At 40.5% G+C, this 264,977-nt stretch overlaps 14 protein-coding genes across 33 annotated transcripts; 8 read left to right on the forward strand and 6 right to left on the reverse strand.

Moving 5' to 3' along the window:
• The first annotated feature begins 8,514 nt into the window (after positions 1-8,514).
• LOC103024037 (zona pellucida sperm-binding protein 4) lies at positions 8,515-16,676 on the forward strand. Its single transcript, XM_049481888.1, has 8 exons — positions 8,515-9,821; positions 15,169-15,356; positions 15,435-15,532; positions 15,611-15,768; positions 15,850-16,042; positions 16,116-16,263; positions 16,341-16,416; positions 16,552-16,676. The coding sequence occupies exons 1-8, from the start codon at positions 8,546-8,548 to the stop codon at positions 16,632-16,634; spliced, it is 2,220 nt and encodes a 739-aa protein (XP_049337845.1). The 5' UTR covers positions 8,515-8,545; the 3' UTR covers positions 16,635-16,676.
• LOC125803750 (uncharacterized) lies at positions 9,367-36,683 on the reverse strand. 5 transcript variants are annotated; one of them, XM_049481891.1, is made up of 3 exons: positions 36,125-36,683; positions 18,500-18,541; positions 13,652-14,515 (listed from the first exon to the last, which is right to left on the reverse strand). In XM_049481891.1, exons 1-3 carry the CDS (start codon positions 36,668-36,670, stop codon positions 13,730-13,732), a joined length of 1,374 nt encoding a protein of 457 aa, XP_049337848.1. In that variant the 5' UTR covers positions 36,671-36,683; the 3' UTR covers positions 13,652-13,729. The 5 variants fall into 5 exon arrangements, 2 of the variants coding, with proteins under 2 accessions (XP_049337848.1, XP_049337849.1); XR_007440123.1 differs by lacking the exons at positions 13,652-14,515; positions 36,125-36,683 and adding an exon at positions 9,367-9,413 and having other exon boundaries at positions 18,500-18,590; XR_007440121.1 differs by lacking the exons at positions 13,652-14,515; positions 36,125-36,683 and adding an exon at positions 13,196-13,276 and having other exon boundaries at positions 18,500-18,569.
• On the forward strand, positions 19,262-48,163 carry LOC111191602 (zona pellucida sperm-binding protein 4-like). 8 transcript variants are annotated; one of them, XM_049481886.1, is made up of 8 exons: positions 19,262-19,510; positions 19,588-19,775; positions 33,055-33,152; positions 37,577-37,734; positions 37,816-38,008; positions 38,082-38,229; positions 38,307-38,382; positions 38,522-38,646. In XM_049481886.1, exons 1-8 carry the CDS (start codon positions 19,351-19,353, stop codon positions 38,602-38,604), a joined length of 1,104 nt encoding a protein of 367 aa, XP_049337843.1. In that variant the 5' UTR covers positions 19,262-19,350; the 3' UTR covers positions 38,605-38,646. The 8 variants fall into 8 exon arrangements, with proteins under 8 accessions (XP_049337843.1, XP_049337844.1, XP_049337839.1 ...); XM_049481887.1 differs by lacking the exon at positions 19,588-19,775 and adding an exon at positions 32,789-32,976; XM_049481882.1 differs by lacking the exons at positions 19,262-19,510; positions 19,588-19,775; positions 33,055-33,152; positions 37,577-37,734; positions 38,522-38,646 and adding exons at positions 27,027-28,324; positions 28,402-28,589; positions 28,668-28,765; positions 28,844-29,001; positions 48,039-48,163.
• On the forward strand, positions 22,639-25,483 carry LOC125803749 (zona pellucida sperm-binding protein 4-like). The gene is made up of 8 exons (XM_049481889.1): positions 22,639-23,894; positions 23,972-24,159; positions 24,238-24,335; positions 24,414-24,571; positions 24,653-24,845; positions 24,919-25,066; positions 25,144-25,219; positions 25,359-25,483. The coding sequence occupies exons 1-8, from the start codon at positions 22,661-22,663 to the stop codon at positions 25,439-25,441; spliced, it is 2,178 nt and encodes a 725-aa protein (XP_049337846.1). The 5' UTR covers positions 22,639-22,660; the 3' UTR covers positions 25,442-25,483.
• Positions 40,181-42,742, forward strand: LOC125803753 (melanoma-associated antigen C1-like). Its single transcript, XM_049481896.1, has 5 exons — positions 40,181-41,787; positions 41,865-42,052; positions 42,131-42,228; positions 42,307-42,464; positions 42,546-42,742. Exons 1-5 carry the CDS (start codon positions 40,212-40,214, stop codon positions 42,740-42,742), a joined length of 2,217 nt encoding a protein of 738 aa, XP_049337853.1. The 5' UTR covers positions 40,181-40,211.
• On the forward strand, positions 44,920-47,529 carry LOC125803751 (SUMO-interacting motif-containing protein 1-like). The gene is made up of 5 exons (XM_049481894.1): positions 44,920-46,574; positions 46,652-46,839; positions 46,918-47,015; positions 47,094-47,251; positions 47,333-47,529. Exons 1-5 carry the CDS (start codon positions 44,942-44,944, stop codon positions 47,527-47,529), a joined length of 2,274 nt encoding a protein of 757 aa, XP_049337851.1. The 5' UTR covers positions 44,920-44,941.
• A 1,543-nt stretch (positions 48,164-49,706) lies between the features above and the next one.
• Positions 49,707-52,677, forward strand: LOC111191604 (zona pellucida sperm-binding protein 4). The gene is made up of 10 exons (XM_049481893.1): positions 49,707-50,120; positions 50,805-50,848; positions 50,894-51,088; positions 51,166-51,353; positions 51,432-51,529; positions 51,608-51,765; positions 51,847-52,039; positions 52,113-52,260; positions 52,338-52,413; positions 52,553-52,677. Exons 1-10 carry the CDS (start codon positions 49,729-49,731, stop codon positions 52,633-52,635), a joined length of 1,575 nt encoding a protein of 524 aa, XP_049337850.1. The 5' UTR covers positions 49,707-49,728; the 3' UTR covers positions 52,636-52,677.
• Positions 52,678-54,220: 1,543 nt separating this feature from the next.
• LOC125803752 (SUMO-interacting motif-containing protein 1-like) lies at positions 54,221-56,662 on the forward strand. The gene is made up of 5 exons (XM_049481895.1): positions 54,221-55,707; positions 55,785-55,972; positions 56,051-56,148; positions 56,227-56,384; positions 56,466-56,662. The coding sequence occupies exons 1-5, from the start codon at positions 54,243-54,245 to the stop codon at positions 56,660-56,662; spliced, it is 2,106 nt and encodes a 701-aa protein (XP_049337852.1). The 5' UTR covers positions 54,221-54,242.
• Positions 56,663-57,737: 1,075 nt separating this feature from the next.
• On the reverse strand, positions 57,738-58,531 carry LOC125804034 (zona pellucida sperm-binding protein 4-like). Its single transcript, XM_049483141.1, has 4 exons — positions 58,393-58,531; positions 58,128-58,315; positions 57,952-58,049; positions 57,738-57,873 (listed from the first exon to the last, which is right to left on the reverse strand). The coding sequence occupies exons 1-4, from the start codon at positions 58,529-58,531 to the stop codon at positions 57,738-57,740; spliced, it is 561 nt and encodes a 186-aa protein (XP_049339098.1).
• A 4,313-nt stretch (positions 58,532-62,844) lies between these two features.
• On the reverse strand, positions 62,845-76,445 carry otomp (otolith matrix protein). Its single transcript, XM_015606177.3, has 9 exons — positions 75,900-76,445; positions 74,409-74,545; positions 74,139-74,241; positions 72,699-72,884; positions 72,241-72,415; positions 72,080-72,147; positions 68,980-69,164; positions 67,809-67,980; positions 62,845-66,112 (listed from the first exon to the last, which is right to left on the reverse strand). The coding sequence occupies exons 1-9, from the start codon at positions 75,979-75,981 to the stop codon at positions 66,102-66,104; spliced, it is 1,119 nt and encodes a 372-aa protein (XP_015461663.3). The 5' UTR covers positions 75,982-76,445; the 3' UTR covers positions 62,845-66,101.
• Positions 76,446-79,302: 2,857 nt separating this feature from the next.
• acvr1l (activin A receptor, type 1 like) lies at positions 79,303-95,731 on the forward strand. Of its 2 annotated transcripts, none has more exons than XM_022677883.2 (11): positions 79,303-79,442; positions 81,287-81,347; positions 83,180-83,259; positions 84,770-85,018; positions 86,306-86,517; positions 86,710-86,809; positions 86,949-87,095; positions 87,734-88,009; positions 88,957-89,154; positions 89,238-89,368; positions 91,356-95,731. In XM_022677883.2, exons 3-11 carry the CDS (start codon positions 83,193-83,195, stop codon positions 91,488-91,490), a joined length of 1,515 nt encoding a protein of 504 aa, XP_022533604.2. In that variant the 5' UTR covers positions 79,303-79,442; positions 81,287-81,347; positions 83,180-83,192; the 3' UTR covers positions 91,491-95,731. The 2 variants fall into 2 exon arrangements, with proteins under 2 accessions (XP_022533604.2, XP_022533605.2); XM_022677884.2 differs by having other exon boundaries at positions 91,717-95,731.
• Positions 95,189-105,385, reverse strand: d2hgdh (D-2-hydroxyglutarate dehydrogenase). 3 transcript variants are annotated; one of them, XM_022677880.2, is made up of 10 exons: positions 105,285-105,385; positions 103,206-103,493; positions 101,980-102,037; positions 101,734-101,873; positions 100,737-100,930; positions 99,759-99,927; positions 99,509-99,652; positions 99,267-99,409; positions 98,144-98,309; positions 95,189-97,485 (listed from the first exon to the last, which is right to left on the reverse strand). In XM_022677880.2, exons 2-10 carry the CDS (start codon positions 103,489-103,491, stop codon positions 97,223-97,225), a joined length of 1,563 nt encoding a protein of 520 aa, XP_022533601.1. In that variant the 5' UTR covers positions 103,492-103,493; positions 105,285-105,385; the 3' UTR covers positions 95,189-97,222. The 3 variants fall into 3 exon arrangements, with proteins under 3 accessions (XP_022533601.1, XP_022533603.1, XP_007250775.2); XM_022677882.2 differs by lacking the exon at positions 105,285-105,385 and adding an exon at positions 104,388-104,429; XM_007250713.4 differs by lacking the exon at positions 105,285-105,385 and adding an exon at positions 104,307-104,397.
• A 941-nt stretch (positions 105,386-106,326) lies between these two features.
• On the reverse strand, positions 106,327-113,614 carry znf622 (zinc finger protein 622). Of its 3 annotated transcripts, none has more exons than XM_022677878.2 (7): positions 113,500-113,614; positions 111,449-112,006; positions 110,592-110,867; positions 108,771-108,933; positions 108,411-108,526; positions 107,756-107,899; positions 106,327-107,021 (listed from the first exon to the last, which is right to left on the reverse strand). In XM_022677878.2, exons 2-7 carry the CDS (start codon positions 112,002-112,004, stop codon positions 106,888-106,890), a joined length of 1,389 nt encoding a protein of 462 aa, XP_022533599.2. In that variant the 5' UTR covers positions 112,005-112,006; positions 113,500-113,614; the 3' UTR covers positions 106,327-106,887. The 3 variants fall into 3 exon arrangements, with proteins under 3 accessions (XP_022533599.2, XP_022533600.2, XP_022533598.2); XM_022677879.2 differs by having other exon boundaries at positions 110,592-110,864; positions 111,449-112,009; positions 113,500-113,608; XM_022677877.2 differs by having other exon boundaries at positions 111,449-112,009; positions 113,500-113,608.
• Positions 113,615-115,498: 1,884 nt separating this feature from the next.
• Positions 115,499-230,891, reverse strand: zgc:110158 (LisH and SSDP domain-containing protein). 4 transcript variants are annotated; one of them, XM_049482718.1, is made up of 18 exons: positions 230,582-230,891; positions 205,744-205,816; positions 202,101-202,162; positions 194,419-194,503; positions 148,539-148,628; positions 136,446-136,529; positions 131,850-131,909; positions 130,001-130,067; positions 129,804-129,871; positions 127,171-127,235; positions 125,860-125,905; positions 125,704-125,739; positions 125,286-125,340; positions 122,987-123,057; positions 122,271-122,349; positions 122,116-122,144; positions 121,262-121,363; positions 115,499-119,473 (listed from the first exon to the last, which is right to left on the reverse strand). In XM_049482718.1, the coding sequence occupies exons 1-18, from the start codon at positions 230,635-230,637 to the stop codon at positions 119,315-119,317; spliced, it is 1,287 nt and encodes a 428-aa protein (XP_049338675.1). In that variant the 5' UTR covers positions 230,638-230,891; the 3' UTR covers positions 115,499-119,314. The 4 variants fall into 4 exon arrangements, with proteins under 4 accessions (XP_049338675.1, XP_049338676.1, XP_022533596.1 ...); XM_022677875.2 differs by lacking the exon at positions 115,499-119,473 and adding an exon at positions 119,482-119,690 and having other exon boundaries at positions 230,582-230,888; XM_049482719.1 differs by lacking the exon at positions 136,446-136,529.
• Positions 230,892-264,977: the final 34,086 nt, after the last annotated feature.

The raw sequence follows: 264,977 nt of genomic DNA on the forward strand, positions 1-264,977 counted from the left end.
GGGTATAAATATACAGAATTGAGCTGTGGAGCAGTGGAACTGTGTTCTCTATAATGATGGTGCACTATTCAATATACTATTAAATATATTTGGGATGATTTGGGAACTTGGGAATTGGGGACGAGGTGGGGTTTGGTGGTTGTCATCCAACATCCAGAGCTCACTAACGCTGGGAAAATAAAATTTCTGCATAGTGTAAAGTCTTATAAATATGGTAAATAGTCTTTTTTAATATTATGAGTGCCAAAAGGCACATTATTCCTATGATTACCTCTACAAATCCAGAGAAATTATAGTTATATCACCAAAATTTCGGTGACACTTTACTTGGATGGTCCATTTGATGTCCTCTTTGATGCTCAACGCAAATGAACTAAAAGGTGAAAGTAAATGATTCTTTATTGAATATAACCCTACATTCAACTCTAATCCAAACGCTTATCTTAAAATTTTAGGATTGGGTTTAGGGTTCGATTTTAAGTTTAGGTTAAGGTTAGGGTAAGGGTTGGGTGTAGGGTTCGATTTTATGGTTGATTAAGGGTTAAGTTTAGGGTTAGGTGTAGGGTTTGATTTTATGGTTGATTAAGGGTTAAGGTTAGGGTTAGGTGTAGGGTTAGGTTCTATTTTGAATTATTTACATTCAACATAGGGTTAAGTTAAATTTAATGGAAATTCAATTCAGTGTTAGTTGAATGTCAGTTGAGCATCAACAAGGCCATAAAATGGACCATAAAGGCCATAAAAAGTGTTACCAAAATTTCAATCCCAGACAGTCGCTGCTAATGTTGATTATTATACCAAAATCACTCCGAATACCAGAATGCACTAGCTGTGCATTTGAGTGCTTTTGAGGCACAACAGAGTGTCATTCATCCCAGTGCCTGGTCCTCTAAACGGCATCTCTCCCTCGGACAAAGCGTGAAGGTTTGATGGATGGTATCACGCCGAGAAGCTGTCATCTGCCAATTGGCGTCTCTGGGAGCGGGTAATAGGTCTGAAAGTAGTTGTGTACCACGGCGTATTTTTTATGGCACAGCACGATTCATGACGGGGTTTGTCACTTTTAGTCAAAGGCAATCTGTATCATCCAGTTAGACGCCTGTTCTCGTCTTAATTCACCCCCCTGCAGTCCTTCCAGAACGTACGGCGTCCATTCGCTGGTTCTTATCTCTGTCACGCCGACCTTTCTTCATTCATAAACTCAGAGATCAATATTATACTATTGTTATGCAGCTTTCCATGGAGAGATAATGATGCCAGTTTACAGTGTGATGGAGAGGATGGAGGTGGGGCTGGTACTGGCTAACTATAAAATCGAGCTGGCCACACTAGAATTATAACCACAAACCTTCATTTACTGGTGCATCTCAAAAGATGATTAGGTAGGCAGTGTGCCAAGTCCTGCTGGAAAAAGAAATCCTCATCTCCTTAAAAGTTGTCAGTAGCAGAGGAAAGCATGAAGTGCTGTAAGATTTTGCGGGAAAACAAAACTGCACTGACTTTAGACTTGATAATAAAACACAGTGGATCAACACCAGCAGATGACAGACATGTCTCTCCAAACCATCACTGATTGGTGGAAACTTCACACTAGACCTCAAGCAGTTTTGGACTGTGTCTCTCCACTCTTCCTCCAGACTCTGCTCCCTTGATTTCCAAATGAAATGTACAAATTTACTGATGATCAATGATGGTTTGGAGAGACATGCCAGGACTTGGCACACTGCCCACACTGCCAAAAGGACCATTTGGTCTTATATAATATTCAAATTTTCTGAGACACTGATTTTTGGGTTTTCATTGGCTGTTAGCCATATAATCAACAATAAAAGAAATGAACACTAAAATGAAGTTACTTTTCAATAATATTCTATTTTTTTTATTTGCACCACTAGTTAAGATCTAGTATCTAGCATAAAGTACCAGTCAAAAGCTTGGTCTTCCTGGTCACCCAGTAAAAACAGGACTTCTTAATTATATACAGATATAAACACAACATACATAAGCCCTCAAATTGTTTCAAAAGTCATAAAGTATTGTATTTATCAGTGCAACTAATGAGTCTTCATGAATGTTTATGTAGGTTGTATGTCAGACATGGAAGGCTAGCTCTATGTAGATGTCATGATCCCTTATGAACATTATCTTTAAGCAGGGTATTCCCTTCCCTGTCTACAGTCAGTCTCTTGCGATTTCTTCCTCTGTAGGAACCTGTGTGTGTGGGCCTTATAGCTGACTTGCAGTGTGTGTGTGTGTGTGTTCTCAGGGTCAGGTGCAGTCACGTGTGCCGACTCTGTGCCGTAACTGATACCCTTCACATCTAACAAGAGCCCTTTGATAAGCGGCCGGATGAAGCGAATCCCATGCCAGTCATTTTCCCAGCGCGTATATCCCTTATCAAGCCCCGTACTTCAGCTGGATGGATGTGGGAGAGAGACCTATCACCGTTTCACTTATGTAACATGCAGTACATGATAGTTCTGAGCCTGTTATCGGCGGCTGAGGCTCTGCTGAGGGTTATAAATGAAGCTGCAGACCTCGTGGAGGTAACTGAAAGCCCGGTAAGTCAGCAGGGTAAGGCTTTGCTCCCACAGAGAGAAGGGGGAAGAAATAGGTGACACGGGTAAGTCTCAAAGGGGCACTGAGCAAAGTAGTGCAAGGTGTGTGGTGCCAAAGGGGTGAAACCCCTCCCACGACCACCCCTCTGCACAGGCATTGCTTTGTGTCAGTGTAACCCGTCCAACCATGGGGGACTTACTGTACCTACCAACCTACAAGCTCATGACTGCCTGTGTGGTTTATTCGAAAAGGAAGTCGAAAGAGGCATTAAGAAGCCTCTAGAAATAGCTTTTAGTCATACAGGTGCATCTCAAAAAGTTAGAATATCATTGAAAAGTGAAACTCATATTATATAGATCTACAGGGGTTAGAAAATCAAACTGAAACACCTAGTTTTAGAGCACAATAATTTTTTTGTGGCGACAGACAGTTCTGGTGGAAACAGAACCCGAACATCCCTTACAGACAGCTTCCTCTTACAGCGTTCACAGTTAATCCTGTTGGATGTGGTTGGTCCTTCTTGGTGGTATGCTGACATTACCCTGGATACCGTGGCTCTTGATGCATCACAGAGACTTGCTGTCTTGGTCACAGATGCGCCAGCAAGACTCTGACTCTGGTTCCTTGATTTCCAAATTAAAAATGCACAATTTACTGATGATCAGTGACGGTTTGGAGAAACATGTCATCTGCTGGTGTTGATCCACTGTGTTTTATTATCAAGTCTAAAGTCAGTGCAGTTTTGTTTTCCCAAACAAATGCCTCTTCCCTCTGCTGACAACTTTTATGGAGATGCAGATTTCATTTTCCAGCAGGACTTCGTCTTGATCTGATGAAGCATCTGCGAAAAATCCATTGTGAAAAATCCGTCAAAAATTTGGTGCTCTTTCGAAGGTAATTTGTATGAGTAGAATATGGTCAAATTCAGAAAGATATTTAAATTCAAATTAAATTTGATTTGAGGAGACTATTTGTTGAAAATAACAATATCTGACATGTGTGGCCGTCTCCTAGATCACACAAAGGTAGATTAGACTAACAAAATTGGCATTTCAACTTTTTGTGACAATGTGTTGCTCTATTTGAAATGCAGGAATTGATGTAGTATATATTTTAATAAAATGAAATGAAATATTTTGGGTTCATGCTGTTCGCAGGGTTTGTATTTTTCACTTCCTGTAAATAATGAATGTTTAGAAGTTCTGATTGGGCTTACAAATTGCTAAGCGTTTTTTTTTTTTTTCTTTCAGTTTGCTAAAAATAAATGATTTAATTTGGCAAATCTCTTTCAGCTTCCCCGAAGTTCAACCCAAAGTTACATCTCACCCTGAGTTCAGCTCTGAATCCCAGCTATACGCCACTACTCTCAGCTGTGAAGCAGAAATTCAGACAGTTGCAGCTCTGTAACAAGAGCACAGTTCAGCAAGTTTCCCTCAACGCTCGGTCTCTGCGCAATCAGAGAGGCCCTGAATAATGAGAGAACAGGCTCCAGATGGATAGCTTGTCACTCCATCGTCCCCGTGTTCTCCGTCACTGTCACCTTGTTATGACTCTCGTGCAACAACCCAGTTTGATGTGTACATCTTTATCTGTAGCTGCATGGTGGCCCAGTTTTGGTGACATTAAATTTTTTTCCTTGGCGAAGCACTTGGGAGAAGCGCAAGTAGAAGACTTGACACCAAATTATTTGGGTGTTTATTGGACATATGTTGCTTATCCTCGAAATGATAAGCCAAGCTTTTTCATTTGATTGCATTTTGTGTTTTGAAAATTGAGGTTTGGCTGCAGTGTGGTTGAAGTTGAACCAGGGCTGTAGCCAAGGCAACCTTTTGTCAAGTCATATTTCTTTGGGAAAATGTCATATAAAAATAATTTCTAAAGAGCAAATATTTTCTTTTTAATTTTAAGATTTAGTCTTGAGTTACTTGAGTTACTTACTGCACAATTAAATGACATAAATGTTTTCAAAAGATTAAAGTTGGCAATACCTTTGGCCAAATACAAGACAAGTTAAAATACAAATGTTTAGAACTCCAAGTACAAATATTATTTTGTCAAATATTAACAAATGCTGCCAAATTAGAGACAAAAGTGGGTAAAAATGCTAAATAATCCAAACAATCCATTCCAATGACTTGGAAAAATGTCCAAAAGAAGTCACAGTACTAATACATACATTGAGTCTAAGACAAGTTCAATTACAAAAGGTCAAGACCAATACAATAATAGTCAAATAAATAAATAAAGAGGCTATATTGACAACTGACAATCCAAAATTGTGGTTAACAACAGGCAGTTCAATAGCATGGCAAGACAAAAATCATAATCCTAATCATAAAAAATGTCATACACAGGTAAGAGAAACGTTTTGTTGGATGGAACCAGAACAGCAGCAGGTATATGTAGTGTGTGTAACAGGTGAAGTCAATATTCAGGTGATTCACAGTAGGTCTGGGAGTTGTCATGTGAGGAAGTGAATTAGGTATAACCTGCATTAACTTGCACATGATCTGTGCAACTACACACTCTCACAAGAGAGGTCTCTAAATCCCAGACAGAAACCTAGGGACTGTCACTTTAATAAAGTAAATTATGGATCTATAAAAGACACGTGCCTGTACATAAGTGAACACATAGATATCACTTCACTGTATACACTACAGCCTCAGCTTTTGGAAGCTTGCCTTGGCTACCACTATTAAAGTGTGCTAGTCTATTTAACATTACTGTTATGTTAATGTTAAGGACGGTAGTACAGATATGCGCCTGCATCTTCATTTGCATTTCAAAGAATGTTAAAAACCTGAGTCCATCAGAGAGATATGCTGTAGATGGGTGATCTTGTAATAATTTGATCCTTCAAAGGCAGTGTCAGCTGTCAGCCAAGCATCCTTCTTGATACGCAAGCGTTTTTGATTTCTGCTAGAATTTAAACTGCAGGTTACTTTGCCTTTGCTGTCCATCAAAGATCTCACTCCAGCTTCTGTCATACAGTGGTCAAAGATACCATCATCATGACATGTCATCTCTTTCCATTTATCTGGCTCACCCTCTTTTACTGTCAATCCTAATGTGGGTGGGAAATTATGACAAGCGGTTTACATTTTATATACGGAAAAGCTCAGTCAAGCACTTTTCAGTGTATATATTGTTTTCCCCTTGGGTCACTGGCACTGAGTTGAAACAATTCAAGCTTAATCTCATTTATTATATAAATTAGAACAACAGATCTTTAACCCTTGTGTGGTGTTCATATTTTTGCTACTCGTTTACTTTGTTACTTGTATAAAATTCAGCAAAATTAAGCAATTTTACATTAAAATGCTTTACACATGCTCGCTTCACCTAAATTGCAAGCAATATAAACACAGCTTACATGGTTAATATTTGCCCTTTACCTTTCTTGTGTTACATTTCTTTCAAAAAGTGCTCCTCTTTTTTTATTAGTTTTTAAATAAAATGTAAAAGAAAATGAATTAAACTCAAGATATGAGTAGAAAATGTGTTTAGTTTCAAATTTACAAAATAAACAATGTTTATTAGCCCTTGGCCAAACAGACTGTATGTAATATAAATGTGTGGGGGGGGGGGGGTGTACAGTGTGTGTTTATCGAAAATGTGTTTTGATATATGTTTTTCACAAAAAATGAGCCAATGCCAATGAGTTTGAGTTAGAAAAAATATTTTTTTAGTATCATTTGATAAAAAATGAAAACGGGTCCCACAGACCCGAACACCACACAAGGGTTAAAAATACCGTATTTTTTGCATTATAAGGTGCACCAGATTATATTATACCATCAATAAACATGTATTTTCTGGTATATTTTTAATCATAAGGTGCACTGGATTATAAAACAAAAAAATTATGCGACAATAGTAAAGAACAGGGGTTTCGCTATGTTTTCCTTCTAATTCAACAGGTGGTGGTAAGTCCTGTAAAGCTAAGCTAAGTTAAGTAAACAAAACTGTAAATCTTACTATATTTATATATATATATATATATATATATATATATATATATATATATATATATATATATATATATATATATATATTTAAAAGCCAAATGAGCGCTGGATGTTAATCTACACAGATTTCTCTCCTTAAAACAGTTTATTTGGGTGAGTAAAGCACTTCTATTTATTTACAGTAAGCTTAGATTTACAGATTTGCACTAAGGCTGGTTGTCTGACAGAGCTACACTGAGGAACCCTAAGTGTTCCGGTAAGCCAGGGCGGTATTAGCTAGCATTTCATCCAGCGTAGCTGTTTCTGATCAGTGAAAGAGCTAAAGCTTAGCTTAGTTAGTGGCTAATGCTAATGCTTGTGCTGCTACAGCAGTGCTAGCTGGGGTTAGCAACAGGCTACAGGCCAGTAATACTCACCGCTGAATTGCGAAAGAGCTAATGCTGCTCCAGCAGTGATAGCCGAGGTTAGCAGCAGGCTACCGGTCAATAATACTCACCTCTGAACAGCAAACAAGCTAGCGCTTAGCGCCCCAGCCTCTGTGCTTAAAAATCTAAACTGAAAAGACTGTATAATGCTGTAGTTTAGCGGAGGGGGTTTACTGCTTCTTACAAAGTAACATTCCTGCATATTGTGCACTGACAACTTTGTGGAAAATTAAAGGATACTGTAAATATCCTTAAAAATACTGTAAATTCACACTGATTTCACATTTGTATTTCATCTCAGTGTTTCTACAACCATTAGCAAATTTTAGCAGTTTCTGCCAGTAGTTGCACTAGAACATTAGCCTCTCAAGCCAAAACAAGAGCTTCATATTCAGCCATTCAACCACTCCAACCTTCAGAGCCCAGCTGCTTTGTCTGTTGGCAGCCTTGACCCTGCCAAGGCCAGCTGTTACCATTTTAGTGAACCAGCTCCTGCTTTGACAATCCAGACTGCTGTGCCTGTTAGCACTGTAAATCCAAACCTGCTGAGGTTGGCTGTTAGCATTGCAGATAAACTCATTCGAACTTTGCCAGTCCTAGCTAATGTGTCTGTTAGGACCATCGATCCAAACCTGCTATAATATTCCTGCTGTCAAACTTAAAATTGAATTGATTCATTTAAAGTTCAGAGACACATTTATTCAAAGCCTGTAGCAAAAGAAAGAACGTATGTGGCTGCCCTTAAAATATCTTATTTATAAAAACATCATGTTTTCTGCACAGTCATGTCTGGCTTTCGTCTCTTTTGTAAGATAAAACATAGACAAAAACAAATTATATAACATTTGACGATTGTTTTTCCCCCAATGATCTATCAGGGACACTTACTATCTATTGTGGGGTTGTTTCATATCACTCATAAAAAAACACACTTCCTTTAGATGATTGGCCACCAGATGTCACTGTGGTGTGATGAGTCAATGTTTCACAGGACTGATTTTATTTTTTGCTCAATCATAGTGTCAGGCAGAAAAAGATTGCAGTCCTCTTTAAACAGGATATAACCGAAATATTAAAAGATATACTGAAAAAAATACTTGTTTTGGTTGCAGGCTCTACTGTAAAGTAAACGCTTTCTACTACATTTTATATTTTTTGCAATTGAAGATGATAATAATGCATTATTGAGGTGAGGATGTTGAATGATATCATGAACTCCACCAAACCACCATCAATCCATACACCATAGGTCCACTGTTATAAAGCTTAATGAATGAGTGGTGATGTAGTGGGGCTTTATTCTTCTAGCTCCAGAGAGTCATATTTGATTGATTAAGAGCAATAAACTTTGCCTGGATTTTATTATTTTACTCCAACATATTTGATGTTTCATACTAAAGATCATAAAGAAGGCTATATCTTGATTTAATTACTACAGGAAAGTGAAATGCAATGCATGCACAGGGCTGGAACATAATCGACGTCCAAACGAGTTGGGGGAGGGGTTTTAAACAATGAGCTGGAAAAACACAATAAAAGGCTCATTACAAGAGCAGCTAGTTACTTGCTAATCTGAACGGTTAGGAAACTATGGGGAAAATGTGGGGCATTTTAGTATGTGTGGCTCTCTGGTACAGCAGTGTAAGCAATGCTGCTGTAACCTCATGGAGTCTACAAGCAGAAAAGCAACCTCAAAACCAGCAGCTTCCTGGATCGTCTACTCAATTTCCTTGGTTGTTAACACAGTTTCCTAGACCTGTTTCTGATCAGCTACCTGGTTTGTCTTCACAGTTTCCCAGGCCAGTCTCTCAACAGCTCCCTGGCTCGCCTGTGCAGACCCCGGGCTCACCTGTGCAGCTCCCTGGATCATCAGTCCAGCTCCCTGGATCATCAGTCCAGCTCCCTGGATCATCAGTCCAGCTCCCTGGATCATCAGTCCAGCTCCCTGGATCATCAGTCCAGCTCCCTGGATCATCAGTCCAGCTCCCTGGATCATCTGCACAGCTCCCTGGATCATCAGTCCAGCTCCCTGGATCATCTGCACAGCTCCCTGGATCATCAGTCCAGCTCCCTGGATCATCTGCACAGCTCCCTGGATCATCAGTCCAGCTCCCTGGATCATCTGCACAGCTCCCTGGATCATCAGTCCAGTTCCCTGGATCATCTGCACAGCTCCCTGGATCATCAGTCCAGTTCCCTGGATCATCTGCACAGCTCCCTGGATCATCAGTCCAGTTCCCTGGATCATCTGCACAGCTCCCTGGATCATCAGTCCAGTTCCCTGGATCATCTGCACAGCTCCCTGGATCATCAGTCCAGTTCCCTGGATCATCTGCGCAGCTCCCTGGATCATCAGTCCAGCTCCCTGGATCATCAGTCCAGCTCCCTGGATCATCAGTCCAGCTCCCTGGATCATCAGTCCAGCTCCCTGGATCATCAGTCCAGTTCCCTGGATCATCTGTGCAGCTCCCTGGATCATCAGTCCAGTTCCCTGGCTCATCTGTGCAGCTCCCTGGATCATCAGTCCAGTTCCCTGGCTCCTCTGTGCAGCTCCCTGGAGTGTCTTCTCCGCAGTTTCCAAGGCCATTCCCTCAGCAGCTACCTGGCTCGCCTGTGCAGCTCCCTGGCTCCCCTGTGCAATTTCCAGGCTTGTATTCTCCCCAGTTTTTAGGGCCAGTCCCTCAACAGCTACCTGGCTCCTTTTCTATGCAGTTTTCTAGGTATGGTCCCCTGCTGAGCGATGCTACTAAATGCCAACTGGATGATGCTGATAAAATTCCATGTGGAGAACCTGGCATAGATGCTTCTCACTGCGGTGCTATAAACTGCTGTTTTGATGGCCAGCAGTGCTACTATGGAAGAACAGGTAAAGGTTTCAATTCTTTTAATGGATCAGAGATGATGCTGAACTGCCAACAATTACTTCCTCCTTTGGTTTTGCAGTAACTGTCCAGTGCACAATAGATGGCCAGTTTGTGCTGGTAGTGGCCAGGGATGCAACTCTTCCCAGGATCAGCTTGGACTCCATCAGCCTGTTGGGAGGAAGTGATGGACCCTGTGGTGTTGCTGACTATAATGCTGACTTTGCTATATACCAGTTTCCTGTAACTGCTTGTGGCACAAGAGCAACGGTTGGTCCTAGAGGCTTTTGTCAGGTAGATGAAGCTTGTTCATTTGTGTCTAAAATGTGTTCTGTGCTTTTTCTCTAGGTGCAAGGGGACTATGTGGTCTATGAGAACAAAATGGTGTCTTCCTATGAAGTTGGAGTGGGACCCCTTGGTGCCATCACAAGAGACAGCCATTATGAGTGAGTCTGTTTCAGATTCTGCTGGAAGATTAATTTTGGTGTTGTGGGATTTTACTGACTTTTTGATTCCTTTGCAAGGCTTTACTTCCAGTGTAGATATTCTACTACAAGCGTTGAATCCCTGGCTGTTGCTCTTTCATCCAATGATCCTCCTCTACCTGTAGTGGCTTCTGGTCCCCTCAGGGTAGAGCTGAGACTTGGCAATGGACAGTGTGTCACAAAGGGCTGTGTGGAAGGTGAGTTACTTCAGTATTGAGCTTGGTATGAGATTTGACTTTCTCTTCAGCTTCTAGAACACTTTCCTTTGTTCTCCACAGAGCAAGTAGCCTATACCTCCTACTACACTGAGGCTGAATACCCTGTGACCAAGGTCCTGAGGGATCCTGTGTATGTTGAGGTGCGCATGTTGGCGAGGACCGATCCCAATCTGGTCCTGGTCTTGGGACGCTGCTGGGCAACCTCTACACCTAACCCCAACAGTGTTCCTCAGTGGGATCTCCTGGTGAATGGGTAAGTTGGCAGTGCACCTACCAGTAGTGCAGTCTGGTGCTTCAGTACAGGCTAACGCTGATCTGCTCCGAAGGTGCCCGTACAAGGAGGACCACTACCTGACCAATCTGGTTCCTGTTGATGGGTCATCTGGACTTCCATACCCTAGCCATTACAAGCGCTTCGTCCTCAAGATGTTCACTTTTGTGAATCCTACTTCCATGGCTCCTTTGAAAGAGAGGGTAAGCATTTTGACATTGCGTTGTACGGAGTTCACTTCTTGTTCTGTGCTTCACCGCCTAATTTGTTTTCCCAATAGATCTACATCCACTGCAGTACGGCCGTGTGTTCACCGACTGCAGGTGCCACTTGTCAACCCAAGTGCAACAGGAGAAGTGAGTGACTTATTGGTTTGTTTTGTCCAATTGTATTGTTGCGTATGTTGGTTTTCCCAGAAATATTCAAGAACCACTGCTGTAGATTTATACAACTAATTTTATGGGCCTTACTTGCTTTTTCTTTTTTTCTCATCAGGGAGAGATGTTGGTTCAGCTCTATGGAATTCCAATCCTGTATCGGTAGTCTCTAGTGGAGAAGTGATCTACACACAGTATTAAGTGAAGCCTCATGATACTGAATAAAGTTGTCTTGATTTCAAACGTGTGGCTTATTACCCCCTTCCAGTCTTGCTCAAACTGCTTCTAGCTCTAAATAGAGCAGTGTCATTTCCATGGCTTTAACAGTGTGGTTTCTGGTAAAATCTCAGCTGCTTAGGGTCATATTTTGGGTACATGGAGTTAGGCCTCTTCTATGGCTTACCATTTTGAGGGGCTAAAACAAACATGCAAAGATGTGGGAAGGTGCTCATAAACAAATGTTGGGTAAGTTATTGGTTTCACAACTGGTTTACATTGGGGTCAAAATCTGACAATATAACTTGCAGATCAGAAATGTAGGGTCATGGGCATAGAATGCTTGTTTGCTCTGCAAGAGTTTTGAATTGGAAACCTTCTACAGGACCTCAAACAGGCCTTGTTTTGATGTGGAAGAAAAACAAAACCGTCTTGCCCACTGAGGCATTTTGATGCAGTGATCTGACCTTCTCTAGTCAGATTATGATTAAGGTAACCCATGGTTGAATCAGTATCTAAACAAAACAGGGCATAGCAATTAATTGTTTTACTCCTGAAAAGTTTTCTGGCAGTCAATAAAACTACATCTTGCTATAATGCACAATCCGGTGTGAATGACCTTGTGGGTCCTGCTGTCTGGTGGAGTGGCAACACTGTGCAAAACCAACACAAGTGATCTGGCCAAACCCTGTATCAGACGCTTATGCAGGCGGGTCATCATGGCAGAGTACTGTACAGAGGTTGGTTGTTACCATGGCACCTAAACACTGTCCAACTTGTACCCTGTTTAGCCAGGCTGCTTTGTCTGTGTCCTGCACCCTGCATAGGAATCATGCTAGTTTCTAAAGCGGTGTACAACTAAACGCACCAAAGAGACACAAGGTATGCTAGGGCACTATCATGCATCTGTGTACACAGTGGAATAGCCAGTGTATCTCAAACTGTAGTGTCAGACAAATCATCTCCAGGAAAACACAATAGTGATGTCAAACTTGAAACTGAATTGATTCAATTTGAAGTTCAGAGTTTTGACACATGGCTTCAAAGCCTGAGGAAGTCATGTCATCCTTGTAATATTGAATATTGTCTATCTTATTTATGAAAACATCATGTTCTCTATACAGTCATGTAGGCTTTAAGGTAAAACAGAGACTACAACTTGAAAGTATTTAAGATTTTTCCCCCAATGAGTCATTTAGGGAGAGTAACTTATTAATGGGGGGATAATTCATTTTACTAATAAAAAAACACTTCTTTAGGCTGATTGAACACTAGATTTCCCTGTGGCATGATGACTCACAATGATTCAGTTTACTAGCTCCAGAGTCAAATTTGATTGATTAAAAGCCATAAAAATCTGTTTCTTTATTTAACTTCAAAATATTTGATGTACTGTACAAAAGATCATAAAGAGGGCTAAATCTTGATTCAATTCCTACAGGAAAGTGAAATGCAATGCATGCACAGGGCTGGAACATTATTGAAGTCCAAACGAGTGGGGGAGGGGTTGTCCTCAATTAGCTGGAAAAACACAATAAAAGACTCAGTAGAAACACAGCTAGTTACTTGCTGATCTGAACGATTAGGAAACTATGGGGAAAATGTGGGGCATTTTAGTATGTGTGGCTCTCTGGTACAGCAGTGTAAGCAATGCTGCTGTAACCTCATGGAATCTACAAGCAGAAAAGCAACGTCAAAACCAGCAGCTTCCTGGATCGTCTACTCAATTTCCTTGGTTGTTAACACAGTTTCCTAGACCTGTTTCTGATCAGCTACCTGGTTTGTCTTCACAGTTTCCCAGACCAGTCTCTCAACAGCTCCCTGGCTCGCCTGTGCAGACCCCGGGCTCACCTGTGCAGCTCCCTGGATCATCAGTCCAGCTCCCTGGATCATCTGCACAGCTCCCTGGATCATCAGTCCAGTTCCCTGGATCATCTGCACAGCTCCCTGGATCATCAGTCCAGTTCTCTGGATCATCTGCACAGCTCCCTGGATCATCAGTGCAGCTCCCTGGATCATCTGCACAGCTCCCTGGATCATCAGTCCAGCTCCCTGGATCATCTGCACAGCTCCCTGGATCATCAGTCCAGCTCCCTGGATCATCTGCACAGCTCCCTGGATCATCAGTCCAGTTCCCTGGATCATCTGCACAGCTCCCTGGATCATCAGTCCAGTTCCCTGGATCATCTGCACAGCTCCCTGGATCATCAGTCCAGTTCCCTGGATCATCTGCACAGCTCCCTGGATCATCAGTCCAGTTCCCTGGATCATCTGCACAGCTCCCTGGATCATCAGTCCAGTTCCCTGGATCATCTGCACAGCTCCCTGGATCATCAGTCCAGTTCCCTAGATCATCTGCACAGCTCCCTGGATCATCAGTCCAGTTCCCTGGATCATCTGCACAGCTCCATGGATCATCAGTCCAGTTCCCTGGATCATCTGCACAGCTCCCTGGATCATCAGTCCAGTTCCCTGGATCATCTGCACAGCTCCCTGGATCATCAGTCCAGTTCCCTGGATCATCTGCACAGCTCCCTGGATCATCAGTCCAGTTCCCTGGATCATCTGCACAGCTCCCTGGATCATCAGTCCAGTTCCCTGGATCATCTGCACAGCTCCCTGGATCATCAGTCCAGTTCCCTGGATCATCTGCACAGCTCCCTGGATCATCTGCACAGTTCCCTGGATCATCTGCACAGCTCCCTGGATCATCTGCACAGCTCCCTGGATCATCAGTCCAGTTCCCTGGATCATCTGCACAGCTCCCTGGATCATCAGTCCAGTTCCCTGGATCATCTGCACAGCTCCCTGGATCATCTGCACAGTTCCCTGGATCATCTGCACAGCTCCCTGGATCATCTGCACAGCTCCCTGGATCATCAGTCCAGTTCCCTGGATCATCTGCACAGCTCCCTGGATCATCAGTCCAGTTCCCTGGATCATCTGCACAGCTCCCTGGATCATCAGTCCAGTTCTCTGGATCATCTGCACAGCTCCCTGGATCATCAGTCCAGTTCTCTGGATCATCTGCACAGCTCCCTGGATCATCAGTCCAGTTCCCTGGATCATCTGCGCAGCTCCCTGGATCATCAGTCCAGTTCCCTGGATCATCTGTGCAGCTCCCTGGATCATCTGCGCAGCTCCCTGGATCATCTGCGCAGCTCCCTGGATCATCAGTCCAGTTCCCTGGATCATCTGCGCAGCTCCCTGGATCATCAGTCCAGTTCCCTGGATCATCTGCGCAGCTCCCTGGATCATCAGTCCAGTTCCCTGGATCATCTGCGCAGCTCCCTGGATCATCTGCGCAGCTCCCTGGATCATCAGTCCAGTTCCCTGGCTCATCTGTGCAGCTCCCTGGATCATCAGTCCAGTTCCCTGGCTCCTCTGTGCAGCTCCCTGGAGTGTCTTCTCCGCAGTTTCCAAGGCCATTCCCTCAGCAGCTACCTGGCTCGCCTGTGCAGCTCCCTGGCTCCCCTGTGCAATTTCCAGGCTTGTATTCTCCACAGTTTTTAGGGCCAGTCCCTCAACAGCTACCTGGCTCCTTTTCTATGCAGTTTTCTAGGTATGGTCCCCTGCTGAGCGATGCTACTAAATGCCAACTGGATGATGCTGATAAAATTCCATGTGGAGAACCTGGCATAGATGCTTCTCACTGCGGTGCTATAAACTGCTGTTTTGATGGCCAGCAGTGCTACTATGGAAGAACAGGTAAAGGTTTCAATTCTTTTAATGGATCAGAGATGATGCCGAACTGCCAACAATTACTTCCTCCTTTGGTTTTGCAGTAACTGTCCAGTGCACAATAGATGGCCAGTTTGTGCTGGTAGTGGCCAGGGATGCAACTCTTCCCAGGATCAGCTTGGACTCCATCAGCCTGTTGGGAGGAAGTGATGGACCCTGTGGTGTTGCTGACTATAATGCTGACTTTGCTATATACCAGTTTCCTGTAACTGCTTGTGGCACAAGAGCAACGGTTGGTCCTAGAGGCTTTTGACAGGTAGATGAAGCTTGTTCATTTGTGTCTAAAATGTGTTCTGTGCTTTTTCTCTAGGTGCAAGGGGACTATGTGGTCTATGAGAACAAAATGGTGTCTTCCTATGAAGTTGGAGTGGGACCCCTTGGTGCCATCACAAGAGACAGCCATTATGAGTGAGTCTGTTTCAGATTCTGCTGGAAGATTAATTTTGGTGTTGTGGGATTTTACTGACTTTTTGATTCCTTTGCAAGGCTTTACTTCCAGTGTAGATATTCTACTACAAGCGTTGAATCCCTGGCTGTTGCTCTTTCATCCAATGATCCTCCTCTACCTGTAGTGGCTTCTGGTCCCCTCAGGGTAGAGCTGAGACTTGGCAATGGACAGTGTGTCACAAAGGGCTGTGTGGAAGGTGAGTTACTTCAGTATTGAGCTTGGTATGAGATTTGACTTTCTCTTCAGCTTCTAGAACACTTTCCTTTGTTCTCCACAGAGCAAGTAGCCTATACCTCCTACTACACTGAGGCTGAATACCCTGTGACCAAGGTCCTGAGGGATCCTGTGTATGTTGAGGTGCGCATGTTGGCGAGGACCGATCCCAATCTGGTCCTGGTCTTGGGACGCTGCTGGGCAACCTCTACACCTAACCCCAACAGTGTTCCTCAGTGGGATCTCCTGGTGAATGGGTAAGTTGGCAGTGCACCTACCAGTAGTGCAGTCTGGTGCTTCAGTACAGGCTAACGCTGATCTGCTCCGAAGGTGCCCGTACAAGGAGGACCACTACCTGACCAATCTGGTTCCTGTTGATGGGTCATCTGGACTTCCATACCCTAGCCATTACAAGCGCTTCGTCCTCAAGATGTTCACTTTTGTGAATCCTACTTCCATGGCTCCTTTGAAAGAGAGGGTAAGCATTTTGACATTGCGTTGTACGGAGTTCACTTCTTGTTCTGTGCTTCACCGCCTAATTTGTTTTCCCAATAGATCTACATCCACTGCAGTACGGCCGTGTGTTCACCGACTGCAGGTGCCACTTGTCAACCCAAGTGCAACAGGAGAAGTGAGTGACTTATTGGTTTGTTTTGTCCAATTGTATTGTTGCGTATGTTGGTTTTCCCAGAAATATTCAAGAACCACTGCTGTAGATTTATACAACTAATTTTATGGGCCTTACTTGCTTTTTCTTTCTCATCAGGGAGAGATGTTGGTTCAGCTCTATGGAATTCCAATCCTGTATCGGTAGTCTCTAGTGGAGAAGTGATCTACACACAGTATTAAGTGAAGCCTCATGATACTGAATAAAGTTGTCTTGATTTCAAACGTGTGGCTTATTACCCCCTTCCAGTCTTGCTCAAACTGCTTCTAGCTCTAAATAGAGCAGTGTCATTTCCATGGCTTTAACAGTGTGGTTTCTGGTAAAATCTCAGCTGCTTAGGGTCATATTTTGGGTACATGGAGTTAGGCCTCTTCTATGGCTTACCATTTTGAGGGGCTAAAACAAACATGCAAAGATGTGGGAAGGTGCTCATAAACAAATGTTGGGTAAGTTATTGGTTTCACAACTGGTTTACATTGGGGTCAAAATCTGACAATATAACTTGCAGATCAGAAATGTAGGGTCATGGGCATAGAATGCTTGTTTGCTCTGCAAGAGTTTTGAATTGGAAACCTTCTCCAGGACCTCAAACAGGCCTTGTTTTGATGTGGAAGAAAAACAAAACCGTCTTGCCCACTGAGGCATTTTGATGCAGTGATCTGACCTTCTCTAGTCAGATTATGATTAAGGTAACCCATGGTTGAATCAGTATCTAAACAAAAAGGCATAGCAATGAATTGTTTTACTCCTGAAAAGGTTTCTGGCAGTCAATAAAACTACATCTTGCTATAATGCACAATCCGGTGTGAATGACCTTGTGGGTCCTGCTGTCTGGTGGAGTGGCAACACTGTGCAAAACCAACACAAGTGATCTGGCCAAACCCTGTATCAGACGCTTATGCAGGCGGGTCATCATGGCAGAGTACTGTACAGAGGTTGGTTGTTACCATGGCACCTAAACACTGTCCAACTTGTACCCTGTTTAGCCAGGCTGCTTTGTCTGTGTCCTGCACCCTGCATAGGAATCATGCTAGTTTCTAAAGCGGTGTACAACTAAACGCACCAAAGAGACACAAGGTATGCTAGGGCACTATCATGCATCTGTGTACACAGTGGAATAGCCAGTGTATCTCAAACTGTAGTGTCAGACAAATCATCTCCAGGAAAACACAATAGTGATGTCAAACTTGAAACTGAATTGATTCAATTTGAAGTTCAGAGTTTTGACACATGGCTTCAAAGCCTGAGGAAGTCATGTCATCCTTGTAATATTGAATATTGTCTATCTTATTTATGAAAACATCATGTTCTCTATACAGTCATGTAGGCTTTAAGGTAAAACAGAGACTACAACTTGAAAGTATTTAAGATTTTTCCCCCAATGAGTCATTTAGGGAGAGTAACTTATTAATGGGGGGATAATTCATTTTACTAATAAAAAAACACTTCTTTAGGCTGATTGAACACTAGATTTCCCTGTGGCATGATGACTCACAATGATTCAGTTTACTAGCTCCAGAGTCAAATTTGATTGATTAAAAGCCATAAAAAATCTGTTTCTTAATTTAACTTCAAAATATTTGAAGTACTGTACAAAAGATCATAAAGAGGGCTAAATCTTGATTAAATTCCTACAGGAAAGTGAAATGCAATGCATGCACAGGGCTGGAACATTATTGAAGTCCAAACGAGTGGGGGAGGGGTTGTCCTCAATTAGCTGGAAAAACACAATAAAAGACTCAGTAGAAACACAGCTAGTTACTTGCTGATCTGAACGATTAGGAAACTATGGGGAAAATGTGGGGCATTTTAGTATGTGTGGCTCTCTGGTACAGCAGTGTAAGCAATGCTGCTGTAACCTCATGGAATCTACAAGCAGAAAAGCAACCTCAAAACCAGCAGCTTCCTGGATCGTCTACTCAATTTTCTTGGTTGTTAACACAGTTTCCTAGACCTGTTTCTGATCAGCTACCTGGTTTGTCTTCACAGTTTCCCAGGCCAGTCTCTCAACAGCTCCCTGGCTCGCCTGTGCAGACCCCGGGCTCACCTGTGCAGCTCCCTGGATCATCAGTCCAGCTCCCTGGATCATCTGCACAGCTCCCTGGATCATCTGCACAGCTCCCTGGATCATCAGTCCAGCTCCCTGGATCATCTGCACAGCTCCCTGGATCATCAGTCCAGCTCCCTGGATCATCTGCACAGCTCCCTGGATCATCAGTCCAGTTCCCTGGATCATCTGCACAGCTCCCTGGATCATCAGTCCAGTTCCCTGGATCATCTGCACAGCTCCCTGGATCATCCGTCCAGTTCCCTGGATCATCTGCACAGCTCCCTGGATCATCAGTCCAGTTCCCTGGATCATCTGCACAGCTCCCTGGATCATCAGTCCAGTTCCCTGGATCATCTGCGCAGCTCCCTGGATCATCAGTCCAGTTCCCTGGATCATCTGCGCAGTTCCCTGGATCATCTGCGCAGTTCCCTGGATCATCTGCGCAGCTCCCTGGATCATCAGTCCAGCTCCCTGGATCATCAGTCCAGCTCCCTGGATCATCAGTCCAGCTCCCTGGATCATCAGTCCAGCTCCCTGGATCATCAGTCCAGCTCCCTGGATCATCAGTCCAGCTCCCTGGATCATCAGTCCAGCTCCCTGGATCATCAGTCCAGCTCCCTGGATCATCAGTCCAGCTCCCTGGATCATCTGTGCAGTTCCCTGGATCATCTGCGCAGCTCCCTGGATCATCAGTCCAGTTCCCTGGCTCATCTGTGCAGCTCCCTGGATCATCAGTCCAGTTCCCTGGCTCCTCTGTGCAGCTCCCTGGCTCCCCTGTGCAATTTCCAGGCTTGTATTCTCCCCAGTTTTTAGGGCCAGTCCCTCAACAGCTACCTGGCTCCTTTTCTATGCAGTTTTCTAGGTATGGTCCCCTGCTGAGCGATGCTACTAAATGCCAACTGGATGATGCTGATAAAATTCCATGTGGAGAACCTGGCATAGATGCTTCTCACTGCGGTGCTATAAACTGCTGTTTTGATGGCCAGCAGTGCTACTATGGAAGAACAGGTAAAGGTTTCAATTCTTTTAATGGATCAGAGATGATGCTGAACTGCCAACAATTACTTCCTCCTTTGGTTTTGCAGTAACTGTCCAGTGCACAATAGATGGCCAGTTTGTGCTGGTAGTGGCCAGGGATGCAACTCTTCCCAGGATCAGCTTGGACTCCATCAGCCTGTTGGGAGGAAGTGATGGACCCTGTGGTGTTGCTGACTATAATGCTGACTTTGCTATATACCAGTTTCCTGTAACTGCTTGTGGCACAAGAGCAACGGTTGGTCCTAGAGGCTTTTGTCAGGTAGATGAAGCTTGTTCATTTGTGTCTAAAATGTGTTCTGTGCTTTTTCTCTAGGTGCAAGGGGACTATGTGGTCTATGAGAACAAAATGGTGTCTTCCTATGAAGTTGGAGTGGGACCCCTTGGTGCCATCACAAGAGACAGCCATTATGAGTGAGTCTGTTTCAGATTCTGCTGGAAGATTAATTTTGGTGTTGTGGGATTTTACTGACTTTTTGATTCCTTTGCAAGGCTTTACTTCCAGTGTAGATATTCTACTACAAGCGTTGAATCCCTGGCTGTTGCTCTTTCATCCAATGATCCTCCTCTACCTGTAGTGGCTTCTGGTCCCCTCAGGGTAGAGCTGAGACTTGGCAATGGACAGTGTGTCACAAAGGGCTGTGTGGAAGGTGAGTTACTTCAGTATTGAGCTTGGTATGAGATTTGACTTTCTCTTCAGCTTCTAGAACACTTTCCTTTGTTCTCCACAGAGCAAGTAGCCTATACCTCCTACTACACTGAGGCTGAATACCCTGTGACCAAGGTCCTGAGGGATCCTGTGTATGTTGAGGTGCGCATGTTGGCGAGGACCGATCCCAATCTGGTCCTGGTCTTGGGACGCTGCTGGGCAACCTCTACACCTAACCCCAACAGTGTTCCTCAGTGGGATCTCCTGGTGAATGGGTAAGTTGGCAGTGCACCTACCAGTAGTGCAGTCTGGTGCTTCAGTACAGGCTAACGCTGATCTGCTCCGAAGGTGCCCGTACAAGGAGGACCACTACCTGACCAATCTGGTTCCTGTTGATGGGTCATCTGGACTTCCATACCCTAGCCATTACAAGCGCTTCGTCCTCAAGATGTTCACTTTTGTGAATCCTACTTCCATGGCTCCTTTGAAAGAGAGGGTAAGCATTTTGACATTGCGTTGTACGGAGTTCACTTCTTGTTCTGTGCTTCACCGCCTAATTTGTTTTCCCAATAGATCTACATCCACTGCAGTACGGCCGTGTGTTCACCGACTGCAGGTGCCACTTGTCAACCCAAGTGCAACAGGAGAAGTGAGTGACTTATTGGTTTGTTTTGTCCAATTGTATTGTTGCGTATGTTGGTTTTCCCAGAAATATTCAAGAACCACTGCTGTAGATTTATACAACTAATTTTATGGGCCTTACTTGCTTTTTCTTTCTCATCAGGGAGAGATGTTGGTTCAGCTCTATGGAATTCCAATCCTGTATCGGTAGTCTCTAGTGGAGAAGTGATCTACACACAGTATTAAGTGAAGCCTCATGATACTGAATAAAGTTGTCTTGATTTCAAACGTGTGGCTTATTACCCCCTTCCAGTCTTGCTCAAACTGCTTCTAGCTCTAAATAGAGCAGTGTCATTTCCATGGCTTTAACAGTGTGGTTTCTGGTAAAATCTCAGCTGCTTAGGGTCATATTTTGGGTACATGGAGTTAGGCCTCTTCTATGGCTTACCATTTTGAGGGGCTAAAACAAACATGCAAAGATGTGGGAAGGTGCTCATAAACAAATGTTGGGTAAGTTATTGGTTTCACAACTGGTTTACATTGGGGTCAAAATCTGACAATATAACTTGCAGATCAGAAATGTAGGGTCATGGGCATAGAATGCTTGTTTGCTCTGCAAGAGTTTTGAATTGGAAACCTTCTCCAGGACCTCAAACAGGCCTTGTTTTGATGTGGAAGAAAAACAAAACCGTCTTGCCCACTGAGGCATTTTGATGCAGTGATCTGACCTTCTCTAGTCAGATTATGATTAAGGTAACCCATGGTTGAATCAGTATCTAAACAAAAAAGGCATAGCAATGAATTGTTTTACTCCTGAAAAGGTTTCTGGCAGTCAATAAAACTACATCTTGCTATAATGCACAATCCGGTGTGAATGACCTTGTGGGTCCTGCTGTCTGGTGGAGTGGCAACACTGTGCAAAACCAACACAAGTGATCTGGCCAAACCCTGTATCAGACGCTTATGCAGGCGGGTCATCATGGCAGAGTACTGTACAGAGGTTGGTTGTTACCATGGCACCTAAACACTGTCCAACTTGTACCCTGTTTAGCCAGGCTGCTTTGTCTGTGTCCTGCACCCTGCATAGGAATCATGCTAGTTTCTAAAGCGGTGTACAACTAAACGCACCAAAGAGACACAAGGTATGCTAGGGCACTATCATGCATCTGTGTACACAGTGGAATAGCCAGTGTATCTCAAACTGTAGTGTCAGACAAATCATCTCCAGGAAAACACAATAGTGATGTCAAACTTGAAACTGAATTGATTCAATTTGAAGTTCAGAGTTTTGACACATGGCTTCAAAGCCTGAGGAAGTCATGTCATCCTTGTAATATTGAATATTGTCTATCTTATTTATGAAAACATCATGTTCTCTATACAGTCATGTAGGCTTTAAGGTAAAACAGAGACTACAACTTGAAAGTATTTAAGATTTTTCCCCCAATGAGTCATTTAGGGAGAGTAACTTATTAATGGGGGGATAATTCATTTTACTAATAAAAAAACACTTCTTTAGGCTGATTGAACACTAGATTTCCCTGTGGCATGATGACTCACAATGATTCAGTTTACTAGCTCCAGAGTCAAATTTGATTGATTAAAAGCCATAAAAAATCTGTTTCTTAATTTAACTTCAAAATATTTGATGTACTGTACAAAAGATCATAAAGAGGGCTAAATCTTGATTAAATTCCTACAGGAAAGTGAAATGCAATGCATGCACAGGGCTGGAACATTATTGAAGTCCAAACGAGTGGGGGAGGGGTTGTCCTCAATTAGCTGGAAAAACACAATAAAAGACTCAGTAGAAACACAGCTAGTTACTTGCTGATCTGAACGATTAGGAAACTATGGGGAAAATGTGGGGCATTTTAGTATGTGTGGCTCTCTGGTACAGCAGTGTAAGCAATGCTGCTGTAACCTCATGGAATCTACAAGCAGAAAAGCAACCTCAAAACCAGCAGCTTCCTGGATCGTCTACTCAATTTCCTTGGTTGTTAACACAGTTTCCTAGACCTGTTTCTGATCAGCTACCTGGTTTGTCTTCACAGTTTCCCAGGCCAGTCTCTCAACAGCTCCCTGGCTCGCCTGTGCAGACCCCGGGCTCACCTGTGCAGCTCCCTGGATCATCAGTCCAGCTCCCTGGATCATCAGTCCAGCTCCCTGGATCATCAGTCCAGCTCCCTGGATCATCAGTCCAGCTCCCTGGATCATCAGTCCAGCTCCCTGGATCATCAGTCCAGCTCCCTGGATCATCAGTCCAGCTCCCTGGATCATCTGCACAGCTCCCTGGATCATCAGTCCAGTTCCCTGGATCATCTGCGCAGCTCCCTGGATCATCAGTCCAGTTCCCTGGATCATCTGCGCAGCTCCCTGGATCATCAGTCCAGTTCCCTGGATCATCTGCGCAGCTCCCTGGATCGTCAGTCCAGTTCCCTGGATCATCTGCACAGCTCCCTGGATCATCAGTCCAGTTCGCTGGATCATCTGCGCAGCTCCCTGGATCATCAGTCCAGTTCCCTGGATCATCTGCGCAGCTCTCTGGATCATCAGTCCAGTTCCCTGGATCATCTGCGCAGCTCCCTGGATCATCAGTCCAGTTCCCTGGATCATCTGCGCAGCTCCCTGGATCATCAGTCCAGTTCCCTGGATCATCTGTGCAGCTCCCTGGATCATCAGTCCAGTTCCCTGGATCATCTGTGCAGCTCCCTGGATCATCAGTCCAGTTCCCTGGATCATCAGTCCAGTTCCCTGGCTCCTCTGTGCAGCTCCCTGGACTGTCTTCTCCGCAGTTTCCAAGGCCATTCCCTCAGCAGCTACCTGGCTCGCCTGTGCAGCTCCCTGGCTCCCCTGTGCAATTTCCAGGCTTGTATTCTCCCCAGTTTTTAGGGCCAGTCCCTCAACAGCTACCTGGCTCCTTTTCTATGCAGGTTTCTAGGTATGGTCCCCTGCTGAGCGATGCTACTAAATGCCAACTGGATGATGCTGATAAAATTCCATGTGGAGAACCTGGCATAGATGCTTCTCACTGCGGTGCTATAAACTGCTGTTTTGATGGCCAGCAGTGCTACTATGGAAGAACAGGTAAAGGTTTCAATTCTTTTAATGGATCAGAGATGATGCCGAACTGCCAACAATTACTTCCTCCTTTGGTTTTGCAGTAACTGTCCAGTGCACAATAGATGGCCAGTTTGTGCTGGTAGTGGCCAGGGATGCAACTCTTCCCAGGATCAGCTTGGACTCCATCAGCCTGTTGGGAGGAAGTGATGGACCCTGTGGTGTTGCTGACTATAATGCTGACTTTGCTATATACCAGTTTCCTGTAACTGCTTGTGGCACAAGAGCAACGGTTGGTCCTAGAGGCTTTTGTCAGGTAGATGAAGCTTGTTCATTTGTGTCTAAAATGTGTTCTGTGCTTTTTCTCTAGGTGCAAGGGGACTATGTGGTCTATGAGAACAAAATGGTGTCTTCCTATGAAGTTGGAGTGGGACCCCTTGGTGCCATCACAAGAGACAGCCATTATGAGTGAGTCTGTTTCAGATTCTGCTGGAAGATTAATTTTGGTGTTGTGGGATTTTACTGACTTTTTGATTCCTTTGCAAGGCTTTACTTCCAGTGTAGATATTCTACTACAAGCGTTGAATCCCTGGCTGTTGCTCTTTCATCCAATGATCCTCCTCTACCTGTAGTGGCTTCTGGTCCCCTCAGGGTAGAGCTGAGACTTGGCAATGGACAGTGTGTCACAAAGGGCTGTGTGGAAGGTGAGTTACTTCAGTATTGAGCTTGGTATGAGATTTGACTTTCTCTTCAGCTTTTAGAACACTTTCCTTTGTTCTCCACAGAGCAAGTAGCCTATACCTCCTACTACACTGAGGCTGAATACCCTGTGACCAAGGTCCTGAGGGATCCTGTGTATGTTGAGGTGCGCATGTTGGCGAGGACCGATCCCAATCTGGTCCTGGTCTTGGGACGCTGCTGGGCAACCTCTACACCTAACCCCAACAGTGTTCCTCAGTGGGATCTCCTGGTGAATGGGTAAGTTGGCAGTGCACCTACCAGTAGTGCAGTCTGGTGCTTCAGTACAGGCTAACGCTGATCTGCTCCGAAGGTGCCCGTACAAGGAGGACCACTACCTGACCAATCTGGTTCCTGTTGATGGGTCATCTGGACTTCCATACCCTAGCCATTACAAGCGCTTCGTCCTCAAGATGTTCACTTTTGTGAATCCTACTTCCATGGCTCCTTTGAAAGAGAGGGTAAGCATTTTGACATTGCGTTGTACGGAGTTCACTTCTTGTTCTGTGCTTCACCGCCTAATTTGTTTTCCCAATAGATCTACATCCACTGCAGTACGGCCGTGTGTTCACCGACTGCAGGTGCCACTTGTCAACCCAAGTGCAACAGGAGAAGTGAGTGACTTATTGGTTTGTTTTGTCCAATTGTATTGTTGCGTATGTTGGTTTTCCCAGAAATATTCAAGAACCACTGCTGTAGATTTATACAACTAATTTTATGGGCCTTACTTGCTTTTTCTTTTTTTCTCATCAGGGAGAGATGTTGGTTCAGCTCTATGGAATTCCAATCCTGTATCGGTAGTCTCTAGTGGAGAAGTGATCTACACACAGTATTAAGTGAAGCCTCATGATACTGAATAAAGTTGTCTTGATTTCAAACGTGTGGCTTATTACCCCCTTCCAGTCTTGCTCAAACTGCTTCTAGCTCTAAATAGAGCAGTGTCATTTCCATGGCTTTAACAGTGTGGTTTCTGGTAAAATCTCAGCTGCTTAGGGTCATATTTTGGGTACATGGAGTTAGGCCTCTTCTATGGCTTACCATTTTGAGGGGCTAAAACAAACATGCAAAGATGTGGGAAGGTGCTCATAAACAAATGTTGGGTAAGTTATTGGTTTCACAACTGGTTTACATTGGGGTCAAAATCTGACAATATAACTTGCAGATCAGAAATGTAGGGTCATGGGCATAGAATGCTTGTTTGCTCTGCAAGAGTTTTGAATTGGAAACCTTCTCCAGGACCTCAAACAGGCCTTGTTTTGATGTGGAAGAAAAACAAAACCGTCTTGCCCACTGAGGCATTTTGATGCAGTGATCTGACCTTCTCTAGTCAGATTATGATTAAGGTAACCCATGGTTGAATCAGTATCTAAACAAAAAAGGCATAGCAATGAATTGTTTTACTCCTGAAAAGGTTTCTGGCAGTCAATAAAACTACATCTTGCTATAATGCACAATCCGGTGTGAATGACCTTGTGGGTCCTGCTGTCTGGTGGAGTGGCAACACTGTGCAAAACCAACACAAGTGATCTGGCCAAACCCTGTATCAGACGCTTATGCAGGCGGGTCATCATGGCAGAGTACTGTACAGAGGTTGGTTGTTACCATGGCACCTAAACACTGTCCAACTTGTACCCTGTTTAGCCAGGCTGCTTTGTCTGTGTCCTGCACCCTGCATAGGAATCATGCTAGTTTCTAAAGCGGTGTACAACTAAACGCACCAAAGAGACACAAGGTATGCTAGGGCACTATCATGCATCTGTGTACACAGTGGAATAGCCAGTGTATCTCAAACTGTAGTGTCAGACAAATCATCTCCAGGAAAACACAATAGTGATGTCAAACTTGAAACTGAATTGATTCAATTTGAAGTTCAGAGTTTTGACACATGGCTTCAAAGCCTGAGGAAGTCATGTCATCCTTGTAATATTGAATATTGTCTATCTTATTTATGAAAACATCATGTTCTCTATACAGTCATGTAGGCTTTAAGGTAAAACAGAGACTACAACTTGAAAGTATTTAAGATTTTTCCCCCAATGAGTCATTTAGGGAGAGTAACTTATTAATGGGGGGATAATTCATTTTACTAATAAAAAAACACTTCTTTAGGCTGATTGAACACTAGATTTCCCTGTGGCATGATGACTCACAATGATTCAGTTTACTAGCTCCAGAGTCAAATTTGATTGATTAAAAGCCATAAAAAATCTGTTTCTTAATTTAACTTCAAAATATTTGATGTACTGTACAAAAGATCATAAAGAGGGCTAAATCTTGATTAAATTCCTACAGGAAAGTGAAATGCAATGCATGCACAGGGCTGGAACATTATTGAAGTCCAAACGAGTGGGGGAGGGGTTGTCCTCAATTAGCTGGAAAAACACAATAAAAGACTCAGTAGAAACACAGCTAGTTACTTGCTGATCTGAACGATTAGGAAACTATGGGGAAAATGTGGGGCATTTTAGTATGTGTGGCTCTCTGGTACAGCAGTGTAAGCAATGCTGCTGTAACCTCATGGAATCTACAAGCAGAAAAGCAACCTCAAAACCAGCAGCTTCCTGGATCGTCTACTCAATTTCCTTGGTTGTTAACACAGTTTCCTAGACCTGTTTCTGATCAGCTACCTGGTTTGTCTTCACAGTTTCCAAGGCCAGTCTCTCAACAGCTCCCTGGCTCGCCTGTGCAGCTCCCTGGATCATCTGCACAGCTCCCTGGATCATCAGTCCAGCTCCCTGGATCATCTGCACAGCTCCCTGGATCATCAGTCCAGTTCCCTGGATCATCTGCACAGCTCCCTGGATCATCAGTCCAGTTCCCTGGATCATCTGCACAGCTCCCTGGATCATCAGTCCAGTTCCCTGGATCATCTGCACAGCTCCCTGGATCATCTGCACAGCTCCCTGGATCATCAGTCCAGTTCCCTGGATCATCTGCACAGCTCCCTGGATCATCAGTCCAGTTCCCTGGATCATCTGCACAGCTCCCTGGATCGTCAGTCCAGTTCCCTGGATCATCTGCACAGCTCCCTGGATCATCAGTCCAGTTCGCTGGATCATCTGCGCAGCTCCCTGGATCATCAGTCCAGTTCGCTGGATCATCTGCGCAGCTCCCTGGATCATCAGTCCAGTTCCCTGGATCATCTGCGCAGCTCCCTGGATCATCAGTCCAGTTCCCTGGATCATCTGCGCAGCTCCCTGGATCATCAGTCCAGTTCCCTGGCTCATCTGTGCAGCTCCCTGGATCATCAGTCCAGTTCCCTGGCTCATCTGTGCAGCTCCCTGGATCATCAGTCCAGTTCCCTGGATCATCTGTGCAGCTCCCTGGATCATCAGTCCAGTTCCCTGGCTCATCTGCGCAGCTCACTGGATCATCAGTCCAGTTCCCTGGCTCCTCTGTGCAGCTCCCTGGACTGTCTTCTCCGCAGTTTCCAAGGCCATTCCCTCAGCAGCTACCTGGCTCGCCTGTGCAGCTCCCTGGCTCCCCTGTGCAATTTCCAGGCTTGTATTCTCCACAGTTTTTAGGGCCAGTCCCTCAACAGCTACCTGGCTCCTTTTCTATGCAGGTTTCTAGGTATGGTCCCCTGCTGAGCGATGCTACTAAATGCCAACTGGATGATGCTGATAAAATTCCATGTGGAGAACCTGGCATAGATGCTTCTCACTGCGGTGCTATAAACTGCTGTTTTGATGGCCAGCAGTGCTACTATGGAAGAACAGGTAAAGGTTTCAATTCTTTTAATGGATCAGAGATGATGCCGAACTGCCAACAATTACTTCCTCCTTTGGTTTTGCAGTAACTGTCCAGTGCACAATAGATGGCCAGTTTGTGCTGGTAGTGGCCAGGGATGCAACTCTTCCCAGGATCAGCTTGGACTCCATCAGCCTGTTGGGAGGAAGTGATGGACCCTGTGGTGTTGCTGACTATAATGCTGACTTTGCTATATACCAGTTTCCTGTAACTGCTTGTGGCACAAGAGCAACGGTTGGTCCTAGAGGCTTTTGTCAGGTAGATGAAGCTTGTTCATTTGTGTCTAAAATGTGTTCTGTGCTTTTTCTCTAGGTGCAAGGGGACTATGTGGTCTATGAGAACAAAATGGTGTCTTCCTATGAAGTTGGAGTGGGACCCCTTGGTGCCATCACAAGAGACAGCCATTATGAGTGAGTCTGTTTCAGATTCTGCTGGAAGATTAATTTTGGTGTTGTGGGATTTTACTGACTTTTTGATTCCTTTGCAAGGCTTTACTTCCAGTGTAGATATTCTACTACAAGCGTTGAATCCCTGGCTGTTGCTCTTTCATCCAATGATCCTCCTCTACCTGTAGTGGCTTCTGGTCCCCTCAGGGTAGAGCTGAGACTTGGCAATGGACAGTGTGTCACAAAGGGCTGTGTGGAAGGTGAGTTACTTCAGTATTGAGCTTGGTATGAGATTTGACTTTCTCTTCAGCTTCTAGAACACTTTCCTTTGTTCTCCACAGAGCAAGTAGCCTATACCTCCTACTACACTGAGGCTGAATACCCTGTGACCAAGGTCCTGAGGGATCCTGTGTATGTTGAGGTGCGCATGTTGGCGAGGACCGATCCCAATCTGGTCCTGGTCTTGGGACGCTGCTGGGCAACCTCTACACCTAACCCCAACAGTGTTCCTCAGTGGGATCTCCTGGTGAATGGGTAAGTTGGCAGTGCACCTACCAGTAGTGCAGTCTGGTGCTTCAGTACAGGCTAACGCTGATCTGCTCCGAAGGTGCCCGTACAAGGAGGACCACTACCTGACCAATCTGGTTCCTGTTGATGGGTCATCTGGACTTCCATACCCTAGCCATTACAAGCGCTTCGTCCTCAAGATGTTCACTTTTGTGAATCCTACTTCCATGGCTCCTTTGAAAGAGAGGGTAAGCATTTTGACATTGCGTTGTACGGAGTTCACTTCTTGTTCTGTGCTTCACCGCCTAATTTGTTTTCCCAATAGATCTACATCCACTGCAGTACGGCCGTGTGTTCACCGACTGCAGGTGCCACTTGTCAACCCAAGTGCAACAGGAGAAGTGAGTGACTTATTGGTTTGTTTTGTCCAATTGTATTGTTGCGTATGTTGGTTTTCCCAGAAATATTCAAGAACCACTGCTGTAGATTTATACAACTAATTTTATGGGCCTTACTTGCTTTTTCTTTTTTTCTCATCAGGGAGAGATGTTGGTTCAGCTCTATGGAATTCCAATCCTGTATCGGTAGTCTCTAGTGGAGAAGTGATCTACACACAGTATTAAGTGAAGCCTCATGATACTGAATAAAGTTGTCTTGATTTCAAACGTGTGGCTTATTACCCCCTTCCAGTCTTGCTCAAACTGCTTCTAGCTCTAAATAGAGCAGTGTCATTTCCATGGCTTTAACAGTGTGGTTTCTGGTAAAATCTCAGCTGCTTAGGGTCATATTTTGGGTACATGGAGTTAGGCCTCTTCTATGGCTTACCATTTTGAGGGGCTAAAACAAACATGCAAAGATGTGGGAAGGTGCTCATAAACAAATGTTGGGTAAGTTATTGGTTTCACAACTGGTTTACATTGGGGTCAAAATCTGACAATATAACTTGCAGATCAGAAATGTAGGGTCATGGGCATAGAATGCTTGTTTGCTCTGCAAGAGTTTTGAATTGGAAACCTTCTCCAGGACCTCAAACAGGCCTTGTTTTGATGTGGAAGAAAAACAAAACCGTCTTGCCCACTGAGGCATTTTGATGCAGTGATCTGACCTTCTCTAGTCAGATTATGATTAAGGTAACCCATGGTTGAATCAGTATCTAAACAAAAAAGGCATAGCAATGAATTGTTTTACTCCTGAAAAGGTTTCTGGCAGTCAATAAAACTACATCTTGCTATAATGCACAATCCGGTGTGAATGACCTTGTGGGTCCTGCTGTCTGGTGGAGTGGCAACACTGTGCAAAACCAACACAAGTGATCTGGCCAAACCCTGTATCAGACGCTTATGCAGGCGGGTCATCATGGCAGAGTACTGTACAGAGGTTGGTTGTTACCATGGCACCTAAACACTGTCCAACTTGTACCCTGTTTAGCCAGGCTGCTTTGTCTGTGTCCTGCACCCTGCATAGGAATCATGCTAGTTTCTAAAGCGGTGTACAACTAAACGCACCAAAGAGACACAAGGTATGCTAGGGCACTATCATGCATCTGTGTACACAGTGGAATAGCCAGTGTATCTCAAACTGTAGTGTCAGACAAATCATCTCCAGGAAAACACAATAGTGATGTCAAACTTGAAACTGAATTGATTCAATTTGAAGTTCAGAGTTTTGACACATGGCTTCAAAGCCTGAGGAAGTCATGTCATCCTTGTAATATTGAATATTGTCTATCTTATTTATGAAAACATCATGTTCTCTATACAGTCATGTAGGCTTTAAGGTAAAACAGAGACTACAACTTGAAAGTATTTAAGATTTTTCCCCCAATGAGTCATTTAGGGAGAGTAACTTATTAATGGGGGGATAATTCATTTTACTAATAAAAAAACACTTCTTTAGGCTGATTGAACACTAGATTTCCCTGTGGCATGATGACTCACAATGATTCAGTTTACTAGCTCCAGAGTCAAATTTGATTGATTAAAAGCCATAAAAAATCTGTTTCTTAATTTAACTTCAAAATATTTGATGTACTGTACAAAAGATCATAAAGAGGGCTAAATCTTGATTAAATTCCTACAGGAAAGTGAAATGCAATGCATGCACAGGGCTGGAACATTATTGAAGTCCAAACGAGTGGGGGAGGGGTTGTCCTCAATTAGCTGGAAAAACACAATAAAAGACTCAGTAGAAACACAGCTAGTTACTTGCTGATCTGAACGATTAGGAAACTATGGGGAAAATGTGGGGCATTTTAGTATGTGTGGCTCTCTGGTACAGCAGTGAAAGCAATGCTGCTGTAACCTCATGGAATCTACAAGCAGAAAAGCAACCTCAAAACCAGCAGCTTCCTGGATCGTCTACTCAATTTCCTTGGTTGTTAACACAGTTTCCTAGACCTGTTTCTGATCAGCTACCTGGTTTGTCTTCACAGTTTCCCAGGCCAGTCTCTCAACAGCTCCCTGGCTCGCCTGTGCAGACCCCGGGCTCACCTGTGCAGCTCCCTGGATCATCAGTCCAGTTCCCTGGATCATCTGCACAGCTCCCTGGATCATCAGTCCAGTTCCCTGGATCATCTGCACAGCTCCCTGGATCATCAGTCCAGTTCCCTGGATCATCTGCACAGCTCCCTGGATCATCTGCACAGCTCCCTGGATCATCAGTCCAGTTCCCTGGATCATCTGCACAGCTCCCTGGATCATCAGTCCAGTTCCCTGGATCATCTGCACAGCTCCCTGGATCATCTGCACAGCTCCCTGGATCATCAGTCCAGTTCCCTGGATCATCTGCAAGCTCCCTGGATCATCAGTCCAGTTCCCTGGATCATCTGCACAGCTCCCTGGATCATCAGTCCAGTTCCCTGGATCATCTGCACAGCTCCCTGGATCATCAGTCCAGTTCCCTGGATCATCTGCACAGCTCCCTGGATCATCAGTCCAGTTCCCTGGATCATCAGTCCAGTTCCCTGGATCATCAGTCCAGTTCCCTGGATCATCAGTCCAGTTCCCTGGATCATCAGCGCAGCTCCCTGGATCATCAGTCCAGTTCCCTGGATCATCTGTGCAGCTCCCTGGATCATCAGTCCAGTTCCCTGGCTCCTCTGCGCAGCTCCCTGGATCATCAGTCCAGTTCCCTGACTCCTCTGTGCAGCTCCCTGGACTGTCTTCTCCGCAGTTTCCAAGGCCATTCCCTCAGCAGCTACCTGGCTCGCCTGTGCAGCTCCCTGGCTCCCCTGTGCAATTTCCAGGCTTGTATTCTCCACAGTTTTTAGGGCCAGTCCCTCAACAGCTACCTGGCTCCTTTTCTATGCAGGTTTCTAGGTATGGTCCCCTGCTGAGCGATGCTACTAAATGCCAACTGGATGATGCTGATAAAATTCCATGTGGAGAACCTGGCATAGATGCTTCTCACTGCGGTGCTATAAACTGCTGTTTTGATGGCCAGCAGTGCTACTATGGAAGAACAGGTAAAGGTTTCAATTCTTTTAATGGATCAGAGATGATGCCGAACTGCCAACAATTACTTCCTCCTTTGGTTTTGCAGTAACTGTCCAGTGCACAATAGATGGCCAGTTTGTGCTGGTAGTGGCCAGGGATGCAACTCTTCCCAGGATCAGCTTGGACTCCATCAGCCTGTTGGGAGGAAGTGATGGACCCTGTGGTGTTGCTGACTATAATGCTGACTTTGCTATATACCAGTTTCCTGTAACTGCTTGTGGCACAAGAGCAACGGTTGGTCCTAGAGGCTTTTGTCAGGTAGATGAAGCTTGTTCATTTGTGTCTAAAATGTGTTCTGTGCTTTTTCTCTAGGTGCAAGGGGACTATGTGGTCTACGAGAACAAAATGGTGTCTTCCTATGAAGTTGGAGTGGGACCCCTTGGTGCCATCACAAGAGACAGCCATTATGAGTGAGTCTGTTTCAGATTCTGCTGGAAGATTAATTTTGGTGTTGTGGGATTTTACTGACTTTTTGATTCCTTTGCAAGGCTTTACTTCCAGTGTAGATATTCTACTACAAGCGTTGAATCCCTGGCTGTTGCTCTTTCATCCAATGATCCTCCTCTACCTGTAGTGGCTTCTGGTCCCCTCAGGGTAGAGCTGAGACTTGGCAATGGACAGTGTGTCACAAAGGGCTGTGTGGAAGGTGAGTTACTTCAGTATTGAGCTTGGTATGAGATTTGACTTTCTCTTCAGCTTCTAGAACACTTTCCTTTGTTCTCCACAGAGCAAGTAGCCTATACCTCCTACTACACTGAGGCTGAATACCCTGTGACCAAGGTCCTGAGGGATCCTGTGTATGTTGAGGTGCGCATGTTGGCGAGGACCGATCCCAATCTGGTCCTGGTCTTGGGACGCTGCTGGGCAACCTCTACACCTAACCCCAACAGTGTTCCTCAGTGGGATCTCCTGGTGAATGGGTAAGTTGGCAGTGCACCTACCAGTAGTGCAGTCTGGTGCTTCAGTACAGGCTAACGCTGATCTGCTCCGAAGGTGCCCGTACAAGGAGGACCACTACCTGACCAATCTGGTTCCTGTTGATGGGTCATCTGGACTTCCATACCCTAGCCATTACAAGCGCTTCGTCCTCAAGATGTTCACTTTTGTGAATCCTACTTCCATGGCTCCTTTGAAAGAGAGGGTAAGCATTTTGACATTGCGTTGTACGGAGTTCACTTCTTGTTCTGTGCTTCACCGCCTAATTTGTTTTCCCAATAGATCTACATCCACTGCAGTACGGCCGTGTGTTCACCGACTGCAGGTGCCACTTGTCAACCCAAGTGCAACAGGAGAAGTGAGTGACTTATTGGTTTGTTTTGTCCAATTGTATTGTTGCGTATGTTGGTTTTCCCAGAAATATTCAAGAACCACTGCTGTAGATTTATACAACTAATTTTATGGGCCTTACTTGCTTTTTCTTTTTTTCTCATCAGGGAGAGATGTTGGTTCAGCTCTATGGAATTCCAATCCTGTATCGGTAGTCTCTAGTGGAGAAGTGATCTACACACAGTATTAAGTGAAGCCTCATGATACTGAATAAAGTTGTCTTGATTTCAAACGTGTGGCTTATTACCCCCTTCCAGTCTTGCTCAAACTGCTTCTAGCTCTAAATAGAGCAGTGTCATTTCCATGGCTTTAACAGTGTTGTTTCTGGTAAAATCTCAGCTGCTTAGGGTCATATTTTGGGTACATGGAGTTAGGCCTCTTCTATGGCTTACCATTTTGAGGGGCTAAAACAAACATGCAAAGATGTGGGAAGGTGCTCATAAACAAATGTTGGGTAAGTTATTGGTTTCACAACTGGTTTACATTGGGGTCAAAATCTGACAATATAACTTGCAGATCAGAAATGTAGGGTCATGGGCATAGAATGCTTGTTTGCTCTGCAAGAGTTTTGAATTGGAAACCTTCTCCAGGACCTCAAACAGGCCTTGTTTTGATGTGGAAGAAAAACAAAACCGTCTTGCCCACTGAGGCATTTTGATGCAGTGATCTGACCTTCTCTAGTCAGATTATGATTAAGGTAACCCATGGTTGAATCAGTATCTAAACAAAAAAGGCATAGCAATGAATTGTTTTACTCCTGAAAAGGTTTCTGGCAGTCAATAAAACTACATCTTGCTATAATGCACAATCCGGTGTGAATGACCTTGTGGGTCCTGCTGTCTGGTGGAGTGGCAACACTGTGCAAAACCAACACAAGTGATCTGGCCAAACCCTGTATCAGACGCTTATGCAGGCGGGTCATCATGGCAGAGTACTGTACAGAGGTTGGTTGTTACCATGGCACCTAAACACTGTCCAACTTGTACCCTGTTTAGCCAGGCTGCTTTGTCTGTGTCCTGCACCCTGCATAGGAATCATGCTAGTTTCTAAAGCGGTGTACAACTAAACGCACCAAAGAGACACAAGGTATGCTAGGGCACTATCATGCATCTGTGTACACAGTGGAATAGCCAGTGTATCTCAAACTGTAGTGTCAGACAAATCATCTCCAGGAAAACACAATAGTGATGTCAAACTTGAAACTGAATTGATTCAATTTGAAGTTCAGAGTTTTGACACATGGCTTCAAAGCCTGAGGAAGTCATGTCATCCTTGTAATATTGAATATTGTCTATCTTATTTATGAAAACATCATGTTCTCTATACAGTCATGTAGGCTTTAAGGTAAAACAGAGACTACAACTTGAAAGTATTTAAGATTTTTCCCCCAATGAGTCATTTAGGGAGAGTAACTTATTAATGGGGGGATAATTCATTTTACTAATAAAAAAACACTTCTTTAGGCTGATTGAACACTAGATTTCCCTGTGGCATGATGACTCACAATGATTCAGTTTACTAGCTCCAGAGTCAAATTTGATTGATTAAAAGCCATAAAAAATCTGTTTCTTAATTTAACTTCAAAATATTTGATGTACTGTACAAAAGATCATAAAGAGGGCTAAATCTTGATTAAATTCCTACAGGAAAGTGAAATGCAATGCATGCACAGGGCTGGAACATTATTGAAGTCCAAACGAGTGGGGGAGGGGTTGTCCTCAATTAGCTGGAAAAACACAATAAAAGACTCAGTAGAAACACAGCTAGTTACTTGCTGATCTGAACGATTAGGAAACTATGGGGAAAATGTGGGGCATTTTAGTATGTGTGGCTCTCTGGTACAGCAGTGTAAGCAATGCTGCTGTAACCTCATGGAATCTACAAGCAGAAAAGCAACCTCAAAACCAGCAGCTTCCTGGATCGTCTACTCAATTTCCTTGGTTGTTAACACAGTTTCCTAGACCTGTTTCTGATCAGCTACCTGGTTTGTCTTCACAGTTTCCCAGGCCAGTCTCTCAACAGCTCCCTGGCTCGCCTGTGCAGACCCCGGGCTCACCTGTGCAGCTCCCTGGATCATCAGTCCAGCTCCCTGGATCATCTGCACAGCTCCCTGGATCATCAGTCCAGTTCCCTGGATCATCTGCACAGCTCCCTGGATCATCAGTCCAGTTCCCTGGATCATCTGCACAGCTCCCTGGATCATCAGTCCAGTTCCCTGGATCATCTGCACAGCTCCCTGGATCATCTGCACAGCTCCCTGGATCATCAGTCCAGTTCCCTGGATCATCTGCACAGCTCCCTGGATCATCAGTCCAGTTCCCTGGATCATCTGCACAGCTCCCTGGATCATCAGTCCAGTTCCCTGGATCATCTGCACAGCTCCCTGGATCATCAGTCCAGTTCCCTGGATCATCAGTCCAGTTCCCTGGATCATCAGTCCAGTTCCCTGGATCATCAGTCCAGTTCCCTGGATCATCAGTCCAGTTCCCTGGATCATCAGCGCAGCTCCCTGGATCATCAGTCCAGTTCCCTGGATCATCTGCGCAGCTCCCTGGATCATCAGTCCAGTTCCCTGGATCATCTGTGCAGCTCCCTGGATCATCAGTCCAGTTCCCTGGCTCCTCTGCGCAGCTCCCTGGATCATCAGTCCAGTTCCCTGGCTCCTCTGTGCAGCTCCCTGGACTGTCTTCTCCGCAGTTTCCAAGGCCATTCCCTCAGCAGCTACCTGGCTCGCCTGTGCAGCTCCCTGGCTCCCCTGTGCAATTTCCAGGCTTGTATTCTCCACAGTTTTTAGGGCCAGTCCCTCAACAGCTACCTGGCTCCTTTTCTATGCAGGTTTCTAGGTATGGTCCCCTGCTGAGCGATGCTACTAAATGCCAACTGGATGATGCTGATAAAATTCCATGTGGAGAACCTGGCATAGATGCTTCTCACTGCGGTGCTATAAACTGCTGTTTTGATGGCCAGCAGTGCTACTATGGAAGAACAGGTAAAGGTTTCAATTCTTTTAATGGATCAGAGATGATGCCGAACTGCCAACAATTACTTCCTCCTTTGGTTTTGCAGTAACTGTCCAGTGCACAATAGATGGCCAGTTTGTGCTGGTAGTGGCCAGGGATGCAACTCTTCCCAGGATCAGCTTGGACTCCATCAGCCTGTTGGGAGGAAGTGATGGACCCTGTGGTGTTGCTGACTATAATGCTGACTTTGCTATATACCAGTTTCCTGTAACTGCTTGTGGCACAAGAGCAACGGTTGGTCCTAGAGGCTTTTGTCAGGTAGATGAAGCTTGTTCATTTGTGTCTAAAATGTGTTCTGTGCTTTTTCTCTAGGTGCAAGGGGACTATGTGGTCTACGAGAACAAAATGGTGTCTTCCTATGAAGTTGGAGTGGGACCCCTTGGTGCCATCACAAGAGACAGCCATTATGAGTGAGTCTGTTTCAGATTCTGCTGGAAGATTAATTTTGGTGTTGTGGGATTTTACTGACTTTTTGATTCCTTTGCAAGGCTTTACTTCCAGTGTAGATATTCTACTACAAGCGTTGAATCCCTGGCTGTTGCTCTTTCATCCAATGATCCTCCTCTACCTGTAGTGGCTTCTGGTCCCCTCAGGGTAGAGCTGAGACTTGGCAATGGACAGTGTGTCACAAAGGGCTGTGTGGAAGGTGAGTTACTTCAGTATTGAGCTTGGTATGAGATTTGACTTTCTCTTCAGCTTCTAGAACACTTTCCTTTGTTCTCCACAGAGCAAGTAGCCTATACCTCCTACTACAATGAGGCTGAATACCCTGTGACCAAGGTCCTGAGGGATCCTGTGTATGTTGAGGTGCGCATGTTGGCGAGGACCGATCCCAATCTGGTCCTGGTCTTGGGACGCTGCTGGGCAACCTCTACACCTAACCCCAACAGTGTTCCTCAGTGGGATCTCCTGGTGAATGGGTAAGTTGGCAGTGCACCTACCAGTAGTGCAGTCTGGTGCTTCAGTACAGGCTAACGCTGATCTGCTCCGAAGGTGCCCGTACAAGGAGGACCACTACCTGACCAATCTGGTTCCTGTTGATGGGTCATCTGGACTTCCATACCCTAGCCATTACAAGCGCTTCGTCCTCAAGATGTTCACTTTTGTGAATCCTACTTCCATGGCTCCTTTGAAAGAGAGGGTAAGCATTTTGACATTGCGTTGTACGGAGTTCACTTCTTGTTCTGTGCTTCACCGCCTAATTTGTTTTCCCAATAGATCTACATCCACTGCAGTACGGCCGTGTGTTCACAGACTGCAGGTGCCACTTGTCAACCCAAGTGCAACAGGAGAAGTGAGTGACTTATTGGTTTGTTTTGTCCAATTGTATTGTTGCGTATGTTGGTTTTCCCAGAAATATTCAAGAACCACTGCTGTAGATTTATACAACTAATTTTATGGGCCTTACTTGCTTTTTCTTTTTTTCTCATCAGGGAGAGATGTTGGTTCAGCTCTATGGAATTCCAATCCTGTATCGGTAGTCTCTAGTGGAGAAGTGATCTACACACAGTATTAAGTGAAGCCTCATGATACTGAATAAAGTTGTCTTGATTTCAAACGTGTGGCTTATTACCCCCTTCCAGTCTTGCTCAAACTGCTTCTAGCTCTAAATAGAGCAGTGTCATTTCCATGGCTTTAACAGTGTTGTTTCTGGTAAAATCTCAGCTGCTTAGGGTCATATTTTGGGTACATGGAGTTAGGCCTCTTCTATGGCTTACCATTTTGAGGGGCTAAAACAAACATGCAAAGATGTGGGAAGGTGCTCATAAACAAATGTTGGGTAAGTTATTGGTTTCACAACTGGTTTACATTGGGGTCAAAATCTGACAATATAACTTGCAGATCAGAAATGTAGGGTCATGGGCATAGAATGCTTGTTTGCTCTGCAAGAGTTTTGAATTGGAAACCTTCTCCAGGACCTCAAACAGGCCTTGTTTTGATGTGGAAGAAAAACAAAACCGTCTTGCCCACTGAGGCATTTTGATGCAGTGATCTGACCTTCTCTAGTCAGATTATGATTAAGGTAACCCATGGTTGAATCAGTATCTAAACAAAAAAGGCATAGCAATGAATTGTTTTACTCCTGAAAAGGTTTCTGGCAGTCAATAAAACTACATCTTGCTATAATGCACAATCCGGTGTGAATGACCTTGTGGGTCCTGCTGTCTGGTGGAGTGGCAACACTGTGCAAAACCAACACAAGTGATCTGGCCAAACCCTGTATCAGACGCTTATGCAGGCGGGTCATCATGGCAGAGTACTGTACAGAGGTTGGTTGTTACCATGGCACCTAAACACTGTCCAACTTGTACCCTGTTTAGCCAGGCTGCTTTGTCTGTGTCCTGCACCCTGCATAGGAATCATGCTAGTTTCTAAAGCGGTGTACAACTAAACGCACCAAAGAGACACAAGGTATGCTAGGGCACTATCATGCATCTGTGTACACAGTGGAATAGCCAGTGTATCTCAAACTGTAGTGTCAGACAAATCATCTCCAGGAAAACACAATAGTGATGTCAAACTTGAAACTGAATTGATTCAATTTGAAGTTCAGAGTTTTGACACATGGCTTCAAAGCCTGAGGAAGTCATGTCATCCTTGTAATATTGAATATTGTCTATCTTATTTATGAAAACATCATGTTCTCTATACAGTCATGTAGGCTTTAAGGTAAAACAGAGACTACAACTTGAAAGTATTTAAGATTTTTCCCCCAATGAGTCATTTAGGGAGAGTAACTTATTAATGGGGGGATAATTCATTTTACTAATAAAAAAACACTTCTTTAGGCTGATTGAACACTAGATTTCCCTGTGGCATGATGACTCACAATGATTCAGTTTACTAGCTCCAGAGTCAAATTTGATTGATTAAAAGCCATAAAAAATCTGTTTCTTAATTTAACTTCAAAATATTTGATGTACTGTACAAAAGATCATAAAGAGGGCTAAATCTTGATTAAATTCCTACAGGAAAGTGAAATGCAATGCATGCACAGGGCTGGAACATTATTGAAGTCCAAACGAGTGGGGGAGGGGTTGTCCTCAATTAGCTGGAAAAACACAATAAAAGACTCAGTAGAAACACAGCTAGTTACTTGCTGATCTGAACGATTAGGAAACTATGGGGAAAATGTGGGGCATTTTAGTATGTGTGGCTCTCTGGTACAGCAGTGTAAGCAATGCTGCTGTAACCTCATGGAATCTACAAGCAGAAAAGCAACCTCAAAACCAGCAGCTTCCTGGATCGTCTACTCAATTTCCTTGGTTGTTAACACAGTTTCCTAGACCTGTTTCTGATCAGCTACCTGGTTTGTCTTCACAGTTTCCCAGGCCAGTCTCTCAACAGCTCCCTGGCTCGCCTGTGCAGACCCCGGGCTCACCTGTGCAGCTCCCTGGATCATCAGTCCAGCTCCCTGGATCATCAGTCCAGCTCCCTGGATCATCAGTCCAGCTCCCTGGATCATCAGTCCAGCTCCCTGGATCATCAGTCCAGCTCCCTGGATCATCTGCACAGCTCCCTGGATCATCAGTCCAGTTCCCTGGATCATCTGCACAGCTCCCTGGATCATCAGTCCAGTTCCCTGGATCATCTGCGCAGCTCCCTGGATCATCAGTCCAGTTCCCTGGATCATCTGCACAGCTCCCTGGATCGTCAGTCCAGTTCCCTGGATCATCTGCACAGCTCCCTGGATCATCAGTCCAGTTCGCTGGATCATCTGCGCAGCTCCCTGGATCATCAGTCCAGTTCCCTGGATCATCTGCGCAGCTCCCTGGATCATCAGTCCAGTTCCCTGGATCATCTGCGCAGCTCCCTGGATCATCAGTCCAGTTCCCTGGATCATCTGCGCAGCTCCCTGGATCATCAGTCCAGTTCCCTGGATCATCTGCGCAGCTCCCTGGATCATCAGTCCAGTTCCCTGGCTCATCTGTGCAGCTCCCTGGATCATCAGTCCAGTTCCTTGGATCATCTGTGCAGCTCCCTGGATCATCAGTCCAGTTCCCTGGATCATCTGTGCAGCTCCCTGGATCATCAGTCCAGTTCCCTGGATCATCTGTGCAGCTCCCTGGATCATCAGTCCAGTTCCCTGGATCATCTGTGCAGCTCCCTGGATCATCAGTCCAGTTCCCTGGATCATCTGTGCAGCTCCCTGGATCATCAGTCCAGTTCCCTGGATCATCTGTGCAGCTCCCTGGATCATCAGTCCAGTTCCCTGGATCATCTGTGCAGCTCCCTGGATCATCAGTCCAGTTCCCTGGATCATCTGTGCAGCTCCCTGGATCATCAGTCCAGTTCCCTGGCTCCTCTGTGCAGCTCCCTGGACTGTCTTCTCTGCAGTTTCCAAGGCCATTCCCTCAGCAGCTCCCTGGCTCCCCTGTGCAATTTCCAGGCTTGTATTCTCCACAGTTTTTAGGGCCAGTCCCTCAACAGCTACCTGGCTCGCCTGTGCAGCTCCCTGGCTCCCCTGTGCAATTTCCAGGCTTGTATTCTCCACAGTTTTTAGGGCCAGTCCCTCAACAGCTACCTGGCTCCTTTTCTATGCAGGTTTCTAGGTATGGTCCCCTGCTGAGCGATGCTACTAAATGCCAACTGGATGATGCTGATAAAATTCCATGTGGAGAACCTGGCATAGATGCTTCTCACTGCGGTGCTATAAACTGCTGTTTTGATGGCCAGCAGTGCTACTATGGAAGAACAGGTAAAGGTTTCAATTCTTTTAATGGATCAGAGATGATGCCGAACTGCCAACAATTACTTCCTCCTTTGGTTTTGCAGTAACTGTCCAGTGCACAATAGATGGCCAGTTTGTGCTGGTAGTGGCCAGGGATGCAACTCTTCCCAGGATCAGCTTGGACTCCATCAGCCTGTTGGGAGGAAGTGATGGACCCTGTGGTGTTGCTGACTATAATGCTGACTTTGCTATATACCAGTTTCCTGTAACTGCTTGTGGCACAAGAGCAACGGTTGGTCCTAGAGGCTTTTGTCAGGTAGATGAAGCTTGTTCATTTGTGTCTAAAATGTGTTCTGTGCTTTTTCTCTAGGTGCAAGGAGACTATGTGGTCTATGAGAACAAAATGGTGTCTTCCTATGAAGTTGGAGTGGGACCCCTTGGTGCCATCACAAGAGACAGCCATTATGAGTGAGTCTGTTTCAGATTCTGCTGGAAGATTAATTTTGGTGTTGTGGGATTTTACTGACTTTTTGATTCCTTTGCAAGGCTTTACTTCCAGTGTAGATATTCTACTACAAGCGTTGAATCCCTGGCTGTTGCTCTTTCATCCAATGATCCTCCTCTACCTGTAGTGGCTTCTGGTCCCCTCAGGGTAGAGCTGAGACTTGGCAATGGACAGTGTGTCACAAAGGGCTGTGTGGAAGGTGAGTTACTTCAGTATTGAGCTTGGTATGAGATTTGACTTTCTCTTCAGCTTCTAGAACACTTTCCTTTGTTCTCCACAGAGCAAGTAGCCTATACCTCCTACTACACTGAGGCTGAATACCCTGTGACCAAGGTCCTGAGGGATCCTGTGTATGTTGAGGTGCGCATGTTGGCGAGGACCGATCCCAATCTGGTCCTGGTCTTGGGACGCTGCTGGGCAACCTCTACACCTAACCCCAACAGTGTTCCTCAGTGGGATCTCCTGGTGAATGGGTAAGTTGGCAGTGCACCTACCAGTAGTGCAGTCTGGTGCTTCAGTACAGGCTAACGCTGATCTGCTCCGAAGGTGCCCGTACAAGGAGGACCACTACCTGACCAATCTGGTTCCTGTTGATGGGTCATCTGGACTTCCATACCCTAGCCATTACAAGCGCTTCGTCCTCAAGATGTTCACTTTTGTGAATCCTACTTCCATGGCTCCTTTGAAAGAGAGGGTAAGCATTTTGACATTGCGTTGTACGGAGTTCACTTCTTGTTCTGTGCTTCACCGCCTAATTTGTTTTCCCAATAGATCTACATCCACTGCAGTACGGCCGTGTGTTCACCGACTGCAGGTGCCACTTGTCAACCCAAGTGCAACAGGAGAAGTGAGTGACTTATTGGTTTGTTTTGTCCAATTGTATTGTTGCGTATGTTGGTTTTCCCAGAAATATTCAAGAACCACTGCTGTAGATTTATACAACTAATTTTATGGGCCTTACTTGCTTTTTCTTTTTTTCTCATCAGGGAGAGATGTTGGTTCAGCTCTATGGAATTCCAATCCTGTATCGGTAGTCTCTAGTGGAGAAGTGATCTACACACAGTATTAAGTGAAGCCTCATGATACTGAATAAAGTTGTCTTGATTTCAAACGTGTGGCTTATTACCCCCTTCCAGTCTTGCTCAAACTGCTTCTAGCTCTAAATAGAGCAGTGTCATTTCCATGGCTTTAACAGTGTTGTTTCTGGTAAAATCTCAGCTGCTTAGGGTCATATTTTGGGTACATGGAGTTAGGCCTCTTCTATGGCTTACCATTTTGAGGGGCTAAAACAAACATGCAAAGATGTGGGAAGGTGCTCATAAACAAATGTTGGGTAAGTTATTGGTTTCACAACTGGTTTACATTGGGGTCAAAATCTGACAATATAACTTGCAGATCAGAAATGTAGGGTCATGGGCATAGAATGCTTGTTTGCTCTGCAAGAGTTTTGAATTGGAAACCTTCTCCAGGACCTCAAACAGGCCTTGTTTTGATGTGGAAGAAAAACAAAACCGTCTTGCCCACTGAGGCATTTTGATGCAGTGATCTGACCTTCTCTAGTCAGATTATGATTAAGGTAACCCATGGTTGAATCAGTATCTAAACAAAAAAGGCATAGCAATGAATTGTTTTACTCCTGAAAAGGTTTCTAGCAGTCAATAAAACTACATCTTGCTATAATGCACAATCCGGTGTGAATGACCTTGTGGGTCCTGCTGTCTGGTGGAGTGGCAACACTGTGCAAAACCAACACAAGTGATCTGGCCAAACCCTGTATCAGACGCTTATGCAGGCGGGTCATCATGGCAGAGTACTGTACAGAGGTTGGTTGTTACCATGGCACCTAAACACTGTCCAACTTGTACCCTGTTTAGCCAGGCTGCTTTGTCTGTGTCCTGCACCCTGCATAGGAATCATGCTAGTTTCTAAAGCGGTGTACAACTAAACGCACCAAAGAGACACAAGGTATGCTAGGGCACTATCATGCATCTGTGTACACAGTGGAATAGCCAGTGTATCTCAAACTGTAGTGTCAGACAAATCATCTCCAGGAAAACACAATAGTGATGTCAAACTTGAAACTGAATTGATTCAATTTGAAGTTCAGAGTTTTGACACATGGCTTCAAAGCCTGAGGAAGTCATGTCATCCTTGTAATATTGAATATTGTCTATCTTATTTATGAAAACATCATGTTCTCTATACAGTCATGTAGGCTTTAAGGTAAAACAGAGACTACAACTTGAAAGTATTTAAGATTTTTCCCCCAATGAGTCATTTAGGGAGAGTAACTTATTAATGGGGGGATAATTCATTTTACTAATAAAAAAACACTTCTTTAGGCTGATTGAACACTAGATTTCCCTGTGGCATGATGACTCACAATGATTCAGTTTACTAGCTCCAGAGTCAAATTTGATTGATTAAAAGCCATAAAAAATCTGTTTCTTAATTTAACTTCAAAATATTTGATGTACTGTACAAAAGATCATAAAGAGGGCTAAATCTTGATTAAATTCCTACAGGAAAGTGAAATGCAATGCATGCACAGGGCTGGAACATTATTGAAGTCCAAACGAGTGGGGGAGGGGTTGTCCTCAATTAGCTGGAAAAACACAATAAAAGACTCAGTAGAAACACAGCTAGTTACTTGCTGATCTGAACGATTAGGAAACTATGGGGAAAATGTGGGGCATTTTAGTATGTGTGGCTCTCTGGTACAGCAGTGTAAGCAATGCTGCTGTAACCTCATGGAATCTACAAGCAGAAAAGCAACCTCAAAACCAGCAGCTTCCTGGATCGTCTACTCAATTTCCTTGGTTGTTAACACAGTTTCCTAGACCTGTTTCTGATCAGCTACCTGGTTTGTCTTCACAGTTTCCCAGGCCAGTCTCTCAACAGCTCCCTGGCTCGCCTGTGCAGACCCCGGGCTCACCTGTGCAGCTCCCTGGATCATCAGTCCAGCTCCCTGGATCATCAGTCCAGCTCCCTGGATCATCTGCACAGCTCCCTGGATCATCAGTCCAGTTCCCTGGATCATCTGCACAGCTCCCTGGATCATCAGTCCAGTTCCCTGGATCATCTGCGCAGCTCCCTGGATCATCAGTCCAGTTCCCTGGATCATCTGCGCAGCTCCCTGGATCATCAGTCCAGTTCCCTGGATTATCTGCGCAGCTCCCTGGATCATCAGTCCAGTTCCCTGGATCATCTGCGCAGCTCCCTGGATCATCAGTCCAGTTCCCTGGATCATCTGCGCAGCTCCCTGGATCATCAGTCCAGTTCCCTGGATCATCTGCGCAGCTCCCTGGATCATCAGTCCAGTTCCCTGGATCATCTGTGCAGCTCCCTGGATCATCAGTCCAGTTCCCTGGCTCATCTGCGCAGCTCCCTGGATCATCAGTCCAGTTCCCTGGATCATCTGCGCAGCTCCCTGGATCATCAGTCCAGTTCCCTGGATCATCTGCGCAGCTCCCTGGATCATCAGTCCAGTTCCCTGGATCATCTGCGCAGCTCCCTGGATCATCAGTCCAGTTCCCTGGATCATCTGCGCAGCTCCCTGGATCATCAGTCCAGTTCCCTGGATCATCTGCGCAGCTCCCTGGATCATCAGTCCAGTTCCCTGGATCATCTGCGCAGCTCCCTGGATCATCAGTCCAGTTCCCTGGCTCATCTGCGCAGCTCCCTGGATCATCAGTCCAGTTCCCTGGCTCATCTGTGCAGCTCCCTGGATCATCAGTCCAGTTCCCTGGATCATCTGCGCAGCTCCCTGGATCATCTGCGCAGCTCCCTGGATCATCTGCGCAGCTCCCTGGATCATCTGCGCAGCTCCCTGGATCATCAGTCCAGTTCCCTGGATCATCTGCGCAGCTCCCTGGATCATCAGTCCAGTTCCCTGGATCATCTGCGCAGCTCCCTGGATCATCAGTCCAGTTCCCTGGCTCATCTGCGCAGCTCCCTGGATCATCAGTCCAGTTCCCTGGCTCCTCTGTGCAGCTCCCTGGACTGTCTTCTCCGCAGTTTCCAAGGCCATTCCCTCAGCAGCTACCTGGCTCGCCTGTGCAGCTCCCTGGCTCCCCTGTGCAATTTCCAGGCTTGTATTCTCCACAGTTTTTAGGGCCAGTCCCTCAACAGCTACCTGGCTCCTTTTCTATGCAGGTTTCTAGGTATGGTCCCCTGCTGAGCGATGCTACTAAATGCCAACTGGATGATGCTGATAAAATTCCATGTGGAGAACCTGGCATAGATGCTTCTCACTGCGGTGCTATAAACTGCTGTTTTGATGGCCAGCAGTGCTACTATGGAAGAACAGGTAAAGGTTTCAATTCTTTTAATGGATCAGAGATGATGCCGAACTGCCAACAATTACTTCCTCCTTTGGTTTTGCAGTAACTGTCCAGTGCACAATAGATGGCCAGTTTGTGCTGGTAGTGGCCAGGGATGCAACTCTTCCCAGGATCAGCTTGGACTCCATCAGCCTGTTGGGAGGAAGTGATGGACCCTGTGGTGTTGCTGACTATAATGCTGACTTTGCTATATACCAGTTTCCTGTAACTGCTTGTGGCACAAGAGCAACGGTTGGTCCTAGAGGCTTTTGTCAGGTAGATGAAGCTTGTTCATTTGTGTCTAAAATGTGTTCTGTGCTTTTTCTCTAGGTGCAAGGGGACTATGTGGTCTATGAGAACAAAATGGTGTCTTCCTATGAAGTTGGAGTGGGACCCCTTGGTGCCATCACAAGAGACAGCCATTATGAGTGAGTCTGTTTCAGATTCTGCTGGAAGATTAATTTTGGTGTTGTGGGATTTTACTGACTTTTTGATTCCTTTGCAAGGCTTTACTTCCAGTGTAGATATTCTACTACAAGCGTTGAATCCCTGGCTGTTGCTCTTTCATCCAATGATCCTCCTCTACCTGTAGTGGCTTCTGGTCCCCTCAGGGTAGAGCTGAGACTTGGCAATGGACAGTGTGTCACAAAGGGCTGTGTGGAAGGTGAGTTACTTCAGTATTGAGCTTGGTATGAGATTTGACTTTCTCTTCAGCTTCTAGAACACTTTCCTTTGTTCTCCACAGAGCAAGTAGCCTATACCTCCTACTACACTGAGGCTGAATACCCTGTGACCAAGGTCCTGAGGGATCCTGTGTATGTTGAGGTGCGCATGTTGGCGAGGACCGATCCCAATCTGGTCCTGGTCTTGGGACGCTGCTGGGCAACCTCTACACCTAACCCCAACAGTGTTCCTCAGTGGGATCTCCTGGTGAATGGGTAAGTTGGCAGTGCACCTACCAGTAGTGCAGTCTGGTGCTTCAGTACAGGCTAACGCTGATCTGCTCCGAAGGTGCCCGTACAAGGAGGACCACTACCTGACCAATCTGGTTCCTGTTGATGGGTCATCTGGACTTCCATACCCTAGCCATTACAAGCGCTTCGTCCTCAAGATGTTCACTTTTGTGAATCCTACTTCCATGGCTCCTTTGAAAGAGAGGGTAAGCATTTTGACATTGCGTTGTACGGAGTTCACTTCTTGTTCTGTGCTTCACCGCCTAATTTGTTTTCCCAATAGATCTACATCCACTGCAGTACGGCCGTGTGTTCACCGACTGCAGGTGCCACTTGTCAACCCAAGTGCAACAGGAGAAGTGAGTGACTTATTGGTTTGTTTTGTCCAATTGTATTGTTGCGTATGTTGGTTTTCCCAGAAATATTCAAGAACCACTGCTGTAGATTTATACAACTAATTTTATGGGCCTTACTTGCTTTTTCTTTTTTTCTCATCAGGGAGAGATGTTGGTTCAGCTCTATGGAATTCCAATCCTGTATCGGTAGTCTCTAGTGGAGAAGTGATCTACACACAGTATTAAGTGAAGCCTCATGATACTGAATAAAGTTGTCTTGATTTCAAACGTGTGGCTTATTACCCCCTTCCAGTCTTGCTCAAACTGCTTCTAGCTCTAAATAGAGCAGTGTCATTTCCATGGCTTTAACAGTGTGGTTTCTGGTGAAATCTCAGCTGCTTAGGGTCATATTTTGGGTACATGGAGTTAGGCCTCTTCTATGGCTTACCATTTTGAGGGGCTAAAACAAACATGCAAAGATGTGGGAAGGTGCTCATAAACAAATGTTGGGTAAGTTATTGGTTTCACAACTGGTTTACATTGGGGTCAAAATCTGACAATATAACTTGCAGATCAGAAATGTAGGGTCATGGGCATAGAATGCTTGTTTGCTCTGCAAGAGTTTTGAATTGGAAACCTTCTCCAGGACCTCAAACAGGCCTTGTTTTGATGTGGAAGAAAAACAAAACCGTCTTGCCCACTGAGGCATTTTGATGCAGTGATCTGACCTTCTCTAGTCAGATTATGATTAAGGTAACCCATGGTTGAATCAGTATCTAAACAAAAAAGGCATAGCAATGAATTGTTTTACTCCTGAAAAGGTTTCTGGCAGTCAATAAAACTACATCTTGCTATAATGCACAATCCGGTGTGAATGACCTTGTGGGTCCTGCTGTCTGGTGGAGTGGCAACACTGTGCAAAACCAACACAAGTGATCTGGCCAAACCCTGTATCAGACGCTTATGCAGGCGGGTCATCATGGCAGAGTACTGTACAGAGGTTGGTTGTTACCATGGCACCTAAACACTGTCCAACTTGTACCCTGTTTAGCCAGGCTGCTTTGTCTGTGTCCTGCACCCTGCATAGGAATCATGCTAGTTTCTAAAGCGGTGTACAACTAAACGCACCAAAGAGATACAAGGTATGCTAGGGCACTATCATGCATCTGTGTACACAGTGGAATAGCCAGTGTATCTCAAACTGTAGTGTCAGACAAATCATCTCCAGGAAAACACAATAGTGATGTCAAACTTGAAACTGAATTGATTCAATTTGAAGTTCAGAGTTTTGACACATGGCTTCAAAGCCTGAGGAAGTCATGTCATCCTTGTAATATTGAATATTGTCTATCTTATTTATGAAAACATCATGTTCTCTATACAGTCATGTAGGCTTTAAGGTAAAACAGAGACTACAACTTGAAAGTATTTAAGATTTTTCCCCCAATGAGTCATTTAGGGAGAGTAACTTATTAATGGGGGGATAATTCATTTTACTAATAAAAAAACACTTCTTTAGGCTGATTGAACACTAGATTTCCCTGTGGCATGATGACTCACAATGATTCAGTTTACTAGCTCCAGAGTCAAATTTGATTGATTAAAAGCCATAAAAAATCTGTTTCTTAATTTAACTTCAAAATATTTGATGTACTGTACAAAAGATCATAAAGAGGGCTAAATCTTGATTAAATTCCTACAGGAAAGTGAAATGCAATGCATGCACAGGGCTGGAACATTATTGAAGTCCAAACGAGTGGGGGAGGGGTTGTCCTCAATTAGCTGGAAAAACACAATAAAAGACTCAGTAGAAACACAGCTAGTTACTTGCTGATCTGAACGATTAGGAAACTATGGGGAAAATGTGGGGCATTTTAGTATGTGTGGCTCTCTGGTACAGCAGTGTAAGCAATGCTGCTGTAACCTCATGGAATCTACAAGCAGAAAAGCAACCTCAAAACCAGCAGCTTCCTGGATCGTCTACTCAATTTCCTTGGTTGTTAACACAGTTTCCTAGACCTGTTTCTGATCAGCTACCTGGTTTGTCTTCACAGTTTCCCAGGCCAGTCTCTCAACAGCTCCCTGGCTCGCCTGTGCAGACCCCGGGCTCACCTGTGCAGCTCCCTGGATCATCAGTCCAGCTCCCTGGATCATCAGTCCAGCTCCCTGGATCATCTGCACAGCTCCCTGGATCATCAGTCCAGTTCCCTGGATCATCTGCACAGCTCCCTGGATCATCAGTCCAGTTCCCTGGATCATCTGTGCAGCTCCCTGGATCATCAGTCCAGTTCCCTGGATCATCTGCGCAGCTCCCTGGATCATCAGTCCAGTTCCCTGGATCATCTGCGCAGCTCCCTGGATCATCAGTCCAGTTCCCTGGATCATCTGTGCAGCTCCCTGGATCATCAGTCCAGTTCCCTGGCCCATCTGTGCAGCTCCCTGGATCATCAGTCCAGTTCCCTGGCTCATCTGTGCAGCTCCCTGGATCATCAGTCCAGTTCCCTGGATCATCTGCGCAGCTCCCTGGATCATCAGTCCAGTTCCCTGGATCATCTGCGCAGCTCCCTGGATCATCAGTCCAGTTCCCTGGATCATCTGCGCAGCTCCCTGGATCATCAGTCCAGTTCCCTGGATCATCTGTGCAGCTCCCTGGATCATCAGTCCAGTTCCCTGGCTCATCTGTGCAGCTCCCTGGATCATCAGTCCAGTTCCCTGGATCATCTGCGCAGCTCCCTGGATCATCAGTCCAGTTCCCTGGATCATCTGCGCAGCTCCCTGGATCATCAGTCCAGTTCCCTGGATCATCTGCGCAGCTCCCTGGATCATCAGTCCAGTTCCCTGGCTGATCTGCGCAGCTCCCTGGATCATCAGTCCAGTTCCCTGGCTCCTCTGTGCAGCTCCCTGGACTGTCTTCTCCGCAGTTTCCAAGGCCATTCCCTCAGCAGCTACCTGGCTCGCCTGTGCAGCTCCCTGGCTCCCCTGTGCAATTTCCAGGCTTGTATTCTCCACAGTTTTTAGGGCCAGTCCCTCAACAGCTACCTGGCTCCTTTTCTATGCAGGTTTCTAGGTATGGTCCCCTGCTGAGCGATGCTACTAAATGCCAACTGGATGATGCTGATAAAATTCCATGTGGAGAACCTGGCATAGATGCTTCTCACTGCGGTGCTATAAACTGCTGTTTTGATGGCCAGCAGTGCTACTATGGAAGAACAGGTAAAGGTTTCAATTCTTTTAATGGATCAGAGATGATGCCGAACTGCCAACAATTACTTCCTCCTTTGGTTTTGCAGTAACTGTCCAGTGCACAATAGATGGCCAGTTTGTGCTGGTAGTGGCCAGGGATGCAACTCTTCCCAGGATCAGCTTGGACTCCATCAGCCTGTTGGGAGGAAGTGATGGACCCTGTGGTGTTGCTGACTATAATGCTGACTTTGCTATATACCAGTTTCCTGTAACTGCTTGTGGCACAAGAGCAACGGTTGGTCCTAGAGGCTTTTGTCAGGTAGATGAAGCTTGTTCATTTGTGTCTAAAATGTGTTCTGTGCTTTTTCTCTAGGTGCAAGGAGACTATGTGGTCTATGAGAACAAAATGGTGTCTTCCTATGAAGTTGGAGTGGGACCCCTTGGTGCCATCACAAGAGACAGCCATTATGAGTGAGTCTGTTTCAGATTCTGCTGGAAGATTAATTTTGGTGTTGTGGGATTTTACTGACTTTTTGATTCCTTTGCAAGGCTTTACTTCCAGTGTAGATATTCTACTACAAGCGTTGAATCCCTGGCTGTTGCTCTTTCATCCAATGATCCTCCTCTACCTGTAGTGGCTTCTGGTCCCCTCAGGGTAGAGCTGAGACTTGGCAATGGACAGTGTGTCACAAAGGGCTGTGTGGAAGGTGAGTTACTTCAGTATTGAGCTTGGTATGAGATTTGACTTTCTCTTCAGCTTCTAGAACACTTTCCTTTGTTCTCCACAGAGCAAGTAGCCTATACCTCCTACTACACTGAGGCTGAATACCCTGTGACCAAGGTCCTGAGGGATCCTGTGTATGTTGAGGTGCGCATGTTGGCGAGGACCGATCCCAATCTGGTCCTGGTCTTGGGACGCTGCTGGGCAACCTCTACACCTAACCCCAACAGTGTTCCTCAGTGGGATCTCCTGGTGAATGGGTAAGTTGGCAGTGCACCTACCAGTAGTGCAGTCTGGTGCTTCAGTACAGGCTAACGCTGATCTGCTCCGAAGGTGCCCGTACAAGGAGGACCACTACCTGACCAATCTGGTTCCTGTTGATGGGTCATCTGGACTTCCATACCCTAGCCATTACAAGCGCTTCGTCCTCAAGATGTTCACTTTTGTGAATCCTACTTCCATGGCTCCTTTGAAAGAGAGGGTAAGCATTTTGACATTGCGTTGTACGGAGTTCACTTCTTGTTCTGTGCTTCACCGCCTAATTTGTTTTCCCAATAGATCTACATCCACTGCAGTACGGCCGTGTGTTCACCGACTGCAGGTGCCACTTGTCAACCCAAGTGCAACAGGAGAAGTGAGTGACTTATTGGTTTGTTTTGTCCAATTGTATTGTTGCGTATGTTGGTTTTCCCAGAAATATTCAAGAACCACTGCTGTAGATTTATACAACTAATTTTATGGGCCTTACTTGCTTTTTCTTTTTTTCTCATCAGGGAGAGATGTTGGTTCAGCTCTATGGAATTCCAATCCTGTATCGGTAGTCTCTAGTGGAGAAGTGATCTACACACAGTATTAAGTGAAGCCTCATGATACTGAATAAAGTTGTCTTGATTTCAAACGTGTGGCTTATTACCCCCTTCCAGTCTTGCTCAAACTGCTTCTAGCTCTAAATAGAGCAGTGTCATTTCCATGGCTTTAACAGTGTGGTTTCTGGTAAAATCTCAGCTGCTTAGGGTCATATTTTGGGTACATGGAGTTAGGCCTCTTCTATGGCTTACCATTTTGAGGGGCTAAAACAAACATGCAAAGATGTGGGAAGGTGCTCATAAACAAATGTTGGGTAAGTTATTGGTTTCACAACTGGTTTACATTGGGGTCAAAATCTGACAATATAACTTGCAGATCAGAAATGTAGGGTCATGGGCATAGAATGCTTGTTTGCTCTGCAAGAGTTTTGAATTGGAAACCTTCTCCAGGACCTCAAACAGGCCTTGTTTTGATGTGGAAGAAAAACAAAACCGTCTTGCCCACTGAGGCATTTTGATGCAGTGATCTGACCTTCTCTAGTCAGATTATGATTAAGGTAACCCATGGTTGAATCAGTATCTAAACAAAAAAGGCATAGCAATGAATTGTTTTACTCCTGAAAAGGTTTCTGGCAGTCAATAAAACTACATCTTGCTATAATGCACAATCCGGTGTGAATGACCTTGTGGGTCCTGCTGTCTGGTGGAGTGGCAACACTGTGCAAAACCAACACAAGTGATCTGGCCAAACCCTGTATCAGACGCTTATGCAGGCGGGTCATCATGGCAGAGTACTGTACAGAGGTTGGTTGTTACCATGGCACCTAAACACTGTCCAACTTGTACCCTGTTTAGCCAGGCTGCTTTGTCTGTGTCCTGCACCCTGCATAGGAATCATGCTAGTTTCTAAAGCGGTGTACAACTAAACGCACCAAAGAGACACAAGGTATGCTAGGGCACTATCATGCATCTGTGTACACAGTGGAATAGCCAGTGTATCTCAAACTGTAGTGTCAGACAAATCATCTCCAGGAAAACACAATAGTGATGTCAAACTTGAAACTGAATTGATTCAATTTGAAGTTCAGAGTTTTGACACATGGCTTCAAAGCCTGAGGAAGTCATGTCATCCTTGTAATATTGAATATTGTCTATCTTATTTATGAAAACATCATGTTCTCTATACAGTCATGTAGGCTTTAAGGTAAAACAGAGACTACAACTTGAAAGTATTTAAGATTTTTCCCCCAATGAGTCATTTAGGGAGAGTAACTTATTAATGGGGGGATAATTCATTTTACTAATAAAAAAACACTTCTTTAGGCTGATTGAACACTAGATTTCCCTGTGGCATGATGACTCACAATGATTCAGTTTACTAGCTCCAGAGTCAAATTTGATTGATTAAAAGCCAAAAAAAATCTGTTTCTTAATTTAACTTCAAAATATTTGATGTACTGTACAAAAGATCATAAAGAGGGCTAAATCTTGATTAAATTCCTACAGGAAAGTGAAATGCAATGCATGCACAGGGCTGGAACATTATTGAAGTCCAAACGAGTGGGGGAGGGGTTGTCCTCAATTAGCTGGAAAAACACAATAAAAGACTCAGTAGAAACACAGCTAGTTACTTGCTGATCTGAACGATTAGGAAACTATGGGGAAAATGTGGGGCATTTTAGTATGTGTGGCTCTCTGGTACAGCAGTGTAAGCAATGCTGCTGTAACCTCATGGAATCTACAAGCAGAAAAGCAACCTCAAAACCAGCAGCTTCCTGGATCGTCTACTCAATTTCCTTGGTTGTTAACACAGTTTCCTAGACCTGTTTCTGATCAGCTACCTGGTTTGTCTTCACAGTTTCCCAGGCCAGTCTCTCAACAGCTCCCTGGCTCGCCTGTGCAGACCCCGGGCTCACCTGTGCAGCTCCCTGGATCATCAGTCCAGCTCCCTGGATCATCAGTCCAGCTCCCTGGATCATCAGTCCAGCTCCCTGGATCATCAGTCCAGCTCCCTGGATCATCAGTCCAGCTCCCTGGATCATCTGCACAGCTCCCTGGATCATCAGTCCAGTTCCCTGGATCATCTGCGCAGCTCCCTGGATCATCAGTCCAGTTCCCTGGATCATCTGCGCAGCTCCCTGGATCATCAGTCCAGTTCGCTGGATCATCTGCGCAGCTCCCTGGATCATCAGTCCAGTTCCCTGGATCATCTGCGCAGCTCCCTGGATCATCAGTCCAGTTCCCTGGATCATCTGCGCAGCTCCCTGGATCATCAGTCCAGTTCCCTGGATCATCTGCGCAGCTCCCTGGATCATCAGTCCAGTTCCCTGGATCATCTGCGCAGCTCCCTGGATCATCAGTCCAGTTCCCTGGATCATCTGCGCAGCTCCCTGGATCATCAGTCCAGTTCCCTGGATCATCTGCGCAGCTCCCTGGATCATCAGTCCAGTTCGCTGGATCATCTGCGCAGCTCCCTGGATCATCAGTCCAGTTCCCTGGATCATCTGCGCAGCTCCCTGGATCATCAGTCCAGTTCCCTGGATCATCTGCGCAGCTCCCTGGATCATCAGTCCAGTTCCCTGGATCATCTGCGCAGCTCCCTGGATCATCAGTCCAGTTCCCTGGATCATCTGCGCAGCTCCCTGGATCATCAGTCCAGTTCCCTGGATCATCTGCGCAGCTCCCTGGATCATCAGTCCAGTTCCCTGGATCATCTGCGCAGCTCCCTGGATCATCAGTCCAGTTCCCTGGATCATCTGCGCAGCTCCCTGGATCATCAGTCCAGTTCGCTGGATCATCTGCGCAGCTCCCTGGACTGTCTTCTCCGCAGTTTCCAAGGCCATTCCCTCAGCAGCTACCTGGCTCGCCTGTGCAGCTCCCTGGCTCCCCTGTGCAATTTCCAGGCTTGTATTCTCCACAGTTTTTAGGGCCAGTCCCTCAACAGCTACCTGGCTCCTTTTCTATGCAGGTTTCTAGGTATGGTCCCCTGCTGAGCGATGCTACTAAATGCCAACTGGATGATGCTGATAAAATTCCATGTGGAGAACCTGGCATAGATGCTTCTCACTGCGGTGCTATAAACTGCTGTTTTGATGGCCAGCAGTGCTACTATGGAAGAACAGGTAAAGGTTTCAATTCTTTTAATGGATCAGAGATGATGCCGAACTGCCAACAATTACTTCCTCCTTTGGTTTTGCAGTAACTGTCCAGTGCACAATAGATGGCCAGTTTGTGCTGGTAGTGGCCAGGGATGCAACTCTTCCCAGGATCAGCTTGGACTCCATCAGCCTGTTGGGAGGAAGTGATGGACCCTGTGGTGTTGCTGACTATAATGCTGACTTTGCTATATACCAGTTTCCTGTAACTGCTTGTGGCACAAGAGCAACGGTTGGTCCTAGAGGCTTTTGTCAGGTAGATGAAGCTTGTTCATTTGTGTCTAAAATGTGTTCTGTGCTTTTTCTCTAGGTGCAAGGGGACTATGTGGTCTATGAGAACAAAATGGTGTCTTCCTATGAAGTTGGAGTGGGACCCCTTGGTGCCATCACAAGAGACAGCCATTATGAGTGAGTCTGTTTCAGATTCTGCTGGAAGATTAATTTTGGTGTTGTGGGATTTTACTGACTTTTTGATTCCTTTGCAAGGCTTTACTTCCAGTGTAGATATTCTACTACAAGCGTTGAATCCCTGGCTGTTGCTCTTTCATCCAATGATCCTCCTCTACCTGTAGTGGCTTCTGGTCCCCTCAGGGTAGAGCTGAGACTTGGCAATGGACAGTGTGTCACAAAGGGCTGTGTGGAAGGTGAGTTACTTCAGTATTGAGCTTGGTATGAGATTTGACTTTCTCTTCAGCTTCTAGAACACTTTCCTTTGTTCTCCACAGAGCAAGTAGCCTATACCTCCTACTACACTGAGGCTGAATACCCTGTGACCAAGGTCCTGAGGGATCCTGTGTATGTTGAGGTGCGCATGTTGGCGAGGACCGATCCCAATCTGGTCCTGGTCTTGGGACGCTGCTGGGCAACCTCTACACCTAACCCCAACAGTGTTCCTCAGTGGGATCTCCTGGTGAATGGGTAAGTTGGCAGTGCACCTACCAGTAGTGCAGTCTGGTGCTTCAGTACAGGCTAACGCTGATCTGCTCCGAAGGTGCCCGTACAAGGAGGACCACTACCTGACCAATCTGGTTCCTGTTGATGGGTCATCTGGACTTCCATACCCTAGCCATTACAAGCGCTTCGTCCTCAAGATGTTCACTTTTGTGAATCCTACTTCCATGGCTCCTTTGAAAGAGAGGGTAAGCATTTTGACATTGCGTTGTACGGAGTTCACTTCTTGTTCTGTGCTTCACCGCCTAATTTGTTTTCCCAATAGATCTACATCCACTGCAGTACGGCCGTGTGTTCACCGACTGCAGGTGCCACTTGTCAACCCAAGTGCAACAGGAGAAGTGAGTGACTTATTGGTTTGTTTTGTCCAATTGTATTGTTGCGTATGTTGGTTTTCCCAGAAATATTCAAGAACCACTGCTGTAGATTTATACAACTAATTTTATGGGCCTTACTTGCTTTTTCTTTTTTTCTCATCAGGGAGAGATGTTGGTTCAGCTCTATGGAATTCCAATCCTGTATCGGTAGTCTCTAGTGGAGAAGTGATCTACACACAGTATTAAGTGAAGCCTCATGATACTGAATAAAGTTGTCTTGATTTCAAACGTGTGGCTTATTACCCCCTTCCAGTCTTGCTCAAACTGCTTCTAGCTCTAAATAGAGCAGTGTCATTTCCATGGCTTTAACAGTGTGGTTTCTGGTAAAATCTCAGCTGCTTAGGGTCATATTTTGGGTACATGGAGTTAGGCCTCTTCTATGGCTTACCATTTTGAGGGGCTAAAACAAACATGCAAAGATGTGGGAAGGTGCTCATAAACAAATGTTGGGTAAGTTATTGGTTTCACAACTGGTTTACATTGGGGTCAAAATCTGACAATATAACTTGCAGATCAGAAATGTAGGGTCATGGGCATAGAATGCTTGTTTGCTCTGCAAGAGTTTTGAATTGGAAACTTTCTCCAGGATCCACAAAGGTGAACAAAGGAAAGTGTTCTAGAAGCTGAAGAGAAAGTCAAATCTCATACCAAGCTCAATACTGAAGTAGCTCACCTTCCACACTGTCCATTGCCAAGTCTCAGCTCTACCCTGAGGGGACCAGAAGCCACTACAGGTAGAGGAGGATCATTGGATGAAAGAGCAACAGCCAGGGATCCAGTAGAATATCTACACTGGAAGTAAAGCCTTGCAAAGGAATCAAAAAGTCAGTAAAATCCCACCACACCAAAATTAATCTTCCAGCAGAATCTGAAACAGACTCACTCATAATGGCTGTCTCTTGTGATGGCACCAAGGGGTCCCACTCCAACTTCATAGGAAGACACCATTTTGTTCTCATAGACCACATAGTCCCCTTGCACCTAGAGAAAAAGCACAGAACACATTTTAGACACAAATGAACAAGCTTCATCTACCTGACAAAAGCCTCTAGGACCAACTGTTGCTCTTGTGCCACAAGCAGTTACAGGAAACTGGTATATAGCAAAGTCAGCATTATAGTCAGCAACACCACAGGGTCCATCACTTCCTCCCAACAGGCTGATGGAGTCCAAGCTGATCCTGGGAAGAGTTGCATCCCTGGCCACTACCAGCACAAACTGGCCATCTATTGTGCACTGGACAGTTACTGCAAAACCAAAGGAGGAAGTAATTGTTGGCAGTTCGGCATCATCTCTGATCCATTAAAAGAATTGAAACCTTTACCTGTTCTTCCATAGTAGCACTGCTGGCCATCAAAACAGCAGTTTATAGCACCACAATGAGATGCGTCTATGCCAGGCTCTCCACAAGGAATTCTGTCAGCATCATCCAGGTGGCATTTAGTAGCATCGTTTAGGGGCATTTGAGGACCATATCTACAAACCTTAACAGAAGAGGCACCAGGGAGCTGCATAGGTGAGCAAGGGAGCTGTTGAGGGACTGGCCCTGTAAACGTTGGAGAAGACAAGCCTGGAATTTGCACAGGCAAGCCAGGTAGCTGAGCAGATGACCCAGGTAGCTGTTGAGTGAATGACCCATGACAACAAACTTTGCGATTGTATTTTAACTCTATTGTTCTTGACAGTATTTTTCTTATGTTTAACAGCTTTAATGGTTCAATGGCATGATTTTGGAGCTACAGCAAAGTGAACAAACATATTGAGATGCATTAAGCATTTTGGAATATTGTGATTTTAAATTTGTCTTGCATAAAAATCCTGCTTTAGAAATATATATATATTTTAATATTTGAGTGCTTCAACTGGTTGGGACCTGTCTCCAGGTCTGAGAATATCATTCTGAGATCAAATCTATATTCATAAGGTACACGGCTCACCTTAAGTACCTATAAAAATCAGATAAACCCTGTGCCTTGTTTCTGGGTCACCTTTTTTCCATCTTGAATGGAACACTTCTCCCAGAGGCAGGGTCAACATGATCCCTGGACATTTCTATTGGAACTGGGCCTGGCTATCTGTGCTCCTTGCTTTGTGTGTGGGCACACTTCACTGCCCGCTGCCTCTCTGTATGCCTGTATTGTGCCGGAGTGACCCACTATGACCCCCGCTCGCCGAGGCACCCCTGCCCACCCCAATAAGCCCGTGAAATGTGATCAAAGCGGCTGAGATGGACTCTGCCTGCGGCTTATGTGTGGCGCACAGGCCTCCGCAGGATCAGAGAAGGAAATATTATCCTGAGGAATGGCCAATTCTGCCTGAGGCCCAATCCTTTACCTGAACGTCTGCCAGCCAACCTTCTTGACCAAAGCAGAGTATGATTGTGTGTGTGTGTGTGTTAACTTCACCTGTCCAAGGGCAGAAGGTCATGCATTATACTTTTCATTCAGAATCTTTAATGATGCTTTTGATGATCATCAATAATTAGCAATTAGCTTAAGAATCAAAAGCATTATTAGCCAAAACAACTGTGTAGCAAGCAAGCACATTGAAATTGCATAGCTAGCTTCAGCTCCAAGCTCTGCTTAGACTCCAGTCACCGGCTGATACGCTATGTGAAGTCTATGTATATATATGTCTATGATATTTTTAGTTCAGTAATGGCAGCGGTCAGAGTTGAAGCTCGCATTATAGAATGTAAACAGTGTTTTTTTAATAAGCTTCTTGTGCACTTTTGAAGTTATTAATGCCTCGTTTTAAATGTCAGGGCTTTTCAGATTCTAGCAAGGAGGTGTGGAGCTACTTTGAGCTGGATATCGGTGGAAAAAGCGATGTCACCAAGTCTATAGGGTGTTTGGACAAACTGTTAAAAATACTGGATCTCTAAACGCTGTGGGAGAACGGAGGTAAGTACTTTTTCATCAAAGGTAAGTACTTTTTATCATGTTTTACTACAACAAAAGTCAGCCTAAGCAATTGTCTTTATAGTGAGAACATTCATTCCTAATTAGCAAATGGAAGCATTATTAGCCAACACAAAAGTGTAGTATGTTAGGATATTAAAGTTACATTAGCAGTTAGAAACATTATTAGGCTATGCAACTACAGTATATGCTGAGTGAGGATATTAAAGTTAATTTTAGAACATTATTCCCTAAAAAGCTGCATTAGTAACTTTCTTAGAAAATACAGCTAAGAGCTAGCTTTTCCTGCTCTTTGCTGGTAAAGGTGGTTAACTAGCATAGCATATGTTTTCATTCAATCCTTCATATTCAGTCCTTCATATTATATTAAGAACCACATGCTTATTGCTATCTTACTCCCCACCACTAGTCTGTGTTTACATCTTGAGCCTGCATCGTTTAAATAGCAACAGCTCTGATTGGTTTAATTCAGGTTACACTCAAAACACACCCAGTATTAATTAAGAAAGTAAGTACATGCCTTCTGCGCATTTTGTACTTTTCCTGACGTTACGATAGCAAAGACACTGACACTGACACACCCTAATTCAAGCAGCACAGTGCACGGTTGATGGCTCACCTATAGATCGCTAAAATTGGCCCCCCAAGTGTCCATTTGGGAATGTACCTGAATTATCCTGAATTAGCCTATGATCCATGTGCTAATATTTCATTGCTTTACCCTTTCAAACCCTGTGTCAATTACAGTGGACATCATGTATTTCCTTTTTTCCTGCTGTTCATCAGAATAGAGCATTAGCCAGCCAATGAATACATTTACAAGCCAATAAAACAGTAGCTTAGCCCCGCCCACTTCACTGAAAAAAAAACACAAAAAAAGTAAAAAGTAAAAACAAGTAAAAAGAGCTTTTTAACACTTTATTCGTGCTTATTATACTGTGTAGAAAAGGTTTAAGGTTTATGTTGTAAAAATTATTATCAAATATAAAATAAAAATGTTAAACAGGCATCCAATGCATAAAAAATAATAATAATTTAATTCATTGGATTTAACTGGATTTTATATTAGAATATTAGATCCTTTTTTTTATACTATATTTTTCTATCACTGGAATATAATTCAGGTTTGAAAGGGTTAATATTTCCATGCTTTTATCTCTGCACTTATGCTTTTATCCCTTAGTCAAAACACATTTCATTTTAACTTACATTGATGTGCCCATTTGAGGACCAATACCAATGGGGTTCCAATACCTACATTATATACAGTAACTACATATACAAACCCATCACCTGTTGTTTGGGGAATGTTGGTTGGGGAATTATTGCAATGTGACTTATATATTTAATATCGGTCAGCCTGTATTTTGTAGTTAAATACATTCAACAGCCTTCAGTCACAGCTGAAGTACTGAAGGCTGACACTTCATACGCTGCCACTGGGGAGTGTGTTATATAAAACTCAGATTAATGAAGCCCGCTGCCTCTTAGACACACACACAAACATTAACACGGATTCGGCAGTGTAACACCAGATAGGCCATCTGCTGCTGAACACTTCCTCTGGAAATGTCTAGGAAAAAGCCTCTTTTTTGGCGGCACGTATATATATATAAGTATATTAAGTATATATCTAGCAGTGTTACACAGTAGGGCCTTTTTTATTATTCCTATTATTAACAGTGAAATGCTATTTTTCTATAATGCTATCAGTCGGGCAACATGTCTGAGAGCATGAGTTAATTGCAGTGTCTCCGCAGCATCGTCACGGGGAACGAGTGCGTAATTAATGCAGGGATGCTAAATTGTGAAAAATAGACTGCGCATGAAAACACATGGTCAGATGATAATTAGATATGTGGCTTTGTGTGTTTGAGAACGAACGCCACCATTCTCAAGGTCATTTGATCATGTGCCCATAAATGCTTAATTAACCCACAATCAAAATCACTAATGTTCATTAGCTGTGTCAGCACGCCGAAACCAATCCATTAGCGGCTCGTATTAGACGCCATTATCATTTATAATGCATTAGCATATGTTCAGAAACGCACATATGCTTGAGTGTGCAGGGAATTGGATATGCTGGTGTGTGCCATGGATTTTTCATTAACCCTTTTCCCCCCCAAACGCTGTAAACACACGATGGCAAACAAAACATGACAAAAACACAAAGGCCTTTGTACGCTTTCGTCAAGTCTTTTTTATTGATAACAGAAGACTGGTCTACAAATCTGAAGCCAAACAAGACTATTTACAGGAAATATTGTTCAAGTCGGTATAGCGTTTTCCTGGAGAAGAGCCAGGAAACAGTACCGTACGAGCACCTGTGTTGAGCTCCACCCACGTAGAAGCAGGAAAACTGGTCGATATGGAGAACATGTTCCAGAAAAGGGTGGTTTTGAGAAAGTGTAATGGTGAGCGGTGAAGTAACGGTTGGGTGGAAAGTCAAGTTTACACTTGATTAACACAAATTAAACTCATATAGTGTATAATCATACTGTATAAACTGTATGAAAGTCTAGACCCAAGTCAGAACCAAGGTTCATGTTTTAGTACAGTATATACATGCTTTGTATACACTGAAATTAGTCTGGTTAGATTAGAATCTCTGGTTTCTAATCAGTTTAATGAGCGCACTAAAGAATTTGGGTGTTGTGCCAAATTCCACCTCCTTACCAGAATCAAACTCCTTTCAAATGCAAGTGTGTCTCACAGCACAATGAGTGTAAAAGATTTTCCTCAGTTTCCATTTATTTCTGTTTATAAATAAGGCTTAATCTACCTAATTTACCCCAGAGTAATCTTTTGCACTCAAACTGCAGGTACTGCTTATGCATGCAAAGGTCATAATTGGGCACAACACCAGTTCTTTTTCTTCTTCTATTGTTTAATAGGTGATGATAGCCCTCCGTAACTTCCTCAAACTTTTGTCTCAAAAGTATGATCCACCCAAAAAAGTGTTTTCACACTTAAAAAAAAAAACAGACCATGGTTCAGTTGACCTTTTTGGTCAAAGACCTTTAAGACTTCCTTTATTGCTTCAGGTCAAACTAAGTTGGTGTGAAAGCACCGTTAGCATCCACATTTTGCTTCTTTCTATTTTAGCACTTCAGTTTTAAGACTATTGTAGCCAAAGAAACACTAGACATTACACAGAGTGATATGTTTGATGTTATGTTTTATGACACTGAATGAATTATAAAGACAAATTAAATGCTAGGGCCAAGTCATTCAATCTACAGTTCAATCTCTGACAAAATCTTAAATTGTCCTTCCTGAGGAAGGAATATTAAGTTGTATTTTTTCCCCAGAAGGTCATACAGCCCTTTTTTATGGAAACATGTGGGTTTCTCTTGATTTGAATGCATAAGCTGTGTAATTCCAGCTTAGGTTGGACATTAATTGCTATTTTCATTATAAACAAGTCCAGGTTTGTCTTATGCTGCCTCTAGCATGGTTCCCCGAAACAGTACTGAAGACCCACTGTCTAGGACATTAGTGTTCGCCATATTCTTAACACAAGTAAATACTTATGAGATGTTTGTAAACTGAATCTGAATCAGATATCTCAAGCCCTATTGGAGCAGAACTGTTTTAACCAGAGCTGGGTTAGTCCTTTTCATACAGGGTGAAGTGTCTGTGATAAAATTTCCTAAAATTCACAGAGATAAACTGGATTGGTTTAATTTGGTTTAACCAAAATTCACATTTTCCAGCATAAAATTTGGGGGCTAAGGTGCTATCCCAGATAATGGCAAAGAATTGGCCTATGCGTAGCTGATGTATGGCCTTATGTGGTTTATACTCTGCAATCAGGGTGTTGGCCAATTCCTATATTATACTCAGCAGCCGGGGTGTTGGCACTTTTGGCTTAGGCCAATTGTCATATTATACCTGACAAATGTGGGTGTTGGCTCATCTAGTAAGGCCAGAATTGGGCCAAACCATACCCAATCTGACCCAACTTGGGTTTTGAGTGTGTTATTTGGCCCAGGAATGGCCCAATGATTTTTGATATCTATAACACAGTTCCTTAAGCAAAAAGACTTAAGGGTTTTGCTCAAGCCGTACTAAAAGGCCCAACAGTGACCGCTAAACTGATGTGGGTATCGAACCCACAAACCTATGATCAAAAACCCAGCACTCCTACCACAAGCCACCACTGATTAAGAAGCAATCATGTCAGTGCAGTCTTCCTATAAGTCACCTTGAATGCCCTGATAGCCACAAGAATATCTGGGCATGTATCTCTAAACCTTCCCAGAGTGCTAATTTAGGATCTGTTCCGGTCAGTAAGGTCAGTGCAGATAAAAGGGGAATCTGATCCATTGTCAGCACTCCAGCTCTGAGGAGATAATGAATTCAGGCCCATGTGAACTTTTACTTTTGTAACTGAATAGAGTGAATCTTACTGGCGACCTTTTAGACTGGATTTTAGCAGCAAAACATTTTAGGTGTATTCAATTTAATAGCAAGTCACAATTCAGGACTATAATTTTTGGCATAAAGGTATCCAAAAGCAGTGTGTAAGACTGGTGGAGAAGAACATGCCAAAATGCATGGAAACTGTAAAATAAGAATATGAACTTGTTTTCTTTGCATTATTTGAGGTCTGAAAGCGCTCTATCTTTGCATCTTGTTATTTTCTGCAAATAATGACAATATTTTCTTAAAATTTGGGAAAATTGTCTCCCATATAACTGAGGGCTTTATAACCCTCTAGCCCAGGGGTCGGCAATTAAGTTTGGCCTCAGGCCAGACATTTTCCAAGCCAAGCCAAAAAGTCTTGGAAAGTTTTGTAAAATGAAGTGTAATGGATTGTAGTGCTACAGACTAGTAGCTCTCCAGCCCAGAGGGTTGTTGAACCCAATTGCAGAACAGTTGATCTCAAAACAGATAAACCAAGGATGAAAGGAAAAAATAAATAAATAAACACACTGCTCCTCACGTGGGATTGAACCCGTGTCATCAGGTTTGCAGTCCAATACACTACCTCTACCCCAGCTAGTGAATTGGGACACGACTGGGTCCCTTAAGTCCCTTATAATGAGAACGGGCGGAAACTAAACTCACGTTAAGCGAGACAGAGAGACAGGGGAGGAATGTTAACAAAACCTCACCAGAGAATTATTTAATTTTGTTTGTTTTTTTTCATTATCGTTCATTATATTTCAAACAACCTCACGTTCCAGATGTTTCCACCTTTTGCCGACCCCTGCTCTAGCCCATGTTCCGGCTAGCAAATTAGCCATGGTACCAATACGATCAGGCTCATCTGCTACAGAGAGTCCTATTCTATTGGGAAAAAAATTCTACAGGTATCAGAAAAGCTGTGTTGGTTTTTACACAACTGTGGATCGTCCATAAACATTTGAACATAGTGTACTTTGGATTCCAGAGAGTGTATTTGTAGCCAATTACAGATTACCAATCCATTTATTCCAAAATACGCACTGTCATATTGTAAATGCGACACACTGTCGATTAAAACCGGATAACTCCAGTTCTGACTTGTAATCACTTTAAAGGTTTACAGAATTTCCCCTAAGTAAAACTAATCCAGCTCCAACAGGGCTTCAGATTACCATTTGGTGGCAGTGGGCCCCCAGGACCAGCACTGGGAACCACTGGTTTAGTGTGCTTCCACTAGCTTTAGCCAAAGATATCGAATTGCGGTAGATTTGAAGTACATGTAACACGGTATTGGCTCAAAAGAATGAATCCCTTCATGGCGCATGGTGGCTCCCCCTCCCTGGAAAAATCATGGCCTGCCTGCTGGCATCGACCTTCTTCCATCGTGAGACCGCAGATCAAGTGGCCTAGATCGGTAACAGTGAAGCTAATGTGCTGCATTTTAGCTGCTAGCAGAGGAGAGAAGAAAGCAGGGTCAGGCTATGAAGCATGGGACCTCGCGGGCCTTTGGCCTATGTGTGGCCTACACCACTCTTCAGGCAGTCCTTCAGCAGGATGTGTAGGATTGGAGAGACTGAAAAGGGAAAATGGGAGATATGGGAAGAGGGAGTGAGATCAGAAAAGAAAGAGAGAGAGAGAGAGAGAGAGAGAGAGAGAGAAATGAGAGAGTGGAGGAGTGGGGGGGCTTTCCATCACATCAGCACAAACCTGTGAATGGAAGAAGAGAAGATCAGTGCAATGTTATTGAATGAATAAACTTGGGCTACGTTCACATTACAAACCACATGGCTCAAATCCGATTTTTTGCTCAGATCGGATTTGGCTATCTTGACGGTTCACATTCACAAAGGTAAGTGAGCTGTATCTGTGTGTAATGTGAACGAATCTGTCCCCGATTCAGATCGATAGGTTCATAAACATCGCCTTCTTCGCCACTAACAAAACACTCATATTTGAGAGACAACTCGTATCTTTATAAAGTGAAATAGATGCGTGGAGAAACAGCAAACAGCTGGTCTGAAGTACATTCTCAGGTCGAGGAAGTGAAAAAAGGCCAGGCTGCTTGCTTTTGCTGTTCTATAGCAAAATAAATATGTGGGTATTAAAGAGAGAAGCACATAGTGCTAATTCTAATGCGTAAAATAAAAAAGATGCATCAATTTCACATGATTTGGCCGTTCACATTCATGTCGCTTGTCCATGGATCGGATACATAAAATAAAATAAAAATTGCCACATTCACACAGCCATAAAAAAATCAAATCTGAGCCACATTAAGCAAAAAATCAGATTTGAGTCACTTCAGCCTGGTAATGTAAACGAAACCTTATAATAGGTTAGCTTAACATATAGGCAAATAACAGACTCTTTGTTTCTACGCTCTCTGTCCATCTTCCCAGCTCTACTGAGCATATATGACTTCAGACTGACTCTGGGACATTTTGTAGTTCTACAATTACACTGACTGTAGTCCTGTATTCATTTCTCTACATATTTTATTATTATCCTCCTGTAATCCTGTTCTTTAATGGTCAGGACCACCACAGAGCAGGTATTATTTGGGTGGTGGGTCACTACTGGCATGGTGGTCGTGTATGAGGTGTTAATGTATGTTGTGCTAGCATGAGTAGATCAGATGCAGCAGTGCTGCTAGAGTTTTTAAACTCTTTTTTGTGTTCAATTGTTAGTTGAGCATCTATGAAGCAAATGAAGTTACCCATGTCAACATTTGTAACCAAATACCTGAATCATGGTGACATACTTTTAAAGGGGCACTAAACTCTAAACTAAACTGATTTTGGTTGACTTCACCCTCAGCTCAAATTTGAAAAAATGCTAAAAATAAATGGGAGGAGTAGTTTAGGAGTGGCACTGGGTGATGTATGGGTTTAGAGGTGGGGCAGGAGAGAGAGCTGATTGGCTGAGCTGCAGCAGCAGCAGTGTGCCTCTGATAGCGGTGAGACACAGATGGTTGGACATCAGCTGGGGGCGGTATTATTGGTATTATTGATTGTCTGCTCTGCATATTGTGATATTGTGTCTTCGTACCAAAGCACACAGACACATCATCCACACCTATAGCACAGTTGAACCTGAGAGGACGCTGCAGAGGCAGAAACGACCACAATAAAAGTGTTTTTTAAAGGTTAGGAAATGAGCACAATTCAGCTATTAATGAAAACAAATATGTTGAACCAAGGTGGTGCAAATCTACCTTCCTTCCTAAAGGTTCTCATTTGACTGAAGCATGGGAATACATTTCTAGCCTCATTACGTTTTGTGGTGTTGGTAGTCTTTTGCTACACAAATGTACAAAGTATAGTAGGATGGTCTCTTAATCATGGTGGTCCACTCCACTTATGTACTCAAACATCTGAAGCATGTATTGGTACATTCACAGTACCTTCACACTCGAATGCCTGAAGCACAGTGGTATAGCTATGCCCCAGCCAGGACGGGTAGGTGCCCATGACCCTCAGCAGCTTCTGAGTGGAATCACTGAACATCACGTCGGGCTGACCGTATGCCGCTGAACTGAAGAGGGAGAAGCCCTGCGTGGCGTTCGCAAACGCGTTCTGGAGGAAAAAACAAGGCACAAACAATGATGGGTTAACACATGGGCCAAAACAGTAGCTTACGTAGCTTACACTGTTAAAAATAAAGGTTGTCAATGCTAAAAAAATTTGTACTAAATGTTGATTTTTAGTTTACTACATAATTTGAACAGACATACTGTCCCTTACACTGTGCCAAAAGTTCTTGATGAACGGACCAATAGATACTCTTTAAAATGACCTACATTGACTTCAATTGAAAGTTTACAAGGTTTTTTGTCTCTCCTGTAAAGTTGCTGTTTTTTTTTTTATTGGACAGTGACAAAAAACACAGAATGCTCAAACCCTGTGATTTCAAACACAGTTTGACACAGATGTACCTGTAGTAAATGGAGTTGCATGGTTGCAGGAAGTGAACACAGCACAGACCACGCTCAGTGTAAACAGCATGGAGCAGCAGAAACAGCGTTTTTTCATAGCTGTGGTAAATAGTGTTATCTGGACAATATATCAGATTAAATTGCGTTTTCTCAGCAGTTTAGCTCAAATAAAAGGAGTATATTTAATATCTGGGTCAGATCGAGATCGAGTTCACTCTAGTGTGATTACTGTTTTCACACCTGCTCAATCGAACCGCATTAAATAATCTAAATTCAATCAATTCCAGTCTTCATAACACAAAAGTTCTGTGCAGAATCAATAAAAAAAACTATACTATAAATAGACTTTTTCATATGCATAAGCCTGCAAAGACAAGACAAAATCAAAAGACAAAAATCTATGCAAAAGTATGCAATCTTTCTTAACTGGCTAACATACAGTTTACAGTTCTCCAGCTACCTTATCTAAATGGCATTCCATCACACTCATATTATGACCGTACAGTTTAATTACATTTATTTAGGGTAAATAAGTGTGTAAGTAAGTATTTGTGTGTGTGTGAAAGTTAATTCCAGCGGGTCACTGAGTGTATCTGCCAGCTGGCTTCCAGCACCCGCCGCTGCCCATGCCTTGGCTGACCTGCACGCGTTCCAGGAACTTGTAAACGCGGCACTTATCCTCCAGGCGCACCACCACAGCGTTGGCCGGCACCACAGCCAGGTGGCAACGTTTGTGCTGGAAGAGAGAAGCCTCGCCTCCGTCAGGGCAGAGCAGCTTGAGGTCCTCCATCTCCAGGTCCAGAGCCCAGGACTCCTGATTTTTACCTGAACAGAAAGAGCACAGCACTTCTAGGGTCAGCAAACTTTTAGAGTCAGCACACTTCTAGTCAGCAAACTTGTAGAGTTAGAGTAGAGTCACATGTTGAGAAAGTTAAACAGATGTGTTCATTACTTTTTTGGCCGAGTATTTCTCTCAGTTGGTGATTATGGTGGGCTTGTTGTTTATCATCATTTTAGCTGCTCATCTGATGAGCTTCAAGTTTTAAGCATAACTTTTGTGAAAGCCAAAAAGCAGGGTCATAAACCAAGGCAATTTCAGTTTGTTTGAAAATATAATAGTGTAACTTACTGCCTGGCCAAAAAAAGTCTCCCCCTGGATTTAAGTAAGTAAATGATGTGGGGTTGGTTGGTTGATGCTGCAGTTAGTCTGCAGGTTTAGGTTCAGCAACAGTATGTGCTGAAAGAATGAGGTCAGCTGACGACCTGAATATACTGACTATATAGACCAGGTTGTTCCATCAATACATACAAGTTTTCCTTTATGGTGCTGGAATTGTGAAAGAGTTCAGGGTTCAGGGAGCATGAGATCATCATTTTCACACATGGATTGAGAGAGAGTTCATCACAGAGTCCAGATCTTAACCTCATTGAGAATCTTTGGGATGTGCTGGATGGAGAAGAGCTGCTTTGTGCAGTGGTCAGACTCTACCATCATCAATGCTGCTGCAAGATCTTGGTGAAAAATAAATTAATGCAACACTGGATTGAAATAAATCTTGTGACATTGCAGAACAATGCCACAGTGAATGTGTGTTGCAATCAAAGCAAAAAGGGGTCCTTTTTTTGTTTTGGCCAGGCAGTGAATTTTGAATTTCAGCCTGTAATTCCAACATCATATGGAGAATCTGTTTCAGAATTCCAAAGTGGGGAAAAAACAGCAGCTTGATAAGGACAGACATGATTTACTGTAAGTCTTGCTTGTGAGATTCATCATCTCTCTCTCTCTCTCTCTCTCTCTCTCTCTCTCTCTCTCTCTCTCTCTCAAGCAAGCAAGAATAGATGCTACACTGTTGTCCAATATTGCCCCCTGGTGTCTATCACTAGGTAAAAGTGTTTGGATTAAGAGGTGGAATGTGCTGGTTTTGCATATTTGGCTGGAATTACTGGGATTATAAGCATATTTCAGGTATTTTATTACATTTTTACTTCTAATTTTCAAAGATTTGTGTCTCAATTTAGCTAGGGGAATTGTCCCACCCAAGGGCGTAGGAGCTGGCTTTTTATTGGGGGGGACACATTTGCCAATATGAACCCAAGCCCACCCAATAGTTTCCTAGAACAACATTTGTGGAAATTACTTTTAATTAAAAGTAAATTATTATTATAAGGTGATTTTACAACCTAAACATGTTACTCCACATTACAGTTACTGTTGTTAGAAAAATTATGCAAGCAATGTCTGAGTTATCACCTAATATTTAAAATAATATAACAGATTATTATTATTGTTATTATTATTATTATTATTATTATTATTATTATTATTATTATTATTATTATTATTATTGGCATGTCAATTCTGTTGTATATTTACATTTTCTCCTGCACTTTTATTTTTTTCTACTGAGAGCTCTTCTTAAGATGGTGTCCTTTTATGTAAAAGAATGTAACTTTACGTTTCATAGAGACTTTTATAAACGTCAGGATATGTGGTCTTACTGTGAAATACAAATGAACAGAAGTCACGTTACAGCAGTGTTTCTCAACCCAGTTCTTATATATTCTACTGCATATTAAAACTGTTCTGCATATTCTAGAGCTTCCTCTGGTGGATATACATGATTAATTTAGGCTCCATAGGGCGGTAAAGGATTTTAACAGGTAAACTCAGTAAATGACTGTTTATTAGCTGATCAGGTGGAAAACACTAGTTTAGGGCAGTGATCGGGGTTAAGTAACTGCTTTAAACTACCAACTTAAAGTACTGTACGAAATTCTGGCGATCATCTACATCCAGCTTCTAGATAACTAGTTAGTTAAATCAATTTTCGTTCATTATAGCTCACAGTAAGTCCTGTAATCCTAAATGAATAAATAGTTTGAAAATTAAAGTGATTAGCTGATCAGGTACAGGGAAACATTACATATATATTTTATTTTTTTCCTTTAACCCTGACTCTCAATCTAGCTAATTCCAAAGATAAGCTTACACACTAACACAGCTGCAGTTTATTAATCACAGTGGGTTTAAACTGTGTGCTGATTCAGAGACGTGTATTTTAACCAGCTATCAGAAACATATCATCACAGTTGAAGTGGTTAGCCTATCGTTACCTTTCTTTTAGAAAAATCTCCGTATATCCAGATATGTTTTAAAATCAGCTGAAGCTGCTGCGTCCCGATCCCGCTGCTAAATCTCACAGCGAGGGGGCGGGGCATCCCCAACAGCAAACTGCCTCTGCTCCGCGCGCCGCAAAACCAGCAAGCTGATTGGCTGTTTCTACTGAGAGGCGTGACTTAATACCTGAACCGGCTCCGTGATTGGTCCGGTCTGTCTCCTCATTAATAGTACAGCTGACCTGAGCGAACTGATATCATTTTTGGGGGGGACAAATCCACCTGTTTCTAATATTGGGTGGGACATGTCCCACCCATCCCCCCCGGTTCCTACGCCTATGGTCCCACCCACAGTCTCAGCTGCTAGCCAGCTGTATATCACCCATCACCAGCAGCATTGTGCTCTTACAGAGCAGCGACTCATCTCGAGAGAGCAAGGCCAATTGTGCTCTCTCAGGGCTCCGGCAGCTGATAGCAAGCTGCATAGCCGGGATTCAAACCAGTGATCTCCTGATCTATAGTGGCTTTATCGCCTTAGCCCACTGGACCACCCAGAGACTTCTGCAGCTGTTTCTCTCTCTTAATCTCTTAGTGAAAACAAGAAGGATCAAGTGTGAGCCTACCGTTCATGTTGTCGAAGACTGTGGTGTGCTTAACGAAGGCCACATCACCAAGATTCTCCGCCACACATCTAAAGGAGTTGAGCACAGTTTAATAGTTTAATTTTGTGATGTAAGAGCTAAAAATCCATACCCCAACACACACACACACACACACACTGTACCGGAGTGCCCCTGCCTCCCCGTAGTGGCGTTCTCTTGGGTTGTTGGCACAGATGTGCCGGTCGTTGTCGTCTCCTATGCAGGCTTCACACAGGTTTCTGGGATTGGTGCCTTTGGGGTCGTGCTCCGGGTCCTTCGCTCCTGGGACACAGCTGTATCCAAAGAAATCCCCCACCGCTGCGGACCACCGGAGTGAGGAAAGAAGATTAATGGTAAAGTTACTGCTGAAGGTTACACCTAGAAAACCCCTACCATGGGCCCATCTACTGATTCACAGTTTGGACAAGCCCTTGGTCAGGGCTAGTCTATCATTTTACACCATTATACAGGACCCATAGAGGAGGAGGAGCTAATAATAAAGTGTTCATGACGGTCATTTTGCATGCTCTTATCTTCAGGCCTGTGTCTGTTACATGGGTTCAGATTATTTATGGATTACACTGCAGGTGCTGTCTCTCACCATGAGGGAAATTACACTGCTCGTTCACACTGATCTGTGATGTGTTGACCAGGAAGCCGATGGGTACAGTCCAGCCCACGGTGGTCCTGATCCCCGGGTGACAGGAGCTCCGCTCATGCATCTCCAGCAGTGACAGGTCGCCAGAGGATCTCCGGGCCAAAGCCACCACATAGTAATTTATACCATCTAAAAAAAAGAGTCGCACAAGAAGATATTACAAACATTAATAGTCTAACGTTGACAGAAGAGTGAATATCAAGTGGTTTTGAATCAGAGATTATAGAGCTAAGATTTAGTTTAATTTAGAAACTTAATTAGATTAGAAACATATTTTGTCCAAACTCCAAAAACCTGAAACTGGTTCAAACTCTAAAATTGGCCTAAAACCACAATATTGGTCCAAACCCTAAAATTATTTTGAACCCTATAACAGTCTAAACTAATTTAAATTGGCCCAAAAATCAAACTCTTAAATCAGCCTAAATCTCAAACTTAATATAACCCCTAAAAATAGCCTGATATCTTAATAGCCTGCTTATTAAAATCAGCCTTAAACTTAAACTAGAAACACATTCCTTGCACTTCCACTCACAGGACCCTTTATTAGAAACATTTTTTTTGTATTTACTTTAAATGGCAACTTTATTTGAAACACATATCCTGTATTAAAATGAACCTTAAAATTAGCCTAAAACTTTAAAATGCTCTAAACCTTTCCCAAAAACTAAACATTATCCTAAAACTGGACAAACCCCCTACATTGCTTCTACATTGCTTTTAAACTTAAAGATTAGGTTGTGCCAACCTTAAAACATCAAAATTAGCCCAAACCCTAAAACTGACCTAAAACCATACTGTTGGCCCAAAAATTATTAAACTAGCCTAGAAGCTTAAAATTGGCCTGAAGCTTTAACATTAGCCCAAAATATTTTATCTGAAACCCCAATCTTTATAGCCTATAACCCTAAAGTGCCCCAAACCTTAACTGACCTAAAATTTAAAAATGGAAACAAAACAATTGACCCTAAAAAAAAACTAAAAGCAAAACACTAAACACAATCTCTAAAAGTAGCCTAAGACTACAATATTGGTCTAAACCCTTAAACTTGTTCTTAGCTGAAATTTGCTTAAAAGTAAAAAAAAATAATATAGGCCCAAACCCTAACATTAGCTCAAACCTTAAAACTAGACTAAAATTGAGCTCAGTATTAAACTTAACTATTGAACCAAACTCTAAAATTAGATCAGTACACTTGGACTGAAACCTTTAAATTGGCCTAAGATCTAAAATCGATCTCAAACCATAAAATTAGCCTTAATTCTAAGATTAGCTTGAACCCTAAAAGAGCCTTACCATTTAAATGGGTGTTAAACATTAAAACTGGCCAATTATTAAAAAAAAAAATATATATATATATATATATATAAGTCTGTACTTACCCACTCCATTATAGGATTCTCCCACTGCAACATCCAGTCCATGACAAACCCCTGCAGTGTAGATCTCATCTGGATACATTGAGGCGGCATCTGCTGTACCGTTCTGATAAAAGAGTAAAACAATGCTGTGACTGTGATTTTTATACATTTCTTTTTTTTTTTTTTTTTTTTTTTTGCATTATCAAGGTCCACATTACTTTAGACCTTGAATGACAAAGGTGTTGCATTATTTAATCTTTCTTTAGAAGAAGGAATAAAATTTTCACCCACCTTAATCCTCTGCATGCAGTCCGCTGGGCTCTGGCCGCGAACACACTGCAACGTTCCGCGAATGTTCTGTGCTGTGGCGTTCCCGGCCAGATCCAGACACTTCTGCTCCTCCGCAGCCGACACTGCACACCAGGTGACTGAGAAAAAACAACAGACCCACCTTTACTTTTAATATCCAGACAAATATGCTAACAACTGAAACTGGAAATATGATAGTGTCATAATAATAACTGTGAAGATGTGTTAAAGTGCCAATGGCCAATTTATTAGAAACACACATCCAATACATCCACTCACAAACAACTTTAGAAGAAACCTCTGTATTGCTATTTTACTCACTGACCACTTTTTTTAGAAACACCTACCTTGTACCTCAGTTCACTGGTCAATATATTAAAAAACACTAACCCTGTGTGTTCACTGACTGGCCACTTTATTAGAAACACTTACCTTGTATTTCCAATGACTGGCCACTTTATTATAAACACCAATCATATGCTTTCACTCATTGACCACTTTATTAGAAACACCTAATTCTTTCCAGGTTTATTTTCACATTCCAAGTACATCCATTCACTGAAAACGTCTACATTGCTCATTCACTCATTGGCCACTTTATTAGAAACACCTATCCTGTACTTCCACTCTCTGGACACTTTATTAGAAACACTTTCCTTGTGTTTAAATTATTGGTCTCTTCATTAGAAACTCCTAACCTGTACTTCAACTCAATGTCCAAATTATTAAAAACACTTTTCTTTTACTTCCAATGACTGAACACTTTATCACAAACACCTATGCTATGCTTCCACTCGTTGGCCACTTTATTAGAAACACCTTCTAAGTACATCCACTGGAAACACTTTAATAGAAACCCTTAAATTGTACATCCACTCACTGGCCACTTTATTAGAAACGACAACTGCATACTCTCACGTTTTGGCAACTTTATTAGAATCACATTTATTGCTCTTTCACCTACTGGCCACTTTATAAGAAACACCTTTCCTGTACTTCAACTCACTAACCACTTTAGGTCGATAGGTCATTTTATTAGAATCACATACCTTGTGCTTTAACTCCCTGGACAATTTATTAGAAACACTTGTTCTAGTACTTTCCATGACTGGCCAATTTATTAGAAACACCCACATTGCTCTTCCACTCACTGGCTGCTTAAGAAACATCTTCCTTATACATAGGTGTCTACTCACTGACCACTTTATTAGAAAACACCTAATTTCTACTAATTGTAGTACCTAATTAGTACTAATTGTCAATTGGTCTTTTACTCACTGGACATTTAATTCGATATCTGGATTTCCACTCCCTGGCCACTTTATTAGAAATATTTACCCTGCACTACCACTAACTGATCACTAAATTAGGAACACCTATTTTGGACATATTACAGCAGTGTAATCCAAATTAAGCCACATTCACAGCTTAATGTAATATTTATCCATTGGCTCTGAAATATTAAATACTCACTGATGCTGTTTTGGCTGGACCCTTCGATCTTTGCCAGCAGGAGGAAAGCCAGAGCCAGCAGGTGTCCTGTTGTTTGGTCCATGTTAGCTTTGTGCAGCAGCGTCCCAAATGCTCTCAGAGCCACACAGGTACTGTGGGAAGTAACTGTGAAAAAAAAAACAACAATCCCATAGCAGGCTCACATTGGCTCCCAGTGGCCAAAAAGCCAAAGTAGGAGGGCACCAGGGGTTGGATGAAGGGGAAATTTTCCATTAGGCTCTTACCAATAGCACTATCCCATGTTTTTTTTTTTTTTTTTTTTTACCATTTCTAACGTCCGGCAGTTATTTTCCACTTACGGGTCTAGTGTTTCCCTCTCTATCCGCTGGGACTGGATGGCATGCTGCTTTCTTGCACACTTCACCTCCCCTGGTCGTGGCAGGTCAGATCGTAGCGGAGGTTATAATTAAGTAAAGCACAATGGCTTTTTGTGGGACGGTCACTAAAGCCTCGGTGGATTAACCTGAGGGCCGAGAACAGGCTTAGATTATTGATAGAGAGACAGGAGATGCTATTGTCCGAGCGGCCGGCAACTTTCAGAAACGTATAGGCCACTTGATACTAGATCTGCACCATAATTCCCTTGTTTTCTACCCTATAATCAATGGGTTATTAGACGATGGGAGTCATGGGAGATTTGGTTTTTAGGAGCTAAACAGACATGTGTACAAACTTCTACAAACAGAACACTGAAAAACAAATGGCCACTTCATTGAAAAAAACCCTTTATTTTATTACCTTTTATTCAAAACACCCAGCTTGAGCTTCCACTCAAACTGGCAACTTTATAAGAAACACCTAGCTTGTCCTTCCACCCACTCACCACACTGGCCACTTCCAAGCTCCTTGGATTTCTGTTCACTGGCCACTTTATTGGAAACACCTACCCTGTTCTTCCAATACCAGCCCACTTTATTAGAAACACCTACCCCATAGTTCCAACAGCTAGCCATTTTATTGAAAACACTTGTACACTCCTTGTACTTCTGCTAGGGCCATGTTAAAAGAAACCCCTGCATTGTAATTCCTCTTACAACGGGCCACTTTATTAGAAACACCTATGCTGTAGTTCCATCAGCTGGTCACTTTACATACTGGAAACACCTACATCATTCTTTAATTCACTGTTCACTTTAATAGAACTATTGGCGTTGATGGTTCATCGGTCTAAAGCGCTGACACTATGATCGGGAGATCATATTGCAGGTACGAATCCTGGTAATGCAGCGCGTCATCAGCTGCCAGAGCCCTGAGAGAGCACAACTGGCGCTCTTTCCCAATCAGCACAAGACATCTGTGAGCTGATGTATCAGAACCGACCGCTGCGCTTTTCTCCGAGTGCTGACCTCCGAGTTCCTCCGAGGACTGACTTAATATGTATCAGAGGAGGCATGTGCTAGTCTTAACCTTCCTTGTGTTGTGGCATCACTAGTGATGGGGTATATACAGGTAAGTAGCAGTGAAATGGATAGGACAATTGGCCTAGCTAAATTCGGAGAAAAAACTCAAATAAATTTATAAATAGGTATATCTACCATGTACTTCCAATCACTGGTCACTTTATTAGAAACATGTACCTTGTACTTTCACTCACTGGCCATTTTATTAGAAACACCTACCCTATAGTTCCATTAGCTGAACACTTTATTGGAAACACCAATTAGTACTTTTTTTGTATTTTTTTTAGAAACAACTTCTATGTACATCTACTCACTACTGGCCACTGTTTCAGAAATGCTGTACTTTGCCATTCTGGCCATTTTATTGGAAACATCTACCAAAGAGGGCAGTTTGGAGTACAGGTATCCCAGGGTGCACCTGAGGCCTGTCAGAGGCCTTATCTCCTTTCCCTTCTGGGCCTCTGACATCATTTCCCTTTCTCTCCACACGGAAAATGACATCGCCATTAATCAGTGGCTATTTTAGAACAAAAAAAACCCTCGGCTCACGGCCTCCTTCAGTCTTATCACTGCAAGGACGCTTCGCTTTTTAACATCAGCCGTGTGTGTCTCCGTGTGTGTGTATGTGTGTGATTTCATATCTGTTATTAATATATTATTAAAAAAGGTAGTGTGTATGTGGCATGTAAAAACCTTTCATGTCCTACATTTACAACTGACAAATGTTCTATTACATTATTTCTCAGAAATAGTATTTAAGCTTGTTACAGTCAGATTGTATTTTTGAGTGTTTTTAACAGATGATAATTAATTCAAAGAAGAGTCTCTGGCGTCCTCTCCAAGCTCGTTTGGAGGGACTTCTTCCTCATTTTGTACTTCTGTTTCTCCAGTTTTATTGTTTTAAATTCTCCAATGATTGTAAAAGTAAGTTTGTTTCTGCTACTTTCACTGAACGGCTCACAGTAACTATACCGTAAACATGGTGCTTTTGAGACGTTGCGCCTAGTAAACACAATTCGCTAAAACGAAGAAATATTGAAGTAGAATAAATAATAAAAAGCCTAAAATCAGAGTGGAGGCCTTGCTACAGCTAGCTCACTGTCCCATACAGAGAACTATAATTCCAGCGCACATGCGCAGTTGTAGAGTACATGTAAAACCACTATGAAAATAATATATTTATTTTTCTTTGTTCATTATAACTAATTACCTGTTTTTGTATTGCATTTATGTAATATATCAGTTGTACACGATAAATGACACAATCCGTTAAAAAAATAAATAAAGTTTACATATTATTAAAATAATAAATAATTTTCTGAAATTAACAAATCATTCCCTAAAATAGAAAATGCACTCAATTGAATAGCTATAAGAGAAGGTTAAACTTGGGGTACGTTCACATTGCGGGACTAAACTGACTAAAATCTGATTTTTTTGCTCAATGTGGCTCAGATCTGATTTTTTCATAGCTGTGTGAATGTGCCAAATCCTTTTTTTTTTTTTATCAGATCTGAGTCACTTTGGCCTCGTTCACATTTAAAGCCACATTGCTCAAATCATATTTTTTGCTTAGATCGGATTTGGATATGCATGTATGCATTTATATGAATAAATGCATACATGCATGAGCATGTATGCATTTGGCTTTTAATGTGAACGTGGCCAAAGTAACTCAGATCTGATAAAAAAAATGGATTTGGCACGTTTACACAGCTATGAAAAAATCAGATCTGAGCCACATTGAGCAAAAAATCAGATTTGAGTCACTTTAGTCTCGCAATGTCATCAAGATCTGATAAAAAAATCGGATTTTAGCAATGTGACTTGTGAACATTTGAATGTAGCCTTTGTTTATAAACGTAAGATAACAGAGAGCTGTTTATCTGTGTTGTTTTTGCCTGTACAGTTTGCCTACATTACCCACAATGCCGCGCTGCTCCGTTACTGTTGTTTACGGTGACGTCTCTGTGGCTGGTCTCTGTGCAGTATCCGTGGGTGGCGCTCCATCTGCTAACCTCCTGATCTGCTCCCAGCTTTCCCCTGCAGGAGCGGAGCTCAGCGCCGGGCTGGGAGCGGCACTGTGTGGATTATATGCTCTGAGGTGAGGACAGACCCGTGCTGTTATTTATTAGAGTTATTATATTAACAGGAGGCTGAGGAGAAACAGGAGCGGCGGGCGGAGCGCTAGGTTAGGTTAGCTAGCGGGGAGCTAGCCTGGCTAATCAGCCCGCCGGTGTTCTGTCGACATGTGTTACCTTGTCAAACCGTGCTACCCTAGTGTTTATACAGCTTTGGAAAAATTAAGAGACCACTTCAGTTTCTCTGATTTTGCTACTTATAGATATATGTTTGAGTAAAATGAACATGTTTTTTTTTTATTTCAATAAGCTACCGACAACATTTCTCCCAAATTTAGAAATCAATATTTGGTAGAATAATCCTGTTTTTTATACATTTTGGCATGTTCTCCTCCACCATTCTTACACACTGCTTTTGAAAAACTTTATGCCTTTACTCCTGGTGCAAAAATTTAAGCAGTTCAGTTTGGTTTGATGGTTTGTGATCATCCATCTTCCTCTTGATTATATTCCAGAGGTTTTCAATTTGGTAAAATAAAAAAACTCATCATTTTTAAGTGGTCGCTTATTTTTTTCCAGAGCTGTATATAGAAATGAAGCAGCATATTAGAGCATGTTTCCAGTAGAATTCCCAGTAGCTGTAGCGTTTGTAACAACAATGTTTTTTTATTATTTATTTTTTTATAATAATTATTGTATTTTTTATTATTATTAATTTCCATTAACCATTTTTTTGAAGTGACAGTGAGTCTTTTGTAACAGATTTATTATTAAAAAAACACGATAAATAATTAATAAGTGTAGGCCAGTGCATGCGCAGTGCCATTACGAAGCACGTATCGATGGCTAGCATAACTCGACACAACACAGGGCTCAACGCTGACTGACTGTAGCCTGCTGTAGCTAAAGCTGCAGAAACGGGGGCTATCAGTATTAGACAGTTAGCTATTTGGGTTTAGACTGCAGGAGGAACGCTGTTAGTAGCGCTTGAGGTGAGTTTTGGGGTTTAATAAACGTTAACGTTAGAGTAACGGTTCAAGCTTGCACCAATTAGCGACGCTAGCTAGCTAACTTACCAAAAGATGTATTTCTCACAGAGTGATCTATTTTAAGCGTTTATTTGTTTTATTATTGATAATTATGGCTTACAGCCAATAAAAACCCAAACATCAGTGTCTCAGAAAATTTGAATATTAAAAAAGACCAATTAGTACTTTTGGCAGTGTGGGCAGTGTACCAAGTCCTGCTGGAAAATGAAATCCGCATCTCTATAGCATTTGTCAGCAGAGGGAAGCATGAAGTGCTGTAAGATTTTGTGGGAAAACAAAACTGCACTGACTTTGGACTTGATAATAAAACACAGTGGATCAACACCAGCAGATGACAGACATGTCTCCCAAACCATCACTGATTGGTGTAAACTTCACACTAGACCTCGATCAGTTTGGACTGTGTGTCTCTCCACTCTTCCTCCAGACTCTGCTCCCTTGTTTTACAAATAAAATGTAAAATTTACTGATGATCAGTGATGGTTTGGAGAGACATGTCAAGTCCAAAGTCAGTGCAGTGTTTTCCCCGGAAAATCTTATAAAATGCCATCCTGATCCACGTCAGGAGGAGACAGGAGGAAAGGCCTAGGAGGAAATTTAGAGTTATTAAGTTCGATTTCCTTCAGATTATGCCAGGTTCACACTACACAATTTTAGTCCATTTTTTCAGTCTGCGACACTTTTTCGTTGATTACTGACAAAAACTCTGCACAGTCCTTTTCCATAGACTCTAACTTATTATCAGCAGGAACTGTCTAATTGTGTGAAATTAGATAAGGACCTTCAGTAATGATTCTCTCTCTATCTTTCATTTTCAGGAGATGACTGTGCTGGAGAGGATTGATGGCTGTGCAGATGTATATATAAGGATTCATACCAGTAAGATCTGCTTATTAGTTCATGTATTTATTGCAGATTTTAAATACACTATATATATATATATATATATATATATATATATATATATATATATATATATATATATATATATATATATATATATAGACTATATCCTTTTCAAGAATTTGCCCCACTGATGTCACAATATGTTTATACAGCTCTGGAAAAAAAATGAGACCACTTAAAAATTGAGTTTCTTTTTTTTATTTCACCTGATTGAAAATCTCTGGAATATAATCAAGAGGAAGATGGATGATCACAAGCCATCAAACCAACAAACTGAACTGCTTGAATTTTTCACCAGGAGTAAAGCAGCATAAAGTTATCCAAAAGCAGTGTGTAAGACTGGTGGAGGAGATCATGATGCCAAGATGCTTGAAAACTGTGGTTAAAAACCAGGGTTATTTTACCAAATATTGATTAATGAACTCTTAAAACTTTATGAATATGAATTTGTTTTCTTTGCATTATAAAGATATACCTATAAATAGCTAAATCAGAGAAACTGATTCAGAAACTGAAGTGTTTTCTCAATTTTTTTCCAGGGCTGTGTATAGTATATATTGTGGAAATATCATGATACGATATGTTTACAATTTTAACCATCCCTAAAGCATTACACAAGCCCTTTTTAGAGGGCATTGTTAATGATACACAGTGTTTTCTCCTTCTAAATAAAAGAGGTTTTAATACGAACACCAATTGTCTTTGAAATAACATTGACCTCGTTATTAAAATTGTGCTTTAAAACATTCCTAGAGTGCTTTTTCAATCACTGAAGACATTCATGCTTTGGTGTTTCTTTCTGACATCCTGAGAAATCACTAGGAATTACTGTCCGCTTGGCCGTAATGTGTAAGGAGTCAATTTAGCGAGCGACTGGGAATGGTAATTGCGCTCAGTGTTCTCCAGCGAATGATTAAATCTTTCCACATAAAAGCTTTAATGGTGCCCCTCCAACCCCCACCATATCAACCATTTCTATCTTTTCACAGTGTGTCGCTCTGCACCAATCGCTTTGATGCCATTCAGAACCAAGCCTTTTACTTCCTGGTTGCTGTATAGAATTTATAGATATACAGCTCTAGGAAAAATTAAGAGAGCACTTCAGTTTCTGAATCAGTTTCTCAGATTTTGCTATTTATAAATATATGTTTGAGTAAAATGAATATTGTTTTATTCTATAAACTACAGACAACATTTCTCCCAAATTCCAAATAAAAATATTGTAAGTTAAAGCATGTATTTGCAGAAAATGAGAAATGGCTGAAATAACAACAAAAAAGATGCAGAGCTTTGAGACCTCAAATAATGCAAAGAAATTCAACAAGTTCATATTCATAAAGAGTTTTAAGAGTTCAGAAATAATCAATATTTGGTGGAATAACCTTGGTTGTTTTTTGATCACAGTTTTCATGCATCTGGGCATCATGTTCTCCTCCACCAGTCTTACACACTGCTTTTGGATAACTTTATGCTGCTTTACTCCTGGTGCAAAAATTCAAGCAGTTCAGTTTGGTTTGATGGTTTGTGATCATCCATCTTCCTCTTGATTATATTCCAGAGCTTTTTATTAATTTGGTAAAAGTCAAAGAAACTCATCATTTTTTATTGGTCTCTTATTTTTATTACTATAGGAGGACAGTAAATGCATTGATAGCTGCATTATTCGCTTCAGCCAGAGTGTCCCTTTAAGAATCGCATTAGTCCAGAGTCTCGTAGTGCTCCTCAGTTCAGCAGACAGATCTTCTTGCAGGTTGTGGATCTAGGCTAAGCATGTGCATCTCTAACTCGCTGTCTCTCTTCTCCAGTGCAGTGAACCAAATGGGTCATTGCTGCACCCGAGTCATTTTCCTCCTGCTGCTCCAGGCGTTGCAGACGTTAGCTGAAGGTAAGGATTTCTCACAGGCTTCCTTCAACATGAAAAGACAGTTTATGATTCTGTGTTAAATAGGGGTGTCACGATTCTCGAAATCCTCGATTCAGATTTGCGGGAGGGATCGTTGATCATTTTTTTACTTCGATGCTCAAGACCATGACATAATTTCGATCGATTTCGATGAAATATCGAAATCGTGACACCCCTATGCTGTAGCCTGACATGCTTTGTATTTCTGCAACTATTGACTAAATTAGTAATCAAATAATCTAATTAATCATGATTATTTTTATTTTTTATTTTTTTATTACAACCTCCATTTGTGTTCCCCATTGGTGAGACTACCAATCCACTGGATGTTTTACTGCATCTCAACAGCTAAACTTTTAGAGCTCTATAGAGATTGTGCAGGACATTGACTAATGCCCAGATCAGACTACACAAATTTAGCCTGGTTTTGACCCGATTTCGTTTGAATCGATCTGAATTTCAGTGTTGCGAGCGACAAAGGTCCGTGTAGTGGGACATAGTCACATAGCCATCGGAGCATTCGATAAAAAAAAAAAAAAACTAGAATGTTTGTTTTTTAGAAATGTTTGTATTTTATCGCCTAGTTTGACATGCTCCGCGACCTGCTCCCTGACTCTGACCAATAGGTAGACAAAGCGTTCTTTGGCGCACAGATAGAAACATGGTGGAAAAAAAGCAGGACTGTGCTCCTGCAGTTTGCTGGACCAGTTTTAAGAATACAGAAATTTTTAAGAGTACAAAATTCAATATCTGGTGAAATAACCCTGGTTGATTTTTAATCACAGTTTTCATGCATCTTGGCATCATGTTCTCCTCCACCAGTCATACACACTGCTTTTGGATAACTTTATGCCTTTACTCCTGGTGAAAAATTCAAGCAGTTCAGCTTGGTTTGAGGTTTGATGGCTTGTGATCATCCATCTTCCTCTTGATTATATTTCCGAGGTTTTCAATTTAGTAAAAATCTAAAAAAAACTCATCATTTTGAAGTGCTCTCTTATTTTTTATTTTTTCCAGAGCTGTATATACTGTGTTGCCAAAACTATCCACTCGCCTGCATTGCTGGGTTTGATAATGTGAGGCTGGGTGGACCTGCTTAACCTTGGAAACTCATTTCATGAAGTTCTCTACGCTCTACTTTTCTTGAGCTAATCTTCAGCTACATGAAGTTTGGCATAATTAAGTGTTTGCTTTTATACTTTTGCAAATATAATGTGTATAAATAAGTATATAAATCAACATTTAGTCATTATATGTCTAATTTCAGTCTGCTAGTTTGTATGAAACTGTATTCTGAGCTCATTGAGGGACATCTAAAAGTTTCCCTGGTTTGTGAACTTGTATTGGAGGTGATTGAAGCAGGACAAAGGAAATAAACAGGCTGAATTATCTGTCATGAAACACTTATCTATAAGTATTCACGTCACTCTATTCTCTGCTCCTCTTCCTAAACTGATTGCTCTGTTTTCTCCACGATTGTGTGTTTCTCCAGATGGGTCTATTGACTGTGTGTGTGTGGGCAGCGACTGCATGTCGCAGCTGTGTAAGGGAGACCACTGCTATGCCTCCGTGACCGTCAGCAACGACGTGCCCTCGTTCCGTCGTGGGTGTCTGATTGGCCCTGAGAGCAGGCACATGACCTGCTTGTCCGGCCCCTCGGCTAATCGCGCGGTCGAGTGCTGCTCTCAGCCCATGTGCAACGTCAACGCCACGGTGGAGTCTCTGCTCCAGCTGCTCACCAGTAAGATTGTGACTCGACTATGAGAAATTGCTTTTTCTAAACAAAGCATGTCCTTAGTTTTGACAATATACACACAGTGACATGCAGTTATTTGTGGATTACCTATCTAAATATCTGACTGTGTGAATAGCTCAGTGATTAACCTTCAAAAGTAAGGATTAAATATTCTTTTCAACATCTAATCATGGTTTATTTAGCTTTAGTTCAATTTTAGAGGCAAAAAAGCAACAAAGTACCAAAGAAACGTGCACAAAAAAAATCGTAACTCATAAGATGTGTTTTTACTGCATGGTACCTTTTACTATTCAACTCTGCTTGCTCTTTTTTGTTGCCTGATAGCTTCACCCCCCCCCCCCCCCCCCCCCCTTCAAAAATTAGCTGGTGATGTAGCAAAACTCAAAAAGTCACATTTGTTACCTTAGGTCTGAGAATTTGTAAAAGTTATCCGTAAAATAAAAGATTAATCTAAGACTCATCTAACATTTTTTATCTACAATGAGAGAGAGAGAGAGAGAGAGAGAGAGACAGACAGACAGACAGACAGACAGACAGACAGACAGACATACAGACAGTAAGAGAGAGACACACAGTAAGAGTGAGACAGACAGACGAGAGAGAGACGCACACAGTAAGAGAGAGACACACACACAGTAAGAGAGAGAGACGCACACAGTAAGAGAGAGAGACGCACACAGTAAGAGAGAGAGACGCACACAGTAAGAGAGAGAGACGCACACAGTAAGAGAGAGAGACGCACACAGTAAGAGAGAGAGACGCACACAGTAAGAGAGAGAGACGCACACAGTAAGAGAGAGAGACAGACACAGTAAGAGAGAGACAGAAAGAGAGAGACACACACACAGTAAGAGAGAGACGCACACAGTAAGAGAGAGAGACGCACACAGTAAGAGAGAGACACACACACACACAGACAGAGAGACACACACAGCGAGAGACACACACAGAAATAGAGAGAGAGAAACACAAAGAGTGAGACAGACAGAGACACGGCAATACTGAGAGAGAGAGAGATGCAGAGAATCACTGAGACGGAGAGAAACTTTGAAAAGAGAGAGAGAGAGAGAGACGCTTAAAGTGACGCAGAGAGAGAGAGATGGCCCAATTGATGTTGTTTTAGCAACACTATGGATTCTCCAAGTTGTCTCTCATTAGGTCTTTAGAGATGTAGATGTTTCTTAATGTTTTATTTATTCATCAAACTTGAGTGCTTAAGCTTTAAGCATTGAGAAGCTCGATTTCACTCTATTTGATTCTCCATTTCTGCAGATCCAGAGGGTGAGCCTGTGCGCTATCGAGTGGAGACCCTGGTGCTGTTCGTGCTGGGTCCCTTTGTGGTTCTGGCTCTGCTGGCCACTCTGGCGGTGCTGGTCTGCCGCAGGCTCCACCCGGGCCGGCTGGAGAGACTGCACGAGTTTGACCCGGAACAGGGCGCCATCGACGGCCTCATTGCCCCCAGCGTGGGGGACGGGACCCTGGCGGTACGAGATTAACCTGCTCCTGTTTCCTTATACAGATACATCTGATCAGCTAGGAGATTTTGTAATGTACAATGTTCACTTCTTTCATTTATCTGTAAAGTTATGAGAATACATGCAGAGTACAATAAATAATATGTATTAGCTAAAGTAGCATTTATTTTAACTCTTCTTCTGTTGTTTAATGCTTTGCAGGATCTATTGGATCACTCCTGCACGTCCGGCAGTGGATCAGGACTGCCCTTCCTGGTGCAGAGGACCGTGGCCCGTCAGATCAGTCTGGTGGAGTGTGTTGGTAAGTGAGCCACTTGTTGTCTAAGAAAACTTCATTTATTACACATATCTAGAATGTATTTACTCAGATTTTTTTTTTAACATATGTTTATTATTTATTTTATTTTTGTATGTGAATGGTGTGTGTTTTTCCTCCCCAGGGAAAGGGCGGTATGGGGAGGTATGGAGGGGACAGTGGCAGGGAGAGAATGTAGCTGTGAAAATCTTCTCCTCTAGAGATGAGAAGTCCTGGTTTCGGGAAACCGAGATCTACAACACTGTTCTGCTGCGGCATGAAAACATATTGGGTGAGCCACACCTGTTTGCTGTATGTGATACGTTAATGTGTTAATTTTTTTTGTAAAAGTCCTGAAAAGTTTTTGGAAAAGTCATGAAAATTTCTACAAAAAAAATCTACAAATCTTTTTTTTTTATCTATCAATGGAGAAAAGCTATTTGAGCTAACAAATACAGTAATTTAGCCCTACATAAGGAAGCTTTTAGGATTTTACACACATTTTATTATTGAAGATTGTGTGTCAGCATTGCTTAAATAATTGTTTTATATCAAATTAATTTTAGGCCTACTGTACTCAATTTTGATCATACTTTTAACAGATTTTTGGTTTTATTGTTCAATTTCTACACTGATGTTTGAAAAATCATATGGTCATAAAATTTGCCTTTCCTAAGTTTTAATAAATAAAAAAAAGAATAGCTATGTGTTTTTTTTGTGTGTTTTAATTGTATTTAATTGTGTTATTTTAAGCTAAGGGATGCTTTAATAAACTTAGGATCAATACAGTATCTATCCATCTATCGAATAGAAAATGTATATGTGAAAGAATGACTGACTATCAACTGGAATATTTTTTTTCTTTATATGTATAAGTTTATGATTTTAAGTAGATTTTTTATCACTGTTAAATGTCTTTTATGTCTGTAGGGTTCATGGCGTCGGACATGACCTCGCGGAACTCCAGCACCCAGCTGTGGCTGATCACGCACTACCACGAGAACGGCTCGCTGTACGATTACCTGCAGCGGGTGGCCGTGGACATGGCCCACGGCCTGCAGATGGCCGCCTCAGTGGCCAGTGGCCTCGTGCACCTGCACACTGAAATATTCGGGACGGAGGGTAAGCCGGCCATCGCCCACCGGGACCTGAAGAGTAAGAACATCCTGGTGAAGAAGGACCTGCACTGCTGCATCGCTGACCTCGGTTAGTTAATATGTGTCTTTATATCATATATATATAAATCAAACTGCCAATCGTTGGGGACCAAGCACTGAGAGTCACTATGGAGCCAATAGAGCTCAAAAGAGCAGTGTTTTAAAATGCTTTTGTTTATAATTAAAATAGTTTGTGCTGGGTCAGGTTCAGGTTAAGGTTTGGGGACATGGTGTAAACACTAAAATGCATACCACAGAACACCTCCCATTAATAACGTAGCTAAGGCTCATTGCGTACTACACCAAATCAACAAGCTCAAACTAAACGTTTTTTTTTTTGCAAATAAATTAACTTATTTTTATATTTGAAATATATTTTGTACCCTGCAAAATACAGCTTTGGAAAAAATTAAGAGACCATTTCAGTTTCTGAATCAGTTTCTCTGATTTTGCTATTTATAGGTTTATGTTTGAGTAAAATGAACATTGTTGTTTTATTCTATAAACTGCAGACAACATTTCTCCCAAATTCCAAATTAAAATATTTCAGAAAATGAGAAATGACTGAAATAACAAAAAGATGCAGAGCTTTCAGACCTCAAATAATGCAAAGAAAAAAAGTTAATATTCATAAAGTTTTAAGAGATCAGAAATAATCAATATTTGGTGGAATAACCCTGGTTTTTAGTCACAGGTTTCATGCATCTTGGCATCATGTTCTCCTCCACCAGTCTTACACACTGCTTTTGGATAACTTTATGCCTTTACTCCTGGTGCGAAAATTCAAACAGTTCAGCTTGGTTTTTCCCTACTGAAGAAAAGCAGAATGATGCTGCCTCCACCATGTTTCACAGTGGTGATGGTGTTTTCAGTGCGATGAGCACATTTAAGTCAAAAAGCTCAGCTTTTAGGGAAAAAATAACGAGGTTAATGTGGGAGATTCAAAATGTACCACCAGTTCTAGAATTACCTAAAATTATTTCCTTCTCTTTCCAGGCCTGGCAGTCACCCACTCTCAGGCAGACAATCAGCTGAACGTTGGGAATAACCCCAAAGTGGGCACCAAGCGCTACATGGCCCCCGAAGTGCTCGATGAGTCCATTCAGACGGACTGCTTTGACGCCTACAAGAGGGTGGACATCTGGGCCTTTGGTCTGGTGCTGTGGGAGATCGCTCGGCGCACCTACAGCAACGGTCAGCCACCTTTTCTTTTTAAAATGCTGACGTTGTCAATGCTGCTGAATTAACAGTGATTAACAGTCCTTTGTCTGTTTTAGGGATCGTGGAGGAATACAAGCCTCCATTCTATGACCTGGTGCCTAACGACCCCAGCTTTGAGGAAATGCGCAAAGTGGTGTGTGTGGAGCAGCAGAGACCATTCATCCCTAACCGCTGGTTCTCAGATCCGGTACGCATCACTTGAGTATTACTATCACTATTACGTCTATTTTTGCACATAAGGCGCAATGGATTATAAGCACATTTTATGCGACACTAGTAACTAGTAGTTGGAACAGTCGCCAAGATTTTCTTCTATATTCAGCAGGTCTCGCCTTAAGCTAAGCTAAGTTAAGCTAAGTAAACAAAGCTGTAATTCTTAAAAAAAAAACAAAAAAAAAAAACATCTCATACAAACAAACAAATCAACCGAGCACAGTATGTTAATCTACACAGATTTCTCTCCTGAAAACTGTTTATTTGGGTGAGTAAAGCACTTCCGTTTATTTACAGTAAGCTTAAATTTCCTAAATTTCGCTAAAGCTGCAGCATTAGCATGTGTTAGCATTGGCTAACGCCACTCGACAGAGTTTCACTGAGAAACCCTGAGTGTTCCAGTAAGTTAGGGTGATATTAGCTAGGGATTTGTTCCAGGTAGCTTGTTTTAACATAGTAAACACGCAGACTACAGTCCAATATAATCACCTCTGGACGGCCAAAGAGCTAGTGCTTCTTCGCACGGCTAGCAGCTAATGCTAATAGTGCTGGAGAACTAAACCGAAACTCCTGTATAACGCTGTACTTCAGCAGAGTGGCTTTACTGCTCCTTAATACCTGACTGGTAGAATTCATACATAAGGCGCAACGGATTATAAACGCATTTTAATGCGACACTACTAATTGAAACAGTCACCAAGATTCTCGCCTAAAGCTAAGCTAAGTTGAGTAAACCAAATTGTAATTCTTAAGAAAAACATCTCAGACGAACAAACAAATTAAACGAGTGCTGGATGTTAATTTACACAGATTTCTCTCCTGAAAACTGTTTATTTGGGTGAGTAAAGAGCTTCTGTTTATTTACAGTAAGCTTAAATTTCCAGATTTCCACTAAAGCTGGAGCATTAGCATGTGTTAGCATTAGCTAATGCCACCCGACAGAGTGATATTAGCTAGGCATTTGTTCCAGGTAGCTTGTTTTAACATAGTAAACACGCAGACTACAGTCCCATATAATCACCTCTGGACGGCCAAAGAGCTAGTGCTTCTTCGCACGGCTAGCAGCTAATCCTAATAGTGCTGGAGAACTAAACTGAAACTCCTGTATTAAGCAGCAGTACTTCAGCAGAGTGGCTTTACTGCTCCTTAATACCTGACTGGTAGAATTCATACATAAGGCGCAACGGATTATAAACGCATTTTAATGCGACACTACTAACTACTAATTGAAACAGTCACCAAGATTTCCTTCTAAATTCAGCAGGTCTCGCCTAAAGATAAGCTAAGCTAAGCTAAGTAAACAAAAGTATAAAAAGAATTAAAATAATTATCTCACACAAGTAAAAAAAAATCAATCAAGCACTGGATGTTAATCTACACAGATTTCTCTCCTGAAAACTGTTTGAGTGAGTAAACCGCTTCCGTTTATTTACAGCAAGCTTAAATCTCCAGATTTTCACTAAAGCTGGAGCATTAGCATGTGTTAGCATTGGCTAATTCCACCGACAGAGCTTCACTGAGGAACCCTGAGTGTTCCAGTAAGTTAGGGTGAAATTAGCTAGGGATTCGTTCCATTCTACAGTCTGATATACTTACCTCTAAACGGCGAAAGAGTTTGTGCTGTGGTTACCGGCTAATGCTAATGCTAATGCTCCAGCACTGCCAGCTGGGGTTAGCAGCAGACTACAGGTCGATAATACTCACCTCTAAATGGCCAAAGAGCTAGCTCTTAGCACAGTTAGCCACTGATGCTAATACTGCTGGAGAACTAACTTGAAACTCCCGTATAACGTGGTACTTAAAGGTTTTTAAGTGCGCCTTATATTCTGAAAAAAAATTCACTAGGTTTATTAAGGTGCCACAAAGGAGACGTGACGTATACCTGACGTATGCAATTGAGTTCTTTAGCTTCCATGTTCTTTAGCTGTGTGTGTGTGAATGTGTGTGTCTCTCTCACTCAGACGCTGTCTGCTCTGGTGAAGCTGATGAAGGAGTGCTGGTATCAGAACCCGTCGGCTCGGCTCACGGCGCTGCGCATCAAAAAGACTCTGGACAAAATCCACAGCTCCTTAGAGAAGGGCAAGCCAGACTGCTGAGGCCTCCAGAAGCAGGAGCATCAGACACTGGAACTGTGTTTTTACTGTGGGCCTGATGTTCTACATCATACTGGGACATTCTGGGAGCATCACCCGGGTCAGGAAGGAGAAGAGCTTACCCTTGATCTTCATAAATCAGTACAGAAACATTTTTTTTTTCTGTAATTTGTTTGTGTTTCTTACGGTTTCTCTTTTATCTTCCAAAACATTAACTGACTGGCTCCAGCAACAGGATTGGACGGTGGCCGGACTGTTTGAGCCAATAGAATAAAAGCGAAGCAGTGTGTTTTCTTCCAAGAATGTGGATTAAACTCCCAACATCTGACTGATGCACTGAGATGCACTCTTCTAGATCCTGGATCTTTGAAGCTTTGCCTTCCACTTCCTGTAACAGAAGCTCACAACCAGATGGAGGAGATGATGGTGATTCTAAAGCACTATCTGGACGGGATTAGTTTCTCAGGGGGACATCTTTAAAAAAAAAATAATAAATTAACAGGAGGACCAGTGAGTTTTTAGGCTTTCTCAGTCACCTGACATGAGGTGTTCAGTAGCTCCTCCATTTCCACTCGCTTTTGTGTTTTTAAGTGGATCTCCGTGGAAACGCCCAAGCGCCCGAAGTGTAATTATGGTGCACGGCGGTGAACAAATAGCTATTTTATTATTAAACGCAAGGTGATGAAACTCAGAGATGTGCGTCCGGACTGGAATAAAATTAACGGAGGACCACGGAAGAGTTCAGAGAAAAACAGTAGATAATTCAGCCTGTAATTTTCTTCTCAGAGGATGTCTGAGAAAAACACGTACATGGTCGTTCCGGACAGGAATAAAATCACAGAGGATAACCCCCCCCCCCATAAAAGCGAAAATTACCCCAGGACCCCCTGAGAAACTAATCCCGTCCGGATAGGGCTTAAGGCTTGTTTGCTATAACTTGGATGTTATGGAACTAATCCTGGATCCCAACCTTGGATATATATATATTTTTTTTTAGATTTTGATACGTTTTTTTTTTTATTATTATTATTATTTAATGATCATTATTCTAGACAGTTACACTGGATAAGACTAAACGAATACAACAGACACTACATCATGACCTGCTTCAGTACTACACTACTGCTGTGCTTTTGGGACAGAACTGATCTGAACTCAGTCCTCCACACTGTTTGTTTGATCTTTGGCCCAGAACTGGGTTTACAGGCTGTTCTCAGTTCAGTGTTTGTTTAGAGCTCTGCTGTAGTTTTTGCCTGTGCCTCTCTCTATCTTCCTCTTCTTTCTTTTCTTTATCCCTTCCTTTCTTTTCTGTCTCTACATATTCATCCCTGCTTTTTTCTGTATCACTTCATCCTGCCCTATTTTTTAATTTCCCTTTCTTCCCTCATACTTTTCTCCCTACATGCATCCCTTCAGCTTTTGTCTCCTTTGTCTATTTTTCCTCTATTCCTTTTCTATCTCTCCCCATCACCTATTCATCTTCCCTCTTTTTCTATCTACTGTCTCATCCCCTGTATTTCTTCCTCCTGCATTTCTCTCTCCCTTTTTTCCCCCAAGTCTTTCTCTGTTCATCCCTCCATCTTTGCCTCTTTCTTCCCTTTTTCTGTCTCTATATTCACCATCCTTTTTCTCTCCCTTCATCCTGCCCTACTTCTTAGTAGCTTTTGTACCTCACTCCCATTTTTCTTTCCCTCTGCTCTCTCTCTTTTTCTCTTTACAGTCTTACCCCTTTATTGCTTTCTCCTTATTCTTTCTCTCGGTATCTCTCTCCATTCATCCTCCCTCCTTTCCTCCTCCTTTTTTATTTTTCTGTTCATCCCTTCATCTTTGCCTCTCCCTCTCCCCTTTTCTGTATCTTTATCCTTCCTTTTTTTCATTTCACTCTTATACTTTTTCTCCCTACATTCATCCCTCCTGCTTTTCTACCTCACTCTTTTTTCCTTTCCCTCTGCTCTCCATGCCTCTTTTCTCTCTCCCATCATTCCTTCATCCACCCTCTTTTCTTTTCTTCTCTCTTCATTTCCTCCTCCATCTTCCTCTCCATCCTTCCTACCTCCTCCACTCCCTTTCTTTTGTGTTTTTCTATTCATCCCTCCATATTGCCTCTCCCTCCCATCACCTCTTCATCTTCCCTTATTTCTCTCTACCCTCTCACCCTATTCTCTCTTCCTCCTCGTTAATTTTCTCTTTCCCTCTCTCTCTCTCCCTGCATTCTGTCTCTCTCTTGCAGCCACACTAAACACTAAGTGACAATCACTGCTGCTGCTGCTGAGTCAGTGCTGCTTTGTTGTTTTGTAGTTTACACTAAATCATGAGCAGGTTTTTCTTTTTCTGTCATTCATCAAGTGTGTCTCAGTCGGAGGGTTGTTCTGTTTTTGTGTGTTTATGTTTTTGCTCTCTGGTTGCAGGAAGAGCAGAGCCGGTGCAATTTACCCTGGTCTGAGTTTCTGAAGATATGAATCTGCTTTATGAAGGACGGAAAGTGAGTGAGTGAGTTGGCAGTAGAAGAGGTAGAGTTTTTTTTTTTTCTTTTGTTAAAGTTTTGGTAGTGTTGAGAGAGTCCGCTTTAGTCTGCAGTAGACGGATGTATTTATAGTGAAGGAGGACGGAGGAGTAGGAGCGTCACTACACAGATGCTGAGCTGTAAACTGTGACTGTAATAGAGTGTTATATATATATATCGTATTTAAAGATAGGAGTAATGTAAGAGTAACGTAGCTCGGCTAAGGCACCGATAAGGCTTCCTCGCCGCGCCGGTTTAAGGCGTGCACGTTTTGGTTTCGTTACGTTCTGCTAATCTGCACTGTGCTGGGGGAGAGGGAGGGGAAAGGGGGCGACAAAACACCCCCTTTCAGAATCGCAAAGCATTTATTATTATTTTCTTTTATATGAATTCAAGCTAAACAATGCCTTATAATGCTGACACTCTCAGCTCAGGGTTTACCTGAGGGCGGGTGATGTTTAAAAGACGTGGGATTCCTCACACTGAGGTCTTATCCACACTTAAGCCCTATCCGGAGGGGATTAGTGTCTCAGGGGGGCGTCTGTAAAAAAAAAAAAATATATATATATATATATATATATATATATATTTCACACTTCTACTCAGTGATAAAACTTCTGCATCCGGATTGCAATTGGGGGAAAAAAACAAAAAAAAAAACAGGACGACCAGTGACTTTTTTTTGGTCACATGACATCGTGTTCAGTAGCTCCTCCATTTCCTTTCGCTGTTGTGTTTTTACATGGTTCTCCGTGGAAACGTGCGCCCAAATTGTAGTTACGGTGCGCGGCAGTGGACAATTAGCTATTTAATTAAACGAGAAGTGGCGAAACTCAGAGATGTGCGTCCGGACAGGACTAAAATTACTCGAGGACCACAAAAGAGTTCAGCGAAAAACAGTAGATAATTCAGCCTGTAATTTTCTTTCAGAGGACGTCTGAGAAAAAAAAAAATCATGGTTGTTTTGTAGGACCCCCCCCCCATAAAAGAGAAAATTACCCCAGGACCCCCTGAGAAACTAATCCCGTCCTGATAGGGCTTTACAGATACAGATATTTCTGAGAACACATGTTTTTCTGTTTGATCTTGAAGGAGTTATGAAAATATTTCTGGTCACATGTAGGACTTCATTTATGATGATTTTTTTTTTATAACAGTTTTTTTTCTTTCTTTTTTTGTCACATTTTGGATTTTTAGATTTTTTTTTATTTTATTTGTTTATTACATAAATGGACTTAAACAAACAACACCAAATGGCAACTTTGTATATACAGAAACTGCTGCAGTTACATTAAGCAACAGTAAACATTTTAAAGAAAAGTTGTGAAAAATAGACTCATGGCACATATACTGTATTACATCTATGAATAAAAGTGCAATTTGTAACTTACCAATTGTCCGAATGCAGCAATTCTTTTTTTTCTTTCAAACAAATCTCCTTTTAGTGATTCCCTTAAAGTTGCTCTGGATAAAAGCATCAGTTAAATGTAATAAATGTGAATACTGATAAGACTATGCTTTTCCTCATTAAATAAATACAGTTTTTGAGCATCAGTCAAATCACTCAAATATACCACATGGTACTGTTGTGCCCTGAATTTTTTTATTTAAAAATTTTGTTCTATGCTTTTGGCTACTGGAAGCACCTGGAAGTCATTTGGACATTTCCACACCAGCTAGTCGGCTATATGCACACACACCCTGATGCTAGTGTGCCAAAAAAAAACAAAAAAAAACAGAAGCATTGTGTGATTTGTAGTACAAATAGAAAAAGAACAAATTCCCAGTTTGTGGAAATGAGATTTTCTAATTTTGTATTCAGTATTTCTATGCATTCTGTGATTTATATCTTAATTCATTCCTCAATTTCGTGATTCTGTCTTTGTTCTCCACATTGCAGAAATATATAAATATAAATCCATCCTGAAATGATAGCATAAGCATGGCACCCCACCAAGGGGAGCTAACAGCTCTCCAAAAGTATGATGTCAAACACTTTAAAAACAAAAAAGGTGCAACGACCAACATAGACCTAAATATAAAGTGATTTTAACTGTTTGTTGTTCAAAAAGCAGGTCTCCATCAGTTCGCTAAAATCTGAATTGTACTATTCTGAAAGCACACACCCTCCAAAACACAGAAAAATTTAGTTTTTGTAGAGTTTTCGAATCCAAATTTGATCTTGAGCATGATTTATCACAGTGTAATAAAAAAACTTAAAGGTGTATGTATTTCATAAGACCTGTCATGCCTTCATGGTTCATCAGTCTCTTACTGCAAATTGTGCAAAGAGCATTTTGTACATTGTACAGTAATTTCAAGCGCTTCTATGATGACCGTATTTTTCGCACTATAAGGCTTTATATACCAGATTATAAGAAGCATTATTTTTAATGTCAAATGAGCGCTAGCTGGTAATCTACACAGATTTCTCTCCTGACAACTGTTTATTTGGGTGAGTAAAGCGCTTTCGTTTATTTACAGTAAGATTAGATTTCCAGATTCACACTAAGGCTAGGTGCAGCAGCATATGCCGCCCAACAGCACTACACTAAGGACAGAGCTACACTGAAGAGCCCTGAAGAGCACTGAAGTGTTCCGGTAAGCCAGGGCGATATTAGCTAGCTGTTTGTCCCACATAACTGAATGGTGAAAAAGCTAACTAGTGCTTACCGTGTTTAGCGGGTAATGCTAATGCTGCTCCAGCAGTGCTAGCCAGGGTTAGCAGCAGGCTCCAGGCTGATAATACTCACCTCTGAATGGATAACGAGCTAATACTTAGTGTGGTTAGCAGCTAATGCTAATACTGCCCCAGTCTCGAGTGTCTGTGCTGGAGAACGAAACTATAGAATTAAACAATAACTCTGTACTCTTTAATGCTTCTTATAACCTGACTGGTAAAATTCATACATAAGGGCGCACTGACGATTTTTTTTTAAATTAAAGGATTTTAAGTGTGCCTTATAGTGCGAAAAACACAGTATGCTGAACGTACTGCAGTTTATTGGTGCTCATGGATTTATGATACATAACAATGTGTTAAATCTAGTGGCCTTTAGTGACAAACTATTGTAGTTTGCATCCAGTTTCAGACAAACAAACAGACAAATTAATACCAATCATTTCTTCAGGACGACAAGTTATCTGGGCCAGCCCTGGTCACAGCCCCAGTTCTCAGAACTAGACGAGTATTGAAAAAAAAGCTCTGCCTAAAGCTCGGGTGAACCTGGGCTCAGCGAACGCTGTCTGGTAGTGTTTTGTAAGGGTTAAGAATCCCTTTAGGATCCAGCATGGCCTTGATATCACCCATGAGAGTCACAGCTTCAGGGGATTTACTGTAGTAGATGTAGTTCCTCTTCTTCAGGCCCAGGCCGTGCTCCGCGCTGACGCTGCCCTGGCACCCGGACGTCCACTCGTACACGTACGGCTCAATCGCCGCCAGCAGCGCTGGGTCCTTCATGGGAGACGTGATGTTCAAGTGGAGGTTGCCATCACCTGTAAGAAGACCGAGAAGATTGATTAGGAGGGCAAATAGCCAGATTAAAGAGTGTGTGTGTGCACCAAAACTAATTTTATTGTTCAAAAACTAATGTTTTTTTTATTTATATATATATATATATATGTATATATATACATATATATATACATATATATATATATATATATATATATATATATATATATATATATATATATGTTTTCATGTTTTACTTTAAAAAAAAAAAAGGGTTATTAAACACTTAACCTTTTTAATATCACTGCAGACAAAGCACAATACATTTACCTCAGCAGTGCTGTTTTAAATCAAGAATTTACTTCAGCAGTGCTTAAGTAACAGGTACATTTATGACTGGACTGGAGCGATATTAAACATTTTGCTGTAGCTGCTTAAAATTCTTCAATAAAATTTCTGAAATTGTTTGTCACAAATTATTCAATCTTTTCACAACTTTAGCAGAACAAAGAAAAAAAATATATATATATATATATATATATATTGTAACTTCCAGACATATTTTTGGTTGCCTAATCTGGGGTGCATCTCTAGTAACCACTCTAGTAACTGTAAACTCATAGCCCGACAATTGGCATCATGCATCATCACACTTCACTCAAACCACATCAATTTGTAAGGCTAAAGGTTTCATCATACCAACATGTCCGTAGCCAACCACGCTTTTGGCTCTGTATCCCAGACGCTTCCTCATGTCAGTGACCAGATCATAGATCTTCTCCACAGGCAGGGAGACGTCATACTTGTAGGTGTACCCATCATGCCTCAGGGCCTCCGTCACCCGCTCCCTCATGGACCAGAGAGCCTGCAGCCAGACAGAAGAGGAAAATGATAAATGAGGATACACAATACAATAACATGTCAGCAGTAAAATGTAATTATTGAAACATGAACAATGATCCACAGGCCTAAACATCGGCATAATTGGCTACAAGATTTATAAGTGTAACTTGTGCAACTTTTTTTGTATGATCACAGTGTGATTTTATACTTTTCTATACTGTGATTATCACAGTATATATATGTGTGTGCGTGTGTGTGTGTGTATGTCAAAACAGCATTTAAAAAAGTAGGTCTAATTCACAAGACTTAGTTTTTTGAGTCTGACCCAACAGGTCTAAGGTTAAAAATCTATACTCTAATTATGATATAGTATTTTTTCTATCATGTATAGAATAGTTATGAATGTAAAAATGATTAGAATATACTGCCCAGTTCGCTGTTTAACTTAGGTGTAGGGCTGGGTATCGTTTTTAAATTTTCTATACCGTTTACCGGTACGATTCTTTTTTTTTTTTGGATACCTTTTTCTAAATTGTAACCAAAAAATACAAAAAATAAATAAATAAAAAAATTCAGCATTAATAATCTCATTCTCATACTGTCTCGATGAGACTTAATTTTTCTGGATCTTGATGGAACAAACTGAGCATGTTTGTGGCGCTTTATTAAAAACAAAAATCATTGCTTGTGATTAAACTACAAATATTTTTTTCTATGCTTATTGCTTTATGCATTTTAGTTTTAAGAGTTCTTTTTAAAGAAAAATCAGCATTAAATTAACGAAAATTTAATTACATTAGTGGTGTCAATCACTTAAAAATGAATTTAATCATTATTTTTTTATTATTATTATTCCTGTATTTTTTTTTGGTTAGGCAGACAGTATTTTTTTTTTTTTTACTGTATTTTACTCTTTTTATCAGGGAATTAAAAGACATATCCTGCTGAAATTAAACTGGACTGCAACATATGACCATACCTTAATTTTAGTCTCTTCTGTCGCAACTGTGCCGTCTATTACAAGTGCAGAAGCCATGACTGTATCTAAGAAGTTGTGCAGTTTCTCCTCATCGTGGGCTGGGGTGGATCCAGCAGTCTCAATAACAATGTAGAACGGGCTTTCTGAAAAAGAAATAACTTAATTATACACTTTAGAAAGACATGGTGTGATATGGTGTGTGTTCCACCATCAACAGGGAGCGTTTACTATTATTCCCGTACCTGTGATGGGATTTGTGAGCTTGAGATGTTCCTCCAGAAGGCTCATGCAAGAGGCGTCCAGGAACTCAAACGCAGAGAGGATTTCTCCCAGCATCCCCCTGCAGATCTGAAACGTCTCCAGCAGGTTTTCGAAGCTGGAGCACCCTGCAGGAACCAGGAAGAGCCAATTTTTAACTTAGTTAAGTTTATTCAAAACAAATAAATCAAAATATACTGAACTTATTTGTAAGAGATGTTAATGAAACAGCACCTAAGAAGGCCACATTGACAGATTTGGGTTTGCGAGGACACAGGATGGACACAGCAGTGACGACCCCGAGCGTTCCCTCAGAACCTATGAAGAGCTGCTTCAGATCGTAGCCTGTGTTGTCTTTACGCAGTGTGGAAAGACAGTCCAATACTCTGCCATCAGCCAGCACCTAGAGAGACAGAGAGAAGACTAGTCACATCTTATGAACTTAAGATAAGATGTCCAGATGTTTGTGGACATCCTTTCTTAAGGACATTGTGCATCTAAACACGCATTCTCGGCAGCTACAAAGAGCTAGTAAAATTTTTTTTTACTGAAGGCACTGCCAATAAAACGGGGTGCTCTGGAGGATTTGCACATTAACTTAAGGTCAAAAATCAGTGTTTTAAAATAAATAGAATATTATATAAGACCAACTGGTATTTTTGGCAGTGTGGGCAGTGTGCCAAGTCCTGCTGGAAAATGAAATCCGCATCTCCATAAAAGTTGTCAGTAGCAGAGGGAAGCATGAAGTGCTGTAAGATTTAGCAGTTTAGACTCTCCAAACCATCACTGATCATCAGTAAATTTTACATTTTATTTGTAAATCAAGGAACTATTACGTCTGGAGGAAGAGTGGAGAGACACACAGTCCAAACTGCTTGATGTCTAGTGTGAAGTTTCCACCAATCAGTGGTGGTTTGGAGAGACACGTCATCTGCTGGTGTTGGTCAACTGTGTTATATCAAGTCCAAAGTAAATCCATGCTTTACTCTGCTGAGAGCTTTATGGAGATGCAGATTTCATTTTCCACACGGCCCACACTGCCAAAAGTACCAATTGGTCTATAATATTATTCTTATTTTTTTTATTGGCTGTAAGCCTTAATCATCAACAATAAAAGAAATAGATCACTCAGTGTGTAATACATCTATATAATTTATGAGTTTCAGCAGTGTTCTAGGAATGACATATCGGCTCTCATAAAGGCCTACGCACCACTTCCAACCCCAGCACTGTTCCTCTGAGGGAGCCATAGCGCAACAGCCGCAGGCCACCAGCATTGGTGGACACATTCCCTCCGATGTGGCAGCTTCCCTTTGCCCCCAGGTCCAGCGGCATGATGAAGTCTCGCTCCTCCAGGTACTGAGATAGGTTCTCCAAAACACAGCCAGCCTGACACGTCAGGATACCTGCCAGAAAGCACAGCAACTGAATCAGAGACAACTCTTGGTGTTCTCTAACAGACCAGTACCCCTTTTTACACTGTTCCAGGATCCACTTTACCAAATTGAAAAACTCTGGAATATAATCAAGAGGAAGATGGATGATCACAAGCCATCAAACCACCAAACTGAACTGCTTAATTTTTTGCACCAGGAGTAAAGCAGCATAAAGTTATCCAAAATCAGTGTGTAAGACTGGTGGAGGAGAACATGATGCCAAGATGCATGAAAACTGTGATTAAAAACCAGGGTTATTCCACCAAATATTGATTATTTCTGAACTCTTAAAACTTTATGAATATAAACTTGTTTTCTTTGTATTATTTGAGGTCTGAAAGCTCTGCATCTTTTTTGTTATTTCAGCCATTTCTCATTTTCTGTAAATAAATGCTCTTAATGACAATATTTTTATTTGGAATTTGGGAGAAATGTTGCATGTAGTTTATAAAATAATACAGCGATGTTAATTTTACTCAAATACCTATAAAAAGCAAAGTTATAGAAACTGGACTTCAGAAACTGAATTGGTCTCTTAATTTTTTTCCAGAGCTGTATAGGGGTTATGCTGATGTGTTAAGGAATTCTTGAGTTAAAAAGCTGAGAAGACGACAAGGTGCAATTTTTGTGTTAAACACGGCACCCAGTGCTGATTGGGTTAAAGTACTAGTACTAATTAAATGGGGTATTGTACAGTTTTTTAATGGCGAAGTATTAAGAACCAACTGAAGAAGCAACTGATTTGCTTTATTGAAGAGAAATCACAGTCATACCTGAGATGCTGTCGAAGGTGAGGACCTGGTTCATGAGTGCTGTGGAGAGAATTATCTCATCAAACACGGGAACACTGCCTCCCACCAGCCCCGTGTTCCCACCCTGAGGACTCACCGCCAGGTTCCACTCATTACAGTACCTGTAACAAACACCAGAACACACACAATACAACTAATATATGATATATGTGTGCCACAGCATAAAAAACACCGTGTATAAAAAGACACAGTGAAAGGAAGTATCACCTGAGTATCTGAGAGACTTCTTCTGTAGTTTTGGGTCTTAATAGAACTTCACTGCTACCTGAACACACAAAAAAGAAACAATAATAAAATGTATTAATTTATTTTTTAAGTAAGAATTGTGTTGAGTGATAGCAAATGAATAACTAGTTACATAACATCATGTGTTACCTCACATCTGAAACACTGTTTTATGACAGCTATAAAAGTTTAAATATAGTTTAAAATATAGAATAAAGGTACAAAGGTATAGAGACACCAGCTTCTTCAGGGATAAGTTGCAGAAACTGTCTCCACTGTCCAGTAAAGTCTTTTGATTTTGATTGCATTTAGCAACTAGAAAGGAAAAGTTTGTGAACAAACTTTAAGTTGGCTTTAAAAAGCATTCTAATAACGATGGGAAATTTGAATTTTCTGTCTTAAAAATGTGAAGAGTGGTTGCTATGCTGTTAACTTTTGGTTAAATGCTAAAGTCTAAAAACTTTTTTCTCAACTTTGGATATTGGAGTGGTGTCCAAAAACATCCTGATGCATGGTTGCTATGGAATCCCCTCTATCTGCTCTCTCTCCCTTTTTTCTTTACCTCTGTCTGCTGCCTCCCACCCCTCTGTCTGCTGCCTCTTCTCTTCTGTCTGCTGCCTCTTCTCTTCTGTCTGCTGTCTTATCCCTTCTGCCTGCTGCCTCTTCCCCTCTGTCTGCTGCCTCTCCTTCTCTTTCTGCTGCCTCTTCCCTTCTGTCTGCTGCCTCTCCTTCTCTTTCTGCTGCCTCTTCCCTTCTGTCTGCTGCCTCTCCTTCTCTTTCTGCTGCCTCTTCCCTTCTGTCTGCTGCCTCTCCTCCTCTGTCTGTTGCCTCTCTCTCTTTATTTGATACCTATCCACCTCTGTCTGCTGCCTCTCCTCCTCTGTCTTTGTGCATTTTCAAATCTGTGTCAGCAATGGGTTTATTTAATAGTAGATAATTAAATTCATTAGAACCCCTTCTAACAAACATTTGGACATTTAGTGGATAATTAAAAATGTATTTATGGTGGATACATGCCAGTATCAGTGTATGGCAAAACAGCCCCCAAAGAAAACATAGTTCACCACTAATTGTCCTATTATCACTACTGTAAAGTAAGAAAATTAGTCATAAAGCATTTAACATCAAAATTTATCCACAGAGTTTAAGGTTTACCGTCTGTCGTGCAACTTCACCTACGAGAACTTCACAAACGCACTCAGACCCACCTTTCACTGACTTCAGCCAGTCAACGTTGCTGGACTCCAGCACATCCGGGTCTGTGATGGTCCTCCCCGGCAGAAGCCGCGTGAAGAAGTCCAGGTCAGCCGGGGTCACCTGAGAGAAAGGCCGCCGAGGAGGAGCAGCACTTGGGGTCTCAGATCCTCCGCCATGGACCCGTCTCTGCTGGATCCGTGCTGTTGCTGTGCATGGGTGTGCTGGACACAGACTGGTGGTGTATCGTAGAAACCTGCTGGTGGACTTCAGCCGGGTCAATCTCTCAAAGACAGCCATAACTGTGTGGTAAAAAAGTAAAACAAAAAAAGCATTAGCTTAGGTTAGCATTAGTGCTGTAAGATTTTGCGGGAAAACACTGCACTGATTTTGGACTGCTGGTGTTGGTCCACTGTTATATCAAGTCCAAGGTCAGTGGAGACTTTTATGGAGAAGCGGATTTCATTTTCCAGCAAGACTTGACACACTGACCACACTGCTAAAAGTACCGATTTGTCTTATATAATATTCTAATAATCTGAGACACTGATTTTTGGGTTTTCATTGTCTGTAAGCCATAATCAACAATCAACAATAAAATAATTAAACGCTTTAAATAGATCACTCTGTGTGTAATACATCTAATTATATAATAAAATGTACTTTTTAATGTTTTTCTAATTTAATGTTTAAGATGCGTTAGTATAATTATCTGTACGTACAACATTTAGTGTGATAAAACTGGCTTCTAATTTAGAATTTTCCTGTTCCACCTTAAATGGTGCAGGAGAATTAATGTAACTGCTGCACCATTTAAGGTGGAACGGACAATTTGAGATAAGCTAACTGGCTAAGTGGTGAACTTTACTCAATTCACTTCTACTGAAGAACAAGTAATCACAAACAATACAGCTATACGGTTTTAAAAGTTTAGTAGTTTTAAATGAATGAATAAAATAACTAAAACCTAAATAATAACATTAGCTAGCGAGCTAACTAACTTGAATTTAGTGGCTAAAGCTTCAATACAAGCAACCCCCTTAACTACCTAGCTAAATAACTAGCTAATAAATTAATATTACTGACTGACAACAAATTTAAAGGGAATCACTTACTGTCAGCTATGATTTTCCATTATTTCCACACTTTATAAATCCCTAAATTCACCTATAATCCACCTACTACTGCCTGCTTACCTTATTAAGCTAACAATCTCTGGAGCTCTGTGAGCACTGGCTGCGTCCCAATTTGCACACCATCAATCTAGCGAGACTAGTTAGCTAATGTGCTTAAACAGATAATGCAATTATGTTTTCCCTGGATTTCCCTCTTTCTTTATAATAATTTGCTAGCTTGTTTATAACTACTATATCTATAAATCTATAGTGCTTTTTATCGTTGCTGATAAATGATACTGATAAATGTAGACTTCCTAGTGTAGTAGTGTATGTAAGGGCAATCGGAACACAGCCATATTGTGGCACTATTGTTATTGAACTTGAACGTCGCCACCTACCGTACAGGAGCAGAATTTGAAGGATTTAGTTTTTTTTTTTTTTAAATCAAGATTAAAAATGGTTTATCCTCTCTTTAAATAACAAAAATAATGGATATATCTCAAAGTTTTGAAGCATCACAATTTCAATTTTACAAATAAAATAAAAATATAATAATTAAAAAAAAAGCTGTGGCGGGTCACACTTATATTTTTATAGAATTATTTATAGACACTTTCTCTGGCTTATGTTTATTTACTTGCTTTTAAAATTCGATGTATATATTTTTGTTGCTGTTCTCTTTTTGTTTCTGTTTATACATATGTACGGTGGCCGAGAAAGCCCAACGCAGTACGAATTGAAAAGCGCTGCAAAAGCACAAAACACATCCATCAAAATTACAACACAGGCGCATGCAAATACAACCACAACACAACGGAAGTGAGTCACAACACAACGGAGTTTTCCCGGGGGACCTTAAAAGAGGCTGTACCAGCTAAGCTGCGTCTTCAGTAACGTCTCGGACTTGTTTGTGAAGCAGAACTTTTAATAATATGCACACAACCGTGGTAATCACAGGTAATAAACATAACTTACTTTTCAGAAGCTTGTTTGCCACTTATTGTCCTTTGTACACAGCTGGTACAGCATCTTTTAAGGTCCCCCGGGAAAATTCCGTTGTGTTGTGACTCACTTCCGTTGTGTTGTGGTTGTATTTGCAGCGCGTTTTTCTATTTGCTGCGCCTGTGTTGTAATTTTGATGGATGTGTTTTGTGCTTTTGCAGCGCTTTTCAATTTGCACTGCGCTGGGCTTTCTCGGCCACCGTACTACATATGGATGTTTCTAGAACTTTTATAAAATAAATAAATAATTGTTCATACAGGGACGGTGTGCTAATTAAATATTAATCATAAAAATAAATAAATAAATAAACAACATACAGGACCAGTCAAAATTCGGACACACCTTATATTCCGTGTTTTTTTTTTTTTTTTCATTATATATTTAGTTATATCTTAGATTAATACTAAAGTCATCAAAACTGGATTATTTAGTAAACAAATAGTGTTGAGTATGTTGTATATTTATGCATATCTTGGCTGGATTTTCTCAGTCAGTTTTATGAGGTAGATTCACCTGGAATTCAGGCTTTCAGTTAACAGCTGTGCTGAACTCATCAAGAGTTAATTACTTGAATTTCTTAATGCGTTTGAGAGCATCAGTTGTAAAGTTGTGAAGAGTTACAGGTATACAGTGAATAGCTCTATTTGAAGAATGTTTTAATAATCCATATTATGGCAAGAACTACTAAACTAAGCAAAGAAAAAAGTCAGTCAGGGAAAAAGGAAGAAATTTATGATGAAACTGGCTTTCATCAGGATTGCCTCAGGAAAGAAAGAGTGAGAGTTTTATCTGCTGTACAGGATGAGTTTGTCAGAGTTACCAGCCTCAGAAAGCACAAGTTAACAGCTCCCCATATAAGAGCATCTAAATGCTTCTTCACAGAGTATTTTGGTTTGTTTATCACTTTTAAGTTACTACATGATTCCTTATGTGTTCCTTTATAGTCTAGATCACTTCACTATTTATTTTTTATTTACAATGTAGGAAAAAACAGCCAAACAACAATTACACTAATCAATTGACCAAATATTTATTTTATTAGATAAAGATATTCTGAGCAAAGATTTACAACATTATTAGATACAGAGAGTGTGGTTATCAAACAAGCCTCCTATTCACCACCATTACATTAGAAATGTTCAGATTTTTTTTTTTAGAAAAATCTCAGAATCAGAACAGGTTTTAATCTTCTCATTGATTGGGTTAATAGCCTTGATCAAGTGGTCTTCTCAAACAGAAGCAGATTTCTAATGACAACATTTCTCAATCTGGAAATCTTGAAAATCTCTAAGATTATACATGTTGTACTTTATGAATAAGTACGTTATTATTACGACACAGATTTTTTTTTTTATTATTATTGATTTCATGCCCTCCCTTTAATCAAAGCAGCTTAACATCCGTAATCCTGGGTAGATCTGTTGCAGTAGGACGTCCACCTCCTGCTGTTCTTAATGTAGATTCTGATGTAGAAGGTCAGGATGTCATTTACAGTCTCAGAGCAGAAAAACCCCATTATGTAGTATTGGAGTCGAGTTTCTGGATTGTACTGAAGGTGAATGATCTGGAAGGTGTTTAGAACATGACTTGGGCTCTGAAGTGGGCCTGCTTGGTGGCGTTGTTGCTCATGCTCATCTTCAGCATCCACTTCGACTTCATCCTCTGAACGTACTGCATGTCCTTCTGCTGCTGATTGACGAAGCCTTTACCTGAAACAAACAAACAAACACAAATTTGAGGACAACAGCGAAGAGGACAACAACGAAAACAACAACTACGTAGGTGTGAAAGCACCAACTTTCAGCTAACTGTATTAGACTGCCTGGCCAAAAAAAAAAAAAAAAAAAAAAGTCTCCACCTGGATTTAAGCAAGTAAATGATGTGGGGTTGATGCAGGTTTAGGTTCAGCAACAGTATGTGCTGAAGGAATGAGATCAGCTGACTACCTGAATATACCGAATATAGACCAGATTATTCCATCAATGGATTTTTTCCATATATATTCCAAGATGACAATGTCAAGATTAATGGGTCTGGAATTGTGAAAGAGTTCAGGGTTCAGGCAGCATGAGATCATCATTTTCACACATGGATTGAGAGAGAGTTCACCACAGAGTCCAGAGCTTAACCTCATTGAGAATCTTTGGGATGTGCTGGATGGAGAAGAGCTGCTTTGTGCAGTGGTCAGACTCTACCATCATCAATGCTGCTGCAAGAACTTGGTGAAAAATGAATAAATTGATGCAACACTGGATTGAAATAAATCTTGTGACATTGTAGAAGCTTATTAAAACAATGCCACAGTGAATGCCTGACTCAAAGTTAAAGGCGGTCCAACCAAATATTAGAGTGCGTGACTTTGTAATTATTTCTTGGTGGCGATTTTTTTGTTTTGTTGGCCAGGCAGTGTAGCTTCATTGATGTTTAACAACGCATTCCTCACCTGTTTCTCCTCCCCAGCCCAGGGCCCGGTACTGTTTCAGGACACGCCCCACCGCCCGCTGGTTGTGGGCCAGAGCCACGGCCTTCGGTGCCCCGAAGCGCTGCTTGTAGTAAATCATCAGTGAGCGATGGCCCACCTTCGCTCCTGCAAACCAATCAGAGTGAAGATTCAGAAAAGACAATGGAAACTGGAGAGATCCATAAACACAACCATAAACCACAACTGTTCTAATGAGTTTATAATAATTCAGAATAGAACATAACACTAGCTGTCAGAACCAGAATATATAAAATTATACCAGTGATAAATTAGCTTCTACAAAAGGACCCATAACTTTACAAGCCACCTTCCGTATTTTTCGCATCATACAGCGAAATTAAAATCCTTTAATCTTCCCAAAAATTGACAGTGCAGATTGTGTATGAATTTTACCAGTCAGGTATAAAGGAGCAGTAAAGCCACTCTGCTGAAGTACAGAGTTATACAGGAGTTTTAGATTAGTTTCTCCAGCACAGAGGCAGTAGCAATACTAGCATTAGCCGCTAAGCAGCTGTGTAGAAGCTTTATTCTATAAACCCAGAATTTCTATATATATATATATATATATATATATATATATATATATATATATATAAAAAGTATAAAGATTATATACCTGAAGGCAGCGTGAGCTCTAGTGTTTCATCATCAACCTCCACTGTCTTCTCATCAGGCAACTCTCCGTCCTTCATCTCCACATCTCCTCCCTCTTTAGCGTCCGGGTAGCTGCTCCTAATCACCAGCACACACAAGTGTTTTAGCACAAAGTATATTTTATTTACCTGCTACATGAATGAATTTTTTTTTTTTTTTATAGTCGGCATTGTTGATTATGTCAACTAATCATTGCAGCCCTTTTGTACTGTATAATATAATGTATAAATTACACACTGTGAAATGGGTCATGCTGACTGTATCAGTGGGTGTGCAATGGGTGCTATTTGTAATAATAAAAAACGCTAACGTCTCAGTGCACCTGAAATCGTAGAAGTCGGCGAACTCCAGCGCTGCGTCTCCGTCAGTGAAGAGTTTGCAGTGGCTCTTGTCCGTCATGTGTGCCTGAACTGCCTCTGTGCTGTAGAACGACTTGCCTTTTTCATTACACCATAAACACACCTTCCCAAATCCAACCTTCTCTCCTATAAGGAGGGGAAAACACAACTTATGAGCAAATTTAATGTAAAAATTTAACTGTCGTTTTTTATAATTTACAGGATCGTGTTGCTGTAATATAACATCCAGCGCTTGTTTGACTTTGAAATATTATTATTATTTTTTTAAATATAAGAATTACAGTTTTGTTTACTATTAATCTAAATAAATTGAAATCTGAGGTTTGGAAATGTATTTTTAAAAAATGTGATTTTTTTATGTGAGCTATTATCTGTAGTAAAGCTGTAGTGCTGGAACAGATGGTTTTACTGCTGTTACTCTCTATTTCAGCATTTACACACTCACACACAGCACATTCACACTTTCATCATTATAATAACTAGAAAAAAGACACAGATAAAACACAGAGAACTCTTTAAAATAGAAGGTTTTTTTTTTTTGAGAAATTACAGATGAAGCCAGAGAGCTGTGAGTACTGTTTCATACACCTTCAAAAGACTCTGATACAGGAAGAGTCACGTCTGGCTGACCCACATGGAAACAACAGCTTCAGCCTTTAGCTCAGATTAACATGATTGAACTGAGACTCAGTTTCAGCAGTGAAGAAAATAATTAGTTAGTCTGAGAGGTAAAGTGTTACGCAGTAATATAGTCATTATTAAGATAAAGATAAAAAATAAAAAAGCAGCTTGTCAGGATCATTCAGCACTGTTACTACACTACTAAACCAGAGTGATGTTCTAAAACTTTTGACCGGGAACGTAATCCAGGGTAAATACTAGTGCTGGGCGATATGGGAAAAATCATATATCACAATATGGAATTTTTTATATCAAGCTAATAACATCATGTAAATAATATCATGATATACCACATTTATTTATGTTTTTAGTTATTCTTCGAAATATATGACCAAAAAAAAAAAAAAAAAAAAAAATATATATATATATATATATATATATATATATATATATATATAATTGCTTACTTTTTTCCAAATTTATTTCAAAGTGACATTAAACCAAACTTTCACAAATGAGAATTACGACCTTTTAGTGCAGCAGCATATATGTATCAAGTGAAAACAGATGAGGTAGATGCAGTAGCAATGTTTTTTTTAATTATACAAGTATTTAAATTGAGTTATCATAATAAACTAATAAATAACATTTTTTAAAGTATCCGTCAAATAACGTACAGCAGTATCATGTCACAAAACCACATTATGAAGCTTTTTTTGCAAAGATTACTTTATTATCACTTATATAAACATAGTTTATGCGAAGTGACCACGCCAATACATTTCATCGTAGCCTACTTTATATATTTGCATGAATAATTAATGAAATTACTGTAGAAACGATAGGGATAACCCCACAATATTTATCGTCATATCGCACAGCACTAGTAAATCCATAGATAATTAATGTTGAATCTATTGATCTATGTATATTGCTGTTGATCTATATATCTATGGTTGCTGCATTTATGTGGTACTAAAAATGGAAAAGTCATTTTTTTTTTTTAATGGCTCTTCCATAAAGGTTATGTGTGTACAGGTGTTGCTGCACAGTAGAAAAGTGCACCATCCATCCAAATTCTGCTAAATCCCTCTATTTATATGCATATTACACACGTTCCACATTTGCCTGCATCTAATTGGTTTAGTACGTCTGCAACTCACCCAGATATGCGATGAGTCCTCTCAGATCTACCAGGTATTCTATGTCAGGGATGAAGAAGCTGTGTGTGCTGGTCATGTGAGCCATGTTCTTGCTCAGAGATCGTGAGTGGTGAGAGCAGAACAGACAGTCCGTTACTGAAATGGTCCCTGGAGCGGCTGCTGTTGTAGCTTTTCCGTCCTCCTCCATCTGCTCCTCTTCATCGGCCTCCATGTCCTCATCATCGCCGTCATCTTCAAATGCATCAGCATCCTCGCCGTCAACATCCTCCCACTCTTCTGAAACAGATGATGGATATGAGTACCTGCTCTACTATTGGCTTCGAGTAGAAGAGAAACTTAACAGAATCTTATTTTAATGCAATATTTGGCAACAGGACAACTTCTAAGTGAAACTGTAGTGAACTGTAGTAAAAAAAAGAAACAAGTGTAAAGGCAAAATAATTTACACCAAACAATGACTAACTTATTTGAGATCACATTGCAGTGTTTTTGCTAGCAGCTCAATACTGATTCGGGCTTTACGATAAATTATATATTAAACATTTGCGGTATTAAATTAAATGATATTTCTCTAATTGAATCGGCCACAGTGCTGTTTAGTGGCTGTGCAGTGTCTGGCATGCATTTAGCATATCTTGTGGAGGAAAGAGAAATAGTTTTAACCCAACTAACTGGATAACCCTCTCAAGAGTACATCCCTCAGCCAGTACAGTAAGTAGTTATTAGCACAGCAACACAGCAGAGCTAAGGAACACTACAATCCACAATCCACCAAAAGTGCAGTTAAGTTAGGTTTGGACAAAGAAACAAAACAGAGGGACAGAAGAGTAGAGAAGGTATCAACATTTAGCACCCACCTTCCTCCTCCTCTCCTTCCTCTCCCTCTTCCTCTGCAATCTTCTTGGCCTGTTTCTCAAACCACTGCAGCCGAGGCGCTTTGGCAGGCCGTTGTCTGTCCCGCCCCTCTGAGGGCGTGGCTTTGGAGGGGGTGTGTCTCTGCTGCTCCCTCAGCACTTGCTGCAAAGCTTCGTTCTGTGCATCCTTGTCGAGCTCCGCCCCTTTCTCCAGGTTCTTCTCGTTCATTCGCTGCACCTTCTCCTGGGCGGCTGCCAGGGCCTTCCTCTCGGCCTGCAGGTGTTTGTTGGACTGCAGGTGGTTGGTGTAGGCGTTGGTGGTGGAGAACTTCTTGTTGCAGGTGCTGCAGGTGGAGAAGCTGGTCAGGTTCTGCTGCTGCTGCTCGGCCGCCGCCCGCTGAGCCAGCACTCGCTCCTGGAAGTTCTCGGCCGTGACCGGGGGCATGTCGGCCACTTTGCGCTTCAGGTTGTAGCGGTGCCAGTCGGTCTTGTAGTGCGCCCGCTGCACCTCGCCATCCACAAACTGCACACGGCAGCTGATACAGGTGTAGGCAGACATTCCTGCTGAATTTAACCAAAGAAACAAGCTTAGGATTAATAGGAAATATTACACAAAAAAACACAAAAATGTAACTGGAGGACTCTAGCAAACCCCTATTGTTGCTGTCCAATAAAAAAAAAAAGTATCTCTATTTTTGACTATTTCTAGTTTTCTACAAAATTCGAACACAAAAATGGTCCCTAACACTGTGGCAAAATCTCTTGATAAATTGACAAATAGAAGTTCTCAAAAATGACCTGAAATAAAGTATTTTTACATTGACTTACATTGTTAAAAGTAAGGAAGGTTATTATTCAAATGAGGATGTTCCATTAGAATCACTATAAAGTTACCTTAACCAAACCCTCACACCCCCATGTTACATATTTTTTTTTATTTTAAAATATAACTGACAGAATTACTGTATACATTATACATTATATATATATATATATATATATATATATATATATATATATATATATATATATATATATATATATGCAAACATTTCACTATTTTGTTTGTTTTTGTTTTGTTTACTAGAGATGCACAGTTAATGAGAAGAAAATGAGAAGAATTAGAAAAAATTGAAGAATTAAGAAAAAAGAAATGTGAAAAGACCAAACTATTTATTCTAAATTATATATGTCTGCTGGGATAAAAAAAAATGGTAAATTAGTTAAAACATTTGATATTCAGTATTTTATCTTTGGCCAAATGTTACATTTTGTACAGATACTTTTTTTCTAACAAAAAAAATATATATATATTTTCCTTAATTCCATAATATATATATATATATAAATATATATAAAATATATATTTTCCATAATTTCCATCATGAATGTTAGGCTAGAATTAGTCTGTTATTATAACATCAAATAAACCTTTAGAGTATATTGTAAATTTTTATATTACATTCGTAAAAATTATTTATTCACAAAGGTTTCAGACGCAAAACTAAACTTCCCTACCGATTTAATTGAGTTAAATTAATTTCTCAAATTGTTAAGTAGCATCAATACAAAAAAAATAGAAAAATATTTTGCTATTATGATCTATTTTATAATGATTTAACGTAATGTTATATCGATTAGCCTTCCGCAATTAATGTAACGTTATAAATATTGTTATTAATATTTGTGTTAACCTTTCTTTTATGTTGTTCTATGTTGTCTAGATAATGCTGTGTATTTTCCTGTTTTATGAGTAACGTTATGTTGTATCCATGAGTAACGTTACTTAAGTCTGTACCAAATAATATAGATATTACGGAAGGTTTATTTGTCTGGCGTTATTTGTACGATTTTTAGATATTTGCTTGTTAAATACATTAAAAAAGCTAAGTTAGGTTAGCCATTAGTTAGTTAGCTTAGCTGGCTAAATAATAAACAGAGGAGGTAACGTTAAATTTAGATAACACAACATTGTCTACATAAAACTACATTACAGTGTAACTTATATAATAAGTTGATATAAGATCTTATGTAGGGTCAGAGCGTCTCCTCACCTGTTTATAAACGCTGTTCAGCTCCTCCACTGTGTGTAAATATCCTCAGCTCCAGCCTCTGTAAACCTCCAGCAGCTCACACGAGGCTGACACAGCGCTCAACCCGGACAGAAACAGCCCGAGTCCGGCCAGGTTCAGCCCACAGCGCCGCCAGCTGCCTGGCGGACCCCGGGTCTCCTGATCTCAGAGTTGCCAGGTTCGCAATTTTTTACGCCAAACTGGGCTTGTTTTTAAGTCCAGTCGCAGGTAATAAAAATTTAGTCATTATAACGGCCGTCAAAAAACTAAACAAAAAATTTGCCTTTTTATTATATAATATAAATAAATAAATAAATAAATATTATCTTTTTTAATGATACTGTATAACCTCTTATATTGTTGTTTGTGCTTCTGTGTTGTTTTTCTGTAACTGCTTCTGGCTGCTAAATTTTCTTTAGGATCAATAAAGTATCTATCTAAACATCCGGAAGATGGATTACAACATTAAGAATCAGGAGAACATTATTTTCTAATTATGTTACTATTAAATGTTCTTGACTGGGATATAAAATGGTTATAAAATAACTAATAAAACACTAATGTTACAATATTATTAATGACTACGATAAATAAATGCCTTATAAACAAAATACTAAGTCGTACACTTATAGTTGTTTTGATATTTGCTTCAAAACGTGTGACAGACGGCGGGTTTTAGACTAACTTTGGGCTGGACATTTTTGTTGGACCTGGCAACCCTGCCTGACCTGCCTGATCCAGACCCACACATGAAGAAAAAACATATGAAATTATTAAACAAACCAGAATATGTTTTATATGTTACATTCTTCAAAGTAGCCCATATCTGGTGGATGTTCTCAGTCAGTTTTATGAGATAGTGGCAAGAACTACTCAGCTAAGTAATGAAAAAATACTTTGAAGAAATGAAAGTCAGTCAATCTAAAACTTTTCAAGTATCTTTTGAAAGGATCCTTCACTGCAAAGACAATCAAAAACATTACAATGATGAAATTGGCTCTCATCAGGATCGTCCCAGGAAAGCATAATAACAATATCCTGACTGATCTGTGTAGAAATTAAGACAAATACCATCTTACACAAATGTGTTAAACGCATACAGCCAACACGGTTAGCAAGAGTACAGCCAACAAAAGTGGTTAAAATATTTTAGTATTAGTGATCTGTGTACGTCTTCAGGCTTAAAAAGGCATTTTAATCAGTATTATAATGGAATGACTGCAGATTCTGTCCAATATTAGATTTTATATAATTTTAGGCCAGAGCATAGACTGTGTATAGCTGGACAGAGCATCGTCTCTTAAAAGTGAAGCCACCACAGGTCGGGCGCCCCCTGCTGTTCGGCTGCAGAAAGCTGTGTAACCCCACCCATCCCCATAGGTTTCAATGGCAAAACAGACAACTTTCAATCACGTTTTTTTCTAATATATTGTAATTATATCTTCCTTTATTTAAATGTATCAGCTAGTGTAACCTCTGCTTATATTGTTAAATTTTTATATCCCCACAGAATTCGGTTTTTAAAACTTTATTCGGCTCTATTCATGGTAAAAGGGCTGCTTATGGGCGGTACCAATAACAGACCGTCAGCTCCGCTCCGCCCCGCTCTGCAGTCTGTGACCGCGAGGCAGCCCTCAGGGGCGGGGTTATTTAAATGAGGAGGCGTCTCTCCACAGCCTTTCTCCCTCCTCTGGTCTCTACTGCGCAGACTCTGGTCTCTGAATCGCCAAAATGGTGGAAGATTTTGGCTTCATTTTCATTGAATGAATGGGAACGGCGACACGGCATCCATCTTTATATACAGTCTATGGGCCAGAGAATGGAAGCATGCAATTCCTGAGATCCTTAAAAAAAATAGAAAGCAAGAGTTCTTGGTAAAAGGGGTTACGTTATTTTATTAGTCTTAAATTTGTATCTACAACGAAGGGACACAAGCAAAAATAAGTGACGACTCCATGAAAAACAGAAACAAAAAAACATAAAAAAACTAAACCAAAACATTTATTATTGATGCAGTTTTCCCATTTTTTAATAAACGACATCTTTCAGTCTAAAGAAAACAATTTACAATATAAAGAAACATACAAAGGACTTCTGTTAAACTACACGAGACACGGAGAAGTCCCTAAAGACGAGGATCCGAACTAGCCTAACATGAAATACAAAGCAAAAACCGAGGAGGCCACTGCTTCATACTCAATACTGCTGCTGCTGCTTTTCTTGTTGTTTTGTTTCTCATAAAGAACGACAAAAGAAATGGCGCAGGAGGAAAACCACCGTCCCCATCATTATTGTGTGTGACCTCATCTACCCTGCTGGCAAACAATAGAACCATCATGATCATCATGATCATGATCATCATCATAAAGATCATCATGATGATCATCACGAAGCACGACGGTGGGAACGATGGCCGGTGAGTTTTACACGGAGAACAAGAGCAAGGACAACGGCGACCTTAGAAAAAACACTTCTTCCAAACTTCTGCCAAACGCCTCCTCCCTAGTTCAGTTCTACTTTTTTACAAGTACGCTTTTTCTTAATTTTATTCTTTTTTTTTTACATTTTTACTTTAAATACATTAAAAAAAAAAAGAGAAATCCTTCATAGCAAAGTCTGTTTGTGGTCCCTTAATGTTTTGGTGAAACGCTGTTCGCTGCTTTTATTGGTTTCGTTGGTTTTGTTTCAACATGATTTCCATGGAGGCGAAAAAAAAAAAATTGGAAGAAAAAGAAAAAGCATAAAAAAAAAAAAACAGTCCAGGAATATTTTGCCTTTTAATGAAAATGTTGACTGTATCAGTCTGGACATGGTTTCCCTAAAGATAAAAAAAAAAAAATAGAAAAGCATCCAGGAAAAAAAAAATAATAATAAAAAATGAAAAAGAGAAGTTAAAGTTTTCCCAGTTTTTCAAAACTAAATAGCAATTATTTGTCAAAAATGAAATCTAACATTAGCTAAAAAAAAAGGGGGATAGTGAATAATCTCAGGTAAAAAAAAATAAACGAGAATATTCACTTCAGACAGAAAAACCCTTAAAAAAAAAGGAAGATATGAGATTTTAGATCAAAAATTTAAAAAATGAAACGGGAATAGTATGAAGCTCTTTTCTGGGGAAAAAAGGTAGCATGAATATTTTTGCAGAAAAAAAAAGAAAAAAAAAGAAAAATTGCACCATTTTCTTCTGTCCCTACTGATACTGGTTCTAAAAATGAATGACAGAAAAAAAAACATAATGAACACATAAAATAAAACAAAAAAAATCACCTCCATGGAAAGAATGTGACCCTTAAACAGACAGATGCAGATCCTGAGCTCTCGGTGAAGGCTGAACGTCAGTCCGTCGGGAGTGAGGACTGAGGAGGGACTGCTGCCTCTTAAAACCTGGTACCTTTAGTTTAGTTTTCCTTTTTTTCCCTTGTGTTTTGTGTGTGTATTTAATAAAGGAGTCACTCAGTATAAAAATGGGCTCGTCTTACGTTCCCTCCTTCTCCCTCCTGTTGGTTGTGTGTTGGTGTTACAGCGAGAATAGGAAAGTGGGGACCGTCAGGGACAGGAGATAGGAGATAGGAGACAGGAAGGGGATCAGATCAGAGGACTACACGGTCTGTTCAGCTATAAAGATGATTTTTTTCATTACATCCTTTTCAGTTTTTTTTTTTTTTTGTTCTTCATGTTTTCAGCGCTGTGTTGATTGGTTGTGACAGAAATATCAAAACATGTCAATGATATCAAAATGCATTGTACAGTATTTACAACAACAGCCAAACATGACAGACATAAAAGAGACACGCTATGTTTGGGGGTTTAGTGTGTTGAGGGTGTTGGAGTGTGTGTGTGGGGGGGCAACCAGTTGAGTTACAGTTAAGTCAGATTTTTTCGTATATGTATACTGCATGTGGGAGTGTGTGTGTGTGTCTGGGAACAGGTTAGAGGGATGCTGTTTTTAAGCAGGGGCATGTGGATCCCTCATTAACTCGTACTGGCCATTCCGCACACCTCTGCTGGGTGGCTTATAGGGTATAGCGAGAGCACTTTTTGAATCTGAGAACACATTTTGCTTAAATTTTAAAATTTAGGAAAGATAAACAGAAGGAACATAAACGTAGGAACCTTCAGACAGAGAACAGTCCAGTTTTGAGAAGGTGGTGGTGTTGCGTTCTACGTCCAAACAGTAGAAGCCTGGCTTGGGTGGACGTTACAGCTTAGCAGATCTAGGTAGTCTTGATTTCGGCTTAAAAAAATTCCCGAGCCGCGCTCCGAAAGGAAAAAAAAAATCACAGGATTCAGATGAGTCTGGCTAACACAACATAGCACAAGGTAGGCCGAGGAGTATTTACAAGCAGCGTCCGTCCGATTTCCACTCCTGTGGTCCTGCATCAGAACGTCTTGAGCGCCCAGAACCTCCAAGAGCATCAGCGCAACCCATTCTCGAGCACAGGGAGGGGTTCAAACAAAATGTGTTCCAGGAGCCGAAGCCGGGATGAGGCCTCTGTTTAACAGGAAAGAACCAAAAGTCTGTTTCTTCCCAGAGACGCCTCGATTTCGTGAACATGCTGGAGGAAAGGGGGCCAGAAACATGGCAGTCAGAGTATACAGAGGGTATCAAATCAGTAGGAGGTATCTTAGACTGGAATATTTACATGTGTACAATATGTCCTGAAGCGTTGCGTGTTGCAAGACATACAAACAACAACAATTCAATAAAAAAAAAAGAACAGAAAACACTAAAAAAAAAACAGGTAAAATAATAAATAAAAATATGACTGAATCGATTCGAGTTATAATCAGAGTTATAACAACTATATATATAGTACCACAATAATATGCCTTTCCCGGGTTTCGACAATGAGGGGCACAAGCATTTTCCTCTTTCATATTTCTTAAAAATATAAAATAAAATAAACCAACAAACAATAAAAGGACAACTAAAACAACAGACTCTCTAGAGTCTAGGAGTGAAATTACATCTCTGTACGAACTCTCTAACCCCATGGTGTTCTCTCAAACAGGACAGAAACAAAATTCCCAAAAATCAAGATTCCCCCTCTTAAAAAAAAAAATAAAACAAATTGACTAAAAACATAAAAAAAACTAACACAGAGACCTTAAAATAAAAACAAAGACAAAAAAAGAAAAACAAAAAAGAAAAGAAACAGCTTTCACATCCCATTGTCTCAAAAAACAAAACAAAAAACAAAAAACAAAAAAAAGTGTGCTTACTGTGTCGTCATTTTCTTGTATGTGGTGTGGTTACTGAGAATACATATAATGTGCCCTTCTGAGGAAAGAAAAAACAAATACCCTAAAATCAATCACCATCATTACAATATTGTTACAAAATAACGACAAAAAACACAATAATTATTAATAATACAGTACATACACGAAAAACAAAACAAAACAAAAAAAACATGAAAAACGTCCGTAGCCCATCACATCTTCATGAGTTTCACGCATTTGAAAATGTACACGATGTACACGATAAAACGAGAGGACGAGGCGAAGGATCGCAAAATCCCGACGTGGAGAAACAAACAAATAAACAAATAAAACTACTGCATTTATAAAGAAACGACAGAAAATCATCGAAACAAGACACGATGAGGGGTGAGTTTAAAAAGGAGTGGAGCAGCCCTAGACCAGCGCTGCAGCCTCACACTCTCCATCAGTCCGTCCTTGCATCTGTGAATGTGTGTGTGTCTGTGTGTGTGTGATTGTGTGCGTTTGTGTGTATCTGTGTAGAAATACATATCTATGTATATGTATATATACACGCAGTCCTGTAGCCCCCCTTTCAGTGTCCTGAGCCAGAGAGAAAGCCCGGCAGGCAGGGCGAGTCAGTCAGCGTTCTCTTCCTGTGGCATGGGGGGGGCTGCTGCTGCTTCCTGGTGCCGGCGGCAGCGGCGAGTTTGCACGCCCCGGGGTGGGCCACCTTGGCCTGCGTCCCAGGAGACTGCGCAGTGCGTTGGGAGAGGAGGGGGGGGGTCCCGGCCCAAAGTCCCGTGGGCAGGGGTGTGTGGAGAGGGAGGAGAGGGTCAAAAGGAACGAGGGTCGGAAGGATACAAAAGAAATCCGAATGAAAAAAAGCAACCAAAAAAAAAATTTAAACAAAAAGAAAAATCCAATAAAAAAAGGAGAAATCACACACTCATCGTCATGTTGGGTGAAAACTGGAAAGAGAAGAAAGGGAGGGGGGAAGAGAAGTGAGATGAGATCATGAAGAGATGGTAATGCCATTACTGTTACTGAAATACGACAACAAAACAAACAAATGAGCTCGGTTTTGTGTGGACGAGGCAGCTGAAATGGGATATCTGGTTATAAATATGCTGGAAATAAGATCTGGTCATTCTACAGAAACTTTTTTTTCATAATGGACAAAGTAATTATTTTGTACCTTTTTTGCATTTCTTTAAATACTGTGGGTACCACGGAAAGGAAACAGCGGTGAGATTTTTTTAATAGAAAATGCAATTCAGCTAAATGACTGTAAGTGACCATCAAACCACACATTGTTAGCTTTTAGAATTTCTTGTATATCTGCTCAAATATCTTAAATAATCTAGTTGTATTCAACATTTCCCAAAGAAAAAAAGCTTAATGAGCTAAATGAGAAAAAAATCAGATGAGCTATATGAGATATATGAGATATATAAAGAAATTAAGTGCCATCTGTGTTTTATTTTATTTTTAAAAAACAATTTTTGTTTTCCTTTTTTTGTTTGCTATGCATTAACACCAGTCATCACTCCATCACTAAGGTAGAAGTATAGATACTAGGGTTTAAAATACTTCTGTATAAGTTGAAGTATCATTTCAAGCTTTTTGTGTGAAAGTGAAAGAGTAAAACTACTGGTTTTAAAATTAAAAGTAATGTAAGGGGGAAAAAAAAGCCATTAAGGGCAAAAGCATAGGCCGCGCCAGAGGATCCTATAGTGCATTACTCAACAAACACTCATATTTCTAAAAGCCATAATAACTATAATGTTACATTAAAATTTAAAGTTGATAAATTTGGGATCCACTAAACTGCCTGTTTCAGCAGCAGAGAACTGTAGAAACATCCTCACATCACTGTGAGGATAAACACTTCTGAGATGCTTAGAATACTATATAATTAATAACAAAGTTTTAAATTGTTAAAATAAATGTTTAAATTTTAAATTTATATTAAAATAGAAATTGTATCCTCAATATGTTTTTCAAGTGTCACTTAATGTGAGACCACAAAAAAAAAAAAAAAAGATGTTTCTATAGAATGACACAAATAAAGAACTGAAAAGGCTGTGGAACATTTCTAAAATAGATAACATCCAGAATTTATATTTTTAAATGTTCCAAACGTGCATCTCCAACAGAAACACTACGGTATTATACACTTGGTATACTTAGTATTATATACTACATATGAAGAGGCCTCTATTAGTTTCAGCAATGTCATAGAAGAACCACATTTTGTTCTATAAAGGACTATTGTGATTAAGTTGTGATGAAGACAGATCATCTTTCCCAGTAACTGCTGGTCCGTCACAAGACAAGCCACTTCCAGCACCCACTCCAACAATCAGAATTTTGGTAAAACATTTAATAATAATCATTATTGTCTTTGTTTATTACGAAACTTCAGACAAACTTCTGGTTGAATAGTTAGTTTGGGGTCTCCAGAGTGCCTGCTGGGCAGAGCTGTATGATTGGCGGGTGAGGGAGTGGCAGGGCCGGGGCGGGGCGGGGCTTTACTCACACTTTCGCTTTGGAACGGGTTGAGGAAGTTTCCGCCCATCTCTCCGTCGTCGCGCGGCGTTCCCGGGGGGTTGTTCATGCCTGCCATGTTGTTGGGCGAGTTCTGCAGAAAAGAGCCGCATTCAAACATTAACAGAGGCTTTAAAAGTGACTTTTAGCATGTTACAACAGTAACATACTAATAATAATAATAATAATAATAATAATAATAATAATAATAATAATAATAATAATAATAAACTCAGGGACCACACACTATTAATCAATAAATTTCCATTCTTTTTTCCATGACTTTTCCATGCCTTCAAGGCAAATTTTCATTGACAAGAAAAACAAAAAGCAATTAAAACTATAATCAAAAATCAAAAAGTTTATTGATGGAGAAAATCTATTTTTTAGCTAACAAAGATTTGTTTTGGTCACATTTAAAATGATTGCAGGAGATTAATTAATTGAAATTAATTAACGCATATCCCACAAACTGTTCAGCTTACTTTAGCTTTAATGGTATATGGCAAACGTCATGGGACATGATCCTATCCTGTGTCCCATGACATGTGGCATGTCAGTATGTTAATATGGACAAAACATCATTTTTATATTGCACATTTGCTTCAATATATAACATTCAGCAAATGAAAACTGGAAAACCAGTTTACTAAAATATTTAGAAAAAAAAAAAAAGAGTGACATTTATTTTGGTTGCAATGTTTTAACATTTCTTGAATCATTGCCATGAACAGTAATTACAATATGAGAAGCAATATATAATAATAATAAGATGTACCCTACTTTCACCTGATCACTAAACTAATTAGTCAACTTTCACATGTTTTAGGTAAGCATTTTATTTACCTTTGGCAACCCATCCATGTCACCAGAACCTATAAATAATATAAAGAAAGAAAAAAGATTAGTAACAGCCCACACACCACCAGCAGGGGGAGACTCAACACAATGACTGAGACTCCAGTTCCCAGAGCGCACTGACTTCCTGTTACCAAGCTCACCTAATGATCCATTCATATGATGAGGTTCCATCGAGCCCATCCCTCCCATCGGGCCGTCAGGGCCAGGACCCATCGGGAACTGTGGGGAGAGAGAGAGATGGAGAGAGAGAGAGAGAGAGAGAGAGAGAGAGAGAGAGAGAGAGAGAGAGAGAGAGAGAGAACAAACTCAGATTACATTCAGCCAAACAACACACACCTCCTGCCATTCATCCAGCTGCATACATGTGATTATGTGTGAACACATCACCTTCATTCATAAAAATCATAAACAACTACTAGATAAAACACTACTAGGAGTAATCTCATATTTTGTTCTTTTTTATAGTAATAAGGACATTATGCAGTGACAGGAACATCCATAAATTAAATATATGCACATTCTATAATTTAACAATTATATAGTAATATTTTTCTTCTGTAGGTAAAACACTTTCAGATGCTATAAATATATAAAGTGCCCCTATTTGGATTATTAAAAGTATAAACTTCAGAAAATATAATGCTTTGTCTGCTTATCTTCTTTATTTTATTTGTTAATAAAATACATTCCTGGATTTCATGTCAGCAACACATTTCAAACATGTTAAAACATTAAAACATTGATCATTTTGTTTTTTTGTTTCCATTCATTGTAAATTAGCCTAAATTGACCCAACTTTAACTTTTAATTTTCATGTTTTTTTTTTTTTTTTTTAATAAGTCAGGAGAATACTCACATTGGGCCGGTTTCCTCCAGGGCCAATGGGGTTCATCATCGTGTAAATGTTTTCACTGGAATTCGTTGAATCTGCAGGAAGAAAATATGTATACATAACTTTTAATAGAAGTTAATTTAAAATGATTTTATGCCAAATCAGAAAAATATATTTTGGTCCAATCAACATGAAATTGAGAAGAAAAAAACAACCGCTAGATTAACAGCATACCAAATAAAAAAAAAGCCACAGCTTTGGACACAGCTTTGGGAAAAAAAAAGAGAGACCACTTTTTTTTTATTCTTTAAAATAATCAAGAGGAAGATGGATAATCACAACTGAATGAACTGCTTAAATTATTGCACCAGGAGTGCAGGCATAACATTATCCAAAAGCAGTGTGTAAGACTGGTGGAGGAGAAACACCAGGAGGGTGAAGACTAGCACATGCCTTCACTTGTTTGTAAAGGTTCTTCAACAAGTTAGGAGTTCTTTATATTCGTACATCTCTATTGCAAACATTGTTTTGTTTTTTTTTCGTTTTGAAACCAAAACAGTTCCTTTATATCTTTAGATCTTTTAAATTAATTTAAAACAATATAAAGGATCTTTACACTCATAACCATCTCTATTAGAAACATCCTTTTTTTGGTACCAAAAGTGGTTCTTCTATGTTGTTTGGATATTTTTGTGTAGAGAATGCCTGGAAGAGAAAATGAAACATACTGGTACTTCACTTCACTGCAATTAAAACACAGTGTAACCCATTATAAGGGTCTCGCCCCGTGGGACAAGGGTCTCCCCTTTGCTCGTTTCCACACTTTTGAACGCTGTGGCCGATCGATGCGGCGCTCGGCCAGGTTTTCATATCTATAAATGTTTGACGAGTCTCCCGGAGCGAGAGAGCGAGCGTCCGACCCCAGGTGGGGCGAGGGTGGCTGTGTGAGGATTACGTCACTCTGAGCTGGGGGAGGGGAACGAATGGAGCGCAGTGTTTTTTCCCCCTCTCTCTCTCTCTTTCTCTCTCTCTCCGTCTCTCTCCGTCTCTCTCTCTCTCTCTCTCAGTGCTGAAGTGCTTCTGCCGTCCACAGAGCCTCAGTGAGATAATGCAGCAACCTTGTGCTGACATTGGCTGCTGCTACTGAGGGGAGGGGTTAGCGTCATTCTGGGGGAAAGAAGCGCACAGCTCCAGTCTATGAGCTGATTAGAGGAGGAAGGCTGAGGAACTGTATGTGCTCGAGTGTGGCTGCGTGGGATCGTCTTTGTTCCATTCGCAGTCAAAAGTTTCAGAACCCCCCCACCCCAATGTTTTCAGCAGTCTGCTGTTTTCAGAGCTGCACGGCGCAGGCAAACCTGCTTTGCTTATTTTACCGTCTTAGCAATGCCCCTCTACCTGGTGTAAAACCTTCAGCTCCAGTTCTTCTCTTTACAGCATCCCAATAATGTCTTAATTACTAGTATTACCAGGTTTTCCAGTATGAAGAATGTGTGAGCCATATGACAATTTTTAGTTTATTATACTGTAATAAAACAGAGTTTGGTATTGTGATGCATATAGTACACCTTTCTGAGAATAATGTGGTGATAATCAGCTGCTAACCACTCCGGGCATACGTGCTCACTGTATCACTGTGTGCATGTAAGAGTTTACTAAGCATATGGATTAAAGGCAGTGTTCAAAAATACCTGCAAAAAACTTTTGGCCAATAATGTAAAATAAAAATGTGAAAATAATTTATTGTTTTAAACAAGGAGGGTAAAATAAAGTTATAGTAAATAGTAATACTTTCACTCTTAATTGACAACTTGGGAGATGTATGTTATGCTAGTGCATGTGAAAAAAATAGAAAACGTTACATTATTTCAGTAATTCAGTTCAAAATGTGAAACTCACATATTATATAGATGTATTAAACACACAGAGTGATCTATTTTAAGTGTTTATTTCTTTTATTGTTGATGATTATGGCTTCCAGCCAATGAAAAGCCAAAAATCAGTGTCTTAGAAAATTAGAATATTATATAAGATCAATTGGTACTTTTGGCAGTGTGGGCAGTGTGCCAAGTCCTGCTGGAAAATGAAATCTGCATCTCCATAAAAGTTGTCAGCAGAGGGAAGCATGAAGTGCTGTAAGATGTTGGCCTTATATAATATTCTAATTTTCTTAGACTCTGATTTTTGGGTTTTCATTGGCTGTAAGCTTCATAGTCATCAACAATAAAATAGTCTGTGTGTAATACATCTATACTCATACATTCATGAACACAAATGTGTGTGTGTGTGTGTGGGAGGGAGTAAAGTATGTGTAGATTTTACCCACCTCCTGGACTTGGCATGATTGGAGTTCCTGGAGGACCCCCTCCTCCTGGAGGACCCTGAGGAAAAAAGACACAGATTTCACTTTTTTTCATTTTTAGGAACCCCATGAACACTCTCCTCAGCTCCAGAAAAGCTGGAGGAGTCATTTTAAACAAAGCAGCAGAAGGCGCAGGGGAGCTATTACAGCATTATGACTAATGCCCACATACTCTGCATGTGCATCCAGCGTCGCCTGCAGCTAAAAACAAAAAGAATGCTCCGGCCCAAAATCAATACTTTCAGAAACTTAAATATGTGCTTAGGCATCCTTTTTCTTCCCCAAAGTAACTATTAACTTCAGTTTTAAAGTTTGCCCCCCGAGGTAAAGCAGGCAGGGGCTGACAGACTGGGTGTAGGATGGGTACAACCCTGTTACTCACCACGTAGTTGCCTGGAGATGAGGAGGAGTAGGCTATCTGTGAGGGAGGAAGGAAAGAAGGGATGAATAAGCACAGATGAGTTTAGCCTTTATGGGTTTCTAACTTCTTCATTTTATGTGTTTTCTACTGTTAAGCTAAATCAAGTCTGAGACTTACAGAGTTAGCGTTGGGGTTCGGCCACGGACCTCGTCCTCCTGGACCCCTGCAAACATGAACGAATAAACAAACAAACAGAATTAACAAACAAAGTAATATATATATATATATATATATATATATATATATATATATATATATGTGTGTTAAAAAGTTGGTTCTTTGGCCTCACCTACATTTTTATTGGGTTATTGACATTCAAGCTCTTCAAGCCCGTCAACTACATTAATTGCTACATAGCTCAGTGACTTCAAATGGTACAAAGGTCAAAAGAACAAAAATGAACAGTAAAATGAAAAATAATGTCAATTGTTCCAAAAACAAAAACGTTTGAATAAAGATTAATAATTAGATCAATCCTTAAGGGCTTGCTTTTATCTAATTATCCAATATCTTTTTCTCTCTCTTTATTTGGTGTAACTGAGATGCTTTATCCTTTTTATCTGTATCTGCCTATGTTGTATTTTCTCTTTTTTGTACTGAATTGTTAACTTTATACTTTTGTTTCAAAAACAATAAAACATTGATCACAAAAAAGATGGAATAAGTCATTGGTTAACAACAAACAAGTCTTATACTACTGTTATATCAAGTCAGTGCAGTGTTTTTTATGCTTCCACCTGCTGATACCAACTTTTATGGAGATGTGGATTTCATTTTCCAGCAGGATTTGGCACACTGCCCACACTGCCAAAAGTACCAATTGGTCGTAAATAATATTCAAATTTTCTGAGACACATAATTTTGGGTTTTCATTGGCTGTGAGCAACAATAAAATAAATAAAGCCTTAAAATAGATCACTCTGTGTGTAATACATCTATATAATATATGAGTTTCACATTTTGAACTGAATTACTATAATAAAGTAACTTTTCAATGATATTCTAATAATGTTCTGAGATGCACCTCTACCACTGCTCGTGGACTTTAACTGAAATCACTGGGGAGTTCCAAAACTTTTGCCTGATAGAAAATATAAGTGGGTTCTACTGACAATGAATTTATTTTGAACATGCTGTAACAGAAGATGTTGTAAAGCTACGTTTTGTTGCTTTTAAATATGCTTAATATGACATCAAGGCCACATTATTAACTAATTATCAACACCTTCTTCAACTGAATCAGGTATATCTAAACTGGGAAAAAAGATCACTATCACAATCCTTGCTTTACAGAGGGGTTTAGGGACATTACAACATTGGTTTAATAAATTAAACAAGTTTAATAAATAAAGTAAAGTAATCAACACAATGCTGATGATGGTAGTGATGCAGTGGTTTTGGTGGAGAAGGTTAATACTGGTTACTCACATGTTCATCCCTGGCATGACGGGGCCACCGAGAGAGTTGGGCGGGGGCCTCATTCCTCCGTAGTTCTGCAATAAAGGAAAAGATGAGTGTTAATTATCACAGTACAGCTGGAGTTACAGTTCTGAGTTGCAGTTCTCGCAGGTCAGGTGATACAATAAATTGGTGTAATTCAATATGATTCATCTCTCACTCGTAGCTCATTCAAACAAGTGGATTCAAACTGAAGTGCGTTTTGTGTTCAGTGCCATTTTCAAGGTATTTTGTGGTCAGGGCTGTTCTGTTCTGAGCACTGAACTAACAATCAGACCATCTACAGTGTGTAAAATAAAAAATCATAGATAAAGCTAGTGTTCTACTGTTAGTGATGAAATGTCAAGATTAATATTCATTTATTATGAACTTTAGACTTGATAATAAAACACAGTGGATCAACACCAGCAGATGTCTAACATGTCTCTCCAAACCATTGGTGGAAACTTCATTCTAGACCTTGAGCAGCTTGGACTGTGTGTCTCTCCACTCTACTGATGGTCAGTAATGGTTTGTTTATAGTTTTACACTCACTGTTATAAACTAATGAATGCGACAGTAGGTAAAATCCAAGTATGACATCAGAGGCAGCACTGATAGTAATAACTTGGATGTTTGCTTTCACTGCTCTACTTACTGTATACATTGTTGTCCAATGAAAAACACTCATCTCCAAAACAGCAACTTTACAGGACAGAGAAAAAAATCTTGTAATCTTTCAATGGAAGTCAAGGTAAAAAGAGTTTATTTCAGGTCATTTTGGAGCAATTCTATTGGTCTGTTAATCAAAAAAATGTTGGCACAGTGTAACGGACAATTTGTCTGTTCAGATTATGTAGTAAACTAAAAATCAACAAAAATGGAGATAAGTATTTTTAATAGGACAGCGACGATAAGTACCAATTCTGTTATATCAGCTATTGGAAGATGTTTGGCTTGCATTGTGCTCATTGATGGGGAATCAGCAAGACCCAGAAGGAGTAAGGCCAGTTCTGTGCTCTGGAACTCAAACTCTAAAATGCATGCCTCTTTTCACTCATTAGCAGGAACACTGGTGTGCTTTAAACCCTGTGGTTAGGAGCCAAACGCAGCCCAGGCTTCAGTGTTGACAGAGGCCAAACCATACGGCATGCCCACCTGCAGGACTAATACTGGGCTAGAAGCTGACTGGACCAGAGGCCTGGAGGTCCCAGTCTGCTTTGCCGTTCTCCCCCTCTCTCTCACACAGACACGGCTTCACCAGCAGCTTTGTTCTGCTCTCGAACCAATTTGTCTAACAGATGCCGCACCAGCTGCTGATTTGCAAGCTGCCACGGCTGCCAAACCCAAGTAGGAAAGTGTGTGTGTGACAGATTAAGTAAGAGTGGCGTTTTGGTGTAAGGGACGAGAAGAACGAGGTCGCCAGTCCTGTTCCAGCCAAGCGTTTCCTGTGCACTTTACTGATTAAAGAAAGGGGCCTACAATGTCAGAAGAGACAAAACTTTTTATCTTTAAATTGTTATAGGTGTGTTTACATTTTATTAAACTTAGACCTGTCACAATAATTGTAATACCGATTTATCGAACAATAAATGAACATGACCTCAATATTTTTTTTGATGATCGTGATATTGTCTATTGTGTTTATTTGTATGTTTGTTCACATATAAAACAGAAAACAGTATTTTAGCCAGTCATGCTTTAATAACTGTGACTCCATACACACAATGTGAACTGAAGTAGGTGAAGAAATAAGTCTATAATTCCCAAACTAATTGTTAGTAAATGATTCTTTAAATTTAAAATTTTTGATGTCTTCAAAAAGTGTTTAATTACTTTTTTATGCTATTCTGTTCTCATTATGTCAGTGGCATTTAATCTTAGTCTTAAAATTACAAAAATATTGTGTATCGAATACTGTGTATCGCAATTGTGTATTGGCTAATTTAAATTTAAAACAGAGTGGGGTTAAGTTTACACATGTCAAAAGTAGTGGTGTCAATCTATTAAAAAAAAAACGTTGGATGGGAGCGGGGCAGATTGCGGCGAAAGTCAGGGCCAAACTTGGTGATATAATTCATTTTAATTAGCATTTAAAAATAATGTGTTACTGATTCCAAATTAATCGTGTGCATTAACGCTTTAACATTGACAGCCTAGTCAAAAGACATTGGAGAGTGCTACAGACTAGTAGCTCTCCAGCCCAGAGGGTTGTTGAACCCAATTGCAGAACAGTTGAACTCAAAGCAGGTAAACGGAAGAAAAAAGGATTAAAAGAATAAATAATTTAAATAAACACACCGCTTCTCACGCAGGATCGAACTTGTGTCGTCAGGGTTGCGGTCAAATACACTAATACTGCTCTAGCAAGTGAATTGGGACACGAGTGGAGAAAAACGCCCTCATAAGGAGACAGGGAACACAAGAACGGGCGGAAAAACGAAAACTAAAGTCACGCCGAGCGAGACAGAGAGAGACAGGGGAGGTATGTAAACAAAAGCTCACCAGAGAAGCATTTTATTAGCAATTATTATCGTTCATAATAATTCAAAACAACCTCACATGCCAGATGTTTCTATTTTAGAGCCCTGGCCTAAAGGATTAAAAGAAAAATATTTTCACACCTGTGGGCCCATGCCACCCATCCCTCGAGGTGGATTCATTCTCATTGGGCCGCCCATGTTAGGATGCCCTAAAAAACGAAAAAGATAAGAAAGACAGAATCTGAGATGCTGCATTTACTAAACTACTGCAACTAACAACAGCATGTAATGACTCAATCTCAGAGCTCGAGCTGAGAGCCGGCCGTGTCGACTGATACCTTGTGGTCTAGTGGGATCCAGACTGTTTGGCAAGAGCGGCTGTGACCCTGGAACTCCGACAGGAGGCTGAAGGAAACAGAACAGAAGCATGTACTCATTGAGCAGCAGAACAAAACCTACGCAGCTACCAAGAAAAGCTCAGCGCAGGCTGAGCAGAAACACTGTAAAGTGATTAATCTGAAGGACAACCGGTACAGGAGGATGGGCTGGGGATCTATACAGATGCTTAGTTATAGTTATACGGCACAGTGACAGTAAAGACAGTAAGACAAAGTAGGACAGTACCTTACTGTTATATCAGTGTTGGGATTATCTAATGATTTATAAATTGCTCCAAGATCTGATACTTAAAACCCTTCAGGATAAGTGTCTTCAATATTTATTAGAGCATCTATTTGGCTGTTATGACCTGACCTACTGCAAACCTCACTGTCATTGTCTTTGTCAGATGTTTTAGCAGTGTTCTCAGGTTAAATAATTCTGAGAAAGCACTTATAGTATATAGTATCGTTATATTAGTTGTGTTGGGCAACTTTAAATAGTTATTCTTTAATTAGTTTAATTGTTTAATAGCAAAGAGCTTAACATTTGTAATTTTCAGAAAATAACCCTAATTTTCAATTGGGGTTCAATCATTTTGATTGCAAATGTAATTCTATATGTAGAAGAGGCCAAACCAGTGTCCAAACCTAGGTTAACTTGTTTGTTGCATTGTGTACAAGTACTGAATTTCAGCACAACACCAGTTCATGTTCTTCTTTAGCTGTTTAATGAGTTATGACAGCCTGCCTCAACTTCTTGCAATTGGTCCAAAAGTCAGAACCACTTGAAAAAAGTGCGTTCACATTGCAAACAAACTGGATTATCGCTAACTGTTTAGTTATCACCGTTACGCTGTTTAGAAATATTATTCTCACATTAATGAACCTCATGGAGGAACATCTGAAATTAACAGTGTTCACTGGCTCGCAATGTTGCCAGATTGGATTGTTTTATTCCAAAAGTCGAGTGTCTAAAATTATCTGGAGGAAACGGAAATTGGAAATTTTAGTAAGCAGTGTTTTTTTTGGTTATTTGGTTATTATGTATGAGTATTTACCTCTTTCATTAGTTGCAAGTTTATTTTTATGTACTGTAATTACTTTTCTGTTTGCATTGGTTCTTGTGTCCCACCATACAACACAGTAAACACATGTATAATACATACAGATAATGTTTTTTGCCTATTAGTTATATTTAAGATAAGCTATTTTATTTAAGTTGGTTATTTTTAACTAGTTTATTAATGGTTACTAATTAGGTTGTAAATGCCTTAAAATCATTAATAATCAGTTGTAACACATACGTAGAACGGGCAACATTGACATGTTGTTTGCCAAATAGTGTACCCACAGCCATCTATATTGTTGCCCTTTCTACGTATGTGTTATAACTGATTATTAAAGATTTTTAAGCCATTTACAACCTAACTAATAACATTATTAATATAATTGTAAAACATTTATAAACCCTTTATAAAGGTAGTCTTATTTTAAAGTGGTACCCATGTTTTATCCAGTGACCTGTTTTTTTTTTTTATGGACGCACTCTTACAATCTTACAATCTGGCAACCCTGGTGGCTCACTTATTATAATTATAATAAGGTGGCTTGCTTATTAGTGAGACTCACAATGCATTCTGGGACACATTTAGCTCATGTAGTATGTATGCAGCGATGTTTACTATAAATCAAGATGCATTATGGGAGTTTATAGTGACATAAATATAACATTCCACAGCCGTAATCTTAATTTTTCACTTTAGTCGCAGGTAGATGCAGCGCCACATTAAGAAACTGGGATCCGTACCTGGTTTGGCATGCGGAGGGACGGCCGGGGTCCACCTGGATACCGCGGAGACATGAAAGGCTGTAGAGAAAGAAGCAGATGTTTTGTCTTTGTTATTAGCGTAGTGTTGCCTTCAGTACAGTGCAGGAAATTCAAAATAAAGGCTTATAGAAGAGCAGCTCAGTAAAGGCTCAATGAATGGCAGCAGCGAAGCCCAGCTGGAGCAGGTGGAATGCAGCAGGCAGATGCACAGAGCGGGGCGAGAATGGGGATGACACTTAAACAACGGACATAAAGCATCTCTGCCCATCAAAAAACACACTCTCAACAGCTGTTAATATTGTATTTCATTCACACACATATATACACACACACACACACATACATACACAAACACACATTTTTTTTTATATGTCTTTATTTAGTGTCATAATGTAAATTACATAAGAACACATTCGTCCAGTCAGGCGTGAACCAGTGGCTGTCTCTGCAACAGTATGCAATTTTTTACGGATAAACAAAAAAGTTCTCTCTACAAATGTGGCGAAATCCTAGCGCCCTATCAAAAGCCCCGCCCACAGATACGCTCTTTTACACAACCTGCTGAGAAATTGGAGTGATGTGGACTAAAAACAGGCAAGAGTTAGGATGCCCATATTAAAAACTCTAGAAACTCTAAAGCAGTTTATCTCAATAAGAAAAATACATGGATTTTTATTTTCCAGAAATTGCTGCTTCCTGGTGACCTTTCCAAGCTCCGCCCATGGATGAGCTCTTCTAAAGCAGTTTATGCTAGACAATCTACTGAGAAACTGTGATATGGGTTAAACTGAGGAAGGTTACAATGTCAGTATTAGAAACTCTGGTTCTAGGCATATAGTTTATTTTTATAGGAAAAATAAACAGAATTTTAGAAAAAAAGTAGCCAGCATGCTCGGAGGAAAGCGCAGCAACTCGGTTCTGATACATCAGCTCACAGACGCAGCCGTGTGTTGATCAAAATCACCCTAGGAGTAATGAGGGGAAAAGGCTGTACTGCATCTACTGTACCCACCCAGAGAGAGAGACCAAGGTCAATTGTGCTCTCTCAGGGCTCCGGCAGCTGATGGCAGGCTGCATGAACAGGATTCGAACCAGCGATCTCGTATCATTAATAGCTCAATTATTCCTACAGAACAAGAGTTCCTATACAGTTCCATTCCTGTATCCTTGATAAACTAGAGTAACCTAGAAACCAGCCTAGACTGAGACTGTAAGAAATACAAGGTAGCCGAGGTATTTCATTGACTGTACAGAAAATATATTTTATACATAACCACACACACACACTCACACACATACACATACCCACACAGGTTTCAAATACATGGTTTAATATCATGATATCATCCACCAAAGCCCTGGAGTGCGGATTCTAATACAAAGGTGGGTTTCTAAAAGTCGCCCTGAGGAGAAAGCAGGCCTGGTGTGGTCAGGCCAGTGCGGAGAGACGCTGACCGCAACACGCTGCCCGGACGTACAGAGAGACGAACCCCAGCAGACAGAGACGGAACAGGAGCCTGTCTGTTGGGTAAGAACTCCGGTGGGCACTGCCAGCTTGAGGATCTCAGGAAAACCAAGTTTACACTGTGCAGAGAGTGGACAAGCCACACGGGCTGCAGACTGTGTGCGTGTGTGTGTGTGTGTGTGTGTGTGTGTGTTGGTTTGGCTTTCACAGCTAAGTGGAGTGCTGTTACCACTGGATGAGCTGGGCAGGGCTGGGAAGAAGCGCAATGGAAGCAGTGTCAGATATCTGACCGTCTAAAAGATGATGATGATTGTGTGTGGACTCAGTACAGTAACACCAAACCACCCACAAGGAGTACCAGACCAAGGCAACCACCTCTGGGATACCAAAGCAACCACCTAGAAACACTAGCAAACCCTATAAAACTCTACAGAAACCACATAGAAACACCAAAAAGTTTTTTGCTTAAATACAGCAGCTGTACCCCCTAGCAAGCAATATGCAACTCCACACCAACCACCTAGGATACAACAGTAGTGGTAGTAGTAGTCACTTATCAACAATACATCATCCATCTATTAACCTCCTAACAACTAGAAAGCACCTTTTGTTAAACCATAGCAACCATGCAGCAGCCAGTTGAAAACACACTAGCAACTACATAGACAACTGCATATATATGATATAGCAACCACCTGGGATACCATAGCAACTACACAGCAAGGGTTCATACACTTTTAACCCAATACATTTCCATGCTTTTTCATGACTTTTACAAGTCTTCAAGGCATATTTTCATGACCATACAGTCTTTAAAACATCACTACAGAGATTGTCAATAAAACTGCAACTAGAGCTCCATCGTGTGGGACTACATTAATGAGCAAACTCTGAGCTGATGTATTTGTTAGCTCAATATAGCTTTTTTCAGTCGATAAATGGAAACACAATTTCCGTGACTTTACCAAAACTTTCTGGGTATTTTTATTTTTCCTAAACTTATCCAGGCCTGGAAATTCGTATTTTAAAATTAAAGCACTTTTCCAGGTTTTACATGACCGTACGAACCCTGAACTACCTAGCGAATACTTAAAAATCACCTTGCAACACCTTAGCAACCCCCTAGCTTAACATATTAACTACCTTGCAACAACCTGAGCAACCCCATAGCAAACACCTATCAATTTAAACACAACACATAGAAGTAACTAAGCTAGCTAGCAGTAAATGAGCTGACTTTCTGAGGAATCAAACTATGATGACGGAAATCATTCTGTTATCAGTTTTAGCTGCTTTATTGTTATGCAAATTACATAAAGAGGCTGTGCAACAACACAACTATGACCCTAAACTAAATCAGTTCTCCTACAGTGTCAGTCTACCATATTCAAGCAGTGAAGAATATTTGACTTCTGTCTGACTATTCCTTCCTTCAGTCTGTCTGTCTGTCTGTCTGTCCGTGTGTCTGTCCGTGTGTGTGTGTGTGTGTGTGTGAGGGCGTTGTACAGCGTCAGGCTGTGCAATATTAATGTGCTACTGAGGGTGGGTGGGTTTGAGTGGAGGAGAGTCTTCAGCAGTGGGGAGGACCCTGAATAATTCATCTGCTCCAGAGCCAATGACTTTAGGTATGGAGACTGTGTGTGTGGGGGGGTGGGGGGGGAGGTTATGAGAGAAAGACAGAGAGATAGATAGTGAGAGATAGTTAGAGAGATAGTGAGAAAGAAAGAGAGAGAGAGAGAGAGAGAGAGGGATGGGCACAAAGCGTCCTCGTCTTACACGAGGGCAGATGAAACGATGTAGTGATGTTTCAATTATTAAACCCTTGGACTGACTACAGGGTTGTGTATTTTCCTGGCCACTTTATTGGAAACCCCTATACCTTGTAGCACAGTTGGGGTTGGACCTGCTTCCCTTGTCTGTGGTCAGTTTTGAGCTAGAGAGCAACTCCATACTGGATGTGTTTGGATGGAGGACCTGTTCTCAGTCTAACAGTAACATGCCTGACACTCTTTGTATGAATTAAGGATGCACCAAAATATGTGACAATATATATGACATATATATATTTTCACCACTAAATAAACGCCATAAAATGCCATAGTACAAAATTACAATGTAAATATTTATTGACATAACAACAAAGCACAACACATTTACTGCATCGGTGCTATTCTAATCCCGAATTTACCTCAGCAGTGTTTTTTAATCATGAATTTTACCCAGTAGTGCTATTGTGGTCACACATTTAGCTACCTCAGCAGTGCAATTTTAGTCATATATTTAAATCAATAGGGATATTTTAGTCATAGATTTATCTCAACACTGTTATTTTAGTCATACATTTACTTCAATGTATAAATGTACCTCACATATAAGCTCAAATAGCTTATATGTGCAATGTACAGCTTGTAACTTTTTGATGGAAAACAGACAATCTGGGAAAAAGTATGAACTGATACCAGGTGGTGATACTGTGATGCGTGATATTGATATATTTAATTTATGAGAGTAGAGTGTAAAAAACATAACATTAACATAAACCTTCAGTTTGTCAGCTATAAAGTTGTCAATCTGTAAATACACAGAAAGTGCATTTATTTATTTATTTTTTGCCATTTTTAGACAAATAATTTTGGTTGCCAAATATTCATTGCATCCCTATTATCAATACCACAAACGCTGCATATCAGTGGCACTGCTGTGCTTATGAGAAAGGTCCAAAGCCTCATTTGGTCAGTGTTTTTGAGTGGTAGACTCAAAAAAGGCCTACCAATAGATCTTTTTTATATAAAATTGCTGACAGCTATGTACTAGGTGGGAGCTTTGAATAAAGTGGCTGTTCTGCGAGTGGATGTGTGTATACGTGTGTGTATATATGTGCGTGTGTGTGTGTGTGTGTGAGGGTGGGCGGTGTATGAAAGACTTCTGAGATCACAGGTCTCCAGCACGATCCTTAACTAACCATCCAAAGCGCCGCATCGCTCCCTGAGCGCGCCCCGGGTCCGTTTCCTCAGCGCCATCGTTAATCTTCGGGCTCAGTGCTACTTCCTAGGGTCAGTTCATTAGAGGATGTGTGTGTGTGTGGGCGAGTGTGTGTGGGTGTGTCTTACCTGGCCGTGGGGTCCCATCATGGGGTTGCTGGGGTTGTGTGGGGGAGGCTGTGCGTGGGGAGACGGCTGCGACCCGGGAGGGCCCTTTAAGAGAGAAGAGGGAGATGAGACACGAAACGAGGGCGCTAGTGCTGCTGTTGGGGCCTGCTGCTGCTCCATCGACACACACACACACACACACTTACTGAGATATATACACACACACACACACACACACACATACAAGTGCTGCACTGGGGAAACCACCACTACTGAGTCCGTCCTGCTGGGTACAACCTAATAGCAAAGACATTTACGGTACTACTTCATGCTGCACCAACTGCTGACACAGACGTGCAAATGCACTCGTGCACACACACACACACACAGCTAAACACACACCATATTATTAAGTGCATCAACAGACATCTATTTTCTTACATAAGGCGCACTGGATTTTAAGGCACATTTTAAGGGGCTGGGTAACTAAGTTAAGTAAAGCTAAGCTAAGTAAACAAAACTGTAACAAAAAAAAAATACATTCTTTAAAATCCAACGAGTGCTGGATCAACTTTCATTTATTTACAGTAAGCTTAGATTCCCAAGGCTAGAGCATTAGCATTAGCTGGCTAACCGCTCCAGCAATGCTAGCCAGGGTTAGGAGCAGGATAAAGGCTGATAATACTCCTCTCTGAAAGGGGAACTAGTGAGCCCGGACAGCGAGTAATGCTAATGCTACTCCAGCAGCGCTTGCCAGGGTTAGGAGCAGGCTACATGCCCATAATAACCCCCTCTGAACAGGGAAACAGTGAACCCAGATTTCATGTTGAAACAATGAATGAGTATTTGGTCCAATACATCTGTAATACACTGTTCTTTCCAACCCAACTACTTTCAGAGGGAAAACCACAAATCTGGCAACCACACATGGAAGCTCAGAAACCAGTTCCCTGAAGCAGGGTCTGATGGCATCAGTTCTAGTCTAAAAGATTTGCTTCCTTGTTTCCACTAGTTGTACTGATGCTACAATGGCACAAAATGACCCTATCATTAAATTTCAAGACAGATGCTCAGCCCAAGTAGTTATCCACTTTGTTTGGGAAACAGCAAATCTGGCAACCGCATGGTGAAAAGAACCAACCACTCATTCACCAGTCCTCAGTAGTGGGGTCTGGCAGCATTGTTCCTAGAAGAATTCTGTACTTTGGAGATTTCAGCATGGAAACTTTACTAATCTATCATAAAAAAAGCCAGTCTAAATCCATTCCCCCATTGGTTCTACAATGTCGCAGACTGCTTGGACCGTAGTGATTGCCACTTGCAATGTAATTTGAGGATGATCAGTAGCAGTTATCCAATTTACTGGGGAAACCCGCAAATCTGGAAACCCCACAGGGAAAAGAACCAGCGAATGCAGAGAACAGTGAAAATAGCGCACTGTTTCTGGTTGCTGTGGTGAAGCTGTAGCTTAAAATCTGCTTAAACTGTTTACACAATCTAAATACAGACTCATTACTGATTTCAGACTGTTAGGCAGTTACACTACAATGGATTTTCTCAAGCTTACTGCTCCCTTTATTTACTTGTGTGTTTGTTTTGTGACAGTAATGATACAAATACACACATTTCTATTTGCAGAAAATGAAAAAAAAAATAGCTGAATTAACAACAAAGATGAAGAGCTTTCAGACCTCAAATTATAATAATATAAAAAAAGTTTAATATTCAGAAATCAGTATTTGGTGGAATAACCCTGGTTTCTAATCACAGGTTTCTCGTATCTTGGCATGTTCTCCTCCACCAGTCTTACACACTGCTTTTGGATAACTTTATGCCACTCCTGGTGCAAAAGCAGTTCAGTTTGGTTTGATGGCTTGTGATCATCCATCTTTCTCTTGATTATATTCCAGTGGTTTTCAATTTGATAAAATCATGGGAAAACAATCATTACGTGGTCTCTTATTTCTTTTCCAGAGCTGTATGTGTTGTCTGTACTTATTTATGTTTTGCTATGTTGAATTGTACACCTTACATACCTTCATACATACTTTATTCATGTTTACCTGCTTCTGTTATAATATTACCTAGAAATTTACAGTGAACACTCGTGCAGATAAAAGCTATTAATTAATTAAGCAATAAACAGAACTTTTTATTTACTAAATGTATTGCAATGCTGCTCCAAATGACAACACAAATATCAAGGTTCCATCATAAGAACTGAAGAGCCAGAACTAGCAATGCAATGCCCTTCTCTCGCTCGTATCTGAATGAGAAGCATATGGTCTTTACAAGGCCTCGGATGCCAGAGGGAAGCGTATCAGTCTCAGCCAATGGCCTGGGCTCTGGAGTGTCTCTCCCTCTTTCTCTCTCTCTCTCAGACACACACACACTCAGCAAATCATCTTCATTCCCTACCCAGCTAAAGAGATAACAGCCTGCGAGGCTATCAAAACAGTGCCCTCCATTCGCCTTTCCTGCGGTCCTGCAGGGACAGTTAGTGCAACGGCATTCACTCCAACATGCCCTCACACACACACACTCTTCACCAATGCCCATCTACACACACACACACACACACTTCATTTAGAGATGTAATTGCTTGTCTCCACCACTTGGGGGCACTGTTGACAAAGCAAACATCCCTTTATCATTCAGTAACTGAATGTTACCAAAAAGAAAGTGGCCGAAAGTTTGTGGACACCTGCGCGTCGAAATCTGTTTCTCTTACAGCCAAACATTTATTTTAGAATACACTGTTGTGAGCATGCATATAAACTGCAAACAAACACAATTAAACTTAATACAATGAATAGTAAATTAAACACAACACAAACTGCTTTTAAGAATATTACTATTATCAAAATATCAAAAAAAAATTATTGTGTCAAAATTTGCATTGTTAATCGCTTAAAAAAATTAATCAGATTAAAAACAACAATATTCTGTGATGAACTGTGAATCATCTCATTTGTTCTTTTTAGGACGCAAGTTTTTATAGTGGATATTTAAATATAAATGAAAGAATGAATTATAAGAAATGTAAAATGCAATTACATTCATATTAGTGCTGTCAATTTAAAAATTACTAGCATATACTTTATTGTATGTTTGAGGGGAGATAAAGTCAATGTAGGGCGCCGAAATAAAGAATGCATGATACATTGGATAAATTAAACTTTTTTTTTTTTTTTTTACTTTATTGGAAACATTTCAGCTTGATTGTAGAGATTTCTGAAATAGAACTTTATTTTTGCTGAGCATAAAAGAGCGTTTTCACACCTGTAGTTGTGAAAGTTTCTATGGTCCGGAACAGCTGATGAGTTTCTTTTACTTGAAGCTTTTCTCCCTTTGTTTGGTTTGGTTTGGGTTCACACAGGCATAAACCTAAATGCATCTGATTGCACACCAATTAACCACGTGAGCTCATTGTCTCCTCTGATTGGTCAGAGCTGTCTGGTGAGTAAGAGTAAGAAAGTAAATATAGTGAGAAGATTCTGTGCAGTGTGAAGCTGCTGTGCTTTCAAATGCAGTGTTTTCAATGGGATGTGCAGTGCAGACATGAGCAGTGAACACAGCACAGACTGTGCTCAGTGTGTAAACAGCATGGAGCAGCAGAGACAGCCTTTGTTCATAGCAGTATTTTATCTGGCTTATATATAAGATTAAATAGCACCTTATCAGCAGCTTAGCTCAATCAAACCTATAAAAGTATAATTGATAGCTGGTCGGTCGAGACCAGATCACAACTTCCTCAGGGCAGATTACTGCAGGAGTTGGGGTAAAACTTGGAGGCGTAATTAATTGCGTTATAAAAATAATAACATGTTTCTGATTCTAAATTAATCATGTGCATTAAAGCTATGTCACTGACAGCTCTAGTGAAGATCCATTTAGTGATATTATTGTGTATGATACAACATGGCACACCTAGACATATAGACAGACTCTCTCTCTCTCTCTCTCTCTCTTTCTCTCTCTCTCTCTCTAACCTCTTGCCCCTCAGACAAGCTCTCCAGCTGTAGAGCATCATGATCTTTATACCACATTCATCTGCATACGACCAACGTACGAGTCCCCTGTCCGTGAGCAGGAGGCGGGCTATGACTCAGCTGTGTACACACACACACACACACACACACACACACACACACACACACACACGTTGGTCTTAAACACAAAAGCTACTTTCTTTTCTATGAAATCCAGAGTTAAATCAAGCATTAACAGCAGGTGTGGACTCTAGTAGCGTATATGAACCAAACTGTTAAAACAGGCGACGCACTGATCCCACTTTTTGCTCATATACTTCATGTTTAAACTCAAAAACTGGCCTAACGTTTAACGCAGCAAGCTGTTCCACTCTATCTGGTCTGTAGAGATTGCAGTCGTTTAACAGCATTATCCGATCAGCCACCCCTCAATATCCAGCTGAAAGAACAATACCACATTATCTTTTTTCCAATACCAACACCAATATTTAAAGATCAGACATCAGGCACCACTGAACGTATTAAGAGAATGTCTTTTTTTTTTTTTTTTTTTTTTTAAGACCGTTATCTACAAAAGTTTAATTGGACAAAATATCCACAGCATATAGACACCAATTTTATATACACAGCTCAAAAATGTGACATCAAAAGAGAACACTTCAGTTTCTCCAGAGCTGTATATAGAAAATTACAGAAAATGAGAAATGGTTGAAATAACAAAAAAAAGATGCAGAGCTTTTAGATCTCAAATAAAGCAAAGAAAACAAGTTCATATTCATAAAGTTTTAAAAGTTCAGAAATCAATATTTGGTGGTTTTTAATCACAGTTTTCATGCATCTTGGCATCATGTTCTCCTCCACCAGTCTTACACACTGCTTTTGGATAACTTTATGCTGCTTTACTCCTGGTGCAACAATTCAAGCAGTTCAGCTTGGTTTGATGATCAGCTTGTGCTTATCCATCTTCCTTTTGATTATATTTCAATTAGGTACAATCAAAGAAACTACATTTTTCCCAGAGCTGTAAATATTGAAACATGTGGACTTTAAACTCCTTAAGACTCTTAATTAGACTTTCTGAAGTTTCTGCGTCATTACTCCACATGGTGGCGCTAATTAAATGAAGTTAAATGGAGTAAACCTGCGCTGAAGAATATAAGTAGTTTGATTCAGTAAAACTGACACCACCAAGTCCATAATTCCTGAAGTAGGTTGTGAAAACTCAGTCCTGATCCTTAGGAGCTTTTCCACAGTTTTCCCGCCTCCTCACTTAGTATACAATAGAAGATGTACAGCCAATAGCCAGGAACCTATAGGCAGAACCTGTCATTAATCTGCATTTTCTGAAGAAGCAATGAATAAGAAAGTGTCCCAACACTTTTGCCCAAAGAGAGAGTGAGTGTATGTGTGACTTTGAATTTTTTTGGAATCCAAAGTAGAAATGGAACAATCTGATGGACAGCTGTACAGAGCCTGAACTGTACTGAGTCTGTGTGTATGTGTGTGAGTGTGTGTGTTCACGCTTCGTGGTGTGTGTTTGAGTGTGTTTCAGAGTCGGATGAGGAAGGTGTTTGGTTCAGATTTAGCTGTGACCTGTCTGTGACCTCTCTGAACCCTGTGGGTTCTGACGTTCCACTCACTGTCCCAGAAACCACACGCAGAACAGGAGCACCGCACTGTTCCCTCTCTATCTATCTCTCTCTAAAAGAGGGAGAGAGAGAGAGAGAGTGTGTGTGTGTGTGTGTGTGTGTGTGTGTGTGTGTGTGTGTTCTGGCTGCCTGCCTCTCTCTGAGTGTGTGACAGAGGAGTGGGGGTGCAGCGGGATTAGAGAAGTGAGGAGATGCTCAAGGCCTGTTTAACTCACAGCAGCACTGAGGTCATGACTGTTCATTACACCTCATCTCTCTCACTAACACACACACACACACACTTGGGCTGGACGACATATCGTTTAAAGCATCGTCATCACGATGTGCGCATGCGCATACAGTCACATCACAGGACGTGCAATGTCACTTAAGGCAATTTTTAACCCAACACATCATGTTGTAAAGTTTTGATTCTTGAAATAAGAAGTAGATACACAGCGCTGTCTCTGTGTCTGTGTGAGTGACAGACTGCTGCTGCCTGAGAAGCTCAAAAAGGAGTGCATGCAGAAGTAAACACGAAGTAACACGAGGCATGGCCTCAATCCACATGGTTGAACACATGCTTGTAAACGTGAGCACGTTTCGAAAGCTGTGCACCTCAGTCCAGCACAGTTTTGCAGCGCAGATATTTCCAGTTACAGCTGAATTCACACTTTTAATCCCTTTTAAAAAGCATTTAAATGCCTGATTAAAGGGTCGTTTACTGTTGTTTTGCTGTTCTGTTTTCTTAAGGGTTTGAATGCTCGGCGCTGACTCAGCTATTGACTATCGCAATATTTATAGTCGAAAAAAGAACATTTGCACACACACACCACCCCCCCATCCCTCAGTTTTCCTTTCCTTTCTCCTTTCTTCTCTTCATATTTTCCATCATCTAACCAAGCTCTCCCACTCCATCTTCTCCATCTCTCTCCCCATCATCTCACCTTCTTCTTCTTCATACCTTCCTCGCTCGCCCCACGCGACACGCGCTCAGCCTCATCTCCATATTCATAAGCTCAGGCCGACTCTCTCTGGAAGCAAATGCCAAAAGAACCGAATCTCCCCTGGCTGGTGGGCAGATGTATTAATAGCATTTGCCTGTGTGTATTTCTCTGTGCGTGTGTGTATATGTGTGTGTGTGTGTGTGTGTGTGGCAGAGGAGGTGCGTAGCTTCATCCACCGCCACAATGGAGAAGCAGACTTGTGCAGTTCGATTGCGTGTGTTCGCAGCAATACCCCCGCCCCCCCCACCTCACCTCTAGCTTATCACCAGCGCAGCCAAATGCCAGACCTGTCCGTCACAGAGCGGCAGTCAGGGGTTCTTTGTCATAAAAGTCAATACAACTTTCCTAGACATGGATTAATCCTAGTCTTGGACTAGACCTATTTTAAATGGAGATTCTCCATTAAAAGAAAAATATCAAGCTTTTTCATAGACTATACCTAACTTTCAATGAACGGAGGATCTCCACTCAACATGCTGTGTATTCGAAGGCTAAAAGCACAATTTATAATTTATACTTCTTTTTTTTTTTTTTTTTTTATACTTTCACCGAACCGACACCATAGTCTACGCGTATCCTACGCTGAGGCTCTGAACACCAAACAAATTATATATATATATATATATATATATATGTTGTACAGGTAAACCTAGATTTTAACCATTTCTTTGTCATATGTAATTTAATTTTTAGTAGGGGCGAAAAAAAATTGTATTTTGTATTTTGTACATTGAAAATCAGATTTTTTGTAATAAAAATAAAAATAAATAAACAAATAATTAGATATACCCAGCAATACTTATACCGCAGTGGCTGTTCAGTTGTACTACAAATCTCATAAGCACACCGCATCCAGAAAACTTTAGCTGTAAGCGATTGTAGTCTTGTTTGTCACCTACCTCTAGTCCTTCTCTCTCTCTCTCTCTCTCTCTCTCCCTCTCCCTCTCCCTCTTCTTTTTTCTTGTCTCTTACCCTCTGGCGGTCTGGAGCAGAGAGTGTGACTCTCATTCACTATTTCTTTATATCTTTTTCTTTATTCTTTCTCTTTTGCCATTCACATTTTTGGATTCTAAATTAAAACGACTGAAAATAAACTATTTATTATTTTACCAATATTCTTGTACTGTAACATTATAACTTATTTAGACTGAAGAAATTGAACACACTAAAGACTGTGCTAACTACATGATGGATTGCTATGTGTCACTAGATGAGAAAAATAAAAAACTGGGATGTGAACTGAACTTTTGACTTTTGTGTACAGTAAAACTTACCCTACTATTAAAACAAATACAATACTGATATTGTTCCAGATTATCGTATTCTCATCATATACATAATTATACATTAAAAAAAATCTTTATATTGCCTGTCAGTACTGTGCTCTGCACAAGCATAAGAACTTTCTACTCTGAACTTCACTAAGAGCACTTGAATAGAACTTAATTTAGCAAATTCAGGCATTTTTTTCTTTCATTTAAAGCACTTTTTTGTTACACAATCAGAACACTTTGTTCTGAGAATGAACAAAAATACACGAACAAACAAAGACAAAAAAAAAACAGGCAAACTTGAACCATGGTGCTCCATGGTGAGATATGTGTACAGGCTTGTTTTGGGGTTTGAGAGAAAGAACAGGCTGCTTAAACAGAAGCAGCACAGCTTGGTTGATAGAAAAAATGAAGGGAAGGGAGAGGAGGGGAGAGGAGAGGAGAGGAGAGGGAAGGCTGGAACCTCAGTCAGACTAAAAAAAGAGAAGACTGATTTAATTCATGACCAGATATCACAGCTACCCAAAACACATACAGGAGTCTTTTCAGTTCATGTTGAAGCTTGGGAACAGTCATGATACTGGTTGTTTACCACTAAACGGTTAACCACAGCCACCACCCACCCACCTACCCACTGTCTGTCTGTATTTGACTGTGCAAGTCTTTACCTGCTGTACCACACCGGCGTCAGATGACCACAGAATAATTTCCGTTATCGTCCTATCACAAGGGAAAATCTCTAGTACGACAAGTGAAGACAAGTTTTTGTGTTTCCCTTAATGAATGTAGAAAACATAGGAACTCTGTGGATCCATACTTTTTCATTCTAGAGAAAAGAAGCTAAAGTATGTTTAATTTTCTGTCAAATTTGCAGCCAGATCCTGTGCAGTAGAGTCAAAATTGTATACTTTTCCCAGACCAAACATATCAGACTGACCCTCCATTGAGTTTACAACACAGCCCAAAGAAGTGGTCCCCAATTAGGTCAGATATTTTCCATTATTTCCAAGCCATTACGTGGCCAAATGTTTTGGAAAATGAAGTGTAATGGGATGGAGTGCTGCTACAGACTAGTAGCTCTCCAGCCCAGAGGGTGGTTGAACCCAAATGCAGAACAGTTGATCCCAAAAAAGTTAAATCCAAAAACCATTTAGCGTGTTTTTACACCTGTAGTTAATGGGTTTGTTTATTTGGAGCGTTTTTCCCTCTGTTTGGTTTGGTTTCACACAGGCACAAACCTTAATGCACCAAAATACACACCATTAAACCCATGCAAGCACATCGTCTCCTCTGATTGGTCAGAGCAGTCTGGTGCAGGAGCAAGAAAGTAAATATAGCGAAAAGATTCTGTGTAAAAAACACAGAGCGCTAAAATTTTTCTATAGTGAACGCTGCACAGACTGCGCATGTTAACAGCATGGAGCAGCAGAGACAGCATAATTTGGCTAAAATAGCAGATTATCAGCAGTTTAGCTCAAGTAAAATTAGTATAATATTTGATATCTGGATCAGATCAAGACCAGGTCACGTGGTCACAACAAGTGAAACTCTCCAGAGTTAATTTGGGTTGTTTTGATCCGCACCTCAGTGTGATTACTGTTTTCACACCTGCTTAATCGAACCACACAATCGAAAGTCTTTAACCAGACACAAGTGAGCTGGTGTGAAAACTCTCTTAAACATTATTGTATAAATATTTTTCTTTTTTTATTATTGTCTCACTGGCCGTGGAAATATAGTATATTGGCTGTTTTGTCCACATAATCACACTGTAACCAGCCAAAAGAGATGCTACACTTTTGGTTGCTTTACTTTTGAGAGACAACGCCCTGTTCATTCTTATCTACAGTCATTGATTTCTCTCAAAACTCTTGATAATGTGGCCAAAACAAACAAATACAACTCAACTTAACATTTTAACACACTGCCAGATTAGACATGCCCAGTAAAAACACTTCATCAAGCCATTCTCCAGTGCAGTCCAGTCCATTGGCGGCACTTTCTAAAGGTCCTTTGTCTCCACCGCTGCTCTGTTAGGAGTGTAGTTGGCACGTTTATCCTGTGGAAGAATGCTGTGTGTGCTCCTCAGTGCTTGGGCCCCTTGACATCGCTAGTGGACTCTTGCTAGTGTATTTGTTTCACTGCTTTGACACATCGCAGACCTCTGACAGACTCTGAAGAGTGACAACAGCGAACAGCGATGGTACACAATGCAGAGCGTGTAGACACAAGACGTGAGCAAGCGAGCAAGTGTGAGAAACAGAGAGAGAGAGAGAGAGAGAGAGAGAGAGACTGAAATAGACAGAGAGAACACAAGCTGCTCATCCAGAACTGCGCCAGAGATTCCAATCTGCAAAGACCCTTCCCTGTTCCATTACAGCACCCCACCAACCCCCAACACACACACAAACACACACACACACACATAGTTATCCCATCTTCAGCACACTAATCTCCATCCACTTCCACAAAGCAGAAGCCCCTGATCGAGAAATTCACCACCATCTCACTCACTATACTGCTGTATTTCTCTTTACTGTGTTTTAACCAGTATCCCGCATTCTCCACCACAGTCCAAGGCAAACCTCCACTGTTTAGTACCAGTACTGTCAATGTTAAAAGCTGACTAGTCCATGTTCGGTTGCAAGGATCAAATAAAGAAACAAAAAAGCTAATTCTAACTGATTCTAACTGAGTTTAGAGTTTGGCTGGACTTCCACAGTTCCCCTGAACTGTCATTGTCGAATGCCAACACGACTGTGCTGATATATATTTTTTTTAATATATATTATTGATATCTTTATCTGGTTTAAAGTAACTTCACAATGACACTTTAACTAATGAATTACTATATTTTATTTTTTTATATTTTAATAAAAGTGACCTGGTAATAAGAAACAAATGCTTTATAGATGTGTTTTCCCATTTTTTTGAAGTTTTTAACAACTGATGGACAGCGCGAGATCCGAGAGCGCAGAGGCAATGTGCTTTAATGTTTTTCAAATATAACAAATATAAAAGAAATTTATGTTCAGTTCAAAAGTGCTTTTCACTTTTTTTTTATTTCCTAAATTGCAGGATTTAAGAGACAAACAACAAAATGCCTATATCTGCTATATTAAGATACAATAATTAAGTTTGTGTACTGAACATAAATACAAATCCTTATAAATGTCAGACAAAATATAACTAGAAATTTATAATTACTGTACACATTTTTTAAGTATATTTTTATTTTATAATTGATTGCTAAAGGCTCTGTGTCAAAGAAGTGATTGTATGTGCTTGGGGTGCGCAGTGAGACATGAGTGTGAGGTGCCCAAGACATGATTGGGTGGCTGACTGTTGACTGTTTTCAGGGTTTTAATCAGTCAGTAGCACACATGTATTTCCCACCACCAAGATAGAAACATGCCAGATATTTACCTGAACACACCTCACTTCCAGACCACCACAATCAATTCCAATGCTATTTTAACGGCACGTACACAAGACGTGAAAATAGACTGTTGACAGGGTGTAAGATAGCAAAGAACATTGAGGCGCGCCTTTGACAAACTGTCTAATAACATATTGCAATCAGAGCAGGAGATCCATCTTCTCTTAGGTGGGTTCCTCCATCAAAACTGTTTGACCCAAACTGTGCTAGAACATCTCACAAGGCCCAATATGCCCCCCAACAAAGTTCCATAAAGTTTGTCCAACCAAGTAACAGCTGGCATTAAAGAGCTGATTCGTCCGTGAATCACCCAATTGCCAAACTAAAAAAATAAATCATGAAAATAAACAAATAACAAATTAAAAATATGTAAACTTAGCAGGATCGAACTGAAAAATGACTGTGCAAATTCTTGATGATGCAAAAGCAGCAGGTACACTCGCCGACCCCCCCATCAGAAGCCCCCACATCAGCAGCCCACACAGAAACGGCAGCAAGCAGACAGACCCAGTGCGAGAGAGGGAGAGAGAGAGAGAGAGAGAGAGAGAGAGATTCAGAGACAGAGAGAAAGAGAACAAAAAACAAGAAAGAGACAGGGAAGCATGAGGATGAGAGGAAGACATGAATGAACAGAGTGAACAAAGTGAGAAAGCTAAAGCAGGTAGCGTGAGGCCATGAACAGGAGTGGGGAGTGAAAGAGAGAAAGATAGAGAGGGAGCAAGAAAGAGAGAGAAAGAAAGAAAGAAAGGAAGAAAGAAAGAGCCTCAGTTGTCTTACCTGAAAGAAGCCAGGGGGCATGGGTCCTCCAGGCATTCCATCATTAGGGGGCATATTTCCCATAACCGGACTGGGGGCCGCCGCTGCACTCTGAAACAACCGAGAAAAACAACAACAGGTCAGTTCATAATTTCTCATACAGCCAAAAACAATGAGTTTATAAATAAATATCTATACTATATATATATATATATATATAGACAAAAGTATTAGCACACCTGTTCAATCAATAACAATATTCTATAAGACCAATTGGTACTTTTGGCAGTGTGGGCAGTGTGGGCAGTGTGCCAAGTCCTGCTGGAAAATGAAATCTGCATCTCCAAAAAAATAGCAGATGACATGTCTCTCCAAACCATCACTGATCATCAGTAAATTTTACATGTCATTTAAAGTAAATCCAGGGAGCAGAGTCTGGAGGAAGAGTGGAGAGACACACAGTCCAAACTGCTTGAGGTCTAGTGTGAAGTTTCCACCAATCAGTGATGGTTTGTAGAGACATGTCTGTCATCTGCTGGTGTTGATCCACTGTGTTTTATTATCAAGTCTAAAGTCAGTGCAGTTTTGTTTTCCCGCAAAATCTTACAGCACTTCATGCTTCCCTCTGCTGCTGACAACTTATGGAGAAGTGGATTTCATTTTCCAGCAGGACTTGGCACACTGCCCACACTGCCAAAATACCAATTGGTCTAATATAATATTTAAAAAAAAATGTAAGATTCAGATTTTTGGGGGGTTAATTGACATTTTGAACTGAATTTCTAAAATAAAACAACTTTCACATTTCAAATGACTTTCAAAAAAAAAAAAAAAAAAAAAACTTTCATTCCACATGCTCAGTTAGCTAACCCTTGTAGGTTAGTATTGTAACTTGTAGGGCTGCAGCGATTAGTCGATATAAATGACAATGTAATTTTTTTTTTTATTTGACGACTAAAAATTTCAGTGCAATGGGAGATGAGTAAATGGCTCACACACACAGTCTTTGTCTCCAACAGTGCCCAAACACAACAGAATACACATTTACTCACTAAATATCAGTACTTTACACATTTAAACAACATCTAGACGACATTTAAATGCCTTTTAAATCTCATGTTCAGCTGTTTCTATTAAGGTGTTTTTATTATATATTAGTTGTATGCAAGTAAACAAACCCATCAAAATATACTGCTTGCTTATATTAATCGGAAAACATTGCAATATCATGATACAAGTATTACATACAGATCATTCATCACATGTCTGTAGGTCAAGACGAGCGTATGCAGGGCTCATGTAGCTCTATAACCTTTGTCCTTAAATAAAAAAAAAAATGCAGCACACTGTTCTTACTTCAATATCTGCTTGAAAAGGTGCAGATGAGGCCACACACATACACATACGCTTTCACCCCACACATGGATAAAAGATGCACATCAGTGGCACCAGTCTCCAGTACTGCAGTCCCAAGACTAAACCACTTCAGTCAGTAATAACAGCACGTTTATGTGCTCTCCAAAAACGCCTTTATGGAGCTGTTCTACTGCAGCGCTGAATTTCACCATGTAAGGGAACATTAAACCAGCAAACTGAGGGAGGGCTATCGCCAGTATACGATTCTGCAGTGTGTGTGTGTGTGTGTGTGTGTGGTTTTGAATGAGACTATACAGCTCTATATAGCAGAACAGGACTGGTGGGGGAGTAGAAGAAGAAAAAGGAGAGAGAGATAGAGAGAGAGAGAATGAGAAGGTATTGAGGAGAGTAAGTGTGTGTGTGTGTGTGTGTGTGTGTGTGTGTGTGCGCACGAGTGTGTGGTCAGGGGTGACAGGGCTGTTTGCATGACTGCTGTGGAGAGGCTCGAGTTACAGCAGGCGGAAGAGGAGTGAGTGCACACACGCATAATCAATCTCATGATCTATAATTATAAACCCCCTATGAGTTTATACACACTATTACACTATATTTTCTAATGTTTGTGGACATCCCTTCTAACGAAATATAAATTAAGTTGCACCCATTGCTGACATAGATGTGCAAATTCAAACACACAGCTTGTCTAATTCCTGTACAGAAGTACTGCCAATGGAATAGGACACTACAGCGTGAATAAACATGATCCTATTGACACCGTGCCTAATGCCAGGTGTGGGCTAGAAGGGTATAAAACTCCCCATAAAGAACTGAGCTGTGAAGCAGTGGAATTATGGGGTTCCATGCACTACTTTTGTTATGGGGCAGTAGGACCAAAAATGTATTTTAGGGTATTTTTCAAGATTCGTACAATTTATATATATATATATATATATATATATATATATATATATATATATATATATACATATATATATATATATATTAGGGGTGTCACGATTCTCTAAATCCTCGATTCGATTTCATTTTCGATTTGAGGGTCACGATTCGATTCGATTCTCGATTTTCTTGTTTTTTTTTCTTGTTATTATTTTATGCCTCATAAAATTTAAATAATATATTTATTATTATTATTATTATTATTATAAATATTATAAATATTATTATTATTATTTATTAAGATATATATGGTAATGCCATCTAGTGACTTTTTTTGGTAGCAACAGTGTGCACTATTAAAACAAGCAGTTTATCAGAGCTGTGTGTGGATGGCTGGTGAAACTGCTCATTACATGAAGCTGCAGTTCTTCATCCAACCACTAGCAGCAGCAGCACAAGCCCCGCTCTCTTCACTCAGTCACTACTTCAGTACAGCCCAGCCACGGGCTACAGAGCTCAGCCAGTCCATTTTTACTGTTTCTGTAAACAAATAAAGGTTTTAACCCCACTAACCGGATAATACAGCTCACTACAGTTCATCTTTCAGCCCAAGCAGCTAACAGCAGCAGGTTAGAACAGCCGACACGGAGGCACTGCTCGGATTACATTATAAACAGGTCAGTTAGCGCGCTGCTAACCTCAGGATGTTTATAACTACGGAGTTTAGTGGACACACCACGGCCGCCAGGTAAGTCTTTTAAAGGCTACTGAAGACTATTAAAGGCTATTAGAGTGTAACCCCTGGCTCCCAGGGGTTACAAGAGGTTATTGAAAGCATTATTGGGGGGCAGAAATCAGTACAGGCTGGTTAGATAAGTGATGTGGGTATTGTCTTATAAATATTTACACATAACTTATATCTCTCCTGAAAAGCTTTTATTTTAGTCAGAAACACGCTTGTGTTTACTTTATCTGAGAGAAAGATGTTTTTTTAATTCAATGGAAAGCAACAGGTGTAGTCAATTATAAGTTTAAGATTTTTAATCCACCTCACTGTGATCTATAGTCAGTGTTCTCAAGTCACACTGACACACGCATTTCAGCGAGTTCACACGCTCTCACCTGCGCGCACCCACCCCTCCGTTAGATACAGATACAAAACCTGCGCGCCCAACCCCCGCCCCCCCTCCCCCGTTGGACAGATAAAAACAGTGATCACACTCCCGCCGACTGCGCTCATGCAGTGGCTATCTCTATTTAAATGAATAGGATGCGCTGTGTTGGTGCCGCGCCATTTGCGTAGCGCGCTGCGCTATTTGCGTAGCGCGCGCGGGAGGGATCGTCGATCCTCTTTTTGACTTCGATACTCGAGATCGTGACCTCATTTCGATTCGATTTCGATAAAATATCGAGATCGTGACACCCCTAATATATATATATATATATATATATATATACATATATATATATATACGTATATATATATATATATATATATATACGTATATATACGTATATATATATATATATATATATATATACGTATATATACGTATATATATATATATATATACGTATATATATATATATATATATACATATACATATATATATATATATTTGTAAGAATCTTGTAAAATACCCTAAAATACATTTTTCGTCCTACTGCAAAAAACAAAAACAAAAAAATAAATAAATAAATGATAAAAAAATAATAAAAAGAAGAAAAAAAAAAAAATATATATATATATATATATATATATATATATATATATATATATATATATTTTTTTTTTTTTTTTTTTTTTTTTTTTTTTTTTTTTTGCATGACTGGACTTTTATATAGGTTTATGACTTAATCTACTGTTAGGAGTACATATAACATAAAACTCTAAGGCTTTAAATTAAGGCTTTGATTAACATTGGGTTTACTTTGTCCCACAAAATTAACCAATATATAAAAACATTTGACTTCAATAACAGAAAAACATCTGAAGAATGCAAACAAAACACTTAAAAAAAAAAAAGAGATACGCCAACAACTTTAACATGGCAATTTTAAGTAGTTCCATAAAGACTATAAATGGTTCCATAAACCTAACATACTCAAAGTTTAAGTATTCAAAATAGATACTTCTCAAAAGCTAGCTCTATTGCACAAGACAGACACGAGTTTAATATAGTTAACAAATAAATTTAGTTCGGTGTACATTAAAATCATCCTTCAAGCTACAGTAAAGTATTAATATATATATAAAGAGTTTTATCTTGTGTGCTAAATAAATGATTCCGCATCGCAAGACTGTTTCTGGGCTTCACTGGGGGACGAGACACTTGTATTGCAAGGAACAGCAGCAGGAGCTCCTCAGATAAAGTGCTGTTTTAAGTTCTCTTCAGGCAGGACACAGCAGGACAAAAGTTTGACTTCCCAGACATTACAGAATTAAAATACTGTACACAACTTCCTTCTTTCTGCCTAGTTAACAAATACATTCAGTTCAGTGTGCGTTAAAATGATCCTTAAAGCTCAGTGAAGTATTAATATTTTTAAACAGGGCTAGAGTTACTGCTCTTGAGGTTTATTTGCACCTCGTATCCAGTTTTAGTTTTTTATTTGGAGCTTTATCTTATGTGCTGAACAAATGATTCCACACCCCAGGACCGTTTCTGGGCTTGTCTGGGGGACGAGACATTTATATTGCAAGGAACAGCAGCAGGAGCTCCTCAGATAAAGTGCTGTTCTCATTTCTATCTTCTCTCCAGGCAGGACACAGGGAGTTGAGCTACAGTTACTCTAGTGTGTTAGACTGTTATGCTAACTGGCAAGTGAGCTGTGCTAGTATGCTTCTTTAGAGGTGCTGTTCTACACAGCACTCTACAGCGCCTCTAGTGGTATGGCAGTATGTAAAAAATGCATATCACTTTTCATTTCTGCAAATTAACTAAATGCATGATCTCACTGGACATGTGAGACTGGGAAGATACAATTAAAGAGCAGGTGCCCAAATACTTTTGGTGGATGTACAGTATGCATGTACACGCACTATATGGACAAAAAAAATCCACTGCTCTCGTCTGTCCAAACACACCTACTATAGAAATAAACACAGAGCGAGCTAGACAGAGTCTGACACACAGGAGAGAGAGAGTGTGTGTGTGTGTGTGCACAGAGAGAGAGAGAAAGCGCGAGAGAGAGAGAGAGAGAGAGAGAGAGGCCTCCTTCGCCTTGTTGCCATGACAACCCCGACCTCAGCTCTCTCTCTCTCTCTCTCTCTCTCTCTCTTTCTCTTTCTCTTTCTCTCTCTCTCTCTCTCGCTCTCTCACTCGTTGGTTCTCTCTCTCTCTCTCTCTCTCTCTCTCTCTCGCCATTCAAACCCTCAGGCCGTCAATCATCCGACAGTGAAAAAGAGAGAGAGAGAGAGACCGAGAGAGAGGGAGGGAAAGAGAGAAAAAAAGAGAGAAAAAGAGAGAGAGAGAGACGTGTGTGTGTGTGTGTGTGTGTGTGTGTGTACGTACGTACAGAGGGAGGGGCTGTGGCTTTTGAAAGCTCATCGTATACACACTGATTACTGCCATCATCTCATCAAGCCATTAAACTGCACCTCCATTCACTACAGCTCCACCACACCGCCCGCTCAATAACGCTTAATACACACCGCACGCACGCACTATAAACACACACACTCTCTCTGTATCACACACACACACACACAGCTCCACCTCACACACCCTGCCGATACACACTCAAAACTCGCGTTAATATAAACAAACAACAACAGCAGCAGCAGCAGCAGCAGCAGCATCAGTAGCAGCTCACTCTTATCCATCCATAAACCACAGAAATCAGCCTGTTTTACATAGAAAAAAACTATAATATATAATACACCAACCTGATTCAACATCCATTAACAACTAGAAACAACCACACAACTGAAGTAAAGAGAAATTGAATAGATATCTATAGCTAATAAAACACCAGGTGGCCACAAGAGGGCGATACCATCCCATTTAATTTTGGCCCCAAACTGAATCAGAAGTCAGGTGACCAATCAAATCAATCAATACAAAAACTATACTCTAAACTGTTTAATCAATATACTGAGAGTAAATTGAGCCAAGCTGATATGGGTGGGCAAAAGCATCAGGATTCCTGCCTTTCTACTTTGCAGCATTGCTGTAAAGACTAGAATTGCATCCAGTAAAAAGTGAAAGCGATTGTGAGGTCAGAGTGTTGGACCCCATTCCAAAACTATTGGATGGAGCTCCATCCATATCATTCCAGAGAACACAGTTCCACTGCTCCACAGCTCAATACTGGGGGCTTTAATCTAAACAACTTCTAGCTCCCGCCTTTTAGACATCTGGCATAGTGCTAATAAGTCCATGTTTATCTGCTATTTATACATTATTCAAAACTTATTATATGCAAAGTAAATAAGATAAATCACCCATCAATCTTCTCATCTACTTTATCGTAATCAGAGTCGCAGATGATTTGGAGTTTATCATCCATCATTGGGCGCAAGGCAGGAATACCCAGTTAGTAGCACACAGCACCAGTGCATCACATCAATTGCATCACACAATTTAGAAAAGCCAATTAATGTTGCCAGTAGTGGTGTGACGAGATCTCGTGGCACGAGATTTCACAAGATTAAAAAGTGACAATATTTCTCGTCACTGGGAAGAAAAAAACAGTTTAGTATGGACTTTTTAAGAGGGATCTGGCAACACAGTAGCGATAGCGGCAAGTACAGCGGCTGAGCAGTCAGAGCAGCTCTCAGCAGAAGAGGAAAATTTTGGTATTCGCATAGAAGATGCTCCTGCTACTTTTAAGTCGTATGTCTGGCTGAATGTTGGCTTCCCAGTGGAAACAATAAACAGTAACGAAACATATGCAAGTGCTGTAAGAAAACTGCATTGTACACCATGGCTAATACAAGCACAATGCACAAACACTCTGTTCCAAGTGAGCTTGTCTTTTCAACTGTAGGAGACATAGTTAGTGCCCAAAGGTCTCAACTGCTTTCAGAAAATGTAGACATGCTGATATTCTTGAAAGAAAAAAAAAACATGACTGTATCATAGGCAGTTTTACCAATCCATTAAAAATGTTCTGTCCCTGTTTGCACTTCAAGCATAGTCTTACTATGACTGATTATGGTTATACGTAGTTAAGTTACAAGAAACACAGGAGAGAAAAAAAACAGAAACCATAGGCTTAATATAAACGGTTATCTTTTATTTAGATTGTTTCTATTTTTTATAGACTCAATTTGTGAGAGAAACCAGTCAGTTGAGTTTGTGTTCATTTATTTTGTCAAACTCATTTTTTCCAAGTAATTTTTTTTTGTTTTTTTTAAGTTTACTTTAAAATATTTTAAAATCTCATCTCGTCTCGTCCTCGTAAACCCAGCCAGTATTGTGTCGTCTCGTGAGATGAGCGTCTCGTCACACCTCTAGTGGGCGATATGGCCTAAAATAATATAATGATATTTCATGGTATTTTAGCGATAACGATACTCATGGCGACATGACAAAACACTGAATTACTTTTTTTTGTTGTTGTTGCAAGAATAGCCTACTGCAATAAAACAAAAATTACATTTTATTATTGCATACGATATACGACACACCCCTAACTGAGATATAAAAAAACACAAAAATTTTATTACATTTGTAACAGAAGTCAATGATCCAGAATGCCATGATACTAATAATGCAATCCAAATGTTTTCATATATATATATATATCCAGGAAGGATTAAAGTAAAATAAATGATACTGGACAGATATATAATCTGTCTCTAGTAGATATACTGTATAACGGGAAACGAGAACATTTTTTTTTTTTTTTTTTTTTTTTTTTTGCAAAAACGTATAATAGGGTATAATACCATTCACGACATTCAAAATATAATATATTGGTGATATTATTGTGTATGATACGATATGGCACACCCCTACGTATTTACACTGTAAATATTTTATTAATATAAAATCTGGGTGAACTTAAACAGTGTGTCTATGCTGTGGGGCCCTGAAAACACACACACACACACACACACACACACACACACACACACACACACACACAAACACACACTGACACACACAGACACACGGTCGCTGCTCAATCTGACACAGAAAATAGCTCTCTTTTTTATGGGGTTTACTGATAGGGCTGCGTCACTGCGCACATACACTCAGCTCTGACTCATAAAGACAAACAGCGGCACTACTGTTGAACCGGACTGAGGCCGCGGGGAGCCGTGCCATTATCAAGAGGTTTAAAGTGACCCGCTCCTTCTGCCAAGCATCGTCTCTACCCGGCACGCTGCTGAAGGGTCACTGACGCAACGTCCATTTTAGGACATGAGCACGTAAAGCAGCAGGTTTACAATCAGCAGCCTGAATTAAAATGTTATGAAGGTTTGGTACAGCTGAACAAATACACTGTACCACCTGTACCACTGTAATATTGACTATTATACTGGAAACAGATATTATAGAGGTGTGACCTAACAGATTTTTATCTACTGCTGATGGCATCAGCTATATTATTATAAACTTTTAAAAACATTAAAGGGGGCACATTAGAAGTAATGTAAAGTAGAAGTGTGTATAGAAGTTAGAATATGTCTATGAGATATACAAAACATGTTAATGAAGTTCTTCATCTGCTGATCCCTCCTTCAGAAGAAGTCTGCTGGCTAATCCTGCTGTGTGCTGTCTGAGGTTCTCAACCAGCAAAACCAAATGGCAGATCTTCAACTGATCTAGCGGGATTTTTTTGCTTGTTTTTTTCCTTGTTCCATTCAACCTGCCTCTATCTCTCTATTCTCTCTCTTCTGTCTCTCTTTTCCTCTCTCTTTCCTTCCCTCTCTCTCTTTCCTTCCCTCGCTCTTTTTCTCTTTTCCTCTCTCCCTCTCTGTTCCTCTCTCCATCTCTCTTTCTCTTTTCCTCTCTCCCTCTCTCTCTTTTCCTCTCTCCCTCTCTCTCTTTTCCTCTCTCTCTCTCTCTCTTTCCCCGTTTCTGTCTCTCTTTTCCTCTCTCCCTCTCTCTCTTTTCCTCTCTCCCTCTCTCTCTTTTCCTCTCTCTCTCTCTCTTTCCCCGTTTCTGTCTCTCTTTTCCTCTCTCTCTTTCTCCCTGTTTGTCTCTCTCTTTTCCTCTTTCTTTCCTTCCCTCTCTTTTTCTCTTTTCCTCTCTCCCTCTCTGTTCCTTTCTCCCTCTTTTCCTTTCTCCCTCTCTTTTCCTCTCCCTCTCTTTTCCTCTCTCCCTCTCTTTTCCTCTCTCCCTCTCTTTTCCTCTCTCCCTCTCTCTTTCTCTTTTCCTCTCTCTCTCTCTCTCTCTCTCTCTCTCACTGTTTCTGTCTCTCTCTTTTCCTCTCTCTTTCCTTCCCTCTCTCTCTTTCCTTCCCTCTCTCTTTTTCTCTTTTCCTCTTTCCCTCTTTTCCTCTCCCTCTCTTTTCTTCTCTCCATCTCTCTTTCTCTTTTTCTCTCTCCCTCTCTCTTTCTCTTTTCCTCTCTCCCTCTCTCTCTTTCTCGTTCAGTCTGCAGAGTTGACTCTATAAAGATTAGCTGGAAGGACCTGCATGTATAATCAGGCGGCTGCTGGACGGACGTGTCTGTTCAGTCAATAGGAGAGGAGTGTTTGGCTGTGGACTAAAGCTCTTGATGAAGAGAGCCTGTTCGAGTTACAGCGTTCACACAGCCACTCAAAAGCCAGGTCAGGTAGGGGCTGCTTCAGTGGCTGGAGAAGCCCAGCTACAGCTAAACCGGCCCGAACACAGCAGCCCACGCTGGCTGAGGCCTTGATGAACTGGTCTAAAAGCTGCTCCAGCAGACAGCAGGCCCTCCAATAGTGCTTGAAGAATGGTTCAAGTGTTTTCGACTGTATAGGAGTCTATTTAGAGGGGTCTGGCTGCGTGTATGGTCTGGCTGAATGTTGTGGAATTATGTTATTTTTAATCATTTCTACTGTTACTACTGTTTTTTTAAACCTTAAGTCTTTTAAACCTTAAGTCATTTTACACTCTTCTACCCTGTGGTTAGTCAGATTAAATTCCGAATGCTAAATAGGTTTGAGAGCTATAGAATAAACAAACTAATATTACAAAATTATACACCCTTCTCAGTTTTGTACGGATAATGTTTAAGAGAGCACACTTATGTATGAATAGAGCAAGTCATTTTCTGGACAATTCACAGTGGTTCACGCCGTGCCTCCTATAAGGTCTACTCTTTCCCAACCCACATTTAATGTAGGTAGTAAATAGGGGTGGGCAATATTATATCGTATACAATATATCGTGACAAAGAAATATCATGATATTAAAAATCCATATCTTGATAATAGAGATGTTGTGTCTTAAAAGTAGTCTATTATTTACTGTGAAGCTTTAGGAGTATTTATTGTATAATTGTTTTAGTTTGCAGTTTATATGCATGCACTAAATATTCTCCAATATTATTTGCTGCATGAAATTATTTTATGCTATATTATTTATTTTGCCACATTATGATTATTCTGTTATACTATTATACTATATTCCTGAAATGAATTAATTATTTTTCTGTTTTCCTACATGGCCAAGTATATCGTTATCGCAAAAATACCCTGAAATATCGTGATATTATTTTAGAGCCATATCGCCCACCCCTAGTAGTAAATCTCTGGTTGTGGGCTACATGTGCAAAAAAGCAACTCCAGATAATGTTCGTACCTGATTCCCTGGACATTTCTCATAAGATTATCACAGTTTCTGCCATAAAAACTAGATACAGGGACGCCGATACAGTACGGTCTTCCCGGGTTTTGTATCTGACCGCTGCAAAAGAGACCAGAACTGATTGGACGACTACCCTGCTTGTCCCACCTCTCCACCTATGCTAAAGTAGTAGTGATTTGATCTCTTCCTAACTGCTCCCTACCTTTCACATAACTAAATCAGTTCTGATTGGATGACGTCCCTTCCAAACATTTTTTGTCTCGTTTTTATTCGTTAACGAAAATGTCAGTTGATTTTGTCATCGTTTTCAAAATGTTATGCTGTTTTATCTAGTTACCATCTCATTTTTGTCTTGAAAAAAAAGGGTTATTAACACTGGATATTAACAATGGCTCGAATCCCAGTCATGCAGCTTGCCATCAGTTGAGAGAGGATGGTAGATGGATCTCTTTCACAGCACAAGGTTGCATCTGTGAGCTGATGTGTCGGAACCGAGCCGCTGCACTTTCCTCCGAGCGTTAGCGCTGTGATGCTACTCGGCAATGCTGCATCAGCAGAAGAGGAGGTGGCTGACTTCACATGTCTGAGGAGCCGTGTGCTGTGCTATGGCATCACTAATGATGGGGAATATACTTAAGAGTAGCAGCTGAATTGGCCTAGCTAAATTGGGAAAAAAATGGGGAAAAAATGTATTAATGACCATATCTGCTCCTGCCTTGCGTCCAGAGATGATGGGATTCACCCCCCCCAAAGCACGTCTTAAGCAGCAGCTGGAGCCGGTCTGCAGAGCAACCCCACACCGACCTCAGCAGGAAGGTTGATGTTGTGTTGGTTTGTACAGCATTCAGTGTGTTATCAGATAAGTGCCCTGGGGTGAAAGCAGGCGGTGTGCTTTACCTGGAGCATCAGTTAGGTCTGCTCAGTCGCTCGGCGCCCTGAAATCTCTCCAGCCCAAACAGGCCGCTGTCCCTGTGTCTCTACACACCGGCTTGGCAGGTCGGAGCGCCACGAGCACAGGGTGTCTGCTTGCTCTCACCTGAGGAGAGGTTAGACACGGTGCAGCACGGCCGGAGGGCAAAGGGCAGTGGCTTAACAGAGCTGGAAGCTGTTGCCAATGATGAAGCTGGAGATAACAGTTACAGAATGGCCTGAACTGTAATGAAAAGTGTCAAAATACCAATCAGATAATTGAATAATATAATTTTCTATAGTTAAAAAAAAAGAAACTTTATGTTCAAAATATTCTAATACTGTCTAGTATGACAAATATGACTCTAACCTGGCACATGGGAATATCTGTAACATGTGGTTTATTGCTATAAATTATTTATATATCTGTCTATATCAGTACGATTGTGATAAGCTATTGTGTTATAAGTGTAAATATTTTGACTAAGACTAGAATTAAAATGAATATAATTTATAAATTTTAGTGTAAAACTCCAGTGTCATTTAAACATCATGCATTGGCGACTAGCATCACAGCACACTCGGAGGAAAGCGCAGCGACTCAGTTCTGATACTTCAGCTCACAGATGTCTTGTACTGATCTACATCACCCTAGGAGTGATGAGGGGAAAGAGCGCCATCTACTGTACCCACCCAAAGAGGGCAAGGCCAATGGTGCTTTTTCAGGGCTCTGGAAGCTGATGGCAAGCTGCATGACTAGGATTCAAATCAAGCAATTTACTTTTTCGATACTAAAATAATAATGAAAACAGTGCATAGACTTTTGCGCTCTACTGTCTCCATAAAGGTGTAATACAGTTTGGGCCCAATGACTGTCACTTGTACTGTAATCTGAAGATCTGTTCTCTGCTCTTCAAGTTTTGAGTTCTAAATCAACTTCAAATCAGACCAAAACTTGTTTGTTAATAACTAAAATATTTTATTTTTAATACAAATTACCCCACCCCTCTTCCCACAGTTGGAAAGCCAATGAAGAAATAATTTTTTTTCACATAATATTAATATTTAAAATTATCATAGTAATTCATTTATATGACCAAAACTATTACACACCTTGCTGAGAGTTGCTGATGTATACTAAAAGTTAAAAAGTTACAAAGTTTTTTCTATCTCCTGTAAAGCTGCCACTTTTGGAAATCCATCTACGATACATACGGCACACTCAATTTGTCAGTTAAACCAACATACAAAGAGCGAGAGAAGAAAAGAGCGAGAGTAAAAGAGAAAGAAAGAGTGCGCGAGAGCAAGGGGTGAAAGCCCGGCCTCGTTGCCTTTCATTAGGCCAGTGACAGCCCCACAGGGAGCGTATCGTGTCACGGAGCTCCGTGAAACAAAAGGAACGCAGGGATGGGAACGGCTGCCAAGACCACACTGCTAATTGGAGATAATTAATGCCATTAATTAGGCACCAGAAGGGGAGGATGGAGAGGGTGGGGGGGGGGGGGTATGCTAAAGAGAAAGGGGAGACAGACAGGGGATGAGACCAGGAGTATGTGGAGAGTTTCGGTGTTCACAGTGTTCACAGTTACATCCTGAACAGGGAAGACTGGGATTCCATTATTAAAGCATCTCAAAAAAATTGTAATTAGAATATCATTGAAAAGTTACTTTATTTTAGTAATTCAGTTCAGAATGTGTCTTTTATTGTTGATGATTATGGCTTACAACCAATGAAAAACCAATAATCAGTGTCTCAGAAAATTTTAATATTATATAAGACCAATCGGAACTTTTGGTTAGCAGTGTGGGCAGTGTGCCAAGTCCTGCTGGAAAATGAAATCCTCATCTCCATAAAAGTTGTCAGTAGCAGAGGGAAGCATGAAGTGCTGTAAGATTTTCTGGGAAAACAAAACTGCACTGACTTTAGACTTGATATAACAGCGTCCAAACCATCGCTGATTTATGATGAAACTGGCTCTCATCAGGATCAAGAGTTTCCTTTGTTCCACAGGTTAATCAGAGCTTCAGAAACCACAAACTAACAGCTCAACCCGAGATAAGAACCCACCTAAACGCTTCTTCACAGAGTATTTTGGTTTGTTTAACACTGTTTTAAGTTACTATATGATTCCTTATGTGTTCCTTCATAGTCTGAATCACCTCACTAATCATTTACGATATGAGAAAAGTTTGGACACACCTCTTTTCATCACCTATTTTCTACATTGTAGCTCAATGCCTAAACATCCACACTGTGAGACGAGCAGCCAACAAGAACAAGAGCATCACATGGACCTCCTGTGGGAATTTCCAGGTCCTATTCCAGGTTTCACCACATGAAGCTGACTGAGAGAATTCCAGAACTGTGCAAAGCTGGCATCAAAACAAAAAGTGCTACTTTTTTTTTTTTTACTTGAGTAGAATCTAAAGTATAAAACGTATTCTGGATTATATTCTGTTTACTACATAATTTAACATGGTCTGTCAGGTTTAATCTTCAATATTAATATACAATGTAGAAAATAATACAAATAAATACAAAACTTTTAACTGTTACTAGAGGAGAGTTTAATTTATTTTATTTTTAAGTCAAACATTGAAACTATTTTGATATTGTTGTGCAAAGTGTACGACTGGGCCCTTTATTTAAATTTAAAAACATATATAAATAAGGGAAAGAAACAGTGTAAAGGGGGTCAGTGTAATGTTTATTAATTTAATTTTCTGACCGTTTGACCGGCTAAATGCAAATACAGAAAATTGGATGTAAAAACTGATTTTTTGGGGTTTTTTTTTTAACGTAGTGCAGGAAAAAAAAAAAAATATATGCATTTTTTCAATATTAGTTTTTTCATCTTCATTTCATCGGAATTGCAGGAAAAAAAAACTAAAATATGAATCTTTTATTTTCTGATTTTCAATTATTGCATTTTGCAAGTTGGATTATACCATCAGATTTGTGTTGCAAGATACAAAACCTGACAAATCTGAAAATAGAGAGAAGATTTTACTTTTTTCTAAATGTTTTCTTTAAATTGTTTGTGAAAGGTTGAAATTAAAAAAAATATAATAGATAAAAATTGGATAAAAAAAATCATTTCTTCTTCATTTCGAATTTCGTTTGATACAGTCAGAAAATTAAACTGCTAAATGTCACACTGACCGAAGAGCTACAGGAATATTTACCGGGCTGCGTTTTTCTGTAGAACAGGGAAACCGCTAGGAAAAATAAACTGACCGACAGGGAACCACTCAAAGGCTGTAAATCCTTCTTTCGCACTGTAAAACTGTGCCTTGAAAAAAATTAAATCACTTAGGATCTGTCAGACTCCCTGACAGGTTCCCTCAATAACCGCCCAAAATGAAACTGTAGACCAGCGGAGGGACCCGCAGATTTAGTGACACAACAAAAAGCTTCAAACTATAACTTTTCTTATCACGCTACTCTGAGATGAAGGGCTGAGAGGAACGTCTGCACAGTATGAGTTTAGTTACAGTCAGCCTGCACGATTCAGAGGTGCAGACCTGCTCAAACAACACAGGTTGGCAAGAGCCTACAGTGGCTTGCAAAAGTATTCGCACCCCTTGAACTTTTGACATTTCACATTTTGTCACATTACAACCATAAACATAATTTTTTTTTATTTTTTTTTTTTATTTTTTATTAAACCATTCCACTGTAGCTCTGGCTTTATGTTTAGGGTCATTGTCTTGCTGGAAGGTGAACCTCCGCCCCAGTCTCAAGTCTTTTACAGACTCCAAAAGGAGTCTTTTCCTTCAGATAATGGATTGAACAGTGCTCCGTGAGATGTTGAAAGCTTGGGAAAACTTTTTTATAGTCTAAGCCTGCTTTCAACTTCTCCACACTTATTCCTGACCTGTCTGGTGTTTTTTTTGGACTTCATGATGCTGTTTATGCTGCCCAATATTCTCTTAACCAACCTCTGAGGCCATCACGGAGCAGCTGTATTTGTACTAAGATTAGATTACACATAGGTGGACTCTTTTTAGTCATTAGCAGTCTTCAGGCAACTTCAGGATTTTTTTTTTTTTTAGTTTTTATTTGTAAAATAATAAAAATATCACTTTGTGTTGGTCTTGTAATGTGGAAAAATATGGAAAAGTTCAAGAGGTATGAATAATTTTGCAAGCCACTGTACATACACTATACAGCAATTAATACAGTACAGGCCAAACGTTTGGACACACCTCTTTTTCAATGCGTTTTCTTTATTTTCATAATATATATATATATATATTCTAGTTTCTTCAAACATAGCCACCCTTTGCACTGCTTTGCACACCCTTGGCATCATTCTCTCAATGAGCTTCAAGAGGTAGTCACCTGAAATGATGGTTTTCCAACAGTCTTAAAGGAAGGAGTTCCCAGAGGTGTTTATTAGCACTTGTTGCCCCTTTGCCTTCTTCACTCTGTGCTCCAGCTCACCCCAAACCATCTGGATTGGGTTCAGGTCCGGTGACTGTGGAGGTTCAGCTCATTTTTTGTTAATACATACAACTCCACAGGTGTTCATTCATAGTTTTGATTCTTCAGTGAGAATCTACAATGTAAATAGTCATGAAAATGAAATGAAAAAATGAAAACGCATTGAAACAGAGAAGCTGTGTCCAAACTTTTGGCCTGTACTGTAAGGACTATAAGATGTTTAATAATAATCAATATCCGACTCAATCTGAAACAGGGCTAGAGAATAAAGTTAAAATAATAAAATAATTTTTTTTATGATTTTTCACATTTCACGAAGGTGCAAACTCAGCCATCCTCCTCCAGAAGGGGAGTCTAGTCTAATAGATATTAGACGCTGCCTGCTGGAAGCGAAGGCCTGGGAGAGTGATTTAATCACAGTAATAAGGAATACGCTCGGGTGGGTTAGCTAGCGGCTGCTGGGACGGGGCTGGGGTGGTGGTGGAATTTCCGCAGGTTCGACGAGGATAAGTCGTCTTCTCCCGACTTTCAACTAGAGATTTAAATAATCAAACTCTGTCAGGGTGAGACCTCCCAGAGGCCTAATTAAAAATGAAAAGACTTCCTGGTGGGACTGACGTGAACAGATATAGATATATATAAATATATACACAAAAGTTTGAAGAAAACTACGGCATATCTCCACATTGTTTCCCTGCATCTCTCTCCTCCCTCACTGTTCGGGTCTTAAACGCAAAAAAAAAATAAAAAATAAAAATACACCACTGTCTAAAAGAGGCAGGGCTACCACTTCATATTCAGAACCTCAGGTAGAGCAGTGTCTAGGCTAGGGCGGCACGATATATAGTTTAAACAACGACATCGCGATGTGTGCATGAGCAATAGTCCTGCGTGCAATGATTTCATGTTGCAATGGTTTGATTCTTGAAACAAGAAGTAGATACACAGCATTGTCTCTGTGTCTGTGTGAGTGACAGGCGTCTGCTGCCTGCGCGAGAAGCCCAAGGGGGAGGGGGTTGGCCACTTCGCCAAGTATCAAAATAAAAGTCCCCTGCTTTTAAATTAGTCCAGAGCCCTGTATTTCATATGTAACTATTTTTTTTAAAAATTAAATAAAAATTAAAATATTTAATTTGAAAGAAAACTAGCGTATGTTTGTATATAAAGTGTGTCAAATAAATGACTTTGGAACGCATTTACATTAAACGCAATTTTGTATACTCTTCAAAGAGCTGTGTGGTCTGTTTCAGCCTCATTATGTAACCTTAATCATAGTACTAATAATAAACTAAAAGAGCCCTTTTATCGGTATTGGCAGTTTTAGATCAGTTTTAAATCAGAATCAGATCAGAGCTGAAAAAAGTGGATCGTCCAATCACTACAACCCACCACAAAAAAGCGCACGTAAGCCTTATTTAGTACTTCAAAAAATGGTTCTCATTGTTTTATTTCAGTGTAAATCACATTTTATCAACACTGTAGATTTGAAGATGTAGATTTAAGTAAAAACAGCAAAGTCTTTTATCAACACACCTCGCTAGAAACGTCCAAAAGGTTGGGCTACGTGACATCGACCAGTCCGAAGCCTCTGCTCTGTCTCTTGTCCTCGGTGGGAGATGTGATCAGAGCGGTCAGGTAAACAAGCGATGATCACACCATCCCTTAATCCAGCGCCAAGCCCCTTTAAGTCCCGTAGCAAAGCGCTAAGCCGTGTGGGCGGCACACACAAACACCCAAACGCCAGACGGCCTGCTGAGGGCCCGCGGCTCCGCTGGGCTCAGCACACCGCATCGCTCGCTCCAACAGGGGGCGGCCTGCGTCAGAATTACGCCCCTCCACCAAAACCCTCTGAAGCTCTGAAGCTCTGCTTAACAGCAAATAACAGCTACTGCATATTTGCGTCGGAATCAATTAGCTAAATGCTGGAGCTGGAAGCTACGCTTCTGAACGAGGGATGCAACACGATCAGCCCAAACACGGACGTTTGGCGATCCAACAAATGCTGAAACATGTAGCTTTGGGAATCAGCTCAGCCAATATTCAGCTGGCAGACGCACTCTGAAATCAAACACTGCTTCAGGTGCTGTAAAGCATTAGGAGCTCGTTTACTGAGCTACAAACTAAGGTACTAAATCTGATGATTCCAGAAAAAAAATTTAAGCACTGTATATGTATATTTGCAATAACATGAAGGAGGTTATATGTCAAGGTTTTGCAATACTCTACAGATTTTATTACAGTTATTTATTTATTACATTTAAATTTGCAGATTTCATTTTCCAGCAGGAAGTGCCACACTTTCCACACTTACAAAAGTACCAATTGGTTTCAATAAGAATAATATTTAAATTTACTGATTTTTGTTTTTTTTTTATTGGCTGTAAGTCATAATCAACAAATCAAAAATAAAAAGCAATAAACACTTTTTTTTTCAATAAATAGATCACTCTGTGTTTAATACATCTATATAATATACCAGTTTTACATTTTGAACTGAATTACTGGAAAAATAATTTAAATGATATTCTTGTATTGTCGAAGTATTGTGATATTAAGTTTTACAATATTGTACTGATAAAAAAATAGATATTGATTTTTAATCATACGTTTAGATGTAAAGATTGGTGTCAGATGGGGGTTCATTTTGTGTTGTGTTTACACTCAAACCACTAGATATATTTCTAGATAGTTCTATTTCTCTATTCCACTGTTATGATTGGATATTTTTTTTTTCTTTTACTCAGATTTTACTGAGCGTTAAAAAAATGATGTGTTTGTTATACTATGACAAGCAATTACAATACATCGCCTTGGGTCCAATATAACGTATTGCAATATATGGAATCAAAGCTGTTGTATCATGATGAGTACTGTACTGCATCATCATGAATTTCTTGCCAATACACAGCACTAGGGGTGGGCAATATTATATCGTATACAATATATCGTGACAGAAATATCATGATATTAAAAATCCATATCGTGATAATAGAGATGTTCTGTCTTAAAAGTAGTCTATTATTTACTGTGAAGCTTTATGTGTATTTATTGTATAATTGTTTTAGTTTGCAGTTTATATGCATGCACTAAATATTCTGCAATATTATTTGCTGCATTATATTATTTTATGCTATATTATTTATTTTATTATTTATTACATTATGATTATTCTGTTATACTATTATACTATATTCCTGAAATTAATTAATTATTTTTCTGTTTTCCTACATCGCCAAGTATATCGTTATCGCAAAAATACCCTGAAATATCGTGATATTATTTTAGAGCCATATCGCCCACCCCTACACAGCACTACTGTTTCCTGTTTACCACAGGGTGCAACAATTGTTCATAGAATTACACAGAATTCCAGTTCTGACCCGGAGTTCTTGACATGAGCAGAAGGTCGACTACATCACCGAGCTACAAACTACAGTGATCACCTTGCAGATGCTAATCAGAAGTTAGGGGCGGAGCAGTCTGCGCTCGGTGACTGCGCTTGGCTGCCCATGTAGGGGCTCTTGCGTGTCATTGGGCTCGACCTGCACCGGCATCTCCATGAATAAATAAACAACACACCTCCAAACATCCCTGTGGGCCTGGAGCTGCACGCTGGCCTGCTCCGACACCCTCTCAATGTCATGGAATTCCACCCCCATGCACCCTCCCACCACCACCAGCCTCCTCCACCCTCCTCCTTTTCTCTCTCTCTCTCTTTCAGTCTGCGAGAGGGAAGAGAGAGCTTCATTGAAGGGGGGATGCGGGTATTATCCGGGTATGTTAACCCCCTGCTCGTTTGGCATTCCCAGCCCTGTAAAACGTTCCGAAGTCTTGGAAAAAAAAGAAAAGAAAAAAAAAAAAGGGGGGGGGGGGGAACTCCCCCCTCCCTCGCTTCATTCTCTTCTTCTCTTAGTCCGGCTTCTGGATTTGATTTGTGTTGTGGGGGCCCAGTCAAGGGTAGCAGTAGACATGTGTGCATGAGCTGCTGGCACACACACACACACACACACACAGCAGTGTTCTAGAAGAGAGTGTGTGAGTGTGTGTGTGTGTGTGTGTGTGTGTGTGTGCTTGCTTAGTGCAGTGTTACATAACATGGTTACAACACACCTCAACAAACAACGAGTCAACAAACACAACTGAGCCTCGTGCAAAAGAAAAAGAACCCAAACTTAAAATGACTCCAGCTTGAGCTCAAGCACACCAACACACAGACACACACACACACACACACACAAACACAAATACAGCTCTGGAAAAGATTAAGCAAACACTTCAGTTTCTGATCAATTTCTCAGATTTTGCTATTTATAGGTTTATGTTTGAGTAAAATGAACATTGTTGTTTTATTCTTTAAACTACAGAAAACATTTCTCCCAAATGCCAAATAAAAATATGAAATAGTCATTTAGAGCATTTATTTGCAGAAAATGAGAAATGGCTGAAATAACAAAAAAAAAAGATGCAGAGCTTTCAGACCTCAATTACTGCAAAGAAAACAAGTTCATATTCATAAAGTGTTTAGGAGTTCAGAAATCAATATTTGGTGGAATAACCCTGTTTTTTAATCACAGTTTCCATGCATCTTGGCATCATGTTCTCCTCCACCAGTCTTACACACTGCTTTTGGATAACAATAGGCCACTCCACTCCACAAAAATTCAAGCAGTTCAGTTTGGTGGTTTGATGGCTTGTGATCATCCATCTTCCTCTTGATTATATTCCAGAGATTTTCAATTTGTTAAATTCATAGAAACTCATCACCTTTAAGTGGTCATTTTTTTGTCTAGAGCTGTATTAGTATAAGAGCATACAATATATATATATATATATATATATATATATATATATATATATTATCATAACTTCTTTTGATTTCAATCTGCACTGATTCTTTTGACTCTTTTTAATTGATTCAGAATTACATCTAAAACAATGAATTCACAAAAGTGTCCAATTAGTATTTCTAAATCCTTAAAAACAAGGGTATTAATTAAGAGGAAGTCTCCTGCGATTGCTTTCACTAAAATTTTGGAACTTTTAGTGGTACCTGTGAGAATTTCATTGCATTCAGCTACAAATGAATCAGGCGGAATGAATGACAGAGCTTTATCACTCCAGACAATTCCAAAAAAGTTCCAAAAAGCTCCATATCCCAAAGCCTGGGAGGGGGTTTATATGCCCCCATAGCCGGCTCAGCATTGGGCCCGGTGACCTTAGGGTCATCTATACTGAGCTGTTCTATGTGCTATGGCGTCTATAGAGATGAATGATATGAATGCAGCTGAATGTCAATATGAAGATCCAATGAAAATTGATTATTGATTTAAAGCTCATAACTGTCTACTGATCATCACTACAAACACAACACACACAATGACTCTGCACTCCTTCAGACACGCCACTGACCTGGAACTGGAGCTGTTTAGGACCCAGGGGAGAACCTTCTTCTACCCTTCTCTCTCTCTCTCTCTCTTTCTCTCTCTCACACACTCTTACACACATACACACACGCTCTCTCTCACACACACACACACACAAACATGTCTTTAAAACCCCTCCCCCTCTCTGTATTCTAATTCTGCGAAGTGAACGCACAGACCACCGAATCCCAAGGAGGAGAAACAAGAGTGGCCTGCCACACTCCCTCTCTCTATCCCTCTCTCTATCCCTCTCTCTTTCTCTCTAGCCTCTCTTTCTTCAACCTCCTGCTTTTTCTTTTACTTCTCTCTTCCATTTTCTTTAACCTTTCCTTTGTCTACATTCTCACACTCATCTTTCACCTCTTCATTTAACTTTTCTCACTCTTTTAACCTTCTATCACTTTCTCTAACCTCTCTTTCCCACTTTCTTTAGCCTCCCTCTTTTTCTTTAACCTCTCTCTCTTTCTTCAGTGGCTCTCCCACTTTCTTCAGCCTCTCCCTTACTTTCTTTAACCTCTGTCCTTTTAGCCTCTCTCGCTTTCTTTAATCTCTCTTTCTTCAGCTTCTCACTTTCTTTAACTTTTCTCTCTTCTGCCGCTTTCTTCCTTTCTTTAACCTCTCTTTCTTTAACCTAACTTCCTTCAGCCTCTCTTCCTTCAGCCTCTCTCACTTTCTTTAACCTTTCTTTCTTTCAGTCACTGACTTGCTTTAACCTCTCTTTCTTTCTTCAGCCTCTCTCTCACTTTCTTTAACCTTTTTATTTTTCTTCAGTCTCTCACACTCATCTTTCACCTTTTTTTTACTTTCTCTCCCTCTTTCTTCAGTCTCTGTTTATGTACTGTAACCACTTTCTCATACTTTCTCATTTTTAAGCATTCCCTTGTTTTTTAAACTAGCCACCCTTTTAAACCTCTCGCCTTTTGCTCTATTTTAACCTCCGTCTCTCGTTCAGTCTTCACCGCTGTCTCTTTCTCTCTGTAGATTTTTGACCTCTCTCTCTTTCTCTGTGTAGTTTTTTAACCTCTTCCTCTTTCTTTTTGTTCTTTTTACCCTTATATTTTTTACATCTTTTCTCCTCTCTTCTGTATTCTGGGATGACTTCCACTAGACCACAAAAGAACCAGTAGTTGATTTTGGATGATTTGTCCTGAAATCCTGAATTCCCTTCTCTCCTTTCTTCCTGTTTTTGTTCTTTCGCTCATTCATCTCTCTCACCTTCTTTGCCTCTCCATTCTTTTTTCTGTTTGTTAATTTCTCCTATTTCTATCTCTGCCTATTCCTCTCACTCTTTCTCTTTCCTACATCTCACAGTTTCTCCTCTTCTCCCCCTTACGCTCCCTCTATCTTTCTCCTTATGCCTCTCTCTCTCTCCCTCCAATAGGGGATGGGTGTCAGCAGCTTGCAGAAGCTGTTGCTATGGAGACGGGTCCTGTCTGCACTCTGTCCCCCAGGCCTCCAGGATCGAGACGGAGAACGAGAGAGAGAGAGAGAGGGGGGGGAAGAGAGAGAGAGAGAGAGAGAGGGGAGGAGAGAGAGAGAAAGGGAGGAAGAGGGAGAGGGGAGTAGATGCCACAGCAGACGATGATGGACAGGACATGAGACAGCAAAACATCTTCACACACACACACACACACACACACACACACATACAGCCTGGGAACAGTGTTGTTTTGTCCTTTTACTTCCCAGCTTTCTGTTCCAGAAAGATCACAAATAACACAGCAGTCTGACAATGCTTTCTCAGTGTGTGTTTGTTTACATTACATATGCTTACTGGAGTATTGAACCCAATAAATCACATCATTCCAATGTGAATAATTCATATTTCAAAAACATTTTTCATGCAATTTTAATCAATTCAAATTCCAGTAGCTAAAAACACCACACTTCACACAAAGCTCACAAAGTAGGGCTGCCTGCTATTGGAGAAATTTGACATTGCAATGTTTTTTTTTTTTTTTTTGTTTTTTGCCAATATATATATCTCGCAATATTAAACAATTCAGGACCCGTGACATCACCATCAGAGATTCAGACCGACGGAGAGCTGAGTCAGCGCTTTAGATTCAGCCGAGCACTCAAAACCTGAGAAAAACAGCAAAACAACAACAACCGTCCCTTTAATCAGGCATTTAAATGGCTTTTTAAAAGGTAAATAAGAGTGTTTTTTTAGGATTAAAGCATGAATTCAGCTGTACCTGGAAATATCTGCACAAAGCTTCTCAGGCAGCAGCAGCCTGTCGCTCACACAGACACAGAGACAGTGCTGTTCACTGTTCACAGTGCTGTTCACAAAATTACAACTGTGTATCTACTTCTTGTGTCAGGAATCAAAACATTGCAACATGACGTTTGATCTAATTGCCTAATGAGACATCACATGTCCTGCTATCTATGATTACTGTGCATGTGCAACACTGCAATGACTACTGCTTAAGCGATATATTGTGCAGCCCAACTAATAAGTACTTCCACAGAATCCTTTGAAGCTTCGCTGCACATGCAAAATCAATGTACAGCTCAACACGCTTGGAGGAGAACACTAACCACTGGTCCATTATATCAGTTAGTGCTGATCAGCATCACCCTTTGGAGTGATGAGGGGAAAGAGCGTCATCTACCCACCCAGAGAGAGCAAGGTCAATTGTGCTCTCTCGGGGCTAAAGCAGCTGAAGACCACTGCCTTTTTTCAAAACACAAAATTTCATCAAAATTTTTATTTTCTTTTAAACATTAAAAAGTCACCCAGTTTCTAATGTGGAACCCCACCTACTCTCTTGGACCTGATATCTGCCTGCTTTCAGAGAGCGTGTGTGTGTGTGTGTGTGTGTGTGTGTGTGTGTGTGTGCGTGTGTGTGTGTGTTCTCAGTAGCAGGCAGTATCCGGCAGTGAACAAGAGGGCTTTCCCTGCTGTGGCTTAAGGGAACGATATGTCATAGCAAGAAATGTGAGATGTCACTTTAAACTCTCTCACACACACTCTAACACACACACACACACACACACACATACACACTTCTACACGCACACTCCAACACTCTCTCACACACACACACACACACACACACACATATGCACATAGGCAGGGAGGAGGGAGTTTTTGGCCTGCGGAACAATAACAGATGTCTTTGTCTGCTGACTGTGGACCATCATTTAGACCTTCATTACCTAAACTGCAGTTTGGAAACGGCTCTGAAGTGCTTAAAGGAGCACTCGGCTGGGGAGGGGACCGCGGTGCATCGTCTCAGGTACAAGAGTTAAGGTCTCCCTCGTTTCTGGAGCTGGAAATAAAGTGCACACTTATTTGAAGTGCACTGGAAAAGCTTCTAGAGCTTCTTGTCCAAAGAGTCTGAACTAAAGTTCTGCAAGCAGACCTGTTCAAATAACTATTCTGTTTTTAGATCCAGGATTGTTCGCTGATATCAGCTCTAGGGCTACAATTATTTATTATTTGGTAGAAAACTTATTTAAATATTTTATTTTTTATGATTAGTCGATTGGTCAACGATAATTTCAGTCAGGTCTAGTTTTTTTGTGGGTATGACTCCTGCTCCCAGCTTTCTATCACTTCAACACAGCTGAACGAGGACTTTAAATATCCTTTAAAGGGGCACTAAAAAATAGGAGAGGTAGTGGGTGATGTATGGGTTTAGAGGCAGGGCAGGAAGGACAGCTGATTGGCCGAGCTGCAGCAGCAGCAAACCACATCCCAACTGGGCCAGGCAAATATATAAGGGGTTTGGGCTGGATTTAGATTGTGTTTTCTTATTTAATACATTTGATACATTTGATATTGACCAAATGCCTACATCAAGACTGTGACAACAACGCTAGACCGAATATAAAAAAAAATAAATAAAAGGTTTTGGCTGAATTTTGACTACTTTTTCCCCCCTTCCTTAGTTGATAGAGCTTTTGTTTTCCAATGGCAGCACAAAAAATGTATTGCTGGACTCTACCAGGGCTGGAAAAATATAGGTTTTAGGCAATTTTTTTTTTTATTATTTGCACAAATCAACCCAAAGCCCATACTAAAGTAAGTAAGTTCTTATACAATATCTACATATCTTTTTTAGATTAATATTGGCCCAGAAGAATGCTTATAAAGGCCACATAACTGTTTAGAACAGAATTTGGGCCACCTTTACTCTCTCTGAGCTTTTCCACTAATATAGGCCCAATGTCCAGGCCAGAAGAGGACTGCTAGAAAAGGCCACCAAATTGGTTTAAGCTCTGGATACGTGGATCAGGTTCAGGTTTCAATGTAATGCCCATGAAGATAACCAGACTAGAAGCAAAATTAGGCTGTATTACTGTTACCAGTGTTTGGCAGCAGAAAGAGCTCTTCACTCTGCAGACTGTGATCACATGACATAACTACACTGGAGGTAGAGTGAGGTAGAGTGTGGTAGAGTGAGGTAGAGATCCACAGTAAGCACACACAAACCAAACTACTTCTTGGTCTAAAATAAAATGTCTTGTGCAAGTACAAGACATTTTTTGTCCATGTTGTACACCCTTATTTTATTCTTTTATTATAGAAATTGAAAGGAGGGGAGGGACAATACAAGAGGGCAGGCAGCAGCGAGTGAATGAGGCAGAGTTTGGGGGAAAGATGGGCAGAGAGAGAGAGAGAGAGAGAGAGAGAGAGAGAGAGGGAGAGAGAGAAAGGACAAAAGACAGAGAATTCTCGGTGTGGCTGGGCCAGATTAAACTGGCTTTGTAATCGCTTGGTTTTCACCCTCTTGTCCTCAGCTGTGTGTGTGTGTGTGTGTGTGTGTGTGTGTGTGTGTGTGTGTGTGTGTGTGTGTGTGTGTGTGTGTGTGTGTGTGTGTGTGTTAAAAAAAAAAAAACGTTCAACACACAAACCTTGAATACTTTTTGTCTACAACGTCTGTTAGACAAGAAACAACACACAGACTGCTGTAGTTCTCTTTGCTACATTAACTCTCTATTAGGACTAAAGGCTAACTGATCCCTGAACATCTAAACAACACAATCTGCCTCTAATATAAACAACCTGCCTCTAACATACACAACCTGCCTCTAATATACACAAACTACCTATAACATACACAACTTGCCTCTAACATATACACAACCTGCCTCTAACATACAAAACCAGCCTCTAATATACACAAACTGCCTCTAACATCCACAAACTGCCTCTAACATACACAAACTGCCTCTAACATACACAAACTGCCTCTAACATACACAACCTGCCTCTAATATACACAACCTGCCTCTTACATACACAACCTGCCTCTTACATACACAACCTGCCTCTAATATACACAACCTGCCTCTAATATACACAACCTGCCTCTAATATACACAGCCTGCCTCTAATACACACAACCAGCAACTAACATACACAACCTGCCTCTAACATACACAACCTGCCTCTAACACACACAACCTGCCTCTAACACACACAACCTGCCTCTAACATACACAACCTGCCTCTAACACACACAACCTGCCTCTAATAAATACAATTTACCTATGACATGCACAACCTGCCTTAAACATACACAACCTGCCTCTAACATACACAACCAGCCTCTAATATACACAACCTGCCTCTAACATACACAACCAGCCTCCAACATACACAACCTGCCTCAAACATACACAACCTCCCCTTTAACATACACAACCTGCCTCTAACATACACAACCTGCCTCTAACGTACACAAACTGCCTCTAATGTACACAAACTGCCTCTAACATACACAACTTTCCTCTAACATACAAAAACTGCCACTAACATTTATAGTTTACCTAAGGCATACACATTTTGCTGTAATCTACACATCCTTCTTCTACTTTACACACCCTGCTTCTAATCTACACAATCTCAATCTACTATAAAGAGCCTGGCACGAATCTACACAAACCTTCCTCTAAACTACACAACCTTATAATAAACATTCTGCATCTAACATTGCTCTGTAAAAGTTACTGCCTCTAATAAACACAGCTTGCTTCAAATTAATAATAAACAGCAGTTTATGAAAAGCTTGTTCAGCTTTTACAAGTGTGTGTGTGTGTGTGTGTGTGTGTGTGTGTGTGTGTAAGAGACATGTGTTGAGCTCAGTGACCACAGGGCTGAGTGCAGGTGATGGGACAAATACAAAAGAAATGGCAGGTGGAGCACACAAAGACAGAGTGTGTGAGTGTGAGTGTGTGAGTGTGAGTGTGAGTGTGTGTGTGTGTGTGTGTGTGTAAGGGGCACTGGGGGGGCGGAGCCTGACAAATCTGGTCCATTCAGCTTTTAGTTCAGCCTTCAATAAACTAATCTGACTGTTTTCCAGCAGCTACACTCAGACAGAGCAGAGCAGCCTTTACTCAGTCTGTTCAAACACAGAGCAGCTCAACACAACCTGCCTCTAACACACACACACACACACACACACACACACACACACACACACTGTTATACAAACTGTCTCTAACACACTCAACCTGTTATACAACCAGCCTCCAACATGCCAATAAATACAACCTGCTTCTAATATGCACAATTTGCCTTTAATTTGTCTTTAATCTGGCCTCTAGTATGCACAACCTGCCTCTAATATACACAACATGCCTCTAATCTGGACCCTAGTTTAAACAACCTGCTTCTAATATACACACACAATTTGCCTTTAATTTGCTTTTAATCTGGTAGTATACACAACCTGCTTCTAATATACACAACCTGCCTCTAATCTGGACTCTAATATACACAACCTGCTTCTAATATACACAACCTGCCTCTAATATGCACAATTTGCCTTTAATCTGGTCTCTAGTATGCACAACCGGCTTCTAATATACACAACCTGCTTCTAATATAACTACCTGCCTCTAATCTGGACTCTAATATACACAGCATGTTTCTAATATAAACAACCTGCCTCTCATAAGACTATAATATACACAACCTGCTTCTAATATACACAACCTGCTTCTAATATACACAACCTGCCTCTAATATAAACAACCTCCCTCTACTCTGGTCTCTAGTATACACAACCTGCTTTTAATATACACAACATGCCTCTAATCTGGTATCTGGTAAACACAACCTGCCTCTAATATGCACAATTTGCCTTTAATCTGGTCTCAAGTTTACACAACCCGCTTCTAATATACCTATCCTGCCTCTAATCTGGACTCTAATATGCACAACCTTTTTCTAATACACACAACCTGCCTTTAACCCGATCTTTATTATACCCATCTTGCCTCTAATCTGGTCTCTAATATAAACAGCGGATCTGTAACACACAGAGGCGTGTGGTGAACTGAGGGTGTAATGAGGGTGTAATGGCTGAGAGTCAGCTGTGAGGGGCTGCTGACCGCGGTGGGCTTTATTAATGAACGACTGCTTAATGCTCTCGCCCAGACGTGTGCAGACACCGGCCGGTGGGGAGCGCAGGCAGGTGGACTCAGAGCAGCAGGAGGTAAGTGTGTGAGAGTGTGTCGCGACCCTCTCTCGGACCCCTCAGCCACGGCCCCGGCGCCCATGAATAATTAAAACCCACAATGAAGACAAATGTTGGGCGTGCTCGGTCAATGGCCTGACTGGGAGGCTTGCATTCAGCTCCATTGATCAGCGGTACGAGCTGGTCGTCATCCTAGGAAACTAAATGGCTCTGATCAATGCTGCTTAAAAGATTATTGACCGGTGACTGCCCACTTTCCTTCAGGACTTCAAAGAACCTACAGAGATGTCGGGCTGAGACGAGAAAGGTGGCAGAGCGACTGGTTAGCAATAGCATAACAGAATATTTCACAATTATTTTACATATTTTTTAGATGACTCAAATTGCTTATTTTAACCCTTTCAGACCCTATGTCCATTACAATGGACAATTGGACATCATGTATTTTCTTCCATTTTTAATGTTTTGATGCTCATATCACTATTTGAGAGTTATTGGCCATCCATATGGACCATGAACCAGCCAATGAACAAGTTTATAAACCAATAAAACAGTAGAGCTTGGTCCCATCCACCGCAAAAACACTGGAAAAGGTAAATATTAAATATCAAATATCACACAGGCTTCCAATCCGATGGAAATTAAAACAAACTATTAAATATTTTAGTTAATTGTATTTATTTGCTATACAGATTTTATTGTACAATATTAGAGTCTTTTTTCTGTGCATTACAGAAAAAAAACATGATTTTTCTTTCCCATCACTGGAGATACTTCAGGTCTCAAAGGGTTAAAGTTTCTTGGGCTTTCCATTAGTTTGTGGTATCATATTATCTAATAAAGTGTGCTTTATCATTGCTCATTTTTCCAAGGAAACTGATCAGCCAATGAAACATCAAGATGTTTTATTGAAGAACAGGGGCAAGATTTTTTAGTGTTTTTGATCAATGTTCAATGTAAATCTATTTATATTGGGTTTATTTATAGTAGATATAAAATCCACATCCTCTAATTCTAAGGGTGCATACTCCGAACCGAGACGAGTTTTGAGTATGGTCACAAAATGCTAAATGAAAACTCATATCCTTATGATAATAAATATTTGATTATTGATATGTAAAGTGTGTGTAGTGCAGCAGTGCTGCTGGAGTTCTTAAACACCAACACCTCATACACCACCACCTAATGCTAATCAGTGCTAATCACTGCACCATTAAAAGGTCAGCAGTCAAGGTCAGGAGCTACTCAGAGACCACCTCAAGAAGCTTGGAGATATACTGACCACCACAGCACGGACCCCCCAAGACACAGTCAGGATCCCACCAGACACAGATTCTCCAGTACTTCTCTGGAGATTTATAATTCAGTAAATAACAAACACTTAAAAACTTAAGACCACCCACACAAGCAGGCTCCCCACACACACACACACACACACACACAGTAAACCTAAGACCTTACATTCTGAGTCATTCTGAGACATGCCCAGTTACACTGTGTGTGTGTGTGTGTGTGTGTGTGTGTGTGTGTGTGTGTGTGTGTGTGTGTGTGTGTGTGTGTGTGTGTCCGTACATTGGGAGGGAAAGGAATTCCAGAGCAACAATGCTTTCTGATGACACAGAACTGGGAGGGCCAAGGACAGAGGAGTACTGCTACCTTTCGCACCGAGGTTACCATGGACACCAGTCCAAAACTGTGTGTGTGTGTGTGTGTGTGTGTGTGTAGGCCACTCTATGCTTATGAAGATAAAGACAAAGACATGAACACATGAATCAGAAATCTCAAAAAAATAAAAAATAACAAAAAGATTTAAGAGCTGGAAGACTCTTCCAGAAGCTCTGATATGATAGCTAAATGTCTTCTTCAGGTAGTGATGTCCTCAGATCATAATGTAATAAAGACAAGTCACAAAATTGCTATATAGGCTCATTAAAATCTTTGTTTGACTGTAAAAGTCCTTCAGGAATTTATAAGATTTATAACTCTGGAGACTCTGGAGTGGTGGTGCACTGCTCTACTGTGCAGCAATACCTGCACTAATATGACCTTCCCCAGAGTAGCCATCTGGCATGTCCGAGTGTATTGTTTGGCTTTCCCAGCAGTGGTAGCATCATGGTATTGAGAAAGTTCAAACTAGTGAGTGGGAAATGGAAATAACTACAAATAAAGAGAAAACTGAGGGGGGAAAAAACAATGTCACTCAACTGGATCAGAGACACTCCCTGATCAAAAGTCACATATCACAGTATGGAATGAAAATAAGCTATGATATCCGATTACAGTCAACGTTTCGGAAAAGGTTATGAGCTGTTAAAGCCACACCCTCGCTCCAGGGTATTTACATTGTAGATTCTCACTGAAGGCATCAAAACTATAAATGAACACATGTGGAGTTTTTTATGTACTTAACAAAAAATGAGCTGAACCTCCACAGTCACCGGACCTGAACCCAACCCAGATTTGAGGTTTGGGGTGAGCTGGAGCACAGAGTGAAGAAGGCAAAGGGGCAACAAGTGCTAATAAACACCTCTGGGAACTCCTTCCTTCCTTCAAGACTGTTGGAAAACCATTTCAGGTGGCCACCTCTTGAAGCTCGTTGAGAGAATGATGCCAAGAGTGTGCAAAGCAGTAATCAGAGCAAAGGGTGGCTATTTTGAAGAAACTAGAATATAAAACATGTTTTTAGTTATTTCACCTTTTTTTGTTAGGTCCATAAAACTCCACATGTTCATTCATAGTTTTGATGCCTTCAGTGAGAATCTACAATGTAAATAGTCATTAAAAATAAAGACAACGCATTGAAAAAGTGTGGTTATGTCCAAACTTTTGGCCTGTGCTGTACATATCTAGCTCAGAGACCCTCCCTAATACAGTGTTTTTGCTCAAAAATCACATATCACAGTATGAAAGAATGAAAATAAGCTATGATTTCCGATTACCGTCAACGTTTCAGAAAACGAAAAGAGTGATCACAGTGATTCTGTAAACACATCACTTGATCTGGTTCGATTTGAGCTTTAGAGCTAGTCATAAAATTCTAGCAACAAAGCAGCATTACGCAAGTCAGGGATTCACTCCGAGAGTCCGGCTCTTCATGCCGGTTTTGTAGACATGCCAACGCGCTTCCTGGCAGCGAAAAGAGAACTTTTACTTATCCACCCATCACACACAGCTCCTTCTGCATGGCACAGCACCCTACATTAGCGGGCGGGCCGGCCGTATTGATTTCGAGCGGGCGGGCCGTTTCCGGGAAGCTCCTTTGTGATTCAGGTGTGGATAATACGCAGATTTACCCTGTGGAGCCATGGGTACTAATAGTTCACAATACAGCAGGTGAAATTAATTATTACATCAATCAAACTGAAAAATTTGCTGTAAGTTAGAATCTTAGAATGTTATAATCACGCATTACGCACATGACTTGCAGCACTGTGTGTAGCTGTTCTCAATATTTTTTTTTTCTTCTTAAATAATAGGTCTATGCTTCTTCAATGTTGCAATGTTAATGATAGAGCTAAGCGATTAATCGTCTTTTAATTGAAAAATCATGATTTGAATAGACGTGATTTTTTCCATCCCAGGAGCTGCGATCTGAAATAGCCAATAGTCTGCAAGTGTGTGTGTGAAGGCGCAGCCTGCTCACTGTGTTTGTAGTCCGTAGAGTGCTGGGGATTGTAGTCTTTGGGCTTGTAGTCACTCCAATGTTAACAAGAATGACAGGAGATCCAGAATGAGCCGTGGCCGGCGTGAGAATGGCTTAATATATTTGTCTCTTATGATTTAGTTCTGTGACTGTTTCAAATGAGTTTTTTTTTTTTAAATAAGTTTATCCTTTTCTTATTATTTTAATTTTGAACGTATTTAATTTATTTGTATTTATTTATTATTACTTTTAGTTTTTTTTTTATTCTAACGTTTAATATTTTGATTCATTTCATATTTTCTGATCATTTTTATCATTTTATTTTACTTAAATATGTTAATAAATTAAATAAATTCTTTCTTTTTCAATTTTCTGTTTCTTTTTCTATTTATTTGTTTTTATGGTCTTTTAGAATTTTCTGTTCATTTTTCTTTTTATATATATTTTTTAATACTTTTTTGCAGCAATTTGTTCTGAGTTCCTTTAAGATCTGCAGAATCCGGCTGTTTGCACTCTTTCGCTCATTAAAAGAACGACTTGACCAAACAGGCTAATGAGGCTAACAGTGAATAGTAGCCTAGAAGCCATCAATTAGCTGAAAGGATGATGTTCTTTGCATCAGTAATTATTATTAATTAATGTTATTACTGCTCCTTCAGCAACACAAGAAAAGGATCCAGCCTTTAGGAAGGGAGGAGGAGGAGTTTGTGGCTTCAACTGAAAGAGACCCAGGTGTTCTTTCTTTTCTGCTCTCTCTCTTTTTCTCTTTCTCTCTGTTCTCTCTCTTTCTCTCTCTGCCACCCAACACACACACACACAGGTGCTGCTGCGGTCAGCAGGGAGCAGTTGGGGAGGAGATGTAGAGGGGCTGTGAGGAGCTTTAAGTATAAAAATAGTAATCAGAGAGCATTAGAGTCACCGTCTGTAAATACACCCCCGAACGACCATAAAAGCTGCTGCGCTGAACCTCCACACAATCCAGCTCTGAGAGTGAATGTGCGAGAGTGAGTGTGTGTGTGTGTGTTTATATATTTCTAGGTGAAAAAAAGCATTACATATATTAGTTTTATTAATATAAGAAAAATATTACCATTATACTGATGAAAATGACAGTTATTTACATAAAACGCACATAATAATATCTACTTTTCTTGGATGATCCAGACTCCGTTTACACCTGATCACTTCATGAGACTAGTATCTGGATTATATCCTGATTAGGTTCGAACTGCATGCATTTACACTTGGTATTTAAAAGCGTTTTCATGGAAAAAATGGAAATCTGCTAATCGCACATTGATTAATACTGGTGATTTGATTATATTGGAAGCAGTTTTAATCGTTTGATGTGTCTCAGACAGAGACAGATGAAGGAGTTTACACTACTATAACGTGGCTCAATCGTGTCTCAGTCTTCTCCAACTTCTAAAACTGTTTGAATGATCAGATTTGTGTCTTGTTTGTGTGGACTGATCTTATCTAGATACACTGCCTACATTTTTTTTTTTTTTATTAAAAAAAAAAAATAATATAGGTAAATAAATTCATAAGAATGGAATATGACATAAGATCATTTGACTCCATAATTAATAAAATATACAATAAATAAAACCTATAATACTCTGATTAACGTCTGTATATAAATTAAAAAATAAATAAATAAATGCAAGCTAACATGTATACACTCATTACAGCTTCACTCATTCTACACACTTCTTCATCACCAAGTCTTCCTCCTTACAGGCGGCACGCTAACACTCCACGAGGGGGTGTTTATAAAAAGTGTGTGTGTGTGTGTGTGTGTGTGTGTGTGTGAGAATGTGGCGAGTGCACAGATGTAGAGTGTTTGGCCACACGGCTCATGCCAGGCTTTTTGGTGGAGACAAGAGGCAAACACACACATTTCCACGGCATATGTGTGTGTGTGTGTGTGTGTGTGTGTGTGAGTGTGTGTGTTTGTATGTGTGCGTGTGTGTAAGTCCACAAACACAAACAGGCACAAACACACACAATCAAAAGTGGGCTCTTTCTTGGGTAGTTTTGGACGGGCAGCTGGTACTTCAGATTGATCTACCACACACCACACACACACACACACACACACACACACACACACAAAGTCTTTTACACACACTCTCACACACTCACACACACCCCATTAATATCAGCCAAGACACTACAACAGCACCAGACACACACACAGCCAAGAGGATACTGCGTGCCTGCCAACACACAGAGAGAGAGCACGAGAGAGAGAGCGCAAGAGAGTGAAAGTGAGAGTAAGCAAGAGAGTGAAAGTGAGACAGTGAGAGAGAAAGTGTGAGAGAGAGGATGCTAGTGAGAAAGAGAGAGAGCTAAAGAGAAAGTGAAAGTTATAAAGAAAAGGTGTTAGTAAGAGAGCGAGAGCTAGTGAGAAAGAGAGCTAGAGTGAAAGTGAGATACAGTAAGAATTGCTGTGTGAGAGAGAGATAAAGTGTGAGAGTGATAAAGAAATAGAAAGAGTAAAAGAGAGAGCGGTTAGAAAGTGAGTGAAAGAAAGAAAGCGTGTGAGAGACAGAGTGAGTGAGAGAAAGCCAGAGAGAGAATGTGTGAGTGTAAGTGAGATAGTGAGAGAGAGTGAGAGAGTGATAGAAAAATTGATAGAAAGAGTAAAAGTGAGAGAGAGTGAGTGTGAGAGACAGTGTGAGAGAAAGCAAGAGAGAAAGAGTGTGTGAGTGAGTGTGAGAGAGAGAGATAGATAGATAGTTGCTAGATGGTTGCTATGGTGTTGCCAGGTGCTCTAGTGCTGCTAGGTGACTGCTATGGTCCCTCAGGTGCGACTGTATCGCTAAATGCTTGATCGATGGATGCTAGGGTGTTGCTAGGTGGTTGCTATGGTGTTGCTAAGTGCTCTAGTGCTGCTTGGTGGCTGCTGTGGTCCCTCAGGTGCGACTGTATCGCTAAATGCTTGATCGATGGATGCTAGGGTGTTGCTAGGTGGTTGCTATGGTGTTGCTAAGTGCTCTAGTGCTGCTTGGTGGCTGCTGTGGTCCCTCAGGTGCGACTGTATCGCTAAATGCTTGATCGATGAATGCTAGGGTATTGCTAGGGTGTCGCTAGGTGGATGCTATGGTCTTTCAGGTGATTGCTCTGATAAGAGTCCCTAAGAGAATCTCAGTAAGAGTTTGTGTGACTTCCTGAGCACCATGTTTCAGGTGTTTCCAGGAGGAGGTTTTGTCTGAAGTGTCTGATAGCTGATTAACTGCTTCACTAATAAAAGTTTTACATGTTTATAGTTTGAACAGAGGCCTGAAATGCTGTTCAGTCACGTAAGATCTGGGTTTGTTAACACTGTTCCCTGCACATAGAGTACGGCTGCGTTTATTAGCAATACAAATCTGTTATTGTTCCTTGATAAAGGGCTTTTCACTCTTTACAATACTAATTGTTATGTATATAATGCCTCTGTAAATCTCAAGGACGCGCCACAACAGCTACAAATAAAATAGAAGAACAAGAACAAACAAAACACACACAGAAATGCATATTAATTGAGCTCGATTTATAGAACAGATATTTTTTTTGTTTGTTTTTATTTCAAAAACAACACTAATAGACAAATAACAGTGTTTAAACAGGCCTCAAGCAATCCGCATCATCTACCCACATCAAGCAAAAATCTTTTGTATGTATGTGTGTATGTATGTATGTATGTATGTATGTATGTATATATATATATATATACACATGTATATATATATATATATATATATATATATATATATATATATATATGTATATATATATATATATATATATATATATGTATATATATATATAAAATAATGTATGTGTGTATGTATGTATGTATGTATGTATTAGGGGTGTCACGATTCTCTAAATCCTCGATTCGATTTCATTTTCGATTTGAGGGTCACGATTCGATTCGATTCTCGATTTTCTTGTTTTTTTTTCTTGTTATTATTTTATGCCTCATAAAATTTAAATAATATATTTATTATTATTATTATTATTATAAATATTATAAATATTATTATTATTATTTATTAAGATATATATGGTAATGCCATCTAGTGACTTTTTTTGGTAGCAACAGTGTGCACTATTAAAACAAGCAGTTTATCAGAGCTGTGTGTGGATGGCTGGTGAAACTGCTCACTTACATAAAGCTGCAGTTCTTCATCAAACCACTAGTCGGAGCTGCAGCAGCACAAGCCCCGCTCTCTTCACTCAGTCACTACTTCAGTACAGCCCAGCCACGGGCTACAGGGCTCAGCCAGTCCGTTTTTACTGTTTCTGTAAACAAATAAAGGTTTTAACCCCACTAACCGGATAATACAGCTCACTACAGTTCATCTTTCAGCCCAAGCAGCTAACAGCAGCAGGTTAGAACAGCCGACACGGAGTCACTGCTGGGATTACATTATAAACAGGTCAGTTATCGCGCTGCTAACCTCAGGATGTTTATAACTACGGAGTTTAGTGGACACACCACGGCCGCCAGGTAAGTCTTTTAAAGGCTACTGAAGACTATTAAAGGCTATTAGAGGTTATTGAAAGCATTATTGGGGGCAGAAATCAGTACAGGCTGGTTAGATAAGTGATGTGGTGAAACTGTGACTAGCGCTGTCACAGTGATGTTTATTAACGTCATTAAAACAGATTTTGTCAGGTATTGTCTTATAAATATTTACACATAACTTATATCTCTCCTGAAAAGCTTTTATTTTAGTCAGAAACACGCTTGTGTTTACTTTATCTGAGAGAAAGATGTTTTTTTAATTCAATGGAAAGCAACAGGTGTAGTCAATTATAAGTTTAAGATTTTTAATCCACCTCACTGTGATCTATAGTCAGTGTTCTCAAGTCACACTGACACACGCATTTCAGCGAGTTCACACGCTCTCACCTGCGCGCACCCACCCCTCCGTTAGATACAGATACAAAACCTGCGCGCCCAACCCCCGCCCCCCCTCCCCCGTTGGACAGATAAAAAACAGTGATCACACTCCCGCCGACACTCAAAACTTGAGAGCCCTGTCTATATTTCTATAAATCCGTTTTCAGTTTCTCCTCCGTGGTTGAAAGGCAGCTGTCTCTCACACAGCAGAACTGAAGGCGGGGCTGCGCTCATGCAGCGGCTCTCTATTTAAATGAATAGGATGCGCTGTGTTGGTGCCGCGCCATTTGCGTAGCGCGCGCGGGAGGGATCGTCGATCCTCATTTTGACTTCGATACTCGAGACCATGACCTCATTTCGATTCGATTTCGATAAAATATCGAGATCGTGACACCCCTAGTATGTATGTATATATATATATATATATATATATATATATATATATATATATATATATATATATATATATATATATATATAAAATAAGGCAACATCACTGGAAGATTAAAAAAAGGCTAATTTTAATAGAAGCCAGTGTAGAAAACTTTTAGAAATCCCTGAAATTATGAAGCATTTCTATTGGCCCACTCATCATGAAATATTAATACAAGTCTAAGACCTAAAACACTAGTAACTGTATTTATTTTCTATTGGCTGTTTCTGCAGTCGAGTGTCTGTATATGGACTGCTGAGCTGCTGCAGAGTATAGTGTGAGGTATAGAAGCTGTTATATAAGACTGGACTGTGGCCTTGACCCTCACCCAACCAACCACACACACATATTATATATGCACGCTCATCCAGTGAGCCTGGATCAAATATTAACCATGGCTCTGAGCATGCTCAGCAGGCCCTCAGAGGATAGATCCAGTAAACAGCCTGAGGTTTTAACTGGGAGAGTGTTGGGGGGCACACTGACCAGCTCCATCTGGGTACTGATAACGGTACTGATGATTTTCACCATCACAGTACAGTCTTTATATCAGTGACAGATCACCAGGATCCATGTGTGAGAACTGGGCTGGTTCTTCTAATAAAATTACAGCAAAGAGATCCAGTATAATTAATGGTGTTCCCCTTCTTATGTCACAATGATACAAATACACATGAAGTATTACAGAAAAACTGCAGCTATACGAAAGCAAAAGCAAAGTAAACACCTTAGCGACCACTTTGAAAGCCATAGCAACAGTCTAGCAACCAAGCAACACTACAGAATCTACTGTGCAGCCCCTTTATCAACTCTACAGCAACCAGCTAACTTCGACTAGTTCTAGCGGTTAACCACTAATGCTAATGCTGCTGCACCCAGCCTTAGTGGAAATCTGGAAATCTAAGCTTACTGTAAATAAATGGAAGTGGAATCTGTGTAGATTAACATCCAGCGCTTGTTTAACCTTTAAACATGGCAGCACCCCTGTTCCTTACTAGTGTTACATAATGCAAATCATGATCTAGTTATATGCACCTTATGTATGAAAATAGGACAGAAAATAGATGTTCATAGCCACTTGCAAGCAACCTACTCGCAACCTATAAACATCCAAGCAAGCACATATAGTGTTGCATGGTATACAGATACAAGAAAAGTGTGTCAATACATCTTCATTAAAAATGTTACAATACACAGTTAATATTTATTTAGTACTGGTATTTTAATCCAATCACCACCATAAAAATTGCACCTTGTCGTCTTTTAAGCTTAATAGCTAAAGAATGCGTTAATACATCAGCATAAACCATATCGCTAAAAAAAGAGCTAGAAAGAAATCCTTTCATTTTTTCAACACTCCGGCATCATTGCTCTCCAGTGAGGATCTGTAATTAATTAAATACACAAAAAATATAATAATCCTTCTTTCTTTAAAGTAAATTAACTTTAATTTATTTCTCAGTTTTCAGCACAAACACGTGTCATGTTGCCCTAACGATAAAAATACAGTATATACAATAATACAGCCCTTTAAATATTTAATGGTGTACCCAATATCGTAAATCAAACCAAAGTAAGAACTAAGTAATTAAGTATCGTTACAACTCTCAAATCTCAAATCATACAGCACTCAGATCTTTGCCAGTGTGAAGGAATCATTAGGCAGCCGCATCAACAAGATGAAAAGCAAAATGAATGCTCCTGTTTTTAATATGATTAATAATTTAAAGGCCTATTACTAAAGTAGCAATAGTAGCATTTGATATATAATCATCCTCCTCCTCCTCCTCCTCTTCACCCAAGGGTGTCAAGCTGCCTGTATGTCTCTCCTTGCCTGGAGCGAGCGACTGACTGAGTGAGCATGCATCATAGAGAAAGAGCCAGATTACCCAATCAATCTTCCTCAGAGAGAGAGAGATTGAGAGAGGGAGGGGGAAAGAGAGTAAGAGAGAGAGAGAGAGTATGCGTGAGAGAAAAGCAGAGAAATAAACTCCACCAGAGTCGACCTCCTGCTCTATAAAGCAGCCTGTCTTATCATGGCCATCAGTTTGGGCGATCCCGTCATTGACGTCACGCGGCAGGGCCGAGGCTGATTACTGAAATGACTGCGTAAACATCGCAGAGGACTTAAAAAAAAAAAAAAAAAAAAAAAAGCTTTCCCACTCCGAAGAAAAGAAAATATTTACACTGGTATTACACAGGACGAGGGGGCGGCGGGGTTTAGATGGCCACAAGCATTTCTGCCACACTTCTAAAACTATAATAATCTAAGAAGCTAGACTGAACAACACAATTCATCTAAATGCTTCACTAATGGCAAAAATAATACAGTGACTGAATCCTCGAGACCATAGTCACTGTGAGACCATCAAAATCTTTACCTCTGAACTTATTTTCCATATTTTCCGCACTATAAGGCGCTTAAAATCCCTAAATTGTATGAATTCTACCAGCTGCTAACCGTGCTAAGCGCTAGCTCTTACACAATTCAGAGGTTAATATTATCGGCCTGTAGCTTGCTGCTAACCCCGGCTAGCACTGCTGGAGCACTATTAGTATTAGCCATTAACCGCGCTAAGCACAATTTTTTTTCCACTGTTCAGAGGTGAGTGTATTAGATTGTGTGGGATAAAACGCTTTCTAATATTGGCCTGGCTTACTGGAACACTCAGGGTTCCTAAGTTGACTGCCATCAAGTGGTATTATCCACGAACGCTAGTGGTTAGCCTCGAATGCTAATGCTGCTGCACCAAGCCTTAGTGAAAACCCAGAAGTCTACAGAAGTTTTCAGGAGAGAAATCTGTGTAGATTAACATCCCGTTTGACTCTGAAAGGAAATAATTACGAGACTTGCTGAACTACAAGGGAAACACAGCAATACCCCTGTTCTTTACTAGTGTCACATAATGCGCCTTATAATCTGGTGCGCCTTATGATAAGAGATGCAGTTATTATCTGGGTAATAAATCAGGTTAAGCTGCACCTGAACAGCTGTTTGGCTCAAATATGTGGATTTCATTGGGTAGTTTGGGACTGGGCTGAGTCCACTCTCACAGGTCTTTGTGCATTTTTTTTTATCTACACCAGAGTGCGATTACTTTTTTTCACACCTGCCGTCAAAACAAACCACACCAAGAGTCCATTTTAACCAGACCAAATAATTCTGATGTGAAAACAAGCTTAACTATTAGCCTAAATGTGCCAGGATCAAGCTATTCACAACAGGTTGGATAAATGTGGACACTTCACCTTTATAGAACCACTGTTCTATACCTGTTGGGATCAAAAGTCAACCTGCAATCAGGCTAATTAAGAAATGTAGTCTATTTAAAAAAAAGTTTACTACAGAATTTCAGGCTTTCTATAGAATTTAGTTCAGCTGCATTTAGGACTTCATACAAGAGATGTTCCCCAACATTTAGCCACGTTAGTAACCCCTTTATTGCATACTGTTTGCAAGTTACAAAAGGAAGCATGACTGAGTGGGAGAAAACAGTGAGTCAGTGACTGTATGGAGAAAGGCAGCAGGTGAAAAAGAGAGAGAGAGAGAGAGAGAGAGAGAGAGAGAGAGAACACAACAGAGCCAGATGGAAGTAGACACAGCAAACAGTTCAGCGGGAGTGTGTGTGTGTGTGTGTGTGTGTGTGTGTGTGTGTGTGTGTGTGTGGAGCCGTGCCAGCTCATAACTAGCCAAGACCTTTAGAAAGGCGCATAAACTCAGCAGCATGCCCCACTCTGGACAAAAACCCAAAACACAGGAGCCGGGTCAAGAGCTAGCTATTGGAGATTATGTACCTCTAACAAAGAGTGTGTGTGTTTGTGTGTGTGTAGATGCTCTATTTTCTGGGTTTTCCAGTGGAGCTCCAGTAAAGCTCCAGTGAAGCTCCAAGTAAAGCATAACTAATGCTCCAGTAAAGCTTTAGTGGAGCTCCAGTGAAGCTCTTGTAAAGTTCCAGAGAAGCTCTAGTAAAGCTCCAGTTAAGCTTTAATTGAGCTACAGTAAAGCTCCTTTAAAGCTTCAGTAAACCTCCAGTAAACCTCCAGTAAAGCTGCAGTAAAACTGCAGTAGAGCTCCAGTGAAGCTCCAGTGAAGCTCCAGTGAAGCTCCAGAAAGCTGCAGTGCACACCAGTAAGCTCCAGTGAAGCTCCAGTAAAGCTCCAGTAAAGCTCCAGTAAAGCTTTAGTGGAGCTCCAGTAAAGCTGCAGTAAAGCTGCAGTGCGCTCCAGTAAAGCTCAAGTAAAGCTCCAGTGAAGCTCCAGTAAAGCTTTAGTGGAGCTCCAGTAAAGCTGCAGTGCACTCCAGTGAAGCTCCAGTGAAGCTTCTGTAAAGCTCCAGTGAAGCTTCTGTAAAGCTCCATTGAAGCTCCAGTGAAGCTCCAGTGAAGCTTCTGTAAAGCTTCAGTAAAGCTTCAGTAAAGCTTCAGTAAAGCTTCAGTAAAGCTCCAGAAAGCTGCAGTGCACTCCAGTAAAGCTCCAGTAAACCTCCAATAAAACTCCAGTGAAGCTCCTGTAAAGCTACTGTAAAGCTCCAGTGGAACTCCAGTGAAGCTCTAGTGGAGTAGAGGCCTGACTCTCCTCATAGATCTAGTGGTGGTTACTCTGGGGCAGCTCTGATGAATGGTGCTGGATGGTGAACTGTCTGCACTGAGCTCCAATCAATGCTCATTATGTTGGGTCTGGGAGACTCCTCCACAGCGGAGGAGAGGAACCAGGAGCCTCTGGCGTTCTGGCATTTGGAGGTGTCTCGCTGTGCAGCTCTGGGCTGCTGGCCAAAGCCTCCAATCCCACCAAATCCCTGGTTTAGCCCCTCAACCGCTCCCGGGATTAGGAGATTAGAACGCTGTATTCCATTATCTCCTGAAGGCTGGGAAGAGAGACAGGGCAGAATCTTCACAGGACGGAATTCTCGTCAGGGCGGAAGATTCAGGACCGTCTCCAATTCCAGCAGCGGGAAGGAAGGTGTAGGACAGATACTGACACAAACAGGTCGTCAGATATATTTACAGTATCATTTATTATTATTATTATACAAGGTTTTATTAAAAAGTATTAAAAAGGCTGGAGTATGTAAATAAGCCTCTAACCAATCAAATTATTTTTTTCCTATTGTTATGATTTTATGTACTCATTGTTTAAAAAAAAAATACTCAACCAAGAAAAGTACAGTCATTTCAAAAAGTCAAACCCTGACTCACTAAATCAGACACTATTTCATATATTTATTTTTATATTTAACTGTCTCTCTTTTAGACTAATTCTCTGACACACAAATATTCATCTGACTCACTGACTGATTCATATTTGACTGCCTGACTCACTGATTCATATTCAACACAACAAAAGACTGAGTGATTCACTAACTGAATGACTCCTTGGATAACTCAATTTACTGATTCATATTTGACCAAGTGGCTGATTCATATTTGTCTGACATTTGGGCTCAGTTTTATTGATCATAGACGACTCACTGAGTGACTGATTCATGTTCAACTGACCTGTGATTCATATTTAAATGCTGTCATCTTCATCTTCCTATTAGTCTCACCGTTTTATTCATGCTTGATTCATATTCGGCTGACTGATTCATATTTGATTGACTGAGTCAAATCTGATTGACTGATTCAATTATATACATACTTGACTGACTCACTGATTCATTAGTGACTGACCGATTCACTCACTGATTCGCTATAAAACACAGGTAACTTCTTTCTATTTTAAAATGAACCCTCCCAGTAAATCCCATCATTATCTAGCTAACTATTCACTAGTATGCATTAATGCACAAAACTGTAGACGGCTTTGATGCTAAATGAACCAATATTACACACACAGAGACTACACACACACACACACCTCTGCCACCCAACAAGAAAGAGCGGTGGCATCGGCCTAAGACCATCATAAATCACCCGACTCAAGGACATGCTAGTGGCCGAAAAGACCTTGCCAAGACAGACACACTGAGTACAGCACCTCTTAACACACACACACACACACACACACACACACACACAAACACACAGATATGCATGTGCACACGCACACAGAAACCCACACATACACATTCGCACGCAGTGCAAAAACAGCAGCTTTAAGAAGATAAATGGAAATCTTCAGAGAGTTTCGCTGATAAAAAAAAAAAAGAAGTGTTAACTCTCAGTTGTGATTAGAGTGCTTAGTTCAACACTTACACTGCTGATGAAAGAGCCGTCTATATTAATCATATTTAACCAGGATTTAACAAATAATAAACTCTTGCCTCATTAGCAGTGAAATCACTTCGTCTGGCCATGATAATTAGAGTAGATAAGCATTTTAAGTCGTTAGTGGTGCACGTAGAGAAGAACCAGCATTTGAGGAACCAAATTCTCTATATTTGCACTGAAGATACTGAACCCAAAGCCCTATCCGAACGGGATTAGTTTCTCAGGGGGGCATCAGTGATAAAACTATTGCGTCTGGACTGCAATTGAAGAAACAGGAGGACCAGTGAGTTTTTTGGCTTTCGTGGTCACATGTAATAGCGTTCAGTAGCTCCTCCATTTTCATTCACTGTTGTTGTTTATGTGGATCTCCGGATCATGGTTGTTCCGGACAGAAATAAAATCATTGAGGACCCCCGCCCGCAATAAAAAAAAGAAAACTACCCCAGGACCCCCTGAGAAACTAATCCTGTCCAGATAGGGCTTAATACACAAACACCTCACATAAGTTCTGAAAAATATCTGAAAAAATGAACTTTCCAAAAGATTCACTCACTTTATTTTCCACAACACCAGGAGGCACATGTGAAGTCAGACTCCGCCTCTTATTGAGCTGCTGCTGATTCAACATTACCAAGTAGCATCACAACGCTAACGCTCGGAGTAAAGCGCAGCGACTCGGTTCTGATACATCAGCTCACAGACGACTTGTGCTGATTGACGTCACCCTAGGAGTGATGAGGGGAAAAAGCGCCATCTACTGTAACCATCCATAGAGGGCAAGGTCAATAGTGCTCTCTCGGGGCTCTGGCAAGCGGATGGCAAGCTGCATGACCAGGATTCAAACCAGCATTGATCTCCCGATCAATCATAGTGGCAGTGCTTTAGACCGCTGGACCAATCTGAGCCAAAATTCTAAAAAATAAGTTCAGGCTGTTTGCTGCTGGGATGATCGCAGACTTTGTGATACAGTGTTTTTAAGCACATCTGAATCAACTTGTAAGGGTTATTCCCTCTCCTCTCGTTAAAGCATCTTCTCAACACGTCTCAAGCACCCCATCTGTCTTTCAGAAAGACCAAATTTGTAAATCTAATTGATGTTTATCAAGATGCCACTCCGGCAAAGCCGCCATGAGAAACGTCAGCGAGCGACGCGCTCTTCACTTCCTAATGCAGACGTTTGTGTGAGAAAGAGTGCAGCAAAAACAAGCCGAAGAGTTTCTTTCCAAAATCTTCGTTTAGGTAAACACCCAACCTCATTTTACTTCCAATAACCTCCATTCATAACTTCTCTCACTACCCCATTGTGAGATTGTTTAAAAAATATTAAAATAAAATAAAATAAAATAAAATAAATACATTTAAAAGTCGTCATCCACAAAAAAAATTATCCATATCTCCATTAAATGGAGGATGTCCTCCTCCTATTGGACAGCGGTTAAAGCCCTTCCCATCCAGAACAGCCCTAACCCCAAAATCTTCAGCAGCAGGGATTGGTTGAACAGTTGGTTACTTACATAGTCGTGGAAGGCCTTGGCCTCGCTGGAATGCTCGCAGGTTTCGCGTCGGTCCGGAGCCGCGCAGTAAAGGTCCCAGAATACACTGCAAACACATAGATAAACTGTTAATGACAAATCATTTGGGAAAACACTGCACTGACTTTGGTATACTTTGATATATCACCGTGGATCAACACCAGCAGATGACAGACATGTCTCTCCAAATCTTCACTGATCATCAGTGAATTTTACATTTCATTCGGAAATCAAGGGACCAGAGTCTTGAGGTCTAGTGTGAAGTTTTCACAATCAGTGATGGTTTGGAGAGTCATGTCAGCTGCTGGTGTAGGTCCAGTGTGTTATATCAAGTCCAAAGTCAACAACAAGGGCAGTTTTGTTTTCCCACAAAATCTTACAGCACTTTATGCTTCCCTCTGCTGACAACGTTTATGGAGATGTGGATTTCATTTTCCAGCAGGACACTGCCCACACTGCCAAACGTACCAATTGGTCTTTTATAATATTCCAATTTTATGAGACACTGATTTTTGGATTTTCATTGGCTGTAAGCCATAATCATCAAGAATAAAAAAAAATAAAAAAAAAGAGTAAGCAGAAGTATAAACCAGCGTTTAGTAGTAAAAGTAGTTTTGTCCAAGGCTATCTAGGGAGCTAGCTACACACTTGGGTCTGCCAATCCAAACAGGATCCAAAGCAGGAATTTAGCTACCTTAAAGCTTTTTCCAATTCTACACCACAGACACACAATTAGCATGTTGCTAAATGTTGCTGAAAGTGTGCAACATCAACTTCAGACTTTCCAAAAACAGGACTTCTTAGAGATAAGGGCTGAAAACCTACAAATGCACAGTGGGAGCAGAGACGAGGAGGCTGGAGACACTTGAGAAATGTCAGGAGTGTGATGTGTCCCTGTGCAGCTCTAGCAGAACTCATCAGCAGAATAAAAGCACAGCAGTGAAAACACCTCCTGACAGCGCAAGGAAAACACATAGTAGAGCCTTCAGATGATCCCTACCAGTTCATACACACATCCTCAGCTCCCAGAAACTGATTCCACTTCTACACTCTAATGCAACATTTAATATATCAATGTTTAACATGAACAATAAAGCATGGAGAGGTGTTTTTTACCTGGTTACCTAACAACCTAACTACCCAACTACCCACCATCCATGCACCCAACTATCCAACAGTGCATCAAACCATTCATCCATCCAACTAACTAATCCTTCATCCAGTTAACCATACATCCACCCATCAATCCATCTGTCTAACCACTTAACCCACTAATAATTTATCCAACCATCCTTCCATCCAACTAACTAATCCTTCATACACTAAAACATCCATCAATCTATCCATCAAACCAGCTATGAATTTATCCAACCATCCATTCATCCAACTAACTAATCCTTCATCCAGTTAACATCCATCCACCCATCAAACCATCTATGCAATCATCTATCCAGCTATGAATTTATCCAACCATCCATTCATACAAATAACTAATCCTTCATACACTAAACCATCCTTCAATCTATCCATCAAACCAGCTATGAATTTATCCAACCATCCATTCATCCAACTAACTAATCCTTCATACACTAAACCATCCATCAATCTATCCATCAAACCAGCTATGAAATTATCCAACCATCATCCACCTACCCAACCAGCTATCAATTTATCAAACCATCCATCCACCCAACTAACTAATTCTTCATTCACTTATCTATTCATCCATCCATCCATCTATCAAACCATCAAACCAGATAAGCTAATGCACTATATAGTGAACTTTCCAAGACTTATCCTATACATAAAGTTCAGAGAAGGGGTTTGTGGTGTTCTTTAGCATTCCTAATGATTAGCTGCTGTTGAGTCATGTTCATGACCTGCACACTCCTCACTAAGCTCCGCCCCTATGTGCCTGTTATGGGAGCTCTGGTTAAGGAAACCAGATTTTGAGGGTGGTCATGCTGTTCAACAGCAAAGCAAATAGATAAAAAAAACAATATAATAACCGGTTTCACGAGCGAACGCAGGAGCGGCATGAGGTGACTCGACCACGAGAATCATTAAGCAGTGCTTGTCGGACAAAGGTCCAAAACCCCCGCTCTCTCCCGCAACTCCCAGCCCACTTGGCACAAGCAGCGGGTTACGGATCAATTAAGCCGGGGATTTCCTCAATTAAGTCCACTCAGGTCCTTCAGGGCTGCCGGGGGGGGGCATGAGGTTTCCTTCCAAATGGCATTTTAATTACTGCACTGAAACTAAGTACCTGTTTAACACATCCAAATTAGATCACTCCTGGTCTTCAGATATCGATTTAATGGATATCCTGTAAAACCTTCTGAAGGGGGAAAAAGGCTAAAGCTAAAAATGACTCTCTGCAACATTTCAGAGCAGCTTAAGCTGCAGTTTTTAATGGAAAACCTTAAAAGATTTTATCATCATCACAGCAACAACATGTTGTTTGTACCCCCCTTTCATTCCAGCTCCAATGGTTACCAGCATAGAAAACACTCCAGTACAACATTTGTAGAGCAGGAAAATAAGAGAGGGAGATGCAGAGTCTTACTGGGTGGGGGTTGGGGCCATTAATGGGTAAAAGGAAACCAAAAACAGACACGGAAGAGAAGAAGGAGAGAGAGAGCCAGAGAGAAATTAAGAAAGTGCACAACCAGCAGCAAAACCAAACCCAGTAACCCAATCTCAATATTAAAGGATACCAAGCTGTTCAATCCATACAAATGCTGTAATCTAAATGTAGCACAATTTGCAAGACAGACAAATCCAAATCACTGCAATATTCTGGAATATCAAGTATCAGGCCAAGCGTAGCTGCACAATATATACAGTATTTTCAGCATGGTTGTTGCCATGTGCTCATGCACTGTGGTAACATGTCAGCAGGATGGGCACTGTCATGATGGACAAAAATACAAAACAAAAAGTCATACCCATATTCAAATTCTTATTTTCCTGAATATAAATTCCCAATATCATTGCTTTTATAACAAATTACAAATCACAGACAGACAGGTAAAGGGTGTGGCGATCTTATGAACTCATTCTGTTTAAATGTTTGCATCTTTAATGCTGCTTCTGTATGGTTGCACCGTTTCAGCATCGTTGCTAGGTTACATACGTATGTGGCGAAGTAATACCTGGTGAGCTTCAGTTAAAAGTGCATTATTATAAAATAACAGCACTCATAGAACGCCCCTTAGCCAATCACATTTCAGTGTTGGAAATGACTGTGGTACAATATTTTTTAATACAGTACAATACAGTATGCACCTCAGCATCAGCGGTGCTAGTTTAATCATGAATTTACTTGAGTATTGCTATTCTAATAATAAATGTAGTTCTGCAGAGTGAAATTTGCTGTCTCCCACCTCTCTCTCTCTCTTCTGAGATATGTATATATTACACTACACTATTATTACTGCCCATCCCTCTCAAAAATACAAGGAACTAGCAGCATTAAAAAAAAGAATCACGACGATAATTATTTTTTAAGTGGATGATACCAATAATATAATTTTATTTTGTTAGTGTAATGCTGATATATATTTTTTAAATAACTGAAATGCATTTAGCAACATTTGCAGAAAAAAAAGTAGTATTTCCTAATAAAAAGGTGGAGAGTCTCTCATGGTGACAGCATAAGAAAGATTTCTCATATCAGCTGTTAAAAATGTTGTAAGAAAATCTTTTTTTTTTTTTTGTATTTTTTGTTAAGAATTTAAAAAAAAAGTATCGAAAAAAGTATTGTTTGGTTATCGCTACTGAATTAAAAGTATCGTATTGGGACTGTATAGAATTTTTTTTGTTGTATTTTTTGGTAATAATTTCAAAACATTTATCGGAAAAAAAGTATCGAAAAAAAAAAGTATTGATTGGGTATCGGTAACGAATTAAAAGTATGGTATTGGTACCGGCATAGAATTTTTTTAAACGATACCCTGCCCTACACATTCAGTTTTAAAAATAAAGTAGAAAGCCATTTCCCAAAGATCTCAGGTGGGTCCTGTAGCTTTTAATTACTCCTGATTGGATGAGCAGCTGCCCACAAATATTTGCACATTTAGCACAGTAGTAAAATTGCAGACTGAATTGAATAAAAACATTAAAAACTATAACATCAGAATTTGTCTCTACTCAACTCCCCAGATTCTATTTTCTCACAGAGGCCTAGACTAAAGCGATCCCTGCGGACTGTCTCAGTGACATCACTGCTGCTTCTTTAACAACACAACAATACCTCAACAATAAGCTAAGCTAAAAGAAGAATAGCTGTAATGTTAATGGCAGGAGCAACATTTTCATGTCAATTGCTCCTCCATTTGCGCTGGGCTCTACCTAAGGGCACTAAGCCCGGCTCCTAAAGACAGGAAACAACAGAGGACAAAGGCCGGCTAATATCCCTACATCCCTTCCTCTGTGGAGTTTACAGTTGGCTTTTGCACGTGCGCGGCGGGAGCGTTGTGACGCTTCATTTCCATAAAACAAACTGGAGAAAAGCCACAGCCTCAGGCCAACACTGTCCACTGGTACAAAACAGTAGCCTGCACTGTAATCCCAGATTTAAGGGGTAAAAATGTGTAAAAACTTGGAATGTGTATTTTGTTTTATATACAGCTCTGGAAAAATTTGATCCCACTTAAAAAGTATGAGTTTCTTTGATTTTACCAAATTAAAAACCTCTGGAATATAATCAAGAGGAAGATGGATGATCCCAAGCCATCAAACCAAACTGAACTGCTTGAATTATTGCACCAGGAGTAAAGGCATAAAGTTATCCAAAAGCAGTGTGTAAGACTGGTGGAGGAGAACATGATGCCAAGATGCATGAAAAAAGCTGTGAATAAAAACCAGGGTTATTCCACCAAATATTGATTTCTGAACTCTTAAAACTTTATAAATATAAATTTGTTTTCTTTGCATTATTTTTTCTTTTTTTTTTTCATTTTCTGCAAATAATTGCAGTTTAAATAGTTAAATTAAAATAAATTTATTTCAAAGTGGGCATCATTCTTAAAGTAATGAGAGTTTATACAGAAAACAATTGCTTTCTGCCATTTCCACAGTTCTCAAAATTTCCAAAGAGCACATCTGCCATCACTTCTAGCTCTTTTTTACAAAAAAATGTAAAGCACTTAATTTGATTTAGGTTTTAGGTTTAGGTTGATTTTTACTGAACTGTAAAATAATAGAAATTTTGCTTGTAGCCTAAAGGAAAATACTAAGAGGTTATTCGATACTTTAAAATAATATTATTTGAGAAATCAAACCTTTTTTTTTTGGAGAATTGCAATGAAGAAAAACAAACAAACATTTAACAAATATCATCTCTAAAAATGTTGCTAAATGCTAAGTTCTTAAAAAGTAAAGGAATAATGTAAAAACTATTACCTACTGGAGGATTACCTCCACTTAAATGAACTGCAACATCAACAGTCGCAGATCTGATTGAATTGATTTATTGGCATCGTACCAGAGCTTTATAATAATCCCCAGTTTAAAGAAAATATTGAACGTTTGAACAGTTTTAATGTGAATCAATGAAACAGTGAAACACCTGTATTGACATCATAAGTGAAATCCCAGATAATGACTAAAGAGGGCAGACTAATGAGTGATAAATGAGATAATGTTCTGAGTGAACCTTGTGTTTAAGTACACTAGTGTGCCAATCAGGAGGCAATCGATTAACTCAATCCCTTAATTAAGCTCGGAGAAATAAAGGTTAAGTGATGTAGTCAGTAGCGGGCATCGATTGATTGACACGCAAATGAATCAGGAGGGATTTGGGAACTTCGCCCGCTTTAATCGAAACCTGCTCCCATAGTGTTCCCACCGCAGCCCCCGGGGACCTCCACAGAGCTAAAGGCTGTTGACCCCATCCAGCCTGAGACCAATGAGGGCCAGGCTGAGGGCAACGAATGGAGAGGGAGAAGAAACCCTCGGCAGGGAGGTGGGGATTTGGTCGTCGGACACAAAGGAGAGTGGTATGCAAAGAGTTAATCCGCTCGGGGTCTTTTGCCGGAAACAAAAGGACACGACCGGAGACAGAGGTTGGCGGGGGTGAGAATGAGGTGGTCTCCGCCTTCTCCGCACCATCTGGGGCTTTTGTTTTCAGGGGGCAGGGCAGGAGAGGCAGCCAAAAAGCCCCGGCAGACACAGCCTCTACTGGGCCAGCTGACCTGGAGACCCAGCCAGAGCCACTGGTCACATACAGGCCAACGTCTGATGATGAGCTGGACAATTTGCACTGGACTGGGGGGTGATAAATGCACGGATGCATCATGCTGCTTCAGCTGCTTCAGGGTCACAGAAGTCATAGAAGAGATTCTGAACCCTTACAATGATACTGAATGAAGTGTGTGGCTTGAATACAGTAAATTAAGCTGTTCTCAAATGCAAAAGAAAATCATGTTTATTCTGCAAACAGAACCAAGAATAAAGGATTTATCTAATCAAATGATGTGGGGTTGGTTGGTTGATGCTGCAGTTGGTCTGCAGGTCTAGGTTCAGTAACAGTATGTGCTCAAAAAAACGAGGTCAGCTGTGAGGTTGTTTGAACTATAATGAACGATAATAAAAAAAAAATATATAAATAAAATGCTTCTCTGGTGAGCTTTTGTTTACATCACTCCCCTGTCTCTTTGTCTCGCTTGGCGTGACTTTAGTTTCCACATGCTCTCGTTTTTGCACCAATTCTTGGGCTTCCTATCTACTTATAAGGGCGTTTTTTCCCCCAATCATTTCCCAATTCACTAGCCGGGGCAGTGATAGTGTATTGGATCGCGACCCTGACGACATAGGTTTGATCCCACGTGAGGAGCGGTGTGTTTTAATTTTTTAATTTTTTCCATTTGCTTCTTGGGTTTACCTGCTTTGAGATCAAATGTTCTGCAATTAGGTTCGACAACCCTCTGGGCTGGAGAGCTCCTACACTTTATTTTCCAAAAGAATTTTTTTATTTTTTGTGGCCCGCCACGTAATGGCTTGGAAAATATCTGCCCCGCTACAAAACTTAATTGCCGACCCCTGCCGTATAGTGTTTGAGTCTTCATTGAATGAGCCAATCAGAGTTCCTGGAGGTGGCAAAATAAAGAGAAAAAAGGCAAATAGAAAGCAAAGAAAAAATATATTTATATAACAGCAGAAATGTATAAAAGCTATAAATCTGTAACTCTCTTCACAGAGCACAAACAGCAAAAAAAAAATGTGTCAGACTAAGTGTGAAGATTCCACTACGTTTAAAATCACATCTGTTATTCCTACCTGAAAAAAAAAAAACCACACACAACATACTTGGTGTGAATAGGCCCTTATACTCCTTCATTCCATACTCATACACTACTCTCAGCACAGGCAGTGTAAGGGATAAACTAAATGAATGGAGATGGTGTATATGGTGTATATAAAGACGCAGCCCTCACTTGTAGAAGAGTGAAAATGTGAAAGATATCCCTGTTATTATCCGATCATTTCTTTGGCTGTATTCAGATATGAGCAGCAGGTGCTGAGACACAGGATTCCCCAAGCGGGAGGAAATCAATGGCAATAAATCAATACTGGCAGTGAGGAGGACAACATCATCATGATCATCATCAGGTTCCACAAATGTTCTGAGGTAGAGAGAGAATGAGAGAAACAATACGTACCACCACCATGAATGCAAGAATCCTGGGGGCTCTCCTAGAGTAATGTTCTTCTCCCACCGAATCTGAAACAGAAGAGATCGAAACAAATGAGACAAATGAGTAACTAAATCAATGATAAAAAAACAATACCTTATTTCTACTGAAGTCAACTGATTGAAAAATGCAATCAGGTTAAACACAAGTAGTTAGTTATGAGATTTAATCCATATTTCAACATCCTATTTCCAAAGTAATCTGCCTTCAAAACTCGACAATAGAGGGACAGTGTTAAAATTAATAAATTATCCCTCACATTCAGTAAAAAAAAAAAAAAGAAGATTACTGGAGGAAGTCAAAATCAAATCAAATCAGTTTTATTTAATTATTATTTTTTTCCTTTCTTCTTAGGTTTACCTGCTTTGAGATCAACTGTTCTGCAATTGGGTTTAACAACCCTCTGGGCTGGAGAGCTACTAGTCTGTTGCACTCCATCCCATTACACTTCATTTTCCAAAAATTATATATATTTTTAGTGGCCCGCCACTAATGACTTAGAAAATATCTGGCCCGTGGCCGAACTTAATTGCCGACCCCTGCCCTAAACCTATTTTTTTCCAATAATATTTAAAATGTGTTCCTTTCAAGTAATGAAACATATCAGTTCTATTTCCTAACCTTTAAAAAAAATGCTTTTATTGAGGTAATTTCTGCCTATGCAGCATATAACACCGACCCCCTACTGATGTCCAACCATCTGCGTCTCACCTCTATCAGAGACACACTGCTGCAGCTCAGCCAATCAGCTCTCCTTTCTTTTTTTTTTTTTTTTTTACCTTTTTCAAATTTAAGCTAAGGGTGGAGTCAGCTAAAATCAGGGGGTTTAGTGCCCCTTTAACACATTACATGAAATATTGTGCCATTTTAATCTCGCCACCTTGAATCAAATATTAAAGAATGCAATGCAGCGCTTATACAGTGGAATAGGTGAAATGATGACAAATGGCAATTAATATGTTACACAGTTACACAGTGAGAGAGTGTATAAAAATTAGTTTGTGTGCCGTAATTTTGTGTAAAATTAATAAGCAAGTTTCAGCAGCCAACGAGGATGTCTGACTCCCTGTACTCCCGCCCCTCCCACAAAAGGATGATTATGATTGGTTCTCCCTTTGATTTTATCTCGCCAGGTGGAATGGCTAAGCTGATTGGCTAAGATGTAGGTTCCCCACGTTTCGTGTGGTTTAAGGAGAATGGATTTCTGTTAAAAGCTGCTGTTTAAACCACTGAGAAGGTGTTCTAAATTTACCTGCAAGATTAAAACCCTTTATCAGTCCGGTTTTAACCCACGGGCCAGATTTTTGACACCCCTGATCTAAGTACTACCCTGTACTTACAAAAGAGCTAATCACAGTTATAATAGAAGCTAATGGGCAGGTACTAAAGCTGAGATTGAGTATCCTTTTAAGCTCTTTCTCACCCAACAGCCAGACTAGTCCCACAGAGACATGCAGACCAGCTCCTCACCCCATAAATCTCTCTCCTCTCTCACTGCTTTCAGGACATTTTCATTCTGAAACTTCTCGCTCTCTAGGACCAGCCCTTTCCCCATTCCCCTCCTGTACGTGTGCAGAAAGGGCCAGAGCAGCTCTCATTAAAGACATAATCTCCCTTTTTTTAACGGGTGAGCAGAAGGACCAGCTTGTGTGTGAACAGAATTAACCTATTATGACCATTACGCACGGATGATTAAACAAGAAAATGTAACTAAGGCAGAAAAAACTACGATTGAGATCCGCAGGTTTGTTCACTGCACCTCAAAAGAGGATTACTGGAGTGGATCTTAAGGTTAACAACACGCTATTAGTTAATTTCACCTTGTCCCACGTCCAACCGGCCTGATAAAAATCTGACCGGTCCGCCGCTGTGCTTTCTGAGACGCAACTGAGACGAAAGTTCGGAAAAATACTGCCAGAGTACAGAAACGTACAATCAGCTCTTCGGTCTAGAACACTGCATTCCTCCACATACACAGAGAAGGGTGTGGTACATACAACACAAGAAAAAAGTCTGAAACAATCATCTATCAACTATCATGACAGACCTACATATTAACTACCAGTCATGCTTCAAATCAATTGTTTATAGTTATTACTAGAAATGCAACAATACAACAATTTTCTCCATCTGATTCTGATACCTACTCAAAAATAAGCAATGTGTTTTTTCTCACAATTTTAGCTAGGCCAACTACTCCAGCCACTCAGTCGCTACTCAGCTGTATATCCCCATCACTGGTGATGAAGCATCAACACAAGGAGGGTAAAGACAAGCACATGCCTCCTCCGACATGTGAAATCAGCCACCGCCTCTCAGCGCATTTGGAGAAAAGTGCAGCGGCTCAGTTCTGATACCCAAGCTCACAGATGCTGATTGACATCACCCTTTGGAGTGATGTTGGGAGAGACCCCCATACCCAACAATTTAAAGAAAGAACAATTTTGCTCTCTCGAGGCTCGGGCAGCTGATGGCAAGCTGCATGACCGGGATTCAAACCAGCAATTTCCCCTGATCATAGTGGCAGCACCCAGAGCCCCATAATGTATACTGCCCCATAATGTAGAATTTTATTACTACTTTATAAAGTAGTATTTTTAATTTTTCCAAAAAAAAAAAAAAAAAAAAAATACCATTGGATGTATGAACTCTGATGTTAAGGTAATTGATGATCATTAATTAAGAAGAAGATGGATGATCAAAAGCCATCAAACCAAGCTTTTTTTTTTGCACCAAGCATAAAGGCATAAAGTTATCCAAAAGCAGTGTGTGAGACTGGTGGAGGAGAACATGATGCCCAGACTCATGAAAACTGTGATTAAAAACAGTGTTATGCCACCAAATATTGATTTCTGAACTCTTAAAACTTTATGAATATGAACTTGTTTTCTTTGCATTATTTGAGGTCTGCAAATAAATCCTCTTTATGACAATATTTTTATCTGGAATTTGTCTGTAGTTTATAGAATAAAACAACAATGTTCATTGTACTTAAACATAAACCTATACATTGAAAAAAAACAGAGAAACTGATTTAGAAACTGAAGTGGTCTATTAATTTTTTCCAGAGCTGTATATGAAAGAGATTTAAGAAACACTAATATAACGTGAACACACCAGAAGTTTCTCCCATTTATCATGTTGGAATTGTTATATTAGTGATCATTTATCTTGGATTAAATACAACAACATCTATGACCCACCAGAAACACAGTTTTATATAATTCCAGGCTTTAATTAGAGATGTTCTCATATTTTCTATATAATATGCAAATCACTTAATTTTATTCAAGATATTAATACTCTAAGAGAATTATGACACCCAATCAAACTCGCAGGTAAGAACCACTGATGCTGGATCTGGGCAAAGTGGAGTCAATTAATTTCACCCCAAATTAAGGCGGCGTTATCATTTTCACAGGCAGCTGTTTCTACAGGGGGTTTTATTTAAACCCGTTAAAAGAAGCAAATATCTGCGAGCGCACTAGATTGCATAAGTGTTCTTGACCTGAGGGTTCGACTGCCATTATGATGCCTGTTGCATGCCAGGCAACACAAAGGCAGGCTAATGCGATTCCCACTGTGAAAAATAGCTGTAGACCAGACTCACCTCAGACAGGAAGGTCTGTGCTGACTTCTGAGCGCCGACATGTAGCAAGTACTCGTAGACGTATAAAGCTAACCTAGAAAAAGAGAGAAAAAGAGAGAGAGAGATACATTACTAAATATGCCTGGAGATTATAGCAATGCCAAGCACTTCTATAAAATAAAAAAAAACTGCTGCTGAAGAGATTCCAAAAATTCAAACTCAAACAAAACAAAAAGCCAACTTTAACATGGCTAAAAATGAAAGTGAGTGAGCCAAGTCTTACAAAAAAAGTTATTTTTTTGTGTGTAATGTACAGAATCAGGACTGTGACAAAAACAACATTATCGATTAATCGAGTACATTTTTTACATCCAAATTAACTTAATTTAACAACATTTCAACCAGTTGCACAGCAAACAATGAATCAAAATGTTCACTTCACTTTAAATAGTTGCAATTGCATTATTTTACTCTTATATTATCATGATATCAATGGCATAAAATGGTCTTAAAAAGACAGAACCTATAATACCTGTTTTTACAGGTTATATTAGGTCTACGGACTGTACAAAACATGTTAATGAAGTAATTTGCACAAAATTACTCTCACAAAAAGACAGATATCAACAGCTCTAATCTTAATGCAGTTTCAGTCCCTTTCAGAATGAGCCGTTTAAGAGCTCGGCCAATTTTATGCAAATAAGCTGTTGCTGGCCACGCCATTTGTGACTTCCAAATCACAAATGAATCATAGAATCATATGATTCCAGACACCAAACTTCAGAATTCACAGAAAACAGAAAACAAATGGATAGTTTTTTTTTTATAAACACTTGTGGTGTTTTAATTTAATTTTTAAAACAAAAAAGAGAGAGTGCGCCAGTTGGGAACAGAGTGCGCTCTTTAAAATACCAAAATATGTCATTTCTATAAAGCTAGCCGGGTAGTGGTAGTGTATTGGATCGCGACCCTGACGACACAGATTCAATCCCACGTGAGGAGCGGTGTGTTAATTATTATTATTTTTTTTTATTTCTTCTTGGGTTTACCTGCTTTGAGATCAACTGTTCTACAATTGGGTTCAACAACCCTCTGGGCTGGAGAGCTACTAGTCTGTAGCACTCCATTCCATTACACTTCATTTTCCAAAACAGTTTTTCTTTTTTTTTTGTGGCCTGCAACGTAATGGCCAAACTTAATTGTTTGTATCACCCAGCCCTAATCTTAAGCTTCTTCAGCTTTAGACCACACTCGATATCCCTGCCCTTCTGCATGCACACAATCCAGCAACATTCCAACTCAAGCCACAGAACTACTACTGAAGACCTCGTCTACAGCCCAGCAGCTTTCTGAGAGCAGCGCCTCAGCAGCCAAAGCGAGAGCAACAAGAGTTGTCGCAGAAATCCACATTTGCTTCGTCATTTTGCCACCTCAGGCATTACGTCTGCTGTTTGGCGGCTCAGGACAGCAATTACCCAACCCTCCGGCGCACCGCGGCGGAGTCTGCAGCGTCGCCCTGCTCTCTCCTCTCCGCTTCCATCTGCGGGGAAAATAGCTCTGCCTCTCCTGGCCAAATTGCACCCAGAGATGCACGCAATTTTTTTTGTTGTTGTGCCCGGCTGGAGGAGCGATCGGCGGGCGTGAATACTCCAAGAGCTTTGATGCAGGAATGATCTGAGCGCACGTTTCATAAAGTTTAAAGTGTTTTGGATGCACCCGAGTGACGTTTCCACACAATACATTCAAAAAGTTACCTAGAGCTGGGCGATATGGATCAAAAAGGATATCTAAATTATTTTTTTCATTTATTTATTTATTTTAGCTGAAAGGCGATATACAAAATGACTCAATATTTTTTTTTTATCCTGTACAGTAAAAACAAAGACACTTCTGAGAAAAAAATGTCTAAAAGTTTTTTTTTTGTTTTTTTTCCCTATTTTTCTCCTAATTTTAGCTAGGTCAATTGTTCCACCCATTCAGCTGCTACTCAGCCGTATATCCCCCGTCACTAGCGATGCCACAACACAAGAAGGGTGAAGACTAGCACACACCTCCTCCGACAAATGTGAAGCTAACCACCACCTCTTTTTAAACTGCTGCTGCTGATGCAGCATTGCCGAGTAGCATCACAGCGCACTCGGAGGAAAGCGCAGCGACTGGGTTCTCGTACATCAGCTCACAGACGCAGCCTGTGCTGATCCACATCACCATTGGAGTGACGAGGGAAAAGAGCTCCATCTACCCACCCAAAGATAGAAAAAGGGCCAATTGTGCTAGTGGTGTGCCATATCGTATCATACGTGATATATCGCAAACATATTTAAATATCGTGAACGATATTACACCCTAAAAATATCGTGCCATATCACCCACCCCTAATTATCACATCAGGGTACTATTTTTTTTTTACTGTTTTTAACAAAAGAAAAATTCACACTGTTCTCATTTCCCATTATATATCTACTAGAGAGTGATTATTTCTGTCCAGTATCATTGATTTTATTTTAATCCTGGATGTATGGGAATATTTGGAGTGCATTATAAGTATCATGACATTCTGGATCATTGACTTCTATTACAAATGTGAACAAATTCTTGTATTTTTTAATATCTCAGGTAGGGTTGTGACAAATTTTTCATTTTGTTGCAGTAGTGTATTCTTGAAAGAAAATAATAATTAATTTATATCGCCAAGAGTATCGTTATCGCGAAAATACCATGAAATATCATGATATTATTTTAGGGCCATATCGCCCACCCCTAAATTGTGCTCTCTCAGTTCTCCGGCAGCTGATGGCAAGCTACATGACCAGGATTCGAACAAGCGAGCTCCCGATCATAGGGGCAGCGCTTTAGAATTCTGAACCACTCGGTGCCCTACACAGGCACGTGTAATATCTAATCTAATAGTATAATGTCTAATCTTATGTCTTGTACCAAACTATATCAATAATTCATAAAAAATCCAATATATCGTCCAGCCCTACTGCCACCTCTCTCTTCCTCTGTACCACTGTCTGTCTTTCTCTCTCTTTCTCTGGCTGCGTGTTCAGACTGGTCACCAACGTCCTGAAAGCTCTGAATAGGTCTCTGCAAGGAGAAGTGAGGGCCTTGGTGTCTATAGACATGTCTGTACAATATGCGGCGCCAAGCATGTCAGACAGGTAAAGGTCACTAACGTTTAGAGCAGGGAAAGTGTTCCTTCTTAAAGCGAAAGCCTTACACTATCGTCCTCTTCAGACCACAGAGCACAATGCAGAAACACTCCAGTCTGTGGTACTTTCAAACAGCAATATGGGCAAAATGACGATATTTTATCAAGTTTTTCTTTCTTATCGTACCAACAATATACTTAAAAAAAAAGTATAAGTGGATTAAATAGCGCTGCGACTAGGGGTGTGCCATATCAAATCGTATGCAATAATATCATAATATAACATTTTTGAATATCGTGAATATCACCCACCCCTAATTATCACATCAGGGTACTACTTTTTTGCTGTTTTTAGCGGAAAAAAATCACACTGTTCTTATTTCCTATTTTATATCTACTAGAGATATAAATTATTATTTTACTCTTCGCAGTGTTTTCAATGGGACATGCAGCGCAGATGTGAGCAGTGAATGCTGCACATACCACACTCAGTGTGTAAACATCATGGAGCAGCAGAGACAGCATTATCAGCAGTTTAGCTAAAAAAAACGAAGTATATTTGATGGCTGGATCAGATTGAGACCAGATCACGTTCTCACCACAAGCGAACCACTCCAGAAAAAAAATCTGCACATTGGCCGGGAAGTTGAGGTCAAACTTGGTGGCATAAGTAACCAATTTCCTGTCCTTGTAGTAAACCTTTTACACCATCATCCAAGCTTTAATGCACAGTGGACCTGAAACACATCTGAACACAAACACAAAGCCGCCCGAGCGAGCATCACTCTGAACCCTCTCTCTACACTAGATGAAGTAATGTTCCAAGATGCTTTGGAGAAACTGGGCCTTAATCATTTGTCACAATGAAAAGCCACAAATATTTACAGCTTTTAAAAGTTACTGCAATCTTTCTGAATGACTTTCAATGAACAGACTCCCAGAGCACTCCCAGAGTACAGAGCTGTCTTCATTAGAAGATCCTTCACCAGCGGCACGTCATAAATAGCTGTGGAGAGCCCTGTGATCAGCTGGTCAATGGCTGTATGATAAGGCAGGAGACAACAGACAGTAAGGCATTTCTCTCTCTCTCTCTAAAACACACACACACACACACAGTGCGGGAAATGGCAAACACCTCCCGCAGAGACAAGATAGAAAGGAAAACTCAACGACCGCCATAAAACTCTGAGGATAAGAGCTTCAAACAGAAAACACAAGCCATTGGAAAAGCTGCCACTATTTCAAAGAGACCAGCCAAATCATGGGAGCTCCACATGGATCACCAGTACATCATCATCATCATCCAACCAACAATATTTCAGCTCATCCAATGTGAATTAAAAAGATTCATAAAAAAGGAAAACCCTCAGTTCAGAAGGTTAACTGTGCTTTTTAGTGTGAATTACACAGCAACAGCCTTCATACTTAGTTCTGCTTCAGGTTCTGCTATTTGAGACCTCGTTTCTGAGAAAAATCCTTCAGAGTAGACTAAAAAAAATAAATTTCTAATAATCACTGGAGAGGTTCCTGAAAAATACAGACAATACCTTAACTTTTTACCTACAGAAATGACCAGAATATTTTATTGGGGTTGTGTATTGTCAAGTACCTGTCGATACAGGATACACCTTCTCTTTTTCAATGCGTTTTCTTTATTATTTTCAGGACTATCTACATTGTAGATTCTCACTGAAGGCATCAAAACTATGAATGAACACATGTGGAGTTTTATGTACTTAACAAAAAAATGAGCTGTCCTCCACAGTCACCGGACCTGAACCCAATTCCAGATGGTTTGGGGTGAGTGGACCGCAGAGTGAAAAAGGCAAAGGGGCAACAAGTGCTAATAAACACCTCTGGGAACTCCTTCCTTCAAGATTGTTGGAAAACCGTTTCATTTCAGGTGACCACCTCTTGAAAAAGCTCATTGAGAGAATGATGCCAAGAGTGTGCAAAGCAGTAATCAGAGCAAAGGGTGGCTGTTCTGAAGAAACTTCAACGTTTTTTCACCTTTTTTTGTTAAGTACATAAAACTCCACATGTGTTCATTCATAGTTTTGACGCCTTTAGTGAGAATCTACAATGTAAATATATGTAAAAATAAAGAAAACGCATTGAAAAAGAGAAGGTGTGTCCAAACGTTTATCACAGCTTGAAACTCACTGCAGCGCTGCATTGAGGTGTAATAGGAGGAATAGCGGTGCTCTCGTGTCTGTGTCGGAGCCAACGCTTGCGAAAACTGCGACCTGCTTTCCGACCTTTAGTTCTAACAGTTCTACGAGAACTACTGGTTCATTCTTTACAAACTAATATACAGACACTCTGGCAGAAGCTGGAAAGAAACCAAATACGTCTGTAAAAGCCAGAAAACGAGAAAGAGAAACTAATCCGCCTGAAACATTTATTAGTTTACAACACTCTACAACTGTAGGGGGAGTCCACAAGCACTAAATCTCAATCCTACCTAGTGGAGCTTTAGTATAACATTACAGCTGGGAATGTTTAGGTATATATCCAGGAGCTGAAATGAACACCCCTGGACTATATCCAGGGAGATCCATCCTGGCCCTGAGCATCTATAGCCCTGCAGGATTCAGCCCCAATCCTAATCCAAAACCTTAATTAAATTAATGAAGCCATGTTGTCTCAGACCCTTGAGAGACACCAAAACAACCACGAGAGAACCATAAAAACAGAACTGTACAATGCCTCCAACAAGGCTAGATCAAAACCCAGATCCTCAGGACAGAAGAGTGATGAAATTTTCATAACGCAGAAGCCCATGTGATCAGGGAAGGGCAGGGGTGGGTCCCAGTACCTGGCCCTGATTCATTATTCACCAACGCTCTTTCAGCCGAGGCTTCCAGGGGCCACCTCACGTACCACCATCAGGGAAGTGAAGGCAGGGGCCAAAGGAACAAGGCCTGGATCTGAGGAGAGAGGAGCTGAAAGAAGAAGGCTAGCAGGGTAGACCAAAAGATCTACCATAAGACAGACAGTCAAGTAAAGAAGGGTTCAGCTAGAAGGTTTGTGCCTATGGGGATGCCCACATACTGATCTTTTACATTCCAATATGATACCTGATTTTCATGTATCTGCACACAAACAAAAGTCAACAGCTGGTCAAAAGTTTAAGCTAACTACATGAGAAGTGCATATAAATCTTGATATTTATATAATCAATTACTATATACATTTACTTAATTACAGTACATAAAAAGGCAGTAATTACGTATATTCTGGGACTACACAGCTTTTTTTTAGGACATCGTCCTGTTTGAGGTAACTGACCTAGTGTTCTAGATCAGAATCTCTTAACTCTGGTCCTGGAGAACCACCCTCTCCTTTAATGCACCCACCAAAAATGAGGAACGCACTGTTAAATGGGCTGATTAGTTGGATCAGGTGTGCTGGAAGCAGGGAAAGCTAGATATAGAAAATATAGAAACAGAAGGAAAACAAACTACTGGCTCACATTTTAATGGTTAGAAAAAATAAAATAGTTTGTATAAAACAAATGCAAGTAAAGCCTTCTTCTTTACTGGATTTTTATTGGATTACTTAACATGTTACATGTTCTCTGTCATGCATCTGCTATGTCACTGCTGACAATGGTTGCAATCAAACATCGTCAGTCACTCATTTCAGTTTGGGAAGAAACTCGTGTCTTCAAAAATGTTTTGCAATTTTAGAAAAACATTCATATCTAGTTAAGAATGATGGGTATGTGTGCTAAAAGTGTTAATATAGTCTAGGGATGCAGCTATCGATTATTTTAGTAATCGAGTACTCTACTAAAAAATCGATTCAATTAATCGAGTAATCGGATAAAACATTTGTGTAATTAAAAAAATACACAAGAGAAAACAAAGACAATTCTGAGATTTTCTCAATCAACTTCACAAAGTCAAAAGAGAGCCTTTTCAGGTTTTTAGTGAACTCATCAGTGGCCTGATACTTTAAGTCCTGTCAAAATTCACTTCATTATTCCTGGTATTTGGCGCCTCAGTTTGAGGTACATATGCTGTATCTAGTCTCAGGGTGCGTCTATCAGAGATCCTCCAGTAAATATGAAATACTTTCTGAATCTTTAAAGCAGCACTATGTAGGATTTTCTTGATTTTTGATCTTTTTAAAGATCAAGTTTTCCGAGGAGGCCGAGGCGCCTCGGAAAGGCACCTCGGCGGCCGCAACCAACTCTCGTGAGAACTGCGACCTGCTTTCCGACCTTTAGTTCTTACAGTTCTACAAGGACTACTGGTTCATTCTTTACAAACTAACATACAGACACTCTGGCAGAAGCTGGAAAGAGACCGAATGTGTCTGTGAAAGCCAAAAAATGAGAAAGAGAAACTAATCTGCCTGAAACATTTATTACACTGTGCAACTGTAGGGGGAGCCCACGAGCACAAAATCTCAAATCCTACCTAGAGGAGCTTTAAATGATAAAATGCAGTCGTTGAAACTATGTTTCACACAAAGCTGAAATAATCAAAAAATGTTCATATGATACTGTTGCGAATGGACTGTACTCAAAAGAACATGAAATTCAGTGTTTCCAACTGCTGAGTTGATTTGGTTGAGAACAGAAGAACATTTGAGCGCAAGGTAAAGCAAACACAGCTGGCGTTCACAGATGCTTCATGACTGTTTCAGCACTGATCGACTCCTCAAATGGACCAAGCTTGAATTAATGGTTTGATTTCTGAGTCATGGTAAACTACTGTTCAAAAGTTTTAAAACACCACGATTTTTTTGCCATTTAAGCTCTTCAGGTCCAATCAATGACAAAAAAAAGGGGTACAAAATCAAGCGTACAAAATTTTGGCAGTAAACTGCCCGAGCCTTTAAGGACAACAAATGAACAAATTTTTTGTATTGTTGTACTGGTTCCTACACCTTTAAGAAGACTCTTGGAAACTGGAGAAAAGAAAGGGACTGGTACAGGAAGATGTCTGGCTGACCCGCATGGCAACAGCTTTAGCCTTTAGCTCAGATTAACCTGATTGGACAAAGTCTAAATTTCAGCAGAGAAAATAATAATTAGAGAGAGGTCTGACGGGTGAAGAACTGCAGTAATAAAGTAATAAACAGAAAATTAAAAGATTTTATGGACCCCTACTAAAAATCTACAGATGACAAAAAATGGTTCAAAACTAGGTTTAGCTGCAAAGAAAAAATATATAAATAAAATAAATAAATAAATAAATATTGCCCAGCACTAACAGGGGTGTTCTTAAACTTTTGATCGATAGTGTATGTCGTTTATGGTTACCAGCACAAAAATGCTTTCAATCGAGTTGCAAATCTACACAACTCCCACTGAGTGTTGGGATGTTGTTGGCTGTGTGTTCTTTTCTGTAAGGTACTGGAGTGTTGGAGTAGTTAGAGCATGATGGCCTACTTTCAGACTTTCAGATGCTCACCTCAAGTGAAAAGCTTTAATTATAAACATTCATTTTTTTTAAAGCACACGAAGAAATGTCAGATCAGCGTTGATTCAGAAATGTAATATCAATTTAAGCCTGTATTTTAAAACACATATATAAATATGCATAATATGCTTTTTCTTTTACCGGCTTAAAAGGGGATCATGTACTGCATAAAACACCCTCGCTCACACACACACACTTACACACACCCTCCTCTATTCAAATACACGCATTCAAATATCAACTAACCCTATTCAAATCTATTCCCAGAAACATGAAGAAGAAAAAAAAGGAGTTATTCGCTATAACTTTAAAATAAGACTACCTTTATTAAGGCTTTATAAATGGTTTACAATTAGTTTATTAATGGTTACTAAATAGTAATTAGTAAATGCCTTAAAAATCATAAATAATCAGTTATAACACATACGTAGAAAGGGCAACAATGACCTGTTGTTTGGCAAATAGTGAACCCACAGCTATCTATATCGTTGCCCTTTCTACGTATGTGTTATAACTGATTATTAATGATTTTTATAAACCCTTTATAAAAGGTAGTCTTATTTTAAAGTGGTACCAGTTATTCTAAGCTCTTCAAGCTCATGTCCATCTCTTCCCACCATTTAACCCTCCTTTTATGTTCATTCATCAGGAACAACATTCATGGTGTTCCTGGGTCAAGTTGACCTGTTGCATGTTTAATAATCTAAAATATGTCTAACACAAAAAAAAATCCCTAACAAGCAGTGTGAGTATTTTATTACTACACCATTATTTAACATTATTCTATCAATATTTAGTGCAATAGTGTTCCTTACCTCTGACAGGTACTGGTTTAATTAGGATAATTCAGTTGTTTTTACATGTTCAAGTTTCACTACTTAATTACGTTTGAAACAACAATATATATATATATATATATATATATATATATATATATATATATATATATATATATATATATATATAAAAATCACAATAGATTTACAAAACATTAAAACATAACATTGCAATTTAGATAAAACTCGACGGACGGACGGACGGATGAGCTGGGCGATATGGCCCAAAAAAAAAATCTTCGATTTAAAAAAAAAAAACAAAAAAAAAAAATCAAATTTTCTATTTAAATCGATTTTTTCCCCTACTACAAATCAAACTAAAGATGATAAAGAAATGGTTAAAAACTAGTTCTTACGGAAAAACTCAGAGAAAATCGATTTTCATAAAACACATCGTCCTTAACTGTAAATTCGAATTAATCGATAAAATCGATTAAATCGCCCAGCTCTGATAGATAGATAGATAGATAGATAGATAGATAGATAGATAGATAGATAGATAGATAGATAGATAGATAGATAGATAGATAGATAGATAGATAGATAGATAGATAGATAGATAGATAGATAGATAGATAGATAGATAGATAGATAGATAGAATAAGAAACATATTCAAACATAAATTAAAACACAGAAGAATAGAAAATGTATAAGGCTATGAAAAACTTATTATACAAGGTAAAGATCTATCTGTAAATGGAGCAGTGCAATTAAGGCAAGCAGAAGAAGTTTCAAACTTTAAAAAGGGTCAATTTGACCTGTAACATAACAGGGGGGGGGTTTAAACAGTGAAGCAGCAGTGGGGAGGTCCAAAAAACAGCACAATCCCAATTTCTACCCTCTATCTCTCCCTCTCTTTCTCTCTCTGTAGGAGAAGAAGACACACCATGGCCGCGATGACGAGATGCCAGTGACGGGAGGGTGCTCGGGAGCCGGCGGCTTGCCGACTCAAAGCTCGGCGGCTGCTCTAAAAACCTGAATGGAGGCTTGCTCGGGGGAATGCCCGGGGGGACAACCCAGAACAATCCCTCGACTCGTTCCCCTCCTCCCTCGCCACCTTACCCTCGAGAGAGCTTCAGCAGAGTGAGAGCAGGGAGCGATGAGGAACGGTGTGGAAGTGCTGACAGGGACTTACAGGTTTTTTACAGAGGAGTGGAGGCTACAGTGCGGAAGGCCAGGAAACACTGATCCCATTAAATACAAGCCAAATATATATGAACGTTTGGGATTGTACAGGGCTTTATAGGGCTATTCAGCTCCTGGAGAGCTGGTGTCCAACACAGTTTTGCTACTTTGCTGCTTAAGCACACCTAAACCCTGCTCATCCATAGATTAAATTAGGGCTGCACAATATACATCAATTAAGCATAATCATTTAAGCATTGTGTCAATGCGCAATAGTCACATCGAAGGAAGTGTGATGTCAACTAAGGCTATTAAATCAAACACGTCAGTGTTGCAATGTTTTGATTCTTGCCACAAAAAAAGATACACAGCGCTGTCTCTGTGTCTGTGTGAGTGACAGGCTGCTGCTGCCTGAGAAGCGTGCTGTTGAAAGCTGTGCTCCTCAGTCCAGCACAGTTTTGCAGCGCAGATATTTCCAGTTACAGCTGAATTCACGCTTTTAATCCCAGATTAATAAAACTTGTATTTACCTTTTAAAAAAGCCATTTAAATGACATATTAAAGGGCAGACTACTGTTGTTTTGCTGTTTTTCTCGGGTTTTGAGAGTTCGGCGCCGACTCAGCTCTTGATCAGTCTGGAAACGAGACAGCACGCTGGTGGAGGCGGTGCTGGTGGCATCAATGGCCCTGCATTGTTTATTATCGCAATATATATCGGCTAAAAAAAAAAAATAAAAAAATAAACATTTGCAATGTAAAATTTTTCCAATATTGTGCAGCCCTAGATTAAATGAATCTTTTCCATAGTTTTTTTGCACAGTTTTCCTTTCTCCAAACATAACGCTTTTGGCCTCATCCGTCCATAAAACTTTCTTCCAGTAGCTATCTGGCTTGTCCATGTGACCTTTAGCAAACCGCAGATCAGCAAAAACGTTCTTTTTAGCTTTCCTTCCTTGCAAACCTGTCATGCACATCACTGTTGTTCAGTGACTCTAGATTACAATTCCGATTCTGTCTGAAGAGGTTTTACAGTAAACCCTGTTTGCCAAAATAGGAACAAAACAGCATCATTTAGAGTTATCTAAGCAGCTTTTATTAAACAAGGTGCAAACATAACATCCTTGTATTTCAGGCAGGGAAAAGTGTAAAACACGAACATACACTGCCACATAAGAGTTTTTACATCTTTCTGACAGAAGCTCAAGCCTATACACTGAGATTCCCTCTGGCAGCTTCTACGCATAAAGCTTTTTTAATCTTGATTTATCCTGTTTCAAAAACCTCAAGATTATTTCGAATTAATAAAATTACATTACAATCTCATTAAATCATAAGCATTAAATCACAGTATAAGCTTTTATAGTATCATTTATATGACTAGACTAAACATCTGCCAAAGACAACAACAACAACTGCTTAAAATAACTGCATAGTAATATGTAGCTGATTGGATGCTCCTCCATTATAACATTATCCTATATCTATTTTCCAGTGTATAATGGCTTCAGGTCTTACTTAAACAGATTATAATATTAGACCTATTACAGGAAGATGAGACAAGTAGTCACCCTTTTAACAACGGGGGGAAAAAAATGCATCTCATCACCCAGTTATATGGGTACAACAAATTACGCTGGTGATTTCTGTATCTACTATAACTGTAGATTAAATATTATTTATAATCAGAAATAAAAGGAATCTAAGGAAAACTTTTTATGCGTTTTTGTGTTTTATGTATAAATTCTTACAGTTAGGTTGTAAAGAGCAGAAAAGCCACTCCGCTGAAGTGCAGCATTACAAAAGAGTTTCAGTTTAGTTCTCAAGCAGGCTAGCAGTGCTGGAGAGGCATGAGCATTACCCACTAATCTTGCAAAGTGCTAGCTAGCTCTTTGGCTGTTTAAAGATGAGTATAATCGGCCTGTCGCCTGCTACTAACTCCAGCTAGCACTGCTGGAACAGCCTTAGAATTACTGCTAGCAGTTAGCCACTAATGCTCCAGCTTTTGTGGAAATCTGTAAATCTAAGCTTACTGTAAATAAACAGAAGTACTTTACTCACCCAAATAAACAATTTTCAGGAGAGAAATCTGTGTAGATTAACATCCAGTACAAGAATTACAGTTTTGTTTTCGCTTAAGTTTTCGCTTAGCTTTAGCTAAATTAGAAGAAAAACATGGCCACACCCCTGTTCCTTACTAGAGTCGCATAAAATGAGCATTATAGTCCGGTGCACCTTATGTATAGAAAAAGACAGAAAATAGTATCGATAGTGTGCCTTATAGTGCGAAAAATATGATGCTGAAAATACGCTACGTGATGCACATGCACATGAATTGAGTTAAATTCCATATAACATTTGGAGAATGCAACTCACTGGTCTGTCAGGATTCTACAAACCAAAAGGTGCAAAGTATAGGGAGACGAATGCCACATAGGTGATGACAGCATGCATCACAGTTCTTTAGTCCGCTTAATAAACTGCAAAGTGCAAACTAAAAAATAAAAATAAAATAAAAAAAACTGAAACCACTAACCACTTGGTTCGGACTCTGGTCTAGATTCTCAGGTGTGAAAACGCCCTTATATGGTCGTGTGCTTCTACAGTATTAGTAAAGTACTGTTCTCAGCAAGCCACTGAAATCTATTATTGTGATGCATATCACATAGAGCAAAAAACACATATCTACACCACATATTCTCAACGTTCTGGATATTACATTTTCCTTCCATATCACCTCCCCTAATGAAAAACACGACACCCAGGTGATGGGAGAGCAGACCATCTATTAGCCTCTATTCACCGCATCTTCACCTGGACACTGCTTCCCTGTGGGGAGTCTTGTACACAAGGCAAGAATAAACACAGGTCAGGATGCTTGGCCTACAATGTAATGCCAGGTGCGGTAGTCACAAAATGCTATTCTCTAATCCCCCCCCCCTCTCCACCTTCTCAACCCCCTCTCAGCCCCCATCCCCCCATGCTTAGTTGGGGCCATATGCCACATATTACGAAACGACAGAGAGGGAAATCGGGTTGTCGGGGCGAGCAGGGAGAGACGTGACATCCTTCATTTATGAGAAATTACAGCGCTGACAAATTAGAGCTTGCGGAACCACAGACGGGACGCCAAAGTCCTGCGGTGTAACCGTACTAATCAATGTGTCGCGACAACACTCTCGAACCCAAAAAAAAAATTTGAAAAAAGAGAAAGAAAGGGGACCCCACACCAGGCCCCCCCACCCCCCCATTGCAACATCAAAGAAATCCCCCTCGAACACCCCCCCCCCCCCACCCCCGAACACACTCCTTGAACACACCTGACACGTCGCCCGAGGCCATCGAACAAAAGCCTGTGTTTAAACATGAATGAAGCCCGGCCACAAGTAACCGCCCTTCAAACGGACAGTTAGGAAATCGCATTTTCAACCGTTCCATCCATTATTCAGCAAGGGAGTGAGCGAACAAGCGCACATGGACGAGGGAACAGCCATGCTGTTTAGGCAGGGTGTACAGTAAAGACAGAGGGCTGGGAGGGCTGGGAAAAGTTTGACATAAGTTCTCAGATGAATACCTGCAGTGCTGTTGTCAAGCCCCCGCAAAGAAACAGGCACTCAAAAGATTTGTCAAAAAGCAGTGCAAGTCGGGTCAAATGACTCGGTAACGGTAATGCATTTTTCACAACCTGTTGACCAACACTGAGGTGCTCAGAGATGTGAGCGACATGAAACGTGCCTATCAAGACCAGTTCTAGCAATTTATAGGACTTTCTTTCACCTGAAATCTAGACAATTAGATGATAAGTAAGGATAAGGATAATAGCCAGACGACTAAAGGCCAATTTATACTTCTGCATTAGGGATGCACAATATAGTCATCGGGATGTGCGCATGGGCAATAGTCACAGGATGTGCAATGTCACTTAAGGCAATTAAACCAGTTAAATTAAAGTTTTGATTCTTGACACAAGAAGTAAATACACAGTGCTGTCTCCGTGTCTGTGTGAGTGACAGGCTTCTGCTGCCCGAGAAGCGCATGGCCTCCATCCACATGGTTGCGCACGAAAGGGTTTGAAAGCTGTCCCCCTTAATCCAGCACAGTTTTGCGCAGATATCTCCAGGTTCACACACTGGACAAGTAGCAGCATAGTTGCCTCTTAAACTCAGACCATACATTTTTTAAGGTGCATTAAAATGCCACGTAGTGCTTTTTCAATTCCTCATTCCCATAAAGTATTTCTTAATTATCACATTAAAATAAAACTAATCCAAATGCATAAAAATCTATAATATATGACCTATGACATAAGAGTTGAAAGGTACATGAAATGTACATCATGTCTTTCTCACAAGAAACTAAAGTAGAAACTAAAGTAGAAACTAAACTTGTTATATGTAAGTTTGTATAACCAGCAGTATTTATAGTAAAGCAGACTAAAACAAGTGCTTTAAAAAAAGATTATTAGCTGATGCTAAGTGGTTACTATGGTGTTGCCAGATGGTCACAATGTCATAATGTTGCCAAATGGATGCTATGGTTGTTGCTATGGTAAATATGCTTCTAAAAACTAGTCTAGTGAGTAAGTAGTTGATAAGAAAGAATGTATAGACACCATCTAATATCAGCTTAGATCAATACTGATCAAAGCAGAAAAACAGTGGAACTGTGTTCTCTGGAATGATGGGGCTCCACCCAATACTTTTGGATGAGGTGGGATGGAGATGATTAAACATCCTGACCTCACTGAAAAAACATTCAGCAATGGTTCAGAATCAAGTAGAAACTTCGCAGAGACAGTTACTCCAACAAAAGCAGGATAAACTCTAACATCTGTAATTGTGGAAATAAAAATGAAAATAAATGAACTGGTGTCCCAAAACTGTATTTACCTGGACCAAATGTTGGGTAGGCAAACATAGTTAAAAAGCATCCCTAAATCACAAGAAATCAAACAGTAGTAAGGTGACAGCAATGCAAAAATAATCATCCATCATAAAACTTTTAAATCATGCACAAAAAAAAATAATACCTACAGTACTGCAAATAAAAAAATGAAACATTCTATTATAATCATGGCAAACACTGTTCTCACAAAAAAAAACTTTATTCTAATCGAGCCAAACGATAATAACTCCAAGAAGTGTGCTGAAGCAGGGATTGCACTAATATCCCAGCTTTTATTGGTATTATATTTATTTCCCTGAGCTCCACTCGCGCTTTTATGGGTTTATGCACCAAAAACAGCCATAATTCATTTCTACACAACCATTCTCAAACCTCTCTTTATCCCTTAGAATAAAACAGACAGTTGCTGCAGTTACTACGCCTTCACGACTGATATATGTAAACGATGGGACTTTAACAGTTGTCTTTTTATTGCTTGTCACTTTTGACTTCATGTGAATCAGTCAGATTCACATTTTAAAGGGGTAAACAGAGATTGGAAACTAGAGTTGCAACAGTATATACAGCTCTGGAAAATAAAAAAACTCTTAAATGTATTAAAGAGAAAGATGGATGATCACAAGCCATCAAAACAAGCTGAACTACTTTAATTTTTGCACCAGGAGTGAAGGCATAAAGTTATCCAAAAGCAGTGTGTAAGACTGGTGGAGGAGAACATGATGCCAAGATGCATGGAAACTGTGATTAAAAACAGGGTTATTCCACCAAATATTGATTTCTGAACTCTTAAAACTTTATGAATATGAACTTGTTTTCTTTGCATTATTTGAGGTCTGAAAGCTCTGCGTCTTTTTGTTCTTTAAGCCATTTCTCATTTCCTGCAAATAAATGCTTGGAATGCTTGGAATTTGGGAGAAATGTTGTCCATAATTTATAGAATAAAACAACAATGTTTATTTTACTCAAACATAAACCTATAAATAGCAAAATCAGAGAAACTGATTTAGAAACTGAAGTGGTCTCTTAAATCTTTTTTTTTTTTTTTTTTTAGGAATTACTGTTTTGTTTACTTAGACACTTTCCCCAGCTTCCTCATTAGAATGGAAACGTGGCGACACCCTTGCTCACTTCGATGTAGGCATCCTTACTAGTGTCACTTAATGAGTCTTATAATGAGGTGCGCCTTATAAATGAAAATAGACGTTCACTGAAAGTGTGCTTTATAATCCAGTGCGCCTTATAGTCCAAAAAATAAAAAAAATAAGAAATAAACGACTGCATGCAAACTAAAGCTAGCCTTGTATATTTGGCAGCTGTTGTTGCTCTTTGTCATTGTATCACTGTATCACTGTATCACACTCATACAGAACAGTGACTTCTATATACACAATTACAACTCTACAAGAAAGAGCCCAGTAAAAATGAATTATGGTTGTTTTTTGAACATAAACTCACACAAACGTAATAAGCGAAGCTCAGCAGAACAAAAACACAGTGCAAGCAAAAGGTAGGACACAGATGCTTTAAAGTGTTCCTGAAAACTACAGCGCGTGAACTTTAATAGCACTGCAAGACGTTTCGCTGCAACATATTAAACCAGTCAGGGCAACTCTCCAACTCCGGCTTAGGGAGTGGAGGCACTGGTAACACTGTATCTGTAAACCGAGGGAGTGTGTAAGTGTAAACATTCGGAGCGGAGTGTTTAGCACACGCAGCGAGTTACAGAAGCACCGTTTCAGACGGGGAGAAGCTCCTCATCGCCAGAGGACATCTGGAGAAGAGGAGCTTCTTCAGCCAGCAACATTTAAAAGACTAAGCTTAAGGACTAAACAGCAACATTTATACCAACATTTCACAGTTAAAGGGCCCGTATACTGAAAATCAAACATGCATCTCAACATGTCAACACGTATATATTTTAACCATTATACATAATCAGGTCCATATACTAGGGGTGTTACAATTTCGATATTTTATCGAAATCGATCGAAATTATGTCATGGTGTCGAGCCTCAAAGTCAAAAAGAGGATCGACTCGCGCTGCGCAAATGGCGCAGCGAGTGGACATTCTCATCTTCTTAAAGAAAAACTAAAAAAATATATATAAAAATAACAGTTGTTTTTTCTAACCTCAAATATGTTAATAGTTTCGGTACCTTAAGGAGCATCTTTCTCTCAGATAAAGTTAACAATATATCTTTGTTAAAGAAAAAAAATTGTCATATTCATATGTCTTATTTATCATATTCACCCTGAAATCGGAAATAAAATTGAATCGAGGATTTAGAGAATCGTGATACCACTACCATATGCAGATATAAGTCTGTAAAACAGGCTGTTATTATGAATTGACTGTTTTTGTGATGTTCAAAGACAAAAAACGAAAGGCTGTGTGTGTATTGGAGCAAGATTTTGATGACGCGATACATATCACAATACAAAGCTTATGAATCAATATATTTTGCTATATATATTGCAATACAATAAACAAGATGATACATTGTGATTGTTTATCAAATCATATGCAATTATTCATCCAATCAGAACAGTGATATCGAAAGACAGATATAGCAGGAAATTTGCCTCCAAATAAATATAATAAAGTTCATAATTAGCAATTCTTTGGATTTAAACAATTTATACAGAGTGTGAGAATAAATACAGTATTACAAAGCAAAATATTAGAATACTACTACAGTGCAGCCAATCAAAACAGAGCTTCATTGCACAGATCAGTCTCAAAAGCACAGCCCGCTTTAATTAGAAGAGCTGAAGAGAGTAGCTGGAAAAGGTCAAGCTAAAGTGAATTATAAATGGTTTTGGTACATACAGCCATAGAAATAAATCCTAGGTTTAGTCAATCTCAGTCTGGATCAAAGAGAGAGAGAATCATTCCCTTTCTAGATGACTTGATTACCTGATCCCACCTACTCTTTTGATTAAATCACTCCTTTATAAACTAACATTGTGATAAACTGTGGTAAATTAAGATGGTGAGTCTGCCTTAGACTAGTTGCCATCCTCCTTTATAAACAATGTTTAGGCTACTTATATTCTAGTGCACCTCATAAAATTACCAGACTCTGATCCTGCAGATTCTGGTCCCTTGATTCTTACATGAAATGTAAAATTTACTGATGGTCAGTGATGGTTTGGACTGGAGAGCCATGTCATCTGATGGTGTTGAGCCACTGTATTAGATGAAGTCTATCACTTCATGCTTCCCTCTGCTGACAACTTTTATGGAGATGCAGATTTTATTTTCCAGCAGGACTTGGCACACTGCCCACACTGCCCACAAGTAACAATTGGTCTTATGTAATATTCTAATTTTCTGATACACTGATACACTTTTTGAGTTTTCATTGGCTGTAAGCCATAAGCATCAAAAATAAAATAAATAAATGCTGAAAATAGATCACTCTGTGTGCAATACAGAAGATGTATGAGATGGTACTGCGACATTTTAACGATAATTAATTAATAACTAATGAATAATTCATTTTTTCAACCATCTTTCTTGGTGGTGACACAACAAACAAACACTTTCTTTTCTTCCAATGACACAAAACTGCCATATATCCACAGCGGTGCCCTCCGTTAAAACGAATAAGCACCTAAACTACTCACTACACCAAGCTCCACATAATCCTTAATTAAATGCACCGCTGCTGTTCCCCGAGGCAGAAGAGACACGTGTAAAATGTCAGCCATCATGAGCGATTGAAGATATGCTCAACGAAAGATGGGTTTTCTATTACATTCTCAGACAACCTTTCCGAACCCTCAGAGTCTGAATAGTACTCCCGCTGCTGTTTAAATGTAATGGACCCGCGGTGAACTCGGACGTCCACTTCCACAGAGCGTGCCTAACTTTAGACGCATTCAATTGAGCAGAGGTGGAAGTGATGTTGCAGCAGAGTGTGTGGATGAAGAACATAAATTAATTAACTTCCATACAGAGCTGAGAAACCAGGCACTGCAAGGCTCTGCACAGCACAAGGTGGGCTGTAAACCAAGCCAAAGGTACCTCAGACATTGATAGAGGTGAATGGGAAAGCTGTACACTGGTGGAGCACCACTTCTCGCACAGCATTCAGGAGCACAGTGAGAGAGGCAGTAACAGTTAAGAGTCTTACTGAGTCTTGAATGTGGCTTTTACTGAGTTAATATGAGGCAGGATGAGGTGAGGCATCTCTGAGCATTCAGGTATTTTTATTCACTTACATTGCTCCCAAGCCTGAAAAGTCTAGAACTATTCAGACTTTTGACAGTGTTGACCCACTACTGTGCAAAACCAACCATTTTATCTTCTGATAAAGAACGATATTAACGACAATACATAAGAACCTTACAAAATGACGATAAAACAACAAAAACCATGGTCTACTTAGAATTTTAGCATGAGCACAACAACCAAGCTCACAAAAAGTGTGAGAGAAAATCCAAATATAACCAAGATTTTTTTTAAAAAGCTAAAGAGGAAACTATGATATAGTGATTCAACACCATCACTTCTAAAGCCCTGTGCGGACAAGATTAGTTTCTCTGGGGAACGTCTGTGAAAAATATTACACACTTCTACTCAGTGATAAAACTCTTGCATCCAGACTGCAATAAAAAAAAAAGGAGGACCAGTGAGTTTTTAGGCTTTCATGGTCACATGACATCACATTCAGTAGCTCCTCCATTTCCACTCGCTGTGGTGTTTTTTTACATGGATCTCTGAAGAAACATGCACCCAAAGTGTAATTACGGTGCGTGGCAGTGGACAAAAAGCTATTTTATTAAACGCGAGGCGATGAAACTCAGAGATGTCGATCTGGACAGGACTAAAATTACCAGAGGACCACGGAGTTCAGCAAAAAACAGTAGATAATTCAGCCTGTAATCTTCTCGGAGGACGTCTGAGGAAAACACAAACATGGTTGTTCCGGACGGGAATAAAATCACAGACGAAAAAAAGAGAAAATTACCTCAGGACTCCCTGAGAAACTAATCCCGTCCAGATAGGGCTTAACACAGTTAGACTAAGTCTGAGAATTGTGGCTTTTAGTGAGTTAAAATATCTCAGATCATCACACTATAAGCCCTAGTAGCAGCTTAAAAGCTCTTTGACCAGCCTGACAGTTATCAAAAGCAACAAGACAAGCATCAAGACTTAGACTGATCAGTGATTTCGGCTTCTAATTAGTTATATGATGAGTATAGATAAGGTGCAACATCTCAAAGCATCTCAAGCCCAGAACCCACTGAATAAGCTTTACTGCTTTCAAAAGCATCAAAACTGTGCAGAATAGTCTGAGAGCTGTAAATGTAGCTTTTAGTGAGTCTCATCTCAGAGAATGCCTCTAATTGCATTGTTCCACTATTCTAAAAGGCACTGGGTCAGCTTTATATTTTCTGAAGCACCAAGACACGGGCAGGTTCAGAGGTTTTATATCATCATTACAACAACAAGCTGAGAAGGAGGAGGAGGAACCTGAGAAGAACCAAACTCACAATAGGTCACCCTGGTCTAGTTAACTAGTATTTTAGCTAATTACCTAAAACAAACAGTTGTTTGTTTTACCTAAAACAAACAGTTGTAAACTCACAGATACACAAATACAGAAGAACACAACAAGCTAAAACAAAACAAGATGAGATAAAACATCTCAAAGCATCTCAGAGCATCCATCCTCCTGTACAGTTCCCCTGTAACCTAGGAGCCTAGAAGGTCCTGGAGCAGCTTCACAAACAGCAAGTTGTAGCGGAGGAAACAGAGAGAAAACCAAAAAGTTTCCATCCTCTTGACATCTGGACATCTGGAGAAGAGGAGCTTCTTCAGCCAGCAACATTTAAAAGACTAAGCTTAAGGACTAAACAGCAACATTTATACCAACATTTCACAGTTAAAGGGCCCGTATACTGAAAATCAAACATGCATCTCAACATGTCAACACGTTAATATTTTAACCATTATACATAATCAGGTCCACATACTAGGGGTGTTACAATTTCGATATTTTATCGAAATCGATCGAAATTATGCAAAACAAGATGAGATAAAACATCTCAAAGCATCTCAGAGCATCCATCCTCCTGTACAGTTCCCCTGTAACCTAGGAGCCTAGAAGGTCCTGGAGCAGCTTCACAAACAGCAAGTTGTAGCGGAGGAAACAGAGAGAAAACCAAAAAGTTTCCATCCTCTTGTATTGTCCCCAAAAAGAAGCTCAAAAGGCCCTGTGTTAGCTTTACAACTTGCAGAAGCAACAAAGCAAACAGCAAAAGTTACAGATTATAGAAGTTATAGAGTCTGTGAGATGTGAATTGTGAATGTGGCATTTAGAGATATTTTTCTCCTTAATATATATATATATATATATATATATATATATATATATATATATATATATATATATATATATATATATATATATATATATATATCAGTACATCACAAAACAGCTCAGAGCATCCCTTCCTCTCACATTCCAAGCTTACAAAAGAAGGTCAAAAAAAAGATGAAACATCTCAGAGCATCCCTTCCTTCTGCTTTGTTTCCTGGAGCAGCTTCACAACAAAATGAACAGCAGGAGGAACCAGAGGAGAACCAAACTCTCTCAAAAGAAGGGCAGAAAAGAAGAAATAGAAAAGAATACAACAAGCTAAAGTGACGGAAGATGAGATGAAACATCTCAAAGCATTCATTCTCCTGCGTTGTTCCCAAACAACCAAGAGTTCTGGAGCAGCTTCACAACTATCAGTTCATAGTAACGAAGTAACTACTGTGCAAACATGGCTATTTAAGTAGATTACTTTCTGTAAAGTATAAAATTATAAAGTTACTTAAGACAGCAAAACAACAAAATCTCCAGTGTAGTGAACCAAACTAAAATGTGAGCTAACACAAACACAACAAACTGAAGAGCAGGAGGAACCAGATCAGAACCAAACTCTCTCAGAAGAAGAATACAGCAAGCTGAAATGAAGCAAGACGCGGTGAAAAATTTCAGACATTCTCAGAGCATCCATCCTCCTGCACTGTTCTCAAATAGCCCAGTTATGAACCTAGAAGGTCCTGGAGCAGCTTTACAGCTTTCACTTTAGAGTAACTACTGTGTAAACATGTCCAGCTGACTTAAGACAGCAAACCAACAAAAACCCTGGTCTAGTCAACTAGCATATTACAAACATAAACACAGGAATCACAGCTTTCAGTTTATAGTAACTACAGTGTAAACATGGAGTATAAACAAACAACAAAACCATTCTAGTTTACTAACCAAGTTAGCATGTTTGATAACATTAACTACCTATAGAAACACAACAAGCTGTATAGCAGAAGGGACCAGAGGAGAACCGAACTCTCTCAAAAGAAGGACAGGAAAGAAGAAATACAAAAGAAAGCTAAAAGTGTAGCTACTGTGCGAACCTGGCTAGCTGCTAGTAGTTAGTTCATCTACTGGAAAGTGTAAAATTAAAAAAAGTGACTTAAGACAGCAAAACAATGAAAAGCCTCGTCTAGTCTAGTAGCTAGGTAGATAGCATGTTAACTAGCGTTAACTACCAAAAACAAAAACACAACAAACTTTAGAAGAGGAGGAACCAAAATTGAACCAAACCCTCTCAAAATAAGAATACAATAAGCTACAATGAAGCAAGATCATCTCAATCAAACCTTCTCAGAGCATCCATCCTCCTGCATTGTTCCCAAATAACCTAGGAGTCTATAATATCCTGGAGCAGCTTCACAGCTTCTAGTTTATAGTAACTACTGTGCAAACATGGCTCTGCTAGTTCACCCTTTGAAAAGTGTAAAACTTAAAAAGTGACTTAAAAAAGCAAAGCAACAAAAAACGCCGGTCTAGTTAGCACCTAGCATGTGAGCTAACATAAACAGAACAAGCTGTAGAACCGGAGGAACCAGAAGAAAACCAAACTCTCTCAAAAGAAGGACAGAAAGAAGAAATAATACAGAAGAATAAAACAAGCTCAGACCTTCTCTGAGTTTCAGTTTATAGTAACTACTGTGAAAACCTGGTGCTGAATTTAAAAAAGTGGATTTAAACAACGAAACAACAAAAACCCTGGTCTAGTTAACTAGCTAGCATGTCAGCTAACTAGATACCATAAACATAAAATGAAGAGCAGGAGTAACCAGGGAATACTCAAACACCCAGAAAATAAGAAATACAGAAGCAGCACAGACCTTCTCAGAGCATCCATCCTGCATTGTTCCAAAATAACCTAGAAGCCTAGAAGGTCCTGGAGCAGCTTCACAGCTTTCAGTTTACAGTAACTACTGTGTAAACCCAGGTGTAAAATTAAAAAGTGGATTAAGACAGCAAAACAACAAAACCATTGGTCTAATTAACTAACCCAGCATGTAAGCCAAACACAACAAACAGTACAGCAGGAGGAACCAGAGAAGAACCAAACTCTCTCTTATATAAAGGACAGAAAATAAGAAATACCAAAGAATAAAACAAGCTAAAGTGAAGAACACAGAACATACTCATGTATTGTTGTCGCTGTTTATAGTAACTACTGTATAAACCTGGTGTAAAATTAAAAAGTGACCAAAAGACAGCAAAACAACAAAAAACCCTGGTGAAGTTAACTAACCTAACATGTGAGGAGGAACCAGATCACAAACAAACTGTCTCAAAAGAAAAATAAAACAAGCTAAAACGAAACAAGGTAAGATAAAACATCTCAAAGCATCTCAGAGCATCCATCCTCCTGTATTGTTCCAAAACCTCCTAGGAGTAAAGAAGGTCCAGGAGCAGCTTCACAGCTTTCCGTTTATAGTAACTACTGTGTAAACCTGGATACCTAGCTAAATATTAAATTAGCATGTGAGCTAACAGAAACACAACAAGCTGTAGAGCAGGAGGGACCAGAGGTGAACCAAACTCTCTCAAAAGAAGAATACAACAAGCTAACGTTACAACGAAGCAAGAGGAGGTGAAACATCTCAGAGCTTCTTAAGATCATCCATCCTCCTGCACTGTTCCTGGAGCAGCTTCACAGCTTTTTAAGTTTATAATAATTACTGTGTATACCTGGTGTAAAATTGACCCCAACAAAGTGACCAAAAGACAGCAAAACAACAAAAACAACTAGAAACCTGGTGTAGTAAACTAAACACCTAGCATGTGAGCTAACACAAACACAACAAGCGGAAGAGCAGGAGGAACCAGAGGAGAACCAAACTCTTTTAAAAGAAGGAGATAAAAGAAGAAACACAGCAGATAAAGAGGAGAAACAGCAGCTGGAGAAGTTAAGCTGCTGCTGCAGTGGGGCTGGTTTAGTTTGGGGGAGTGTGTCGGTGGCGGCAGCCGGGTAGCCGGGTCGCCGGGCGACCGGGTGAGCGCGAGCGGCGGTACCGGCGGACGGGGAGAAATGAACGGTCACTCACTTCTCGCGCGCCTGGCTGTCGGACGGAACCACAGCTCCCTTCCCTTTAGCGTACATGGTGGATCTGCTGTGGACTGGGTTTCTGCAGTTCTCCTGTTTTACCCGAACCCGCGCGCACTCGACACCTGTCAGAGAAAGCAGGCAGCAGGAAGGCGCTCCATCTCCTCCACAGCCACAGCAGCCGCTTCTCTCTCTCTCTTTCTCTCTTTCTCTCTCTCTCTCAGTGTTTCACCCGCCGCTCCCCCTCTCTCCTCTACATCTCCAGCAGCGGCCACAAATCAGCCACAGTTTCTACTGGTGGACTGAGCGCGCGCGCGAGAGAGAGAGAGAGAGAGAGAGAGTAGAGCGGGGGAAGGGGGGCTTGAAACCGGCCACTGGTGGAGCTTTTTTTTTTTTTTTTTTTCAATCGCTGTTCCAGGAGTGCGCGCGCCCTCCCTCTGCTGTGGGTAGAGAGGGAGGGGCTTCTTAAAGGGGAACGCGCACCATCACTACTATCACTCTAGTACAGCTCCCTCACTCTTCTCGCTCACTCTCCTCTCTCACTCTCCTTCCTCAGTCTACACAAACTTTTCCTAGCCATTCCAGCCTCACAACACTGGGCTGAAGTCGTGTCTCACTATACAAGAGATGTCTATTAACTTTCTGCTCCTTTCTGAAAGTATATATGTTACATTTTCACACTATTAGACACACCACACTATAAGGTATCAATGAAAAAGTCTATTTTCATGTCTGTTCTCATACAAAAGTTGCACCAGATTATAAGGCGCATTATGTGACACCAGTAAGGAACAGGGGTTTTGCCATGTTTCTCTTCCAATTCACAGATTTCTGTTCATTTGGGTGAGTAAAGTGCTTCCGTTTATTTACAGTCAGCTTAGATTTCCAGATTTACACTAAGGCTGGGTGCAGCAGCATTAGCATTAATGGCTAATGCCAGTAAGCCAGAGCGACATTAGATGCTTTTTTCATACATACACAAGGTGAACCAGATTATAAGGCACAATATGTGACACTAGTAAGGAACAGCGGTGTTTACCTTCATGTTTTTTTACTTCTAATTCACAGATTCCTCTCCTGAAAAATGTTTATTTGGGTGTGTAAAACGCTTCCGTTTATTTACAGTAAGCTTAAATTTCCAGATTTACACTAAGGCTTAGTGCAGCAGAATTAGCTGAATTATGGGAGAAATGTCTGTAGTTTATAGAATAAAACAACAATGTTCATTTTATTCAAACATAAACCTGAAAATAGCAAAATCAGAGAAACTGATTCAGAAACTGAAGTGGTCTCTTCATTTTTCCTGTATGTTGTTTTTAAATAACAAGTGTTTATTTTGAGGTACTACATCAAAACTGTAAGACAATAAGATATTATTTTGTAATACCCAGGCAACTTGTGATTCATTTGTGTTAATTTGAGATATTACATATAGAACCAATTAAATAATTTTTAAAAATTGTGACAATAAGTGAATGACGAAGTAAACATTTTTCCTAAATCAAAACTTGAACAAAATAACATTTCCTCCAAGCGTATTTACATATCTGTCCAACGTTGTTGAGCTAGAACAGCTAGCTCTGTAGTTTGTGCCTAAGCTAATTGGATCCTAAACCAATTGAGAAAATAATTATTTAGAGTATTTGTTTGTGAATCTAGATCATACTTTTTAGAAAATACGTTTTATAAGTCTTTATTTTAAGATATTTCCTTATTTAATCATGAAAGGCTTTTAAAAGCCAGTGTATGCTTTCTGTGTGACAGATGTAGGGCTATGTCTAATGATTAATTTGGCAGTCAAATAATCTGATTATTCTTTTTTCGATTAGTCGATTAGTCAACAATTTCTGCCATGTCCTCCATCTTTAAAATGATAGAAATAGCTAAACATGAGATTTTAAAGGTATTTAAATGACTGGATGTTGTTTAAATATAGAAAGTATTGATATTTAGTGATTAAATATGTAATTTGTTGTGTTTGGACACTTTTGGAGTTGAGTGTAAACTGTGTGAGTGAGACATTTACCCATCTTCCATTGTGCTTCTGTCCTCAGCGGTACTATTAGAAATCAACAATTAGTCGACAATGAATTTTGTAGTCGACAAATTTAAATAATCGACATTGTCGATTATATCGACTAATTGTTGCAGCCCTAGATGGATGTAACTTCACTTCATAGTCAGTTGTTATAATCAGTAGTGCTATACATTTTGAGTCAATTCATTCCTTAGTATCAACACATTTCGATTACTTTCCATTGGGTGGTTTCCCAAACTCCCAAACAGCTACCACCAGAGGACATGGCTTGATTCAGTGGTATCATAAGGGGTCCACTGGGGCAGATCTAAGACATTAGCTCTGCTGGTCAGAGAAGGATCCCTGTGGTGGACTGTGACACAAATCGCTTACGGTAGCTCATTACCTTGACCGCCCATGCTGGCTTCGCTCATGTTTATCCAAAACATCCCGCAGTCTCTCCCGGCCTCCCTTCCGGCCGAGCTCAGTCTGAGCCGTGGCTGAGTCACGGCTACAGGAACTGCCTCGCAGGCCCACAGGAAATGCTTTAAGTTGCATTATGAGTACATAACCTGCTACACATCCGCTAATAACAGCCTGCCAACGTCTCAAAAGACCCCTGAAGAATGACCTGAATCAGAAGGAGATGCTGTTGATGAGGATCTACTACTTTGATGAACAGGGAAGCAACTAGCTGTTAATTTCTCACTATTTTATGTCTTATATACAGTATTTTTCACACCATAAGGAGCAACTAAAATCCCCAAAATTGTCAGTGTGCCTTATGTATGAATTCTACCTGTAAAGCCTAGTCTGTAAAGCCACTCTGCTTAAGTACAACGTTATACAGGAGTTTCAGTTTAGTTCTCCAGCATTGGGGCTGGAGTAGCATTAGCATTAGCGACTAACTGCTATTCCCCCATTCAAAGGTGAGTATTATCGTCCTGTAGCTGCTGGAGCAGCTTTAGCATTACCTGCTAACTGCGCTAGCTCTTTCCTTGTTCAGAGAGGAGTATATCGGATTGTAGCCTCCGTGTTTACCATGTTAAAACAAGTTACGTGAGATGAACCGCTAGCTAATATTTCCCTGACCCAAATAAACTGTTTTCAGGAGAGAAATCTATGTAGATTAGTATCCAGCGCTCGTTTGACTTTAAAAGAAAGTATTTTTTTGTTATAATTTTGTCTACTTAGCTTAGCTTTACTTAACTCAGTTAGCTACCCCCCACCACCACCACAGCGGCAAAACCTGCTGAATTAGAAGTTCCTTGTTGTGTCTTTTAAAACGCACCTTAAAATCCTGTGTGCTTTATGTATGAACATATACGTTCATTGATAGTGTGCCTTATAATACAGTGCGCCTTTTTGTCTGAAAAATACGGTAATCATATTTTGCTTACTTTGGTCCATCAACGTCCTGCAATAAATTGAAGTGCCACTCAGGCTTCACATGTTCCAGCAGACTGAGACGCTGTCATTGCTGTCATTGTGATCCAAGGATCACTGGTTTGAATGTCATGTAATGTAAATGCTATTTCCACCACGGCCAAACATTTGAACAGATATAAAATAATTATGTATAATTTACCTTAATTAAATTATTTATAAATATCAGAATTTCATCTACAAAAACATGTAGTATGTTGCTTATACATATTTTAAATCATAAAAATGCATAAAAACTTTTCTTTCCACACAAACCACATTAACAAGACCAAGTCAGAATTTTGATTTTCCTCTTTAAGAAGCTTACCATCCAACATGCTCCTAAAAGCACCATAAATCCCAACAGATGAAACTTCTTCCTGTCTGTTTTCCTTGTTTTTACCTGGTTCGGTCGCCCAACATGTGGATCCACATGCTAGTGGGGTCTGTCAGTATTTAGAAAACCCATGATCAGCAGAGAGCAGTGAGTTTCACTGCCGCCTTCATAAAGTTTCTAAGCACTTTCTCACGCATATTTCTATCGTCCGGAAATTTGAGCTGTTTTGGAGATTCACCCGTAATGAATCAAACTTCTCTTATGACATTTATTAGTTACTGAGATTCAGCTAATCTATCATCTTGGTTGTTGCTAAGCTGACACAAGAAACAGCTGTGGTGGTGCAGAAAGTGCATTTGCATTTGGTGTGTATTGACCTTTAGACTCATTCGAAGCGTTACCACATCTTTTTAAACTGCTGCTAAAGCAACATCATTGAACAGCTGAACACGCTTGGAGGAGAACACTAACTGCAGTTCTGTTACATCAGCTAACTGACACCCACACTGGCTAGCACATCACCATAGCCATGTAGTACTCTCGCGATTATAGCACAACCAGTCAGAGACCAAACATATCTTAGGCTTGGCTGATTGACTACATCTGTGACGATCATGTTCAGCTGATTTCTACCCAATCTTTATCTTAAAGAACCTAACTTGTGGAGTACACTGTTATCTCGATATTCAGATAAGTTAATTCGATATTCAGAAGGTCATTTTAGTTGAGGTTTGCTTTGTTTCTTTAAGAGAACCAGGGCAGGTCATGCTTTCGTGCTGTTTCTTTCTGCCTTTCTTTCTGTGGGAAGGGCACAACCACAGCACAGCTGACTGCATGTTTGTGGGGCTTCTGCTTCAGCAACGAAATTTCACATTGATGACTATATTCCACAGCCATCTCCCGATGAGTGAGCAAGTAAGGGAGGGAGGGGGAGTGAGAGGGAGAGAGATGGAAGGAGAAAGGACGAAGGAGATAGTGAGAGATGTAGAGAGACTTCACAAGACACCCCAAGAATAATAAACACTGGCATTCTCCAGCCACTGCAACACAAGCCAGAGAACCAAGAGCATCAGGGCAGGGAAGGTCTTGGGTTTGTGCTGAGGGTCATCAGGGGAGTCTTGTTCTCTGGCTTGTCCCAAGGACCTTTAGGGCAGGTTGGGTTCTCTGGCCTGTGCCAAAGGGCATCAGAGCATGCTTGGTTCTCTAACTTATATTGGGCAGTGTCAGGGCAGATTTGGTTCTCTGGCTTGTCCCAAGGACTATCAGGAGAGGCTTGGTCTTCTGGCTTGTCCAGAAGAACATCAGGGTTCATGCTTTGGCTTGTGCTGAGGAACCTCACTTCAGACTTGATTCTCTGGCTTGTGCCATGGATCATCAGTGCAGGGTTGCTTCTCTGGCTTGTGCCAGAGACCATTAGAGTAGGCTTGATTCTCTGGCTTGTGCTGAAGATCCTCATTTCAAGACTTGATTCTCTGGCTTGTACTGAGGACCCTTAGTTCAGACTTGGTTCTTTGGCTTGTGCCGGGGACCATAAGAGCAGGCTTGGTTCTTTGGTTTGTGCTGAGGACCATTTAGAGTAGGCTTGGTTCTTTGGTTTGTGCTGATGACCATTGGAACAGGTTTGGTTCTCTGGATTGTGCTAAAGACCCTCAGTTCAGATTTGGTTCTTTGGCTTGTGCTGAAGTCCCTCACTTTAGATTTGGTTCTTTGCTTGTTCTAAAGACCATTAGAGCAGGCTTGGTTGTCTGGTTTTGTGATGAAAACCATCAGAATAGACTTGATTCCCTGGCTAGCGCTATTAGGGGATAAGATCAGGCTTGGTTCTTTGGCTTGTGCAGAAGACCATCCATATAGACTTGGTTTTCTGTCTTGTGTTGGGGAGTGTCAGGGTATGCTTTGGTCTCTGGCTTGTGCTGTTTAAGCATCAGTGCATGCTTAGGTATCTGGCTTGTGCCATGTGGGCATCAGGGCAGGATTGGTACTTTGGTTTGTGCCAGAGATTTTCATTATTCACTATTCTCACTTGTTGAATCATTCAGCTTACGAATTCAAATAATTCTTCCGGCACCCTGGGGACACCAGACATCTCAGTATCTCAGTTGTTTTCTCTGCAGCATTTGAGTCCAGATACAGGGGATTTCTCCAGCTATCTTGAATGTTTGCAATGGTGCAACTCTTCCTTCAGCAGCAGTCTGAGAAGCAGGGACGGTGGTGGTGGACCAACAGTGCACGACAAACAAGTGTGGTGTATTGCATCATTGTGCAAAAATGCACCAAACCTCAAGAATCCTGCCTTCCTACCACAGGGAACACATGTCTCGTTCTCTCTTTCTCTCTTTCTCTCATTCTCGGTCATTCTCTTTGCTTATCTGTCTCCAAAATGTTCAGTCCATCATCGTACGTGCCCATTTCAATTCTTGAAGGCACTAAAGATCTTGAAACTTTATGGCTCTCATTGTATTGTATTTTTAACCAAACTCTGAACAGGAGCCATTAAAAAAAGAGCAGAAATGTAGGGAACGGTACGGGCGTGCATAATATACATGCATTTCTGCCCCCCTAAACCCCCTCACCCCCCCACCCGTGTTGAATTGGATTGGTAGGGGCAGGCTTCAAGGAAAATATCTCATTATTAGTGCCAGGAAGAAATCCTCTTTGCTCTGGGCTGCGTGTTGTGGGTGTTGGAGCGGTGGGGGCTGGGTGGGTTGAATAGAGCGTAGCTCTGGGTGTGTGTGTGTATGTGTGTGTGTGTGTGTGTGTGTGTGTGTGTGTGTGTGTGTAAGGGAAAGAGAGCGAGAGAATAAAAATGCAGAACGGAGGGTGAGCGAGATACTGGAATAGGTACATGGTTAATGGCAGGGCTGCAGTATTTCTGCACATATAGGTGGGTGAGCAGTGTTGTGATTAAGACAGACGGCAGGCATTGTACACAGAGGCCTTATATTATTATTTTTAAGGTGGAATTTCATCGTAATTAAATGGTTAAGACGTCAGTCACAACAATCCATCAAAATGGTTTGTGTAATTTGTGTGATTTTAGAGAAACTCTCCAGGTCAGGGTTGTTCATAATGATTGTAAATGTACTGTATATACATTAACTGCACATTTCAAGTTGTTGTTTGATGTACAAGCAGCAAAAACAGTAAGTATTATACAGTAGTAAATGCATTAAGCAAAATGATTGGGGTTAAAAATGGCCAGACTCAATGTTACAAGTCTATTTTCAACCCTGTTATTTTGCCTTAGTATGAAGCATGCTGATTTTCCTCAAGGACCTGTGGAAAACATAATGAACTCTGCTTTTATTAGCTGTTTTACAGCAACGGCAACGGCTCACAGAACCCACGTATTGTAGAATATTTTTAACACTGTAACAAAAACACTGTAATTATTCCCTAGTCCTACCAGATAGTGCTGCTGTTTTCTTGTTGTGTACTCTCAGCATATTGTGTTGTTAGCAAGCTGAAGAGAATGTTCTTAGCCTTGCTTATAGCCTTGGCCACAGTCGTTTTAGCGATCTGTAGCGCATCAGTCAATTACGCATCGTGCAGCTTGATTTTGGACATGTTGGTGTGTTTTGGTATGGTGAGGGTGTAAAAAGTGTGCCTTGTGCAGCTCAAAATGAGCAAAAGGCAAGAACTCATTCCCTTTAAGAGGCAGGTGTGCTCTGACTTTGGCGCATTCATATCTTAACATTGTGGTGCTTTGTGTGTCTCAGCAGAGGATACTGACCTGTGCATTATGCTGTGAAGGTACTGCATCAGCTCAATTAAGGGAGCAGTAATGTTATTTTATTCTTTATTCTGTTTATTGTTGAGATAAAAGTCAGGTTTGGACTCTGCACAATGCTACAACATTGTAGACCGCATGGCTAAGATACTGTAGAATTGAGCGGCTGACAGTTGACTGTTGTCATGGTTTTAATCAGTCAGCATTTGGGTGGAAAGTATAGCCTTCCCCATTCCCACTATTTAGAAGTGGTGTTTAGCGTTCTCCTCCAAGCGTGTTGAGCTTTTCAAAGATATTCCATCAGTTTTAGCTTGAAAAGTATGCAGATGTTAGGGTTTTCATGACATGGAGGAAGCACATGGTTGCCGTTACCCTTCCATTACTGATAGCATCATGTGATAGGGGTAGTTCTAGCTTGTGGGCGGGGACTGGAACTGACTTCCAAGCCATGCTTGAACTCTTTCTTTGACTTCATTTGCTTGTTTTTTTGGGGGGTTTTGCTTAAAATTTCAAACAGATACCCACTTATATGAGTTTGTGTTTTTGCGTCTTCACAGAGTGGCGGGGGTTGGAGTGGTCTAGGGTTGAAGTGGGGTATCGGAGCCCGAACGAGGGGCCACAGAGACGGTGGGGAATAATGGGCCACCGTGACCTACATATTCGCATGGCTGCTCATTACCATACTTCCATCCGGCCCGAGCCGAGCCAGAGCCCGTGTGACTCCGAGCTCGAAGGAGGACGCAGGAGCGGGCCGCATGCGTCACGGCTCTTTGTTTATTTTAATCGCCAACCACACCCCCCCCCCCCCATATTCAACCCCCACCACCACCCCCCCATCCCTCTCGCCTGCTCATCCCTGCAGAGGCCCATTCATTTGCGTATCAGCAGATGCCCTTTGCTTGATTTATATTGCCGCCAGCAGTGCCTCACTTGCTCGGAAAGGGGGAAATATTTAATTAAACCGGGGCTGGGTGGGCCATTCAGGGTACTTAGGAAAGTGGGGGCTGGGGGGTGGGGTACGGGGGTCCATCTCGCATCAATATAATCCAAGCACCAGGTGGATTGAATGGCTGTGGGTTGTGAGTAGCTCCGAGGTTCGAGAGGAAGGAATTGCATTTACACTTGACACTTCCTGACCATGTGATTATTGCTGCACTATCCCCCCGCCCCGCCCCCCCGCCCACACTTACTGGCCAAATGAAGTAACGTAATCACGCTCGTACTCGCAGGTACAGATAATACATGCACTCAGGTGCAGCGCCGAATTGAAGAACTGCACTACAAACAGCAGTCCATTTTTACCGAGAGGAACACTATCATACTATATTATTGTAGCTACTGAATGGATAGAATTAAATATATATGGTTTGCAGTGGAGAAGCTGCTACCTATCTGTTTTATACTATATAAACATTTCCAGTTAAATAGACCAATAGAAGTGGTCTGAGATTATGTGAAATTATATATTTTACTGTCCTCACTCATAAAGTTTTATTCCAACAGTGATGACGTAAGTTAATTTCAAGTTCTTTCATTGATTTTGAAGGTTTGTACTTTAATTTTGATGCCTGCAATTAAGATTGTAAAGATGTGTAGTTGATTATGAGGTCTGGAATTAAAATTTTGAAGGGTTGTAGCTGATTTTGGAGGTTTGTTGCTGATTTTGAAGGTTTATAGTTGATTTTGGAGGTTTGTAGCTGATTTTAAAGGTTTGTAGTTGATTTTGGAGGTTTGTAGCTGATTTTGAAGGTTTATAGTTGATTTTGGATGTCTGGAATTTATATTTCAAAGGCCTGTGGTTGATTTTGGAGGTTTGTTGCTGATTTCGAAGATTTGTAGTTAATTTTGGAGGTTTGTAGATGATTTTGAATGTCTGGAATTTAGATTTTGAAGGTTTGTTGCTGATTTTGAAGGTTTATAGTTGATTTTGGAGGTTTGTAGCTGATTTTAAAGGTTTGTAGTTGATTTTGGAGGTTTGTAGCTGATTGTAAAGGTTTGTAGCTGATTTTGAAGGTTTATAGTTGATTTTGGATGTCTGGAATTTATATTTCAAAGGCCTGTGGTTGATTTTGGAGGTTTGTTGCTGATTTCGAAGATTTGTAGTTACTTTTGGAGGTTTGTAGATGATTTTGAATGTCTGGAATTTAGATTTTGAAGGTTTGTTGCTGATTTTGAAAGTGGAATTAAGATTTTGAAGGTGTGTAATTGAGATTTTGGCGGTGTCCAGTTGATTTTAAAGATTGTTTTTGCCTGAAATGAAATTTGTAAAGGTAGTTGAGATTTGAAAGGTGTGTAGTTGAATTTGGAGGCTTGTCATTGAGAAGGCATGCAGTTGATATGAAGGTTTGTGCATATGAAAATGGTTCTAAATAGTCAATTTAATGTGTCCAAACTAGGCATTTACATTGGGATGGCCATATGTGATGTTAGAACCATGAGAACCCGTACTGACATCCGTAGCTGTGATGTTTGTAGTGTGACTTAATCTGCCCTTAACAGTTATGTCCATATTGTGACTTTTGTATTGTAACATTTGTACCATGGCACCCAAAATTATTATTGTGATGTCCACATTGTGACATTGTGACTTTACCATGTCATCTACACTGTAAACAGCACTATAATGATGTCTGTATTGCAACAGATGTCTATACTGTGACATAAATGCGATGCTCGTACCATGACATCTGCACATACTGTGATCCTTGTACTGGAATATCCAAAACATCCATACCATGGTAATTCAGAGTAAATACACATATCGTTACTCCTGTAGTGGTAGCAGTGGTACAGATCATCTTTCCTCCTCCTGTAACGTAAGAAAGCCCATGTAGACGGACCTTCTCAAGATTCCACATGCAGGTTGCTTGGGGGATGCCCTGGCGTTCTGGTGGATTTACTAAGCTGTGGTGGGCGTGTGTGAGGCCAGCGATTGCCGCAGTGGCAGTCAGTGGCATTACTCGTTCTCATTCTTCTCACCGAGGCTGTTGGTTTGCGCCAGCCAGGCTCGGGATGGCCATTAATCACGGGCTAAAATGATAGATGTTCTTCACAGAATAAGTAGATGCACCATGCATACAGAAATAACCTGCTGTGCTGGCTGGAGGAGCACGCACTTTTTTGTCTCTCTTAGGTGCACACACACACACACACACATGCAAGCTCTTGTTCCCTCCCTCCCTCACCTCTTTACTGGTGTTTGTCTCTCTCTTTCTTTCTTTATCCTGAACCCACACCCGTGCACACACACACACACACACACACACGGGGTCCACGCATCAACACAAATAACACCGCTCTTGTGTGATTGCGTATTGCGTTCTCATTGATTAGGTCCCCATGAAAGAGCTGTCTCACTAACAAACGCGGGTTCACCAAATTACCTCCCGCATCCAAAAAGCACCTGCGAATTACCATAGAAAACGAGCCTCAGCGTCCCAGATGCATCTACACACCGAGAGCCGACAGTAATCAGAGGCCTCTTCCCGTCATGATTGCACCTAAACGCAGCGAGGATAGGCCTGCTTAATCCACAGATTTATTAACGGTTCAATTCGACCACTACATTCCAGTCAGCTGGCAATTCTTTACCTCCCCTCCTCACTGTAAATTATTTGAAACCCTCATTTAGTGAGAGAAAACAAACAAACGAAAACAAAACAAAAAAACAAGTGCAGTTAATCAGTCAGTGCTCAGTGTTTAGTTTCTGAAATCCAATTAGGTGGTTTTTAGCTTTTTAGCGTTACACCCTTAAAAATAGATCTTAATTAAACGATAAGTATTTCTTATATTTATACTAAGGTTCTGTACAAAATATCAGCAGCATCAACTTGAAAACAAAAGTTCAAAATGCCTTAGAGCGCCATCTACCCAACCAGAAAGAGAGAGCAAAGCCAATTGTGCTCTCTCAGGGCTCCAGCAGCTGATGGCAAGCCGCATGAACAGGATTCGAACCAGCAATCTCCCGATCATAGTGGGAAGTCAACTCTTGCATAAAACATAACATAACATACAAGAAAAGATAGCCTACACACTGATATTGAGTGGAGGGGAAACAGAGACACGTTTGTTTTAAGAAAAAAAAATATGCAATCAAAATTTTAAGAATCAAATTCAAAAGAAAAAAATATATAGAAAATATTTTTATATATAATTGGTTACTTTATAGTTCTTTGCAGTTATTTTGGAAAAACAATTCAGTTTGGATTGTGCCAGTTTTTGTGGATTTTATCATTTTTTTGCTTCCGAGTTTTGGCACAGTTTTAATGGGTGGGTGGGGCTTAGAAGTAGCCATTTCCCTTTGCCTCTCCATTGGTAGGTCTCAGACAAGGGGTTCAGGCTTCCCATCAGTCCAAAATCAGATGACCAATGGGGATTCGAAAAAAATTGAATATTATATGATATAATATATATTATATATATTATAAGACCAAATTGTACTTTTGGCAGTGTGGGCAGTGTGCCTAGTCCTGCTGGAAAATGAAATCCACATCTTCATAAAAGTTGTCAGCAGAGGGAAGCATGAAATGCTGTAAGATTTTCTGAAAAAAACACTGCACTGACTTTTTTTGAACTTAATAAAACACAGTGGACCAACACTAGCAGATGACATGTCTCTCCATACCATCACTGATCATCAATAAATTTTACATTTCATTTGTAAATCAAGAGACCGGAGTCTGGAGGAAGAGTGGAGAGACACACAGTCCAAACTGCTTGAGGTCTAGAGTGAAGTTTCTACCAATCAGTGATGGTTTGGAGAGACATGTCATCTGTGCCCACCAAACCCAACATCAACAACACAACCATCACCATCCACCCACCCCCACCTCCTCTCTGTTTCTTCTCCCCCTGGTTCATTTTATTTGAACGCCATCCCTAGCACCTAGGAGGAGAACGGCACCCAGAGCGAGCACTGTTGCATCCAATTACAGAAGAAGGGGGAGATGGTGTGTGGGGGGGTGGGGTGATGGTGATGGTGGGCAGCTAGAGACCAAGGAATAGTTTATGACCCTTTCACACATCTGGGATGAAAGCGGGCGAGGGTGCGCTGCTCTGGCTTTGCGGAGCGGCGTAGGGGTACGCTGGCACACTGGAAGAAGAGACGGAGGAAGAGAAGGAAGATAGCTTTCAGTTTTTTTTTTGTTTGTTTTTTTTTTCAACCTCTCTCTCTGTCTGTCTTGACGCTGGTGAAGCAAGTTAATGGCATGCAAATGAAATGCGAGGAATCTGACTTTGGCGTATCTTTCCTCCACAGCCTAATGAGAAATTCTGGGATTTTTCCACCACAGAATGACACACACACACACAGACTAGCTGGTGCACACACACACACACACACACACACACATATAACTCACTGCCTACAAAATATCTGTAAGTCCACAGGTAAGCAGTAAGAGTCTTCAGCTCATCACCCACTCGGCTGATAATAAGGCCTCGTTTCCTCAGCTGAGAGATGGGCAGTGGCACTAGAGGAGGCTAAGGACTCTCCAGTCTACTGACTTTTCAGTATTTATTTAGCGTTAGTCATTATAAAAATACTTATTACTGTGGGCACCGAGTGGTCCAGCGGTCTAATAAGCTGCCAATATGAACGAGAGGTCGCAGGTTCGAATCCCGTTTTTAGCACTGCCATAAGCTGCCGGAGCCCTGAGAGAGCGAAATTGGCTTTGCTCCTCCGGATGGGTAGATGGCGCTCTCATCCCTATCATGCGCAAAGGTGGCGCTGGGGAATAATAGAACCGAGTTCCTTTATTCAAGAAAATACAGTTCCAATATTCCACAGCTCAATACTGGGAGGAAATCACAAAAAATGCACAGGGTGTTTATTTTTCTCAGGATCTCTCCCAAGATTCTTGCCACATCTGCAAAATGTGGGATCTCCTAATATTAGTCACCTCCTAATATTAGAAAGCTGTACTATTTTAGGCGGTTAGCATATGCTAAGCTAGGTGAATACCTTCATTCATATACAGAGGCAAGCCATGCCTTCCATTCCTGCCTTTTGGTTTTACTGAAGATAAATACAACACTGCTAGCTTGTTGCTAACATATAATTAAAAATTGCATAGGAGCGCTAAAATAAAAGCACAGATATGGGCAGAGAGACAGAACAGTCGAAAAACCAAAACACAAAAAGTGAAACAAGCAGCAAACTATTTCAAAGAGCAAAAACGAAGAGAAGAATTTGAGAAGACAAATGTATGGTCAAACCCAAAATGAAACAATACACAACTAAATACACAACAATCAAGGTTGGCAATACTTTGCAAATTCTTAGGTGAAGAGAACAAGGCACACAAGGCTAAAGCTAAATAGTGTGCATTGAGCAGCAACAATAGGTACCAAGGTACCAAAATATGTTAGTATCAATATATTTTCATCATTAATCAAACTTATAAATAACTGAAGAAATAACTAAGATTTTTTCCGTCTGCAAGTCTTGAATTTGATCACGACCCGAAGGTCCAATTGGCTGACACCTCGTTAGCATCGGGTTAATTAGCATAGCTATTAGGGTTTAGGATTCTAGGGGCGGGGCCTCACTAATTAGACCTTAAACACAGGTTGATCAGTTGCTGTGGCTGATGGATTTATTTACTCTGAAAAGCTTTAATTGTTTCTGCCCGGCGTGAACCTCAGCTCCATCAGAGGAGCCGGAACGCCGGAACACCCCCCCCTGCCTTCCCCTCCCCCCGGACTGCGGGGTCAATTGCGCAGACCTGCAGCTCATGAGCGCCCGGATATCACACTGTTTAAGGTGCATCTATTCAAATGGGATGCTAATTGAATGGGCGCTTTTGCATGCCCATTTGCATATTTGCGTGTTTTCACTCTCGCTTTATTTTTTTTTAATGAAGTTCCAGCGTTTGTGCGATAACAGAGACAGAAAGCCAGAAAAACAGAAAAAGCTGTTTTGGATGTCTGGATGTCTCGTTTAACCTTGAACCCAGGCAGAGAAGATCATCTAGAGGACAAAAAGGAGACTGTGAATGTAACTGGGAATTCTGGAAACCATTACCAACCAAATACTGTAAAGCACTGGTGAAGTAAGAGTAAAAAGTTTCTTGCAGGGCGCTGAGTGGTCCAGCATTCTAAAACTCTGCCACTACGATCGGAAGACCGTTGGTTTGAATCCCAGTCATGCTGCTTGCCATCAGCTGCTGGAGGTCCAAGAGAGCACATTCACCCTTGCTCTTTCTGGATGGGTAGATGGCGCTCTTTCCCCTCATCACTCCTAGGGTGATGTTGGTCAGCACAAGGCTGCGTCTGTGAGCTGATGTATCAGAACCGAGTAATAATATAATAACCGAGTAATAATAAGAATAAGTATGTTTACGGTTCATTACTAATAATAAGACTAGTAATTTACTGTAAACAAAGCACAGAATATTACAGCTTTTCTAGAGAAAGTTTTGGTATAAATAAAGACTGTAAGGAATACTGTAAATACTGTAAATATATAACATATTTGGCCTCTTTATTTGCCAACCATTTTTAGTACATATATTTTTTTTGTAAAGAACAATTACAGTATTTACAGTATTTTTTGTCTTTATTTATGTCCAAAACATCCTTTAGAAAAAACTATCTATATACATATGAAAGACATATATACATAGATTCCGCATTACCTGCCTCCTGGCACCAGCTGCTACTCTATGCAGAGTCCATGTATATATATGTCTATGTCATTATCAGTACAAATATGGTGGAACACAGAGCTAAGGCTTGCTTTATAGGATGTAGCAGTGGTTTTAATAAGCTTCTTGTGCACTTTTTAAGTTATTAATGCCTCAGAGGTGTGGAGCTACTTTGAGCTGGATAACGGTGGAAAAAATTATTTATCGAGGCAAATTATGCCCCATATCACCCAGTCTGAAGGGTGTTTGGACAAAGTGTTAAAATTTCTGGATCTCAAAATGCTGTGGGAGAATGGAGGTGTGCTATTCATCAAAAGTAAGTCCATTTTACACTGGAGTTCTCCTTTAATATTTATATTGGCAGATTTAGAATTGCTATTTAACTGCTGTTGGCTGAATAAGCAGCTTATAAACATACTAACAAATTATTATGACATCAAACCAATAAGCATCTCTTGCAGCTTCATTTTGCTTAGTCATATCAATTCGCCAAGTCATATAAATTTCATATCAATTTCTCCACATTTATCTCGTTGTGTATGATGGTTCTGTCCTGATTCCCGTTCACTGATACAGTTCTAGATGCCTTAAAGAGCAGCATTCGCCTGCAACAAGCCGGTTTGGAACGCTGCCACCCCAATAAAGCGCGTCTTGCAAGAGCAGACCCATAAAGAGAGAAATTTAAATTCTCCAGGGCTTACGTATTGGGCATGAATGGGCAACTCCAGTCCACAGTAATCAGTTCCACAGGCTCGGCTGCATCAGAGGCATCAGCGAGGTCAACGAGCGCAGAAGTGTGTAACGTGACTGGCTGGATGGCTGGCAAGCGCTTCGCATCTTAACAAACGTGATCGCAGTGCGCCGGGCTGGCGGAGGGCTGGCTGGAACCGGGGTCTTGGAAACGGCCTGCGGAAAACAAAAGGAAGAAATACTGTAAAATGCTAATCATAAAAAGGGGGGAGTGAGGAGGAGGGGAATGGGGGGGGCGTAGGGGGAGGGAGAGGGGGAGGGAGGAGGGACACAGCAAGTATATGTGTGTGTGTGTGTGTATAAAGAGGCCAGTGTGAGATTATAAAACAAAGCCTGACCTAACCTGGCCTATTTCTGACTGTAGCCTTCGCTGTTCTCAGTCCTGGAACTGACAGATTTCAGAGCCGCTACACGCAAATACACACACACACACACACACACACACCATTCCATCACTTCAGCTGGAAGCACACAGGCCAAAGATCTGTCACATATCCAGTATATTAGGGTGTTTGTAATAGCAGCGCTTTAAAACCATTTAGTCTAGCTCACTATTTGCTTATTGTTTATTTACATATATCCAAAATAATTATGAACACCTTTGGTTATGAATGCATTTATCTACTTTAAGTTGCACCCAGTGCTGACACAGATATTATAGCATAGTATATTGCTGCCTAATATATACTCAATCTTTGACAGGTAGCCTTAGAAACAAATCATTACTGTTACTGTTATTCGCTTTACCTTTTGTTATGTTGCTCTGATCATGGATATATATATATATATATATAAAGCTTTAAAATTAATTTTAATTTCATTCATTTTATTAATTTGGTCCATGTCATCACGTCATCACAGAGAATATACGAGAGGAGACAAAAATAGAGGACGGAAACTCTGGACTCGAAGAGAACTTTGGGCTGGAGTTCAGGTGACTTCTGCATGTTGCTTGTGGTAAGAAGCCATTCCTACAACCCATTTCCTGATAAATGGAACCAGTAGGAGAGATAATTATTTTCAGATCTGAAAGGGAGGAGACTGGGTGGTCATAGACATGTAAAGAAGGTAGAGTTTGTATTAATCAGACTTTAAATTAATAGCAAAAGCAATGGACGGACATACTTATCAGCTAACCATTGGTGAACCCTGTTGTAAGTGGATACAATGGACACATACTGTATAAAAGGTTTGTTGGACACAAGAAGGTTGTGTGGTCCAGTGAATCTTGTGGTGCAGTGATTTTTAAAGCTGTTTAAGTGTGTTTTAATATTTGGTCATAATGTTTTAGCTCAAGTGAGTCAATTGTAATCACTTCTTTTGGGTCTTGCTGGAGTTTTATGCCTAAATATAGAACTCCTCAGCCTCCGAAACCATCCCGTCCCAAATCTGCAGATACTGGGCCTGAGGGTAGGGTCAGAAAACACATGTTTCTTCAGTAAAATCCACTTGTGCCCCCTCCTCCTCCCAACACACAACCATCATTTGCATAATTCCCCAGTGGCAGACAGTAGAGCTTGTTCTCGTGGACCATGTGAGGCGCGTGCCAATAAGCATCGTCCTGCGGTGTTTCTTTTCTCCGGCTTCTTCTCGCCGTCGCCGTGTCTTCTCTGTGCGACTGCTGGAGGCTTGTATTGTTGACAGTGGTGCCCTGGGCCAACCCTGTAGAGCCTCTCAATCTCTCTTCACGGGGCCTCCATGCTCCCCGCCCCCATTCCCTCACACACACACACACACAGTGCATGTGTACAAACTGCAGACACAGGGAGGTACAAAGGGCCAGAGCTCCTCTCTTTCACTCCTATCTGCTGGAGAAGCTGTGCCTCCATTACTCTCCCCATTCACTAACACTGCTCTACTGCAGGAACAAGAATGAGGGATCTCTCTTTATATATCCGACAAGACAAACATAACCCCAAATAAACCCCCCAAACAGCCACATCAACCCCCTTCCATTGTCTCTCCAGACGGAAGTGGTCATATATGTTACAGGAAAGATCCTGTAATTCCAAAACCTCCCCCCATAAACTGTCATTATGAGCCCAAGCTATACAGCATTAAATTTATTTTTGGGCCGTTTAAATGAGCGAAATCTGTTCAGAATGATGTTAATTAACACTCCAACACTAAAGAAGCATAGCATAGCGCTTAAGGATAATGTTTATTAAGAATATTAAGATACACGCAGAGCCGCAAGTCAAGCATAATGTGGACAAGTGAAGAAAAAAACTGTTTGATTTGTTACTTTGCTATATTGTGATTATCACTCAATAGCTTTATATACAATAAAAATCACGTAAAAAAAGACCCCTACGTCACAGACCATTTTCTTGAGCCCGAGTTCCGGTCAGACTCAGGAAGAGAATCTAAACTTTAATTCCTGCACTTAAAACATATTGTTAAGACATGAGAAGATGAAAATTTATCAGCCAATCAAAAAGGAGCTTAGCCCTGCCCACTGCATTGGAGAAATTTTAATCTGCACACTAGTAAGTAAAGCAAGGAAGCATCGCAGCTAATGAAGCAGAGTGAAAACTTTTTTCCCATCATGTTATAAGTTTATTACTGCTCTGGAATTTCTTTGGGATTTCTGAAATACAAACATTTTACACAAGAAAAACTGTATAATTGTTTGTGAGGATGTGCAGGGAGAGACTGGATACAAAGAAACACAGAAACAACCTGACTGACGTGATAAACGCACAAGAACAGACAAGGGAACACAGAAACAAAGGGGCTGTATATACACATGGAAGTAGATAGGAAACAGGAAACACCTAGGGACAGGTAACGAAGGGGGCGGGGTTACAAATGAACACAGGTGACAACACTAATGCTGAGACACACACAGGGCTACGTGCAGGAGAGCACGTGGGGAAAGAAACACACAGGCACAGACGTGAAATGTAACTAAACAAACACAGAGACAGACTGAAGAGACACAAAACAGGACGAGTGCAAATAGTATATTTGTTTTTGAGTGCATTACAAACATAAAATAGCATTCTTATATCATTTGGAACATAATTCAGGTCATAATTCAGAAAATCTTATCTTTTCTTTCTTTTGAATGATATGAACTCTTCACAGGTTCTTGGAGAAACCTTTTTTTCATAAATTACGAATCTCAAAAGGTGAAAAGAGATCTGTGTTTTTTTAGAGTGCTGTGAGTGTAGAGGCTCCCTCTCTCTCTGGTTATCCAAATTCATGCAAACCCATACGGTGCTTCCATCCATAGGGGTTTCTTGCTTTACGAAGTCCAGGGGTGGAATTCCATTCATGAGATTTTTTTCCTGGACAGCGGTTGTGTATTAACAGTGTGCATTGCGTGTGTTAAGAGGCGTAGTCTCAATGGAATGTGGACGAGACAGAAGCCATTCAGAAGGAAAGAGAGCTTTCCTGGTTGAGTACAGGGCGAGAGAGAGAGAGAGAGAGAAAGAGAGAGAGAGAGAAAAAGAGCATGGGTAAACCAAACCCCTGCTCTTCTAGATGGCGTTAACCTCAGCAGCAAAGCCCCGGCTGATCTGTTTAAAGATGTACGCTGCTGCGTATGGAGGCAGAGCCACAGCCCAGCAAGGAGTAATGAGATTTAGTTCAATTAGAAGACATCATGAGGTGTGAAGAGAGAGGCAGAGAGCGAGAGAGGCTTTGGTTCTCAATCCTGGTTTTGATGTTTGATGTTTCTCTGGTTTAGTACTGATGAGCACTGTAGATATTTCCAGTTACCAATAAGTAGGGATGCACAAATATCAAATATCAAATATCAAAAACCCGATCCTCAGTAGCCCGCACACAAAATTGGACATACCTGATCCCCAATTACCTGCCAAACAAAACAGATACTTGATTTTCCTGAAGTTCCTGCCGATACCGATACTTGATCTTTACATATCTTGAGATTCAATATTAGATCTTTTAGTATCCACCGATATGAATACATTACTCTCAAATACATGCTGATTCTGATACCTCATCCTGAAGTTTCCTCCAGTACAAATCAGCCAATACTGAAACAGATACCTGATTTTTAAGTGTCTGCTGATACTGATACCTGATCCTCAAGTATCAGCCCATAGCAATATTTTGTCTTCAATTATTTGTCATTATTCATATCTAATCCTTAAGTATTTGAAGATAATAACACCAAGTACACAAGCATCTGCTGATCCTTCAGTATTTGCAGATACTTCAAGTATCAGCAGATATTGATACCTGATACTCAAGTTTTTGCTGATACTGATACCTGATACTCAGGTATTTGCTGATACTGATACCTGATACTCAGGTATTTGCTGATACTGATACCTGATACTCAGGTATTTGCTGATACTGATACCTGATACTCAGGTATTTGCTGATACTGATACCTGATACTCAGGTATTTGCTGAAAACGATACCTGATCTTCAAGCATTTGCTGATAACAATACCAGATGCTCAAGTATTTGTTGATACTGATACTTGATTTTCAAGTATCTTACGATACCTGATACTTAAGTATTTGCATATAACAACACCTGATCCTCAAGTATTTGCTGATACTGACACCTGATCCTGAAGTATTTGCTGATACTGAAACCTGATCCTCAAGTATTTGCTGATACTAAAACCATATCCTGAAGTATTTGCTAATACTGAAACCTGATCCTCAAGTATTTGCTGATACCAATACCTGATACTCAATTATTTGCTGATATTAATCCCTGGTCCTCAAGTATTTGCTGATACCAATACCTGATCCTTAAATATTTGCTGATAACGATACCCGATCCTAAAGTATCAGCAGATACCAATACCTAATACTTAAGTATTTGCCGATACTGATAACAGACGCTCAAGTAACAGCCCATAGCAATAACTTGTTTTCAAGTATATTTGCCAATATTCATATCAAATCCTTAAGTATTTGCTGATAACGATACCTAATCCTTTAAGTATTTTCTGAAAATGATACCAGATCTTCAAATATTTGCTGAGACTAATACCTGATTAATTAAATTATTACATGCTTGCCTCAAATCACATCACACACTGTTATTTAAACACGATTTGGCTTCATGATGGCTGCTAATATTTTGATAAACTGTTCAGCAATCAGTATAAGTATAAAGACGAATGTGTGATGATATACACTGGTGTGAAAAAGTGTTTGCTCACCACTGTAGCGAAGACATAACCAATAGTTTACAGAATGTGAATACTACGGTGGAGTAGTTTTCATTACTCAGTAGCCACATTAGCCAGCGCATGTTGTTGTGAAGTAAAGCTAACTCTGTAGAGCACCCACGAAAAAGCATCTTTACAAATTGATTTATGTTCTACCACCCTCACCAGTGGCCTCTAAAACATCCATTAGGATACCACACGCTCCGGCCGCTAAGCCGAGAGAGCATGAGGAGAAATCTTTCAGTGTGTGTGTGTGTGTGTCAATGTCAAGGGAGTCTGTCCATACAAACCCAGACCTCTGGAACTGTGGATGAGAACTACAGAACTAGAACTGTACTATATAGAAAGAGTGCATATATATTGAGAAAACAACTCAAAACTCTATGGAAAAGAATAGTTTTTATATTTTTACCCTTATCATACACAAAGTTGGAAAAAATTCTTAGCACTTTGATGCTGTCAAGATTTTTGATTTGATTTTTTCATTTTTATTGGTGCTATTATTTATGTACAGCTCTGGAAAAAAATAAGAAACCACTTAATTTTCTAAATCAGTTTCTCTTACTTTTGCTATTTTAAGTGTATATGTTTGAGTAAAATGAACATTGTTGTTTTATTTTAAAAACTACAGATAAATATTGTCATTTAGAGCATTTATTTGCAGACAATGAAATGAGAAATGGCTGAAATAATAAAAAAAGATGCAGAGCTTTCAGACCTTAAATAATGCAAAGAAAACAAGTTCATATTCATAAAGTTTTAAGAATTCAGGTGGAAAAACCCTGTTTTTTTAATCACAGTTTTCATGCATCTTGGCATGTTCTCCTCCACCAGTCTTACACACTGCTTTTGGATAAGTTTATGCCTTTACTCCTGGGGCAAAAATTCAAGCAGTTCAGTTTGGTTTGATGGCTTGTGATCATTCATCTTCCTCTTGATTATATTCCTGAGGTTTAAAATGTGGTAAAATCAAAGAAACTCAGCATTTTAAGTGGTGTCTTATTTTTTTTCCAGAGCTTTAAATAAATATATATTTTGGGTCCCGACCCACCAGTTGAGAATCACTGCTGTTGAGGACTTAAAATTTTGGGTTAAAAGTTTACAGACACACTTTAACGTGGGGGATTTTTGGATGTTTACTATACAAATATATTATTGCTCTTTCAGTTTCCAAAAGCTGTAAACAAGCATTTACTGTTCCAGATCAGGACTGACATGTCAGAGTTGGAATGGAATCCATATTTTTTAAAACTGTTGGAGGAGTAGTGGCTCCAAAAATCAGGTTGAATAATAACAATAAAACAAAAAAGATTATAAATGAAAACTTAAGAAAAAACAATAGTGTGGTTGCCTACTGCCATCAATCACGCTAATAATAAATAACTTTGTGGGTAATATTTGGGGTCTGTGCTGTGTTAAAGAAATAGATCTGTCATGGTTGGCTGGTCTCCACAGCTCTGTGGCCCCGTGCTCCATACCACAGGTAAGAGCCCGGAAAAGAGAGGCTTCAGGAGCATGGAGAACAGAGAGGTGCTGGATCATCAAATGAGGCCTTTGCCCTGTCAGCCCTTCTCGGCTGGCTGGGCATTTGCTGACAGGCTTTCTCTGCCAAGCCAGAGGTCCTGGGTCGGGTCTCCACGCTGATTCCACATATGAAGCTTGTTAAGGCCCAGTAGGAGTCTGCGGCTGTAACCCACATAGTTCAGGGCGGCTGGGAGTGACGTAAGTGTGAATAGCAGAATTCAAAAGTGGGTGGGTGTCTATATAGGAAGCAGCGTTGGGAGGAAGAGGACAGCTATGGTTCTGGACTGAGATGCTGTAGAGATGCCCCAATTTACACAGCCAATTACCCAACCCACTCATTAGGACTCCCCCTATCACTAGTGATACCACAACACCAGAAGGGTGAAGACTAGCACATGCCTCCTCTGGTTTCGATACATCAGCTCACAGACGCAGCCTTGTGCTGATTGACATCTTCCTAGGAGTGATGTGGGGAGAGAGAGCACCATCTACTGTACCCACCTTGAGAGAGAGCAAGGCCAATTGTGCTCTCTCAGGGCTTCAGTAGCTGATGGCAAACTACATGAACAGGATTCGAACCTGCGATCTCCTTATCATAGTGTCAGCGTTTAGCTGGGAGCTGGGAATTGGGAGCTTACCACTTGGAGCACCTATGTGAATAATAAATGTAATATAATATAATAATATATGTCTCATTTAGACACTGCGCCCTAGTGTACATTTTCATATTATGATATAACATTTATTGCATAAACTGCATAGTTTAGAAAAGCTATGATCATTTTAATAGTCTGAAGTAGAGCAAGTCTAAAAGGGTGAAGACTAGCACATATCTTTTCTGATGATCTCTTATGATGTCAGCCACTGCCTCTTTTTATGAATATAATAAAAAATGTTTTTTGCAATTTTTGCTTCACAATAAAAAATAGAATTTGGCTTAAAGGGGACATATTAAGCAAAACTCACTTTTTGCATGCTTTTGCGTTTCCACTTGTGTCTCGACAGCACTTACAAACATTACAAACATGAAAAGATTTCATCCATCTGTTTTCTGTGAATCAGCTGATTTTAAGTTTGATGTCAGAAATCATACTGTATGCTACTATGAGCCATTTGGATGACTTCCTTATTGTGATGTCACAATAAAGAAAGCTGCCTAGAACCACTTTGGCTCCACCCCTTCTCCGCCAGAGCCCCACTCACTAGATCAGTTGAAGAAACACCATTTTGGTCATTTTAGTTGAGAACCTCTGACAGTACACAGCAGGAACAGCCAGCAGACTTCGCCTGAGTGAGGGATCTGTATCTACTGTCCGTGGAAAGTCAGCAGATGAGTTTTTTTTTTTGTTTCTATTGAAGTTAAGCATGAACTAGCTTGTTTGTGTTTTAGCACATTTAGCACCAGCTAACACTAACATTCGGTAAATGCTTAGTGTAAATATGAATTTGCATAAAAGTGACAGAGCCCTTAAACAGCTCATTCTGAAAGGGACTGAAACAGGCAAGAACACAGCTTGTGAGATCTCTTTATGTGGATGCGATTGGTTTAGCTGTTTGTGGGAAGTCCTAGATAACAGGTTGGGATTCAAAATGGCAAAAATAATGTTTTTTTTAAATTATTTTATAGATCGTCTGAATGAGATATGTAAAATTTCTGCATCAGTGCATCCTCCTCACAAACTTAGTATTCTCCTTCCAAAACTTCTCAGATACAAAGTTTGCTGCCGTTTTTTCTTTTTGGCCTTTTGTCTGTTTGTGAAGAACAAGTTATTATAGGCAGATATGTGTAATCCAAATTGCTTGCAGGGAAAAATGAAAGGGCTTTGTTTTTGCTGAGTTCCGGAATAAGTCTATTGATGAGTAGCTACACAGAGGGGTTCATACAAGGTTCAGCTGGGAGAAAACAACAACAAGGGACAACAGAGATCATCTGGTCTAAATCTTCATCTAAACTACACCAATTGACCAGTGTCTGCTGTGCCTGTGAGGATTGGAATATAGAGGTAATCTACTTACATAGAGTGGGGCATCTGCTGCTGCTGCTGCACCAGGAGACAGACAGTCAATCAGTCAGACAGACAGATAGACAGACATGCAGAGACAGAACATGATATTTCAGGGTATCTGCATTTCGCTGCTCATTTAACAGTACTAAATGAATGTTTATGCGACGGACACAGTCATCCTCCATAGGCACATAGGCATCCTACTGTGAACCTGCTGCACACAAATGCTAACATTGGTCTTACTGTATTTAAGAGCCATTTATTGCTAGCCTAGCCTGGTTTGTTTAGCCTTCAAAGCTCCAAGTAAAATAGACAAAAACAAAAAAGCAAATCAAATTTTCACGTGCCACATGAAACATTAAAACTACATTACAAATAATATAAACAAAGAAAAAAAAACTATCCAACAAGTTACCACATGTTAGACTGAGCCTGTGGTAAATGTGCTAAAAACACAAACAAGCTAGTTCATGCTTAACTGCAATAGAAGCATAAACTCATTTTTTGAAAGTACTTACATCTCCTTCTTTTGCTGACTTGCCACAGACAGTAGGTACAGATCCCTCCTTCAAAAGAAGTCTGCTGGCTAATCCTGCCGTGTACTCCGGTGAGAGTTGACGAATGAGGGGGGGGCTATTCAGCTTTTCTTATTGTGTCATATTAGTTTTATCAGAAAAACGTGCTTCCCGCCAGTACGTTCCATGTGAACAATCTTTAAGTGGGATCTTTAAATCCTTTGGATTTTTTCAAGAGTAAACCATTAACATATATAAGCAATTTAACTATTAAAAAAATACTTATTGACATATTTTATTGACACACCCAGACAATGTATCGGACTGTAGTGTACGTGTTAAAACAAATCATGTTAAAACAAGCATGTTAAAAGTGTGCTGTTGAAAATATTGGAAATATAAGCTTACTGTAAATAAATGGAAGCGCTTTACTCACCCAAATAAACAGTTTTCTGGAGAGATATTTGTGTAGATTAACATCCAGCACTCGTTTGACTTAAATCCTAACCGGACGGGATTAGTTTCTCAGGGAGCCATCTGAGAACAATATTTCACACTCCTACTCAGTGATAAAACTCTTGCATCTGAACTGGTGAGTTTTTCGGCTTTCTTGGTCACATGACATCACATTCAGTAGGAAATAGTAAGGAAACGCGCACCCAAAGTGTTATTACTATGCAAAGCAGTGGACAAAAAGCAATTTTATTAAATGTGAGGAGATGAAACTCAGAGATGTGCGTCTAGACGGGACTAAAATTTTAACTAAAATCACGGAGGACCCCCCCATAAAAGAGAAAATTACCCAAGGACCCCCTGAGTAACTAATCCTGTCCAGATAGGGCTTCAGAAAAATATATATATATTTTTTTTTACCATAGCCTTATGATACGATGCACATAACTGTATATAAATGTATGGTGCGTTTTGTGGTTTTGTGGTTATTTTTTGTACACATGACTCACACTGAAACTACCAGAGGAGGTGAATTTGAGTCATTCATATTTGAATAAGTTATAAATGCACGCTAAAACTATTAGCATGCACAGGCCTACTAGACATGGGGCACTGGCAGACAGCATGATGAAGTAAAAAAAAAAAATATATATATATATATATATATATATACTGTTGGGTGCAGAAAGCAGCATGTTAAACTCTGGAGGGAAGTTTTAAAGCTAAAGAAAAACTTGCGAGGAGTGGGATTGCGATGGTAGTTTAATAGTTTTGGTGCATCAGTGGGAAAATAAGAGTTATAAATGTATGTTCTGCACACGGTACTTGATTAGATGGTGTTTATTTAGAATAAACAGTTGATTTATATGTGTTTGCGCCTGTGCACGCTTAAAAATCCTACTTATCTAATTTGAAATGTACTAATTTCTTATTCCCGCGGAGGGAGGGCGAGCCGCTGACTTGAACAGCTGCTTCATGACCCAAAAAACTGTCAGTCTTTCCCTGGAATAAATTGTGGAGTGGTCCATGTTGGCGGCGGGGAGGAGCGGACTGCGGGAAGAGCAGCTCCGGACACATCTGAACAATATCTGCGCGAGTTTTCAGCTCAGTTCGTATTTAAAACAAATTCTAAAACGATTTAATGCGATTAAAACACGAAAATCACACGTTTAACGCCTTAAATCTGAGCCAAACGCACGCGGCTCCCCCCGCCGCCCGGAGCCCGTGTGCAGGCGGCCCTGTAGTAGAATCAATTCACAGAGTGGGGAGCTTGAAACCGGCGGGCGGCTCGCGCTTGTTGTGAGCTGAGTTTGGGGGAGAGAAGTGTTGAGCACAGTTTGTGTTTCTGAGCTTCGCGAAAGTTTCTAACCCACTAAAAACAAGTTAAAACCTCCAAAATTACCCCAAATAAATCGATATAACCGCACAAAACCAACCCAGCCAGGTTAAAAACCCTCCACAGCCGAGCGGAACCGCCTGACAGGACCGAACCGAAGCAGCAGCAGCACGGACTCACCGTTTACTCCATAAGCTTCCCTGATAGCTCCTGAAAGAACATTAAATAAACGTTGTTTGTTGCATGCATTACATCATAATTTAATGTTTATAATGTAAATGCAATCCTAAAACAACATACTATGATAGCGAGAATATGGAATAAACGTTGAATGAACGTTTGTTGGTCGTATTAAATTAGTTAATGCTGTCCATTTCTAAAACGAATCACCGTGATAGGAAAAAAACATTAAATAAACGTTAAATAAACATTTGTTTGTCGTATTACATAATTTAATGTTAATAATGAAGAAAGGAATCATGAAACAACATATAGACAGTATTTTATATCAACTAACAAAACCTATCATGATAAATAAGTTAAATAAACGTTGTTTTTTTATTGCATTGGATCTTTTAATGTTAATAATTGAAACACAATCCTAAAACAACCTACACTCATAGCAAAGAACATTGAATTAACATTGAATAAACATTGTTTTTGCTTTCATTACATTATTTAATGTTAACAATGGCATTATACCATTTAATAAATGTTGAATAAACGTGTTTTTTCGGTTGAATCACATCTTTTATAGTTAATAATGGAAAAAAAACAACAACCCTAGAACACTCAAAATGAGTTTCTCTGATGTTACTATTTATTGGTATATGTTTGAGTTAAATGAACAATGCTGTTTTGTTCTATAAACTACAAACAACATTTTCCCCAAATTTCAACTAAAAATGATGAGATTTAGAGTATTTATCGGCAGTTCTGCTTGGTTCGATGGCTTGTGACCATCCATCGTTTTCTTATTGACTATATTCCAGAATATTCGGGAGAAATGTTATCAGTAGTTCGTGGAATAAAACAACTATGTTTATGTTACTCAGACATTTTTCTGTCTGTGTGCATTTTCACATCTTTGTCAACAGCCAGTCAGTGAATTTGGTGAATTTATTATACCAACATTACAGTAAATAGTGTATTTAAAGCACTAAAACCATTAGCCTCTCTTTGGCTGCTGCTCTGTGTGTGGTTGATACACTTATGGCTGGTCCATTTCTTCCAGATCAGGATACCGGACGGGTCACAGTTCCCCAAGCCCTGGCATCAGCCCTGAGCTCTGAGATCCTCCCAGCTCCCCAAACGAGGTTCAGTAGCTCCCTCTGTGTGAGGAAAAGAGCAACAACACACACCACCAACATCTGATCATCACTGTAATGTTCTTATCTTATAAAGAACAGTATTGATCTTAAAAATCCAGTGAAAGAGAAATTAATACTACAAGATACTCAACAATACATTACTTTAAACTACCAAGAGCCAAAACCAATTACCAAAACCAATGTGTCAAACACTCATTTACAGAGCCTTTAAAGAGTGGAACTGCATTGCCTGATCCACTACTCAACACTAATAGCAAAACCAGAGGTTTAACAAAGTACCTTTACTTTGTTAAAATTCTACTCAAGGAAAAGTAAAAGTACCCATCTAAAAATCTACTCGAGTAAAAGTAAAAAAGTACTCAATTTAAAATGTACTTTGAGTAAAAGTTACATAGTTACTTTTAATTATTTGATGTAAAAAAGTAAAAAAACAAATCATAAATACTTTTTTAAAAGTTTTTAATAAACTATTATTCCACATAATAATCTGGACCTTTCAGGCAGTATTTTTTCAGACCACTCCATAAAACATTTTCAAGAACAAGTGGCATAGGTTACTAAATGATCAATTTTTTTTTCTTTACTATTAAATGTTTATGGTCATATAGGTGACTATAAACTGTATTTTTATAGTTTTACAGGTCATTATTATTTTTACCTTGCCATTGCTATGCTTTAACTGCTATTTACATGTTTTTTTTAAATATATTTAAGCAGATTGTTTAATGATAAAAGTACTTACACCACATACTTTATCTAAAGATCATGGACGGTACATTAATGTTTGTGTACTTGCAGAATGGGGGCTATATAAGGAATGAATTTAAAATAGTAATTAACAGTCATAGCAGTCATTTTCTTAAACAAATTCTTAATCCTACAATCATTATTCTGTGTATGTATTTTGTATGAATTTGTGTACATCTATACACTCTATACAGCTATATGTTGTACTTGTCTTTCTTTTTGTTTTAATTGCTTACTGTTTTGTTTATTTATTCATTCATTTGTAAAGAACTTTTATTTTTTTCACGCCCTCGCTACGTTTTCCTGTGTTTTCCCCATTTCCTAGTGTGTTTCTCCAGTAGTTTTCCGTCACGTGTGTGTAATTTGTAGCTCCGCCCCTCGTTACCTGTCTCCCCAGGTGTTCATTGTTTCTTGTTCTTCGTTTAGTTTGTATTATTTGTTTATATCTCTTGTTTGTTACTATTTACGTATTTATCCTTGTACATATTCCCTAGCCCTGTTTAGTTATTATCTGTTTTACGCTACTCCCTGTTTCTTTGTTTATGTATATATATTTATTCGTTATTTCCCTGTTTGTTTATTTGTTTATTTGCTATTTATTAAAGTCTTGTTCTTACCCGCATATAAGTCCGCCTCCCGTCTGCTCTGCTTCACCCACCTTCTGCTTCCCGCTTGTTACAATTTTGTTATGTGCATTTAACTATGACGTGTGATTTATATATGTATAAGACGTCAGATCTCAGCTAATTTTTATCCAAATAAAACAATAAAACAATCTAGAAGTTGATCCTCTGTGGAGTCTTTAATAATTGCAGTGTTTAGTTCAGTCTTTCTCACTGTGTAAAGCTTATGGTTAAGATTTACTTTCTTTTAAAAAAAAAACAAGTACACCAGAATCTCTTTAATACCATTATTTATTTTCTCAAAAAGACTGAATTTTATTGCTTTCCCAAAAAATATGTGTATAATTAGTCGCTGTATTTGCACACATCCTCCCACATGATTAGTGTCACCCAATTTGTTTCCTCATTATTTCAGGTGTTATGAAATATCTTTAAAGAAATTTAAAGATGATTTTCTTTTTTATTTTCACTTAATACAAACATTAATCCAAGTAATTTAAAGTGGACTATGCACTAGATTTCATTACAGTGGTCTTGATATGCCAATCGCTATTCCCTTTAAGAGGCAGGTGAGCTCTGACTTCGGCGCGTTCGTATCTTAACAGTACAGTGCTTTTGTGCGTCTCAGCTGAGACAGATACTAACCTCATCGTTCCCGCTGTGAAGATACACCAGCAGCTTATTTAAGGGAGCAACAATGTTATTTTATTTTTTATTCTGTTTATTGTTGAGTTAAAAGCTGGATTTGCATCCATATGTGTGTGTGTGTGTGTGTGTGTGTGTAAGAAGTGGGGGTGTACATGTGCTGAGGGCTCACAGTGTGCACAACGCTCCTGCATTGCTATGGTAGGACTGGATGGCTGACTGTTGATTGTTGTCAGGGTTTTAATTAGTCAGTGGCGCACCTGTATTTCCCACCGCCAAGATAGAAACACACCAGATATTTACCAGAACACACCTCACTTCCAGACCACTGCGCCAATTAGTGTAGATACATATTCATAAACTCAGTCACTATTTTAATGTCGCAGGAAGATAGCAAAGAGCATTGAGTCACGCCTCAAGCCTCAAATGTCCTTTAATGTGTTTAAAAATGTTGGGAAAAAAAGTGTGTGGCACATTTTTTTTTTGTTAAACCCAAAAATATCTATATCACAGCCCACCATCTGTGAATAATAGTGCAGCTGCATGTTGCACGCACTTTCTGCAGACATTCTATGGATTGTACATCACCCACCCAGGCTGTTTTGGATGTGAAATGCAGTCTGTATTGTGCTTTATAGCAGCTGCTGATAAGATGTTCGCAATATTGTGGCTATTTCTATCTTTGTCATGGTGGAGTGTGTCATTTCCGGTACGAGACATCTAGAAGAGCTTAACAATCAGGGCAGGCTATTACTAGAACCCCCGACCTCACTTCCCTCCACCCCTCTCTCTCTCTCTATCTATTTCTCTCTTTATCTCAGTGTCTCTTGACCACAGTGCTCACATGTTGGAATATATAAGTGTTGAAGGGCCCCTCTACTCAACCCAGGACCCCACCGGACCTGATCCGAGACGTTCAAAAGTACAGACAGACAGAAGCGAGGCGGCTGAATGCCGGAATGGCGGCTCGCCGTCACGAACAGGCTGGTGTGTGTTCTTGTGTGTGAGAGGGAGAGAACCGGCACCGGTGCGTCATGTCTTCGGCCTGTGAGTCATCAACTAAAGCTCAACAATGAGCAGCCCCCCCCATCCCATACCAACCCCCCACCCCTTAGCTACCAATCACATATCACAGCTTGACGCAAACTGCAAGGAGCCTTCGGGCCCTTTTAACACACGCGTCACCCATCCTCTGACTGTATGTGTGTGTGTGTGCGTGCACGTGAGTGAGCAAGAAAGACAACGTGCTCATTAAACACACGTTCAAGAATATGTCCATTACTGGTCACAAGTGTTAGAACAACTCCTTTTTTTTTTTTTTAGTAGTCCACAAGCAATGCTGCAACACCCCGGATGCTGAGTATAATACGCAGGCCAAAAGTTTGGACACACCTTCTCTTTTTCAATGCGTTTTCTTTATTATTTTCATGACTATTCACATTGTAGATTCTCACTGAAGGCATCAAAACTATGAATGAACACATGTGGAGTTTTATGTACTTAACAAAAAAATGAGCTGAACCTCCACAGTCACCGGACCTGAACCCAATCCAGATTTGAGGTTTGGGGTGAGCTGGAGCTTCACAGAGTGAAGAAGACAAAGGAGCAACAAGTGCTAATAAACACCTCTGGGAACTCCTTCCGTCCTTCAAGACTGCTGGAAAACGTTTCATTTCAGGTGGCCACCTCTTAAAGCTCATTGAGAGAATGATGCCAAGAGTGTGCAAAGCAGTAATCAGAGCAAAGGGTGGCTATTTTAAATGAATGTGTTCATTTATAGTTTTGATGCCTTCAGTTAGAATCAACAATGTAAATAGTCATGAAAAAAAAAGAAAACGCATTGAAAAAGAGAAGGTGTATCCAAACTTTTGGCTTGTACTGTATATATATATATATGTCTGTCATTATCAGTACAGTAATGGCGGCGCTCAGAGCTGAAGCTTTAGTGTAATTGGATGTAAACAGTGTTTTAAAATAAGCTTCTTCTGCACTTTTTAAGTTATTAATGCCTTGTTTTAAATGTCTCTCCAGATTCTAGCAAAGAGGTGTGGAGTTACTTTGAGATGGATAACAGTGGAAAAAGAGATTTATCGGAGCAAATTATGCCTCGTATCACCCAGTCTGAAGGGTGTTTGGACGTACAAAAGGTATAAAATTTCTGGATCTCTGAACGCTGTGGGAGAGCGGAGGTGTGCTATTCATCATGTTTTACTTTTGCACCAAAAGTCCATTTTATGTTTAAAAGCTTAAAGTTCTTCTTTTAGCGTTTAAACTCCAGTCTTAGTCTTACGTCAAACATCTCACACTCTAAAACAGGTATACAGGGGTTTTCTAGTGGGGTAAATACCATGATATAAGATAAATGAGAACTCATATAACTCAAAGATCTTTTTTTTAGGCCTAAATGTTATTTTTTGTACCTGGTTAAATGTTTTTTATGCGTTGGTAAAAGCAAAAGAACCTCTTTTCGATTCCATTTAGTGTCATTTTGGTTTAGTCTAAAATTTGCACTGTTTTCCATATAATTACTGAATAATGATCATTATGGTGTAATGAAGTCTCTGAGGCTGTGCTGCTCAGTGTGTGAATGTGTAATTCAGGCATTACATGTGAACAGTGCAGCAGAACGGCAGTAATGACTCTCAGCTCTAAGGGTTAATGAACTGTTTGTAAGCTGGAATTGGAGCTTGGCCTGTGTTGCACCTTTACTAAGACAGGGAACCGCGTGTCACGCCGCCGCCTCCCAGTGGCCTTTGGATAACAAGTGGCGTAACAGGTGGCAGCGTAAACAGTTAGCGCTGGGTAAACAAATAGGTCAGTCTTGCCATGGAAACACCATTAATCTCTGTGTGACTGGCAGCATACAGATAACTCTGAAAATCAATTATAGGCCAAACATTTCCCTTTCAATTTAGAGACCAGAATATTAATATTCAGTACAGTAAAGATCAGTTTGAGCAAAATAAAGTACTAAATCATTAAAAAAAAAACCTTTATTTTAGTAATTCAGTTGGAAATGTGAATCTCATATATTATATAGATGTATTAAACACAGAGTGATCTATTTTAAGCGTTTATTTCTTTTATTGTTGATTGTTGATTATGGCTTACAGCCAATTAAAAAACCCAAAAATCAGTGTCTCAGAAAATGTTAATATTATATAAGACTTGATAATAAAACACAGTGGATCAACACCAGCAGATGACAGACATGTCTCTCCAAACCATCACTGATTGGTGGAAACTTCACACTAGACCTCAAGCAGTTTGGACTGTGTGTCTCTCCACTCTTCCTCCAAACTTCCTCCAGACTCTGAGCTGAAAGTAGCATAATAGGATGTAAACAGTGCTGTTTTATAAGCTTCTTGTGCACTTTTTAGATTGTTAATGCCTCGTTTTAAATGTCAAGGCTCTCTGGATTCTAGCAAGGAGGTGTGGAGCTACTTTGACCTGGATAATGATGGAAAAATATGCCCCAAAAATATGCCCCAGGTCAAAAAGCACAAAATTACCAGATCGTAGAAAGCTGTGGGAAAGAGGAGGTGGTCTATTCAACAAAGGTAAGTACTTTTTATCATGTTTTACTACAAAGGTTGGACAATGAAACTGAAACACCTGTCATTTTAGTGTGGGATTTTAGGTTTCATGGCTAAATTGGAGCAGCCTGGTGTCCAATCTTCATTAATTGCACATTGCACCAGTAAGAGCAGAGTGTGAAGGTTGGTTCAATTAGCAGGGTAAGAGCACAGTTTTGCTCAAAATATTACAATGCACACAACATTATGAGTGACATACCAGAGTTCAAAAGAGGACAAATTGTTGGTGCACGTCTTGCTGGCGCATCTGTGACCAAGACAGCAAGTCTTTGTGATGCATCAAGAGCCACAGTATCCAGGGTAATGTCAGCATACCACCAAGAAGGACCAACCACATCCAACAGGATTAACTGTGGATGCTGTAAGAGGAAGCTGTCTGAAAGGGATGTTTTTCGGGTGCTAACCCGGATTGTGTCCAAAAAACATAAAACCACGGCTGATCAAATCACGGCAGAATTCAATGTTCACCTCAACTCTCCTGTTCCCACCAGAACTGTCCGTCACCACAATAAATTATTGTGCTCTAAAACCAAGTGTTTCATAGTTTCATT

This window comes from Astyanax mexicanus, chromosome 8 (assembly GCF_023375975.1).
Source record: "Astyanax mexicanus isolate ESR-SI-001 chromosome 8, AstMex3_surface, whole genome shotgun sequence".
Lineage (NCBI taxonomy): Eukaryota > Metazoa > Chordata > Actinopteri > Characiformes > Acestrorhamphidae > Astyanax > Astyanax mexicanus.

Coding starts and splice junctions, on each gene's coding strand:
- LOC125804034 (XM_049483141.1), bottom strand. CDS start 58,531: ATGCCCCTAAACGATGCTACTAAATGCCACCTGGATGATGCTGACAGA. Junction 58,050..58,127: donor CTTGTGGCACAAGAGCAACA/GTTGGTCCTAGA, acceptor CTTTTTCTCTAG/GTGCAAGGGGACTATGTGGT. Junction 57,874..57,951: donor ACAAGAGACAGCCATTATGA/GTGAGTCTGTTT, acceptor TTCCTTTGCAAG/GCTTTACTTCCAGTGTAGAT.
- otomp (XM_015606177.3), bottom strand. CDS start 75,981: ATGGACCAAACAACAGGACACCTGCTGGCTCTGGCTTTCCTCCTGCTG. Junction 74,242..74,408: donor ACTGCATGCAGAGGATTAAG/GTGGGTGAAAAT, acceptor CTCTTTTATCAG/AACGGTACAGCAGATGCCGC. Junction 72,885..74,138: donor AGAATCCTATAATGGAGTGG/GTAAGTACAGAC, acceptor TCTTTTTTTTAG/ATGGTATAAATTACTATGTG.
- znf622 (XM_022677878.2), bottom strand. CDS start 112,004: ATGTCTGCCTACACCTGTATCAGCTGCCGTGTGCAGTTTGTGGATGGC. Junction 108,934..110,591: donor AGGACTCATCGCATATCTGG/GTGAGTTGCAGA, acceptor CCCTCCTTATAG/GAGAGAAGGTTGGATTTGGG. Junction 108,527..108,770: donor GCCGACTTCTACGATTTCAG/GTGCACTGAGAC, acceptor GCTGGTGATTAG/GAGCAGCTACCCGGACGCTA.
- LOC125803753 (XM_049481896.1), top strand. CDS start 40,212: ATGGGGAAAATGTGGGGCATTTTAGTATGTGTGGCTCTCTGGTACAGC. Junction 42,229..42,306: donor ACAAGAGACAGCCATTATGA/GTGAGTCTGTTT, acceptor TTCCTTTGCAAG/GCTTTACTTCCAGTGTAGAT. Junction 42,465..42,545: donor CACAAAGGGCTGTGTGGAAG/GTGAGTTACTTC, acceptor TGTTCTCCACAG/AGCAAGTAGCCTATACCTCC.
- LOC125803752 (XM_049481895.1), top strand. CDS start 54,243: ATGGGGAAAATGTGGGGCATTTTAGTATGTGTGGCTCTCTGGTACAGC. Junction 55,973..56,050: donor CTTGTGGCACAAGAGCAACG/GTTGGTCCTAGA, acceptor CTTTTTCTCTAG/GTGCAAGGGGACTATGTGGT. Junction 56,385..56,465: donor CACAAAGGGCTGTGTGGAAG/GTGAGTTACTTC, acceptor TGTTCTCCACAG/AGCAAGTAGCCTATACCTCC.
- LOC125803749 (XM_049481889.1), top strand. CDS start 22,661: ATGGGGAAAATGTGGGGCATTTTAGTATGTGTGGCTCTCTGGTACAGC. Junction 24,846..24,918: donor TGGGATCTCCTGGTGAATGG/GTAAGTTGGCAG, acceptor TCTGCTCCGAAG/GTGCCCGTACAAGGAGGACC. Junction 25,220..25,358: donor ACCCAAGTGCAACAGGAGAA/GTGAGTGACTTA, acceptor TTTTCTCATCAG/GGAGAGATGTTGGTTCAGCT.
- d2hgdh (XM_022677880.2), bottom strand. CDS start 103,491: ATGGCTGTCTTTGAGAGATTGACCCGGCTGAAGTCCACCAGCAGGTTT. Junction 102,038..103,205: donor CTGGCTGAAGTCAGTGAAAG/GTGGGTCTGAGT, acceptor TTGTGTGTTCAG/GTAGCAGTGAAGTTCTATTA. Junction 101,874..101,979: donor GAAGTCTCTCAGATACTCAG/GTGATACTTCCT, acceptor TGTTTGTTACAG/GTACTGTAATGAGTGGAACC.
- LOC111191604 (XM_049481893.1), top strand. CDS start 49,729: ATGGGGAAAATGTGGGGCATTTTAGTATGTGTGGCTCTCTGGTACAGC. Junction 52,261..52,337: donor TGGCTCCTTTGAAAGAGAGG/GTAAGCATTTTG, acceptor TTTTCCCAATAG/ATCTACATCCACTGCAGTAC. Junction 52,414..52,552: donor ACCCAAGTGCAACAGGAGAA/GTGAGTGACTTA, acceptor TTTTCTCATCAG/GGAGAGATGTTGGTTCAGCT.
- LOC125803750 (XM_049481891.1), bottom strand. CDS start 36,670: ATGATCCAGGGAGCTGCACAGATGATCCAGGGAACTGGACTGATGATC. Junction 18,542..36,124: donor TGATCCAGGGAGCTGCACAG/GTGAGCCCGGGG, acceptor GGAGCTGTGCAG/ATGATCCAGGGAGCTGGACT. Junction 14,516..18,499: donor TGATCCAGGGAGCTGCACAG/GTGAGCCCGGGG, acceptor GGAGCTGCGCAG/ATGATCCAGGGAGCTGCACA.
- zgc:110158 (XM_049482718.1), bottom strand. CDS start 230,637: ATGTACGCTAAAGGGAAGGGAGCTGTGGTTCCGTCCGACAGCCAGGCG. Junction 148,629..194,418: donor CCAAGGCCTTCCACGACTAT/GTAAGTAACCAA, acceptor CGGTTGTTTCAG/AGTGCAGCGGCGGCCCCCAG. Junction 125,906..127,170: donor GTCATGCCAGGGATGAACAT/GTGAGTAACCAG, acceptor TCATGTTTGCAG/GGGTCCAGGAGGACGAGGTC.
- acvr1l (XM_022677883.2), top strand. CDS start 83,193: ATGGGTCATTGCTGCACCCGAGTCATTTTCCTCCTGCTGCTCCAGGCG. Junction 86,518..86,709: donor TGGGGGACGGGACCCTGGCG/GTACGAGATTAA, acceptor AATGCTTTGCAG/GATCTATTGGATCACTCCTG. Junction 88,010..88,956: donor CTGCTGCATCGCTGACCTCG/GTTAGTTAATAT, acceptor TTCTCTTTCCAG/GCCTGGCAGTCACCCACTCT.
- LOC111191602 (XM_049481882.1), top strand. CDS start 27,049: ATGGGGAAAATGTGGGGCATTTTAGTATGTGTGGCTCTCTGGTACAGC. Junction 29,002..37,815: donor CACAAAGGGCTGTGTGGAAG/GTGAGTTACTTC, acceptor TGTTCTCCACAG/AGCAAGTAGCCTATACCTCC. Junction 38,383..48,038: donor ACCCAAGTGCAACAGGAGAA/GTGAGTGACTTA, acceptor TTTTCTCATCAG/GGAGAGATGTTGGTTCAGCT.
- LOC103024037 (XM_049481888.1), top strand. CDS start 8,546: ATGGGGAAAATGTGGGGCATTTTAGTATGTGTGGCTCTCTGGTACAGC. Junction 9,822..15,168: donor GTGCTACTATGGAAGAACAG/GTAAAGGTTTCA, acceptor TTGGTTTTGCAG/TAACTGTCCAGTGCACAATA. Junction 16,417..16,551: donor ACCCAAGTGCAACAGGAGAA/GTGAGTGACTTA, acceptor CTTTCTCATCAG/GGAGAGATGTTGGTTCAGCT.
- LOC125803751 (XM_049481894.1), top strand. CDS start 44,942: ATGGGGAAAATGTGGGGCATTTTAGTATGTGTGGCTCTCTGGTACAGC. Junction 46,575..46,651: donor GTGCTACTATGGAAGAACAG/GTAAAGGTTTCA, acceptor TTGGTTTTGCAG/TAACTGTCCAGTGCACAATA. Junction 47,252..47,332: donor CACAAAGGGCTGTGTGGAAG/GTGAGTTACTTC, acceptor TGTTCTCCACAG/AGCAAGTAGCCTATACCTCC.